The sequence below is a fragment of the Capra hircus genome, chromosome 3 (genome assembly GCF_001704415.2).
Source record: "Capra hircus breed San Clemente chromosome 3, ASM170441v1, whole genome shotgun sequence".
Lineage (NCBI taxonomy): Eukaryota > Metazoa > Chordata > Mammalia > Artiodactyla > Bovidae > Capra > Capra hircus.
Window position 1 is genome coordinate 92,675,095 of NC_030810.1, and position 245,022 is coordinate 92,920,116.

Below are 245,022 nucleotides of genomic sequence, written 5' to 3' on the forward strand. Positions count from 1 at the left end.
TTTTTTTTTTTCCACAACTCAGTTTCAGACTCAAGTGAGTCCCTGCTGCTATTTTTTCCCCCAGTTACTTTTGTCTTCCTTGCCTTTGCCAGAGCACACTGAAGTGAAAGGCGGGCCATTCTTGGACTGGTATTTGCTGATTAAATGAGGACTTTTGGCATCAATGTCCTTTTGCAGCTTGGCAGGTCATGAAGAACTGGAGGAAACATTCCCATCCCGTATTATTTGTGACAGAATTCAGGTGATTACAGAACAGAGAAGTTCATGGAAATATTAACATTCCCCTGAGAGATTACTGTTGAAAGGACGATCCATGAGGGATATTTGAAGTGTGTGAAAGGCCTTCCTTGCCTCACTCCGACTCTTACTGTCAGAGCTGGATACTTGCAGCCTAAAGCTTGCGCTCTGCCTTTGTGGCACCAAGATACTCTCACTTTACCTTGACGTGGTCAGGTGCCCAAGCACTGAACTTGAGATTCACCACAATAGCTCTAGCCTCACTCTTAGTCTCCCCCTGCATCTGTCTTTCTGCCTCACTCATTCTATCTTACAAATATGAAAGACTTCTCTCATGTGTTAACTAAAAAATAAATTCCATCAGTCTTTCATTTGTTTGCAGAGAAATAGAAAAAGTGGGAGGTTTATAAAGTGGAAAATACAAAACATTATTGAAAGAAATTAAAGACCTAAATAAACAAGTCAATCCCATGTTCATGGATCAGAAGATGTAAGGTTGTTAAGAGAGCAAACTCCCCCAAACAGATTTACAGATGTGACATATTCTATTAAAATTTCAGCTGCCTTTTCTATCCAGATATTAACAAGCTGTTCCTAAATCTATATGGAAATCAAAGGATCCAAAATAGCCAAAACAATCTTCAGAAAGAACAAAGTTAGAAGACTCATACTTCCTGATCTGAAGACTTTCTATAGATCTACAGTAATCAAGACAGTGTGATTTTGGCATAACAAAAGACATACTGATCAATGGGATAGAACTGATGGGAGAGAAACAAACTCTTACGTTTATGTCAAAGAACAAGGGTGCCCAAACAATTCAATGTGTAAAGAATTGTCTTCCACATAGGGTGCTAAGACAATTAGATATTCACATGGAATGAATGAAGTTGAACCCCTTACCTTAAAGCATATACAGAATTAAGTGGAAATGGATTACAGACCTCAATGTAAGAGCTAAAACAGTAAAAGAAAGCATAGGTGTAAGTTTCTGTGATCTGGACTATATAATCATTTTTTAGGATCACCAAAGCACAAACATACACAAAAAACATTGGACTTCATCAAAATTTAAAATTTTCATACTTCAAAGGATGCCATCAAGAAAGTAAAAGACAACTCAGAGGATAGAGAAAATACTTGCAAATCATATATCTGCTAAGAGATTATATTCAGTGTCTATAAACAATACAAAATTCAAGGATAAAAGGCAAATAATCCAATAAAAAATGAATTTGAATAGAAACTACTCTGGAAGAGATGTGCAAATGGGCAGTAAGCTCATGAAAAGATGTCCAACATAATTAGTTATTAGATAAATTAAAATCAAAATCACAATGAGATACCATTTTGTATCCACTAGGATGGCTACAGTCAAAAAGACAGATAATAACAAGCATTGACTAATAAGTGGAGAAAGTAGGAATACCATTTAGAGGCAAATATCCAGGAGAACTGAAAACATCAACACAAAAACTTATACACAAATGTTCATAGTGGCATTATAATAATAGCCCAAAAGTAGAGGCTGCAAATATCTATCAGTTGATGAACGAATAAACAAAATGATACATCCATACAGTGAATATACAAAGCAGTATAGCCATACAATGTGTTATTCAGTGATAAAAAGGATTGAACCATTGATACATGCTATAATATAGATGGGCCTTGAAAACATACTAAGTGAAAAAAGTCAGACACAAAAGTCTACATATTATGTGATTTCACTTATCTGAAATGTCTAAAATAGGGAAATTCATAGAGATAGAAATTAATAGATAAGTAGTCTCCACCCAGGCACCGCTATGCTTGGACTTATGGGTTGTGCAGCTGCTATCTGAGCCTCAGGGTCCTTGTGGGGACTCAGCCCTTCAGCACTGCTACCACAAGCCCAGCTCTTTCTGAGGGTCACCTCAGAAGTGCTCCAGGCTGTCAGAGACTATGCTGATCAAACACTTCCATTGCCAAAGGCACGTACCACCACTGGGCACATGGTGGCTGTCATTGGACCAGTGGTAAATGTCCAATTTTGGGAGAAGCTGCCACCCATCCCTAAATGCCTGGAAGTGCAAGGCAGGGAGACCAAGCTGGTTTTGGAGATGGCCCAGTCTTTCAGTGAGAGAACAATAAGGACCATTGCCATGGGTATGGAAAGCATGGTTAGAGGCCAGAATGTCCTGGATTCTGGTACATCGATCAAAATTCCTGTTGGCCCTGAGACCTTGGGTAGATTTGTGAATGTCACTGGAGAACCTTTGATGAGAGGGGTCCCATCAAAACCAAACAAATTGTTGCCATTTGTGCTGAAGCTTCTGAATTCATGGAGATGAGTGTTGAGCAGGAAATTCTGGTTACTTGTATAAAGACTGTGGATCTGCTGGCTCCCTATGCCAAAGGTGGCAAAACAGCACTTTGTTGGTGCTGGAATTGGCAAGACAGTACTGATATCATAGAGTTAATCAACAATGTTGTTAAGCCTGTGGTGGGTACTCTGCGTTTGCTGGTGTTGGTGACAGGATGCAAGAGGATAACGACTTATTCCATGAAATGATTGAGTCTGGTGATATCAACTTAAAAAATTCTACCTCCAAGGTAGCACTGATATATGATCAAATGAATGAACTGTCTGGTGCTCGAGTTTGGGCAACTCTGACTATGTTGACAGTAGCTGAATACTTCAGGGACCAAGAAGGTCAAGATGTATTTTTGCTTATTGATACCATCTTTTGTTTCACCCAGGCTGGCTCAGAGGTATTGGCTTTATTGGCAGAAGCCCTTCTGCAGTGGGTTATCAGCCTACCCTGGCCACTGACACAGGTATCACGCAGGAAAGAACAACCACCACCCAAAAGGGATCTATCACATCTCTAAGGCTATCTACATGCCTGCTGATTACTTGACTGGCCCTGTCCCTGCCACTACTTTTGCCCATGTGGACGCACACCACTGTGCTGTCTCATGTTATTGCTGAGCTGGGCATCTATCCAGCTATGGATTCTCTGGACTCCACCTCTTGCATCATAAATCCCATTGTTGGCAATGAACATTATGATGTTGCCTCTGGGGTGCAAAAGATACTGTTGTTATTACTGCTTAGTTGCTAAGTCATGTCTGACTCTATTGTGACCCCTAGGACTGTAGCCTGCTAGGATCCCCTATCCATGGGATTTCCCAGGCAAGAATACTGGAGTAGTTTGCTATTTCCTTCTCTAGGAGATCTTCCTGACCCAGTGATCAAACCTGCATCTCCCACATTGCAGATGGATTCTTTACTTCTGAGTCACTGGGGAAACCCAATTATGATAATAGGTAGAATTTACTGAAACCTCAACATATTCCAGGTAGTGTGGTAAGCACTTTACATTATTCCCAACTATTAATTGTTTCCATGCAAATGATCCTGTGTGTGTTAGTCACTCAGTCGTGTCCAATTCTTTGCAACCCCATGAATCACAGCCTGCCAGGCTCCTCTGAACATGGAATTCTCCAGGCAAGAATACTGGAGTGGGCCACCATTTATAAGATAACAAATCCCTCATTACATCATTGCTGTCTTGGGTATGGATGAACTTTCTGAAGAAAAGTTAACTGTGTCCTGTGCATTGAAAATACAGCTTTTCTTGTCTCAGTCATTCCAAGCGGCCGAGGTCTTTACCTGTCATATGCAGAAACTGGTACCTTGAAGGGGGTCATCAAAGAATACCAGCAGATTTTGGCAGATGAATATGACCATCTCCCAGAATGGGCCTCTATATGGTGCGACCGACTGAAGAAGCTGTGGCAAAAGCTGATAAGCTCTCTGAAGAGCACCTAGTGAGGGCGTCCTTTCAGCAAACTAAGCACTCTTCCTCCAACTGTCCCTCTCTTTGCCCCTAATCCAAAAATCACAGTTTTCTCTCTGGGCCACTTTAGAGGCTATTTTAAAGATGTTGTATTCTGTCTGAAGAGTATTTAGCATTTCTAGTGGTTGCCAAGGACTCGGGGCAGAGGGAAATGGAGAATGACTGTTAATAGACACGGAGATTTTGGGAGGGAATGACAGAATGTTCTGGAATTAGGTAGTGATGGTTGTAAAACCTTGTGAGCATACTCAAAACCACTGAATTGGGCACATTAAATTTTTATGGAATGTATTATATTGCAAAACAAATTTGCAAAGATTATTGTTGAAATGCATAATCAGTTCAGTCACTCAGTCATGTCCAACACTTTGCAACCCCATGGACTGCAGCATGCCAGGCTTCCCTGTCTATCACCAACTCCCAGAGTGTACTCAAATTCATGTCCATTGAGTCAGTGATGCCATCCCATCTCATCCTCTGTTGTCCCCTTCTCCTCCTGCCTTCAATCTTTCCCAGCATCACGGTCTTTTCCAATGAGTCAGCTCTTCGCATCCCGTGGCCAAAGTACTGGAGTTTCAGCTTCAACATCAGTCCTTCCAATGAACACCCAGGACTGATCTCCTTTAGGATGGACTGGTTGGATCTCCTTGCAGTCCAAGGGACTCTCAAGAGTCTTCTCCAACACCACAGTTCAAAACATCAATTCTTCAGGACTCAGCTTTCTGCATAGTCCAACTCTCACATCCATACATGACCACAGGAAAAACCATAGCCTTGACTAGACGGACTTTTGTTGGCAAAGTAAAGTCTCTACTTTTTAATATGCTGTCTAGGTTGGTCATAACTTTTCTTCCAAGAAGCAAGTGTCTTTTAATTTCATGGGTGCAGTCACCATCTGCAGTGATTTTGGAGCCCAAAATACAAAGTCTGTCATTGTTTCCCCATCTATTTGCCATGAAGTGATGGCACTGGATACCATGATCTTAGTTTCCTGAATGCTGAGCTTTAAGTGAAATTTTCACTCTCCTCTTTCACTTTCATCAAGAGGCTTTTTAGTTCTTCGCTTTCTGCCATAAGGGTGGTGTCATCTGCATATCTGAGGTTATTGATATTTCTCCCGACAATCTTGATTCCAGCATGTGCTTCATCCAGCCCAGTGTTTCTCATGATACACTCTGCATATAAGCTAAATAAGCAGGGTGACAATATACAGCCTTGACATACTCCTTTCCTGATTTGGAACCATTCTGTTGTTCCACGTCCAGTTCTAACTGTTGCTTCCTGGCCTGCATACAGATTTCTCAGGAGGCAGGTAACGTGGTCCAGTATTCCCATCTCTTGAAGAATTTTCCACAGTTTATTGTGATCCACATAGTCAAAGGCTTTGGCATAGTCAATAAAGCAGAAGCAGATGTTTGGGGGGGGGGGGCTTCCCTCATAGCTCAGTAGGTAAAGAATCTACCTGTAATGCAGGAGACCTGGGTTAGATTCCTGGTTCAGGAAGATCCCCTGGAGAAGGAAATGGCAACCCACTCCAGTATTCTTGCCTAGAGAATCCCATTGACAGAGGAGCCTGGCAGTCTACAGTCCATGGGGTCGCAAGAGTCGGATACGACTTAATGACTAAACCACCACAGATGTTTTTCTGGAACTCTCTTGTTTTTTTTGGTAATCCAGTGAAGGTTGGCAATTCTGGTTCCTCTGCCTTTTCTAAAACCAGTGTGAACATCTGGGAGTTCATGGTTCATGTACTGTTGAAGCCTGGCTTGGAGAATTTTGAGCGTTATTTTACTAGTGTGTGAGATGAGTGCAATTGTGCAGTAGTTTGAGCATTCTTTGGCATTGCCTTTCTTTGGGACTGGAATGAAAACTGACCTTTTCCAGTCCTGTGGCTACTGCTGAGTTTTCCAAATTTGCTGGCATATTGAGTGCAGCACTTTAGCAGCAGTATCTTTTAGGATTTGAAATAGCTCCACTGGAATTCCATCACCTCCACTAGCTTTGTTCGTAGTGATGTTTCCTAAGGCCCAGTTGACTTTGCATTCCAGGATGTCTGGCTCTAGATGAGTGATTATGCCATTGTGATTATCTGGGTCGTGAAGATCTCTTTTGTATAGTTCTTCTGTGTATTGCTGTCACCTCGTCTTAATATCTTCTGCTTCTGTTAGGTCCATACCATTTCTGTCCTTTATTGAGTCCATCTTTGCAGGAAATTTTCCCTTGGTATCTCTAATTTTCTTGAAGAGATCTCTAATCATTCCCATTCTATTGTTTTCCTCTATTTCTTTGCACTGATCATTGAGGAAAGCTTTCTTATCTTTCCTTGCTATTCTTGGGAACTCTGCATTCAAATGGGTATATCTTTCCTTTTCTCCTTTGCTTTTCACTTCTCTTCTTTTCACAGCTATTTGTAAGGCCTCCTCAGACAGCCATTTTGCTTTTTTGCATTTCTTTTCCATGGGGATGGTCTTGCTCCCTGTCTCCTGTACAATGTCATGAACCTCTATCCATAGTTCATCAGGCACTCTATCAGATCTAGTCCCTTAAATCTATTTCTCACTTCCACTGTATAATTGTAAGGGATTTGATTTAGGTCATACCTGAATGGTCTAGTGGTTTTGCCTACTTTCTTCAATTTCAGTCTGAATTTGGCAATAAGGAGTTCATGATCTGAGCCACAGTCAGCTCCCGGTCTTGTTTTTGCTGACTGTAGAGAGCTTCTCCATCTTTGGCTGCAGAGAATATAATCAATCTGATTTTGTGGTTGACCATCTGGTTTTGTCCATGTGTAGAGTCTTCTCTTGTGTTGTTGGAAGAGGGTGTTTGCTATGACCAGTGCGTTCTCTTGGCAAAACTCTATTAGCCTTTGCCCTGCTTCATTCTGTACTCCAAGGTCTAATTTGCCTGTTACTCCAGGTGTTTCTTGACTTCCTACTTTTGCATTCCAGTCCCCTATAATGAAAAGGACATCTTTTTTAGGTGTTAATTCTAGAAGCTCTTGTAGGTCTTCACAGTACCATTCAACTTCAGCTTCTTTAGCATTACTGGTTGGGGCATAGACTTGGATTACCATGATACTGAATGGTTTGCCTTGGAAACAAACAGAGATCATTCTGTCGTTTTTGAGACTGCATCCAAGTACTGCATTTTGGACTCTTTTGTTGAATATGATGACTACTCCATTTCTTCTAAATGATTCTTGGCCACAGTAGTAAATATAGTGGTCATCTGAGTTAAATTCACCCATTCCAGTCCATTTTAGTTCTCTGATTCCTAATATGTTGACGTTCACTCTTGCCATCTCCTGTTTGACCACTTCCAATTTGCCTTGATTCATGGACCTGACATTCCAGGTTCCTATGCAATATTGCTCTTCACAGCATCATACTTTGCTTCTATCACCAGTCGTATCCACAATTGGGTGTTGTCTATGCTTTGGCTCCATCCCTTCATTCTTTCTGGAGTCATTTCTCCACTGATCTCCAGTAGCATGTTGGGCACCTACTGACCTGGGGGGTTCATCTTTCAGTGTCCTATCCTTTTGCCTTTTCATACTGTTTACGGGGTTCTCAAGGCAAGAATACTAAAATGGTTTGCCATTCCCTTCTCCAATGGGCCACATTTTGTCAGAACTCTCCCCAATGACCCGTCCTTCTTGGGTGGCCCTACATGTCATGGCTTATAGTTTCATTGAGTTAGACAAGGCTGTGGTCCATGTGATCAGATTGATTAGTTTTCTGTGACTGTGGGTTTCAGTCTGTCTGCGCTCTGATGGAGAAGGATAAGAGGCTAATGGAAGCTTCCTGATGGGAGAGATTGACTGACAGGGGAAATTGGGTCCTGTTCTGATGGACGGAGCCATCCTCAGTAAACCTTTAATCCAATTTTCTGTTGATGGGTGGAGCCGTGTTCCCTCCCTGCTATACCCAGGGCCAAACTATGGTGGAGGTAATGAGGAAAATGGCGACGACCTTCAGAAGATCCCATGCGTGTACTGCTGCACTCACTGCCTCCAACCCTGCAGCAGGCCACCACGGACCCCTGCCTCCACTGGAGACCCCTGGGCAAATGCATAATAATAGTGGCTAATATTTGTTAAGTTCTTACTATGTTTGAGGCTAAAACAGACAATGGGCTTCCCTTGTAGCTCAGTTGGTAAAGAATCTGCCTACAGTGCAGATACCCGGGTTCAATTCCTGGGTCGGGAAGATCCCCTGGAGAAGTAAATGGCAACCCCCTCAGGTATTCTTGCTTGGAGAATCCCATGGGCTGTCGCCTGCCAGGCTCCTCGGTCCATGGGGTTGCCAGAGTCGGCCATAACGTAGTGACTGAACCACCACCACAAAACAGACATTGGCTAACACTCCGTAGAATAAGATTTGTTAATAGGGGAAAACTAATGGAAAAATCAAATTTGTCAGGCAGAATCTACCTCTATACACTTAACACCAGCAGGAAGGCACCAAAAAATTAGCAGCAGCTATAATCAGAAAAAAGAAAACAAAAATGAACAAAAACAAATTGCCAAATCAAATATTTATTAAATATTTATGTGCTTAATCCTTATAAGATGCTTTTAATTAAATTTGTTAAAAATGATAGAAAATTTTGTGATGGCTTAATAGCACTTATAGGAACTTGTCTTAACAAAATTCATGATGGAAAATACTTCCCTTAAAAAATTTGTTAGTGTCTCCACTTTACTCAGTCTCATCTTTAAATTTGTTCTCAATATGTAATTAAGCAATTTGTTCTCAATTACATCAATACCTCATGCTTTTTTTTTTTTTTTTTTTGCCAGGTAGTAATCCATGATATGAACATGGCACATTTCGAAAGGTATCTGAATTGTTTCCAGCTTTTGTAATATACAAACAAAGCTTCTATAAAGATTTGTATCTAGACATTACATGAAAACAGATTTTCATTTCTGTGTAGTAAATGTCCAGAGCACCGTTGCTGGGCTGCATGATGGTAGCTACATGCTTAGTTTAAGAAACTGCCAAACTTTTTTTCCAGAGTGACTGTGCCAGTTCACATATTCACCAGCGATGGATGAGTGATCCAATTTCTCCACATTCCTGCCATCATCTGATGTTGTCACTATTTTTTAGTTTAGTCATTGTGATAGGTGTAAAGTTAGTAATATTTCATTGTGGTTTCAATTTGCATTTTCCTAATGACTAATGATGTTGAGCAACTTTGCTTGTCATCTGCACATTTTCGTCAGTGAAATATCGGTAAACATCTTCTGTCCATTTTCAGATGGGTTTGTTTGGTTTTTTACTATTGAGTTTTCAGAGTTCTTTACATATTCGAGATACTAGTCTTTTGTTAAGTTTGTGGTTTGCAAATATTTCCTCCCAGTCTGTAGCTTGTCTCTTTATTCTCTTAATAAGATATTTTACAGAGCCAAGGTTTTTAATTTTGATGAAAGCCATTTCCTTTTATGGATTGTGGTTTCGAGGTCAAGTCTAAGAACTTGGCATTGTCCTAGATTATGAAGATTTTTCTCTTTTCTCCTAAAGGCTTTGTATTTTTACATTTTATGCTTGTGCCCGTAATCCATTTTGAGTTTGTTTTTGTATAAGGTATGAAACTTAGATCAAGTTTCATTATTTTGCCCTTAGATGACCAGTTGTTCCAACATTGTTTAGAAGGCTATCTTTCCTTTATTAGATTACTTTTACAACCGTGCCAAAAATCAGCTTGGCATATTTGTGTGAGTCTATTTCTGGGTTCTCTATTCTCCTCCATTGATCTGTATGCCTATGCCTCTGCTGATACCACATAATCTTCATTACTATATAATATCATAATATATCATATTATATCATAATATCATACTATATAATATCAGTCATGAAATTGGGGAGATTTTATTCTTCTTAAAATTTTTTTAGCTAGTTCAGTTCCTTTGCATTTCCATATGAATTTTAGAATAAACTTGTGCATATCTGCAAAGAAATCTGGCAGGGAATTTAAAGTGAATTTCATTAAACCAGTATATCAATTTGGGAAGACTTGACCTCTTTACTAAGTTAAGTTTTCCAGTTCATGAACATGGCATTACATCTTTCCATTTATTTTGCTCTCCTTTGATTTCCTTCATTGGTGTTTTGTAGTTTTCAGCATACAAGTCCTCTACATGCAGTGTTAGAGTTGTACCTAAGTATTTCGTTTTCTAAGTGGTTGCCAATGGTATAGTGTTTTAAATTTCAGTGTCCATGCATTCATTGGTAGTATATAGAAGTGCAGCTAGTTTTTAAACATTCATTTTGTAGCCTGTAACCTTGTTGAACACATGATTTGGTTCTAGGCTTTTTGTTGTTGATTACTTGAGATTTTCTACAAAGAAAATCGTCTGCAAAGAAGGACAGTTTTCTTTCCTTCTGGTCTGTATACATTTTATTCCCTTTCCTTAACTGTTGGCAATAGCTAGAACTTGCAGCAACATATTGTACAAAAGGTAAAAGAAGATAATCTTGCCTTGCTCCTGATCTTAGAGGGCAAGCTGTAATTTTCAGATAAATGCTGAATTTCAAGATGAGGAAGTTTCCTTCTATTCCTAGTCTTCTCAATGTTTCTTATCATGAATAGGTGTTGAATACTGTCAGATATTTTTCCTTCACCAATTAGGATGATTGTGTGATCTTTCTTTAGCCTATTAGTAAAGTGGATTATGTTGACTAATTTTCAAATCATGAAACAGACTTCCATTGTGGAAGAGAGGGTGGAAGTATAGACTCGCTTGATCTTGATTGTATTGCTGGGGGTGTGGGATACCAGTTTTTCCTTTGGTTAGATTGGAGTAAAAGAGTTTTTGTTTAAAAGCTTTTTATCTAGGGAGGCTGCTCTTTCCTGGTGCTCTGACTAGAAACAAAAGGTTGTTGTTGGGACTTTTTATTTCTGAGCCTCAATGGCACCCCACTCCAGTACTCTTGCCTGGAAAATCCCATGGACAGAGGAGCCTGGTAGTCTGCAGTCCATGGAGTTGCTCAGAGTCGGACACGACTGAGCGACTTCACTTTCACTTTTTATTTTCATGCATTGGAGAAGGAAATGGCAACCCACTCCAGTGTTCTTGCCTGAAGAATCCCAGGGACGGTGGAGCCTGATGGGCTGCCGTCTGTGGGGTCGCACAGAGTCAGACACGACTGAAGCAACTTAGCAGCAGCAGCAGCAGGCACTTCCACAGAACTGACCTCACCACCACCCAGCCTATAATGTGCAAGGCAAAAAGAAAACCTTGGAACTCACCTCTATGTTGCTTTTTGCATCCCAAGATCCCTAAAGAGTCTGTCTCTTCTCTCTACCTTTCAGACTTTTATTTTATTTTGTTTTGTTCATATATAATCCAGGGGTTTTAATTGACCTAGAAGGAGAAAAACAATGAAATATGTCTGCTCTAACTTCCTAACTTTGGAATCAGTGAAATCTTATTCCAAAATGTTATAGTGACCGGTTTACTGAAGAGGCTGGATCAGAATGTAAATAAGTTGGTTTTCTTTTATTGCTACCCTTCAAATTCCCTCTGCCAGTCTCCCTACACTGGATGATGTGGTGAGCAGATCCTCATATTTCTCAGATCAGTTTCAAGCATGAACAGTCTTCATTTCTGGAGGAAAAAGGGTGTGGGTGTGCTTAGTCACTCAGTCATGTCCGACTCTTGGAAGGCAAGAATACTCTCGTGGGTTTCCATTTCCTCTTCCAGGGGATTTTCTCAACTCAGAAACTGCACCCACATCTCCTACGTCTCCTGCATTTCAGGCAGATTGTTTACCTGCTGAGCCATCAGGGAAGCCTCTCTGCTTGGCTGTTTTCTCTCCAGTTCTCTGGCTGTTGCTTCTTTACCCTCTATGGTTGGGGGTCAGGAGAGGGAAAATTAAAGGAAAAGAGCTAAGTGTTATGTTAAGGGCTAGAACCGCTGGAGTCAGGTGTGAGCGCCCTCTGCCTGGCAGAGGTTTTTCTCTCTATGTGGCTTCTCCTGAGACCCTGCTCTGAGAAGACCATGGATGTTCCTCTGTCACGGGAGATACAGTCTCAGGGTGAGAGATTCCAGCTCCCGGCAGCTATTGCCCCCCACCCCCAACCTCGGTCACTCGTGCTGGGGTTCATTTGCCCGAGCTGGGCAGCATTCTCTCATGAGAGTTCAAGCTCAACTGCCTTCCATGATATCTGTGGAAAGAGCAGCTGGCCCAAACGGCAGCACTTGGTCCTCTTTCAATTCTCATAAACAGCTCTAGTCCCTCTCTTCCCTTCAGAATTTTCCAGAGGACATTCAGGCACTGGTGTCTGTGCTTTCCAAATTCCAAGGGACACAGTCGTGTTCTTCCAGAACTCTTCCACCCCCTTCTGCTGTGTCTTAGCAGCACTGGGGCAGCACAGCTGGCGTGAAGCAGAAATAAGAGACCTCCCTCCAGCTCTCACAAGGAATGTAGGGAACACACAGGACACAGGATGAGCTGTTGTAAAGGAATCTTGACTCCCCGACATCCTCAGACAAGCTCCAGCTGGAGGTGGGGGAGGGGACAAGGGCCGTAGAACTGGTGTTGGGCCATCTCTTAGCACATCCTATGTGGATGGTCTAGCAACTTCTTTAGAAAGATTTGTTTGTCTCCTTGGGGTCCTCAGGTGAAACTCTGCAAAGATAGGTAAAGTCCCACTTAATATTCTGTCAGAGTGCGAAGGAAATCCCGTATTCTAAACCATGCCCTCAGCCTATGAAGGAGTGGTTCTGAGACACAGGCTTATCCCCCAAATCACGCTTATCTTCATGTACAGTTTGGGGTTTGAGCTGACCCATGGCTGACCCACTAGCTAAGACACGGCCTCATTGTAATACAGCCAGTTGGGACGCATGTGGAACCACGTTTAGCACAGGCTGAATGCAATTACACAGAACAAGCTGGACCTCAAAGGGCACACCATGCCATAGGGCAACTGGCAAGTGGACAGCAGGAGGAAGAACTAGCTAGAACAGTCTGAAGCTCAGGAAGCTTTTTGAGCAATGGAAGTTATGCAAGTCTATGAAGCAAAAAGATGACACCTTATAGAGCCAAGCGGGCTTCACAGCCTCAAGCACTGCCTCACACCAACAGCAAGTCTCCCTGGAGTGCCCAGGACAGGCCCGTGGTCCTGCATATGTCACTTCAGCCTTGCTGGTGTTCTTATAACAAAATCCAATGACATCATCTTCAAAGTAAAGAACCTGCCTGCAATGCAGGAGACCCGGGTTTGATCCTCAGGTTAGGAAGATTCCCTGGAGAAGGGAATAGCATACCACTCCAGTATTCTTGCCTGGAGAATTCCATGGACAGAGGAGCCTGCTGGGCTATAGCCCATGGGGTCACAAAGAGTCAGACATGACTGAGCGACTAACACTTTCACTTTCCTGAGATTATAGGGCACATGGAAGCTGACTAAAGATCTTGTAGTGCCCATGATCATTATCAAGAGCATCACTTGCTCTTGAACTGAAAGCTGTAAGGAACGTTAGTTAATAAGCTGCCCAATTGAGAGAATAAACATCTGAGGAAGCTCAGGATCTGGAGAGGTAAGCTTATTTGGTAAGCAGTGGGTATGGCAAACCTTGCAGCTGCCGCACAGATGTTTGGACTCCCAGTCCTCGGCTCTTCTCTCTGGCTGAGGGTATATTATGGAGAAATCCTCGAAAGGTGAGCTCATCATTGGTCTGGAGATCACATGAGAAAATGGAATAGATTTTAACAGGATAGCATCGCCTTGCCACTCATCTCCTCTGCCAAGAAGCACATTCCATCCAGGGAGCAGATGAAGGTGGGGACCTTCCTTTCCTCTCCACAGCCACCAGAAAACACCATGACAAAGGAAGAATATAGCCAAGTCTTCAGAATATTACATTTCTCAAGAGGAAAATTCCTTTTCTCTGGTCAGTCACTGTTTTGTACATGACACCTGAGAGGAGGATTGCATAGCGCCTGCTTGCAGGGCAACCATATGGAAGTCCCCCCGGGGAAAGCGCAGAGCAGAGCTATTTTATGGCACCACCACAGGCCCTGGGACCAGGCTGGGGACCCACCGCACCCCAGCCCTGAGGCCTCATTCCAGCCTGTGAACAAGCCCTGTGGGTTGGGAATAAAGCTGCCAACCCAGTGTGCCTGCTCATGCAGAAACCTCTGACAATGCTTTCCTGTGAGAGACCTGGGCTCTGGGGACCCTGGCTTCCTTCTGCGTCACTGTGATGTGACCGTGAGGGTGGGAACCGAGCCCAGGAAAACTTCCTCCTGCACTGGGTCGACCCTTGTGCAGAATACTGGCTCAGCGCTGCGTGCTTTTCACTGAGATATCAGGGCCTCCGTCACCCTGTCTGGAGGGGCCCCTCTGGCCGCTGCCCTGCCAGGATCTGTCTTAATGCACCCTTGAGACTCTCGAACTAGGAACCAGCCAATAACAGGACTGCTCATGTCTCAAGCCAAAAGGTCCAGATTTAGAAAATTTGATGACTCAGGTGCATGGGAATCTGAGGGTCTCTTATGCTATCAACAAAGCAAACAAATAAAAAATGAATAAAATGTTGATTGGAACCCAAAAATGTCAACGGGACTGTCTCTAAACAGTAGAAATACATTGACTTTTCCTCTTTATACTTTGTTGCATTTTCCAAGTTTTCTTTTTTTTTTTCACTTTTATATTGGAAAAGTAGCTTTATTAAGGAAAAAATATTAGAATAACAACTGATAGAGTCAGTTTAATGTTGCTCTCCAAGGGATCATAAATACTACTGGTAAGTGAAGCCTTATAGCTGTGAACACAAGGAGGCTGACTGCTGGGACCTTTATTTCTCTGGGCCAGGACCTTCAGATATTGCCTATCACCAAGACCTCAGTTAGGAGCATGTCACAAAATCCACACATTTCCTAATGAAGGAATCAGTTTTGCACAGCTTCGTTATAGTCACACAATAAACAAAACAGCTCACCTTTGCAATCAAGTAGAAGCAATGACATAGTGATAACAACCACTTATTGAGCACTCACTGGGTGCCAGGAAGAAAGACCTTCTACCTAGGTCTTCAGTCCTTTCACAAGGATTAATGCAGGTGGTCGAGGGTAGGGTTTACTCAAGCCTCTGGGTTTAGATCCTGGCTCAACAACTTGTGATCTCTGTTACCTGAGGGGCTATGTGACCTCTTTTAGCCTCAGTTTCCTCATCTGTAAATGTTTTATAATAATAATACTACTTACCTGTTGAAGTTTTTGTGAGGATTAAATGAGATACCTCTGATAAAACACATAATGTGATGCCTGGCTTAAAGTAAGAATGTCATATATGCTAGTTATTATTATCCTAATTTAACAGGGTGGGAGAGGTGTCTAGAAATTGCATACAGTATGGCTCCTGCCCTTGTGTAATTTATTTGAATAATAAATAGATAGAACTCTATATCCCTAAGTTTCCAGGCCGAGCCACAGGGCCCTAGGTGAGTGTTCTCTTTTTGCTTTGTCTCACTGTGATTGTGAGTTTTGAGGGGACAGTGTTTGGAGGCCAGTTAGACAGAGGACATCTGACAGGCTCTCCATGACAGCATAGACCACACATCTAGGAGACTTGTAGGCTGTATCAAGTCAGGTTCCAGGGGCCATCAGTTAGTACTCCTTAGAATGGTTAAAGTAAGCCCCAAAGACCACTGCCCAATGAGGACAGCCTCCAGGAAAATTCAAATGCCAAGGCAGATTTCTGGTGCAGGAAAGTTCCAGTGCTTCTTGCTTCTACTGAGGCTGTTGACAGTTAAAACTAAAGTCAGGGTCTTCCAATCTGAGGCCTCAGGAGTGAGGATAAAGAAGCAGAGAAGGAACAGAATTGCACTTGGAGCATTTCCCACATTAAGATATTTTAGGATCTGGTTGCTAGGTGTCCACATAAAATATCTTCATCAGAGAAGGAGGAAGTTGAACACATTTTGCTCAAGACTTTTTTCATGTGTTTGTCAAAATTAGTGCCTTATAGAAAGAAAATAGAGGCAAAAACAGGCATGCTTGGATTTAATATTCAGAAGCACCCCCAAACAAAATTCCTTGGACAATCCTGTATAGATTTGTTCTTACGTCTCAGCCACAAGTCCACTCAACCTAAGGCACGTCCCTCTAGGCCACCGAGATGTTGGAGGTGCTCTTTCACAGGCAGTAAGGAGGTATTCTTCATAATTAGATGAGTCCCATGAACAGTTTAAAGGGCTCTACCTCTGCGTTTCTTCTGACTTTTTGCATTCTTCCTGGGTAATGTCATCTATTCTGTTGCTCTTACCTATCATATATGATATGCCTTGAAAACTACAGATACTATAGTCAAGGAAAAACTGTATAACCCACCACAACAACTCCCCTAAGCTCCAGATCCATTGGAACAGTTAGGAATTCTTTTAGTTGCAAGTAACAGCAACAATAGAATTCAACTTAAAATGGTGTGGCACACTCAGCTGTTGGCAAAATCCACCCTTCCATATATAGAAGCTAATATGTGGTTTCCTAGTTACCCTACATTTCTCTGTTTCACTTACAGTTAGAGGTGGCCATGTGATTCTGTTCTCTTCAATGGAACATAAGTGGAAGCTGTGCATGCTGTTTATAGGCCTGGCCCACAAAACATCCCTACAGGGCTTCTCTGTCTTGTTATTCCCTCTGGCTGACTGATTCCATGCTCAGAGACACTCTACAGGCCATATACTGAAAACAGCAGAGCCGACATTAGCTTGGGTTCTTGAGTTTCCACCGCCATCCACCTGCAACATCCAGCCTTGACCACTCAAAAACAAGGAATAAATGTCTATTGTGCTTGAGCCATTATGTTGGGAGTCAATTTATTATCCCATTTTAGCCTATCCTAAATAAAACAGATGTCTTAAAACTGCAGAACATTTTTAACAAGATGTTCAATGATAGTAGATGCTATCTGCTGTGGACTTTTTCAGATGCTCAGTGTGCTGTCAGGAACCAGGTATCACTCCCCACCAACCTCTGGGTATTGACTTTATCCCCACGCTCTTGTCTCACGGTCACAAGATGGCAGCTGCAACGGGACGTGTTGGATAGTGATGCTCACCTCCAGGCAGAGGGTTATTTCCCCAGGTGGTCTGTCTTTTTATTCATCCAGGGAAGCCCCTCATTATGTTTTGCTAGAATAAATGAGCTGGAATAAATGAGTCACTTGCTTTCATTGGACTAAATGGCCAAAGAGAATGAGATTAGCACAAGTCAGTCAGTTCAGTCACTCAGTCGTGTCCAACTCTTTGCGACCCGATGAACTGCAGCACGCCAGGCTTCCCTGTCCATCACCAAACCCAGAGCTTGCTCAAACTCATGTCCGTTGAGTTGGTGATGCCATCCAACCATCTCATCCTCTGTCATCCCCTTCTCCTCCTGCCTTCAATCTTTCCCAGCATCAGGAACTTTTCCAATGAGTCAGTTCTTTGCATCAGGTGGCCAGAGTACTGGAGTTACAGCATCAGCATCAGCCCTTCCAATGTATATTCAGGACTGATTTCCTTTAGGATGGACTCGTTGGATCTCCTTACAGTCCAAGGGACTCTTGAGAGTCTTCTCCAACAACACAGTTCAAAAGCATCACTCCTTTGGCACTCAGCTTTCTTGAGCTTTCTTGAGCTTTCTTTTAATCTCAACTCTCACATCCATACATGACTACTGGAAAAACTATAGCTTTGACTAGATGGACCTTTGTTGGCAAAGTAATGTCTCTGCTTTATAATATGCTGTCTAGGTTGGTCACAGCTTTTCTTCCAAGGAGCAAGCATCTTTTAATTTCCTGGCTGCAGTCACCATCTGCAGTGATTTTGGAGCCCCAAAAAATAAAGTCTGTCACTGTTTCCCCATCTCTTTGCCATGAAGTGATGGGACCGGAAGCCATGATCTTAGTTTTCTGAATGTTGAGTTTTAAGCCAACTTTTTCACTCTCCTCTTTCACTTTCATCAAGAGGCTCTTTAGTTCTTCTTCCCTTTCTGCCATAAGGATAGTGTCATCGCATATCTGAGGTTATTGATATTTCTCCCGGCGATCTTTCCAGCTTATGCTTCATCCAACTCAGCATTTTGCATGGAGAAGGAAATGGCAACCCACTCCAGTACTCTTGCCTGGAGAATCCCATGGACAGAGAAGCCTGGTAGGCTACAGTCCACGGGGTCGCAAAGAGTCGGACAGGACTGAGTGACTTCACTTTCATTTTCACTTTTCACTCTGTGTGTAAGTTAAAGAAAGAAAGAGAAGTTGCTCAGTCATGTCCAACTGTTTGTGACACCATGGGCTGTAGCCTTTCAGGCTCCTCTGTCCATGGGATTTTCCAGGCAAGAGTACTGGAGTGGGTTGCCATTTCCTTCTCCAGGAGATCTTCCAGACCCAGGGAAAGAACCCAGGTCTCCTACATCGCAGGCAGATGCTTTGTCACCTGAGCCACCAGGGAAGCCAAGTTAAATAAGCAGGGTGACAATATACAGCCTTATTGTACTCCTTTCCAGACTTGAAACCAGTCTGTTGTTCTATGTCCAGTTCTAACTGTTGCTTCCTGACCTGCATACAGATTTCTTAGGAGGCAGGTAAGGTGGTCTGGTATTCCCATCTCTTGAAGAATTTTCCACTGTTTGTGGTGATCCACACAGTCAAAGGCTTTGGCATAGTCAATAAAGCAGAAGTAAACGTTTTTCTGGAACTCTCTTGCTTTTTTGATGATCCAACGGATGTTGGCAATGTGATCTCTGGTTCATCTGCCTTTTCTAAAACCAGCTTGAACATCTGGAAGTTCTCGGCTCACATACTGCTGAAGCCTGGCTTGGAGAATTTTGAGCATTACTTTACTAGTGTGTGAAATGAGTGCAATTGTGCAGTAGTTTGAACATTCTTTGGCATTGCCTTTCTTTGGGATTGGAATGAAAACTGACCTTTTCCAGTCCTGTGGCTACTGCTGAGTTTTCCAAATTTGCTGGCATATTGAGTGCAGCACTTTAGCAGCAGCATCTTTTAGGATTTGAAATAGCTCCACTGGAATTCCATCACCTCCAGTAGCTTTGTTCATAGTGATGCTTTCTAAGGCTCACTTGACTTCACATTCCAGGATGTCTGGCTCTGGGTGAGTGATCACACCATCATGGTTATCTGGGTCATGAAGATCTTTTTTATATAGTTCTTTGTACTGCTGCTACCTCTTCTTAATATCTTCTGCTTCTGTTAGGTCCATACCATTTCTGTCTTTTATTGAGCCCATCTTTGCATGAAATGTCCACTTGGTATCTCTAATTCTCTTGAAGAGATCTCTAGTCTTTCCCATTCTATTGTTTTCCTCTATTTCTCTGCATTGATCACTGAGGAAAGCTTTCTTATCTCTCCTTGCTATTCTTGGGAACTCTGTATTCAAATGGGTATATCTTTCCTTTTCTCTTTTGCCTTTAGCTTCTCTTCTTTTCTCAGCTATTTGTAAGGCCTCCTCAGACAGCCATTTTGCCTTTTTGCATTTCTTTTTCTTGAGGATGGTCTTGCTCCCTGTCTCCTGTACAATGTCATGAACCTCTGTCCATAGTTCATCAGGCACTCTGTCTATCAGATCTAGTCCCTTAAATCTATTTCTCACTTCCCACTGTATAATTGTAAGGGATTTGATTTAGGTCATACCTGAATGATCTAGTGGTTTTCCCTACTTTCTTCAATTTAAGTCTGAATTTGGCAATAAGGAGTTCGTGATCTGAGCCACAGTCATCTCCCGGTCTTATTTTTGCTGACTGTAGAGAGCTTCTCCATCTTTGGCTGCAAAGAATAGAATCAATCTGATTTTGGTGTTGACCATCTGGTGATGGCCACATGTAGAGTCTTCTCTGTGTTGTTGGGAGAGGATGTATGCTTTTCTAATAGGAAAGGATCTCTGCCTGTTTCTTAATGAACTGGGGTTTTAGCAGGATGATAATGGGACATAGAGGATGTTGTTAGGAAGCAAAGATTGGTGTCTGCCAATCTGGGTACTCATGTACCCAACTGTTTGCTAAGCATTTTCACCATTTCACACTCCAGGAATCATCTTTAACATCTTTATTTCTCTCACTTCCACTTTGCATTTTTCCCCTTTTTCTTTACTCACTGCTATAGAGCTCTCCTGTCTGCCCTTCTGTGCCATTTCCCACACGGTCACCGGCAGGATGCTACAGAAACTCAAATCTGACCTCAAAACTCTACTACTTAAATACTCCTGTGGCCACCCAAAGCTGCAGAGTAACTGTGTGTGAGTGCTAGAGCTCTTCATAATGATATCTCTGTCTTCATGGTCCACTAACCAGCAATTTGTAAGACACACACATGCACATTTTATGCCTCTCTTTCTTCTTCCCATAATACACTTTCCCTTCCTTTTCATCGGTCGGAACTCAAGCCTTCATTCAACCTTAGATCACTTCCCCTGCCTCCACCCTAGCAATGATGTCGGCCCTCCTTGCTACTGCCTGTGCCCTCAAGCTTCTCCTGCTCCACGAGTGCCCACATCCCCAGCTTCTCCCATTTGCGGTCCATATGTCTGTCTCCCGACTGCCTTGTGATCTGCCTGAGGACTGGGCCATATGTTATTCACCCAGTAACTGACACAAATCAAACACTTTTGCAAATGAAACAGTATCCTAAATCAGCACAAAGCAAGGGATCTGAAATGAGACTTTTGTACCTGGGACTCCCATACAATTTCTTTGGCATGTGTCTTGGTGTTTGACAAATAAATATTCCTCTTCATAGTGTACACTGTTAAAAGATTAATTTTTTATTAAGCAGAATTTCCAGATAGCCACAGAGAGTTCCCAACAGAGTACTAAAGTGTAAATGTGTTCTTGGGATGAATGAGTAGATAGCAGAATCTGGGAATTATGATATTATCACTTCCTAATAATGGCAATAACCTGGAAAATTCTGAAAGAGAAGGGAATACCAGAGCACCTGACCTGCCTCTTAAGAAACCTGTATGCAGGTCAGGAAGCAACAGTTTGAACTGGACATGGAACAACAGACTGGTTCCAAATAGAAAGAAGAGTACGTCAAGGCTGTATATTGTCACCCTGCTTATTTAACTTATATGCAGAGTACATCATGAGAAACACTGGGCTGGAGGAAGCACAAGCTGGAATCAAGATTGCCGGGAGAAATATCAATAACCTCAGATATGCAGATAACACCACCCTTATGGCAGAAAGTGAAGGAGAACTAAAGAGCCTCTTGATGAAAGTGAAAGAGGAGAGTGAAAAAGTTGGCTTACAGCTCAACATTCAGAAAATGAAGATCATGGCATCCAGTCCCATCACTTCATGGCAAATAGATGGGGAAACAGTGGAAACAGTAGCTGACTTTATTTTGGGGGGCCTCCAAAATCACTGCAGATGGTGACTGCAGCCATGAAATTAAAAGACACTTACTCCTTGGAAAGAAAGTTATGACCAACCTAGACAGCATATTAAAAAGCAGAGACATTACTTTGTCAACAAAGATTTGTCTAGTCAAGACTATGGTTTTTCCAGTAGTCATGTATAGATGTGAGAATTAGAATATAAAGAAAGCTGAGCACCAAACAATGGATGCTTTTGAACTGTGGTGTTGGAGAAGATTCTTGAGAGTCCCTTGGACTGCAAGAAGATCCAACCAGTCCATTCTGAAGGAGATCAGTCCTGGGTGTTCATTGGAAGGACTGATGCTGAAGCTGAAACTCCGATCCTTTGGCCACCTGATGCGAAGAACTGACTCATTGGAAAAGACCCTGATACTGGGAAAGATTGAGGGCAGGAGGAGAAGGGGACGACAGGGGATGAGATGGCTGGATGGCATCACTGACTCAATGGACATGAGTTTGGGTAGGCTCCGGGAGTTGGTGATGGACAGGGAAGCCTGGCGTGCTGCAGTTCATGGGGTCACAAAGAGTCGGACATGACTGAGTGACTGAACTGAACTGAACTAAATAATGGCAATGATAGCAGCCGATTGTTGGGCACTTACATTGTGACAGCACTTGGCACATAGTTTAGAAATTAATCCTGGAAAAGGGTGGGTGGAGGAGGGATGGATCGGGAAGTTGGGGTTAGCAGATGCAAACTGTTATATATAGAATGGATATACAACAAGGTCCTACAGGGAGCTATATTTAATAACCTGTAATAAACCATAACAGAAAAGAATGTGAAAAAGAATATATGTATACATGTCTAATTGAATCACTTTGTTATATGCCAGAGGCTGACATAACATTGTAAATCAACTATACTTTAATATAATAGAAATTTTAAAAAGATCAGGAAAAAAATTAATCCCTATAATAATCTCATGAAATAGTTGCTCTTGCTATTCTCATTCCACAGATAAGAAAGACATGGATCAAGAGTATAAAAGTTTTCTTAGGTTTACACAGCCAAGAAGAAAAGCAGAACCAAGACAGAAACCTTGTTCTTCTGATTTCAAAGCCTGCTTTTTGAACTCATCTACTGGGCTTCCCAGGTGGCTCAGAGGTTAAAGCGTCTGCCTGCAATGCTTGGGAGACCTGGGTTTGATCCCTGGGTTGGGAAGATCCCCTGGAGAAGGAAATGGCAACCCACTCCAGTATTCTTGCCTGGAGAATCTCATGGGCAGAGAAGCCTGGTGGGCTACAGTCCACGGGGTCCCAAAGAATTGGACACGACTGAGCGACTTCATTTTTTTTTTCACTCACTGACTTCCCTTTAACTTCATCTATTGGGAAATCATGAGAGTGTCTGCAGCATGTGAAAAGAAAAAGCTTTTTTTTTTGAAGTTCAGCCTGAGAACTAGATTTATTCTCCTTAATGAAAAAAGTGTGGATGGCAGTGGTGAGATGCGGAGAGTCGCTCTGTGGACACGCTGCTTCCACCTGAAAACTTCTCTGCCCAGAATTTCAGGGATTGCTTGCAGGAGGCGAGAATGTTAGCTCAGTGCTTTCCTAACTGAGTGAGCATACCCATGACCTGAGGTGGGAACTTGCTGAAATGCAGTGAGGACGAGGGGCACATCAGCATCTTGCACCTTACTGCTGCAGACCTCCGCTTCTTTGAGTCCCTGGAGGGCCCACGAGGTCACCCCACTGTGCCTCCAGGGCAACCTTACCCTCTGATGGCTGGCGGGGGTGAAAGTTCAGCAGTTCCCAATACTCTTTGTCTGAAGGGACCAGGGACAACTGCTTCACAGTAGTCTTGAAAAAGGCTTGAAAAAAGAAAATGAAAGTTGCTCAGTTGTGTACAACTCTCTGCAAACCTATGGACTGTACAGTCCGTGGGATTCTCCAGGCCAGAATACTGGAGTGGGTACCCTTTCCCTTCTCCAGGGGATCTTCCCAACCCAGGGATCGAACCCAGGTCTCTGGCATTGTGGGCAGATTCTTCACCACTGAGCCACAAGGAAGCCCAAGAATACTGGAATGGGTAGCCTCCCTTTGCCAGCGGATCTTCCCCACCCAGGAAACCAGCCGCGGTCTCCTGCACTGCAGGCAGATGGGAAGCTTGGTGGTGGTGGTTTAGTCGTTAAATTGCGTCCGACTTTTGTGACCCCATTAACTTTAGCCTGCCAGGCTCCTCTGTCCATGGGATTCTCTGGGCAAGAATACTGGACTGGGTTGCCATTTCCTTGTTTCATCCAAATCTCTCTCCCTGTAGAAAAAAATCTACCTTAAAAGAAGTTAAGTATCCATCTAAACATCTGTCACAGCCATCCTGTGAAATAGTAAGAGAACTGATTAGCCCATCAACCTCTAATGTTATCTATTCGCTTCACACTTTCACGACCCAACAAAGTCTCCTAAAATAGGGCTGGGAGGTGTTTTAGAAGCTGAAAAGCAGCTGAGCATGGCTGAGGCCCTGTAGGGAGCTCTGGGCCATTTGTGCTTGCACGCAGGTTCAGGGCTCACCTGCCAGGTGAGGCTACTGAGCAGCCCCCCTGGACTCCTGGACCCACGTCCCCTCTGAAGGATGCATCCACTCCCAGGCTTGAGGAAGGGACAATAGGCTTGCAGGCTCTGGGCGCCCTTAGAGAAGGAGACTCACTCCCAGGAGCACCTTTTTCTAAATGGAACAAAGGACACACAGTGTCCTCAGTGACTTGTGGACAGACACCAACATTTTTTTTTCTCCAGCAAGGCGCTTCTTGCTATGTGGTTCTCGTAATATCCTCTCCTCCCACACATTTTTCCTCTGTCAGAAAAAGCTTCTATCTTCTTCCTTGAAAACCTTTTTCCTTCTTCTTCTTCTCCTTCTTTCTATCCTTCTGTTTTTCCCTCTTACTTTCAGCCATCTTTTCTCTAATGAGGTCAAAGACAGCCATCTGGTCATGACCTGTAGAGTATTTGGCTTCCTTTGAGGACATGAAATTCACAGGCTTTTTTTTTTTTTTTTCAGGGAATAAATACTGAATGAGTTGCAACAAAGGAATGGAGGAGGAAAAGATACGTATTGAGTGCTGACTGTGCACTAGGCACAGTGCAGTAGTCTTCACATACCCTGCTTCACATATGCTCCACAGCAAATCTACAGGGCAGGCAGGGCAGTACTATGATCCCATTTTACAGGAGAAACAGGTTTAGAGAGATCACAGCTGGAGCTCACACACCTGGGCAGGAAGAAATTCAAGCCAGAATTCAAACCCAGGAATTCTAGAACCACATCCCAGTTTCTGTCCACTGCACCAGACTGTAATTCTAGACCTTGACACTTCTTAATTATGAAGCTTCCACTTCCCTTCTTTAATTGAGAAGGAACTAGATACCCCAGGAGACTCGGAGACTCACCATGGTGTGTGCTGACTGGTTGCATCCTGCGCTTCACTGACAATAATTTCATGTTGTTTGTGTTTAGGGAAGTAACCATATAATTGGGCTTCCCTGGTGGCACTAGTGGCAAAGAACTTGCCTGCCAAAGCTGCAAATGTAAGAGAGAAGCAGGTTTAACTCCTGGGTCTAGAAGATTCCCTGGAGGAAGGCATAGCTATCCACTCCAGTATTCTTGCCTGGAGAACCCCATGGACAGAGGAGCTTGGTGGGAGCTTGGTGAGTCCATAGGGTGGCAAAGAGTTGGACATGACTGAAGCAACTTAGCATGCATGCATGTATTTGGGGTATAAATGTGTTCCTGAGGGTTTCTCTGCCTCTTGACATCAGCTTCACACACCCTCTCTAAGTCTCAGTTTCCTAGTCTGTAAAATGGAGGCAATAATAATACCTACCTCGCCAGTGTTTCCCACACTGATGAGAAACATTCCACGCAGTGTATGATTCATAATATACACTTAATCACTGTTATCTATTGCAATTGTTGCAGCTGCTGTTATAATCAGTGCCCCTGTCATTATCACTGGTACTCAGATAAAATTCAATACCAGTGTTCTCCAGCCGTGTATTCAGCAGTAATCGAGGGCCTGGCTCTGTGGCAGGCACTGTCCTATATACGAGAGATATAGCAATGCCTGGGAGGCAATCCTGCCCGTCACAGAGCTGACATCCTAATCCAGGGGGAGACTCGACACATAAAGAAACATGGTGATTTCAGGCAGTGAAAAAGACTCTGAAGCACCTAAAACAAGAAAGTGGGATGGAGTGATTGAGGCTTGGGGTGGGGAGGGCTGTTTCAGATTAAAGGTCGAGGAAGTCATTTTCAAGAAGCATTTCAGTACGTATGAGCTGAGCCCTGAATGATGAGAAACAGCCAGTTGAGCAAAGATGTGGGGAACAGCAGGCCAGGCAGAGGGAATAGCCAGTGCCAGGTCCTGAGGTGGGAATGATCCCAGCATGTCAAATATGCTTTCCTGATTCCAGAAACCTCCTTACACCAGTAGGAAGTATTTATAGTCATTACAAATGCAGACAGACACTGGCGCCAAGACTGCTTGGTTTCATACTCAGTCTGTGACCTTGGAAAAGTCACTCAACCTTCTATACTCTAATTTGAAAAATTGGAAAAACAATAATGAGTATGAATGTAGTTAGATATGAAGACACATAACAGTTCTTGGCACATAATGAGCAGTCAATAAGGGAAAACTATTAATATGAAATTAAAAGATGCTTGCTCCTTGGAAGAAAACCTATGACCAATCTAGACAGCATATTAAAAAGCAGAGACATTACTTTGCCAACAAAGGTCTATCTACTCAAAGCTATGGTTTTTCTAGTGGTCATGTATGGATGTGAGAGCTGGACTATAAAGAAAGCTGAGCGCTGAAGAACTGATGCTTTTGAACTGTGGTGCTGGAGAAGACTCTTGAGAGTCCCTTGGACTGCAAGGAGACCCAACCAGTCTATCCTAAAGGAAATCAGTCCTGAATATTCATTGGAAGGACTGATGCTGAAACTGAAGCTCCAATCCTTTGGCCACTTGATGAGAAGAACCAACTCATTGGAAAAGACCCAGGTGCTGGGAAAGATTGAAGGTGGGAGTAGAAGGGGACGACAGAGGATGAGATGGCTGGATGGCATCACCAACTCGATGGACATGAGTTTGAGCAAGCTCCAGGAGTTGGTGATGGACAGAGAAGCCTGGCGTGCTGCAGTCCATGTGGTCACAAATAGTCGGACATGCCTGAGGGAATGAACTGAACTGAACTGATTAATATTATTATTACAAGTCCTAATTAATACATACATAGCACTTGAACAGTTCCTATAAGTAATCAGCAGTCAACAAGACTCCATGGGTTGTAGCCCACCAGGCTCCTCTGTCCATGGAATTCTCTAGACAAGAATATTGGGGGGGGGGTAGTCATTTCCTTCTCCAGGGGATCTTCCCAACCCAGGGATCAAACCCAGGTCTCCCACTTTGCAGGCAGATTCTTTACCATCTGAGCCACCAGGGAAGGCCCAACAAACATGAGCTGTTGCTATTGGTGCCCGACACCTAGTATGTTATCAATAATATGTGCACTGAATGGGGTTTCTCAGGGTGCCCTTCCATCTAGATCGAGTGTAGAGAAAGGACTCTTCATATCATTTTAGGATTTCATTTACAAATGCATCAGTATAATCTCCATGGTCAGGGTGACTTTTGTGTATCAACATGTCTGCCTTATTGAATGGAAATGATGCTTTTAAAAAATAAAAGAAAAAGCAGAATTACAACACTTGGAGTGCTTTTTTGCCAAATGATTTAACTACTGTTTCCTCAGTGCTGACTTGAGAAGTGTGGTGCATAATATCTCTGTTGCCTTCATCATTTCCTGAAGACGCTCATTCCCTTCAGGAGGTGAAATGCTGCTACGAAAGGGTCAGTTCAAAATCAGCCACCATGGAGCTTGGATTGGTTTCAATGACTTCCCATCAGTGTTTTTCTGGTTATTACCTATGGGCTATTGGCCCTGGAGACACCATAACTCACAGCAGACATGGTTTTGTTTCCACGCCAGTCAGAGAGTGCAAATTCCCCCACACAACTGTCAAGAACTGGGTTTTATGAGCCCCAAACCAAGAGGTCCTGGCTGGACCGTGATGGCACAGGTCTGTTGGAGCAGGAATCCCTGGTGGTATTTCTCTGCTTGGGGGACCTTGCCCAGTGGTGGAGCCACCAGACCTGAGTACTGGCGCTCCTTGGGCAGCCTCCCTTTCCAATTGCTTGGCCCTTCATAGAGAAACTGATTTTACAGATTCTCTATTTAGGACATCAAGATAGGTTGCCATGGAAAAATGACATCTTCTAATTAAAAACACAGAGAGGTCACAAGTTTCCCAGAACAACTAGGGCACAGATCCTAAGAGGAAAGAAACGAAACATTTGAGAAAAAAAATAAAAAAGTCAAACAAACCTCCAGAGCTGCGTCAGCCTGTAACTTTCCAAACCTGAATGAAATGCCTTGTGTAGACAGAGCATGCTGAGTGGATAGTGTAAATTCACCCCAGTTGATGTCGATTTTGGCGAGCGAGGGCTCAGTTGGGCAACAGATCAGAGATGCTTAGGGAATACTGATCGAGGGCAATGATTCAGGGCTGTCTTTGAAACTGTGGACATCTTAATCTGCCTCCTTGGGTCATGAAGGACACTTGAAAAGGAAGAACTTAAGACTCAGAAAGCTGCTAGTTGCAGGGGAGAACACTCCCGCCACTCTGTCCGTTTCCCTTCCTTGTAACTTACTCTGGGCCTGTATTGAGAGCAGCATGTGTTGTGCTCATTGCTATCACCCCCAGAAGACTGTAGTTTTCTCCAAGACAGGCATGATGTTATATTTATCTCTGTATTGCCAGTGCCCAGCATAATGTTTGGCACATAGAACATGTACAGTAAATCCTGGTTGAGTGAATATTAATAAAAAATAATAACAGTTGTCATTTACTGAGCACACTGGGCCTTGGGATATTATTAACCTTCTTTTACAGTAAACAAACTGCAATTCGAGGAGGTAAAGTAACCCACATAAATCCACACTGCTAAGAAGTGACAGAGCCTGGATTTAAACCTAACGCTGTCTGACTCTAAGGCTCAGGAATAAGTGGATCCTTATGGATCTGATTATCTCTCACTCAGAGACTGATGAACCAACATGTGGTTGGGGGGGTCCTTTGCCCCAGCTCCTTCTCCCTCTCCCTAACTGCAACTGGCATTCTCTAGGCTCCAGTAAGTCCTGTACCAGAGTGAGCAAGGGAAGAAAAACTTTGCACTTCAGTCTGGCTGTTTTAACCAAGGCTGCTGTAAAAAGGGGGCTTCCCAGGTGGCTCACTGGTAAAGAATCCACCAGCCAAGCAGCAGACTCGAGTTTGATTCCTGGATCAGGAAGATCCCCTGGAGAAGGAAATGGCAACCCTCTCCAGTATTCTTGCCTGGAAAATCCCATGGTCAGAAGAGCCTGGTGGGCTACAGTCCACGGGGTTGCAAAGAGTCAGGCACAACTTAGGGACTAAAGAGCAGCAGCAGCAGCTGTAGAAAAAGAAGCCCATGATAGCAATGTGTAAGGATGGGGTTCCCAGTGCTTTTCTCTCCTCTCTTTCTGCCCGTTCCTTACGAGCACTCCCCACTGAAACCAGCTATGCTGACACATCCTTTATCACTGGGCATGTAGGCGTCCTTAGTGTGGATTGAATTTGGAATGGATCCCCATCTACAATGAGTTGAATGGAGGAGATTCTCATTTAGCCAACACCACCATGTTGCCCAACTCTGCGGGATCCAGGGGATAGGGTATCGTGTGAATAGCACCACTGAGGTCTGTGTAAGAATATTTTGGATGAATTTTTTCAACTTGCAGGTATGTTTTACATTACACATTAGAAGCAGCGGATCATAATAACAACATCGGTAGCCTCTGATAGTTTAAAGAAGACTTCCACACGTGCATTCATTATTAGCCTGTGAGGTGAGTAATGCTATTTACCCCTCTTAGGGATGATGAAACTAGGATTTGAGGCCTGAGTTACTTAACCCTCTTTCAGTCCTGTTCAAAGTATTGTCCACAGACAGGAAGTAGCTACAGAAGCTGGAAGCTTGTTAGCTGTTTAAATGCTCAGGCTCCATCTCAGAGCCACTGAATCGGGATGGTTGGGCCCAGGAACCTGAGTTATAACAGCTCTCCAGGTGGTTCTGTGCATAATAAAGTTTCAGAAGCTCTGCCCTAGACACAGAATGAGCGATATTCTCTCCTACCCTATTCTGCCAAGCTGGAGGTAGTGGAAAAGGTACAGAACAAGTTAAAATCTTGAGTACAAATTACAAGGCAACTTTCATTTGTCGAGAGAAGGTGGACTCAGCATTTAACCTCTCGGAGGTTCAGTCATTTATTCTATACTAATAGTGTAGAATGCTAATAGTACACCAGGCATACTATCTACTTAATTAACTTTAGTGGGCAGTTGTGAAAATCAGATACATAAATGCAAGTGAAAGTACCTTATAAACTGTTATGTACCAACACCTATAAATTTTGTAGTTTACTATTATTGTAACCACGGTAATTACTGTATTGTTATATTTTAAACATAGAAAAACTAAGGACAAATAGGTTAACTGAGGTTTAGCATATATAATTCCCCAAAGTTCCCATTACATAATCTTATTCTGTAAGTATAAATTAATTTCACAGAAGAGAAAATGAAGGCCCACTGAGTGAACCCCAGCTGGTGAACAATGACACGAATCACTGCAATCATGCCTTGTGTATAAAGAGGTGCCGCACTGTCTGCCCACAGGGACCTGGCCTGACAGAACGGAAGGAAGATGGGAAGCAGCTTCCAAATACCTGGGCCCAGGCACCGCCACTTCCAGGCCATTTGATCTCAGATAAGTCACTTCACCTCTAAGAGCCTTGTTCCTCTCATGTAAACTTGAAATCATCATGATAACTACATGAGAATAAGAACGATTTGTTGGATGCGAGGCTTGGAGACAAGGATGTCTGTGAAAATGCTCTGCACACTGCAATTCACTGTGCAGACATTAACTGTTCTGGTGGCTGTTACAGTTTACAGTAGGAGAGACACAACGGCGCTGCACAGAGACAGCAATGGCTCCAAGAGGAACCTCTGAGGCCTGCAAGGAGAGACACTGGGAAGGGAGAAAGACCAGAAAAAGGGTGTGTGGGGGGAGATTAGCCCCCTTAGAGACTGGGCAGCAAAGGAGGACAGCTCTCAGATGTGGGGGAGCCTGAGGAAGCCCAGAGCCTGAGGGCAGCAGGTGCCACTGCAAAGACACCAAATTCTGGGAGGGTGCCAGTCACCCAGGGGCAGAGCAGCAGCCCATTGGAACTGGGAGGACAAGACCAGCACGCCCAGCTCAGGGCAGACACAGACCTGGCCTAACTGCCCAGGACTCACATTCACAATGGCTTCAAACGTAGAATTTTGACGCTATTTCCAGATGAATTCATTGGGTCACAGAGCTACGACGGAGCAAGCTCATTAGACTGTGCCTATTTCCAGTGCACTAGGAATTCCCTTCTTATAAACCCTTTGATCATATTGTGGGTATCCCAAGTGTATTTTCAATAAAAATACTGATTTTTAATTACAAAATGCTGAAAACAAGCCAGAATTTTTATGAATGTTTTGTCCAGTCTTCATTTTTCACTGTATCAAGAGCCTCTGAAGAGCTCCAGTCAGGGTCAGCAGATTTAGAAATCCCGCTGCCTCGTGGGACAGAGCTGGGAGGTCCATCATGTTCAGAGATTTGCTTGTGTGTTGCGTGAATCTTCCTACCAGAACTCTTTGTGTTTGCATAGTTTTTAAAACATGCAAAGTGTTTCATCTACATTCTCTGCTTCACAACTTTATAAGTAAAGCAGGTATTTTCTTTATCCTTTATTGTTCTTATTCTCTATCACAATATAACAAATGCTCTCAAACCAAGTAGGAGAAAACAAATTCACTTTACGAATGAATCTTCCATCTGCCCTGGGAAGGGACAGCTCAGCTCTTGCTCTACTCAGCATGGGGTGTTGTGGCACAAGCCTGGGACCTAGAGTCACCTGGAGGCTTGCTCACTCGCCCATGTGTCTGGGGCCCAGGCCAGGAAGATTTAAACTGGGGGGCCAGGACAGTTGGGATTCCTCCATCTTTCTCATGTGGTCAATTACTGATTGTAATAGAAGATACAGAGTATCTAAATAGGCTGCTCATACAATGGCTGCTCAGTAAATGACAAATACTTGCTGTTGAATGTACCTCCCTAGAGGAAAAAAAAAAAAAGAAAAGAAAACATTGTAAAGTTATTGTTACACCTTGGTGGAAAGACAGGGAGAAGACTTGTGGTATGGTCAGATAGCTGAAGGTCTGAGTGGTATTTAGTTATAGGGGATGTTACCAAAATAGCCCATTCATTTTCTATTTTTGAGTATGAGCACTACTCCTGGTTTCATTGCAGAAAGCAGAAATGGACAAGGACACGGAGCTGATCACCTCAAATGCCCTGTCTAGTACTTTTAACTCCCAAAACACATCTCTGAAGAAATGGGCCTTGGTAGATGCATATGTCTAGGTCTGTGCGAGTTTTGTTTCCAAATTAGCATGCTTTCCAACTCACGCTGGGGTTTTTTGAGCTCACCATAGGTCACCCCCCTATGTGACCCAAGATTTAGCTGCTAAGAATGAGGTGGCAAAAAGTCAAGTGGTTCGGTGAAGAACAGAAAATGAGAAAGCTGCTCTCAGAGGCTTTATCCCCCTGCTGCTTTCTAAAAAGCCAGACACGCTTTAATTGGGTTTATATTTCTCAAAGCCGATACAGTTGTACCAAACTCTAACAGAAAGAGCTACAATGTAAAAGTTCACAAAGAGTGCTTGTCTTGCTGGGATTTTTAAGTGCCATGACTAATCAGGATGAGGGCGAGAGGCATGCAAGTCTTTTCAGAATGCTGATCTATACTTTGGCAAATGTAGAAAATGCCATTCATCTTCGCTTAATGAGAAGGGATCCTTTTTGAAGTCTAAAATGCAAACTTTCTGACCAGAACGTAGTCTATCTACTGATCTTTAACTGTGCAACACTGGTAAATTCCTTGTGGCTCTCCTGGTAAAAGTGGCGCCAGTATTCTCTCTGAGAAAATATATTCAAAGTTGGTATAATAGGATGAACCATGATGCTTTTTTCTTTCTGCACTTTCAGATACATGGAGTTTAGGTTCTTGGTCAAATTCTGCCAGCCCTGGAGGTATGGCAACAACGATACTAACAACAAGAGCAGCAGCAGCAACAGCTAACACATAGTATTTACAATGTGCTGGATACTGTTTTTTATACATATCATCTCAACTAATCCTCTCAGTAACAGTAGGAAAAGTGAAAGAAAGTGAAGTCACTCAGTTGTGTCCGATTCTTTGCGACCTCGTGGACTGTAGCCCACCAGGCTCTTCCGTCCATGGGATTCTCCAGGCAAGAATACTGGAGTGGGTTGCCATTTCCTTCTCCAGGGGATCTTCCCGATGCAGGGATCGAACCCGGGTCTCTTTCATTGCAGGCTGACGCTTTAACCTCTGAGCCACCAGGGAAGCCCCAACTAGGATGTAGGTCCTATTATTATACCAGTTTTACAGATGAGAAAATTGAGACTGAGGGTAATTTGCTCAAGGTCACACAGCCAATAAGTACTGAACCTAAAATCTAAGGCAAGGCAGTTTGGCTACAGAATCAGTGTTCACAAAGGACAGAGTCCTAGCAAACTGGTGTATTTAGGGGAGTGAACAGAGGAAAAATGTTTGCAAAGCTCCAAACGGTCTGTCAGTCACGTGGTACTACCTTCCCTATGAAAGTGTGGGTGGGCACATGACCCAGTTGGCCAATCAGAGCACCTTACCTCAGAAATTTACTGGCGGGCATTGATCAAGAAGGACCAATCAGAATTCAGAATTATGTAGGGATGCTGGGAGGAAAGATCTCCCTTCTCAGATCAAAGGTGCTCTGAGACATAAAATCTTGAGCCCCTGAGAGCCATTTTGAAGGGATTATCACGAAGGGAGATCATTCCTGAGAATAAAGTGAATACGGAGAAACCCTGACCTGAGTGATGAGTGGAGAGAGGTGGAACTGATGGCGCTCTCGGGACACATGTGCTCCCTGCCTTCCAGTTACATAAGCCCTTGCATGCCCCCTTTTTCTTAAGCCAGTTTGAAGTGGGTCCCTCATTTTGCAAAAAAAGGATTACAGGGAATTTTTACCAAAAACATTTAAGGGAGCTGTAGTGGGCAGAAGAGAACTAGAACCACGAGGCATAAGTTACAGAGAAGTAGATTTGGTTTAGCGCAAGTCTATTCAGCAACTAACATGTCATTACATGCTTAAAAACAAACAAACAAAAAACACACACAAACTTTTGTTGAATGAAGAACTGAAAATATGTTTTTAGGTCTGACCAGACTGTGGGCAGTGGTTAGAGTTATAGAAATGACTCAAATTTCACTGGCTTATTGTATCCACATACATAGCTCAGATCCTGTAGTCCCCATAATGATTTCCAAGTGGCTCTGGTAGCAGCAGACAGTGTCTTTTGGGCCTGGTGACGTGTCCACTGGGACGTCTGTGTCTAAAGCAACGGGACCCTCAGGACCAACACTAGTAAACAGTGAGAGGTGAAGGGGGAGACCGTGCCTTCTCTCTTTCCAGTGGCATGCTGGGGACTGTGCTGCTCCTGCCCCAAGTCCTACAGACTTTCAAGTCCAACAGCTTGTCTGGGTTCTAGCTCTCTGCTTTTTCTAGAATTCAGACATTAATCTTATGGAAGCTGGACTGGGAGATGTGAGTGACAGATATTGACTTACTCTCTCAAGTGCTCCTCAGTGCCAAGGTTAATTTTTTGTTGTTGTTCTGGGCAATGTTCTTTATGTCTCTTACTTTTTGCCCTTGGTATGAGTTGTCCCAGGGGACTTCTTGTGCCTCGACAAGTGATAGCCAACTTCAAGGTTACCAAATATGCCCGCATTTGTCTGATCTCACATGTTTCGCACACACTAAGTATAATAAGTTTGAAAGACAGGGATGAAACACAGAAGGACCCAACAGAGACTGAAAGTGACTTTCTACCAAGAGAAGAGAAGATTGAAAATAAGTGGGGGAAAAAAACAAAATGATTTCCTGCCAGTGATGAGAACTTTGGTTCCACCCTGTGTGACCATTTCTGGTAACATCAGAGCAGGTTTCTGCAGCCCTCTTGCTGCTTTAATAGGGAGCGTGGCAGACATTAATTAAGCTCAAGGTTAAGATTCTATTTGTTGCCCATATGACAAAGCTCCAACTCTTCATTAAACTCACATTCTTATAAGCAGACAAAATCAGTTTTAAACCAGACTGACACCCAAAGTCAATAATTACCCTCTCTTTATCTTACATATCACCAATCAACCTTCTTCCCCACTTGACTGTTGTTCATTCTCACCACACTCCACCTGAAAAATTAAGTCCTGGTGCCTTATGTGGCATTAATCTCTGAAATTTTGCCAGAATAAATTCTAATTTCAGAGATGATGGACTCTTCCTTGCTCTTGTAGTGATTTCCCATGTCTAATTCTTCAGTAGACAAACTTGCTCAAGGGTAGAAATATTGCATGGATTCCTACAACCTGAAAATGAAGAGAACCTTTCTAGTTATGATTTAAATTCAGAATCAGTATAAGGAAATAGTGAAGTGATAAATTCAGTGACTTCAAAAGGAAAAATAGATTTTTTGCATGCTAAAACTATACTTCTGTATATTGGAAAATAAAAAGGATCAACAGCTCAACAGAAAAAGTGAGCCAAAGACATGGACAGGAAAGACTCATAAAAGGAAGTAAAATTGGCCTTTCAACATATTAAAGTTTCTCAAGTACATTCATAATTTAAGAAATGCAAAATAATAGAACACTGAGATACCATTTCTCATCTATCAGATTGACAAAAATCCAAAAGTTTGATGACATTTTCTGATGACAAGTCTGTGGGAACCGATATCCTCTTCACTACTGTTACGAAAGCAATAGCACAGCCCCTATGGAGGGGAATTGGCAACATCAAGCAAAACTGCAGATGCACTGACCCTGGGATGTGGCAGTTCTAGTTACACAATCTGCTCTGAAAATACAGTTCCAGTTTGCAGCTCAGTTGCTCAGTCGTGTCTGACTCTTTGCAACCCCATGAACCACAGCATGCCAGGCCTCCTTGTCCATCACCAACTGCCGGAGTCCACCCAAACCCATGTCCATTGAGTCAGTGATGCCATCCAACCATCTCATCCTCTGTCGTCCCTTTCTCTTCCTGCCCTCAATCTTTCCCAGCATCAGGGTCTTTTCCAGTGAGTCAGCTCTTCGCATGAGGTGGCCAAAGTATTGGAGTTTCAGCTTCAACATCAATCCTTCCAATGAACACCCAGGGCTGATCTCCTTTAGGATGGACTGGTTGGATCTCCTTGCAGTCCAAGAGACTCTCAAGACTCTTCTCCAACACTACAGTTCAAAAGCATCAATTCTTTGGCATTCAGCTTTCTTTATAGTCCAACTCTCACATCCACACATGACTCCTGGAAAAACCATAGCCTTGATTAGACGGACACAAAATAAATACAAAATTGATTGTGACCTTATTTAAAATAAAAGGATTGGAATCAACTTGAATCTCCATTCTCAGAGGACTGATTAAGCAACCTATGGTAAACCCACACAGTGGAGTACATGTAGCCATGAAAAAGATGAGGAAGAATTCTAGTAGTTTTGTGGTGTGATCTTCAGGATTCACTCTTAAGTGAAAAAAGCAAGATGCAGAAAAATACAAATAATATTCTGTTTGTCTTAAAAGATGTCATGTTATAAACAAACATTCCACTTGTTAACATTTGTAAAAAGAAATATCAGAAGCATAAATCAAAATCTAATAAAATGATTATCCATGGGATGAGAGGCAATATGGTGAAGAGCTAGGAAGGAAGCAAGATTCACTTGGGTGCACTCTGAACATTCATTTAGTATACATTTACTCTCAGTGGTAAAGAAATCTGCCTGCTAGTGCAGGGAAGGCAAGAGATGGGGGTTTGTTTCCCTGGGCTGGGACAATCCCCTGGAGAAGGAAACGGCATCCCACTACAATATTCTTGCCTGGGAAATCCCATGGACAGAAGCAGCCTGGCAGGCTGCAGTCCACAGGACTGCAAGAGTTGGACATGATTTAGTGACTAAACAATAACAACATATAGCTTTTTTACTAGACGAGCTGAGTGTGATTTATTCTAAGCACGAAATTAGAACATAAAATAAGCAAAGAACAACAAAAAAACTTCAAAGAAATCTTAAGCTTTATTTTTAGTTATGTCCTATTGTTAGAAGTGATATTAGCATTTTGAAGTTATTTTCTATTTTCTAAGAGTTTCACAGTGTAAGATTTATATTGTAAGGTAGTATAAAAGACATAAAAGCACAAAATCAAGGGTATTAGATAAATTCCGTAATATTTAAATTTGAATTATAAGTATTACTATCAGTGTAGACTTGTAAATTTACACCTATACATACTGCCTTTTTTCTTTCTTCTTCTTTTTTCTTTTAGGAATCTAAAGCTCTTTCTTTGCTCTGTCTTATAACAGACCCTCGAAGCAACATCAGCCCTGTATAAATGAACATCTTTAGTGTCCAGATTTGGTTTCTCGCTATCATTCTCCTTTAAAAGGGCTTGGAGTTCCCAGGAGAAACGGCTAACCCCAGGAGTGCGGCAGGGGATGCAGAGGATGAGCCTGACACATCTTGTCAGAAAGCAACAAAGCTCTAGACAGTTAATGGTATACTATCAAAAGGACACAGAATCCAGCTTGAAGGGGCTCCTATGAGCTAAGCTTAGGACAATCTATGTATAAAAAGAACAGATTAGAACACATCGACACTCACCTCTCAGAAAAATACCATAATTTATCACCATTCAAGATATCTATTACATTGGTTTTTGCTCTGAATATCAATAATTAAGTAGGTAGGATTAAACATTTATTTTCTTTTCCTGTAGGAACTCTATTTTAGATTGTGACAGATTGTATTTTCCAAAGATGTTCACAATGTGTCTCATCCCGTGCGCTGCTCTTCTACAATGCGACCACCCCACATCCCATCAAGAGGGAGGTCTATGTCCTCTCCCCTTAAATCTGGGTAAGCTGTGACTGCTTTGACTGACAGATTGTGTTAAAAGTGATGCTCTGTAGTTTCTGGGGGTATATCAAAGGGCAATTCACCTTCTGCCATATCTGTTGGAACATTTATTCTGAGGCCCTGACCATCTGAGTAACAGTTCAGTTTCCCCTAGTCCACCATGCTGTGAGGAAGCCCAAGCCACACAGATTGTCCATATGCAAGAACTCTGGCTGATTGTCCCAGTGGAGCTGAGGGTTCAAGCCATTCTGGCCCAAGAGCAACTTAGAGTGAGGTTGCCTTCAGATTATTCAAACATCCAGTTGCTGAGTCATCCCAGCCTGAAGGTCTTTCCAGCTGAGGCTCAGACAGTACAGAATAGAGACGTGTCATCTGCACAGTGCCCTGTCTGAATTCCTCACCCACAGAATCCACAAACATAATAACATTTTTGTTTAACACCACTGTCTGGGAGGCTTGCTGCACACTGATATTAACCAGGATGCAGGATCACTAAATAGTCCTAGTTAATAAGCTCTTGTTTATAGAAGTCCCATTAATAAGTTGGAAAAAAAGAGAAAGTCTCAGTAGAATTCTAATAAATAACATGAAATGATAAAAACAGAAATTAATATTTTGCAGCTCCTAGTGAGATATTCAGTTTAGGTGATGTACAGCCATGGGTGCCAAAATCATTAGGGAAAGAATTGAAGGGGAATTGGATATTTGCAGGATGCTAGAACATCATCCCACTGATTACTTGCTGGTCTAAGGGGGAAAAACACAACTTTAAAATGGACTGATCAGACTGTCACTATTTAAACTCAATGATCAATTAATCTTATCATCCTTTTTGGTGGAATATTTTCATACTATGTACATTTATGGTCCCCTGTGAAGTATTTTTTACCAAAAATGTGATTAAGATTCAACTTTTAATTTAAATGCAGATTAAGAGAATATATTTAATGACGCTTCCAGGAAGCAACTCAGAAGGTAATTCTAATTGAAAACTGACCCAGTTTCCTCCACAAGTCAATGGAATAGAAAAAGACTGGGAACAGAGGAAGTATTCTAGGTTAAAAGGGACTCAAAAGCCATAACCACAAAATGCATTGCATGGCCCTTATTCAGATTTAGGTTTGAGCAAATAAACAGTAAAAAGACATAGTGAGGGCTATTGGGAATTTTGAATATTGACTAAAAATTAGATAATATTAAGGAACAAATGTTCATTTTTGTTAAGAGCATCTGATAGTGACATTTGAAAAAGTTCTTATAATTTAGAGATGCAAACTGAAGTTCTTAGCAGTGAAATGCCTTTTTGTTTATATTTTAAAAAGAAATCTGGAAATTATTTTTAAAAATGTAAACAGCCTAGTGTTCAGCTATCAGGGAATACCTAATTTGGTCATGGAACATCTTCTGGATAGAATAGTTAGTCATTTACAATTATCATTATGGAGATTATGAAAATGAAAAGAGTTTGCAATTTCTGTTGAGTATGAAGATACATAATTATGGTTTCATGGTGACTTCAGTTACACTGGGGGCTGTGTGTGTGTGTGTGTCTGTCTGTGTGAGTGTATGGTGCCATCTTAAAAAATGAATCAGTTCTACATCACTTCTCATTTTCTTGTTGACTGGTCTTTGGAATAGCTTGTCAGAAGGAATCAAGGCTGATGACGCCATGTACCAGGCACTGTACTGGATCCTCTTAGGGGACAGAGATCTTCTCAAGCATGGCGTTCAACCTCACCTTGAAGGTGCTTCAGGCCTTTAGGAGGACTCCAGATTATCTCTTGTGAACCTCATTATGTTTTGTCACTCAGTTGCCAAGTCATGTCTGACTCCATGAACTGCAGCACACCAGGCTTCCCCGTCCTTCACTATCTCCTGGAGTTTGCTAAAACTCATGTCCATTGAGTTGATGATACCATCCAACCATCTCATCCTCTGTTGCCACCTTCTCCTGCCCTCAATCTTTCCCAGCATCAGGGTCTTTTCCAGTGAGTCAGCTCTTCATATCAAATGGCCAAATTAGTGGAGTTTCAGCTTCAGCATCGGTCCTTCCAATGACTACTCAGGGTTAATTTCCTTTAGGATCAACTGGTCTGATCTCCTTGCTGTCCAAGAGACTCTCAAGAGTCTTCTCCATTACCACAATTCAAAAGCATTAATTCTTCAGCATTCAGTCTTTTCTGAATGGTCCAACTCTTACATCTGTACGTGACTACTGGAAAAACCATAGCTTTGACTGTAGGGACCCTTGTCAGCAAAGTGATAGCTATACCCATTTAAACTATTTTTAAAACCAATGGAGAGAGGTTGCCAAGTTTAGGAAAAGAGCCCTGCGAGATTCTTGATCACATGAAAGTTAACAATGCCTAGCTCTTTTTCTTTTTTTCCCTGCTCTAAATTTCCCAGGCAAGAATACTGGAGTGAGTTGCCATTTCTTCCCAGGGATCGAACCCACATCTCCTTGGCACATGGATTTTCTACCACTGAGCAACCTGGGAAGCCAAGAAGATGAAAACTTCAAGTTTATTCATTTCGTCAATATCCAGAGATTTCACTGAGTGTCTATCACATGCCGAGTGGTGTGCCAAACCCTGAAATCTTATCATCTACTACTGAGGAAAGAGGTATGTAAACAGATGATTTACGATACAATGTGGTACATAACAGAAATAGGCACAAAGTATCTGGGGGCACTGCATGTAAAATAGGTAGTCAGCAAGGATGCACTGTATAGCACAGGGCACTGGACTCAATATTCTGCAGTAACCTACATGGGAAAAACATCTGAAAAAGAATGGTTATATGTGTATGTAAAACCTGAATCCCTTTGTTGCACATCTGAAACTAACACAACATTAAAAATCGACTACACCCCGATATAAAATCAAGTTTTAGAAAACAAAGCATTATGGGAACACAAAGAAACTAGCTTTTCCTAGGTCTGTCTGGAAAGCTTTCACAGAGAAAATGACAGTTGAGCTGGGTGACAAGGACAATTTATTTAACCTCCTTAGGCTTTGATTCTTCATCTTTGAAATGGAATTAATTTATGGAAGAACTATGGACTTGAGAATCCAGTAAGTTTTTACATGATGTGGAGTATTTGAAACAGTGCTTTAAAGGTAGAGATTATTCAAGAAATACCAACTATCAAATATCAATATCCAGATAGGATGAAGGAGAGGTGGATGAAAATTTGCCACTAAAGCAATAAAAACATTCTTATCAGAAGGTACAGCATGGGCAAAATACAGGGTCACGAAAGAGCACAGCATAGTAGAACAGAAAGCTGCTGAGAGGAGCTTGAGCACATGGGGGCTTGAAGCAGGTTTGGGTGTGGGGTCAAAGGAGGAGGATCCCTCCCTGCAGGGCTAGTTCACTGACCCGTGCTGGCTGTGCCTCATCTACTGGTTGGTTGGTACTCATGCCGTATTATTAATTCAATTCTTGAGTACCTGCCTCCTGTGCATGAATTATAAAGGGGAATGGGCAATAAATGGGGATTGGTTTTAAACAGAGAAGAACTACACACTCAGGCTCTTTTTAAAAGTGGTAGCACAGATGTGGTGGCCGGAGCTGAGACAGGCTTCCTGGACCATAAGGTGGAGGTGCATTTTGACAATGGCAGACTGATAAAATGGAGAGCTCTTCAGTCCTGGATGCTGTGAGCCTCCATATTAGCCCTGGCTGCCCAGGCCTGAACTTTCTGTGAGAAAGAAATCTCAGCCTTGATGAAGTCACCACCATCTTGGCCTTTGTTACAGTAACCTAATCAGTATTCTAAGATTCCTTCCCAGATAAAGTCTGGAATATGTATACATATATCTCCTCCCTTTTGAACCTCCATCTTCCACCCTATCCCAGCCCTCTAAGTTGTCACAGAGCACCAGGTTGCGCTCCCTGCCTCATACAGCAAATTTTACATACCATACAATATTTACATACCATATTTTACATATGGTAATATTTATGTTTCCATGCTACTCTCAATTTGCCCCACCTTCCCCTTCCCCTGCTGCGTCCAAAGTCTATTTTCTATGTCTGCGTCTCTATTCAGTTCAGTTCAGTTCAGTCGCTCAGTCATGTCCGACTCTTTGCGACCCCATGAATCGCAGCACACCAGGCCTCCCTGTCCATCACCAACTCCCAGAGTTCACTCAGACTCATGTCCGTCGAGTCAGTGATGTTATCCAGCCATCTTATCCTCTGTCTTCCCCTTCTCCTCCTGCCCCCAATCCCTCCCAGCATCAGAGTCTTTTCCAATGAGTCAACTCTTCACATGAGGTGGCCAAAGTACTGGAGTTTCAGCTTCAGCATCATTCCTTCCAATGAACACCCAGGGCTGATCTCCTTTAGGATGGATTGGGTGGATCTCCTTGCAGTCCAAGGGACTCTCAAGAGTCTTCTCCAACATCACAGTTCAAAAGCACCAATTCTTCGACGCTCAGCTTTCTTCACAGTCCAACTCTCACATCCATACACGACCACTGGAAAAACAATAGCTTTGACTAGACAGACCTTTGTTGGCAAAGTAACATCTCTGCTTTTCAATATGCTATCTAGGTTGGCTTCCCTGGTGGCTCAGAGGTTAAAGCATCTGCCTGGAATGCAGGAGACCCGGGTTCGATCCCTGGGTTGGGAAGATACCCTGGAGAAGGAAAATGGCAACCCACTCCAGTACTCTTGCCTGGAGAATCCCATGGAGGGAGGAGCCTGGTAGGCTATAGTCCACGGGGTCGCAAAGAGTCAGACACAACTGAGCGGCTTCACTTCACTTTAGGTTGGTCATAACTTTCTATTGCTGATCTACAAATAGTTTCATCAGTACCATTCTTCTAAATTCATATGTATGTGTTAATATACTATATTTGTTTTTCTCTTTCTAACTTACTTCACTCTGTATAACAGGCTCTAGGTTCATCCACCTCACTAAAACTGACTCAAATTCATTTTTTTTTATGGCTAGGTAGTAGTCCACTGTATATATGAAGCACAGTTTCTTTGTCCATTCATCTCTCGATGGACGTCTAGGTTGCTTCCATGTCCTGGCTATTATAAATAGTGCTGCAATGAACACTGGGGTACATGTGGGAAAGTATTTCTTCCACACCAGTGATGCTGTCTGAAACTCCAAGACTAAAGTATTTCTTTCGATTAAGCATTGTTCTCCTTCATTTTAAGGAAGATAAACATGATCACATTAAAGACTTAACTAAAACTTTACTCAATAAAATGGGATCCGGAGAGGGAAACTGGTAACATCTAATAAGGGACCAACCCTTTCTTTTTGGACACTAAGAGATAAGAATGAAAAGATAAATCTATACACTTTCTGAACTTTTATAGGCCATATAAAGAAAGAGGCTGGAAGTGCCCAAAGGCACCTTCTCCTGTGATCTAATCCTGTCCAAGGTCTCTCCTGGTGGGTACAGAATGTATATGGGGCCTTCCAGATACAAAAGTTCAGTGTTGATTAGGGCAGCATGGGAAGGCTTTGGAGGGATAGGGGGGAGGTGGGTGGCTCCAAAGAGAGGGGGAAATCTGCTTCAAACAAACTGACATTTTTGGATAATGGAAGCAATAAATGTCATAGTATAATTTTTAAACTAGTGAAGAAGCCAAAAATCCTCTCTCTCCCTCTCTTTTTCCTTCTTTTTCTTTTTTCCTTTAGCTATATTTGGGTGCCAATTATACATAGAAAAGACAAACTCAGTTTGTTAATGTCAGACCATAGATATATGTGATCTGGCAAAGGGCAATCCCTTTGCAATTTTGGAACTTGTCATCAGGATTAATGGACTTGAAGCAAAATGTCTCGAGCAAATGTTTGGTCCTTCAAAGACCAAACTGAAGCTCACATCCAGTGGGGCTGGGCAACCTCCCAGAGCTGGTCAGCCACATTCTCATGATTCCATATCTCTTGGCAGACTTCCAGGCCTGCTGCTCCCTCTTTCCTCCCCAACACCACAAAAAAATTCAGAAAGTGCAGGTTACTCCCATGGGTCACCCGGCAGATGCCCAGTCCCACTGTGGGAGATCAAGTGGAATATTCCCTGGAATGACTTGTAGGTTTTCTCTTTGTCATCTGAGGAGTCAGGCAATGACCCCCAATCAGAGACGGCCACCTCTCCTGGGTCAGGGGTAGCACTTTTTCTTCTCAGATCACTCACTTGCTGGGGGCCTTAGACTGACCTTGATGCATCTGTTGTCAAGAAGACCAAAATAGTCATCTGGAGAAAACATCCAGGCTCCCTCAAAACCTTGCACACAGTCTTGTATTGTGAGAATATGATTTCTCTTCTCCTCTAGAAGATAAGAGGGCTGACTCACACTTAGTAGAATCCTACCAGTTATCAGAACGGACTTTAAGTTCTGAAGAGATCTATGTTATTCAACTTGGTACCTACCTCTCCTGCCTGCTTTAAGAGCTAATGATACTCCTCCCATTTCTAGTGTGTTTTCAGTGAATCTTACTTTTTGGTGCATCTCTGGATTATCTGTGGAGCTTTTTTAAAAGTAAACTTGCCCATGCTCCATTCACAGATGTTCACCATGTAGATCTAGAGGGGGCACTGTGCCATGCACAGCTGTGGTCTCTGATTTGCGCAGTACTCATGATCAGTTCAGGCGAAGCCACCTCATTTTCCCCTGGGAAACAATACCCACCCCCCGCCCCCATGCTGCTTTGAGGGAGTGTTAAGTCAATATTCTACCACCCTAAGCGACGTATGAGCTTGGAACCAAGTAAATCACCCAGACTCCTCCAGTATCCAAATCCTGGAAGGAGAAAACAGGCATGAAAACTCATTGCCCCTGAAGTTAACTGCCTGTTATGTCCACAGGCAGTTCACTTCAGATCCAACAGTTTCATCCTTTCCAAGGACTAGCTCTTCTACTTCCCATCAATTCTGTGAGCATTCTGTGTATTCCCAATACATTTCTTGCTTGCTTAATGTTAGCCAAAGTAAGTTTCATGTTTATAACTAAGTGACTCTGGCTTCTGCCCCTGGACGTCTGAGATTTTTAAAGCTCTGCATCACTGGCCTGGGGAGTTGAGCTGAGAAGCACTGGCCGTCTGTGCATCAGGTTCTATGCTAAGGCTCTACGTACATTTTCTCATTCAACCTGCACAAAAATCCAGTAAGGGAAGAAACTGAGACCCTGACAGGTTTAGTACTTCACTGTAGGCCATGTAGTCAGTAAGTGGTTAATTCCAAGATTGGAACCTATTTGCTTCCAAACCCCTCAACCCCATTGATACCTTGCCTTCCAGTGGAGATATACCACTCTCTTGGACTCCCATGGTCCTTTGACTCCTTTTAAACATTTTCTACCCTTTATTACACCCATTATGTGTCTATCCAGGAATCTGTATTATTAGACCAAAAGCTCCTTGAGGTCAGATATAAAGTAGTATATACATTATGTGGCCTAATATGGTACTTTTTATACTTCTATACCACACACAGAATCCCCCTATGTTTGCTGAATGAATGAATAATGGTTACTGGTTACTACAGAGCGTGAATCAGCGAGTGACCAGCCATTGATGAGTTCACCTACCCAAGTGAGGGAAGCAGGAAGTGTTGACATGGGCTTACGTAAACATGTGGCCATGAAGGCATTTCTTCCTTTGGAGACTCATCAATTAATGACTTTCCCTGACCCTGGAAGTTTTTCCTTCTTCTGCTCCTTGGTTCAACACCCAACCTGAGCTAACCTTTCCCAGACATCCTCCTCTCCTCCCTGCCCCAGGTCTAACAGTTGAGGACAGGCAGGTAGGCTGACTCATTCTCCATAAGCTTAGAGAACTTCTCCTGGTCACCTAAATATAGAATCTGGATGAGCAAAGGCAATAGCCAAAGAGAATGAGGCTAACACTCAACCTTACAATTATCCGGGTTTTATAGATTTGCCCACTTAAGGAAATGCTACTAGCTCTTCTGGGACAGTAATTTATAACATACTGAGCAAACATTTTTAGTTTGCCTCCTATCTGCCATTTAAGTGAACTGAAAGAGAATCCAGATATTGGGGCCTGGCCAGAGTTCTGGTTCAGCTGTCCATCTGTTCACAAAGTATTGAGTACCAATTTCCTTCCAGGCTCTGGTCTTGCTGCTGAATTAATAAGATGGAGTCCCAGGCCTTAAGGGGCTCATACTCAACTAGTGAAGACCAACCTGTAAATAGGCTGTTCAACACTATTTAATAAAGGCTGAACTGAGATGAGCACAAGCTATTTGAAAGTGAAGAGGAAGGACATAAACCTGGCCCCATTACGTCAGTGGGGCTGCCTAGAGAGGGTGCATTTAAGAAGATAAGCCAGAAAGAACTTTCCTCCCACAAAGTCACTCCCTTTAGACTTTTAGTTCAGACAACTCCACAAAATAGCCTTTTCCCCCAACTATCTCCTACCCCAAAAACTTTAGTAAGTGGTTAATTCCAAGATTGGAATCCCACAGTTGGTTCTAGATTGTAAGTGACCACAGGACCTGGTAGACCAGTTAAGATGGGGTAAACCGAGATGTCAGGGGGTCATCAGAGATTGGCCAACATTGGCTGAGCATTTCCTCCACATCTGACGGGATACTGAGAAATTCGCTGAAGTAGCTCATTGAACCCTAACCACAGACAGATTTCATAGGATAGGCATTTTGACTGCCATTTTCTAGATGAGTAAACTAAGGCTCAGAGTGGTTCAGGACTTGCTCAAGATCTCACTGGAGTGGAGCCAGGCTGTGAGCCCAGGTCTCTTTGACCTAACAACGCTTGTAACCTCTAGTATCTTCTTCTCAAGCTCAGGCTTGTAGGATATAGTTTATTGATGATGATTTCACTCCAAGAAAGACTTAACAACTCTACTGTTGAGAAACAAATGATATTTTAGAATTTTGTTGTTAATCTCTACCTGCCCCAACTCAATTCTTAAAGTTGCAAACACGAAACAAAATAAAAACCAGAAAAACCAAAGTTCAATTTAGGGACAATTTCCAGTGCACGAGACATGCCCATAGGCCTGAACAAGCTACTGGAGTCTGGGGAACTCCTTCCCACCGTGCGAGGAGCAAGCTGACAATTGTACATGCCAGGCCCAGCTTCAAGACCCTCCTTCTGGAAACTTTTTCAGATTCCCACCATGAAAGTAAAACTCTCTCACCTATTCATCCTGACCTGTGTCTGTGTATGCTAAGAGTCTGCAAGCTGTGGACACCAAGGCACATTTTTATTACTCCCCTGGGTATTTCCCCAGTGGCCAGATGGGCGCGAGCATACAGTAAGTCTCCAAGAAATGCTCATAGGACATAGGACATTTTTGTAACAGTAGGCCCATTCTCAACACAAATAATCGCAGCCTTCACCACTGTATGCTGCGCTGTCACTAATCATGTCCAATCACTAAGTCATGTCCAGCTGTTTGCGACCCCATGGACTGTAGCCCAGCAGGCTCCTCTGTCCATGGGATTTTCCAGTCAAGAATACTAGGGTGAGTTACCCATTTCCTATTCCAGGGGATCCTCCCTACCCAGGGATTGAACCCGCATCTCCTGCGTCTCATGCATTGCTAGGCCAATTCTTTACCACTGCGCCACCTGGGAAGCCCCATCCTTCACCACTCGGGCCTCTAAATACTTGCCTAAACTATAAACTAAATGAGATTCCTCCTCCCCCAAAGGACCCCTGTGTTTTTCAGAAAATGCTTTGCAACATACCTCTATCTACATTTTCCCGAGAGCAGATGAGTGGCACTCAAGAAGACGTTTAGCTGTGATTTGAGACATACTCTGATCAAGCATAAACTATGCTATTTTAAAATTAGAAAATTGCAGTGCCACACACACACACACACACACACACACACACACACACACACACATTCTTGATTTCAAAGAGCTTGTTTATTTCCTGAGTCTCACAAAAATGTCAGTCTGTAAAATAACCTGAAAAAAATCACCTATGGCAAATTCTTGCCAGACGTGGATCTCAGAAGCGCTGTCTCTCTCAAAAGTCAGTTAGAAAGTCTGTGGTACATAATTAAATCAAAGTCGTTTGTTATTATTGCCCACAGACTCTCTTCAAAGCTTTGAACCTCAGTGCATTAGCCTCTACAGCCAAACCATTTCACCAGCCACTCGGCATGTGTTTATGCCTGCTGCCCCCGGGAGCTCCCTTTGGGGGGCCTCCCAAGCTGCCTCTAGGACCCCTCTCTTACCTCCCTTGTTCTGAACGTGTCCAGATGGCTCTGGCTTGCCAGCGGGGTTTCAGAGCCCCCACAGAGAAAGCCTATGACATTTTTAGGGGTCGAGTGGTACATGGCTCACTCTGAAAAACAATTTGGGATCTTGAGAATTTTGCTGTTTCTTTTTATTGAAAATTCCAGTTGCTGGGCACACATCCTGGGAGAGAACTGTGAAGCCATTCTGTAATGCTCGATGCTTCATCTGCGATGCGTGTGCTCAATCACACGTCTGCAAGTTCCATGAGGATCAGAGCCACATCTGTCCTGTCACGTTGCATCCCCAGTGTCTAGACAGGGTGCTGAGACATAACAGGTACCCCACAAATGTTTGGAGAATGACTGAGTCGCTGAAAAGGGAATCTTTTCATAAGCTTTCGATGTCACCACTGGAACAGACGATGTTTACCAACCAGTTTCATTTCTTTTCTCCACCAAACTGACCAGCCAGGTAGACTGAGCTTCCAGGTATCTGACACAAACCTTGAGTTCTGTCATTCAGGGCTGACGTTGGTCCAGCACACAAAAGAGCCCCAGTGTCAGATGGCTGAGTAACACATGTAAGAATAGAATCTGTTTTCTCTTCGGCAATATTCAATAGAACTTTCTGTGATGAAAATGTTCTATTTAAACAGCCACATGTAAGCTAGTGGTTACTATACTGGACAGTGCAATTGTGGATATTCTTGATTAACTAGTCAATTGTCCCAAGAAGAAGCTGAGAAATAAACTGGTCTGTCCCTTGTTCACCACAGGCTCATAGATAATCACGTCTGTCTGGGTGACAATCTGGATTAAGAGCATTTCAGTTCTGACTGTGCCAGGGCCCACCAGCAGAGGCAGGATTCTTGCAGCACTATCCTGATCACTTGTCATCTGGGCATATGTGTTATCTTCATTTTTTAAATTAATTAATTAATTTTGGGGTCTTCTCCACTGCTGCGCATGGGCCTTCTGTAGTTGCAAGCAGCAGGGGCTACTCTCTAGGTGTGGTGCCAGGGTTTCTCATTGTGGCGGCTTCTCTTGTCATGGAGCACAGCCTCTGGGCATGTGACTAGTAGCTGTGACACACGGGTTAGTTGTCCCGCGGGATGTGGAGTCTTCCTGGACCGGGGATCAAACCTGTGTCCCCTGCACTGTCAGGCAGATTCTTAGCCACTGGACCACCAATGGAAGTTCCTATCTTAGTTTCCTGGCACAGTTGGAGGAGGACGTGATGATGCTGAGCCCTGTTCCATGAAACCCCAGGCGTGCCTCAGGTCCTCCATCCACATCTACCCCTCAGCCCCTGGCCAGTTGGAGGCGAGGCTGGAGGCAGGAGTAAGCCCCTTGGCTGAGGTTCTCAACCTCAACAGTGATCCAGAATCTGCATGTCTAGCTAGCACTGCAGGTGATCCTGGTATTTATGGGTCTTGACCATACCGGGCAGCACTGTAGACAGGTGTAGACAGTAGACAGGTCACTGTTCAATGTCTCTGATTGAAGAGTGACCCCGGGCAGGTCACCAGTCCCTGGGAAACTACATGTGCCTCACCAATCCCCTACGTTGCTCTTCCTGTCCTTACGTACGGGATCCTTCTTTCCTTCTCCGCCTGGCAGAATCCTCACCTTCTGGATCCTGCCACACACCACATCCTCAGATCTGTGTCCTCCCAAGTCACCCATGCATCTCTTGGTGACAGTCAGTGAGACCCGCTGGGTAGGAAGGGGGCTTACTCATCTTTGCAATCATGGGGTCAAGCCCGAAGCCTGGCCCAGCATGGCATTCCCTACCCTATACTCCCCATTCACATTTCTCCAAGTTCTTTCTTTAAAAAGGAGTGAGTGTCTGCAGCAACTCATCCTTCAGACATTAATGTGAGACCAGGGACCCAGAGCGAATGAGAAGGTCGGATGGGTGAACTGATAGCAGCTTAGACAAGGGTGAAAGGCTTTAGATTCCTCACATTAAGGGCTTATTCCAGTTGAGATCTAACTTCAGACCATAATCAAAGGCCCCAGGCTGGGTAGTGGGTGAGAAGGGCCCCCGCCTCGCGACCCCAGTGAATTTCATGGACTCTGGACCGTGTTACTTTCCTCTTCTCCCACATGTGCCAGGCCCCCGGGGAGCTGGGCTCACAGTGAACCCTGCCACCCCCAGCACACACACTCACACCAGGTCTTATTTCCATTGCTCTCCCATCACAATCAGCGGGGCTCATTGTCCTCTCAGATCTACCTGCACAATGTAAGTGCCCCAAATTGTGGGTAACTTATTCAGCCTTGTGTGTGAAGAACCTTCCAGACCGGCCTTGTTAGCCCTCGTTGTAAAGGGAAGCAACTTCCCACAGATGGGGAAGATGGAGGTTTAAGGTGATCATTTCTCCTCTTCACTTTTGCACAGCTTACTGAGGTGTTCTCAGAGACCAGAGCATCCCAGAGACCAGAGCTGGATCACAGGTAGGCGAAGACATGGTGACCTTGGTTCCTCTTCCTTGATTTCTGTTCCCATAAGCTTTCATTAGCTTTTATGCATTTCACAAGCATTTACTGAGCCTTTACTATATGCAAGGCACTGAGCACCCTGAAGGGCACAGATAAATGAACATGACCCCCACCCACCCCGAGGAGCTCATAGTTCAGTAGAAATGCCGCCAACTCACCAACGTGTGATTTGTGGCTAATTTCTGCCGTCAGATGAGGTTTCTTCTCTTCTCTCCTTAATTGGACTTGGAGCTGATTTTAAGATGGCTTTGACGTTATCAGCATCAGTGCTTCTCAAATGATGAGTGGTGAAGAAATACTATTTTTCTCCCAATCCATTCCAGTTCTATGCTTTTTTAGAAAAAGATGATAAAAAAGTCAATCACTAGCAAACTGAAATCTTAGAAAGGAAAAAGAAGCCCAACTTTGAGGCCACTTGTGTTTCAGCAATGTCAAATTACTAAAAAAAAATGTTCTGCAAATTTCCTTTTAACTTCTATGCTTATCTCACTGCTGTGGGGTAACACATTTTGCAGAGGAGTATGAGCCCTGGCCCACACTTTGAGTAGTACCAATATAGACCAGAGGAAGCAGACCACTATAACACCTTCTCTTGTCCCAGGAACTTGGCAGCCAGTTGGACAGCATGCTCTGGAAGATGGTGCCAGCCACTCCTAGCAGCCAACCGATCCACCAAGGCTTAAACATCATCCTACCTTCACAGCCCTCTGCTGGGGGGCCAGCCTCAAGGCACTGAAGCCCCCTCCATGGGCAGGACAAGCCAGTGGTGGCCGGGGCCATCCACCCTCCTGGACTGGAGCCCAGAATGGGTGCGATATGTTACTGGTGTCGCTGCCTCGGAACCACCCAGGGAGATGGACAGGCTTTCCCTGTTGTTATAGGTGAAACCCCTGAGCACCGAGAGAGGTAAACAGCCAATGAGTGACGATCCTAATATTGGCTCCTAGAGTCCTGACAGCGACATCTGGCTCCCTCACGGCACTGTGACATTTCGGTGTGACCGCAGGGTTTTTATTGGAGTCAGCTGTGGTGGAGATCGAGAAAAGGTGGTCAGCCTGCGGGAACATTTCCAGAGGCCCAACAGCTGGGCTAGTTGGAGTTTTAGGAAAGAGTAGAGCTTGTCAGTAGGGAAATCCCAGGAAACCTGCATACCCCCAAACAAGAAAGCTCAGCCCTATTGATAGCCCCAGGCCACCCCTTCCCTGCTTGGCTGAGGATGGACGTGTCCTTTCCCAGGGAGGCTGTGGGGCCTACTGCCATAGAGTGAAGTGCTGCAGGTCCACCCATGACAGAAACTAGGTCTCCAAGGGCTGGAGGCAGAGCTGCGATGCTGTGATGATGAGATAAGCTGGGATGGGAGTGTGATAAGCTGCTCCACCTCTGTCTCTACCTTTGAAACTGCCCTCAGAATCTCTCAAATTATCCATATGCCCTGAGCTCATGTTATAGCATGTCATGACAGGGGTGATGCTGTTGAATTTACAGAGGGCATTTTTTTTTTAATTTAAATTTATTTATTTTAAGTGGAGGCTAATTACTTTACAATATTGTATTGATTTTGCCATATATTAACATGAATCCACCACGGGTGTACACATGTTCCTCAAACAGCCAGGAGCATGTCTGTGTGTGTGCAGTCAGTCATGTCTGGCTCTTTGTGACCCTCAGGACTGTAGCCCCCCAGGCTCTTCCATCCATGGGATACTCCAGGCAAGAATACTAGAACTGGTTGCCATTCCTTCCTCCAGGGGATCTTCCTAACCCAGGGATCGAACCAGCATCTCTTACACCTCCTGCATTGACAGGCAGGTTCTTGACCGCTGGTACCGCCTGGGGAGCCCGTGTCTCTGTACTTCTGGGTAAAGAATCACAGACTCAATACCTATCCTATAAAGTGAGCCATTCTCCTAGCCCCTGGACCACTCCTTTCTGTGATGATTACTATGGGTAGAAGGAGGCTGATGGGTCTCTAAACTGTGTTCTTAACCAGCCTCGTTCTACCAAATACCCCGTGATCCTCTCTGTCCCTTCCTCACAAGTTAAGGCAGACAGGAAGGGTGTGTGTCTGTGTGTGTGCTCTGCGTAAGCCGTAGGGAAGTGAAATGTATTTTTTGGCAGAAGAAGCAGGCATGTCTATGGGAGAGGGTATATGAATGTGATGACAAATGGGAGAAACGTGTGTTCATGCACATGCCCCCGTGTGCCCCTGTGTGTGATGTGGGTTCCTCTAACTACGTTTCAGGCCTTGTCAGCGCCCACTGCAGCCCAAAGGCCCTCAAGGATCTAGCTACATGGAGGCCTTGCCTCAGCAGACAAGCCAGAAGGGAGCAGTCCGCTGGCTTATGCTTCTTGGCTTAGGACTGCTGCTTGCAAGACTCCAGGCTCTGCAGCCACTTGCCCTTGGGAAGACATGGGAGTGTACATGGGATAAAACAAATCTTTCTGCCTCATGTGGCTCCCATCCTGACTCAGATCTGCTGCCCTGATTGGAGAGAAGGTACAGGGAAGACTGGAGGCTGTGAAGGGTATAGACATTATTTGCCCCGTGAACCCTCAAGCTTCTCCCAGGTTCACACTGGATGGACTTAGGGAGCTGGGCACTTAGATGTGTCCAAACCCAAACCCACTTCTTCCTGGAACCTCTGGATAGTGCCCAACGTACAAGAAACCAGGAGGGCCCAGGCATCCCTTGAAGGAAGAAGGGAGAGCAGGAGGCTCTTCTTCCAGGACCACCCTTTTTGGTGAGTCTGTGACAACAGTAGTGGGCTGGTCTTCTACCACTGCGGAAGAATACGAGCAGGAGGAATGGAGAGGGCTGGGATGCAGGGAGTGATGCAAGCATCTCTCTTCTTATTTTAGTCAGTTTTTGAGTGCCTACTGTGTGCCAAACACAGGCTGCCTCACTTCATCCTCACAATAGCTATGCAAGGTGGGCACATCATGCCCACTTGTAGAGAAGAGAAAACTGAAGTTGAGCAGTGTGCCCAAGGCCGCATAGCTGAGACGATACAGAGCCAAGAGTTGGAGTGCTTGCATGCTAAGTTGCTTCAGTCCTGTCTGACTCTGTGCAACCCCATGGACTGTAGTCCTCCAGGCTCCTCTGTCTATGGGATTCTCCAGGCAAGAATACTGGAGTGGATTGCTATGCCTTCCTCCAGGGATCTTCCTGACCCAGGGATCAAACCCAGGTCTCCTGAATTAGCAGGCAGGCTCTTTACCACCAGCATTATCTGGGAAGCCCCAAGAGGCAGAGTCACACATTCTAACTCCCAACACACTGCAGTCTCCCCTTGTCTGGCCTGCACCTTTTCAAGCAGAGCCAACTCTTACTGAATGAGTTGTCTCGGAGGGCAGGGTAGGCACTCAACCTAATTCTAATCTCACAGTTCTCTCCACACTCCATTGGCAACAGCCAAGGTGAAGCCACCAATCCCTGAGCAGTCTCCCTCCTCTCACCCAGCCCACCACACTCCCACCCACTTCTTCCTTCATCTGAGCTTCCGGGTCCAGCGTGGTCTCAGGGAGGTTAGGGGTGGGAGAGCTAGCGTGCCCTTCCTCACCTTTAGTGCCTCCGCCCAATCCCCACCTTCAGTTTTAAAGGACACCAGAGCCCAACGTGCTTCTGGGCTTGGCTCAGAGCTGGGAGCCTGGGGTGGGGCTTCCTTTTGGAGTTGGGGGCATTAGGAGAGGACTAACAGTCCCCACTTTCACCACCTTTTCCATCTGCTTCCCTGTGGTTTCTCTAATGTCTATCCAATATGGTCTTAACAACTGTTTGCTCAACAGATTACCTTCATAAAATGTTACCAAGTACCACTCTTGACACATTTATGTCTGTTCTCTCTCTAAGCTCCTTAAAAGACAGCAAAGGAACAAGAAAGGTATAAACCCTCAAAGACAAACAGCAGAGAGAGGAAACCACAGCTGGTGAAAAATGACAACCAGATTTTGAAGATGGAAATTAGAGGGGGGCTTGCCAGCAAGCGGAGCTGGCCAAGGGTTATGTGGAAGAAATAGGATGGATGCACCCTGAGACCAGGTCTCAGGGCTGGAATGTGTCTGGAAGGGATGAAGACTGCAGGAAAAATGGGGACTGGCTGAGGATCTGTCATGGAGAAGTCAGCCTTCCCTTGTGCCCTCTCCCCAGCCATCACACACAATCCGCAGGGAAGAGGCTAGAAGCTTCCCTCCTTGAAGACTGCAGTAGAGACACTCCAATCGCGTCCAGTAGAGATGCACTCAACGTAATGACAGTGAGAACAAAGACGGGGCTGGAAAAATAGACGGCGGGTAAGTCTGTGTATGAAATGGTGAACCTTCCGCTCCTTTGCAACCTCTGGCCCCAGAAAGGAGGTGGAAAGGTATAGTCTCCCCAGATGGGAGATAGAGATCTCAATGAAAAGATCTTCAGATACTGACATTGGAGGGTGCCCCAGGGAAAGCCAACTCAGAGCCTCCTCTATGGGCTACTTTGTGCTACCAGGTCATGAATTTGCCCACACATGAGCTTCTCTACTTCTCAACCATGAACAGAGAGAAGAGCCAAGGGTTCATGGGAGTTTGATGGAAGCCTCTAATTTAGAAGAGACCAGAGCAAACAAGCACACAAAAAGAGACAATGCAGGATGTAGAAATAATGCTTTTTAGAAGATCCATCTACAATCAATCTCTTCCAGGGGCATCTGAGGGAATTTTGCATCCATAAAGCAAGTAGTAGGTGCAATAAAAATAGAAATCGCCAGCGTCAGAAAGGGCCTTTGAAGTTAGAAATATGAGAACAAAAAAATGTTTTAAGGTAATAAAAGTGTTGGAAAACAAAGTTAAGGAGTTCTCTTAGGAAGTACAACAGAAAGACATCAAGAGATAAAATAAAAGAAATTTAGGAAAACAAACCAGAAGGTTGCTTTCATCATATAAGAGTCCCGAGACTTGACTGTGAGGCTTGAGAAAGCTGTTCCTGGGAGCTCCCTGGCAGTCCAGGGGTGAGGACTCTGCGCCTCCACTGCAGGGGCACAGGTTGAGCCCTGGTCCGGGAACTAAGATCCCACAAGCCTTATGGAGTAGCTGTGGGAAAAATAAGCTGTTTCTTCTAGCCTGCTGGCACCATTCCCCACAATCCACCATACCTCAGCACCCCTCTCTTTTGCGTCCCATTGGCTCTGCCAGTTGTCTCTGACACCACAGCCACAGAAGGGGACCCACATCAAGAGGAGGAGCCCTCAGCCCATTCTTCTCTAAGTGCCCTGAAGCCTCAGCATTCTCGTCTGAACAGTGGAAATGAGAGTACCCGTGTAATAGGGCTGCTGAGAGAATGAAATATTAGTCAAGGAACTTCAGTGAGTGGCTGGTGGTGTCACTCATGTTCTACAGCAGTCCCTGGGCTAGCCCGTCTCCCCAGCATCCCTGCACACCTGCTCCCTCCCTGCTTCTTGCCCCCTCTGCTCTAGGGCTTGTGGGCAGGAGAGGGAGAGGAATGATGGGCGGTCAGTCTCTCCCAGTGGCCATGATTGCCGCAATCTTGTCAGACCTGCTGCTGGGAAAGGACGCAACACCACTCGCCTGAGAGGCCTGAGGTTCATGACTGACTCTCCACCAGCAGATGCCTCACTGTAGGGAGAAGTGAGGTTTCAGGGCAGGGCGCTCCCCCTCCAACTAAGACACGTTGCTTAACTCTGAGGTCTTGGTTTCCTCCTGTGTCATAGGATACAGTCCACCGCTCACATCCCTGGCTTGACGTGGCACTGGGAGAAGACAAGCCTCCTTTCAAGGTCACACTTTCGTACCCTGGGCTCTCTCCACCCACTCACTGCTGTCATTGCTGGATTTCGGGTCCCACCACATCATGAATCAAAGACTTCTGCTTGTGACTTACAGACTTCCTCCACCCCCAGCTTCCCGAGGTCGTCCTGGAGGGACTACCATCCACACAGACATTGATTCAGCCAGCACCCTGGCCCCTCAGTTCCTGGGGTACCCTCCTGCCTACGGTCCTCACCTCCACTCCATTCCAGCCACCCACTCCCGTGCGCTGCTCTAGACTTTGTCATTTGTTACTGCTCTGCCTTCAGAAAGACTGTCTCAAATATCCCACCCCCAACCTGCTCTTCATCTTCCCGCTTTCCAGCTCAACTGTTCCCTTCAGATCATGGGGTCACAGAGTCGGACATGGCTTAGCGACCAAGCAACAACATTCCCACCAAGCTCCTCTTTCTTCCCACCTGTCCATGGTCCTCTCTGCTTTCTTCAGGTTCACCCATCCCATTCTGATTTGACTTTTCTTTTACATCCAGCTTACATTCCACAGTGTATCGTCCAATAACGTTTCTTTTCTTTTCTTTTTTCCAAGACCGTCAATTTCTTTCTCCTCTATCATTTTATCATCACATTTGGCAAAAACCCAGCAAAGGGTCTGACCCTGGACGAATCCAGCCATGCACTTTCTCTGCATTTGTATTCAAACAGCCAAGCACTCTGGTGGTGGTAGGGGGCACCAGAGGTCAGGACAGACTGGCTTCCTACAGAGCCGTGATCACATCCTCTTGCTTTCCCTAGCCAGTGCCTTTCCACTTTCCACAACTGTTTCACACTTGCTCTATTTTCCTCACACCCCTAGACCCCTTTCCATCCTCAACTTTGAACAGAAACCTTTGCTTCTTATTTGTGATGGAAGATAACAGCCACCACCCAGTTTTCAGTATGGAGCGAGTAAACCACCCAAGGCAACAGGCGTCCTGCCTTCCTTTCCACTGTTCTAGTGCAGGGGGTGCTGGCCCAAGCTTAGCAGCTCAGGAATCTTACTGGATTAGTCATCCCTTCCTTTCAACTGAGTCCTTTCTATGCCTTTAAATATATTCTGCTCCCTCCCTTCACTGGAAAGGAAGGAGGAAGAAGAAAGGAAAGGAAAGAGGGAGGGGAGAAAGGGAGGCAGGGAGGAAGAGAAAGCTTCTCATTTGTTTCCCCTGCCTCTGTAGCTATCACCTTCTTTCCTCTTCTTTTTAGCCCAGCTTCTCAAAATAGCTACCTAAATGACACTGCTTCCTCTCCGGCCTTCCTCCTGCCCCACCTATATGATGCCGCCCTCCTCCCATCATGGTTTCAGCCCTTCTGCTTCACTGAGCAGCTCCTGCTCACAGCACTCATGGCTGCACATGCACTTGTTGCCCTGAGTCATACCTGACTTCGCAGCCACACCAATTGTTTGTTCACTACTCATCTCTTGGCTTCAAGGACACCTGCTGGTTTTTTCTGGCCACTCCCTTTGGGTCTCCTGTGTAGGCTCTGTTCCCTGCTGCTCCATGAAAGCTTGTGACCCTTGACCTTGCTATGTATTTTCTCCCTGGCTAATTTCATCCAGACCCATGGCATTAAGTACCCATGGCAAATAATGCATAAATCCTTCACCGGATGCATACATCCACCTGCCGCTTGGTATCACCCCTGGGATGTCTCATTAGCTGTCCCACGTTCAGTAGGTCCTTGAACGCATGGTCTCCACAACCTTCTTCCCCTTCTGGAATCCTGGTTCTCTTTCACCTCACCCCATATATCACAAAGCATTCACAAACCTCTCTCTCCCTCATTCTCTATATCTAACCACCAAATTCTGTGAATTTTATTTCCTAACTTTCCCTCAATTCAGTCCAATCTCCTCCATCTCCACCATGCACACCTACAGTAGCCCAAGCTTCTGATGTAACTCTCAAGTTCAAATGCCGTGACTTCCTAACCAGTATACGCTGCAGTATTCTAGACATACTGCAGTCATCGTCATCTTTGTAAAACACGTTTAACTACATCATCCCCTGCGTAAACCTTCAATACCTGCCTGTTGGTCATAGGATAAATGTAGGAATTCTTAACATAGGGTTCAAGAAACTACAGCTCAGCAGTCATCTCAGTTGTGTAGTAGGTTCTGGGTCATACTGCCAAGATTTACAGCCTGACACTCCCATCACTTCCTGTCAGTCTGGCCTTGGGCGAGTTACCCTTTGAACCTCACTGTATTTCTGTCTCCTCATCTATGAATGAGGCAATAATGGTACCTATCTCCTAAGGTAGCTGTGAATTGAATGTGGTAAGCACTTCTAATGGGCTGTCATTATCCTCTGCCTCCCTGGTCTCTCCTCTCTTCCCCTTCCCTCTCATCAGCCCACTTTAGCCTGATGCTGGTTCTGTCTCAGGCCTTTGATCTCTCTCTGCCCTCTTTCCACAGGCTCTTTGCACATGTCATTCCCTTTAGGATGTTTCTTCTTCCCTCTCAGAAAGACCCATCCTGGAGGCACAGAACCAAGAATGTTAGGAGGCTTCAGCTGGGGAGCACCTTAGAGGCTGCCTAACCTTCTGCCCCATTGAGCTTGTTTGGAAACTGAGCTCAGAGAGGGAAAGGGATGGGCCCAACAGCACAGAACAAGTCCACAGTGGAGGCAGGGCTAGAAATCAGGGCCTCACACCTGGTTCAGGGCTCTTTGTACTGCCCATCACCGTCCACTAGTTCACTTACTTAATAAATATTATTCCCTCCTTTGTGCTGAGCGGAAAAGCAGATGCCCAGGCCTGTAAATAACTGAGGTCCGTGCTCTCAAGGAAGGGCTCATTCCTGTGAGATGGGGGCCACAGCAGATAGCAGTCAATCCCAGGCTGAGTCAGGACCAACTTTAGCAAGGAGATGGTGATTTTGAAGATGATAACCCTGGAAGAAGGAGCAGAATGAAGGCAAACAAGAGCTGCATAGGCTGAATAAACAGCACTCACCCTGAGTTTAGGGAGCAGGTATCTGTTTAGGAAGCTGCTCAAGACTGGTTGAAAGCTACCAGAAAAGGAAAGAAGCAGAGAGATGGAGCCCCACAGGAGTTAGGGCCAAGTCAGGAGAAGCAGGAAGACTGACTGCCCTGCTTCCGGTCTACAGCAGCCTCCTGAAACCCCAAGGGGTGCCCTTCCTTCCCACCATTACTAGGAAAACTGAGGATGGACAGTCCCTCCTTCCCCAGCTCCCTGCTTCCAGAAGGTTCCACCAGGTACTTTTTCTCAAGCCAAACTGTGGTGCACTTCCCCATAAGCAGCCACCCGCTCTGAGGAGCTCAGGGCCAGTCTGGGATGGGGGGCTGCTGGCGCCACTGGGCACAGCCTTCCCCTCCCCGAGCCCTGCTTGCTCCAGCCCTCCTGCTGGTTACCCTTTCCTCCACCTAGCCAGATACCAGGGATAGAACTTATCACTGGCTCTCCTGCCTTCTGCCCCTAGATAATAGATCAACACATAGGACAAGCATAACCTCCCAGTGTGTGGAGTGTACAAAGGGAGAAGGATTCCGTGGCTACAGTCTTCAGTGGAACCCAGAGAGAGCCCCGGAAGAATGGCATGGACCTTCAGGAGCAGAATGCCTCGCTGGTGACTCCTGCTGGTGCTCTGGGGTTCCTGCACCTTCAGTCTCCACATGGACCCCAGGGCCTTCAGGCAGAGGGAGGGCAAAGGGGTTCCCCTACCCATCACTGCTGGCTTTCAGATATGTGATGTCATCCGGTCCTCCCCACCAGCTAGTTGGGCAGCGATGGTCCCACTCAGAGAAGGAGGTAACTTGCCCAAATTCACACAGACATCGGTCAAGCCCTGAAGCTGTGTCATGTGACTCCTACCCAGAGCCCCCATTAGGTACCTCTCACTAGGCCCAGTATGGAACTCAGAGATGATGAAGACAGGCTGTTGCCCTCAGGGGCCTCACAGCTGAAGTATCCAGGTGTGGACACAGTGGGCTTGGCCAGGGAAGCCACCGAGGCCCCTGGAATGGGATTCTTGGATTCTCTTGGTGGCAATTCTGCTCCACTAGCAGAACTAACCAGCTCTGAGACCATGGACAAGTTATCTCTTGTCAAGGAGCCTCTCAAGTCTCAGTTTACTCATTTTTAAAACAGGAATCATGCCAGGACCGACGGCAGAGGGCTTCTCAGAAGATTTACTGAGATGACGATGCATCCAAAGCCCTTACCGCAGAGCAGAGAACCTTGTAAGGACTCTGCTGTTATTAGCACTACAAGACGGATTAGCATAAATGTTAAGACCTAAAAGGCAGCAAAATCACAAAAGCAAAGCTTAAGGCAGCCAGAGGAAGGAGGAGAAAGACAGCACCATTCTGTGCCAAGCCCTGTGGGAACAAGCAATTCTCTCCAGCTGCAGAAAGGGAGGAGCAGGCTTGGGAGAGGGGGCCTCGAGGTGAAGAGGGCGGAGGTTTCCATCTGGAAAGTGCAGGTGGGATCAGAGGACTAAAGAAAGGAGGGCGGGCTTTGTTAACAGTGGTGGCTGCTAAATCTGTCAAATGCCTGGGATTTCACAGGATCTTTTCCCTGTCTTATCTCAAAGCATTACCACCCACCTCCACCCCCCCACCAACAGTTCAAGAGTCCCATTGTAAAGATAAGGGTATTGGGGCTCAGGGAGGTTGAGTAGAAAATCTGAGGCCATAAGTCAGAGGCTGAGTTTGGATGCATGCCTGATGGGTTGTTTCCAATGTCTATTTCCCCTTCCCCAAGTTCCTGGTGAGAAATTGCTAGACTGGAAGGATAGAACAAGGGCACAGACAGAGTTAGGCCATGGTGGGGGCAGTTCCACCCCCAAGGGAAAGGCAGAAGGAGGCAAAAACTTGCCTCCCTCATTCTCCTCCAGAGGAGAAGTCAGGCCAGGGAACTGGCCAGGGTGGAGGGCTGTCAGGCTTCTCACACAGTTACGGGAAGGTTACCAGTTGTTCTGTGCAGCTCACTCCACAAGGAATTTGGGGAGATCTAACGGCATGATCCCCGTCCTCAAGCTGCTTTCCTTGCCTTATACACATGCAATGTACATTTATTGGCTAGCAGGCAGCTAATTTAATCCATACAGAGACCCTCTGAGCGAGGTACTACCGTTAAGCCCGTTTTTATAGAGGTGCTCCGTGGAGGTCAGTTGCTCAGAATCACATAGATAGTAAGGGGAGACACCCCGATTCAGGCGCGGCCCCTCAGCCACTCTGCCCTCCCTCCCTTCATGTTGCACTGACTCCAAAGCATCAGGTCCTGTGGTGACTGTGAGCACCCAGGGGAAAAGGAGCAATAGACAGAAAAGGCGAGGTCAGTGTGGACTGTGAGCCTTGGGGTACACTTCCTGGGTGAGGGGCACATGCTGGGCTCTGAAGGATTGAAGACCCGAGTGGGAAAAGGAAGGGGAGAAGGAAGTGGTCTTTCTGAAAGAGTATTGGTAAAAGTCAAGTTCCAGAGCAGAAAGCTCTTTGGTATCAATAGTGGGGAATGCACCTTCTCTGAGCTCAAACCTCTGGCTCCACGTTTTCTCATCTGTAAAATGGGAATAGTAAAATTACCCACCTCATGAGAAGGCTGAGGATCAAGTAAGATCATAATTGTGGGAACACTTTGTGACCAGTAAGGTAGAAAGTAAATGCAACGAGTTGTTCCCATTTTTGTATTACATGGATAGGTGTGAAAATAGCATCCATGTTCTTTGACACGACGGTGGGACAGTCAGTAGAATGGGAAAGAAAGGAGAGTGGAAGTAAAAAAGGACTAACAGCTGAGAGGAAAGTGGGAGTCTCCACCTGGATGGGGAAAGTCTATTGCAAAGTTAAATTGAGCTGGGGTCCTGCCCCTGCACCCACAACTGCTGGGGACATCTTCCTAGCAGCATCTGAGAACAATCTTCCTGTCAGCAGGGCCCAGGGGGCTTTTGTGGAAATAGAGTCAGACACAGCTGCTTTGAATCCCTCCTCCATCACTTCTGAGTCACTCCATCCTCAGTTTCCATGTCTTCAAAATGGGAAGGGTAAGGACAGCTAATTTGCAGAGTTGTTATGAAGGCTCCATAACAATGTGTATAATGTCGGCACTTACCCAGCAGCAGCCCAGGATGCTATGAGTTTCCCAGGTCACTTTAATTCCACCATCCCAAAGTTATGGGAAGGTGTCTGGACAAGAAACTAAGAATTGGGAGTTAGGCTCAAACGCATCTAGGGACGAGGTATGCAGACTCTCTGAAGATGGGGTCCTTCCTCCTTGCCAAACCCAGTTCCGTAAGTCCACTTCACTCCCTGGGGCTGGCCTAGGTACCTGCTCCCAGGTGTCCAGGTGCCCCTGTGGGCTGTGATGGGCATCTGCTGCCACCTATAGGCCCCACGTGGCATTGCCTCCCCCGTCCCACATCCAGGGACACTGAAGCCTTCATCTCCTTGGAGAAGTCACTGCATGTTTCTTTGCCTGTGTCCCAGCCTGCTGGTGTTCCCCGAAGGCAGCAGTAACTGTTTCTATCTACATCTCCAGCACACCGCACAGTGCCAGCACAGAGTAAGTGTTCAGCACGAGATGATGGAATGGATGATTGAGCGCATGGCCTTGCAGTGATGGAGGTCATAGACACGAGGCATTTAGCGGAGGCTTGCTTAATGCCCGTGCAGTTGATTCATGGAGACTTGGAAAGCCTCTCTTAGAGGCCACAGGGAACAAAAGTGAGTCTTCAGTGCCTGGGTTAAGGTTGTGGGGGAGTAGTAACAGAAACAGAGGGTGACTTCACGGACCTGCCATCATGGGGGTACAGGCTTCTTCTATTCCTTCCTCCCCCTGGGCCAGGATCTCCCTCTAGAAAATGCCCTCAGTCTAGAAAAGTTGGAAGGAGTGAGGAGGCGAACCATAGCCAGGCTCGGTGACGAGTGCAGTCAGTTCACCAGGCACTGTCCTTCGGCAACAGCACCTGCTCTGCCGCCCTCAGCAAGCACCTGGACACTCAGCCCCACCTCTCCTCCCCGTCTCCTTTCTCTCTTGGACCTAAGACTTTCTTTCCTGCAAAGTCCGTTCTCTCCTTGCTTTCTTGGGCTGAATTGCTGAGGAGCACAGGAGAGCTCCAGAAAATCCTCTACTTTAGAGCTGGAAGTCCTGAGGCACATAGGGCAGGAAGAAGCTTCAAGCCCAGAGGTCACTGGTGCGTGGGAGGGGTGCATGACTTTAGGTAGGGTTTCTGTGCCCAGGCTCAGCACAGTTTGACCTTCTACCACACAAGTGGTTCATCAAACTTCTGGGCACGTTCCCACTTCACTTTCAATGCTCTTGTTTTGGCTTTTCTCTTACTAAGTCTCCCATTTCCTTGGAAGTCTTAAAACAAGAAGCCTCCCATCCAGTCCCTCCTGGAAAATGGAAGCCCAGAGAGCCTAATTCCACCCTAATCTCCATGGGGGGAGCCCAAGCAAGACCCCAAAGCCCAAGGCCCCCCCCCAGCCCCTCAAACAACCTCTCTCATCCCTACAGACCCAGTGCTACGGCAGCACCAGGATTGGTACCTGTTAGAGGCTGAATGTTCGTCTTCCCCAAATCCATTGACTAAATCCTAACCCCAGTGTAGGAGATGGGACCTTTGGGGGTGATTAGGTCATGAGGACGGAGCCCTCATGAACGGGATTTGTGTTCTTCTCAAAGAGACCCCACAGAGCGCTCTCTCACCCTCTTCCCACCATGATAGGAGACTGTAACCCAGAAGAGGGCCCTCACTGGAACCAACCATGCTGGCACCCTGACCCTGGCCTTCCAGCCTCCAGAACCATGAGAAATAAACTTCTGTGGTTGATAAGCCTCTCAGCTTTGTTACAGCAGCTTAAGTGGATTAAGAAGCACCCTACCCCAGAACTTCAGAATCACCTTTGACATAGGTTCGGCCAGTCCCTGGGTACCCTCCCACCCCCAGCAAGAGCAGCTTTCTTTTTATAGCTTATGGTGAGTGCCGGGACCTCTGGGCCTTTCCTCAGCCTCCTGCCCTCCCTCACTTGGGTGGTCCTGACCCATACCCAGTTAAAGCCCCCTGCTCCTGTGTGAACTGCTTCCTCTCTGTTCCCATGGCCCTGAAAGGAAAAAGAGGGTGCCCATTTTCTAGAGACGGCCACCAGGATAAAACCACAAGTTCCAGGAGCTCCTGACGTGCCCAGAAGACTACGTTCCAGTTTCTCTGAGACTGAGACAGGGCTGAATCCTCACACCCAACCCAGGTATCTGAGCTCCTCATGCCCATCCTCTTCATAGCTTCTTACTGAAGACCCTGTGCCCAGAATCTTCTCCCCATCTCAGGGTTAGCAATTACTTTAAACTTTATCATTTAACACAAAATCTTTAGAGATAGAGGCACAGAATAAGTGTTCAAGAAACACAGTCCTTGATCCATGAAAGACATTTCCCAAGCACCCAGCTCCATGACAAGCCCATTGCACCTAAGTCTTCAGCCACACCAGCCATACCCGCTCATAGCCTGTCTCCCAGCCGCACTGCCTTGGGCAGACCTCAGCCTATGTCCTTCTGCTGAAGATTCACAGTCACGACGATTCCTTGGACTCCTCCAGCTACATGAAAATGGGGTAGAAATCACCACCCAGTATTCACTAGAGTTCAGAGAAGGTCAACATCTTCCTGAGCCAGGACATGGGGTCACCCCAGGTCATCTGACCCCGTGCCCTTCTTGTCCTTAGCCTCTCTGGCCCCTCCAAAGATAACATATAGCAGAAGATTCACTCCACTCCACTCTGGAGCCTGAGAGTTGAGAGCACCCTGCTCTGCTGCTTCTAGCCGAGCTCCAAACTGGGGATTCTGAAGGACTTTGCATCTTGGTATGTGGGGCCACTGACCTGAGGGTGCTCCCGGTGAAGCCCATGGCTTCTCTCACACAGAGACAACCAACTCCATTTGTTCATTCCTTCATTCATTTGCTCACTCATTGATTCAACAGATATTGGGTGTTTATGTGCCAAGCACAGTGCTAGGCCCTGGGCGCACAGCCATGAACACAGTGCCCGAGACCGAGCTCCTGTCCCAGTAGAGCTTACAGTCCAACAGGCGAGATATCGACCCCTGCCCTGTGCTGAGTGTCACAGGCACGCAGGGGACACAAGGCTGGAAGCTGGAGGCACCTTCTCAGTTCCCGGAGGAGCCTCTGTGCCGGTCAGCAAGTCTTGCGGGAGCTGCTGGTTTAGGAATACACTATAAGTAGGAGAGGAGGGCCCATCAGAGTAACACTGCCCATTGAGGTCCTGCAATGCAGGAGACCTGGGTTCAATCCCTGGGTTGGGAAGATTCCCTGGAGCAGGGCATGGGAACCCAACGCAGTATTCTTGCCTGGAGAATCCCCATGGACAGAGGAGCCTGCCAGGCTACAGTCCATGGGGTCACAAAGAGTTGGACACACCTGAGCGACTAAGCACAAGAAGTAAAGAAGTCTCTGGTTTGGTGACAGAAAGGGAGGCGTAGACAAAAGGCCAGCAGCTGGTGACTCCACAGTCAGGGGTGGTCTTGGGAGAAACTCTTTTAGGGAAAGCAGGTGGCAAGCCGCTAAGAGGAAGACGTTGGTGTTAGGAAGTGGAGGTCATAGACATAGGCTGTCCTGAGAAATTCAACAGGGAAGAGAGTGCAGGGATGGGAGGCGGGGGGAGATACAGGAGAAGCTGGGTAAGGAAGGGTAGGTGTTCAATGCCAGTGGAGGCCTGAGCAAGCTCTGTAGGTGAAGGAAAGAGCCAGTGGAAAGAGATTGAAAGCTGGGAGGAGGAGCAGATCACAGAGGGCACGGGAGCCTGGAAGCTATGGGCGGGATGAAGATCCAGCAAACGGGAGAAGGCAGGCCTGGTGGAGGGGAGGGCTTGCCTCAACGAAGAGGAGGGAACATTTCGTGGGACCCTGGGGCTTCAGGGGAGGGGCGGGTGGGAGGACCGTGCATCTCTATGCTGATTTTTGCATAAACCTACAATTGTTCTTGCACAAAGTGACATGTGCACACTTTCATCCTGCGCCACACAGGTAGGTGTATGCAGGCCTCTTCTGTGAATGGGAGAAAGCCACATCCAGACACACACACACTCTGGACAACCAGCCCAGCTTGGCCGCAAGCTGTGGGAGGTATTACGCAGTGTGGAGGAGAGGAAGGCATGGGATGGGTCATGGGAGCCGGGGCTCCAATTCCTCCTCCTTCACTCCACTAAACCTGCTCAACTTCAGGAAGTGACTTCACCTCTTGGTGACTCTGTTGCCTGAAGGGCAAATGAGAATGACTCATACCCACCCCACCAAGCAACCTGCCGGTGAGGCTGGCCCAGAACAAAAGCTTCCTCATCACTGGCGCTTTCTCTGCAGAAATTCCAAGGAGATGAACCCCATGTGGTCTTGACCCGCCAGGACTCCCTGACCACCTGGCCAGATTCACACAGGCTTCACCTCTCTTTATGCTCACCTGGTGTCCCTGCCCACCCGCATCCAACAAGCCCCGGAGTCACTTCCCGGGCACCTGTTCCACCCGAGGCCACACAAACCTAAGTGAGGGTGGGGCCAGTTTGTGCCTTGCTTGCGTTATCCTACTCACTATCCTTGTGCCTGCTGTTTTTCTGTGACCTCACTGGGCTTCTTTATGAGTGAGGCTGGACCATCTCAGAGCCACTTTATGAGGAGAAGCAAGAAAGGTGGAAAAGCCGTGGGTTCTGCAAGCTTCATGAGGCAGCTTCCCAACCCAGCCCGGCCCTGCACCTGTGCCCAATTCCCCTTGATGCTGGGGCCCCTGGGTCTTGGAGTTTATAGGTCTCCATGAGATTCTGATTTTTTTTCTGTAGGCATTTCCCACTTGCTGGGGGCAGAGATGGTGCTGGGAGGCAGCAACTCCCAGTATTAGCAAGGGAATTTCCACCACGTGAGCCTCAGCAAGACTGGCTCCCGGCCAATCAAAACAAAAGGGTCAGGGGTCTTCAACTGTCTGGCTGTGGCCTTACCCGGCTCCATGGTCCTGGATCCACCATCCAGAAGCTGTGCCCGTGACAGAAGCCAGAACAAGTTCAGAGCCAATCAGCAGAGCAGGCGCGGGGGCCCGGCTGGAGCTGGGATGTTGTACACGACGGTGAACATCCTTCTAGGGGTCGGACCAGGGGTGCAAGGCTCCAGTGCAGGAGAGGTTTGGAGAGGTGGTTTGTGTATTTACTTCCCGTCTCTTTTGGCTGCTCAGCAGCACTACACTCACACTTTCCTCACCTGTGCACTCCTCTTGGTCCCAAACTGACTCTGTAGCCTGGCCCCTCACTACCCGAGAGGGGACAGGAGCCTTTGGAGGAAGCCCCCTCCATCACACACACTTTGCTGCCCCTGATCCTTGCAGTGGTGCGAGCTGAGCCTCCAAGTTCAGAGCTCCAGGCCCTTGCTTTCTGTGGAAATCCAGCCAGCTCCAGTCTGCACTGGACACAAGCCCTTGCCTTCGCTGGAGCCCTGCACAAGGCCCCTCCTACCCCAGCCAGTGCATTCGCCTTGACACAGTGGACTCCCCAGCTGACCTGCCTTCTCAGAAAAGAAACCTTCACCTGCCCACCACCCCAACACTCTGCCCATGAAGGGGTTGTAACTTCCCTGGGTGCTTGCAGCTTGTGATGGACAGGAGTTAGTGTCCCAGGTAGATGGGCCTTCTGGATGAGAAAGCAAAGTCCTGGGGAAATTCAGGGCTGAGTGGGGAGGCTGACAGAGCCTTCTGGTAAGGGAGGAGAGTCACATTTGCAAAACAAAAGGCCTGGTTTGGTAGCACGCTGCTGAGGCTTCTAGTAGATCAGAGGTTAATTCTGTGAATGTGTGCTCAGTCATTTCAGTCATGTCTGATTCTGTGTGACCCTAGGGATTAGCCCGCCAGGCTCCTCTATCCATGGGATTCTCCAAGCAAGCATACTGGAGGGGGTTGCCATACCCTCCTCCAGAGAGTCTTCCTAACCCAGGGATCCAACCCTTTGTCTCCTGCATGGCAGGCAGATTCTTCACCACTGAACCACCAGGTTAATTAGTCCGAGGTTAATTCCAGCACTGCCCTAATGTGCCTTCTGTCAGTCCCCCTGCTCTCGGGGCCTCAGTTTCTCCCATGTGGAATCCTTCTGAAGGTCTGCTAAGACCCCTTCCAGCTCTGTCACACTGCAGACCTCCTAATTCCATAGCTCCTCTCTACTTGTTGCCCTACCCAGAGAGCCTGCTCTCCCTCCCAGTGCCTCGTGTCTCTTCTGATACAGAGCTCATGGGAGCTGTGAGGGCCTCTGAGCCCTTCAGTGGTTCAAAGGAAAGCACTTTCTTAAATCTCACCGGAGTCTCATTCAGAGTCTGCACACTGTCGGTATATGAATTTGTAATGTTTGTTTTTAAGCAGCAGCTACACCTGGCTGAAGGGCTTCCCTAGTAGCTCAATGGTAAAGAATCTGCCTACAACGAGGGAGCTGCAGGAGAAATGGGTTCGATCACTGAGTCAGGAAGATCCCCTGGAGGAGGGCACGGCAACCCACTCCAGTATTCTTGCCTGGAAAACCCCATGGACAGAGGAGCCTGGAGGGCTACAGTTCATGGGGTCACAAAAAGTCGGGTATGACTGGAGCGACTTAGCACGCACAGCACACCTGGCCAACTCTGCAGAGACTCTGCCTCAACTGCTCCGTAGTACCACTTCATTCCTGCCACACTACAGGCCTGGACATCCAGAGAAACTGAGCCATCACCAGATCGAGGGAAGTGGTTTCCAGTGCTCGTGCCAGCTTTTGGGGCCAGAGCAACAGATGCCCAGAGCTCGCCTGCCCACACTCCAGTCCTAGGCAAGCATCCAGGGACATGCTCAGGGAGGCTTGGATTCTCATGGAGACACAAGACAGATTTCAGGTATGAATGACTCCTGGCCATGGTACCTTCAGGAAGTCACTGAGCCTCTTTACACCTCAGTTTCCCCATCTGTAAAATGAGGATAATGAGTCCCTGCCTCCCAGGGTGGTCCCAAGGACTGGTGGTTGATATCTGCAGAGTTTAGAAAGCATGACGCTGGCCAGCACAGTGCGGGTGTTAGCTAAAACTCTGCTGCTGCGCTCCAAGGACCCAGAGCCGCAGCGTTGCCTGCAAGCACTTTAGAGCTTTCCAGACTCATGTCGAGAGTCTCATCCGAGTCAAAGTCTTTGGGGTGGGGCTCAGACTTCTGTTTTAGCAGGTACTCCAGGTGATTCTGAGGAGAAGGCAATGGCACCCCACTCCAGTCCTCTTGCCTGGAAAATCTCATGGACGGAGGAGCCTGGTAGGCTGCAGTCCATGGGGTTGCGAAGAGTTGGGCACGACTGAGCGACCTCACCTTCACTTTTCACTTTCATGCACTGGAGAAGGAAATGGCAACCCACTCCAGTGTTCTTGCCTGGAGAATCCCAGGGACGGGGGAGCCTGATGGGCTGCCGTCTGTGGGGTCGCACAGAGTCGGACACAACTGAAGCGACTTAGCAGCAACAGCAGCTTGAGAAGAATCGTTGAATTCAATTTATAACTTTTTAACATGAGGAATACATTTTTAGGGAGAATGTAAGGCCAAAAGTGAGATATAGTGAAACACCCCTTAAATTAAATTGCAGGTACACTATATTTGTATATTTATATCAACCCTGTATAGCAAAATGTATCTTATATATAATGAAGAATGGAATGCTACAGTGCCATATATAATAGAGTACATATACAATGTTTTTAGTTAAATAACTACAAGAGCATTATAGTTGATATATATAAATTGATATAAACAAAAATATATTGATATATAATTATATTTATAGAATATATAATATACATATAATAAAAACGTATAATATAATATAAAATTAATATAAACAAATATTATATATTTAAAATATATAATATCTATATGGTTCATTTGATTCCACCATAAAGATCAGACTGGACTAAACTCTCCTTCCCACTCACCTTCAAAGGGCACAGTGACCTGGGATTGCAGCTGGACCCAGGACAGGACACTGCAGAGTGAAGAGAGAGACACATAGCTGACCCTAAGCACACTGGCCCCCTCCTACCTAGGTCAGGAGAGAAGAAGAGGCCCCTAGCTTACCTTTGGACTTTGAGGCTCCCTTTCTCATCCCCCAAGAGCCTGGAGGGTGCCCTGGGAACCAGGTGATTCAGCCCATTCAGGCACAGGAGGAGTGGATCATGAGGGTGAGGAGCACGGCAGAGGGAGTAGTTTCCTGAAACCGAGAGCAGCAGTCTTGTAACAAACAAACCCTTGGCTCCAGCTGTGACTTAATCAAACCACTGAAAACAAAACTGTCCTCTCTAGAACTTCAAACAAAAGAAATAAAAACAAAAAAGTCAGCAGCACTGAGGTGAGAGGACAAAAGTCAACCAGACTATAGGGTGTTAGATGCAAGTAAAAAGGCCAAAGGAAGTGTGTTAGGCAGGCAGTGCGGGCCTGTGGGCTCCTGACCCCCGTGTCCCTCTCCCACTGCTCCACTGGGCATGGGCAGCCCCCAGGTCATCTGCTCATGCCAGGACTCGGGGCTCATGTGTTTTCCCCATTCTGTCCCAGACGCCTCATGCCAACCTGTCCCAACTTCATGGCCTCTGGTTCCTGTCTCAAACTCTCTTCCCCACACAGCTCAGAGGCCCCAGCAGCAGCAGGGATCCTGGTTGGGCCAGCAGGGACACAAAGCCCATGGGATTTGTTCTGGAGACGGGGAACGGAGGCAGGGACCAAGGAGGTTCTGACTAACCCCTGGCCGGTCTGAGGGGAGATGAGCTGTAAGTGAAAAATGCACACCAGATTTCAAAGACTTACTACAAAGACAGAATGTAAAGCAGCTCATTTGTAATTTCAGTGATTGATCACATGTTGTAGTTATATGATTTTGGATACATCCATTTAAATAAAATACAATATTGAAATTCATTTCACCTGTTTCTTTTTACACTTTTTAAGTGTGACTACTAGAAAATTGGAGGCTTCCCAGGTGGTGCTAGTGGTAAAGAACCCGCCTGCCAATGCAGGAAATATACGAGACATGAGTTCGATCCCTGAGTCTGGAAGATTTCCTGGAGGAGGGCACGTAACCCACTCCAGTATTCTTGCCTGGAGAATCCCATGGACGGAGGAGCCTGGCGGACTGCAGTCCACAGGGTCTCAAAGAGTCAGACACAGTGGAAGTGACTTAGCATATACACACACGCTAGAAAATGTAAGATTATGCGTGTGATCTGCCTTCTATTTGTTAGACAGCACTGCACTAGGACTTCTGCTGCCTTGCGCTTCAGTGGCTGTTTCTATTCACATTTAACCCCAACAGTACCTCCAGCCATAGTATCTTTATAGTGGGTGGATGCCTTCTGGACTCTGATGGCTCATTCTTGGCCTCCAGCATAGCACCTGGTAACAAAGAAAACAGCTCTGGTGACCAGCCAAGCTGGCTTGCTGGGCTCAATTCCCCCGGGCCTAGCACCCACCAGTCAACCCCGCCAGATCCTGCCACCCAGGCCCAGGCCCCTGCATTCCGACAGGCTCTGACTCACCTGCAGGCACTGGACACTGGTTCTCAGCTGGTCCCTTATCAGCCTATTTACTGCTGGAGGGACAACATCCCAGACCCAACCAGTCCCTCTCTGCCTCCCCGCTCCTTCCCCCAGCTCAGGCTTGTTGGAGAAGAGCAAAGCCGCTCCCTGCCCTCTGACAGCTTCCAGGAGGCCACCAGGAACCCATTAGATGCAGGCCCTCCGTGAGGAGCATCAGCACTGGGCTCCAGACCCAGGGAGAATGTGCAGGAGCGAAGTGGGAGAGACTAAACGAGGGGCCAGAGTGGAGTGGGTGGAAGCGAGGGGTCCTCGTGCTGTCCCTGCTCCATCACTCAGAAGCTGCCTGTCCCTGCACAGGCCACGGCCCCCCTGCAGGTGCTTCTATGAACAGGGGCTATCTGGGGGAGTCCATGGAACAGAATTTAGATGACTCACAGCCTTTCAGGTCCAACAAGCCTGGGTTTAAATTCCTGCCCTGCCTGAATGACTTGTGTGACCTTGGGCAAACAGAGCTTGCTGAGTCTGTTTCTTCATCTATAAAGTGGGCACAATAACCCAGACCTCACAGGTGTCTGTGAGGAGTGAACAATACAGGTGAGCATCTGATAAGTCATTGCCCTGCAAACTGGGAAGTGAAGTACAGCAGATCAGAGCCACCCGCCATCAGCGGGGGTGTCCTAGGAGCTATGTCCTGGGCTTCACACCTGGGAAAGGCAGCATCACAGTGGCAGTGGGGCACACCCCCTGGGGTTTTCTCATCAGCTGATCTTCCCCACTTCACAGCCACTTCTCCCAGAACAACCCCAAAAGAGCCTGTGGCCCCACATAAGGAATGTGGAGTCTTCTCTCCCTTCCAGATCCAGCTTCCTTTTGCTCCAAGGACAAGCCCAGTCCCTAAATCCCCAGAAGAGAAAATACTCTGCGTTGCTTTGAATGGGCTCCCAAGCCTCCTGCCTAAGCCCTTCACAAAACAGGCCCATAGACTGATGACCCTTGGCCTCCTGCCACAAACACTTGTCACAAGCATGGGTGACTACCATGTGCTTGAACATATGTGTACTTTTCCACATGTGCATGAAAGCATTTGTATGTTTGTCCTGAATGCAGGTATCAGCAAGCACCTCCCAAGCAAGGTGGGATGCACACACAAGGGCCGCTTCACACGTGTGCAAACACTGACTCAGACAGACATCGGTGCTGTCTGCCTTGAAGAGGCTGAGAACAGAGACGCTTGAGGACTGCTGTGTACTGGGAAAGCTGCCCAGGTTTGCTGCTTCTCAGCTTCATCTACAACCTGACAGGGCCTGGAGAAAGGGCTGTGTTCTCCTGGCAGGGTCATGTAGGTATAGGAGGGGCAGAGGAAGAAAGAATGACAGTTTGAGGGCATGTTGGGAGGGCCTCATAATCCACTCCAAGACAGGGCAGGAAAGGTAGATTATGAATGATCGGAAGGCCTTCAGGTCACACCAGGGTAAAACAGATTAACTTTGCCTTTCTCCAGTCTCTAAACTGACAGTCTAGAGTCAGGAGATTCAGAGAAAAGCCTTTGGGATCAGACAGACCTGGATAGGTAGATAGAAATCTCAGCTGTGCCCATTGATTGCTGTGCACTCTTGGGAAAATGACTTAACCTCTCTGAGCCCCAGTTTCCTCCTCAGTGGAATGAGAATAAGAAAAAATAATAGAGAAGAGTGAGCATTCCTAACATCCCAGAGCCTATCAGCTGTGCTTATTTTACACTCTAATGACATTTATACATTCTCATGGACATTGTAATGACACATTTACACACTTAATTTATTTCTGACTCATCCTATAAGTCATCCAGAGGACCTGCCCCACCCCACCCAGAGTATGGTAGAAATATACTTGTTTTTGCTCATCACTGTAGCCTTGAGTCTAGCATAAACTCTGGAGCATAGCAGATGTTCGATAAATATTTACAGATAAATAGAGTAAATACAGTTGAGCAGCATAGCACAGGGCAGGTGGTGTCTGCTACTATTGTCATTATTAGCTGCTGTGCTCTGAGGTTATTCCCCACAAGCCCACTCTCCATACCCAGTTATCCTCAGCTGCCTCTTCCTTGCGTCTCAGCTCTTCCTACGAGTGACTGAGAGCCCTCCATCAACGAAGCAAGTCCACTTCCTTTTGTTTTCACCTCAAGACAGATAAAAAGTATTTTCCATGGTTTTGGGATTTAAAGACCCTGTTGGAGTCCTCCCTAAGTCTCTTCTTTTCCAGAGACTTAAAAAAACTCTCAAATTCCCTCACTCCTTCTTTACAAAACACGTTCTGGGTGGTGGTGGCGGTTTTAGCCCCTAAGTCATGTCTGACTCTTTGCAATCCCATGGACTGTTGCCCGCCAGGCTCCTCTGTCCATGGAATTCTCCAGGCAAGAATACTGGAGTGGGTTGCCATTTCCTTCTCCAGGGGATCTTCCAGACCCAGGGTCAGAACACTCGTCTCCTGCATGGCGGGCAGATTCTTTACCCCTGAACCACCAGGGAAGCGCCCACAAAGCATGTCCTATGCTTCTTCCATTCCCCACGTGGTTTCTAAGGAGATTTTAAAGGTCAGTACTACAACTATCCCGCTCCAGAAGCTCAGAAGCCAAAGGGAGATGTGAGACCTTGCTTTAGGTAAAGTTAAATCTTCACAACACACAGCCTTTGGCCATGTTCATTTTCATATGCCTAGGATTTGGAGGAGCCAGCATAGGGCAAGGAGAGGAGGCTTCACTCCATTTCCCAAAACACTGGAGCATCAATATCAGCATTATAATCTTTCCAAGCAGACACAACTGGACAAAAAGATGCTGGCACATTACCGGAGTCCCACTCACTCATTAGCAGTTAATCCACTTCATTGTCATGTCATGTGACCAAAATTTCACTCTGGTTTGCAGACTTCCATTTGATCATTTTGTGGTTATTATTTAGTCACTAAATTGTGTCCAACTCTCTTGCTATCCCATGGACTGTAGCCCACCAGACTCCTCTGTCCATGCGATTTCCCAGGCAAGAATTCTGGAGTGTGTTGCCATTTCCTTCTCCAGGGGTCCTTTCCAATCCAGGGATCAAACTCACGTCTCCTGCGCTGGCAGACAGATTCTTTACCGCTGAACCCCCAGGGAAGCCCATGTGTGGCAGGTTCCGAAAGCAAGATTGGTCCCAACGATATAGGGCTCCACCCTTTCTGGCGTCTCATGTAACTGAGCTAAGAGATAACATCACCACCTGCTCTGAGCTCTCTTACAACGTGTTGTATTGGATCTGCCTTGCTGCATAACTGTTTACCTAATGCCTGTACTCTCAGCTGCTACTCCTCTGTCTCTTCATTCATACATATATGTTTCCACCTTGCTGAGGAATGTCAGGTTTGGTCACTGTTCTGGGCTAGATTGCTGGTAGCGTTATTAGTGTAGCAAGTGCCTCCTACTCAGTCCACCAGCCACAGGTTCAGGGGTCCCCAAACCACCTTGACTTCTGACCAGTGGGCTCCAGTCCCTCCCATAGAGAGATCCCTCTCTTCCCCACTCCACGGTGTCACTGTCTGCGCATGCCTAGACAGTTTGAAACCCAAAGTACACAGTGGGGTTTCCTTCCTTCTAGGTCCTTCATCCAGGACCATAGCCTGGGGGCCTTGCCTCATATAAGCACAAGATTCCCAATAGGAATTGGCTGAGATGCCTGGTGAATGCCCCCTTAACCCTTGAGGTTGTATTTTCCATAAGATGCCCCAAAATATCCTTACTTAGTACAAATGGAAAAATGTGAAGCCAACATCTTATTATTCTTGGTTATTTTCAGTTGTACTTTGATGGAAAAATAAGTTATTCCTTACATTAGGCCTTAACCTACAGCTATTCTGATTACATTTCTGAGAAACACAGTTTTGTTTTTTTTTTTTTAATGGGCTCATCTTGTGTTTCCTTTTGGGTTTTTTAATGGGCTCATCTCATGTATCCTTAGATTTATGTGATTACCATATACATTTTATGTTTCCAAGTTGTTTATAAGAACTGAAATTTTTTCCAGAAAAAACACAAATGTCTTTATGATCTGACCCCTGCATACTTGTACAGTCTCATCTCCATTCACAACCTCCCCTCCCAACACTGTCTCCTTTATTTCCATTCTCCAAGCTTCCTGGGTTCTCTCCCAGGTCCCCACCAGAAAATCTGGTATTATGCTTAGGAACACAGAGCCAAAGTAGAATGGACTCAGGTTAAAATTCTGCATGTACCATGTATTGGCTAGATGACTGTAAACAAGTTACTAAGCTTTCATTTTCTCGTCTTAAAAAAAAAATGTTAATAATAATGGTACCTGTCTCCCCATAGTGTAATTCACTTCACACCCCTTAAGATGGCCAATACCCAAAAAATAGAAAATAGCAAGCACTTGCAAGCATGTGGAGAAAGTGGGCATTGCTTCTGAGAATGTAAAATAGTGGCAGTCTCTGAAAAAAACAGTATGGCTGTTCTTGAAAAAAATTAAGAATCTGTTTATATTTTGGCGGGTAATTCCAGAATTGCCATAGGAGTCCACATTTCCTCCTCTGGGAATAAACAAAATAATTGAAAGCTGGACCTTGAACAGATATATGGACATCCATTTTCACAGCAGCGTAATTCACAAAAACCAAAAGAAGCAACTATTGCCGGATGAATAGCTCAACAACATGGGGCATATACACACAATGGGATCAAAAAGGAATGAAATCCTGAGGCACACTACAATACGGGTGAGCCTTGTAGACATTTTGCAGAGAGAAATAAGCCAGTTATGAAAAAACAAATATGGCATGATTACACTTGTGTGAATTGTCTAGAGTAGTTGAGTTCATAGAGACCAAAAGTAACATGGTGGTTGCCAGGGGCTGGAGGGTGGTGGAGAGGGGAGTTAATTGTTTTAGGTTCTGAGTTTCAGTTTGGGAAGATAAACGAGTTCTGGAATTGAACAGGGATGGTTGTATAGCAGTATGAACGTACCTAATGCCATCTAACTGTACCCTTTAAAGTCGCATTATGTTTCGTACATTTTACTACAATAAAAAATTTAACTGCAGTACCTGTCTCAGAAGGTCACAGTGATACATAAATGTGTGAAATATATTTGGTGTGCTGCTGGTGTAGAGCAGGTGCTCACAAAGTTGTTAACATTTTCCCCTTCTTTCTGTAAAGCCCTTGCTCTGCTATCAAAGTAACTCCCATTTAAACATCTGCAACTCTGAAGCCTGTTCCAATGCCGTGTGCTGACTTAGCTGTTTCATGCTGAGTTGGATGTCAACTTTTATCCTCCCATGGCACAGGCTTGCAACCCACTACCGGCTCCTCTGTGATCCATCTCGACTTCCTTTTCTTTCCTTCCCACTAGACTCTGAGACCCTTGGGGACAGTGTCCCATTCCTTTCTTGTCCTAGTGTCTAGCAGAGTCCCTGTTACCAATGTTTAGGATGTTTATCTTACATACAAGTAAGGGAAGGGTTGGGGGAATCAATAATTTTTAAAATGACGATGGCTGTTCATTCCTTTAAAATAAAGGTCTTGCTTAAGTATAAGGAGCTCTCTTTCAAAATCCAACAATTTCATGGACCCACACGCAAACTACTAGTTTAATTTTTAATATTTGAAGATAAAAATTTTCTTGTGACCGGATGGTCTTAGAAATGTAGTACTTTTAAACAGAACCAACAGTGTGAGAGTGTTAGTCATTCAGTTGCATTCACCTCTTTGTGACCCCATGGACTGTGGCCTGCCAGGTTCCACCATTCATGGAATCCTCCAGGCAAGAATACTGGAGTGGGTAGCCATTCTCTTCTCCAGGGAATCTTCCTGACCCAGGGATTGAACCTGGGTCTCCTGCATTGCAGGCAGATTCTTTACTGTCTGAGCCACAAGGGAGGCCCAAATAGAACTGAACCAACACACAAAGTTTGATGAGCACGCAGATTTGTAGGTCAGCGGCTATAACTCCTGGCCTCTTGGGAGTCTGCATTTTCAGAACAGGTTAACGACTTTTACAGCTTATGAGTAAACCTTCAAGATGAGTCTGAGTTAGAAAGATAATAAAGCATTTTTGGTTTGTCCATTCTGTGGACGTGAAAAATAAATCTTGTGACCATTCTAGAGTCTTTGTTAAAGGAAGAAGAATTGTTGGAGACAGGCAATCCCAGAGCTAAAGGTTAGGTGTTGGAAGCCTTGCCTGTCGAGTTGAAATTTTTTGAGAGGAAGAAAAACAAAGACTCTGAGACTGTGAGCTCTGTCCCTCTAGGAATAAAAGTGGTCCATAGGGAGATGGTTACTGCCAGCAAGGAATGTCTATGTGGAAAACTTTGTACTCGTGTTTATTAATTTGCTGTGGCTACTGTAACAAAGTACCAACGCTGAATGGCTAAAACAGAAACGTATTGTCTCAGAGTCCTGGTGGCTGGCAGTACAGGATCAAGGTGTCAGCAGGGCTGGGAGGGAGAATCTGTGCCAGACCTCTCCCCTAGCTGTTAGCGGTTTGCAGGCAGTCTTTGGCGTCCTGTGGCTTTGGTTGCATCACCCCTTCTCTGCCATCTTCACATGGTACTTTCCCTGCACACATCGTCTGGTTCACCCTTTTTGTATGGACAACAGACTTACTGGATTAGGGACCCGCTGTGGTGACCTGTGTGTGTGCTCAGTCACTCAGTCATGTCTGGCTCTTTGTGACCCCATAGACTGTAACCCACCAGGCTCTTCTGTCCATGGGATTTCCCAGCGAGAATACTGGAGTGGGTAGCCATTCCCTTCTCCAGGGAATCTTCCTGACCCAGGGATTGAACCTGGGTCTCCTGCACTGGCAGGTGGATTCTTTACCATTGTGCCACCTGGCCTTACCTTAGCCAATGACATCGGCAATGACTCTATATTCAAGCAAGGTCCCGGGGGTAAGACTTCAGCATATAAATTTGCAGTGAGCCGTCTAATGAAAGGACGTCCTCAGGAGACACAGCATTAGAAGCCTCTTAGATATGCTCTCCTGTCCCTTAGCAGGTCCTACTTACTTTTCATAATATCACATTCCTTTCCTTTCCCAAGAATAATCTAGCAAAGCTTTAAACATATACAAAATAAATATGAATGGGTGCCATGTAGAATAGAATCAGGCTTTGCCACTGATGTGACTAGATCCTGGCAGAGGTTAGTGGCATTTAAGTGGCAGAGAAGGGTGCAGACTCCATAGTCAAGGATATGGCTGGGCAAATGAGATCCCATGGACTATACAGTCCATGGAGTTCTTTAGGCCAGAATACTGGAATGGGGAGCCTTTTCCTTCTCTAGGGATTGAACCCAGGTTTCCCACATTGCAGGCAGTTTCTTTACCAGCTGAGCCACAGAGGAAGCCCAAGAATGCTGGACTGGGTAGCCATTCCCTTCTCCAGGGATCTTCCCTATGCAGAAATCGAACAAGGGTCTCCTGCATTGTAGGCTGATTCTTTACCAACTGAGATATCAGGAAAGTCCTTTCAGTAAAGGACAAGATAGTAAATATTTAGGGGGTCTGCAGGTTATATGATCTCTTACGTTAACTACTCATCGGCTGTCACTACAACATGAAAGCAACTATAAACAATTTATAAACTAAGGAGGACTCTTGTATTCCAATAAAACTTTATTTGTAAAATCAGGCAGCAGGCCAAATTTGGCCCATGTGCCTTACTGAGTCACTCCTTTTGGCAACCACATCCCTAATGGATATGACATCTTCAAAGCGAGTTCATGACTTCTACAGCTGATGAGTAAACCTTCAAGATGAGTTTGAGTTAGAAAGACAATAAAGTAATTTTGGTTTGTCCTGCTGTGTAAACATAGAAGGGAAAGCTTGGTCAAGCTTGATCAAGACATTGTTCCCCCTACTGAATCCTTTCCCTTTATGGTATTATTTTTCCTCTGTGTTACGCTGCATACGCCATCATCCCCTCCCATATCTTCTCTGCCAGCCCTACCTTCGTGGCTTTTCTTCTCCTCCACGTGACTCATCATGAACGGACTTCTGCCATCACTGCCACCCCCTTTCCTTGCAATCTTCCTCTTTCCCCCATCTCCACCCACTACACAGCCTCATCCTCAGAACATTCTTTCTTCTCCATACCAGTTCTAACCCTGACACTGATTCAAGCTCCACCTGCCCTCCCTACCCCATCATTCCATGCCCATAAAGGAGACAGCCTCGGTATTTGTGCAGGGCAGTTCAGCACTGAGCTCGGGCCGTGCAGTGTGTATATCACCGTGTGTGTGCAGCATATGTGGAAAATACTTGCAGACCATCCATCTCAATTTATGAACCTCCTTGGCAGCCTTTGTTCTGCTCTCACATGAGGCTCTGCCAAATATATACATGCTTCCTCTGAATGACAATAAATTTGGTCTCCCCTAATCTTGCACTCCCTAGATAAAATCTCATTGAGGTTGCAGTTGCACTGACACAAAGGTAACTGTTTTCTTACTTGATCTAACACTCTAACCAAATGGAGTTTGAGGGCCTCCTATTCATGCTTCACAGCTGCTAGACACAAGGATGTTTGCCTATCCATATCCTGAAAGTTGGAAGCTAACCCACTTGGATGCCTGCCTCTCACACTGTCCTATTCTGTGAAGTCAAGACCATTGATAAAAACCAGACAGTTTACAGAAGGGCCTGAAGAAGGTTATTTCTCTGAACACTTGGCTGTACCTTCTTCAACAACAGATGAATTTACCAGATGTAACAGAAGTGGTTCTTTTTTCCCTCAGGGAAGACAAGATGGCCTTTGGTTTTGATGAACCGTGAAGAAGTTTCAGGTAAGGATACATGTTGATAATTCATCATCTTGTATTTGCTTTTTCTCTTAACTTTTTCCACTTTTGTCAGTTGCTTCTTACACTACCAGGCACATAGACATTTTTTTTTAAAGCTGTCTTCTTGTCATTGCTGCTGCTGCTGCTGCTAAGTCGCTTCAGTCGTGTCCGACTCGGTGCAACCCCATAGATGGCAGCCCACCAGGCTCTGCCGTCTCTGGGATTCTCCAGGCAAGGACACTGGAGTGGGTTGCCATTTCCTTCTCCAATTCACGAAAGTGAAAAGTGAAAGTGAAGTTGCTTAGTTGTGTCCGACCCTCAGTGACCCCATGGACTGCAGCCTTCCAGGCTCCTCCATCCATGGGGTTTTCCAGGCAAGAGTATGGAGTGGGGTGCCATTGCCTTCTCCGCTTCTTGTCTTTACCACCACCAAAATCGCAATACTCTTTCTTTCTTCCGTACTTACTCAGCTACCCAAAACTCATTCAACTACTTCATAAATTTTTAACAACTGGTTAGCCCAGGCTACAGTACTCTTAATTTTATTTTGTTGCCTGAATTGATAATTAATCAATTTTCAATTCAGTGAAGTGGCCATGTAATTGGTATTTGAACAATGAGATGTGGAGGAAAAATTACCTTTGAATTCTATTTTCTCTCCCTATTCATTTTCAAATACATGCAGAGAAAAAAAACATGGAGACACAGAGAAAAAACAGTCAAAAATAGAGGTCAAAGGATCCTGAGAAAAGACATAGCTTCCCAAGTGGGACCTGTGCGGCCAACTCTTTTTGTTCCATTTTCTTTTCATTTCTCTTTTGTCTCCGCTTCTGTTTCCTCTTCATTTCTCCCTCTTTTTTCTTTTCACTGTCTCAGTTTAAAATAAATTATATAATGGCATCAAATGGTTATGCTTTCTTTTCCAAGATTATTACCATCTGAATAACACCGACTAGCTAGTTTTATATTGAGTTTTTTATAATTTAATTACTAACTACTAATTATTTGAGAATAGGATCTATTTTTGGATCCTTAACCTGTTGCTTCCATGTGTCTAAAGAGGTATAACTCTAAATGGAAAATAAAGTCTTTGTCAGAACAGAAGGAAGAAAGGATGATTTAGATAATTTTCTGTCTTCCCTTATTTCCTCCCTCCCTCCCTGTTTCTTGTTACTCACACTCAGCTGTGTCAACTCTGATGGCCCATGAGCAGGGCACCCACCCTGGGCTCCTTCTGGGGGAAGTCATGACTCAGAGCATCCACCTCCCTCCAGTGGAAGCCCCCTGTGCTATTCACTGCCGCGGGCGAAGACAGGGGCTCTGTACACAGCATGGTGTTCAACCAACAAAGAGTGCGGATTGACTGAGGGGCCAGATGGCCACCGGACTGGCCCCTGGCGAATGTGCAGTAAAGAGGACGCCAGCCACACTCAGAATCAGACAGAGATGGCCATGGGGAGACAACTGTGAGATTCCCCACTGCTAGGCACATGGTCCTTGCAGTACCAAGCCCTGCCTCCCGCTGTTGAACTTACAGATCAAGAGACCTTGGGCTTCTAAGTTCATATATCTGAGTGTCAGTGTTCTTGCCTATAAAACAGATACTGCTTCCTGTGTAAGCATCCAGGAGACAACACAGTTAAGCACCTAGCAGAGCGCACAGCAGCTGAGAAAGAGCGGAGAATCGCCGGGTGGTGGGGGACGGAGAGGGGCTTCGGGCGACGGGGAGGCGGGAACAAAGAGCAGCATCTGGAAGTTAATATGGGGGTGGGAGCTGCCTGGGGGAACTGATTCAAACAAGCACCAAATACAGAACAGGCACCCATGCGAAAGATGGGGTTCTGAGCTCTGAGGTCTGTTTTTCCGAACTTGCCAACTCCACAGCGCCACCTAGGGTCAAGCATGCTCCGAGCTAACGGTGATCTCCACGAGCCCCTTTGCTGCAGAATTCCCTCGTCCCTTTCTTGCCCTTTCCCCTAGCTCATCTGTCCCTCGATCCCTTCTCTCTCACCCCATGTCCTTTCCCACCCCACCCTTCTGCCTTTTTCTTCCTCTATCTCCTTTTCCTGGTGCAGTGTTTTTCATAGTGGGGTCCTCAGGGCTTTGGACAAAATGATGAATCTGTGGGAAGTCAGATAATGAACATTCCCAAACATCTCTCGCCCTGCCTCTCGTGCTCCATGTTGCTGATTCCTTTGGATGGCACTGGAAGCTCCTGGACTGTCCCAGCCATGCTGTTGCAGGGGCTCTGGTGAAGGCCCACCGTGGTGCCTTGGACAGCGGGCCCTTGGCTGCCACCACGGCAGGCGTCAGGCTAATGAAGAGAGGAACAGCCACACTTCTTTTCTATCCACGTCCCTGGGGTCCACTTTCTCCAGTGTGAATTCCGCTGTGACTACTTACTCGTTCTGTAACCAGAGCGAGAACTCCACTCAAAGAGCTCACAAGCTCAAGACAGCAGCAGAGATTTCATGTCAGATGGGGAAAAGAAAAAAAAACCAAACAAAAAGCCCACTCTTCAAACAGTGGAGGACAATTTTGGTCAAGCCTGTACCTTAATAAGGCTTGCCAATTTCTACTCCTCATTCCAGAAATCATGATTGGAAAACAATGCTGAATTATTTTTTTTGATATACATATAAGTAGATATTCTGGATCCAGTTCAGCATTCTCTCCACACTTTCTTAAATCTCTCATTCTTCTCAAGAGGTGATTTGCTTTCAAATCCCAACAAGTTACACTTGAAATAGCTTCAAATTTGTTCAATATAAAGCTGTTTTGAAAGCTCAGTGGGAACACTGTAACAGGATCATGAATTTCCTGAGCCATTGTTAGAGGGCATCACTTCCACATACGTGTGTGTTTCTGCTTTTCCCAGCAACTCACTGAATCCCTGTTTCAGTCTGCACAGGGAAGAGCTAGAAATATGAACTAGTTACATTCTTGTTTGTCTTTTCCCTAAACCAAATATTACTCAGTACACCCTTGTGCTCTGACTATGGCCATTAGTAAACTAAAATTTGGGTTTTACAAATTGTTTAGTTCACTTAGGGGAGTGAAAGTTAGCAAGTATTTTTTAAATTATGAAAATTATGTATCTGATCTCTTATAATACACGTTACGTGCATTTATAGAAAAAGGCAATGCAAAAATATTAACAGATTTAAATATAACATGTAGTAAAACATACTTCTATGTCTTCTAAACCTCTTTGAAAATGATACATAAGAAAATTTGTTACAAGCCATATTGCTTTATAACCCATCAGGAAAAAAAATTATGTTAGCACTCCTTTATGCTTTAATACAAATGTATTCTGAGTCATACTAGGACAAAGTAATTTGTTTTTATTTCTTAAAGTAATTATTAGTATGTTTACAATTATTAAATATATCCTTAAAATCTTTCATTGCTTAGGGGAAAAAAGTAAGCTAGCTGTGTTTCTTTGTTTATTTTAGTAAATATTAATACTTTCATCTCAGAAGTCAAAATTGAGCAGGAGTGCGATATACAAGGGGCTTTCCAGGTGATTCAGTGGTAAAGAATTTACCTGCCAATGTAGGAAACACGAGAGACGTGGATTCGATCCCTGGATCAGGAAGATCCCGTGGAGTAGGAAAGGAACCCACTCCAGTATTCTTGCCTGGAAAATTCCATGGACAGAGGAGCCTGGTAAGCTACAGTCCATGAGGTAGCAAAGAGCTGGTCAGGACTGAGTATGCACGCATGCTCTGTACAAGGTATATGGTTTAAATCTTTCAGACAAGAGACTATGCTGCTGCTGCTGCTGCTAAGTCGCTTCAGTCGTGTCTGACTCTGTGCGATCCCATAGACGGCAGCCCACCAGGCTCCCCCGTCCCTGGGATTCTCCAGGCAAGAACACTGAAGTGGGTTGCCATTTCCTTCTCCAATGCATGAAAGTGAAAAGTGAAAGTGAAGTTGCTCAGTCGTGTCTGACTTAGCGACCCCATGGACTGCAGCCTACCAGGCTCCTCCGTCCATAGGATTTTCCAGGCAAGAGTACTGGAGTGGGGTGCCATTGCCTTCTCTGACAAGAGACTATAAGAAGGCAAATAAGCCAGAACCCTGCTGTGATCTACATTTTTAGTGGTATAAGATTAGGAGCATATGCTTTTCAATTAAAGCAATTCTAATTAAGGCAAAATGGTCTGTGAAAATGATTGCCTGTGTCAATTGAAGACAAAATGAAGCATAGTACATACATTTCCCTTTCTGGTGAACATCCGCTACATGAATAATGGAGCTACTTATTCATATGATCTCTCTGTCTAGAGCACCCTCTCCCTCTAACGTCTAACTAGAAAAGCACCTAATCATTCTTTGAATTTCAGTCAAATGCCATCTACTAAGTAAAACTATCTCTTAACTATGGAACAAACAGGTGCTGCTTCTCAGCGTGTCCAGAGAACTGTCTCCATGCCTCCCTTACGGCAATGAACATGCTATATCCTAATTTTTTATTAATGCCAGTCTCCTTCCTATGGCAAATCCCTTTGTTCTCAGTGAAGCAGTAGCTACCCCTCTGCACCAGACTATCTTCTGAGACCTTTTGCACAAAAGGGGGACTTGTTTGACCCCCATAGTAACACCGTGGAGAAGGGTTTCTCAGAGTTCCACGGAACCCTAGCACTGTTTCAAACTATATCCAGATTGGAAAATGAAAACCACCTCTTTCTAACTGATCGTGTAACCAAATGCTGATGCTCGCAGTATTGATTACCTGTGAGCAGCCCAGGCAGTAGCCTCATCAAAGGTCATTCGGCCCCATAGGACAGTGTGCGTGTCCATGCGGTTGAGCCCATTCTCAGGTTTGGACATGACTGATAGCTGGTGAGCTCTGAACTGCTCAGTGAGAAGGAGGATAGGCTCTTGACCTCAGCCTCTCCCTTCTGAATTACCTCCTGAAGACTCACCCTTCCAGCCACAGGCTTATCAGAGCAAGCACGCCCTACAGGCGTGAAAGCAAATCAGAGGGGAATCTTTCTTTTAAGGAGGAATTTTTATGTCCTCAGCTACCTCCTTTCTGTTTGATTATTGCTATAAATATGGAAAACCATGGTTTTTGTAAGTTACAAATGAACTGTATTGTAAAATATTTGTACTTTTGACAGTTTACTCACTTCAAGTATTTATTATTACTGTCTGTTTTATAAATATGGCTGACTGTCCAATACGACAATATTCGAAGATGACTTGTGAGATAGAAGAGACAAATTTTAAGCCAAAAATGCAACATATGTGCATAATTATATTATAAAAACTAGGCCTATTTTGAGTCTGGAGTCTGATCATGTCTCAATAAGAAAATGTTTTTTCAAAGTCTTGCATAAAGTGGTCTTAGGCTGTATTTTTATTCAAAGCTTTGGCTTATGATCTGAGTAGCTTTACTATTCAACATAGTCAATAAAATTTTGTATTGTCAATTACAAAAATTAAACTCAGAAAACAACCTTCAAGTTAAATCTATAATTAAAATTAAATTACACAATTTGGTATAAGCTAGTTGTATAACAGAAATTTATTACATTGCCTTGTGAACTTTTTAAAATTTATGAAGAAAAAAGAATAATTGCATGAAAGGTAAGACTTTTTTTTTTTTTTCAGGAAAATTCACCCACCCCAAAAGTTATCTTCAGGGAAAAAAATATTCTTGCATGTTTTGGGTGCCATACTTCTTTAGCATCTTTTGGCGGGGGAGGACTTTTTGATCAAAATATAGTTGTTGTCCAGTATTATGTGAGTTTCAGGTAGCCATCATAGTGATTCACAATTTTAAAGGTTTACTTCATTTATAGATATTATAACATGTCAGCTATACTCCTTGTATTGTAAAGTCCTAGTAGCTAATTTATTTTATACAGAGTAGTATAAATTCTATTTCCTATCCCTATCTTAATCCCCTATCCCTATCTTGCCCCTCCCCACTTCCTTCTCCCGACTTGGTAACCACTAGTTGGTTTTTTATTTCTGAGTCTGTATTTTTTTTTGTTGTTGTTATATTCACTGGTTTGTCTTATTGTTAGATTCCACATGTAAGTGATATCATATATTTGTCTTTCTGTGTCTGACATTTCACTTAGCATAATACCTTCTGAGTCCGTCCACGTTGTTGCAAATGCCAAAATTCGATTCTTTTTTACACGAGTAATATTCTTGTGTGTGTGTGTGTGTACACATATATGATGTCTTGGCTGTTGTAAACAGTGCTGCTGTGAACATTATGGTGCTTGTACTTTTTCAAATTAGTGTTTTCTTTTTTTCAGATACATGTCCAGGAGTAGAATTGTTGGATCATGTGATAGTTCCATTTTAGTTTTCTGAGAACTCTCCAAACTGTTTTCCATACTGCCTGCACCAATTTACATTCCCATCAAGAGTGTTCTAGGGTTCCCTTTTCTCCACATCCTTGCCAACATTTTTTGTGTTCTTTTTGATGAAAACCATTCTGACAGGTGTGAGGTGATTTCTCACTGTGGTGTTGATTTGCATTTTCCCAGTGATTAGTGATGTTGAGTATCTTTTCGTGTGCCTGTTGGCCATCTGTGTTTCTTCTTTGGAAAAATGTCAATTTGGTTCTTCTGCCCATTTTTTTAATATGGTTGTTTGTTGTTTTGATGTTGAGCTGTATGAGCTGTTCATACATTTTAGATACTAACCCCGTATCAGTCATATCATTTGTAAATATTTTCTCTTATTCAGTAGTTTGTCTTTTTGTTTTGTCTGTGGTTTCCTTTGCTGTGAAAAAGCGTTTAAGTTTAATTAGCTACTGTTTTTGTTTTTATTTCCTTTGCCATAGGGAAAAATAGAGAAGACTCAAATAAATAAGACTAGAAATAAAAAAAGAGGCATTACAACTAATACAAATGGGTCAAATACAAAGGGTCATAAAAGAATACCACTAATAATTATATGCCCAAAATTAGATAGCTTAGAAAAAATGGATACATTCCCAGAAATACACAACTTACCATGACTGAAACATGAACAAAGAGAAAATCTGGGTAGTTTAATAATGAATAAGGATATTTAATCAGTAATCAAAAACTTCAAGACAAAGAAAATCCCAGGATGAGATGGTTTCACTGGTGATTTCTACCAATCATTTAGAGAGCAACTGAGATGGCTGGATGGCATCACCGACTCGATGGACGTTAAGTCTGAGTGAACTCCGAGAGTTGGTGATGGACAGGGAGGCCTGGCGTGCTGCGATTCATGGGGTCGCAAAGAGTCGGACACGACTGAGTGACTGAACTGAACTGAACTGAATGTCAACCCTTCTCAAACTCTTCCAAGAATTTGAAGAGGAAAGAACGTTCCCAAACTCATCTTACAAGGGCATCATTACCCTGACACAAAAGCTACAGAAGGATAGTACAAGGGAAGAAAACTAGAGACTAATATCCCTGGTGAGTATAAATGCAAACATTCTCAAAAAAACTTAGTTAACTGAATTGAGCAGTACATTAAAAAGATCATGCACCATGAACAACTGGGAATTACCCCTAAGAGGCAAGGATGATTCAACCAATGCAAATCAATAAATGGAATATGCCATTTTAATAGAATAAAAGATAAAAATCTTGAAATCATCTCAACAGATGCAGAAAAATCCCTTGACAAAATAAACAGACTTTTACAATAAAAACACTTAACAAACTGGGTGCAGAGGTAACATACCTCAACATAATAAAGGGTATGTATGACAAGCCCACAACTAATATTATAATCAATAGTGAAAAGCTGAAAGCTGTTCCTCTAGGATCATGAATAAGACATGGGGGCCCATTCTCACCATTCCCATTCAGTGTAGTACTGAAAGTCCTAGCCAGAATGAGCAAACAAGAAAAAAAATAATAAAAGGCCACCAAATTAGAAAGGAAGAAGTAAAAATTCCTTTGTTTGCAAGTACAATCTTATATCTAGAAAATTCTAAAGATGCCACCAAAAAATTCAATGGACTCAGTACAGTTATAAGATTAAAAAATCAACATTAAAAAAATTGTATTTCTATACATCAACAATAAAATATCTGAAAAAGGAAAATTTAAATTCTATCACTAGGCATCAAAAACAATAAAATACTTAGGGAATAAATTTAACCAAGGGGGTGATTGACCTGTACACTAAAAATTATAAGACATTAATGAAAGAAATTCAAGAAGACACAAATTGAAAGATATCCCATGTTCATGGATCAGAAGAATTGCTATTGTTAAAACGTCCATATTACCCAAAGCCATCTACAGATTCAATATAATCCTTGCGAAGATTCCAATGTCATCTTTTACAGGTAAAGAAAAAAGCCCTAAAATTTATATGGAACTGCTGCTGCTGCTAAGTCACTTCAGTTGTGTCTGACTCTGTGTGACCCCATGGACTGCAGCCTACTAGGCTCCTCCATCCACGGGATTTTCTGGGCAAGAGTACTGGAGTGGATTGCCACTGCCTTCTCCAAGAGACCCCAAATAGCCAAAGCAATCCTGAGAAAGAAGGACAAAGCTGGAAGCATCACACTTCCTGATTTCAAGCTATATTATAAAGCTATAGTAATCAAAACAATTTGGTCACAGCATAAAAACAGACATAGACTGGTGGAACAGAACTGAGAGTTCAGAAATAACCCATGTACTTGTGGCCATCTAATGTTTGACACAGAAGCCAAGATACTCAATGGAGTAAAGATAGCTTCTTCAATAAATAGTGATGGGAACATTGGATATTCACATATAAAACCATGATCCAAGATAAAACAAGTTTTGGTGAGAACGTGGAGAAAAGAGAAGTCTTGTGCAATATTGGTGAAAATGTAAGCTGTTACAGCCACTATGGAAAACAGTATGGAGGTTTCTCAAAAAATTAAAAATAGAATAGCATATGGCCCAATATTCACACTTTTTGGTATATATCCAAAGGAAATGAACACAGGATCTCAAAGAGATATCTTCACTCTTGTGTTCACTGTAGTATTATTCAAAATAGCCAAGAGACAGACAACCCAGTGTCCATCAGTGGATGGATGAAGAAAATCTGGGAGAAGATAGAGAGAGAGAGAGCAGAAGGGTAGCAAGGGCAGAGAAAGGAGGAGGAAATCAGGCAATGTGGGTCAAAGGATGCAGACTTAGAGTTATAAGAGGAATATGTTTTGGGGAGCTAATATACAGCATTGAGATTGTAGTTATGATGCTATATCAATACTTCAAATCGCTAAGAGTAGGTCTTAATGTTCTCACCACAAGAGAAAAGTGGTGCTTATGTAACCATGGTGGTCATCATTTTACAATATATAAGTATATCAAATCAACAGATATACACCTTAAATGTACACAGTGTTATATGTCAACTATATCTCAACAAAGCTGGAAAAAATAATAAAATATTTGAATGTGTTTACATCCTCTGTGGAGTCTTCTTTGCACCTGCTTTAAAATTCATTCTTATCCCATTCCCCCATTTTATTTGTTTTCATAGAAATTATCACCTTCCAACATAGTAATTTACTTGTTTACTTTGTTTATTTTCTGCCTCTCCTCCCCACCTTCCATGGAAGTTTCATGAGAGTAAGATATCTCCATTTTTCACAGTGCAGTGCTGATAGACAATATGGAAACAGTGGGATTCCTTGGATCCTGTTTTATTTCTGCTTCCCTACCTAAAAGAATCCTCTCTGTGCTGAAAATTAGCTGTTTGAAGGGATGAGAGTCTTTGAAAGATGACAAAATTAATTTAAAAAAATACCCCCACCCTCTACATTAGACTTGGCTTCCTATCCCAGGAAACTGTGAGAAATTGCAAACTGTGAAATGTGAACTTTGGGGAAATTATTTTTTTTTAATTGGAGTGAAATTGCTTTACAATGTTGTGTTAGTTTCTGCTATAAAAGCAAGGTGAGTCAGCCATATGTATACATACATCCCTCCCTCTTGAGCCTCCCTTCCACTTCCCCATTCCACCCTTCCAGGCCATCACAGAGCACCAAGCTGTGCTCCCTGTGTGGTATAGCAGCTTCCTGCTAGCTACCTACCTTACACGTGGTATTTCCCCCTTGCTTCCTCTCCTGGCCACAAGTTCTGTTTTCTACACCTGCACCTCTATGAGTCAGTTGTAGTGATGGGGGTATTCTTGAGGGTAATTTCTGTGTTCTGGAAAGACTACCCAGAAGTTTTTCTACTGGAGGGGAAGAAAATTTTTTCCTATTTCCATCTTAAGGTCTTGGCTGGGGTTCTGTGTAAAAGACAGGTTAACAAGAGAAAAACAAGTTTATTAGCATCTGTAACGAATGGAAGTATTCAGAGATAAGTAACTCAAAGAGATAGCTTAGAATTCAGGCTCATAAAGTGTCTTCAATGAAGAATGATAACTGTGTAGAGAAAATGACAGAACAAAGGAAAAAGGCTTTCAAGAGCAGCAAACTGTGGGTAGGTAAATATACGGGGATCCAGTGGCAGATAAAGGCTAATCAGTAAAGCTTGTTATGTAGGCCTCCTCTCATGTTTTCTTCAGGCTGATAAATTGTTCCTAGTGATTAACTTTTATTTTCCCTGGTAGAGAGAAGGAGGGATATCTTTGTATTTTTATAACCCGCTTTTAGGCAAATAGAGGAAGGATAAAGCACTTTTATTATATCTACTTCTCATTACCTCCTGCTCAAAATAATCCTTATGCCAAAGTAGCATATCTGGGGGTAACATATTCTAGTTTCTTTTACTATCAAATGACATAAGCACTTCTTTGGGTACTGACAGCCAGAGAAGACACCATCACAGCTCCCCAGAGAATCAGAAAAGGTTCCAAGATGATTCCACGTGTGTAGAGAAAAGAGTTATTCTCCTGAGCATATGTGGACAATGCCTGAGGAAGTCAAAACTACTGGAGGGCATTTCTGTGGTGGTCCAGTGACTCCGCACTCTCCACGCAGGGAAGCTTTGATCCCTGGTCAGGGAACTAAATCCCACATGCTGCAACTAAAGAGCTATGTCATACATGTAATGAATGGAGAAAAGTTAGTCTTACTAGAAAGCAGAAAGCACCAGAGACAGAGAAACACGGATTGTCAATGTTAATTTTACACTCTAGCTGGTGGACCTGAACCACCAGCTGGATATGAGTGATGTGGGAGGGTTGGTAGCACGGAAACAAAACAGGACCCTGTTGGGGTTCTCCAGGCTACAAATCCTTTCCATGCCTCTAATTTCTTGTTTGTAGGAAATAGGCTTCATTCAGCCTCCTTGACCTTACCTGAGGTCCAAGTCAGATTCAAACAGGCGCTAATCAGAAAAGTGAAAGAATGCAGAAATAAAGGAGGAGCAATCAAGAAACAATAGTTTCTTGCAGCAATAAAGCAAGACTCTGGTTCCTCCCTAAGGGATATATATATACACACACATACATATACATATACAGCATCTTTGAGTTGTTCTGCAAGAACTAAGGCCACCCAGCTGAAGGATAGAGGATGATAACTTCAGGCTGAGCACAAGATTCCTGGAGCACCACCCTATTACCTCACCACCAACCAATCGAAGAAAATCTGCACACAGGGGAAGATAACCCCAAATCTGACCCCTTCCCCAGAAGCTGTGCGTGCTCAGTCTGTCCAACTCTGTAGCCCACCAGGGCTCTTCTGTCCGTGGCATCATCCTGACAAGTGTACTGGAGTGGGTTGCCATTTCCTCCTCCAGAGGATCTTCCCAACTCAGCGGTCCAGTTGGCGTCTCCTGCCACTCCTACATTGGCAGGCAGATTCTTTACCACTGGCTGCCTGGGAAGCCCACAGGATTAACTGTAATTAACTTCCCTTTTCTCCCTTTAAAAACATATGTGGTCAAGCAAAATCTTAGGAGATGGTTCTTGGACATGAGTCTGCTTTCTCCCCAGGTTACCAGCCTCCTGAACAACAAGGCAAGCTTTCCTTTCTTACCAACACTTGTGTCTCAAGTACTGGTTTTCAAGAGGTGCGTAACCGAACCTGAGTTCAGTAACTGCACTTCATACAGTCCAGGCTTCAGGTATCCCACCAAAGGCACGGGACACACATGGCTTGTTTTGTTCACATTATAGAATAGTGGATCACACCATGGGATAGGACGGGTAAGTGCAGATTGCTTTCATGTAGCTCCTATATCATATGCACCAATATCTTTCACATAGTTAAGCCTATTGTGTCTGCAGCACTACACGTGATGATTTGAAGCAAGCCCTACAGACTGCCCTCTTGCCTGAGGAACCCATTTCCTGGTCACCATGTTGCAAACACAGGCTTCCTTGCCTGAACCTTGCTTCTAAGGCTGTGCTTTCCTCAGCGTTTGGGTCCAAACCTGTCTGTCTCCCCTTCATTCTGCTTCGTTTCCATCTCCTTGCCTCTGCTCTTTTGTTTGAATAGGAAAATAAATCCAGAAAGCAATGTTTAAGAGGCGAAATTCTAAAAACAACCAAACAAACAAAAATCCAGCTGCTACGGTTTAAAGCTCATTAATGCTTGTGGGGAAGACTGCTGAGTATAAAATATATTTCAGTAACATTTTTGGAGGGGAATTGGGCAATATCTTCAACATATAAAATTTAAATATTCTTTGAAATATCAATTCCACTTTAGCAAATTTATTCCATAAATATGCACAAGTATTCAAGTGTGTGTGTGTGTGTGCACATCATTATACCAACTTATAATTGATTTTGTAGCAGTGTTGAAAAAGCAGGAAGTTAATAACAATGTAAATGCCCATCAAAAGGCCTGCCTAAATAAATTAAGACACATTCATACACTAGCTTACAACATAATCATTAAAATAATGAATTATACATGTATTGATTTTTAAAAGATATCTAAGATATACTGTCAAGTAAAAGAGATCAAGTTACACAAGGATGTATTAAGTTCCTTTTGAGCTTTAAGAAAGTAGGTATGTTTATGTGTGCTTGTGAGTGTGTGTGTATACACCAATATTTTCTGAATGAAATCAAGAATTCTTAGTGGGTATTGCCCCTTGGAGTCACAATGGAGGTTGCAAAGTATGTAGAGACTTATTTTTCACTCCATACCCATATGAACTCTTAGAAAAATTTCCCCTATGGGCATAATTTATATTAATAATTTAAAATAAACTTAAATGTAAAATATGTAACTACTTCAGCAAAGTTATATAAATCATCTTCCATGTCCCAAGTCATTTGCATCATTCAGGATGTTTAGTTACTCACAGTCAATCCACTCTCATCTGTTCAAATCAGTACAATTTAGTTGCTCAGTTGAGTCCGACTCTTTGTGACCCCATGGACGGCAGGACATCAGGCCTCCCTGTCCATCACCAACTCCTAGAGCTTGCTCAGACTCATGTCCATTGCGTTGGTGATACCATCCAACCATCTCATCCTCTGTCGTCCCCTTCTCCTCCTGCCTTCAATCTTTCCCAGCATCAGGGTCTTTTCCAATGAGTCAGTTCTTCCCATCCGGTGGCCAAAGGATTGGAGTTTCAGCTTTAGCATCAGTCCTCCCAATGACTATTCAGGACTGATTTCTTTTAGGACTGATTGGTTGTGTTAGGTAGGTAGAACAGGGAAAAGGAGTCCAAAATGGCAGTAGCTACAGAAAAGGAAGGGAAAAGCCTGCGAAAATGAAACAAAAGAAGGTCCAAGGACTGGAGTGAGGACCTCAGGTAAAACAAACAACACACCTGGCTGGCCCAATTTACATAGGACAGGCCCAGGGAGAGAGAAACATATACATAGAGGAGCCAGAGCCAGCTCTCTCTCTCTCTCCTGCGCGCTGGGGTGCTCTTCTTGTGTCTTTAGATCGATATACCCTCACGCCTCAAAGATGGATTTTCCTGCTATCTTCTAAATAAAATAGAGCTGTAACACTGAGCTGTAACACTGATTTGTCTAAGCTCTATAACACGGTCCATTCGAGACCTGAGAGCTATAACACGGTCTATCCAAGACCTGAGAGCTGCGACGCCGAGGGGGCTTCAATGTCCGTTACTCCAAATCTTTGTTGTGACGAGACAAAAAATCGAGGAACATACACTCGCGTGACATCTATGGTGCCGTGACTCGGATGTAACCTGGCTGAAACAACCTCCGCGTGGAAGAGGCCAAGCACAGACGGAGCCCAACTCAGCGAAGCTCCTGCGGTAGAGGCGGAACGAAGAAAATCCAGCACAAGGCAAGGCCCATCGCGGGGGAAACCGGGACAGCGGAAAGCCCACGCGGCCCAGTCTCAGGTCCCAGAAGACCTCCAGTGAAGGTAAGAGGTCCTCACTCTGCTGGCTGGAGGGACATGCCTACTACAGTCACTTCAGTTCAGTCGCTCAGTCGTGTCTGATTCTTTGCGACCCCATGAATCGCCTCCCTGTCCATCACCATATCCCGGAGTTCACTCAGACTCACGTCCATCGAGTCAGTGATGCCATCCAGCCATCTCATCCTGGGTCGTCCCCTTCTCCTCCTGCCCCCAGTCTCTTCCAGCATCAGAGTCTTTTCCAATGATTCAGCTCTTCGCATGAGGTGTCCAAAGTACTGGAGCTTCAGCTTTAACATCATTCCTCCCAAAGAAATCCCAGGGCTGATCTCCTTCAGAATGGACTGGTTGGATCTCCTTGCAGTCCAAGGGACCCTCAAGAGTCTTCTCCAACACCACAGTTCAAACCCATCAATTCTTCCGCACTGAGCGTTCTTCAAAGTCCAACTCTCACATCCGTACATGACCACAGGAAAAACCGTAGCCTTGACTAGACGGACCTTAGTCGGCAAAGTAATGTCTCTGCTTTTGAAAATACTATTTAAGTTGGTCATAACTTTTCTTCCAAGGAGTAAGTGTCTTTTAATTTCATGGCTGCAGTTACCATCTGCAGTGATTTTGGAGCCCCCAAAATAAAGTCTGATACTGTTTCCACTGTTTCCCCATCTGTTTCCCATGAAGTGATGGGACCAGATGCCATGATCTTAGTTTTCTGAATGTTGAGCTTTAAGCCAACTTTTTCACTCTCCTCTTTCACTTTCATCAAGAGGCTTTTTAGCTCCTCTTCACTTTCTGCCATAAGGGTGGTGTGATCTGCATGTCTGAGGTTATTGATATTTCTCCCGGCAATCTTGATTCCAGCTTGTGTTTCTTCCAGTCCAGCGTTTCTCATGATGTACTCTGCATATAAGTTAAATAAGGAGGGTGACAATATATAGCCTTGACGTACTCCTTTTCCTATTTGAAACCAGTCTGTTTTTCCATGTACAGTTTTAACTGTTGCTTCCTGACCTGCATACAGATTTCTCAAGAGGCAGGTTAGGTGGTCTGGGATTCCCATCTCTTTCAGAATTTTCCACAGTTTATTGTGATCCACACAGTCAAAGGCTTTTGGCATAGTCAATAAAGCAGAAATAGATGTTTTTCTGGAACTCTCTTCCTTTTTCCACGATCCAACGAATGTTGGCAATTTGATCTCTGGTTCCTCTGCCTTTTCTAAAACCAGCTTGAACATCAGGGAGTTCATGGTTCACTTATTGCTGAAGCCTGGCTTGGAGAATTTTGAGCATTACTTTACTAGCATGTGAGATGAGTGCAATTGTGCAGTAGTTTGAGCATTCTTTTGCATGTCCTTTCTTTGGGATTGGAATGAAAACTGACTCTTTCCAGTCCTGTGGCCACTGCTGAGTTTTCCAAATTTGCTGGCATATTGAGTGCAGCACTTTCACAGCATCATCTTTCAGGATTTGAAACAGCTCAGCTGGAATTCCATCACCTCCACTAGCTTTGTTCATAGTGATGCTTTCTAAGGCCCACTTGACTTCACATTCCAAGATGTCTGGCTCTAGATTAGTGATCACACCATCATGATAATCTGGGTCGTGAAGATCTTTTTTGTACAGTTCTTCCATTATTCTTGCCACCTCTTCTTAATATCTTCTGCTTCTGTTAGGTCCATACCATTTCTGTCCTTTATCGAGCCCATCTTTGCATGAAATGTTCCCTTGGTGTCTGTAATTTTCTTGAAGAGATCTCTAGTCTTTCCCATTCTGTTGTTTTCCTCTATTTCTTTGCATTGATTGCTGAAGAAGGCTTTCTTATCTCTTCTTGCTATTCTTTGGAACTCTACATTCAGATGCTTGTATCTTTCCTTTTCTCCTTTGTTTTTCGCCTCTCTTCTTTTCACAGCTATTAGTAAGGCCTCCCCAGACAGCCATTTTGCTTTTTTTGCATTTCTTTTCCATGGCATGGTCTTGATCCCTGTCTCCTGTACAATATCACAAACCTCATTCCATAGTTCATCGGGCACTCTATCTATCAGATCTAGACCCTTAAATCTATTTCTCACTTCCACTGTATAACCATAAGGGATTTGATTTAGGTCATACCTGAATGGTCTAGCGGTTTTCCCTACTTTCTTCAATTTGGCAATAAGGAGTTCATGATCTGAGCCACAGTCAGCTCCCGGTCTTGTTTATGTTGACTGTATAGAGCTTCTCCATCTTTGGCTGCAAAGAATAGAATCAATCTGATTTCGGTGTTGACCATCTGGTGATGTCCATGTGTAGAGTCTTCTCTTGTGTTGTTGGAAGAGGGTGTTTGCTATGACCAGTGCATTTTCTTGGCAAAACCCTATTAGTCTTTGCCCTGCTTCATTCCGCATTCCAAGGCCAAATTTGCCTGTTACTCCAGGTGTTTCTTGACTTCCTACTTTTGCATTCCAGTCCCCTATAATGAAAAGGACATCTTTTTTGGGTGTTAGTTCTAAAAGATCTTGTAGGTCTTCATAGAACCGTTCAACTTCAGTTTCTTCAGCGTTACTGGTTGGGGCATAGATTTGGATAACTGATATTGAATGGTTTGCCTTGGAGACAAACAGATCACTCTGTCGTTTTTGAGATTGCATCCAAGTACTGCATTTCGAACTCTTTTGTTGATCATGATGGCTACTCCATTTCTTCTGAATGATTCCTGCCCGCAGTAGTAGATGTAATGGTCATCTGAGTTAAATTCACCCATTCCAGTCCATTTTATTTTGCTGATTCCTAGAATGTCGACGTTCACTCTTGCCATCTCTTGTTTGACCACTTCCAATTTGCTTTGATTCATGGACCTGACATTCCAGGTTCCTATGCAATATTGATCTTTACAGCATCGGATCTTGCTTCTATCACCAGTCCCTAACGAAATCTTAATTCCTTTACAATCTCTCGTTTCTTGTTTCCTCAAACCTCCTGCGAACAGGTGGGTAGCAGGGGGCACAATTGATGGACTCTGGAGAGGCTACTCCTCAGCATGTCCCAAAGGCACTATCTGCTGAGCCCCAGTAGCTGTTACACAAGCCAGTGGGGGTTCTTCTGTCCTTTCTCTTCTCTGCCAAGGATCAGACCAAAGAAACGGTGAGCACTGGTCAGATATCTAACAAATTTTCCGGCAGGCTATGACGGGGATTCCTTGGCACGTTTTTCCCACTGCTTTTTCCTCCTGTCCTTCAGCTCTCTCCCGGGACTCAAGCCTGGCGAAAACTAATAAAGTTCAGGCTCTGAGGTCACATTACAAAAATTCATTGACAGTCAAAGTGGTAGATAAGAGGTAGACTTGTTAAGATTCAGAAAAAAGGGCTGCACTCTACAGGGTACTGGTCTTCGAATGAGGCCTGGCTAGGTTTTGCGAGAGGGGTAAATTCATATGCTAATGAGTGGGAGGATCATCCCAGCCACTGGTGAACCACCCACTCCTCCATCTCTTTCACAGTGCCTTGGAGCTGTCCTGCCACCTCTGATGTGTCTGTTGGCTTATAGAATGGAGATTAAGTTTTACTTGAATTTGACTTGTCATCTTGGACCCAATTGATTTTAATTGGTTTACATTATACCCTTGTGCTATGTCATTCTTTCAAAGGTTGTGCTCTGCCCCTTTCCCTCCTGTTTCATGCTCTTTTCCTGAGCCCCATCCAGACCCACAAGGTTGCCTCTACAATCTTCTGGAGAGACAACCAGAAAATAACTGGTCTTGGGAGGGAAATACTCTATAATATCCAACCCCTAATCCTACCCAGTACTGGTCACACTGGAGACCTTGGGGATGCCCAAACTCTAGTCCGGGGGTCCCAGGAGGTCATCACGCCTCGACCTGCCCAGGGACCCAATTCTCAGGAGGCCGTCACGCCTCGGCCTGCCCGGGGATTCGATCTCTAGGAGGCTGTCACACCTCAGCCTGCCTGGAGATCGCACCCTGACCCGGAGACGCCTGGCTCTCAAATTGCAACAGTTCTGGGTAGGATAAGCTTCAGAAAGACTCACCCCTAAGGAAGTCCACCCAAGGAAACAGAAGGAAGCCTATTGTGGGACTGTGCCCAGTCTCAGCAATAACTCAGGAGCCCAATGAGAACCCCATTGCCTTTCTGGAAAGGCTAAAAGAGGCACTCCAAAAGTTTACCAATCTGGACTTAGACTCTTACGAGGGACAGGTGATTTTAAGGGACAAATTCCTGCCCCAATGTGCATCATATATCAGAATTAAGTTACAACAGCTACAACAGCAGGACCCTGCTGCCTCTTTAGATGAGATGGTCCAGACAGCCACCAATACATTATATAACAGAGAACAGGAAAAGGAGGCCAAGGCCCAGGAGAAGGAGAGAAAGAAAGAGACAAGTCATGCCCAGATGCTGGCCGCCCTCCAGGGAAGCCCTATGGCAAACCCCGAGTCCTTGAAGGACAAGGCACAAGACAAATGCCTGATCTGTAGACAGGCGGGGCATTGGGTCAAAGAGTGTCCAAACCGCGACAAGTCTCCTAAAACGGCTTGCCACAAATGCCATCAACTGGGACATTGGGCGGCACTCTGCCCTTGAGACCCAAGAGCCTCAAGGTCAAGCGCCAAGCCTACCCTCATGATGGTTCAAGAGGACTGAAGCGGCCCACTCCAGCCAGCTCGCCTGTCACAGATAACCATCACGGGGCTGGAGCCAAGGGTGCAACTGGATGTGGCAGGTAGGTCCGAGAATTTCTTGGTTGACACAGGGGCTACCTACTCTGTCTTGATCCCCTACTCTGGAGCCTTCTCCCAAACCTGTACCATTTTGGGTGCTACAGGAAAAGCAATTACTAAAAGATTCACCTGAGCACTTCTTTGTTGCTGGGATGGACAAATATTTTCCCACCAGTTTCTAGTGGTCCCTGAGTGTCCTACTTCCTAATTGGGAAGAGATATACTCACTAAACTGGGAACCACCCTTGTGATGGAAAGTTTTTCAGCCCCTAGAGCCCTGCAGCTCCTGGTTACTACTGAGGAACCCATTGCACCTTCAATAGAGAGGGACCAAAAACTATGGGAGGACAAAATTAACCCCCAGGTGTAGAACCAAGGGATTCCTGGACAAGCCCACCAAGCTGAACCAGTCATCATTGTCCTCCGAGATCCCACTCGGTTTCCTAACCGGAAACAATACCCTCTCAAAATAGAGGCTCAGGAGGGGCTACAGCCTTTAATAAATAAATTCCTTGCTTATGGGCTATTGGTCCCCACCAGTTCACCATGTAACACCCCAATCCTCTCAGTAAAGAAAAAAGACGGAACCTGGCAAATGGTTCAAGATCTCCGGATCATAAATGAAGCTGTAGTCCCCCTTCATCCCACAGTACCCAATCCCTACGTAATCTTGGGAGAAATCCCACCCAGTGCCAAGTGGTTTACAGTCTTGGATCTCAAAGATGCATTTTTTTGCATACCACTGGCTAAAGAATCCCAATACCTTTTTGCCTTTGAGTGGGAGGCCCCAGGAGAAAAACGCCAACAGATGGCTTGGACAGTATTACCTCAGGGGTTCAGAGATAGCCCCCACCTGTTTGGACAGGCCCTTAGCTGGGGTCTCCTAGATCTGGACCTGGGACCTAATGGGAAAATATTACAATACATAGATGACCTACTAATCTGCTCTCCAGATGAGAAAAGTGCCCAACAACATGCAATTCAGGTTCTAAACTTCTTGGCAGAAAGAGGATATAAGTTCTCCCATGCTAAAGCACAGATGGTCGAGACAAAAGTCACTTACCTGGGAGTTCAGATTACACACGGGTCCAGGAGGCTGTCCTCTGATCGGGTACAAGGAATCCTCCAGTTGCCCTCCCCCACGACTCGAAAACAATTGTGAGCTTTCCTGGGGCTAGCTGGATATTGTAGAATCTGGATACCCAGCTGTGGTCTAATTGCCCAGCCCTTATATAAAAGCTTATAGGGATGAGATGATTCAATCCCACTGATGTGGGGAACTCCTCAAAAGAAGGCGGAGGCTACACTAAAACAGGCCTTAACTCAGGCACCTGCCTTGAGGTTGCCAGACCCAGAAAAAGCATTCCAACTTTATGTCCATGAAAGAGAGGGAATAGCCTTGGGAGTGTTAACTCAAAGGTTGGGATCTGAGCCTCAGCCTGTAGCTTACTTATCCAAAAAGCTTGGTCCAACTACCCGAGGCTGGCCCCCCTGCCTTCGAAATCTTGCAGCTATTGCAATCATGATAAAAGATGCTTTAAAACTCTCCTTTGGGGGCAAACTAACCATTTTTACCAGCCACCAAGTAAAACGACTCCTAAATGGGAGAGGCCATTTATGGATGTCTGATCAAAGAATCCTCAGATATCAAATAATGCTGATGGAAAATCCAGGCCTCACTATATCCCCTTGAGAGGTTCTTAACCCAGCCACCCTCTTGCCTGCCCCCAAGGGCTCTCTCCCCTTTCATTCTTGTCTAGAAACCTTGGACCACTGAACAAAACCCCGAGAACAATTGTCAGAAGATCCTCTGACCAATCCTTAGGAAATCTGGTACACCGATGGAAGCAGCTTTGTCTTGGATGGAAAAAGAAGAGCTGGGTATGTAGTAGTCTCCAATTTTGAGACCATAGAGGCTAAGCCTCTGCCACCAGGTACTTCAGCCCAATTAGCTGAGCTCATAGCCTTGACTCGAGCTTTAGAGCTGGGAAAAGGAAAAAGAATAGCCATTTACACTGATTCCAAGTCTGCCTTTCTGGTCCTACATGCACATGCTGCTATTTGGAAAGAAAGGGGCCACTTGACCACCTGAGGGTCCCCAATCAAATACAGTGATCAGATTCTTCGACTCTTGGAGGCAGTCCATCTGCCCACCAAGGTTTCAGTTTCCCACTGTAAAGGACACCAAAAAGGGAGCACAGAAGTGGCACGAGGGAACCAAGCAGCTGATCAGGCAGCTAGGAGAGCAGCATCACAGAACCATGACCTAATAGGGGTTGCCACCTTAGTTCCACAGACTAATTTGCCAGAAACTCCTTCATATACTGAAGGTGAGACTTTTAAAGCTAAGAGAGAGGGCTTTCAAGAAGATCATATGGGTGGCTCCAAAAGGAGGGACTCCTTTTTCTGCCTGGGAACCTCCAATGGAGGTTGGTTAACTCCTTACATGCCACTACTCATTTAGGAGAAAAGGCCCTCCAAAGATTACTAGGAAGGTCCTTCAGAGGAACAGGCTTCCAAACAACTATAAGACACGTGGTGTCCTCTTGTTCCACTTGCCAATTAAACAACCCCCAAGGAGCTCAAAAACCCCAGCTGGCCCAGCCCATCCAATGATGTGGGACCTACCCAGCAGATGGACTTCACCCAGATGCCAGTTTCTCAAGGGTATAAATACCTATTAGTCATGATAGATACATTCACAGGATGGATTGAAGGCTTTCCCACCCAGACTGAGAAGGCTGAGGAGGTGGTAAAAAAAACTGCTCCATGAAATTATTCCAAGATTTGGTCTGCCCAGGTCATTACAAAGTGACAATGGGACATCATTTACGTCCAAGGTCACCCAAGGGGTCTCAAAAGTATTGGGCATTACTTATTATCTCCATTGTGCCTGGAGGCCTCAATCTTCGGGAAAAGTAGAAAGAGCCAATCAATTCTTAAAATCAGCAATAAAAAAGATAACCCAGGAGACCTCCCTGGATGGAAGGAGGCTTCTCCTCCGCACCCGCATTGCCCCTAAGGAACAGCTTGGTCTTAGTCGTTAGAGATGCTATATGGGAGACCTTTTGTTTATGTCAATGACCTCTTCCTAGATCCAGAGGTTCAGACCCTCCAGTATTATACCATGGCCATTGGGCCATTCCAACAGGATACACGCTTGTGGGGTATAAACCAGGACCCAAAAGATTCTAAGGAGTCACCACTACATGCTCCAGGGACTCAAGTCCTAATTAAAGTCTGGAAAGATGGGTCCCCAAATGCTCAACTCCAGCCCACATGGAAGGGCCCCTACCCTGCAATACTTTCTACCCCCACAGCAGTCAAGGTACCAGAACATGACACCTGGATTCACTACTCACGAGTCAAGCCATGGAAGAAAACAGAAGAGGACACTCAATATACCTGTGAGCCCCTGAGAGATCTCAGATACCTATTCAGGACTACCAATGAGTGCCATTCTAATGAACACCCCCAAAATCTGGTTTCTGGGGATAAGATTTCTCAGGATAGCTTTAAAGAGCCAACCGAGCTTGACAGAGATTGTATTCCAAAACAGACAGGAGATAGATCTTCTGATCCCTGAACAAGGAGGGACTTGAGCCATCCTGCCGATGTGAATTTAAAACTGACTAATGCCCCTACTAGTCCTTGTTATGCTATATTGATGATGCTAATGATTATTCCATGAACTGTCAATTGTCTAACCCGTTTTGTCTCTGCCCAGGTCAACAAGCTACAACATGCAGTGCCAGTTCAACAAAGATATAAGACTACAGCCGACCATGGAAAATATCACACCCTTAGATGGACACCACTGTAGGACTCTGAGGCTTAAGACTAGCACGAGGGGGAGGCCCAATACCCCTCGCCGCCCCAGTTCAGCAGGAAGTAGCCAGAAAGACCTCGACGCCCGTTTTCCCAACGAATTGGGCCTCCCATCTCTTGAGGGGGGAATGTTAGGTAGGTAGAATAGGGAAACGGAGTCCAAAATGGCAGTAGCTACAGAAAAGGAAGGGAAAAGCCCGCGAAAATGAAACAAAAGAAGGTCCAAGGACCCGAGTGAGGACCTCACGTAAAACAAACAACACTCCTGGCTGGCCCAATTTACATAGGACAGGCCCAGGGAGAGAGAAACATATAAATAGAGGAGCCAGAGCCAGCTCTCTCTCTCTCTCTCTCTCTCTCTCTCTCTCTCTCTCTCCTGCATGCTGGGGCACTCTTCTCCTTGTGTCTTTAGATCGATGTGCCCTCACGCCTCAGAGATGGATTTTCCTGCTATCTTCTAAATAAAATAGAGCTGTAACACTGAGCTGTAACACTGATTTGTCTAAGCTCTATAACACGGTCCATTCGAGACCTGAGAGCTATAACACGGTCTATCCAAGACCTGAGAGCTGCGACATGCCGAGGGGGCTTTAATGTCCGTTACTCCAAATCTTTGTTGTGACAAGACAAAAAATCGAGGAACATACACTCGCGTGACAGTTGGATCTCCTGGCAGTCCAAGGAACTCTCAAGAGTCTTCAACACCACAGTTCAAAGCGTCAATTCTTCAGTGCTCAGCTTTCTTTATAGTCCAACTCTCACATCCATATATGATTACTGGATAAACCATAGCTTTGACTAGATAGACCTTTGCTGGTAAGGTAATGTCTCTGCTTTTTAATATGCTGTCTAGGTTGGTCAATAGCTTTTCTTCCAAGGAGCAAGCGTCTTCTGATTTCATGGCTACAGTCACCATCTGCAGTGATTTTGGAGCCCCCTAAAATAAAGTCTGACACTGTTTCTACTGTTTACCCATCTATTTTCCATGAAGTAATGCGACCAGATACCATGATCTTAGTTTTCTGAATGTTGAGTTTTAAGCCAACTTTTTCACTCTCCTCTTTCACTTTCATCAAAAGGCTCTTTAGTTCTTCTTCACTTTCTGCCATAAAGGTGGTGTCATCTGCCTGTCTGAGGTTATTAATATTTCTCCCGGCAATCTTGATTCCAGTTTATGCTTTATCCAACCCAGCATTTAGCATGATGTACTTTGCATAGAAGTTAAATAAGCGGGGTGACAATTTACAGCCTGGACATACTTCTTTTTTTTTAATTTTATTTTATTTATTTATTTATTTTTTAAATTTTAAAATCTTTGATTCTTACATGCGTTCCCAAACATGAACCCCCCTCCCACCTCCCTCCCCATAACATCTCTCTGGGTCATCCCCATGCACCAGCTCCAAGCATGCTGTATCCTGCATCAGACATAGACTGGCGATTCAATTCTTACATGATAGTATACATGGACATACTTCTTTACCCATTTGGAACCAGTCAGTTGTTCCATGTTCATTTCTAACTGTTGCTTCTTGACCTGAATACAGATTTCTCAAGAAGAAAATCTACTTGACTTGCAATATGTTTATTATGAGATACTGGATAACTCACAGAATCATTGGAAGGCCTGGAGCATTGGGTTCTAGACCAGATTTCGAGGAATGACTCCTACAGCGCAGATTTGTAATGAGGGAACTGCTACTACCCTCACTGTCCAAGCGCAGACCCAGCTTGGAACTCACTCCAAACCACCTCTCACTCAGGCAGCCATGACCCATGGCTCAGTCACATGTCTGTCGTCTAGCAAGGAGGTAGGAAATATAAAGATGAAAAGAAGAAAAACCCTTCCTTAGAAAGGTAGAATTCACAATGTGGGAAAAACCAAGATGTAGAGAGGTGCAATTAAAAAGATGAAGGCAGTTTTGATCGACATCCACTACATGGTTCTACAGGTTACCTCCTCTGGGATCCTAGTAATTAAGTGTATTTTATCAGAGAAAAAAATTATTCCAAAATTGTGCTGTGTCACACTGAAAATGAATGAGAGCAGTGATCTGCACCATCCCTAGTTGATAATTTGCCAATTACATGTAGGAAGCTTCTCTGGCAGAAATTAAAACTCCAAAGTCTGATGAAATCCAAATAGATCCTGGATTTAAATGGTTTTCTCTGAGTTCAAGAATTTTAATGATAGCTACCATTTAATTGTTGTTGTAAGTCGTGTCCCACTCTGTGACTCCATGGACTGTAGCCCACCAAGTTCCTCTGTCTGTGGGTTTCACCAGGCGAGAAGACTGGAGTGGGCTGCCATTTCCTTCTCCAGGGGACCTTCCCCACCCAGGGATCAAACCTTGCATCTCTTGCACTGGCAGGCAGATTATTGTTGATTCACCAGGGAAGCCACCATTCAGTTAATGTTCATTATATTTGAGGTTTCATGCCAGGGTCTTTACACATGAAAAGGGGGGAAAGTTTGTCTTAAAAAATATTACCGTGGCCATCAACTCCACATCCTATTGTTTTCAGTCAGGGTTCAACGAGAGAAACAGAACCAGCAGGAGATGTATATTAAGAGATTTAATATAAGGAACCGGCTTACGCAATTGTGGGGGCTGATGAGGCAAGTCTGAAATCCAGAAGGCATGCCTTCAGGAGAGGCAGGCTGGAACTCTTGGGCATGGGCCAAAGCTGCTATCACAAGAAGAATTTCATCTTCAGAGAAGCTTCAGTCCTGCTCTTAAATCTTTCAAATGATTGAGTCATGCTCTCGCAGAATAGCTAAGGGATAGGTTCCTTTACAGAATCGACTGGTTGTGAACCTTAACCACACTGACAAAATACCTTCACAGCAACCCCCACAGTGGTGTATGAATAACTGGGGATTATAGTCAAGATAAACTGATACATAAAACTGACCATCACATCTACTACTGCTAACAAAAGCCAATATTTTATTCTTCAAAGATTGCTCATGTATCTTTAGTTATGCAAAATAGCCCACTTGGTATTAAACTAGAATGGGAGTCACTGGGAGAAGAATAATTTGCACTCATTTAATTCATTCAATTCATTCTTGAACAAGGACTGAATGCCTTACTACAAGTTATTGGTTTTGGTGTTTGGCATATATCAGGAAACAAAACAGACCCAGTTTCCTGTCTCCATGGAATTTTTATTATTTGGATAGTAGAATGGTGACAGTTGTGAGTTTCCTTGTTTGCGTGAGTGTGGATATTCTTTTGGAAGCTGCAAGAGGTTTAAAGTTTTGAGGTCCAGCATCCAAGAAGAGAGCTAAGGAAGATAGGTCTTAGGAAAGAACGGGTTCCAATATAGTAGCAGGTTGGAATAAAAAAAAATGCTGATCATTGGGAAATCTTTTTGTGTTGCTGACAGCTACTATTAAGAAAAATGATTTTCAGCAGTCCAGTTGCCTAGTCTGCTGTATTTTCCTCCATTATCCCCAAAGCTTCTTAGTGACATACCCAGCCTTAGATTAGTGAAGTTTGACGATGGCCGTGCATTGAGCAAACTGGTGTGGAGTGAGGACGGCAGCCACAGGGAGCCAGAGGGCTGGCAAGATAAACAGAACTAGTGGCTCAATATTTCTATCCCTATATCTGTATCTACCTATATATTTATAAGTAAGTACGTAGGTGTTGGTCGCTCAGTCCTGCCCAACTCTTTATGACCCCATGGACTGCAGCCCACCAGGCTCCTCTGCCCATGAGATTTTCCAGGTAAGGATACTGGAGTGGGTTGCCATTTCCTTCTCCAGGGGATCTTCCCAACCCAAGGATTGAACCCAGGTCTCCTGCACAGCAGGCAGATTCTTTACTGACTGAGCTACAAGGGAAGCCCATATATTTATATAGAGAGACAAATAATATATAAATATATATTTATAAATAGAGAATTCAGTATAAATATTGGAAATAGAAACTTATATATATATATATGGGCTTTCCCATATATATGGGAAAGAATGGTAAAAAATCTGTCTGGTAATGCAGGAGATGCGGGTTCAGTCCCTGGGTTGGGAAGATCCCCTGGAGGAGGAAATGGCAACCCACTCCAGCACTCTTGCCTGGGAAATTCCATGGACAGAGGAGCCTGGCAGGCTACAGTCCATGGGCTGGTGAAAGAATTGGACATGACTTAGCAATTAAACAAGAGCAACATATACATGTATATATAATTGATATAAATTTATTTTCAAGAAATTGGCTTATATGGTTATGGGAGCTGTCAAGTCCACCACCGGTGAACAGACCCGCAGACCTCGGGGCAGGAGCTGATGCTGCCATCTTGAGGCACATTTCCTTCTTCCTTGGGGGACACCTCAGTCTACCTCTTAAGGCCTTTCATCTGCTTGGATCAGATCCACTCATCTTATCCACACAAAGTCACAAAGTCAACTGACTGTGGATGTTAGCCACATCTGCAAAATATCTTTATAGCAACCCGTGGATTCAGGTTTGATTGATCACAAACCATAATCTGACCAGGGTCACACATAGAGCTGCCCATCACAGGCTGGAAATCGAAGCAACTTGAAGATTCTAAGACCCCAGGAACCTTGGAAAATTGAGAATGAAATTGGACTTTTGTGGGATGGAGTTTGAGACAGTTTGTCTATTGCAGTAGTAAGGAAAAAAAGATAAACAATTTGGAAACAGGCAACAGATGACTGCATGTCCTGTGAGTATCATCCTGAAGCACAACCAGCTCCACCCAAAGATTATCTCATTCTCTGCAGGCTTCAAAGTATTGGACTCATGATTTACAATTGATTAGGATATTTTACAACTCTGAAAGGGGGGGTGTTAACTTGCTGAAGATGATTCTTATCTAACTACAATGCAAACATTTTTTGGCTGATACGAGGGGTACAAGAAGATGCTACTCCAAAATACGCCTCTTAGACAAAGACATGACCCTTACTTAACATGCTTTTCTTGGTCACCTTCCCATTACTCCTCCCCTCCCCATCTCCCAACCACCCAGAAGCCCCAACCCCCTTTTCCTTTGTTTTACCCTAACAAGATATATAAACCCAAGTTCTAATCACCCTTCTGAGTTACTCATCTCTGGGTACTCCCATGTGTAAGCACAACCACAGGCTAATAAACTTCTGTTTGTTTTTCCCTTGCTAATCTCTTTGGCCAGTCTCCTTTACAGAGCCTCAGCTGGATATTCTAAGCTGGGTGGAGGAAAAGATTTTTTTTCCTCCCTTACACATAGAAATGAAAATTATTTCCACCCAAAGCAAAGATATTCCCTAAAGCTTACCATTTCGTTGCCCTGTGGATCATTAAGCAGCTTTGTCACAAATCTAGCAGTCTTGCCCATCAGTCTTCCCTTAAGTGACTGTAAATACATATTTTTACTATGCTCCTTTGAAACAGCTTTGTCATCCTGGTGCTTCCCTCATCAGTGAGTTATGTAAGTCTTTGATGTGTGTACATTAATTATATCTGCATGAAAGACCTGTTTTTAACTTTTGAAAATTATACTTGGGCAAAAGGAAAGGATGAAGGACCCAGAAGGCTGAATAAACTTGGGGGTGTGGGGGTGATACTTGCCTTGTTTTATTTATTTTTCATTTTATTTATGTATTTATTTTTGGCTGCACTGGGTCTTGTCGTTGCGGCCGGACTTCCTCTAGCTGCGATGAGCAGAGGCTACTCTCTAGTTGAGGTGCACGGTCTTATTGCGACGGCTTCTCTTGTTGCCGAGCATGGCCTCTGGGGCAGTAGTCAAGTCACTCAGGCTTAGTTTCCCTGCAGCATGGGAAATCTTCCTGGGCCAGGGATCGAACTCATGTCTCCTGCATTGTCATTCAGATTCTTAACCACTGGACCAGCACGGAAGTCCCCTTATCCTCTTTAATTTTCACAAAATCACAGTGGCTTAATATCATTATTATTATTTTAGTATATGAAAAAGTAGATACTCGCCAAGACATAAAAACTTGCCCAGAACTGCATAAATAACATGGCAGAGTAAGAGCCAAGCCCTGGTCTCTCCTTGCCTCTCCTAGCTGTGCTAGCCACAGCCAAGAGCAGGAGGGAGGGATTCCACAAGTAATAGTCACACTCTGCCCAAAGGCCCTCTGTAAGGTCCGTGATACGTAGTTACTCTCCTCCATTGTATTCACTTTTGTACAGTTTATTTTCTTTTCTGGCTCATCCTCTATGTTCCAATCACGCCTCAGAATGTCGCATACTTCAGATCTGTAACTTCCTAGATACTGGCCCTTCATCAACTATTTGTGACTATCCCTCAGACACGGCATCCTGGATTGCATATCATAACAGTACACATGGAACTGATTAATGAAAAGCAGAGAACTATCAGTCTTCTTCCTTGTTGCAGAAAATATTCTTTCATTATTCTGCCTAAGATTGAGTTAGCTTTCTTGACTCTCCATAATTGATAATGTACATTAATCTTGTAGGCAAACACAAAATTATGTCCTTTATATCTTGGTATTATTTATTTTACTACCTCTTGTTTTCTCCTGTCTTTCACAGAAATGAAACAAGAACGTGTGGCCCAGATCTAAGAAATCCATGAGAGGATATTACCTTTCTTTTTTCCTTTTTTTGGTAAAGTAGCTAAGCTGAAACAGCCAGCTGCAGAAGTTCCTAGAAGACAAAAGATACATAAAAAACAGAAATCAAGATTTGGTTGATGTAGTCTAGGAAATATTTTAATGTAGACAAGAGTCATTTGAATGTTTTAAAGTGAATTTCTCAACCATCAAAATAAAATGTTGCAGTGACATAAGAAATGAAGTTGTGTTTTTCAAAACAAACAAAACCAAATTTTGAAAATAAGTCATTCATGTTTGGTTTCACAAGCAGTTGAATTACATGGAGAACTACTCATTTTAACAGCTGGATGCTAATGATTGCATGAAGACAATGCTAACACATGTATATGCAAGAAAACCATCTTTTTAGATCAAGAATAGCATTAACCTCACCTGAAATCACCGAGTCGGAGCATCAAGCAGAGTGAATTAGGTCTGTTCAGATGACAGAAACCTATTCAAACTTTCTGGAAGACAGAGGTTTTGTGTACTGCAGGAAGCACCCAGGGATACACATCCAGCATCTCTGATGCCGCTTCTTTTCAAGTCGGCATCCATCTCTCCAGCTGAGAACAGCAGCTTCTGCTATGTGGGCAATGTGGTCAGTCCACTGGCTCACATCTCCACCCCCACAGATCTGAGGTTCTCCAAGGAACCCCTCCAAGTAAGACCTCCCAAGCAAAGGGCTCTCATTGACCCGTCTTAGACTTGGTTCGTGTCTGCCTTTGAATAATCCCTTGTGGCTAAGGAAGAGGGGTGATATGGTTGGCCTGGCTCAGGCTAGATACTGACTTCCGAAACAATCACTATGACCAGTGGTGAAAATGACAAATCCTAAAAGAAAATGGCAAATCCTATCCGAAGCATATGGTTGTTATGAGGAGAAGGAATACATTAAAAGGAAGCTAAGAAGGTACTCTTTGAGGGCATTCTGAATAACAGATATTCAATTATCAGGGACATTTAATGTTTGGAATTTGGTTATTTACTCAAAAAATTGCTTTTACATTAGCTTTAAAGCATTATTTATTTCAAATGATTAACCCATATATTCTGTGTGTAAAACTGTCTTTATGGGCCTGTAGGAATAGAAAGGTCTTGTTGCCATATATGTGCATATCTCTCCATTTCATACCTCCAAGAGCTGTTGTTTCTTGGCAACCCTCCATTAAGGCTTTGATTAAGTTTGAGGTGATGAGACTATTATTTACATTAGTCATAATCTAGTAGACTCATTCTGCTCCCCTCTCCATTCCTTTGATCATTGCTTTATTCATTTGCTCAACAAATATTTAATGAGTGCTTATTATGTGCCAGTTGTCTAGATATAGAAAGAGATAAAGAAATAAGCATGGTCCCTGCCCTCGAGCGCTACATCAAAGAGGAGACATCAACAAGTAAACAGATATTATACTGCAGTATGACAAGTGCTATGATTGGCCTGTTTCATTTTCCAATAGCCTCTAAAGTCACCGTGAACAACCTGTTTCTTTGCACCTCAAAGTGCTTATTCATCCAATCTACTGATGTCTGCCTTATTTCAAGTAGGAACTAACTTCCATTTACAAATACAGAAAAGGATTAAAGTACAAATGCAACGAGAACTATTTTGAGTTCACACTCAGGTCAAAGGACTCATCTTTTAGATCCTTCCTTATAAGTAGGATAGCTATCTGTTTCATCGCTTCCAAGGGTGAAAGGGGTGAGACCTACCCAGATGAGACACCAAGATAACAGGTATCAGCTAAGACTATGCTGGACGAAGTGGAACAAGAGCTCCCCATTAGGGAGAGACCATCAGAGGGACGCAAGAGCTGGGAGGAAGGGTGTATGAAGAGGAAAACATGGAAATAGTCTGATTCTTTGCATCATTGCCAATGGCCAACAGTGAAATCAGGGAGGTGTTCCTAGGGATGGGGGAGGCTGGTTTAATTTGGCCCCATTTTCAAGCTCACCTGTGTGCCATGAGTAGTTGAGTATCTGAGATGTAGAGGGATGGCCAGGGCACGGGTGACTTAGAAGTCATCCTTGTCATGAGGATGGTAAACCACCTTCAGTCACTAACATTTAGACCCTGTGCTCATGAAATATGGTGGACAGCAGTATATAACAAGCTGCGAGCCCCTCAGAGGGCAGAGTGTAGGCTCTGAGCAGAACCCCTACTGGGGAGGAGGCAGAAAACAGGGAGAACAGGAGGGCTTCCAGCCCTGAAGAGAAGCAGGGAACTGGGAGCAGGGAGGGTGGTGAGGAGTTCTGCAGACAAAGCTCACCTATTTCCCAATTTTGTCTAAAGTGAGAAATCCACAGAAGAGCTACGGGGGTGGGAGGGGTGATGGAGAGCTAATGAACAGTGCAAAGAACAGGTGAGAGAAGTTTAAGCAGGAATTTATGCCTTTATGAAACTCCGCAATATTCTGCTCCCTAGAAGTTAAGCAGTCAGTGCTTTTTCTCTGTCAAGCAAGTAGGAACTTGCGGTTTGTGTCCCTAAAATTTCTGAATAAAGCAAGGACACTGGTCAACAGGGAAACCCCTTTGAGACTCTGGGAACTCCTTGCAGATGGTCCCTTTGTGGAGGAACTCAAAGCCTTGAACAATTACTCCCCTGCAAATACCTAGCACCAACTACAGAGCTGATGTCTAGACTCAACAGAATGTCGCCATCAGCTGGAAGGTCTGTAAGGAATATTTCATGTCTGCTAATAAAGCCTATGATGTTACACAGCTCAGTTGCATTCAGTAGAGCTTGCTTCCCACAACTTACCTCCCTTAATAAAAATTTATTACTGCTCCACTGCACCACCCGCCCTGCTCCCAGTTCCCTGCTTAAAAGCCTCTTGACGAAAGTGAAAGAGGAGAGTGAAAATGGCATCTGGTCCCATCACTTCATGGGAAATAGATGGGGAAACAGTGGAAACAGTGTCAGACTTTATTTTGGGGGGCTCCAAAATCACTGCAGATGGTGACTGCAGCCATGAAATTAAAAGACGCTTACTCCTTGGAAGACAAGTTATGACCAACCTAGATAGCATATTCAAAAGCAGAGACATTACTTTGCCGACTAAGGTCCGTATAGTCAAGGCTATGGTTTTCCCTGTGGTCATGTATGGATGTGAGAGTTGGACTGTGAAGAAGGCTGAGAGCCAAAGAATTGATGCTTTTGAACTGTGGTGTTGGAGAAGACTCTTGAGAGTCCCTTGGACTGCAAGGAGATCCAACCAGTCCATTCTGAAGGAGATCAGCCCTGGGACTTCTTTGGAAGGACTGATGCTAAAGCTGAAACTCCAGTACTTTGGCCACCTCATGCGAAGAGTTGACTCATTGGAAAAGACTCTGATGCTACGAGGGATTGGGGGCAGGAGGAGAAGGGGACAACAGAGGATGAGATGGCTGGATGGCATCACGACTCGATGGACGTGAGTCTGAGTGAACTCCAGGAGTTGGTGATGGACAGGGAGGCCTGGCGTGCTGTGATTCATGGGGTCACAAAGAGTCGGACACGACTGAGTGACTGAACTGAACTGAACTGAACTGAATTGTTCAAGGAAAACCCTCCTGTCTTCTCCTGAGATCAGAGTGTTGTGAAGCCACTCTGCTTGCTGTCTGGCTGAAGTGAAATTCAGGGTTCCTTGTGAAATTACTAGGAACCAGGTACCATTTTAATGCACTGTTAAACATTATTTGCTTTCCTCTGGGTTATAGTGGCACTGAGCTCTCTTTCACTGCGGAGATGCAAACTAGTATATTTCATGTACTTGGTTTTATGAGTCCTCTGGCTCTTCTAGGCTCTTCTTTGCTTTAGCTCAGCCCACAAACCAAATTAAGTATCTGTTAATATTTCCCCTGACTGCTATTCAAGAAAAGGAAGTGCTTGATATTTATCACGATGGCAGAATTCCCTGACAGTCTTTGGTCCAGAGCTTGTGGACGACAATGCTAGTCCAGTGACTACAGTGCCTGTGGTACATTGCTAGGCCGACCTTGTAAATCCATGAAACTCCTTGAGGAGTTTGCTAGCAATGCCAGATCTGAGTCAAATTCTCCCAAAGATTCTGACCCACCGGGTCTGGGGTAAGACCCAGAAATTTGCAATGTTAACAAACCTACCAACTGAGGCTGCAACAGATTCGCACGCGTGTATGAGTGCTAAGTCGCTTTACTCGTGCCCAACTCTTTGTGACTCTATGGACTTAGCCTGCCAGGCTCCTCTGTCCATGAGAGAGTGGAGTGGGTTAATTTCCTACTCTAGGGGATCTTCCTGACCCAGAGATCGAACCCACATCTCTTATGTCCCTGCACTGGCAGGTGGGTTGTTTACCACCTGCCTTAGCGCCACCTGCCTAAGGAACAAACTTGAAATACAGCTTTTCCCCCCTTCATTAGTGAAGTTGTTGGCTCATGTGGCAGATTCATTCATTCACTCACTCTTGTTACCCAGCACTTGCTTTGTGTCTCCTAACTTGAATTTCTATTTCTAAAGACTTTTAATTCCAGGGACTTCCCTGGTGGTCCAGTTGAGAAGTTGCCTCTCATCGCAGGGGACTTGAATTTGATCCCTGGTTGAAGAACTAAGATCTCACAGGCCAAGGGCAACTAAACACACACTGTGCAAATACTGAGCCCAAGCACCGCAAGTAAGACCTAAGCAGTCAAAAATGGATACATAAATAGATATTTTTAAAACATTATCTATGGCTGTGTGACCAAATATTTCAAACTTAGCGCTAAAATAAAAATTACTTATTAAAAAAAAGACTTTAAATTCCATCATCCAGTTTCACTTTTCTTGGGAGATTTGCCAAGGGTGAGGCTCACAAGAGACAGAATAAAATTGGCTGTACGAGTGGTCACCCCAGCTGCAGGCCTGGAGTGGGAGGGATGACATCCAGCCGGTTGGAAACCATCTGGTAGGGAAACAGATCCGATGATGACCCTCACCTAAGGAACTTGGCTGTTTGTCTAAGCCTCCAGAGGGAGTGATCCTTGGCCCCATAATGGGTTGAAGCGGCTTCAAGCGTTATGAGGGAATGGAGATTTCAACATGTGTGATCGGGAAGCTGAATAAGATCTTTGTTTGGGAGGCTAGTGGGTCTCTTCTGTTTTCTTTACTATTGTACTGTGACCAACAATTGGCTATTTGATTTCTGTTAAACCTAAAAATTGTGGATCATGTGAAATGATGGCTTGCAATTATTCCACATGGGTGTAGCCCCCTTACACCTTCAGTTCTCTCCAAGTGCTTTTAGAGGATTACAATCCCTCAATACAAACATAAGTTTCACTTTAAGGCTGACCCTAAATCAAAGAATTACATATGGACACCTTCGAAAAAACCTCGGCCACCCCTTGGGTTGGGGAATGTGAAGGAGTCTGTCTTGAGTTTTGGTTGGTTGGTTTCATTCTTTTTTTAGTTTTATTTTTGGGAAAGATGGTAGAATTTCACAAAGATTTGGTGGGGGAGGGGGGTGAGAAAGGAGAGAGATAGCCGAGGGAGGAGGAGCACTGTACACCCCACATCTCCCTCTGACCTCTATCACCCTGTTCAGGCTGATATAACGAAACACCTCAGACTGGGTGACGTATAAACAAGAGAAATTTATTCCTCACAGTCCAGGGGCTGGAAGTCCAAGATCAGGCTCAGGCCTTGAGTTTCTCTCCAGGTGGAAGACTGCCATCTTGTTTCCTCATGTGGCAGAAAGAAGGTATGATAACTCTCTCATGCAAGGACACTAATCCCACTTGTGAGAGCGCCACCCTTATGAGCTAATCACCTCCCAAAGGCCCCACCTCCAAATACCATCTCTTGAGGGGTAAGGGTTTCTAATATAGATTTTAGGGAACATAAACACTTGGAGTATAACATGACCTCATTTTTTTAATGGACTTGTAACCTGTCTCCAGAAGAGATTTGGGTAAGGGTAAGTTGTGTGTGTGTGTGTGTTCAGAGAGAGAGAGAGATCTATGTATCTATGTGTTTGCTCCGGAAAGCAGTGTTGTGGTGAGTGGGCACACACGTTTTTAATCCCATGATCGCCTATCCATGGTAATAAATGTGCTTAATGTTTGGTTTGCCCCAAAAGTGTAGAATTCTCAAAATCCTGATCCTTGAAGTATATGGAGAAGAGTCATTTCAGTTGGGATAAAAGAGAGATATCCAAAATCCAAGCAGGAAAGGGAAGTCACATGGGTGTTACAGTCTCACCCAGCCAGAATCTGTGTTCTCCCCACCCCACTGTGATAAATGGGGATGCCCATGGGGACAGGTCACCCACATGAGAAGATGGGCTCAGCCTGAGCAAGCAGGCCGATGGGCATGAAGATACCCATGCTTTGCCTTTCACAAACTTTTCCCAAGACAACCAACCCTCTATCTTTACTGCTCCTTCTGCTGCCAGCCAAGCATAAACATGGGCCCAGGAGGCTCTCCTGCTCACCCAGAGTCTCTCTGGCAGCCTCACTTAACAGCTGGCATAATCTCATGGCCTTGTTGGGCAGGACTGACTTCCTGGGTATGTGACCTGTGCAATCACATAGGCCTTGCTTGCTTCAGTGCTCTGCTATCACCATCTTGAAATGCTTAATAATTTTTCAATGAGGAGTCTACAAAGTATGTCTCCAGTCATACTTGCAGGGCCAGGAAGATGCTTCTGGCTCAGTGGTGGGCAGGGCAGGTGGCTCCTGGTTAGGTCCTCCACAGCAGAGCAGGCCTGTGTCTGCTATTTATCATCTGCCTTCTCCTGGTCCCTCCAGGAAAGGACCTAGAAAGATGCAGGGGAGAGAGAGCTCTGGTGTAATTTATTACTGTTTCTGGTAAGATCCAAGGGACAGCATAGACGAAGACTGTGAATGTGGGGACTGAATACACTTTGATTAGGGGAGGTGGCAAGAATGGCCCTCAAATAGTCACCAAGCACGGGGGTAAGTGCCGCTCATGCAGGCAGAGGCCAGGCCCTGGTGGGAGGAACTCCTGTCATGACCCCGTTCATCAGAGACTCTCCCCCGGCCCAGCACAGGACTGGCCTGGGTCCCGAGAGGCTGCCGGGCATGCTGCTAAGAGCAGAGCCTCTCTCTGCTGCCCTGTGTGCCCTCCCTACCTCGCGCTGGCCTCCTCATCCCAGAAAGGAGCGGGGTCCTCGAATAGGACTGTGACTGTGGTTTTGGGGGTAACCCATACTGGCTGCCATTCACTGAGTATTTGTTGCATATCAGGCCATGGAGCTATCTCCCACTTAGCCTTCAACACAGTGCTGTCAGACAAGTTAAATTATTCTCCCCACCTCATGGATTAGGAAATGGACGTTCAGGGCAAGTGTGCAACATTTCAAGGTTGACAAAGCTCATATTTGAGTCCAGGTGTTTCTGAAAAGAAGGACCAACATTTCTCCCATTAAGTTGTTTTGTCTCCCTAAAATCTACCCATCTCACTGGGCTGTGTGTCTCACACAAATCCCACATCAGTCACAGGTACAGACACATATGTGTGGGTCCAACCCCTCCTCTGTCCCCCAGGGGCACATGCAGTTGGATGATAGAAGAGGTTTCTGGGTTATTACTCTCCTGTAATACTGAGCATCAGGAAAAGAGATTCTCTGTCTCTTCAGATGATGCATTGATGCCCTGCTCAGCCTTCTTGCACACACCTGGCCAGCGAGAGCCCTTGATAGTGAGAGTGATGATGACAGTTAATGTCTATGAAACACACCTCTCCAGTTTCCTCATTTAATGTGACCACCCTGTGAGGCAGACACTGTCATCGCTTCTATTCCCTGATGATAAAACTGAGGCTTGGAGAGGCTAAGTACCAAGTTCGCACAGCTAGACATGGGGGTTATTTATTGATTCATTTAACAAGCATTCTTTAAACACCTGCCTTCTACCAGACCCTCTCCTGGAAACAATAGTGAGCAGAACACAGAGAGAGCCTGTCCTCACAGAGGCCAGTGGGCAAACACACATGAGTGAGGATGGTTAGAGAAGCCTTCTCTTAGAAGACTGAGGTGTGACCAGGAGTGACTAGGTCAAGGGAGTATGGACGACACTCATTTGAGGGACCAGTATGTGTAAAGCTTGTGGTGGGATGCATCATGACCCAGTCAAGGAATTGAAAGAAGTTCAGTAAGGTCAGTAAGGCCAAAGTGAACAGAAGGATTGGTCCAAAAAATTCTCAAGAAGAAAAAGGTCAGGCTCTCTTTACCCTAAGTACCTGGAGGCTTCCCTGATAGCTCAGTTCGTAAAGAACATGCCTGCAATGCAGGAGACCCGGTTCGATTCCTGGGTCAGGAAGATCTGCTGGAGAAGGGATAGGCTACCCACTCCAGTATTCTTGGGCTTCCCTTGTGGCTCAGCTGGTAAAGAATCAGCCTGCAACATGGGAGACCTGGGCTCGGTCCTTGGGTTGGGAAGAGCCCCTGGAGAAGCGAAAGGCTACCCACTCCAGAATTCTGGCCTGGAGAATTCCATAGACTGTATAGTTCATAGGCTCACAAAAAGTCGGACGCGACTGAGCGGCTTTCACTTTCGCTAAGATCAGTGAAGAGCCACTGATGAGTTTTAAGTAAAATGACAGAATCTAGATCATAATTTAAGAAGATCACACTGAGTGATGCATGGAGAGCAGATAGAAGAGGGGCAAGAGTGGAGATGGATGACCAAAGAGTTGGCTATCCTAGAAGTCCAGGAGGAAGACAGAGGTAGACAGAGGAAGACAGTTGACTCTGACTGAATAGAGGAAGTGAGAAAAAGAACATTTTCATGGATTTGAATTCAGATATGTTAGTCTCCAAGTGTTAGTTGCTCAGATGCGTCTGATTCTTTGCAACCCCATGACTGTAGCCCACCAGGCTCCTCTGTCCATGGGATTCTCCAGGCAATAATACTGGAATGGGTTGCCATTTCCTTCTCCAGGGGATCTTCCCAACCCAGGGACTGAACCTAGGCCTTCTGCATTGCAGGCGGATGCTTTACCATTTGAACAACCAGCGAAGCCCATTAGTCTCCAAGTACTACTTTTAATCACTACTTTTAAACACTTGGCTATTCAGGGTTAAGTTTAGCTGTATACAACCAGAAACTCCAAACATCATAACTAAAATAAGATAAAAACTTATTTTTAACTCACAAAGAAAAGCTCTGAAGATAGTCAGTCCATGACTAGTTTAGGTTTCTGCCATATTCACAGGTGTCACTAGTGGTAGGAATCTGCCTGCTAATTCAGGAGATGCAAGAGATGTGAGTTTGATCCCTGGGTTGGGAAGATATCCCAGAGAAGGGCATGGCAACCCATTCCGCTGTTCTTGCCTGGAGAATCCCATGGACAGAGGAGCCTGGCAGGTTATAGTCCATGGGGTCACAAAGAGTCAGACATGACTGATCATGTACACACACACACACATACACACACACACACATTAAGGATATAGACATCTTTTATTTTTTTGCTTTGCCTTCCCTAGCACACAGGTACCACCTCCTTGTCTGAACTGGCAGCTTGAGCTCAGCCATTATATCTGCATTCCAGCAGAAGAGGGGAAGAGGAGAAAGGACACACTCCTCCCTTTGAGGGTATTTCTTGGGAGTCACATACTAAACTTCTGATTATATCTCATTTACCAGAAATTAGTCAATGGATAGTCCTACACAGGAAGCTGAGAACTGTCACCTTTGTTTTGGGCAATGAAGTGCCAGCTTAAAATCAAGGGTTCCGTTATTAAGAAGGGAAAAATGGATGTCAGGGTACAGCTAGTGGGGTACCACTAGTCTTTAGTCTGTGCAACTTCAGATGACATGCTAACTGATGAAAAGTCAAAAATAGAGACTCACACGTAATGAAGTAAATTTGTCTAGGTCTCAATTTTATACATATTTTGATGTCCTCTTTTTGCATAGTTGTTAGCTTTCTAGGCTAAAATTACCCACTTGAATGTAAAATGGCACAGCCACTGAGGGAAAAAGTTTAGCAGTTCCTCAAAAAGTTAAACATAGAGTTATCATATGACCCTACAATTCCACTCTCAGGTATATACTGAAAAGAACTAGAAATATATGTCTATGCAAAAAATGTGTACACACATTCTCGCCAGCATTATTCACTTTAGCCAGAAAGTGAAAATATCCTAAATGCCCATCAGCCAATAAATCAATACATAAAATGTGGTATATCCATACAAAGAAATATTATTCAGCTATAAGAAGTACTGATACATGCTAAAACATGGATGGACCTTGAAGACATTATGCTCCGCAAAAGAAGGAAGATAGAAAAGGACACATTGTATGATTCCATTTGTTTGAAATGTCCAGAATAGGCAAAGTCATAGAGACAGACAGTAGATTAGCCGTTGTCAGGAAATGGGAGAAACAATCAAGAGTCGTATATTTGGAGTGATGAAATTGTTCTAGAATTAGACAAAGGTGTTGGTTGCATAACTCGATGAGTACAATAAAAATGACAATAAAGACTGTATGCTTTAAAAGGATGAATTTTATCGCATGATACTGCTTATAGGTGGAATTTAAAATAATAATACAAATGAAATTATTCACAAAACAAAATTAGAGTCATAGATGTAGAAAACAAACTTACGGTTACAAGAAGGGAAAGAGGGGAAGGGATAAACCGAGAGATTGGGATTGACATATACACACTACTATATATAAAATATGTAACCAATAGAAACGTACTGTGCAGTACAGGGAACTCTTCTTAATACTCTGTAATGACCTATATGGGGACAAAATCTAAAAAAGATTGATTATAGGTATATGCATAACTCATTCACTTTGCTGTACAGCAGAAACTAATACAACATTGTAAATCAACTATATTCCAATAAAAATTAATTTTAGAAAAGAATTATCTGTTATAAAAAATATACCTCAGTTTTAAAAAGCACTCTGTCTTTAGTTCCACATATAGCTCTTTTTTTAACCTCTTCCCAAATCCTATATATATGTGTGTGTGCTTAGTAGCTCAGTCATGTCTGACTCTTTTCAACCCCATGGACTGTAGCCCACCAGCTTCCACTGTTTATAGGGATTCTCCAGGCAAGAGTACTGGGCTGGGTTGCCATGCCCTCCTCTGGGGAGATATATATATATATATATATATAACATATATATATATATATATGTTAAATCTAATGAAATAACAGTGTTCAAATTTGGCTTTTGTTTCATGTCCTCGGGATAATTTTATCTATAGGAAGCCAGACATCTGTTTTGGCCTGAATTTTGAAATTTTTCTAAGGCTGTTGATCATCCCACATCACTGCACTGTGGCTGTGTAAAGGTTATCAAGGACTGGGTAGCAAATTACACCACAAATCAGCAGCCTAAAGAAACAAGCCCTGGCTGTCTCAGAGCTTCTGGGTCAGGAATCTGAGAGCAGTTTAGCTGTTGGTTCTGGCTCAGGTTTTCTCATGGGATTTCTGTCAAACTGTCAGCCAGGGCTATGGTCCCTGCACCCATGACAGGGACTGCAAGACATGCTCTGAAGCGCCCTTGAGTGGCCGTTGGCAGTGGACTGCTCTCAACAAAGCTTCCTTCCTTCCAGAGCGAGTAATGAGCGAGAGATGCAGAGAGAAATGCCAGCTGCTGTGCCTTTTTCACCTAATCTCAGATGTGACATCCCTTTGCCAACAAAGGTCCATCTAGTCCAAGCTATGGTTTTTCCAGTAGTCATGTACAGATGGGAGAGTTGGACTATAAAGAAGGCTGAGCACTGAAGAACTGGTGATTTTGAACTGCGGTGTTGGAGAGGACTCTTGAGAGTCCCTCGGACTGTAAGGAGATCAAACCAGTCAGTCCTAAAGGAAATCAGCCCTGAATATTCATTGGAAGGACTGATGCTGAAGCTGAAGCTCTAATACTTCGGTCACCTGATGCAAAGAGTCGACTCATTGGAAAAGACATTGGTGCTGGGGAAGATCGAAAATTTTCATTCTCCCTCTGAAAATCTAGAGGCACATTATGCAACAACCAAGTCCCTACTGTGAGTCAGGAGCAGAGAGGAGAGTAACAGAGGATGAGATGGTTGGATAGCATCATCAACTTAATGGAAATGAATTTGAGCAAGCTCTAGGAGATGGTAAAGAACAGAGAAGCCTTGCATGCTGCAGTACACGGGGTTGCAAAGAGTTGGACGTGACTTAAAGACTGATCAACAATGACAGACATGACGCCCATCACTTCTCGCCATATTCCGCTGGTCCCACAGACCAACCTGGCTCACTGCGGGAGGCGGGAGGCAGTGCACAAGCCTGTGAACACAAGGAGGCGGGTCAGCCTAGACAAATCGAGAAATCAGAAACTCAGTGATGCTTCTCAAAGCTCGTCACTCAGCCAAACCTGGCTTGAATGCTGAAAGGTGAAGGGTGCATCTACCGGCAGGAGTGACAGCCAGGGGTCCAGCTGTTAGTGACGCTGCTGTGGGAGCTGCCTGAGGAACAGCCCTGGGGAACGAGGCCCTGCTCCCTGCTTCATGAACTTGGACATGGAACTTGGACATGAAGCAGCTGTCATCTGTGAAACGGACAGTGTGATTAGACCAGTGTTTTTTAGTCTGGGTTCTCGGGGCCACAGGAATCCAAGAACGTACTGCCAGGTGAAGCCCTGGTTTTATCAGGTCCCATGTAAGAGTTCATTCGGTAAAATAAACAAAAGTGTAATAAAGAGAACAGTGGGAATAAAAAGGACTCAGTGGGCTTGAAAGCCACCATACTGCATGTCTGAGCCTCCTGTTCCTTCACTTTTGAATGTCCTGATGTCAGAATCAGCAAAGTTTCTCTATAGGGTCACGCTCAGTCACGCTGAAGGTATGCAAAGAATGTGCAGCTATGTTCCATCCCGGGTTTGGCTAACCAGACGGAACTGCCCTTGTATCAGATATCACAGTAATTGTCATTCAGTCGTTTTCTTGTTGCCTGGAGGGAGAGTAATCAAACAGAAAGGGCAGTGGCAGCACTGTTGAGAAGGAGCCAGTATATTCACATGGAAAGAGAAAGATCAGTCCTGGGGGTGAAGCCAGAGCAGAGACACAGGAAAAAGTGCAGAGGGAGAGAGTGGGTTTGAGAAAGGGCTCCACCAGGCCCCTCTGAGCTCAGTTCTCCTCACTGAGATCACCTCATAGAAGCCAAGGTGAGCAAATGAAGTCTTGGCTCACTTGGGAAGTGTATGGAGGGGTAGTGCCCCAGCTGAGGGAGACTGTAATACGATAGGGGTGGTGGCGCCTGAGGGGACAGGGGAAGAATCACTGGAAAGGGGAAGCCTCCACTCCCTCTTCACACAGGAATTCAGACTCAGAGTGCCAGATCTTCGCTTTTTCCCGGAGAAGCCAGAAATCCAGGTTTTTATGTGAAACTTCCCAATTTTAAAACTTGCCAAGGGCTTCCCTGGCGGTTCAGCGGTAAAGAATCCACCTGCCAATGCAGGAGACACTATTTGGATCCCTGGTCGGAGACGATAGATCCTACCTGCCTCAGGACAACTAAGCCCGTGTGTCACAACCGCTGAGCCCACGTTCCTCCACTACTGAAGTCCGAAAGCTCTAGAGCCTGCGTCCCCAACAAGAGAAGCAGCCACAAAGAGAAACCTGAGCACTGCAACAAGACAGTAGCCCTTGCTCGCCACAGCTAGAAAAAAGCCGGTGCAGCAGCAAAGACCCAGCACAGCGAATAAATAAATAACATTATATATACATATGAGTGAGTGAGTGAAGTCGCTCAGTCGTGTCCGACTCTTTGCGACCCTGTGGACACCAGGCTCCTCCGTCCATGGGATTTTCTAGGCAAGAGTACTGGAGTGGGTTGCCTTTTCCTTCTCCAGGGAACTTCCCAACCCAGGGATCGAACCCAGGTCTCCCACATTGTAGACAGACGCTTTACCGTCTGAGGCACCAGGGAAGTCGCATATATATATATCTTGCCAAACAGAACTTATCACTGCATCAGACCTGATCCATTGGTCCAGTTTGCGACCCCTGAACTCCAAATTAGTGCCTCCATTTTAATTAAAAACACCAGGAAATTTGGATTAAATTTTCCGCCTTCTTCTGAGAATCTAGAGGCACACTATTCAATTGCCAAGCCTCTCTGTGTGCCAGGCACAGAGAGGATTCTAGGATGTTCTCATTTTCTCATGACTTCTCTGACCTCAGAGCCTTTTCCTCTCTTGTTCCATCCATTAGGGTTTCTGCGCATGGGAACGTGGGGAAAATGGAAATAGAAGGGAAGGAAAACCTAGGCATGGATGGAAAGTTGGACCCATGTCCCATTCCACAGGTGGGGGTAAAATTATGCCCCCCAAATTGCCGTCTTTGTTTCCTTAGCAACTGGCCCACAGCTCATCCATCAAAAGGCTCAGTAATGATTACAGCACACATCGATGGATTACCTACTGCATGCCTGCCTAGCAAGGGCATCATCATATTAGCATATACTTCATTTTCATAACAGGACCCCTTTGTATAAGATGAAGAAGCCAAAGCCTGAGGAAGCTAAATAACTGGCTGAGTTCATAGAGCTCTCAAGCAGTGGGACTAGGATATGAATCTCCATTTGTCTGACTCCAGAGTACTCGTTTTTAACCTTATCCTGAGTGAGTGCATGAGAGAGTGAGTGAATGAGTGAATTAATAAGTGAGAGACCAAAGCCCTCACCCTCCAGCCCTGCCCTGCCAGCAGCGCCTGCACTGGTTCTGAGACTTAAAAGACCCGAATGACAAATTTGCAGGTTTCTCAGAGGAATCTTGGGGCCATCAGTTCTCTTAATGGCTCAGAGGGCTCCTACTTGTCACAGGCCTCCCAAGAGCCATCAGTGTTAAACACACATTCAGTCCCTTTCCTGTCATGCTGATACACTTGGCGTCATTTGCCTCTTAAACATGGTGAAGGGGAAAGATTTCAAGAAAGCAGCAGGTTTTATGCATCAAGGAGGGGTATTATTTACCAGTGAACTAGTTTCTGTTGTTTTTGTCTGTTCCCTAGTGTATAATCAGAGCTCATAAAAGTGCTACTGTGTGGGAGGTCTACATTTCCTCTCGATTAAGCGTCCCCAGATGCTAATAGATCTTGACACGCCGTGCCTCCCTGCCTGCTTCGGTTCACCTTCCAGCCTCACTCTTCCGCCCTGCTGCAGCCCAGGAGCTCAGGTCATCCAGCCCTGCGGTTGCATAATCAGTCGCTCTTCTCCAATACTGCAACTTGACGTCTGCCTGAGACTGTCTCTTGCTTGATGTGGTCGAGCGTCTACTGTCTGCTTTGATTCAGAAACCTCTCCTTCATCAGAATCTCACTCCCAAGGGGGGCTGGGTTTCCTTGCTGGTTTTGGAAAGTACCAACAGCATTCCCCTAGTGCCTTCACATGAGTCCCTGGGTGACACGTGCTGGCCCGATGGCCGGACAGGCGGTCAGCAAGCTTTTCTCTATACCGCAGTTAGCAAACTTGCACTTTCATGAGCTGATGGGATGAAACCAGGAAATTCTGTGGTCCTCCAGATAGCCCCAGTGATACTATTTTTGCAAAGTTTCATACCCAAAGGATATGAAGCATGACCCAAACAGCAGCCTCTTTGCTTTTACCCCAGATTCCCTCCCTCCCATCCAAGACAAGCTCCACGGGCTGAATGCCTCCACCCTGAGGACTTTGGCCTTTGTTACCCTGGAAAGGACACTGAAAGGGTCTTAGAATGACATGATTTGGAATCTGCAGGACTGGGGTCACATTCTTGCTCTGCCATGTGTTAGTTCTGGCATCTAAAGAAAATCACTGAACCTGGGGTTTCGTTTTCCTCCCCTATAAAAATGAGAGTAATAAGGACAAAAATTGCCTCACAAAATTATTGTGAGAATGAAATAAATTGGCATGTGTGAACGTACTTGGGACAGAGTAGGTTTTCTCCAAATGTTAAATGAATTGCCTTAATGAAGGAACGAAGGCGTCCCCTTTCATTTTCCCTTCTCACTACTGAAGTGAAAGAAGGATCGTGGCCTCCAGTGAGAAGTCCTGCACCCCAACCTGAGAGCACGTCTCTCGCAGAGTGATGGTGGAGTTTGGGCCATTCTAGTCTTGATTTCTTCTCTCCACCTGGCCAAGGAGTCTGGTGGGGTTTTTTTTTTAAGACTTTTTTTTGGATGTGGACCATTTTTAAAGTCTTTATTGAATGTATCACGATATGGCTTCTGTTGGTTTTGTTCAGTTTTTTTGTCTAGTCATGTGGGATCTTAGCTCCGCAACCAGGAATTGAAACTGCACCCCCTGATTTGGAAGCAGAGTCTTAATCACTGGACCCTGAGGGAGATCCCTGGTGTCACTTTAGAACTCTACTCTTTTAACTTAATTTTTTTATTATGAAAATTTTACATTTACAAAGCAGTGACAAGAACACTATTATACATATTGTGTTTATATACGTATGTATATGTATATATATGTTTGTTGAACTATTACAGAGTTAATGGCTCTTCATCCCAAAATATGTCAACAGCCATATCCAAAGGAAGTCATTCTTTTACATAACTACATTGACATTATACATTAACCAAATTAACCATTTCCTAATATCATCTAACACTCACTTCTTGTCAAATTTTCCAAAATTATTTCCAGAATAGATAATCAAAGGTACATTGTTGTGTTTCTTAAATGTTTAAAAATCTAAAGCAGACTTCTTCCCACTCACTTCTAGTCCCAGCTTACCTGCCACGCATACACACACACTTTGTCTTCTTTGATGCTAAATTTGATTCCTATGCTAAGATGGTGAGCAGCCTGACCTAAAGGCTGTTAAGATATAGATTTCTCCTTTATAATTAGCGAGTTGTGAGGGCAAAGGGGAGAAGGAGAGTTGGCTTTTCTCTTTCTATTCCTATGTTCCCTCAGTGACTTTGACCAAAATAGAAGCTTAGGGAAGGGAGAAATTGCTATCCCTGGGAGATGACAGTTATTTTCATGCGTCAGATGCATCTTGACCAGCTTGAAGACTGCTTTGGCAGATGTGGAGAAGTGTGCCTGGCAAGGGGAAGACCATGAGGGAAGACTTAGAAGCAGCAAAGGCTGGGGTGGTATGTACAAGGACCAGTGAGCCATTCACTTTAACTAGAGGGTGGGCCAGCCCTGATGATACAACCCACAGTGGCAGAAAAATGCATATGAAAGGACCCAATTGTTGTCAATCATGGATACACTCAAGGGTCTAGAGGACAGAACAAGCATTTCTTCACTGTCCCCCTTGAGTCTGAAGCAAGGCTGACTGTATTTTGCAAGGGTTCAGGGGAGCTCTTTCCCCCTGGGTCTTCTTCCTTGCTGTTCTACTTTATATCACTGCCTCTTTCTTTACCTCTGCAGCCAAGTCCCACATCGCCATAGATCTATGCTATCTTCAGTTAGCACCAAGGAGGCAAACCAGTCTCCACTGCTTGACTCATTGCCTCTCATAACTTTAATACTTTATTATGCTAAAATAAATATGAATAAATAAATAAATATGCTAAAATAAAAATGAGGATGGAGAGAGTCGTGAGGGTGTGAGGAGCAAAGAATCCTGTACTGATGAGTGACTCAGGCAGAATATCCAAGTGATAGGAAGTAAGATTGGAAGAGTTCCTTGGAATTTGGTCACCAAGGATTTCTGAGCAAGGATTTCTGACCAGATCAGAACTCTTGAACTGTGTTGATCATCCAGATGTGCATAAGTGCATAAGATGGCTTGGAGAGTAGAAGTAACCTGAGGATGGGACGATTTGGATGGAGACACCAGCTGGCAGGTGGCAGGTGACTCTAAAAGCATGGATGTCACTGTTCAGAGAGAAATGTGAGACAGAGGGGAACAGCAGCAAGGATGACTGCTCAGGGGACACCCAAGGGCTGGGAGGTAGAAAGAAGCCCCTGAAGTAGAGAAAATAGAAAAGGCTCATCCTGAGTGGGAGGAGGTAAACTAGACCATCTCTGTATAAAAGAAACACATGGAGAAATTGCTTGCAAGGAAAGAGTGCAAATAGTATTGGGGGCTGAACTGCTTTCACAGAGATAAGAACTGAGCAAGAGACTTTGAATTGGGTGCACATGCTTCTCCTCCAGCCCTACGGCTTGCTTGTGTACATCCATCTCCCTTTCCTGTGATCCTCTTCTGCCACCCATAACTCATCTCTCCTGTGAACTCTGGGTGCCATCTCTTTCTTCCTCCATGTCCTGTCAGTCTCTCCCCTTCCTCTCTCCCTGCTCAGCCAAGAAGAGGCTCAAGACTCTGCTATCTTAATAACACAAACCAACCAATCTCCCTCAATCTTACACCTGCATTCAGATCTTGCCCTTATTCTCTATTATTCCACGTGTAACTCTTGGAGGAAGTTATCTTAGCTGCATCTATTTGTCTCCTTTTACTCATTCCTTACCTCTGCCCAATATCCCTTCTCCAGAACATTTTCATTATGATCATTGATGATCTCCATACAGTTAAATCCAATGGCTGTTTGGTCTATACCTTATCTAGACTTTGTGAGTCATTGATAACATAAATTACTTATTTTTCTTGCAAGGCCCCCTTGTCTTGCCTCTGAACACCACGTATTCCTGTTTTCTCTCATCCCTCTGTATCAGTTCCCCCTCATTCTCCTCTGTTCATGCTGGAAATCACCCCTGGGCACCCTCAAGGAGGCCCATGGTGACCACCACCATTTTTATCCTGATGAGTCCCAGACCTGTATTTCCAGCCCAGACTTCTTTGAGCTCCAGAACAATGTATGGTATCTAATTGTCTATCAGACAACTCCATTTTTATTCACCAAATCCTTTTTACTAGGTAGCATGTGCTACTCTAAACACTTATTCACTCTCCCATCCCAAACTGAAAACCACATGACCAGACCTGAACTCATCACTTTTCGACATAGCCTCCTCCCGCCCACTTCCCACCCTGTGAGGCTGGCCTCGTAGAAAGACGTCCACCATTCACACAGCCCCTCCAGCCAGGTATGAGTGGTCTCTCCTAGACATCTCTCTCTCTCACTGACCTCTCTTTGCCCTTTCCCTCTAAATACAACTAGTCTTCGAGGTCCCACTTATCACCATTCCTACCTTCCTGCTGCCACTGCTTTAATTCAGGCTTTCATCACATGTGACCTGGAGCATCTAGACACCTTCCTGCCTCTGCTCTGACCCCTCAGATCCTCTCTCCATGATGCTTTCCAAGCAATTTCCTCTAGCATACAGTTTGAGCCCGTCTCTACCTGTATCCTCTGCCCTGATGTTTATGTCCTTCCATTTCGCTTCAAGGTTTAAAGATGAATAAAATTCTGGGACCCAGGGAATAAGGTTAAGAGGTCCAGGTGGGCTCCAGCATGGAAACCGCCTCATGCCTCTGAATATTCTGCTATGCCCTCCCCCTCTTCTCTCTGTAATCATCACATACGCCTTCATATGTCACTTTGGCTCTCAGAAGGCGTTCTTGTTCTGATTTAAAACGCCCCTGATGCTCTCATAGCATATTTTGCATATATCTACTGTGGTATATACCATCCTGTCTTTTATTTGTGGTCTCATCACTGACCATAAGCTTAAGAAGAGAGATTAAGCTTTATTAAACTGTGACTCTCCATTATTCAAAAAAGCTTTTCTTGGATGAATTAGCAAATAAATGAATGAATAGCAATGACTGAGTAGTATTATAATTAAATAAGTAAATATTTAAGGATGTGGGGTTTTAGATCAATCTAGTTCAGTTCAAACCCCAGTTCAACTATCATTTACAATCTATCACTTTGGGCAAATTTCTTAATATCCTGCACCTTGGTTTCCTCTTCTATACAGTTGAGATTAATGAGAGAACTCCATTGATTCTACTTGATGATTAAATGAGATACCCTATATAAATCAAGTAGCAAAATACCTAGTTCATAGCAATGCTTAATAAACATTTGCTATTATTATTATCTTTAAGAAAGCAATTGCTTTTGAGGTGCTTGGAAGTAATTTTTAAAACGTAGATGGAATATTCTCCCTGACATTTTTAATACTAATTTTTATATATTTTACTGACTACTGTTATTGCTGTTGATTTGCAGAGTTAAAACCTGGTTTACTATGGCTGATAATGTTGATGTTTGCTAGAAAACAACATAATACTGTAAAGCAATTATCCTTCAATTAAAAGTAAACAAATTAAAAAAAAAAAAAAAAACTTGTTTTGTAGCTAGGGAAATTTCAGGCTAGGCCCTGGCACAGTCATCAAAACTTATACCAAAAAAGGAGCTGAATTCACGAGATGACTCTACGATGCTGAAAGTTGCGTTCAGTTGACTGGAGGTATTGCCTTTCATTCCAGGAATTAGAGAATTTTGCCACTCACTTAGGCTTTCTGCAGTGTCCTGGATAATCAAGGTATACATTGACCCACACCCCAGAGACCCACTCACTGTTGGTACCACTGCCCACCCCTGCACATTTCCTCTCACTAGTTGAAAAGGGCATGGGGATGCAAAGATATTCTAATATTTGTAGAAGCAATATCATGGATATTTCAGAACACTTAAATAGAGCAAGTTAACTCTAAGACTAAACACAAATGGTTTCTGACCCAGCCACGGATTTGGAATAACCATGTAAGGAATACCCATCTTCAGCAAAAATGGAAAACTGACTACAGAATTTTGAAAGACTGTCTTGGTTGTTGAGAGCTCATTTCAACAGCTGATTAAACAATATCACAAATGTAGTTGACAAACCACTCATCAGTTCAGTTTCTTCTACTAATACCCTTTTACCTGAATGTACATTTACATTTGGAACCAGTCCAGCTGCTGTTGCTACCAGCTGGTTTATAGATGCATGCTGAGACACATCTGAAAAGTAACATCTGGAAATCTTCGAATCACATTCTTCTTGCTAAAATATCCCTGGGGGAGCAGGGGCCTCAAAGAGAGAAAAATCCAAACTTTTAATGTACATTGTGAAGGATGTGAGATATTAAAGTTTTTCTGTCTTAATTATTCCAGAGAACAAAACAGAAATTGATCTAAAATTCTAATTGGAAAAGCATTTAACACTATGAAAAAAGTATCACTTTTCAAACTGTATTATGAAGATGTCATTTATGAGAGTGTCATCCTTAATATGAGTTTATGAAAATGCCTGGCCACTCTTAAGGTCTGCCCTCAAAACCATTTGTCCAAGCGTGGTGACAGATTTGCAATGACCCTTTGCATGCATGTTTGCGCCAAAGGCCCTGGAGCAAACAACCTTCCTGGATTGTTCCAAGGTTTAATGAGATAATGAACGTGAAAATGCTTTGTAGAATGAAGAACACTTTGTAAACTGTTAAGGGCTACATTAACACAAGATTAGTCACTGTTAAAGACAAACTGTTTGACCAGAACTCATAGAACAGAAAATAAGTGTGCACAGAGCAAAGAAAAATGATTAGCTCGGGCAGATACAAAGCCAAAGCTAAGTATTTTCAGCCCAGTGATCAAATAGCCATAATTAAAGGGTCAACTTGCATTACAGACCTGGGGTGAGGATGGGGAGCCTGTTCTTGTTTTTTCCTAACTTTGTAAATACTCTATATAGATTATTATCCTAATTTTGGACTTCCTTCCATACTTGTGATTTCAGACTTTCTGGGGCCATAGGGTTATTATCAAGTATCCATGGATCCTTATCCTGAGCCAGCCCTCAGAGTAGTCTGGACAGTGTGTACTTACTAGGCTCTAGTGATATTTATTAGATGACTGAATGAGCCACTTCATTCATTTACATACCGTGCATGCTGTGTGCTAAGTTGCTTCAGTCGTGTCCAACTCTTTGCGACCCAGTGGCCTGTAGCCTGCCAGACTCCTCTGTCCATGGGATTCTCCAGGCAAGAATACTGAAGTGGGTTGCCATGCCCTCCTCCAGGATCTTCCCTACACAGGGATCAAACCTGCTTCCATCACATATCCTGCATTGGCAGGCAGGTTCTTTACCACTAGTGCCACCTAGGAAGGCCCTCAATTTTGTTCGGTTCAGTCGCTCAGTCGTGTCTGACTCTTCGCGACCCCATGAATCGCAGCATGCCAGGCCTCCCTGTCTATCACCATCTCCCGGAGTTCACTCAGACTCATGTCCATCGAGTTGGTGATGCCATCCAGCTATCTCATCCTCTGTCGTCCCCTTCTCCTCCTGCCCTCAATCCTTCCCAGCATCAAAGTCTTTTCCAATGAGTCAACTCTTTGCATGAGGTGGCAAAAGTATTCGAGTTTCAGCTTCAGCATCAGTTCTTCCAATAAACACCCAGGACTGATCTCCTTTAGGATGGACTGGTTGGATCTCCTTGCAGTCCAAGGGACTCTCAAGAGTCGTCTCCAACATCACAGTTCAAAGGCATCAATTCTTCAGCACTCAGCTTTCTTCACAATCCAACTCTCACATCTATACATGACTACTGGAAAAACCACAGCCTTGACTAGACGGACCTTTGTTGGCAAAGTAATGTCTCTGCTTTTGAATATGCTATCTAGGTTGGTCATAACTTTTCTTCCAAGGAGTAAGCATCCTTTAATTTCATGGCTGCAATCACCATCTGCAGTGATTCTGGAGCCCAAAAAAATAAAGTCTGACACTGTTTCCACTGTTTCCCCATCTATTTCCCATGAAGTGATGGGACCAGATGCCGTGGTCCTAGTATATCTCAATTTGGGCTTCCCAGGTGGCGCACTGGTAAAGAATCCACCTGCCAATGCAGGAGATGCGAGTTCAGTCCCTGGGTTAGGAAGATCTCCTGGAGGAGGGCATGGAGACCCACTCCAGTATTTTTGCCTGGATAATCCATGGACAGCGGAGGGCTACAGTCCATGGGTTTGTAAAAAGTTGGATATGACTGAGCATGCATGCACAGACGTGTTTCAAATCATGTAAATACAATTGTATTTAGATTATCTGTGGCTTAAAACAACGGTGATCTGTCATTTCTCATGATTCTGTTCGTTGGCTGGGTGGTCCTGCTGGTTCTGACCGGTGTTGTTCAGGTGGCTGCGTTCAGTTGTGAACCAGCTGGTGAGTGGAAAATAGTTCGGCTGGGACAGCTGGGCCTCTCTCTACCTTATGAAGCTAGACCAGCTTCCTCACATGATGGCAGCCGGGTTCCAAGAAGACGAACCCCAGTGGGCAAGTACTTAAAAACCATATTACTGCTGTGTCAAGTTTGTTGATGTCCCTTTGGCCAAGCAGGTCACTGCCCATCCAGAGTCAACGTGGCAGGAAACTAAATCAGGAGGCTGATTCTTTTTGGACCAACAGTGTGATAATCTACAACACAGTGATTAATTAATTGAAAATTCAGGGTTATTCAATTCATAAAGAGCTTTTGGTCATCAGAATGTTCTCTCAAGCATCAGAATGTTCATTAAAAGTTCAGATATTCTTGTGAGGCTCCACTAAATTGTTTGGCATTTTAAAGGGATCCTTGTAGTCAAAACAGATGGGAGGAGTTTAAATTATTTGATCTTATTGATATGTTCAGGATGAGTTTTGATGTGTTTGCAAAATGTTACTTTAATATTTATGATGTTTTCTACCATACTAGGACCATGTGCGTTAAGTAAAGAATGTTTAAAATGGTAATCCGCTACTTCACTTTTGCTAAGGAAATCAGATGTGGCATTTGTTCTTTCTTATTCAAGGTAGAGCATGTCACCCTGAATGTGTCTGGCCCGTCTGTGGTTCTAATGACTTTATGCGGAAGAAATCAAGGATTAAGTACCAAAGGTCAACCTTTGAAAACAACAACATTGTAAAAAGCTGGCAACTGATAAATATAAAGCCTCTACTTGCAATTACTAGCTCTGCAGTGCCAGCCAGTATAAAGTGAGAAAACCATCAAACTGTATTGGCGGGGGGAGGGAATTAATGGCAAGTGAGTAGATGTGCCCACTGACAGAGAATCTAGTGGTTATCCTGTTTAGAGGGCTGAAATCGGAAGTGAGAACTTAAGTGTCTTGGTGAGCTGGATATTTTCCTTGACAATAATGAGTTCGTGCTTTCTCTGGGCAATCAATCAACTAGTAATAAAAGGCACTCTTACATTACTAGTTGATTGAAAGGAAGGAGACCAGTTCCTTTTCAGGGGAGACTTGCTACAAGGATGCTCACCACACTTGTGGTCAGAAGGCAACACATTGGCTTGTGGCCCAACTACAGGCAGCTCCGTTGGGCTGCGAGGGCACATGGCCTCGCAGAGTGGGGTAAGTTGTTCACCCCATCTTTACTGGTGGTTTTCTGGGGCACCACCCAGCGCCACTTCCACAGTTTTCTATGTTATCCTGATGTTTCTCTTGAGACCTTCATAACAGACCGTTTTCCCAGTCTTTCCCCTGTGACTCAGCCCTCCTCTCTAGATTCCTCTTTGCTTCCTTGTTCTTTTCATTCATTTACCCAACATGTCTGGAATGGCAGCTGTGTTCAAGGTTCTCTGTGAGGTTCTGGAGCTACACAGAACAAATGCAGTCAGTTAAGAGAAAGATATCCCCAAGAGCCTCCAAAAAGCAGGGAGTGATAGTAAATGGCACACGTGGTAGAATAAAGGGTCAGAGGAAGGAGCTGTTCTTTTACCCCCATGACCACTGCTTCCCAGCTGTCTTCATGGCCCCCTTTCCTCTTTGCCTGGACTTGCTTTCCACTTGCTTCTCTCTCCCTCACTGACCACACAGCCACTCTCTCTTTGATAACTCGTTTTCAGCCCTGAACATTCTGCTTAAATCCCAACCACCCCTCCCCTCGCTATTAGATGTTGTTGTTGAAAGATTCTGGGTAATCAGCCAGGCAGTGTGGCTAAGTCTGAATTCATTCTGCTGGGACCTATTGTCACTCCTGTACTCTCAGACTCAGCAATGGCTATAAGTTAGAAAACTTAAGTGGTCCTGGACACATCCTAATTCTGGATTTCTGTCTCTACCTTGCCAAGTACTAGTGGGTTTTACCCGGGAAATGCCTCATCCCATCCTCTTCTTATTAATTTCCGGGACCATCACATCAGCCTCCTAACTGGACTCCCCCTCCATCTCTTTCTTCTGTAAACTATCCTCCACTGAGACCACGGTGACTTTTTTTTAATAAATAAAGTGATCGTGTCACTTTCCTGTTTCAGAACTTTATCATTGTGTTGGATTTCCCTCGTGGCTCAGATGGTAAAGAATCTGCCTGCAATATGGGAGACCCGGGTTCCATCCCTGGGTCAGGAAGATCCCCTGGAGGAGGGAATGGTTACTCACTCCAGTATTCTTGTCTGGAGAATCCCAGGTACAGAGGAACCTTCCGGGGAATGATCGTGCCACTTCCCTGTTTCAGAATTATATTATGTACATAGAGTAAATTTTTTGGCCTAGGGTAGAAGGCTGTCCAACTGTGGTCTCTTTGCTGATACATTAATACCTCCCTTCTACCTCCCATCCCCTGCCAGTGCCACACACACACACACACACACACACACACACACAATTTAACTCCTCCAAAAAGCTTCCTATGGGAGGAAAAAGCATGAAAGTCTCAAAAATGAAAAAAAGTGATTGCTAGGGGTACCTGCTATGAAATGTCGGCCTTGCCTATTGTGACTGTGACAGATGGTCTAACTCTATATCGGCAGCGTACCTCTGGTTTGCCTTTGGTTGACGAGGCTATTTCACAACTCTAGAATTAGAGGTTCAGTTGTAGAAAATGGATGGTAATACAGATGTCTTCTTCTATAACAAAGCAAATGATTTCTTTCCATACCCATGCAAATAAATTTTGTCTCACAGAGACTACGAACTGTAAGTCAAATCTTTCTTTTTTTAATTGGAGGATAATTGCTTTACAATGTAAAACAGGTATTCCTTTACAACGTTGTATCCGTTTCTGCCATACAACAATGTGAATCAGCCATAAGTATGCATATTTCCCCTTCCACTTGAGTCTCCCTCCCGCCACCCCCATCCCACCCCTCTAGGTCTGACTTTAACATCTTACTGGTTCCCTAATTAATTAAAGAATTGCATAATATCTTTGGCACACATTCATTTTATATTTCTATGAAAGTCGTGAATTTACCACTTGACAGTAATATTTTTAAGTTTTGGGTGGTCATCACTTGTGCTGTGTTACAACTCTGTATATTATAGAAATTAATAATACATTGTATTCTTGTCTATGGAAATGCAAATTGTGTTTGGTGAAGATGCACTTAATTACTGTCCTATGGCTATCAATCTGTGCTTGCTCAGCCACTCAGTCGTGTCCAACTCTTTGCAATCAGGGGGACTGTAGCCTGCCAGGCTCCACTATCCATGGGGTTCTCCAGGCAAGAATACTGGAGTGGGGTGCCATTTCCTCCTCAAGAGGATCTTCTTGACCCAGGGATCAAACCTGAGTCTCTTGCATCTCCTGCATTGGCAGATGGATTCTTTACCACTGCACCACCTGGGAAGTCTGTGGATGTTAAGTGGTTTCACAGAATTAAGCAAATTTATTTCTATCCCGATGGCCTATATAAATACCTCCTCTTTGATTTCTCTTGTGAACTAGTTATAATGTCCTGCTGTTTCTCATATTAATAAATAGGTTAAATAAAGCCTTTGGCATGAGTTTATCACCATGATTTTACTTTTGTTAAAAATTTTTATTTTTAAAACAGTTTTGGAGGTCACTGTATTTACCTAATGGACTTACCTGACAGAACCAGGTAAACTTAAATGCCTCAGGAGTGGTTCCATGGGGAGGTTAACCCAGATATATCTTTTCTTGACTCCCACAGGTGAGTTCCAAGTGGCAATAGAATTTACCTTTGCCAACTCTCCCTTTTCTGTCTGTTTTTTCATTATGGTCTATTGGACTTTGGGATTGGTTTTTTTTTTGTTTTTTGTTTTTTTTTGCTTATGGCCAAAAAATTAGTCCTTGTTGGTCATAGGAAGGATTAGAAATTTGCTTTTATAATCTCACAATTTGGTTAATTTCTCTAGAAGGATGACAGACATCTATTCTCTGTTGAGAGAGATGAGAGATAACTCAGTTTGATAGGGAGTTTTGTTGACCTGTTTGTCTCTTCTATCTAAAATCAATCACTTGAATCCATGTAGACCATTTAAATCCATAAATCCATGTTAATCCATAAATCAATCCATGTGGTTGCAGTGGGAGAACAACCCTTTGGTAACGACAATGGCGAACTTTTTTTGTTTCTGTATTTATCTGTGGCTGAAGTTGCAGATTTAAAGCAATAAGCTCTCTGTGTGTCTCTTTGTCTCTAATTCAGAAAGGCCCTTAACACTCATTATAAGACTTTGAAAACATTTCCTATTTTTTGAAGGCCGAGGTCTGTCTTGAGTTTGTAGTCTAGCTATTGGCCAGGGCTGCAGCTTCATGTAAAATCTCAGCGGGCAAGAATCTGCTTCCAAATTCACTTGTGTGCTTGTCAGGACTCAGTTCATCGTGGCTGTTGGGCAGAGATCTTCAGTTTCATACCGACTGTTGGCTAAAAGCCTTCCTCAAGGTCTTGCTACATGGGCCTCTCCATAGAACAGATCGCAGCATGGCAGCTTACTTCCCTCAGAGTGAGCTGGAGAGTGAGAGAAAGCACCCAGAAAGGAAGTCGTGGTCTTCTTGTAACCTGGTATCAGAAGTAACGTCTCATCACTTCTGTGGTATTTGATTCATTGGAAGCAAGTCAGTAAGTTCAGCCTACACTTACAGAGAAGAATTACACAATGCACACCAGAAGAAAGACTCTCTAGTGACCATCTAGAAGCTGCGTACCACAGATCCCAAAGAGCCTGTATATATGTGGGTTACAGAGCTGTCAGTATTTCCCATATTAGAAATTGATACTCAGAAATTTTACAAATGCTCATTTATTAATTGGTTCATTTAAAGATAGCAGCGATGAATGCATTGCACGTTAGTGTAAATAACATCTTAGCATTATTACTGAAATAGTTTGAACCTCATGGACTCCTGAGAGAGGTCTGCTGTCTTAGTGTGTTAATCACTCAGTCATGTCTGACTCTTTGCGACCCCATGGACTGTAGCCCGCAAGGCTCCTCTATCCATGAAATTGTTCTCGCAAGAACAGTGGAGTGGGTAGCCATACCCTTCTCCAGGGGATCTTCCTGACCCAAGAGTTGAAACTGGGTCTCCTACATGGCAGGCAGATTCTTTACTGAGCCACCAGGGAATCTGTCCTAAAGCATCACTTTACTTCAGAAAATGAAAGAGCATAATGAAAGACAAAGCTTGGAAAGTTAAATTTCTTTCCCTTGGTTTAATGTACCTGCATCTGAAGAAAAGGCAATGAAATACGTTAGAATTATACCAAAGTTCATTCAATGCTGATGGGCTTACTTGGTTTACCAGTGAATGCATTTGCCTGTAATATGAAAGGTTACTCTCTGCTTTCTTCATAACCTAGCTGTGTAGTAGAAACTCTGGGTCTTAACAGTATGATTATCAGAACTTTATATTGATTTATTAAGGCCTTTATTATTTAAGAAAAACAAAACAAAGATTATTTGCTTATGAAAGAACTAAGGTTCTTTTCAATCTTATGTCTTCTATGTTATCCTTCATGTTTATTGTTACTTTAATTGAGTAGGTAACCAAGTACTATTTCTTGTCCCTCATGACCCTATCTTAGTCAAGTGTACAAATCACCTCTTACAATTTTTTTTTCAATTTTTGGCTACTCAAAATTATATCCTAGATATAGGAAAGAATAAAACTTTTAGGATCACTCTTGAAACTACAACTATCTTTCCAGTTTCCGGAAAATCATGAAGATTTGTTCTTTTACCTCGTAAAAGAAGAGGTATGAGAAAGAATTTGATTTATTTGATGGGCTTCTGTTATAAGAGTTACATGGGAAAAGCTGTCACATCAGAAAAAATACTCATCCTGCCCTAGGTTAAATTTGGACAGATAAAATGTTATTAACAGAAATATTCCAGTTTTTGTGTGCTTTGTGGGAAGTCCTGGGTAATAATCAATACCTTACTGTTATAATGTTTTTCTCCCTCTAGGGTAACACCAATCAACACTCTGATGAAGACTGACATATACACACTCAGTTCAGCTCAGTTCAGTTCATTCGCTCAGTCATGTCCCACTCTTTGCAACCCCATGAGTCACAGCACGCCAGGCCTCCCTGTCTATCACCAACTCCCAGAGTTCACTCAGACTCACGTCCATCGAGTCGGTGATGCCATCCAGCCATCTCAGCCTCGGTCGTCCCCTTCTCCTCCTGCCCCCAATCCCTCCCAGCACCAGAGTCTTTTCCAATGAGTCAACTCTTCCCATGAGGTGGCCACAGTACTGGAGTTTCAGCTTTAGCATCATTCCTTCCAAAGAACTCCCAGGGCTGATCTCCTTCAGAATGGACTGGTTGGATCTCCTTGCAGTCCAAGGCACTCTCAAGAGTCTTCTCCAACACCACAATTCAAAAGCATCAATTCTTTGGCTCTCAGCCTTCTTCACAGTCGAACTCTCACATCCATACATGACCACAGGAAAAACCATAGCCTTGACCAGACGACCTTTGTTGGCAAAGTAATATCTCTGCTTTTGAATATGCTATCTAGGTTGGTCATAACTTTTCTTCCAAGGAGTAAGCGTCTTTTAATTTCATGGCTGCAGTCACTATCTGCAGTGATTTTGGAGCCAAAAAAATAAAGTCTGACACTGTTTCCACTGTTTCCCCATCTATTTGCCATGAAGTGATGGGACCGGATGCCATGATCTTCGTTTTCTGAATGTTGAGCTTTAAGCCAACATTTTCACTCTCCTCTTTCACTTTCATCAAGAGGCTTTTTAGTTCCTCTTCACTTTCTGCCATGCATATGTCATCTGCATATCTGAGATTATTGATATACACATTGCTATATATAAAATATATAACTATTTAGAACCTACTCGATAGCACAGGAAACTCTCCTCAGTACTCTGCAATGACCTATAGGGGAAGAGAAACTAAAAAAGAGTGGATATATGTGTATGCATAACCAACTTCCTTTGCTGTACAACAGAAACTAGCACAATATTATAAATCAACTGTACTTCAATAAAAATTTATTAAAAAGGGACTTCCTTGGTGGTCCAGTGGTTTAGACTTCACCTTTCAATGTGGGGGGTATGGTTCAATCCCTGGTCAGGGAATTAAGATCCCACATGCCTTGCAGCCAGGAGACCAAAACAGAACAGAAGTAATATTGTAACAAATTCAATAAAGACTTTAAAAAAATTAATTAAAGAAACTCTGATGAAGTTGTTTTACAGCATTTTCCTACACTTGTAAGAGTCCTGGAGGTGCTTTGCCTAATATTAGAAAATAATAGTATCGTGCTATTTTTATGTATAAGGTTCATTTTATAAAACCTCAGCAGAACTTTCACATTTGAGAAAGGTCAATTATAAAATGATAGCCATTATTATTTCTGTGTTGTGGAAACTTAAAAAAGAAAAACACCCTAAGTGAAAGTAAGCAAAGGCTATTTATTCTGCACTCACTGTAGCAAGGGAGTCAGACATCATCACTTGCATCTTGGCAGAGATTCAAAAGTGGGCAGAGGAATAGGAAAGCTCTATAGTGAGAAATGGAACAACAGACTGGTTCCAAATTGGAAAAGGAGTACGTCAAGGCTGTATATTGTCACCCTGCTTATTTAACTTATACGCAGAGTACATCATGAGATCATGAGAAACGCTGGGCTTGAAGAAGCACAAGCTGGAATCAAGATTGCCGGGAGAAATATCAATAACCTCAGATATGCAGATGACACCACCTGTATGGCAGAAAGTGAAGAGGAACTAAAAAGTCTCTTGATGAAAGTGAAAGAGGAGAGTGAAAATGTTGGCTTAAAGCTCAACATTCAGAAAACTTAGATCACGGCATCGGGTCCCATCACTTCATGGCAAGTAGATGGGGAAACAGTGGAAACAGTGTCAGACTTTATTTTGGGGGGCTCCAAAATCACTGCAGATAGTGACTGCAGCCATGAAATTAAAAGATGCTTTCTCCTTGGAAGAAAAGTTATGACCAACCTAGATAGCATATTCTAAAGCAGAGACATTATTTAGCCGACTAAGGTCCGTATAGTCAAGGCTATGGTTTTTCCAGTAGTCATGTATTGATGTGAGAGTTGGACTGTGAAGAAGGCTGAGAGCCAAAGAATTGATGCTTTTGAACTGTGATGTTGGAGAAGACTCTTGAGAGTGCCTTGGACTGCAAGGAGATCCAACCAGTCCATTCTGAAGGAGATCAGCCCTGGGAGTTCTTTGGAAGGAATGATGCTAAAGCTGAAACTCCAGTACTGTGGCCACCTCATGAGAAGAGTTGACTCACTGGAAAAGACTCTGCTGCTGGGAGGGATTGGGGGCAGGAGGAGAAGAGGACGACCGAGGCTGAGATGGCTGGATGGCATCACCGACTCGATGGACATGAGTCTGAGTGAACTCCAGGAGTTGGTGGTGGACAGGGAGGCCTGGCATGCTGTAATTCATGGGGTTGCAAAGTCGGACACGACTGAGCGACTGAACTGAACTGAACTGAACTGATAGTGAGAAAAAAAGGAAGGCTTCAGGTGTGTCCTGATTGGAGGCTGTTGACCTGGAGAAACTGGAGGTGACAAACTAAGTTGGAACTGGGGCCAAAATTCAGAGAGCTGTTATTATCTTTTAACTTTATATTATTTTATTATCCTGGTCATTTGGGGCTGGATGCTACAGGAATTATCATTTGACTTCTTGAATAGGTTGCTACAGAAAACAGGTTGGCTTCCTAGGCTGGTTACTGCAGCTTATGGGTCAGAGTTCCATGTCCATATATTGTCTGACTTTACTCTATTGCTGTATTCAGTCTCCCATCATCATTTACAGATAGCTTTGTCTCATTCAGTTGCTTAAAGTCTCTTTGCAAGCTATAGGTCAACATTTGTGTCTTCAGCAAAGGACAGTCTAAGAGCCCAGCTTGCGGGGATGAACTTTACTATATCCTACAAACAACTGATGCTTCAAAGATTAACCTCTTAGGTCCAGGCTTCTGTGCTGGCTCTGCTTAGACAACTTTCAGACAACAGCAAGGTTTTCAGAACTGTTTTTAGTTCAGAAACAGTTTCACGAAAGCAAGCTACTAACCCAAGATCCAACAGAACAAGAGTTAATGACATAAGAATGAGCAGACTAATGGAAAACATTTCTGTGACTGTTCATTTTGAATACTGTTGATATCATTTTATGGTTTATCTTCCATGGGTATAAGGACGTCCTTTCTCTTTCTTCCTAAACGTCCCATAATCCAAATCAATTTAGTAAACCCGACTTTTGTAAACTGAAATAAAACATTTAAAAATGATATCTGATTATCCCTGGATCTCAAATCATAAGTTCTGAATTCTGACTTTCCTTGCTTTCCAAGATGATGCATTTACTTGCATATGCTCTTACCAGGACATAATTGGACAAACAGATTGTGCAACCAAGACCTTAGCTGAAATGTCGCATTTGAGAATGATCCTCACAGAATTAGGTATGACCAGCCTCTTTTAAGGAACAAAGACTGACTTTACTCATCGAACCAATGCCTACAAAGCCCTACTAGGAATATAAGTTGGGTTCCTGACTTCCAGGTTCCCATTCTCACATATGGTAAAGAAGGTCACTTCCTGGAAAGCCAGAAACATTTGCCAATTTGGGGTACCTGGAGAAGACAGGAATTTCTTTTACTTTGTGGATTGTGCAGGTATTGTCTGGTGCAGAGAGTTTCTCCAGTTTGGCTTTCATGTTAATGCTCTTTCAGTTCAGTTCAGTCGCTCCGACTCTTTGCGACCCCATGAATCGCAGCATGCCAGGCCTCCCTGTCCATCACCAACTGGAGTTCACTCAAACTCATGTCCATCGAGTCAGTGATGCCATCCAGCCATCTCATCCTCTTTTGTCCCTTCTCCTCCTGCCCCCAATACCTCCCAGCATCAGGGTCTTTTCCAATGAGTCAACTCTTTGCATGAGGTGGCCAAAATATTGGCGTTTCAGCTTCAGCATCAGTCCTTCCAATGAATACCAAGGACTGATCTCCTTTAGGATGGACTGGCTGGATCTCCTTGAAGCCCAAGGGACTCTCAAGAGTCTTCTCCAACACCACAGTTCAAAACATCAATTCTTCGGGACTCAGCTTTCTGCATAGTCCAACTCTCACATCCATACATGACCACAGGAAAAACCATAGCCTTGACTAGGGGGAACTTTGTTGGCAAAGTAATGTCTCTGCTTTTGAATATGCTGTCTAGGTTGGTCATAACTTTCTTCCAAAGAGTAAGCGTCTTTTAATTTCATGGCTGCAGTCACCATCTGCAGTGATTTTGGAGCCCCCAAAAATAAAGTCTGACACTGTTTCCACTGTTTCCCCATCTATTTGCCATGAAGTGATGGGACCTGATGCCGTGATCTAAGTTTTCTGAATGTTGAGCTTTAAGCCAACTTTTTCACTCTCCTCTTTCACTTTCATCAAGAGACTTTTTAGTTCCTCTTCACTTTCTGCCATAAGGGTGGTGTCATCTGCATATCTGAGGTTATTGATATTTCTCCCGGCAATCTTGATTCCAGCTTGTGCTTCTTCCAGCCCAGCGCTTCTCATGATGTACTCTGCATATAAGTTAAATAAGCAGGGTGACAATATACAGCCTTGACGTACTCCTTTTCCTATTTGGAACCAGTCTGTTGTTCCATGTCCAGTTCTAACTGTTGCTTCCTGACCTGCATATAGTAAAGTAATGCTCAAAATTCTCCAAGCCAGGCTTCAGCAATACGTGAACCGTGAACTTCCTGATGTTCAAGCTGGTTTTAGAAAAGGCAGAGGAACCAGAGATCAAATTGCCAACATCTGCTGGGTCAGTGAAAAAGCAAGAGAGCTCCAGAAAAACATCTCTTTCTGCTTTATTGACTATGCCAAAGCCTTTGACTATGTGGATCACAATAAACTGTGGAAAATTCTGAAAGAGATGGGAATCCCAGACCACCTGACCTGCCTCTTGAGAAACATGCTCTTTACTCCACCTAAAGTCCCTACCTCTACTTCTCTATCAGAAGGATTCCCACACCAAACCCAAACATCCTTCTAGACCCAACTAAAATTCCTTCTCTTCAAGAAAGCCTTCCCAGCTCCTCCTCCAGATAGAGAATTCTCCTTCCACAGTTCTCAAACCACTTTTGCATTTTCATTATCCAGTGGTTTTTCCAGTAGTCATGTATGGATGTGAGAATTGAACTATAAAGAAAGCTGAGTGCTGAAGAATTGATCCATTTGAACTGTGGTGTTGGAGAAGACTCTTGAGAGTCCCTTGGACTGCAAGGAGATCAAACTAGTCAATACTAAAGGAAATCAACCCTGAACATTCATTGGAAGGACTGGTGCTGAAGCTGAAACTTCAATACTTTGGCCACCTGATGTGAAGATCTGACTCACTGGCAAAGACCCAGTTCCTGGGGAAAATTGAAGGCAGGAAGAGAAGGGGATGACAGAAGATGAGACGGTTGGATGGTATCATCGACTCAATGGACATGAGCTTGAGCAAACTCCAGGAGACGGTGAAGGACAGGGAAGCCTGGCATGCTTTGCGACCCATGGGGCTGCAAAGAGTCAGACACTGCTGAGTGACTCAGCAGTATCAACAAGCAGGCCTGGAGCAGAGCTCAAGACATGGTATCACATGGCAGATGAACACAAAAGAAGGGCAGGAAGCAAGAGAGAGAAAACTTGCAGCTAAGAAGAGATAGTGTCTGATGAAGCTTTCAAGAGACTGGATTTTAAAATTGAGGAGGGAGCTCAGATTTAGACTCTCGGTAACGCTACCTCTTAGCCACTTTGGCCTATTTTGGGACCTGCTGCTAGACCCTCCTTTACCTCTCTCCCTCTCCTTATCCTCCAAGAGTGGGGACATGAAACCCTGGTGTTAAAAAAGCTGGGGAGACAGATCTGATTCTGGAATCTTCCATCCCTTACTCCCTTGTGAGCCAGCAAGTTACCCCACCTCTGTCAACCCTCCGTTTCCTTATCTGTGGAGCAAGAAAATCGATATCCACAGTCTGGGTTGTCTGGTAACTTCTGGCTCCTGGCCAGAAGTCAGTGCTGGCTCTTGTATTGTTACCATGACCGCTCCCCGTTCCAGAGTGCCAGTGCCTGTGCCAGCAGCAAGTCAGTAAGCAGCCTGACCTCTCTGTGTTTCCTAAACACATCTGTAATCCTTAGCAGCCGCTTCTGCCTGCAGAGCCTTCTCCTTCTGGAGGTTGGCATCCAGAGTTAAAGGTTTTCGCTAGCTTAGTGTGTGTTTCTGAGGCTCTGAGGCTCTGATGCCCCTGGTGACTCTGCACCCAGCCTAGGAGTTGGTGTATGGAGAAGATTCTGCAGCGTCCCCTGGAGTTGCGTATGTATATGTGTGTGTGTGTGTCTTGGCAGTGGAGAAGCTGGGCTGCGAGGCTCAGCCTCTTGGGAGGACCTCCACTGAGGCCCTGTGTTGGGGAAGAGCCAGCCACCCACGTGGAGGAAGCCCCTGGCAGGCCCAAGCCCTCTCCACCTCTGCTTCGTGGGTGGACCAGAATCTGTTTCGTGGGTGTCTCCTAACTCAAGGGGCTCCCTCAGAGGGGTGGAGCAGGGGATGCACGCTAGAAGTCACCTACACAAGCACCTGCTTTGTTTCAAATCCTCTGTGATCCTCTGGAGCAGGACCTCCCACAACCAAGAGAGGCCCCATCTACTTCTGTTTCTTGAAGTTTCTGTTGTATTTTTAAGAAATGGATACATGCCAGAATGGGGTCATGAAAGGGCAATTTATACATTATTCATTGGTTCTTTTTAACAAGAAATTCCCAACTGTATGGCCACATTTGGAGATTCTATGGGGTCATGTTTCAGGCTTCTGGTTCCCTGGCAGACTCAGGCCCTCCCGGCCTCGCTTCCCCTCTCCTCACTGTCCTGTGTGGTCCTCTCTGGGGTGGCGGTGGAAGTGAGGGGATGTGCAGTGTGTCAGAAGGAGCACACTGAACCTGATGGGACGTGGGCTGCTTGTAGAAACATGGGCTGGTGCTGGGCCTTGTTCCTCCAGGGTCTGTATTCTGCCTTCTCCTCTCTGCCCTCTGCCTTGGCTGAACTTGACACCAGCATCAAAGGCTCCCCTGCCCTTGTGCAAAGGGAACTTGGCACCAGCATCAAAGTCTCCCCTTGCCCTCTGTGTGAAGGGAAGCCTGCACGGAGATTCAAGGAAGATAGATGGGAGGCAGCAGGCATGGAGACCCTAGTAAGGCAAGGTGGGGGCATTCCCCCCTAGTGCCTCCCCAGTCCTTGCTCTCTCCTACCACTCCAGCTGTCCTAGATTTCAGTCACTGCTCTTGCACTTGACCTTGACCCTGGGACGATAATGGCTCTTTCCCCCACTGTCACCAGCACTGCTGCAATCAGCATCTCTCATTGGTTTCCCATAGCCCTGCCCCTTCCCGTGTACCCTGCTCCCTCCTGAACCCTCTTCCATCACCCTGTCCAGGTGTATCTTCCCTCTCAGAAGTCCCTGGCGGCACTCTCCCTCTTTTCTCCCTCTTCTCAGCTGTGGTTTTCTCCTCTTCCCAGCTCATTGGAAAAGACGCTGATGCTGGGAAAGATTGAAGGCAGGAGAAGGAGACGACAGAGGATGAGATGGTTGGATGGCATCACCGACTCAATGGACGTGAGTTTGAGCAAGCTGCAGGAGATGGTGAAGGACAGGGAACCCTGGCGTGCTTCAGTCCGTAGGGTCACCGTCAAACAGGACTGAGTGAGTGAACAGCAACAGCTTGTGGTACTCTCATCTCCCCTCTTCACATACCCCGTGGCCCCCCAGGTCTCGTATTTCCTTCCCAGGCCCCCTCCTCTAACACTCCTCTAACACGGATGGAGGCACTGCTTCTGAGGGAAAGAGTCCAGGGTCCCCTGGTTCTGGAGGGCAAGCCAGGCCCTGTGTCTGACCCTGAAACTGGAAGCTTGGCCTGTGCTGGGGGCACATGGACACCCAGGTGGGAGGGGGCAGGCCCCCGGCTCTCCACAGCTCTGCCGCTCACTAGGTCTGAGCAGAGCTCCCCCAGCAAACCTCCCCGACGCTGCCCAGGCCCGAGTGATGGAATAAGTGCGGCTGAAGCAAGTTAATCAGGAGGCTTCTCCCTGCTCCCTGCCAATCATACCAGGCTCTTTGGGGCAGACCTCTCTGGGTACACAGTGTATAATGTCAGTGTACATATTTAAGTCTTTGTCTTTCCTTTACTGTAGGAACGGGTTGGCAGAAATCCTTGCAGAATTTCTGCTAAGAATCCAAAGGAGTCTTTTACAAGTAAATCCTTTTATATACTGGCCGAGGGATTATACGCAGAACTGAAGATTTCATGTGGGTTTGGTGCCATCTACTGGCCCAGGAGCCACCTGTCACCCTGTAAGTAATGAACCGCTTTCTCCCTAAGCAGACGCTCTGACAGGTGTGCACAAAATCACTTGGATGCTTGTTAAATATGAGGACTCCTGGGCTCTTGCTGAGGCTTTACCTCAGTTATTTTGGAGGGAATCCATGAATGCACTTTTCTAACTAGTACCTTAGATGTTTGTGAGACAAGGCCTATGGTCCACACACTGAGAACAACTCTGGTGAAGAACTGTATTTTCTAAGTGTCCTGCTTTGCATGGACAGTTATGTACACTTGCATGGATCTCTGAGAACTATGCTGGCCGATCCTAAATCTGAATCTTTAGCAAAAGCTCCTACATTTCAGGCTTGTGCTTTTGACTGGTGGCTTCATAAATGTCACTAGAAATAGACACACGGATTCACCGTGGTCATCTCTGAATCTCTGTACCGCGTTCCCAACCCTCTCTTATTTAGAGGAGGGTCAGTCTTTTCCATTCTATTCAGGCCTTTCACTGATTGGATGAGGCCCATTCACAATAGGGAGGGCAATCCACTTTACTCTGTCCATCAGCTTAAATGTTAAGCTTATTCAAAAACACCTTCACAGAACACCAGAATAATGTCTGACCAAATCTGGCCACCCCATGGCTCAGTTAAGTTGGCACAAAAAATGAAGCGAGTTCCACAAGGTCACCCTTGTTAACTTAGCACCTATCACATTGTCTTCAACCATATTTAATCTCCAAATAAAGACAATAAGAAGGTCATAGTTCCACCTCACATGAGATAATCATCCTATGTAGAACTGGAAGTGTACTAACCCCTCAAATAGATGGAAAGAGTGAACATTGACACTGTAGGAATCAATGAACTAAAATGGACTGGAATGGGTGAATTTAACTCAGATGACCATTATATCTACTACTTTGGGCAAGAATACCTTAGAAGAAATGGAGTAGCCATCATAGTAAACAAAAAAGTCTGAAATGCAGTACTCGGATGCAATCTCAAAAATGACAGAATGATCTCTGTTCATTTCCAAGGCAAACCATTCAATATCACAGTAATCCAAGTCTATGCCCTGACAAGTAATGCTGAAGTAGCTGGAGTTTAATGGTTCTACGAAGACCTATAAGACCTTTTAGAACTAATACCCCTAAAAGATGTCCTTTTCATTATAGGAGACTGGAATGCAAAAGTAGGAAGTCAAGAAACACCTGGAGTAACAGGCAAATTTGGCCTTGGAGTACAAAATGAAGCAAGGCAAAGGCTAATATAGAGTTATGCCAAGAGAACACACTGGTCATAGCAAACACCCTCTTCCAACAACACGAGAGAAGACTCTACACATGGACATCACCAGATGGTCAATACCGAAATCAGTTTGATTATATTCTTTGCAGCCAAAGATGGAGAAGCTCTATACAGTCAGCAAAGACAAGTCCAGGAGCTGACTGCGGCTCAGATCATGAACTCCTTATTGTCACATTTAGACTTAAGTTGAAGAAAGTAGGGAAAACCACTGGATTATTCAGGTATGACCTAAATCAAATCCCTTATGATTATACAGTGGAAGTGAGAAATAGATTCAAGGAATTAGATCTGATAGACAGAGTGCCCGATGAACTATGGATGGAGGTTCATGATATTGTATAGGAGACAGGGATCAAGACCATCCCCAAGAAAAAGAAATGCAAAACGGTTGTCTGAGGAGGACTTACAAATAACTGAAAAAAGAAGAGAAGCTAAAGGCAAAGGAGAAAAGGAAAGATATACCCATTTGAATGCAGAGTTCCAAAGAATATCAAGGAGAGACAAGAAAGCATTCCTCAGTGATCAGTGCAAAGAAATAGAGGAAAACAACAGAATGGGAAAGACTAGAGATCTCTTCAAGAAAATTAGAGATACCGAGGGAACATTTCGCAAAAAGATGGACTCAATAAAGGACAGAAATGGTATGGACCTAACAGAAGCAGAAGATATTAAGAAGAGGTGGCAAGAATACACAGAAGAACTATACAAAAAAGATCTTCATGACTCAGATAATCATGATGGTGTGGTTACCCACCTAGAGCTAGACATCCTGGAGTGTGAAGTCAAGTGGGCCTTAGGAAGCATCACTACGAACAAAGCTAGTGGAGGTGATGGAATTCCAGTGAAGCTGTTTCAAATCCTGAAAGATGATGCTGCGAAAGTGCTGCACACAATATGCCAGCAAATTTGGAAAACTCAGCAGTGGCCACAGGACTGGAAAAGGTCAGTTTTCATTCCAGACCCAAAGAAAGGCAATGCCAAAGAATGCTCAAACTACTGCACAATTGCACTCATCTCACATGCTAGTAAAGTAATGCTCAAAATTCTCCAAGCCAGGCTTCAACAGTATGTGAACTGTGAACTTCTAGATGCTCAAGCTGGATTTAGAAAAGGCAGGGGAACCAGAGACCAAATTGCCAACATCCGTTGGATCATCAAAAGAGCAAGAGAGTTCCAGAAAAACATCTACTTCTGCTTTATTTGACTGTGTGGATCACAACGAACTGTGGAAAGTTCTTAAGGAGATGGGAATACCAGATCAGCTCACCTGCCTCCTGAAAACTCTGTATGCAGGTCAAGAAGCAACAGTTAGAACTGGACATGGAACAACAGACTGGTTCCAAATCAGGAAAAGAGTACATCAAGGCTGTAAGTTGTCACTCTGCTTATTTAACTTATATGCGGAGTACATCATGAGAAATGCTGGGCTGGATGAAGCACAGGCTGGAATTAAGATTGCCAGGAGAAATATCAGTAACCTCAGATACACAGATGACAGCACCTCTATGGCAGAAAGTGAAGAACAGCTAAGAGCCTCTTGATGAAAGTGAAAGAGGAGAGTGAAAAATTTTGTTTAAAACTCGACATTCAGAACACTAAGATCACAGCATCTGGTCCCATCACTTCATGGCAAATAGATGGGAAAACAATGGAAACAGTGACAGATTTTATTTTCTGGGGCTCCGAAATCACTGCAGATGGTGACTGCAGCCATGAAATTAAAAGACGCTTGCTCCTTAGAAGAAAAGTTATGACCAACCTAGACAGCATATTAAAAAGCAGATACATAACTTTGTCAACAAAGGTCCGCGTAGTCAAAGCTATGATTTCTCCAGTAGTCACATATGGATGTGAGAGTTGGACTGTGAAGAAAGCTGAGCGCCAAAGAATTCATGCTTTTCAACTGTGGTGTTGGAGAAGCCTCTTGAGAGTCCCTTGGACTTCAAGGAGATCTAACAAGTCCATCCTAAAGGAAATCAGCCCTTTATATTCTTTGGAAGGACTGATGCTGAAGCCGAAACTCCAGTTCTTTGGCCACCTGATCTGAAGAATTGACTCATTGGAAAAGATTCTGATGCTGGGAAAGATTGAAGGTGGAAGAAGGGGATGACAGAGGATGAGATGGTTGGATGGCATCACCGACTCAATGGACATGAGTTTTAGTAAACTCCAGGAGTTGGTGATGGACAAGGAGGCCTAGTGTGCTGCAGTCCATGGGGTCACAAAGAGAGTCGGACACAACCGAGTGACTGAATGATTACATATATTATACCTCGACATTTTATATAATGTTATGATAAAAATTAGAATATGTATAATATATCTCTTCTTCCACTACTCATTGCATATCCTATATTCCCTTTGCCTTCATGGTAGGGTGACCCAACCCTTCCCTCCTAAAGAGTTTGGGCCATTCATAGTCCTGCCTGGATTGGGTAGCTGTCATTTTCCATTGATTTTAATCACAGTGCATGGAAATATTTTAAAATACCTTAAGGAATCCTCCATAGTCCCTACATATTCCTCTTTACAGCCATTGTGGAGTCACTGTCCAATTTCTCCTTGGCACAAGCCAAGTCACGTAAGCCAGCACAGTAATTCCCTTCTCTGCCTGTTGATTCAGAGGCACAAGGAGCTCAAACTGACTGAGCGGCAGTCTTAACTCCCAGTTCAATGGAATCATTGTTGTGTCTTCTGGAGGAAGCATTCCTCCCTTTGGAACTAAGACCTCTATGCCAGCAGAGCATAAGATCATGGGAACAGGAAGCAAAAGTTTTGCTAGTGGGTCACTGAGGGTCGTCGTGAGTGGTGCCACTCCTATTCCCACCCCTAGTTTCTGGATCTGTGAATCTGGGCAATGGAAGGAAAAGCACAGTATATTGGGTGCTGACTTGGAGTCTATTGTAGCTTTCTGGAGAACCATGGCCCAGTTCTGCAACATACTGTCCCCTGGTGGGCACCAAAATTGAGTCTTCAAGAGGCCATTCCAGTGTGGTATGGAGCCAGTTGCTCCAGGGTGCGAGCGAACACGACAGGACCAGTGAACTCCACAGACATGCGCCCACTGCTGCACCGCCTCCTGCCTACTGCTGCTGCTGCTGCTGCTGCTGCTGCTGCTAAGTCGCTTCAGTCGTGTCCGACTCTGTGCGACCCCATAGACGGCAGCCTGCCTGACTGCCTTCAAAGTGGGACGCTAATGTTTTCCTGCCTTCAGACTCGAATTGAAACATCAGCTCATCCTGGTTCCTGAGACTGCAGCCTTCACACAGGGTCTACACCATCAACTCTCCTGGGGCTCCAGCCTGACAACTGCTGGTGCAGGTCTTCTCAGCCTCCGTAATCACATGAGCCAGTGTCTCACAATAAATAAATGTATAGGCGGGAGGGGGGACAGATAGGGAGATAGATACATAGAATGAACGAGAGAGAGACATAGAGACATGGATATAGATGTCTCCTATTGTTTCTGTTTTTCTGGAGAACTAATACAGATTTTGTACTGGGAGCAGTGTTTGACCAAGCATCTGAGCACCCTATGACCCACTATAGCTGATATATAAAATTAATCATCACAACATGTTTTCCTTCCTTTAGATCTTTTCAGCACCGCTATATTCCCAAACCAAACCAGAAAACTTGAAATTATCCTTTAGTCAGTCTCTTTGTCATCCTTCATACTACATTGGTTGAAATCATGGATCTAACACTTGCTAGCTATGTAACCTTAGGGAAGTTACCTAATGTCTCTGGGCCTCAGTTGAGTTTAGCTCAGTCGCTCAGTCGTGTCTGACTCTTTGCGACCCCATGAATCGCAGCACGCCAGGCCTCCCTGTCCATCACCAACTCTCGGAGTTCACTCAGACTCACGTCCGTCGAGTCAGTGATGCCATCCAACCATCTCATCCTCGGCCGTCCCCTTCTCCTCTTGCCCCCAATCCCTCCCAGCAGCAGAGTCTTTTCCAATGAGTCAACTCTTCGCATGAGGTGGCCAAAGTACTGGAGTTTCAGCTTCAGCATCATTCCTTCCAAAGAAATCCCAGGGCTGATCTTCAGAATGGACTGGTTGGATCTCCTTGCAGTCCAAGGGACTCTCAAGAGTCTTCTCCAACACCACAGTTCAAAAGCATCAGTTCTTCAGCGCTCAGCCTTCTTCACAGTCCAACTCTCACATCCATACATGACCACTGGAAAAACCATAGCCTTGACTAGACAGACCTTAGTCGGCAATGTCTCTGCTTTAGAATATGCTATCTAGGTTGCTCATAACTTTTCTTCCAAGGAGTAAGCATCTTTTAATTTCATGGCTGCAATCACCATCTGCAGTGATTTTGGAGCCCAAAAAAACAAAGTCTGACACTGTTTCCACTGTTTCCCCAACTATTTCCCATGAAGTGATGGGACTGGATGCCATGATCTTCATTTTCTGAATGTTGAGTGTTAAGCCAACTTTTTCACTCTCCTCTTTCACTTTCATCAAGAGGCTTTTTAGTTCCTCTTCACTTTCTGCCATAAGTGTGGTGTCATCTGCATATCTGAGGTTATTGATATTTCTCCCTGGCAATCTTGATTCCAGCTTGTGCTTCTTCCAGCCCAGTGTTTCTCATGATGTACTCTGCGTATAAGTGAAATAAGCAGGGTGACAATATACAGCCTTGACATACTCCTTTTCCTATTTGGAACCAGTCTGTTGTTCCATGTCCAGTTCTAACTGTTGCTTCCTGACCTGCATACAAATTTCTCAAGAGGCAGGTCAGGTGGTCTGGGATTCCCATCTCTTTCAGAATTTTCCACAGTTTATTGTGATCCACATAGTCAAAGGCTTTGGCATAGTCAATAAAGCAGAAAGAGATGTTTTTCTGGAACTCTCTTGCTTTTTCCATGATCCAGCAGATGTTGGCAATTTGATCTCTGGTTCCTCTGCCTTTTCTAAAACCAGCTTGAACATCAGGAAGTTCACGGTTCACGTATTGCTGAAGCCTGGCTTGGAGAATTTTGAGCATTACTTTACTAGCGTGTGAGATGAGTGCAATTGTGCGGTAGTTTGAGCATTCTTTGGCATTGCCTTTCTTTGGAATTGGAATGAAAACTGACCTTTTCCAGTCCTGTGGCCACTGCTGAGTTTTCCAAATTTGCCGGCATATTGAGTGCAGCACTTTCACAGCATCATCTTTCAGGATTTGAAACAGCTCAACTGGAATTCCATCACCTCCACTAGCTTTGTTCATAGTGATGCTTTCTAAGGCCCACTTGACTTCACATTCCAGCATGTGTGGCTCTAGATTAGTGACCACACCATCATGATTATCTGGGTCGTGAAGATCTTTTTTGTACAGTTTTCTGTGTATTCTTGCCACCTCTTCTTAATATCTTCTGCTTCTGTCCATACCATTTCTGTCCTTTATCGAGCCCTTCTTTGCCTGAAATGTTCCCTTGGTATCTCTAATTTTCTTGAAGAGATCTCTAGCCTTTCCCATTCTGTTGTTTTCCTCTATTTTTTTGCATTGATCGCTGAAGAAGGTATTCTTATCTCTTCTTGCTATTCTCTGGAACTCTGCATTCAGAGGCTTATTTTTCCTTTTCTCCTTTGCTTTTCACTTCTCTTCTTTTCACAGTTATTTGTAAGGCCTCCCCAGACAGCGTTTTTGCTTTTTCACATTTCTTTTCCATGGGGATGGTCTTGATCCCTGTCTCCTCTACAATGCCAAGAACCTCATTCCATAGTTCATCAGGCACTCTATCTATCAGATCTAAGCCCTTAAATTTATTTCTCACTTCCACTGTATAATCATAAGGGATTTGATATAGGTCATACCTGAATGGTCTAGCGGTTTTCCCTACTTTCTTCAGTTTGAGTCTGAATTTGGTAATAAGGAGTTCCTGATCTGAGCACAGTCAGCTCCTGGTCTTATTTTTGCTGACTATATAGAGCTTCTCCATCTCTGGCTGCAAAGAATATAATCAATCTGATTTCGGTGTTGATCATCTGGTGATGTCCATGTGTAGAGTCTTCTCTTGTGTTGTTGGAAGAGGGTGTTTGCTATGACCAGTGCATTTTCTTGGCATAATTCTATTATATAAAGAGACACTTAATAATACCTACCTAATAAGTTTTTTTTGAGATTTAAATTAGTTAATATTCAAAAAGCTTAAAAATATCTGTGCCATGCTTAGTCACTCAGTTGTGTCCAGTTCTGCAACCCCAAGGACTGTAGCCTGCCAGACTCCTCTGTTCACGGAATTCTCCAGGCAAGAATCCTGGAGTGGGTTGCCATGCCCTACTCCAGGGGATCCTCCCCACCCAGGGATCCAACCCAGGTCTCCCACATTGCAGGCAGACTCTTTACGAGCTGAGCCACCAGGGAAGCCCTAAAAATATCTAACACATAGTAAAAGGCTAAATGTTTATTAAATAAAATACAGTACAAAAATAAATCCCTGGGATTTCCCTGGTGGTCCAGTGACTAAGACTCCACACTCCCAATGCAGGGAACCAGGGTTCAGTCCCTGGTCGGGGAACTGGATCTCTCATATCACAACCAAGGTTTCTCATGCTACTGCGACAACAACAATAAAATGGTCACATTCTGCTATGAAGAGCGGAGACGCCAAGTGCTGCAACTAAGACCCAATGCAGCCGAATGAATAAAAACCGATTCCTCAAAATAATCCATATGAAGACTGCAGAACACCAAAGGAACAAATCTTCAAAGCAGAGAAAAGAGAAATGGGCTATAAGAATTGACAGCTAAACAGATAACTGTTTACTCAAAGATAATAATGAACAACAGAACATTATAGAGTTCCATCTTCAATTTGCTGAGAGGAAAAATAACTAGAATTATATAACAATAAAAATGTTTTTCAGATACAAAGATTTAAAAAAAAAGATGAACTAAATTAACTTTTAGGCAAACAAAAATCTAAAAGAGTTGACCACCAAAGATTATCACTAAAAAGAAATCTGGAAGAAAGAAGAAAAATTATTCCAGAAGAAATACCTGATATGTGAGAAAGAATAATGAGACCATGAAACAGTAAAAGTTGTGAGTAAATCTAAGTAATATTGACTACATAGCACAGTACTAATGATAATACCTTATGAAATTTAAAAAGATAATGATGAGGGCATGGCAATAGCAGGGAAAGTATGGAGCCTTAAGCCTGGAGAAGGAAATGGCAATCCACTCCAGTACTCTTGCCTGGAAAATCCCATGAGCAGAGGAGCCTGGTAGGCTACAGTCCACGGGGTCGCAAAGAGTCGGACACGACTAAGCGACTTCACGTTCACATTTTAAGCTCTTTAGGGGAGAGGAGGGTAATTTGGAAGGAGGAGACATCGTTTAGAGGCTTGATAGTAAAAGGAAAGCAGGAGGAAATATCTGAATTTCAATGGCCTCAGAAACTGAGAGTATCATAACATCGGAAGCACGCCGCTGGTGACGCCACTCACACCTATCATCCGTCGAGAACCTGAGCTCCACAGTACCAACAGAAGAGGGCACTCTTGAACTAGGCGACGCAGCCAGCCAGCCTCTCAGCCTGGGTTCCCACAGAAGCAGAGTGTGAGACCAGGGTTTGTACGCTTCTCAAGCGATCACAAGGGCCAGAAGTGAGGGACTAGCAGAGAGTCAAAGGAAGGAGGGAAAATCAAGCACCATCATGCTGGTTACTGCCGTAGGCAACTTAGGATTCAGCCTTTCTGGAGACCCGTCTGTGGAGTCCTGTAGAATACAGCATTGTCTGCCTTAGGGAAAGAAGGAGTAGATATTTCATCACTAGTTTAAATGTAATTTAATCCCACTGGTTGCTGTGGCAGCCGTGGAAGTGTGCTGTTTGGATCTCCCTTCAAGAAAGAATTTGCCATTTTGTTGCAAGGAGAGCATTTTAGTCGAAGGCCTGAGCTGGAGCCATTTTGTTGCAAGGAGGGCATTTTAGTTGAAGGCCTGAGCTGCAGCACCCACAGGATCAGCCTTGGCTTTGGAGCCAGCTGTGTGCTGGGGTTCACTCACCCAGTGAGTGAGTGAGCACAGTGGGGGTCCTAGGACTTTCCCATACACAGAGAATTTTTTCTTGTGATGAGAATTTTTAATACTTACTCTGTTAGCAACTGTCAAATACACATCTTACTGACTACAGTAGCCATGCTGTACATTACCTCCCCTTGACTTATCTACTTTAAAACTGGGAGTTTGTACCTTTTGACTTTCTTCACTCATTTTGCCCAGCTCTCCGCCCTCCTGCCTCTGGCAACCACCAATCTGTTCCCTGTATCTATGAGCTTTGGGTGTTTGGAGAGGGGAGGGGAATTCACGTATAAGTGAGATTGTTCAGTATTTATCTTTCTCTGTCTTTTTTCACTTCGCATAAAGCCTTCAAATTCCATCCATGGTTTCACAAATGGCAATATTTCATTATTTTTTATGGTTAAATAATATAATTATATATATATTAACATGGGCTTCCCAGGTGGTGCAGTGGTAAAGAATCTGCCTGCCGATGCAAGAGACAAAAGAGACGTGGGTTCGATCCCTGAGTCAGGAAGTTCCCCTGGAGTAGGAAATGGCAACCCACTCCAGTATTCTTGCCTGGGAAAATCCCATGGATAGAGGAGCCTGGCAGGCTACAGTCCATGGGGTCACAAAGAGTCAGCACACACATACACAGGTTAATATACATAAGTATCATTAATTTATATAATACATAAAAATATTTTATCTATTCATCCACTTATGGACACATATGTTGTTTCCATATCATAGATATTATAAATAATGATGCACGAATATGGGGGTACATATATCTTTTCCAGTTAGTGTTTTCATTTTCTTTGAATAAGTTTCCAAAAGTGGAATTGCTGGATCATATGGTAATTCTATTTCTAATTTTCTGAGAAAACTCCATATAGTTTTCTACTGTGACTATACCAGTTTACATTCCTAAACACCTACTGATTTTAGCTTTAAGGCTTCAGCAGAAATTCTGAGACCATGATAAATGTCTAGTTCAAGACGTTCAACCTCTCTGCAGCACAGAAATGTAAATTAAAGCCATAATGAAATATCATTTTTGACTCAAAAGGTTTGCAGAAATTAATAAGAGCAATAACAACAAATTTGGGGCAAGACTTGGAACAACCCTTCAGAAAGTTAATGAGATTGTGGCTATAATTTCTTTTCTCTTCATATGCAGAAAGTAAACCTTTGTACCTTGAAAATACTGATTACAGTTCATTTTGGTTTTTTAAATCAATATCTAATATGCAATAACAAAGTTTTAATTTTTAAAGCCTAGTTTATCTTAAACCGTCAAGCTCAATCTACAAATCAATTTCTTCTATATAAATCCAACAGTTCAAAAGAATTATAAAAAGTATTCCTACTGGCTCTTTGATTAATGTCAACTAACAAGTTGAACAGATTAAATCCTTCTTAAACATTTACTTATTTTATTTTTTAATTAATCACACTTCCTTAGACATTTGAAAATATAATCACAAATTCATATATATTGAATTCTCACAGGCGATTAAAACTCCTGTCATGGAAGACTTAACAAGAACAAAATTATTCTCCACAATTACGAGACTTGTACGTTAATAAATCAACCTTGTAAATGTGGGGTGTCAGATTCTCTTACCCATTTTCCAACATCATAAAACAGGAAAGCAAACAAAGCGCATATAAAGCAGTAGAAAGAGTTCAAGGCTCGTTACAAATCCCACACAATATGACCTCCCAGAAAGCATTCTGCATCCAGCATCTCATTATCTCTATATTTATTTTATACCTGTCTAGCGTTATAAACTGCAAACGCAGTCAAAGGAAACAAAATTACAATCTTTATTGAATGATTCTATTCAAGCTGCCGGTTCAAAAGTTGACTAATTTGAGATGTGTCTATACCTTCCTTCTCTGTTACTTGCTTGGGTGTCTCGTTGCCCACTTTTTCTAGGGTACTGTATTGGCTGGGAAGATCCCCTGGAGACGGAAATGGCAACCCCCCACAGTATTCTTGCCTGGGAAATCCCATGGACAGAGGGGTCTGGAGGGTTACGGTCCTTGGAGTTGCAAAGAGTCCAGCACGACTTAGTGACTGAGCACGTGTTGGCACGGGGGGAGGTGATGAGCTTCCACGGGGTGGTCACTCCAGCTAATGGGGCCCTATCCATAGTCACAGCCTAGGGAGTTTACACAGCCTCATTGGAGAGCCGACCCTCCTCCACATCAGAGGAAAAGTAAGCGCCGTGCTAGCCCATCCCTAGAGAATGTGAAAGTCTTACTTGCTCCGTCGTGTCCAATTCTTGTGACCCCATGGACTGTGGCCTTCCAGGCTCCTCTGTCCATGGAATTCTCCAGGCAAGAATACGGGAGTGGGCTGCCTTTCCCTTCTCCAGGGGATCTTTCCAACCCAGGGATCAAACCTGGGTCTCCTACATTGCAGGCAGATTCTTTACCATCTGAGCCACCAGGGAAGCCATCCCTTGAGAATGCATCCTCCTATTTAGATCAACAAGCATCTGTGACAGGCTTTCTTCTCTGTGAAATTTGACTCAGTTTTAAAACAAGACCCCTTCAGAATGGGAGAAAACAATAGCAAATGAAGCAACTGACAAACAACTAATCTCAAAAATACATAAGCAACTCCTGCAGCTCAATTCCTGAAAAACAAACGACCCAATCAAAAAATGGGTCAAAGAACTAAACAGACATTTCTCCAAAGAAGACATACAGATGGCTAACAAACATGAAAAGATGCTCAACATCACTCATTATCAGAGAAATGCAAATCAAAACCACAATGAGGTACCATTTCACGCCAGTTAGAATGGCTGCGATCCAAAAGTCTACAAGCAATAAATGCTGGAGAGGGTGTGGAGAAAAGGGAACCCTCTTACACTGTTGGTGGGAATGCAAACTACTACAGCCACTATGGAGAACAATGTGGAGATTCCTTAAAAAACTGGAAAGAGAATTGCCTTATGACCCAGCAATCCCACTGCTGGGCATACGCACTGACGAAACCAGAATTGGAAGAGACACGTATACCCCAATGTTCATCGCAGCACTGTTTATAATAGCCAGGACGTGGAAGCAACCTAGATGTCCATCAGCAGATGAATGGATAAGAAAGCTGTGGTACATATACACAATGGAGTATTACTCAGCCATTAAAAAGAATACATTTGAATCAGTTCTAATGAGGTGGATGAAACTGGAGCTGATTATACAGAGTGAAGTATGCCAGAAAGAAAAACACCAATACAGTATACTAACACATATATATGGAATTTAGAAAGATGGTAATGATAACCCTGTATGTGAGACAGCAAAAGAGACACAGATGTATAGAATAGTGTTTTGGACTCTGTGGGAGAGGGAGAGGGTGGGATGATTTGGGAGAATGGCATTGAAACATGTATAATATCATATATGAAACAAATCGCCAGTCCAGGTTTGATGCATGATATTGGATGCTTGGGGCTGGTGCACTGAGATGACCCAGAGGGATGGTACAGGGAGGGAGGAAGGAAGGGGGTTCAGGATGTGGAACCTGTGTATACCTGTGGCGGATTCACGTTGATGTATGGCAAAACCAATACAATATTGTAAAGTAACTAACCTCCAATTAAAATAAATAAATTTATATTAAAAATAAATAAATAAAAAATAAAAACAAGTCCTTCTGTACTCAGCCAGGGAGTACCAGTGGTAACACTCTTGCTTATGAAGCTTCGGGCAACAAAACTCTTTCATTTCGAAGTTAGACATGGTTGAAACACAAATATACATACATGTCCCACATAAATTATGTGGACTTATTATATAACTTGTCAGTTGTCCTCTTCTCCCTACCCTGTCCATCCCAGGCAGAGTCACAGACCCCCTCCGCTTGCCTTCATTTCTTCCTAATTTCTGCAACACCCCCCTGCCTATCACTGGGGAACTAACAGTATGTCTCATTGATGTGGACCCAATACTTGGCCACCAGAGGTGAGCCTGCATAGGCCTAATTAGCAACCTGATCCTACTACTGCCTAGCTGGTCTGTCCAGGGCCAGGCTTCTGTCTCCATCGTCAGCGAAACCCGTTATTGAAACACTGAAACCCTCCCTTCGTCCCCAGCCTCCTTGGGCGGGACCTTCCCCTCCTATATATGTTTCTTCAATGGTGGTCCAGGATCACCTGAAGCAGAATCATCTGAGGCATTTGTTCAGATATAGAATCCCAGGCCACATGCTGAATCTCTGGCAATGGGCACAGCATGCTGCCAGTTTGAAGGATGAATCTTCCACACACTAGGTTTTGAGCACCAAACCCTCGATCATCCTTGTCTCTGCCTTCCTTAAACCGATGGAGGTGGCATCTGACTCCCCACCATGAATGGCCTGGACCTGGACTCTACTGAGCCTTTGACTGTGGGCATCACCTCTGACCAACAAGATCCTAGCAGGCAAGGAACCACTTACTGGGTATAATTCTCAACCACTTTTCCCTTAAATTCCAGCCTACTCTGTATCCATGATTTGACTTCTATTCTCACTTAATTTGACTTGGCTGCTTTTGGGTTTTATTTCATGATAATTTATTCCATAAGTGCACCCCTTTTGACAACTTGAAATGCTAACGACACAGTTTAATTTCTCTCTTGGCTAAGTGAAGTTTCCGCCTCATTATGACATTCTCTGAGGGGCCACCAATCACAGACTGGTGGGTTTCCGGCCAAAGAACTACTTCCTTCAGTTCGTTGTAGGACCGGAAGCCTGCACCTAATTGTGCGGCTGGGTTGTGATCAGCGCTTCCAGGCAGAGAGATGGCCTCCTGTAGGAAAGGCAGTCAATTCTCTTAGGAAAATGGAGCTTTTATGTCTGAGCTGCAAAACAAACAGGCCAGTCAGCAGCTGGGACAATGGCCAGGCTCCTGGAGAGCAGGTGTAGGAAGCCCACTTTTGGAGTGGCTCTGGGCAGCAATGCAAGGCCCATCTTCTGCCCCTTCTACCCTGAGGAGCAGCACCCACATCCTTCCAGATGGGTCCTCAGCCCTGCACTTAGCACCTGACTCTGTGGGTTCTAAGCCCCAGGATCTCTCCCCCTGCTTTCCAGGTAAATAGCTGACAGATGGACCCACAGAAGTTATGGATGGCTTGCTGTGTTGCCTCTTCTTCTAAGCATGTTTGAATCTCCATAAGACTCACAGAGCCATGGCGTGTCAGACCTTAACACAACCTGGCCCAGCTCCTTCTCTATGGACAAACAAATGAGCTCAAAGAAGAGTGTGTGTGCACGCTCAGTTGCTCAGTCATGTCCGACTCTTGCAACCCCTTGGACCATAGCCTGCCAGGCTCCCCTGTCCCTGGAATTCTGTCCATGGCAGAATTCTGTTGCCTGTCCATGGCAACACTGGATCTTTCTGACCCAGGGATTGAAACTGCATCTCCCATGTTGGCAGGAGGATTCTTTATCATTCTGCCACCTGGGAAGAGAATCACCTGCCAAAACACATAGCAGGGGAAGGGGTGGAACCTGCATGTCAACTGTCGGAACCCTGCCCTCCTTCCAGAGCCTTCTCTATGCCTGCCTGCAGACATACCTACATGGGACAAAAGAAGAGATGGTCCCCAAACACTACCCTACCTCTGTCTGCCCACTGCTATCTCCAGCCTTAACCTCTCCTCTGCACCCCAGACTCACACATCCATCTGTCTACTTGGGTGTCCAACCAAACATATCCAAAACCAACTCAAAGCCCAGCCCCTTCAGCTTCCTCATTTCAGTTACTGACACATCGGTCCTTCTGGTTGCTTTAGTTAGACAACTTGGAGTGCCCCTTGCTGTCTCTCTCACGCTACATTCCATTCATCAGCACATCCTGCCAACTCCGCTTTCTGTCCAGGATCCGGTCTATTCTCACCACGCACACAGTTCAGCCAAGGTCCTAGGCAACACTCCCATCTGTCACAGTGGCTTCCTGAACGGTCTCCTGGTGCCTGCACCCTTCCCAACCGTGCGGTCTACTCTGCATGCAACACCCAGGATGGACATGGGCCTGCACCGCCCTCTCTTACACCCTTCCCACAGCGCCCATCTCAGGGTGAAAGCTGTGGTTCTCACCAGAGCCCGCAAGTCCTGCAGGACACAGAGCACCTTCGGTTCCTCCTCCCCTCATGTGGCCCCCTTCCTCTCTCTGCTCCTGCCCACCCTTATTCCTCACACATGCCCAGCCTGCCCCGGCTCCAGACCTTTGTTCACTCTCCCTCCTCCACCGACTCTCTCCCCAGATCTTTGCCACTCACTCCCCCCCCTGCCTTCAGGCCCTGCTCAAACATCACCTCAAGAAAGAGGTCTTTGACTACCCCACACGAGACTGTAATGGTGCCCCTCTCCCACACTTCCTGTTCCTCTGCCCTGTTGTTCCCTGGAGCACGTGCACGCATGCGTGCTGAGTCACCTCAGTCGTGTCTGACTCTCTGAGACGCTATGGCCCATAGCCCGCCAGGCCCCACTGTCCATTGGATTCTCCAGGCAAGAATATTGGAGTGGGTTGCCATGCCCTCCTCCAGGGGGTCTTCCTGACCCAGGGATCAAGCCTGTGTCTCTTGCATCTCCTGCATTGCAGGCAGATTCTTTACCTGCTGAGCCAAGGGTGGACCCCTCCCCAGAGCATTTACAATCTGATATATACTTACCTGTTTATTCCCTTTTTTATGACTCTATTCTAGAACACAAGCTCCATGATGGTGGGGAATTGGCTCTATTCACTGTTGAATCCCCAGCATGTAGAGCAGTGCCTGGCACTTAGTAGGTGCTCAATCAACATTGGCTGAATGAAGGGGTGGATGGGTGCTTCTTGTGGCAAATGGTCTGTGAGGCATTTTAGGTTCACACCTCACTTCATCCTCACATACCTGTAAGATGAGTGTCATTATCCTCATTGTACCAAAGAGGAAATAAATGCTCAGAAGAGTTCCAAAGTGAAAAACAAAAGGTTCACAGTGCGCACGGCTGGTAAATGGTAGAGTCAGGATTTGAACTCAGTTCTAAAGGGTTCAAAGCCCTTGCTGTTCACATAAAACCAGACCAAAGGAATCAAACATATCACCCTTCTTAGCAAGATTTGCACTTTAAATGACATGGGATGGAGGACATGGTAAAATATTGAATCCCTATCAGTGAGATTTCATCCACTCTGGCATTAGACCTTCTCCAACCCCTCAAGCTATTCGCCTGGGTGCCCCTACTATGTCTGCAGCAGGCAGCCCCACAGGGTACCTCTTTATGCAGTCAGCTTGGAAGAGCATCCCCAACAAGAGCTGTCATTGCTACTTTGCTGGGCTCACTCTGTCTCACTTGCAGCTAGACACTTACATCTTAACCAGAACAGTAGTGCCGGTGGATGAGACATCTCTCCAGGGCTGCTCTAGAATTGTGATAGAATCAGCAATCCCATTTTTGCCTCTCCCCCCCTTGAGTATCCTCAGGACCCTCCCTCATCTTTGTTGAAGTGCCCTTCTCCTGCCATTCACATCCACAGTCTTTCTTTCATTTCACGTACATGATGCCTACAGTTGCCTTCTTCACTCCTATGGATGCAAACATTCGCACAGAACTGTTCCCCCATACTCAGCTTTGGATGGGGAGAACTGGGGGCACTGGGTGGTAGTTGGGTAGGGCACTACAGGTTTGGGGAACACCTTGAAGAAGTCGATAATGTCCAGAAAGGAAGAGGTATCTTTGAGAAACCGTAAATTGGCTAATGAGTCTGCATTGTGGATGAGTGTGGAGAAAGTTGGGAGTGGAGGAGCTACAAAGCTCAAAGCTATAGCTACAAAGGTCAGGTGGGCAGGCAGTGGAGGAGGCAGAGTGAGGTCCTGGATCCTAAGCACAGAGCAGAGCTTTGATGGTGCTTCAGCACCATCCTTCACAATCCTCCTTCCCCTACCCTGGATGAATCAATTCCTGGCCAGTGATGTTTCAGAAAGCCACCCAAACTTTTTGGTTTTGCTTGATAGCCGGATTCTTGCTTCCAACTGAGGTGTGAATATATGAAATCTCACCTGCTGGGCAGCCTCTATTCCACACGCCTTCTCAACCTCCCAGGACCCCCAGGCTCTCTGCTGTCTCCTCCTGCCTCTCCACCTCAGGGAAGACCTCACAGATTGCTGGTAGCTGAGGAGCCCCGACATCACCACCTGCCAAGTGAGGAGCATAACCCCTCTAAGACCCCAGTCTCCTCTGAGTGGAACAGGAAACTCACCTCTCCTGGCCATTAAGGAAAAGAGTGAATTCAATGTGAAGAAAATGAGGTTTTCTCTCAGGATGAAGAGAGCTGAAAAGAAAGGTATTTCCATCCTAACCATTAGGAAAAGCTGGATAAGCTACAAAATTATACCTTTTCTGAGCTCACAAGTGATCTGTGTTAACAAGGCAACTAGGTAAACCAAATTATAAGGAGGAAGAAGTCCACTGAAGGCAAGGTGGGATGCACACAGTGTCTCTCCTTTGGCAGAGCCTGGGAGAATGAGGAGGCTGCTAAACAAACAATTAAAAAGTAAACTAAGAGCTTAACACATTCTTGGAGGCCAAGAGTGGGTCAGCACATCAGTCTGGAATAGTGGGGGCAATAGACACCAGGAGAGCTCACTTCACTTGTAAGTGTTTCTTTCTGAGCCTCTCCTCGGTGCTCACAAGAAAGAATGGAGTCAGGGCAGCGGATTGATGAGAGTCTCCTCTGACACAGGAGGGAAGAAGGTAATGAGGGCTGAGTGGGACAGGCTCAAAGCCCTGCTTGCTTCTTTGGATTCTTTTCTCCTAGGAAGCAGAAGCCTTAAGCTAGTGAGGAGGAGATAGTGCACACTCCAGATGCATAGCTTCTGGGAGAAGAGGAGGAGTAAAACCCATGTTTCTTGGGAGAATATAGGAAACTCTCCCCCAGGAAATAGGCAAAGAACCATCGCTGCTAGAAGAAGAGTAGGAGTAAAAATCTTCCACCCCCAGGGACAGCGAGAGAGATCTTGGGTCCAGAATTCCACACTGATGCTAAGAAAACTGCATGATTAGAAAGAGAAAGATCAGTGGAACAAAACAGAGAGCCCAGAAGTTGACCGTGTGAATACAGTCAACTGGTCTTTGACAAAGGATCAAAGGCAATACACTGGAGCAAACAGTCTCTTCAACAAATGGCCCTGAAACAACTGGACATCCACTTGCAAAAAAGATGAATCTAGACACAGGTCACCCTTCGCAAAAACTGACTCAAATGGGTTAAAGACCTCAGTGTAAAACACAAAACTATAAACTCCTGGAAGATAACAGGAAAAAACCTAGACGACTGGGATATGGTGATGACTTAGACACAACAACAAGGGCACGATCCATGAAAGAAATAATTGATAAGCTGGACTTCATTTTAAAACTTCTGCTCTGTGAAAGATAAGGTCAAGGTAATGAAAACACAAGCCACAGATTGGAGGAAAATGTTTGCAAAAAGCATATCTGATAAAGGACTGTTACTCAGAATATACAAAAACTAGTAAAAGTCAACAATAAGAACACACAAAAAAACCCATTAGAAAATTGGCCAGACACCTCAGCACTGCCATGCAGATGGCAAAAGAGCATAGGTGAAGATGCTCTGCTGGAAGCCCATGTATATCACTCAGGAAATGCAAATTGAAACAAGACACCACCACACACCTGTGAGAATGGCCACAGTGCAGAACTCTGACAACATCAAACACTAGGAGGATGCAGAACTCTCATACATTACTTGTGGGAATGGAAGATGGTACAGTCACTTTGGAAGACAATGTGGCAATTTCTCATGAAACTAAACCTACTCTTACCATATGATCCAATAATTGTGCTCCTTGGTATTTACTTGGAGTTAAAAATATATGCCTACACAAAAACCTGAACACAGATGTTTATTCATAATTGCGAAAACTTGGAAACAACCAAGGTGTTCTTCAGTAGGTGAATGGAGAAACTGTGGTAAATCCAGACGATGGAATATTACCCTATACTAATAAGAACTGAGCTATCAAGCCGTGAAAAGATCTATGGGAACCATAAAGAAATATTATTAAGTGAAATAGACTAATCTAAAAGAGTTATGTCTGTATATAGCTGTATGATTCCAACTAGATGACATTTTGGAAAAGGTGAAACTATAGACAGTAAAATAACCAGTGGATGTCAAGGGTTGGGGACAGATGACTAGTCAGTGCACCAAGCATTGTTAGGGCAGTGAAAATACTCTGTATGATATCATAACAATAAATACATATCACTATGAGAGTAATTGTTAGCCACTCAGTTGTGTCCGACTCTTTGTGACCCCAGGGACTGTAGCTGTCAGGCTCCTCTGTCCCTGGAGTTCTCCAGGAAAGAACACCGGAGTGGGTAGCCATTCTCTTCTCCGGGGGATCTTCCTGACCCAGGGATTGAATCCAGGTCTCCTGCATTGCAGGCTGATTCTTTGCTTTAGTCTGAGCCACCAGGGAAGCCCACAGGTCACTATACACTTGTCCAAACACTTGTTGAAATTTGCAACACCGAGAGTGAATCCTAAAGTAAGCTATGGACTTTGGGTAATAATGATGTGCCATTGTAGATTCATCAGTTATAACAAATCGATCGCTCTGGCACAGGACACTGATAGCAGGGAAGACTAAGCATGTATGGTGTACATACATAGAATACATGGGACATCTCCATACCATCTTCTTTATTTTCCCATGAATTTAAAACTGCTCTAAAAGACAGTCTTTTTAAAAAGTAATGAATTAATTGACGATAGGTATAAAATGAAATCACGAAGAAATAATTAACACAAATGAAAGCAGGAACGGAAAAAAGGGAAAAGAACAAATCAAACAGAAAACAGCTAGCAACCCAGTAGATATAAAGCCAAGCACATCAATAATTAAATTACTTGTAAATCATCCAGTTCTATTTATACTTTTAACTAAGATGAAATAACGGTGACCAGTTTTATTCTCCTGCCTGAAATTTTAAAACTGGACAAAAAGATGTTTGAGACATTTCACATGAGGTGACAGAGGACAGTGATCCCTGATAGACAGGGAACAAACAAGGTGAGGCCTATGATTACCCAGGCTTACTTCCTTGGGCCTACTGTGGTTAGGAAAGGCAAACCCACAAAATCCCAGAACAGCACATGAGATAAGGAGCCATTGCTCTGAATGTCCAGAAAAACTAAGCTCGAGTTTATCATAGAGAGTACCAGAGAGGAGAGGGCTGCACGGAGATGCTCAGAGAGCCCCTTTAAAGACTTGTACAATAGTGATGGGTGCACTCATGTGAGAAGAGTATCGAGACTAAGGAAAGGATCACTCACAAGGAGGAGACGGAAGAGTACCTGGCACTCACACTAGCTACTGAGAGTGCCCGTTCCTGCGTCATAACTCGTGGGGTGTTGGGTAGTGTACTCAGAAATGTCTTCCTTGGTGTTGGGAAGCAACTAGCCTAGAGTAAGCATGACCCTGGTCTGACATAAAGTGTTTTAAAATGAGGACCAAAAAGGATTAAACAACTTCCAAGTAACTCTCACTGCATCCCAAAGCAATGCTCAGGAATATTTAAAGGAATATAAAACTATCTAACATCCAACAAGACAATCCACAATGTCTGAGTCTGAGTCTGAAGTCGCTCAGTCGTGTCCGACTCTTTGAGACCCCATGGCCTGTAGCCTATCAGGCTCCTCCGTCCATGGGATTTTCCAGGCAAGAGTGCTGGAGTGGATTGCCCTTTCCTTCTCCAGATCTTCCCGACCCAGGAATCGAACTCGGGCCTCCCGCATTGCAGGCAGACGCTTTGCCGTCTGAGCCACCAGGGAAGCCTGGTGTCTAGTATCCAGTAAAAAAGTGTTAGACATTCATTTCTTTTTTTACATGAAAAAAATCACATTAAAATATATGTTCTATTATTATAAGAAATATATTCTACATGAAAGAGGTTTTCAGAGATTTATTCATATATTCAACAAACTAGTTTATTTTTTCACCATTTAGATTTCAGTTTCCATGATCTCATTTTAGATGTTACTCCTAATATTTATTTTTATTTTTTAAAAATGTATTTATTTTTAACTGAAGGATAATTGCTTTAAAATATTGTGTTTGTTTCTGCCATACATCAGCATGAATCAGTCATAGGTATACGTATGTCCTCTCCCTCTTGAACCTCCCTCCCTTCTCCTACCTCCCACCCCATAGGCATTCGAAGGGCAGAAAAATATAACCATAATGAGGGGAAATAAATCAATCAACCATTTGAAAATGACAGAGAATTGATACAGATGTTAACTTCAGCTGACAAGGACATTAGAATAGTGATTATAACTGAATTTCATAGTTTCAAAAATTTAAGTAGAAACATGGACAATATAAAAGAGACATGAATAAAACTTTAAGGACAAAAACCAAAAAATGGAAAAGTGTGCTGGATAGGATTAACAACAGGTTATACATTGCACATTAGAGGTTAACAAATTTGGACAGTTTCTAATGCTCTGAGTTCACTCATAATGCTATGAGTTCACAGGAGTTTTTCTGAGTTCATTAATCTTTGATCCAACAATGTCTAATCTTTCATTAATCCTGTTAATTCTAGTTGGTATATTTTTTATTTCAGACATTATAGTTTTCATCTCTAGAAGCTCAACTTGAATTTCTTTTATAGTTTCCATTTCTCTTGTTATCATGCTTAATTCTCCCCCCGAGCTTTTTAAAATTAATTTTTATTGAGGTATACTTAATTGTTGTGTTAGTTTCTGCTATCCAAAGTGAATCAGTTATATGTATACATATATCCACTCTCTTTTAGATTCTATTCCCATATAGGTCATTACAGAATATTCAGGAGAAGTCCCTATATTATATAGCGTGTTTTTATTAGTTATTAATATCCATTTTATATATAGTAGTGTGTTTATATAAATCCCAATCTCCCAATTTACCTCTCTCCTCCCCTTTAATCCTTGGTAACCGTAAGTTTTCTATGTCTGTGATTCTACTTCTGCTTTGTAAATAGTTTCATTTGCACTATTTTTTCAGATTCCACATGTAAGTGATATTATACCATATTTGTCTTTCTCTGTCTGACTTACTCCACTCAGTATGACAATCTTTAAGTCCATTTAAGTCATTGCAACTGGCATTATTTCATTCTTTTTTATAGTTGAGTAATATTCCATCGCATACATACATAGTATATATATGCTATATATGTGTATGCTGCTGCTAAGTCGCTTCAGTCGTGGCCAACTCTGTGCGACCCCATAGACGGCAGACCACCACGCTCCCCCGTCCCTGGGATTCTCCAGGCAAGAACACTGGAGTGGGTTGCCATTTCCTTCTCCAATGCATGAAAGTGAAAAGAGAAAGTGAAGTCGCTCAGTCGTGTCTGACTCTTAGCTACCCCATGGACTGCAGCCCACCAGGCTCCTCTGTCCATGGGATTTTCCAGGCAAGAGTGCTGGAGTGGGTCACCACTGCCTTCTCTGGTATATATGCATGGTATAGTGTATATGTACGTATACCTTCTCTGGTACATGTGTATGGTATAGTGTATATGTACGTATAGTATACATGCACTACCTCTTCTTTTTCCATTCCTCTGTTGATGGACATTTAGGTTGCACCTGTGTCCTGGCTATTGTAAACAGTGCCACAGTGAAATTAGGGTACATGTGTCTTTTCAAATTATAGTTTTCTTTGGGTAGATACCCAGGAGTGGGATTGCTAGATCATATGGTATCTCTATATCTAGTTTTTAAAAGAAACTTCATACTGTTTTGCATAATAGATGTGTCACCCCTAGCGTTTTGAATTACTGTTTTGAAGAGGTTTTTGTTTGTTCTACTGATTCTATCATCTGTGTCAGCTGATAGATTTCAAATAACAGATTTCCCTCCTCATAAGCGGCATTCCTCTGCTTCTTTATGTGTCTGGCAATCTTTACAGGATCCTAGTTATTGTACTTTACTGGATGCTGCATGTTTGTGTATTTCAGAGATACTCTTGACCTTTGTTTGGAACACAAAATACTTGTAAACAGTTTGAGGCTTTCAGGTCTTGCTTTTAAGCTTTGTTTGGCACAACCAGAGCAGCATTTACTCCAGGGTGTTTTTTCTCTCCCGCTACTGAGGCAAGACCAGTCCAATTATACTACCCAATGCTTTATAGATTATGAGGTTTGCCAGCCTGGCTGGTCATAACAGGTACTATTTACTGTGTGACTCTAGTATTGCACCCTTTAATTGATTCAAGGGATTCTTTCCTCACACACACGCACTGCAGAACTTAACCAAATACTCAAGGGAAGCCTCTGTTTTTCTAGAGTTCTCTTTACCTGTAGCTTTCTCATCTCTGTTACTCTGCCTCCTTAAACCCTAGCTCTCCCCCCTTCAGTACAGGAAGCCCACTGGGCTCTGACTGGTTCCGTCTTCCCTGTGCCACGGCCTGAAAACTCTCTTTAGGCAGCAAGTTAGGGCAACAGTGGGGATTATCCGGTTGGTCCCCTTCATCTCAGGGATCTGTCTTCTGTCACATGATCCAACTTCTTGAAATCTGTTATTTCATATATTTTATCAGAATTTATAGTCGCTTCATATGGGAGCATAAATCCAGACCTGTTAATCTACCTTGGACCTGGTATTTTAAAAAAGCATTTAAAACAAACCATATGTTTGAAATTTTATTACTGAACTTAAATTGTCAAAATAATTTTTAAATTCAGAACTTAAAGTTCCTGTACTCAAAAGAAAAAAAAGTATTATATCATGGAATTTACAATGCGTTTTTGAACTTCTCACATAGCTGAAAAACACTTAACACAAGTAGCACTGCCAAGGAAGTTTTTTCTTTAAAGGGAAAGGTAGGGCCTGTCTGCACTACTCAGACAGGGATCCATCCGGCACTGTTCAGCATTTCCATAATAACTTAAAGGGAGTCCTTGGTGTCCTGTAAATAAAGAAGAGGGGTGGCTTCAAACTGCTTGCAGCAGAAACTCACTTAGGTAGCATGAACCTTGACTTACAGACTGAACAGTACATCTACAAAAGGAATCTCTGTGGCACCTACAACATAAAACTGGAGAGAGCTTGGGTGAAACTCCTGTTGGCAGCTCTCATCATTGCTGTCATTGAAAACCCGGCTGATGCCAGTTTCGTGTTCCCCAGGAACACTGGCCAGAGAGTTGTATGGACGTTTGCTGCTGCTGCTGGAGCCTCTCTTATCGTGAGCCCTCCACTCCTGGAACCTGCACTGACCAGATCCAGGCAGCCCTCAGGGAGCCGAGACCACCAGTGGCTACTGATCCCAGGGCTGACACCAGCCTCTCACAGACTCTCCTCTGCATTATGCTGACATTGCCATCCTGTGGTGCAACAAGAGAGCCCACTCAGTGGGTCTGATGTGCTGGGTGCTGGCCCGGGCAGTTCTGGGCATACATGGCACCACCTCCTGTAAACACTCATCAGAAATTATCCCTGATCTCTGCTTCTAAGGGATCCTGAAGAGATTGAAAAGGAAGAGCAGGCTCAGCTGAAAAGGCTGTGACCAAAGAGAGATTTCAGGTGAACGGACTGCTCCAGCTCCCAAGGTCACTACTACTCAACCTGAGTCCAGACTGGCCTGAAGGCACAGGGGCCCTGGGTGCCTATTCAGCTATTCCCAACTTAAAAGCAGAGTGCTTAGCCCACCACTGAGGACTGGTTTTTCAGCTCCCACTTCTCAGGCCACTGAATGGATACAAACAACCACTAAGTGGTCTTTAGTTTGATCTTCCATAAACTCTAAAAAATGGAAACAGGTTGATGGAAAGCTTCTTATACATAAATAGGTAGATAGATAGATAAAAGATAGACAATGAAAAAGGTTGACTTCCCTGGTGGCTCAGACAGTAAAGAATCTGCCTGCAGTGTGAGAGACCCGGGTTTGATCCCTGGATTGGAAAGATCCCCTGGAGAAGGAAATGGCAGCCCATTCCAGTATTCTTGCCTGGAGAATTCCATGGACAGAGGAGCCTTGTGGGCTATAATGCCCGGGGTCGCAAAGAGTCAGACACGACTGGGAGACTAACACTTGACTTCACTTCAAAGGGAAAGGCGGAAGGAAAGAAAAGTGGTAGAGGATGGGGTGTGCAGTGATCATTAATCAGACAAGGGAAGAAGGAATAAAGAAACAGCAAGAAAATATCTGTCTTCATTATGCATGACTAGTGCCGTGGGAAAGCCTGGCTGGGAACCAGAAGGCCTGGATTTAGCCTCTGTGACCTTGGAAATGCCACTTTAAACTGTTTGCGTTTTTGTAAAATATCTAACTTATAGAATTTCCAGGAAAATCCTATTAAATAATAGACTTAAATGACTATTAAAATGCCTACCACACAATAAAAAAGCACAATAAACATTAATTCCTTCTCTCTGCCTGATCATTTATATGGTTCACAAATGAGCACAGTTACAGTAGAGACCCTGCTTTAAAATGTAGGATTTATTACTATTCAGGTATATTAATGCCAACAGATAAAGGGACAATTGCCTTTAGGAAGGTAATTCCAAGAGGAAGGAGTACCCTACACCATGCACAGTCACATAGAGAAGCACCAGGGTCAGTCAGGATGTAGAGAGAGTAGGAGGAACACATGGGCCAGAGCCTTTATTTTCTTGTGAAAAGGAACAAGCGAGGCAGGGTAATCAGGCTTAGGATGGCTAGTTTGAATAATTTCAGCAGCATCTGGGATGCTGGGGCTGTCTCTACTTGTCCAGTACCCTACCCTGGGGTAATTAAGGCAGATGGATAGTGGTCCTGAGTGTGAGAGCCAGATTAGGCAAGAGGCTGGGTACGAGCTCTGGATGGGTTGTTTTGCCTATGAGGAACATTGCTTGTGAGTATTAACCACCTCTAGGAATTAGCTAGCCCTGAGGCGGGCAGGCTCTCCTGGGGCAGCAAGGCCTCCAGATGTCAAAGTATCAGAAATGCAGAAAATAAAAAGGCATGATTAGCTCAAACCCTGATAACTAAGATGGATTAATGTCTTTTGATGACTCGATGAGGCCCTTCCCTTCTGTGGCAACCATGGAGACGGTTCTTGACTTGCAGGGAGTGGATCCAGCTATGGGCCAGAAGCTGAGGTGGTAGTGGCTGGGACCAGCGGGGGTGAGGGGGTGGGGGTGCGCTCTTCCTTACACACCTGTGTCTCCTCCGAGAGAGCCCAGGCCAGCAGCTGCAGAGGCTGGTTCACCTTCAGGAAACAATGCCACCTGGTGTCAGTCCAAGTAATTAGCTTAACGCGGTGCGGGAGGTGTTATTCAAGTGCTTCTCATAAATAGGTAATGAATTACTGACGATGACACCCCAGATTAAAAACAACAATGCGGAAGAAACTACCAGTCCCCAGAAGGCACGATTAGCCAGCCCATCCCTGTCCATGGCTGGCCTGGAGTGCGATCCTTTGCACTGCCCCGGCGAGTGGAATCGCCTTGGGAATGCTTAGAAGGCCCAAGGTCATGTGCATGGACTGGTGTCTTTATCGGGCTCTCTGCCCCTGGCTTCTCTCCTTTCCACTGATAACCAATGAAAAGGAGGGGCTGACTAAAGCCTGGGCAGCATCCTGCTTCTGGAATCTGAGTTCTACCTGACATCGCGCTGCCTCCCAGCCCCCCAGGCAATGAGAGTCACTGGGGCTGGGAGCAGGCTGCCCACCCCCAGGCCTGCAGAGCAGCGTCACCGCCGACACCTGCCCCATTGGGGTGTCAGTGCATTTGGCCCAGGGATCTTGGCTGCTCCTTTAGGTCCCCCTGGGCCTGGTCACTTTATACAGAGCACATTTCCTTTCTTGTCCACAGACTACAATCCCAAGCCCCCCAAAGCTATTTAACAGAAAGTCCCACTATTTCCTCTCCTTTTTCAAGTCTCTATTTAGACTATTTAGACATCCCACTCTCACCTCAAACAACACACTGAATATGACAATTCTTAGACATGGACGAGACTGTAGGGAAGACAATGTCTGGGGTCCCTTAGAGGCCGTTAGAGTCTGTTTGTCCATCCAAATGGTTTGCACAAAGTAGGGATTGTACGTTGTCTGTGATTTCCATCTCAGTGGCTATCAGACGCTCCAAGGGCCCCCGAGAAGGTGTCAGATACACCTCTCTCTGGCCCGACTCCATCTCCTGGCCTCCCAGGCTCTGTCAAGGCCTCTTGCTTCCTACGAAATGCCCTTGAACCCTCCACACTCATCTCTGGCTCACCTCTGCCTGTGCCTTTCCAAAGCTGGTCCTTCCACCCATCTCCTAAGTTACCCCTCCCTTCTTAAATTTTGAAATTTAAGATTTCTTCTCCCTGGTTTATAAACAGGCTTCAGGGTTTTCTATGTTGAAGCAAGACAGCAATGACCCATCACCTGCACATGTCCCTGTCATATCTCACTGCCTCACACATTCTGCCTGCTTCTACCCACCCCTTGCTGTTCTCTCTACTGCACTGTCAACCACGTGTAATCTCTGAAAGCCATATTCATTGTCAGTAGCTGATCTCCTCCAGAGTTGTAGACGCGCACTGCCAAGACGTGGCATCGCTGACGGATTAAAGGTGGGAAGTCTGTGGTCAGCCCATCTGAGGTCAAAACCTGGCCCCACCTGTCAGCAGCTTCATGATGTCCTGCCACCCTTTCTATGCCTGAGCTTCCTTCTCTGTAAATGCAGATGATATAATCCCTAAAACACGGGTCACAGTGAAGGATGGATCAAAACCTGTAAAACACTCAGCACAGGGTTGGTATTTAATAAATGCTTCATAAAGTGACCTCTTATTATTTGTACCTGCACCTCCCAAAGGCACTTGCCCTTAACATACCTGAGACTGAACTTGCTTTTTCTCCTGGAACTTCTTCCGCTCTGTTCCCCATTTATGATTGATACATGCCTACAAAGGCTGCAATAATTCAGGCCAATTGTCACATCAGGTTTCCTTTGTCTCTCCTAAAGGGTCCCTCTGCCTTCACTTTTTCCCCAGGAAGCCACTCTCCAAACCATGAAGTCAACTCATCTTATCTGTCTCTGTGAAAAGCTTCAATCAATGGCTCCCTATTGCCTCCCGGATAAAATCCACAGTTTTAAGCCCACCATATAAAGCCCTGAGAGCTCTGCACTCTGCCTCTCTTTTCCAGGTCGTGCCATCCCCCTCCACCCATCCCAGCTCTGCTTCCTCCCTTCTACTCTCCCCTGGCCAAATTGCCCTCAGTCCTCTGAGGAGCTCTGCTGCTTCAGTGCTTCCTTCCTGTCCTCCCTGACACCAGCAGCATTTCATTGCCTCATCCCTCCAGACCTGCAGCTCCCAGCTGGCCTCCTGGGCCACCCTGCCCCCACTCTGCTTCAGCGCATCAGTCTATGCACCCCCACCAGACTCGGCTTCCTGGATACACTCTGTCACACTTCTGTGCCTGTGCCCAGAATGCTTCCTCCCTCTTTATCTGTCAAATACTCATCCTTCAAGGTCTGCTCCCAGGGTCATGGCTGGGTGAAGCAACGCGGCGGCTTCTACAGGCTGCTCGGGTCCTGGTCCCAGCGCTCTCCTCTTCCACCTCGAGCCTCTGCTGAAGCTGCAGTCTTGCCCAGCAGCCCAAGATCCTCCAGGACAATGAGGTGCACACGGCGCCCCACCCCCATGCCTCATCCAACTTTATTCTCTCCTGAGCCCTTGCTAAACCATCTGACATGATATACGTGCTGCTCGTTTGTCCATCTCCCCCCTCTAGAATATAAACTCCACCAGGGCAGAAGCTTTGGTCTATTTTGATGTATCCCCAGAGCCTAGAATAGTGACTGGCACAAAGTAAGAGCTCAATAAAGATTTGTTGACTAAATCGTTAAATCACAGATCAAAGATACATTATCTACCTTTGTATCCCCAGTAGCTCATACATTGCCTGCCTCTAGAAGGTATTAAGTATCTGTTTTTGAATGAATGAGTGGATGGATGAATACTTTATTCATTCACAAGCCCTTATCTTAAGCTTAACTGCTCTGCTCATGCCCTTGACTGTATCTCCACACCCCTGCCCAGACTCCAAACAGAAATACTATTTACTCATTTATTCAAATCAGATTTATTAAGCAAGCGCTTGAGATAAACCAATCACTGTTGCAGCCACTGTCCTCCACTTATGTTCATTCTACTTCTTTCTTCCCTCTTTTCCATTTTTTTCTTTCCTTGACCTCATGGACAATTTGATCCTGACCATTCAGACTCTCCTTGTGGGCACTAATAACCCGCAGTTTTTGGCTGCAGCATGTGGGGTCTTAGTTCCGTGACCAGGGATCAAACCCACACCACCTGCATTGGCAGTGAGGAGTCTTAACCACTGGACCACCAGGGAAGTCTTTTACTATCCCATATTTTAACACCTCATCACTGACTTTCAGTTCAGTTCAGTTCAGTCACTCAGTCGTGTCTGACTCTTCGAGACCCCATGGACAGCAGCATGCCAGGCTTCCCTGTCCATCACCAACTCCCAGAGCTTACTCAAACTCATGTCCATCAAGTCAGTGATGCCATCCAACCATCTCATCCTCTGTCGTCCCCTTCTTCTCCCACCTGCAATCTTTCCCAGCATCAGGGTCTTTTCCAGTAAGTCAGTTCTTCTCATCAGGTGGCCAAAGGATTGGAGTTTCAGCTTCAGCATCAGTCCTTCCAATGAATATTCAGGACTGATTTCCTTGGTTGGACTCCTTGCAATCCAAGGGACTCTCAAGAGTCTTCTCCAATAACACAGTTCAAAAGCATCAATTCTTTGGCACTCAGATTTCTTTATAGCCAAACTTTCACATCCATACATGACTAATGGAAAAACCACAGCCTTGACTAGAGGGACCTTTGTTGGCAAAGTAATATCTCTGCTTTTAAATATACTGTCTAGGTTGGTCATAGCTTTTCTTCCAAGGAGCAAGTATTTTTTAATTTCACGGCTGCAGTCACTATCTGCAGTGATTTTGGAGCCCCAAAAATAAAGTCTGTCACTGTTTCCATTGTTTCCCCATCTATTTGCCATGAAGTGATGGGACCAGGTGACATGATCTTAGTTTTCTGAATGTTGAGAGTGAAGCCAACTTTTTCACTCTCCTCTTTCACTTTCATCAAGACATTATTTTCTTATAAACATTAAACAAGACATTAAACATAACACAAGACATTATTTTCGTATTTTTATCACTGACATTATTAACACATAAACAGGTATTATACATACCTCTGTATGTGTATTTTACATGTGTACACATATTTTTATGTGTACATCTCCATATTTTACATAAAAAGGACTTTTAAAGAATCAGTATTTTGGACTTTCCTGGTGGTGCAGTGGATAGGAGTCCGCCTGCCAATGCCGGGAACAGGGGTTCAATGCCTGGTCTGGGAGGATTCCACATGCCTTAGAGCAACTAAGCCAGTGCACCACAGCTACTGAGCCTGTGTGCAGCAACTACTGAAGCTCAAGAGCCTAGTGCCTGTGCTCCGCAATAAGAGAAGCCACCGCAGCGAGAAACTGGTAGTTCTTACTTGCCGCAACTAGAGAAAGCCTGCATACAGCGATGAAAACCCAGTGCAATCAAAAATAAATAAATAATAATAATAAAAGAAAAAGAATCAGCCCTTTTAAACTTCTCAAACATTTTGGATGGAAATCTAATTTTTTCAGCATCTTCCCTGTCTTCTTAGAGTACTATCTATAGAATATACATCTAATTTTCATTACTCAGGGTCATCAGTATTCTATGCTGTGGTAATGTATCAAGAGGAGAAACTAGTGAAAGGAGAGTGTGAGTTTTGGAGTTAAACAATCTTTGCAATGACCTTCCCCCTTTACAGTTCCTGGGGTCTCCCGAGGTCACCTCCTGTTCTCTTTTAATGTGCTTCTAATCTACGGTGGGCTTAGGAATCAGACAACGAAGTTTATTAGAAATATTTGTGAACGACACATAAACAGTGTCCAAGTAAGGGCAAGAGACGATCTTATGTATAAAGTCATTCTGTTTTAAAGCATAACAATGCAATCTACTTGGTTGATCACAAGCCTTTCTCACTTAACTCCTGTTTTTCAAGTATATTCAGCATTCTTGAGGCTGAATAAGTGACTTCTTAAAAAGTGTTCCAATAGTGCATTTTACATATTCTTTTGTTGTTAATTATCTTTATGTTCAGGCTTCTCATGTGGCTCAGCGGTAAAGAATCTGCCTGCTAATGCAGGAGACTCGGGTTCCATCCTTTGGTAAGGAAGATGCCCTGGAGAAGGAAAGGGTTACCCACTCCAGTATTCTTGCCTGGGAAATCCAATGGACAGAGGAGTCTGGCCGACTGCAGCCCATGAGGTCGCAAAGGACTCAGACAAAACTTGGTGACTCAACAACAATCTTTATGTGCACATGTCATAACTTTCCAATCAGACTATTCCCTGATTAGATTATTAAATTCCCAGGGCAAGTGGTATTTTATAGTTGTTCATTCATTTGCTAAGTATTTTTCAAAATGACTACTATGAGCAAATATCTGATAGGAAAGAGAGAAAGACAGCATTTACACATTATTGAGGAGTGAGATAAAATAACCAATACAAGGTAGAAGGTGAACATAAAAATCCAGAGAATTCAAATGAGGGAAAGAAAATATTTTCTGGTTGGGAGAACTGGAGAAGGCTTTATGTAAGAGATAGCATCGGTAGACAGGAAAAACTTTCTTGGGTAGCATTCTAGGGTTTGCAAGAGTGAGCAGGAATGGAGATACACATGCATGATTGTGGAATTACAGTCACACTGTTGTTTTGAGAGCACCCAGTACATAGTACCCCAGTTCCCCAAATGAGTTTGGTGTAAATAATAAGACCAAGGAATGGCAGATTGAGTCCTCAGTATTACCTTTTTTTTTTTTTTTTTTTTAATGATTAAGGCTAAGCTGGAGCACTCAAGGCAAGAGCTGAATAAGCCTGCTAACCAGACCCTAGGATATAGCTGACCCACTTTGTAACAGATAATGGGAGCTGGGTTACACAGAAGATTCAGTTCCTGAGAATTTTTTCAATTCAAATACTTGAGATTGTTAGATAAAAACAAACAGTAGATGGCATTTATAGGTAAATTTATCTTTAAAAAGGGTTTATTTTGCACTACCCCTCTTTGCGACAAAAGCATCCACATGGTAAAGTAGCTAGACAAAATACACCAATGTGAATTAAAATCGCTTCTCATGGGAACCCACTGAGGATCTGTAGCTCACATGGGGGCTATTCAGGTGTATCATAACTAGAATTGGAGACCCCTGGTCTGTTACAACTTTGAAGGGTCTACATTTTAAAGATGAAAGAGATGTGTTTTTACAAAGCTCTACGTTTCTGCCCCTGAGCACTAATTCAGGTGGAGAGACAACAGGCTTTACCCCTAGGAAGCTGGCTGCCCTCAGGAGACAGGTAGGAGGTTGGCGGGTGGGGGGCGGTGGTTGACGCCTTACACCCCTTTGAGTGAACATTAGGGCTGGTGGGCTGGTGGGGCTGTGCGAAGATCACCTACATGGAACATATTATGTCCTCAAGAAATATACATAGGGGAGAGAAAGGGGGTTGGGGAGGATGGGGAAGAGGTGGCGAGGGGAGAGTGAGGGCTTTAGAGGCTGAAGTTCCACAACTAAGGCTAGTCCAGCATGGGTGTGTTTCACCACCCAACTGCCCACGCTGCTTCATTAGACACCGCCTCTACTGGCGAGCACTGCCGTGCAAACTGCTGTGGGTCCCAGCCAGATTCTGGACTCTCCACATGGATCCCTGACCCTGTCCACCCACACCAGACAACTAAGTAAGAAGAGTGTAAATGCTCCTCTGAATAGTTGGCAACTGTGTATTGCGTCGAGGGACCAGCCGCTTTTCATAATCCTCATCACTATCCCGCAAGGCTGGCTTTATCCTCTTCTCTGCTTTTCAGACAGGGAAACAAAGACTTAGACAGAAACAGACCTGGCTGAATCAGGACTGGAACCTGGGGCTGCCTGCCTTCAGAAGTGTGCTCTTCTAGTAGTTTCTAGGAGACTGGGGTTGGGGGTCAGCCACCACTCTGTTAAATGGAGGAGGAGGGGTAGAGCTAGCTTTGGGGGCCCATAGGGGGTCTGGGTGTGTACGGTTACATGTGGGGTTATTTCCTGGGCTGTGTGTGAGTTTAAGTGTGAGTGTGTATGTTGTTTGAGATGTATGCATATATGGATATTTGTGGGCTAATTCTTGGAATATGTGTATTTAAGTGTGTATATGTGTGTGGAGGCGGGCGGTTTAGTCCCTGGGCTGCTATGCAAATATACCTGTGTTGGGGCTCCAGTGTGCACAAATGGGCTTGAATTTTTGTGTATGATTGTGAGTCTGTGTGTGCGTGAGGGTGTGAGCTTGAGCAAGTGCTGTGCTTAGTTGTTCAGTCCGACTCTCTGAGACTCCATGGACTTAGCTCGCCAGCCTCCTCTGTCCATGGGGATTCTCCAGGCAAGAATACTGGAGTGGGTTGCCATGCCCTCCTCCAGGGGATCTTCCCAATCCAGGGATCGAACCCAGGTCCTCCTCATTGCAGGCGGATTCTTTACCCTCCGACCCATCAGGCAAACCCTTGAACAAGTGGGTAGGGGTCAATCTCTGACCATGTGTCTGTGATGTGTGAATGTGTGTGTGTGTGTGGTCAGCCCCTGGGGTCTGTGTGAGAACGAGTGTGCTTGCGCGAGGGTGTGTGCGTGTGCGTGTGTGTGTGTTCGGGTCGCCGGGCTCCTGGGGGTTGGGGAGACGCCGGCCCGGCCCCGCCCTCCGCTGCAGGTGGGCTGGGCCCGCCGGCCGCGCTCGCTGCTCTTGGCTCGCGGCCGCGCCGGGCTCGCAGGGCTGGGCTCGGGCTGCGGGGCGGCGCCGGGACAGGAAGCGGAAAGCAGCAGTGCAGCGGCGGCGGCGGCGGCGGCGGGGCTCTGCCTCTACAGGAGCCCAGCGCAGGCCGCAGAGCCGGGGCCGCTGCGAGCCGAGACTGCGGGCCGCGGCGCCCGCACGGCCGGCGCGGAGGTGAGTCCCGCCGGAGGCCGGCCGCGGCTGAGCGGCAGGCGCGGGGTGCAGACCTTCCGCGGGAAGACGCCCCCACCCGAACCTGGGACCCCGCTAGCCCCTGCGTCCTCCTCCCGCAGCCCCACCCGGGACTCCGACCCCGGTTCACTGCCCTCCCCCTGCCTCTGGCCGGGAGCCCCCTCCCCTCCCACGGACCGCAGCGCGAGCGGTGCTTCCCGGGACCCCAGTCCTCTCCCATCCGCGCGTGGTGCGCCCCTCCCGCTCCGCTCCCCGCGCACCCCACTTTCTCGGTCCGGGCATTCCCTTCCCACGCCTCGGACGCTCCCTTCTCCCCAGACTGTACTTTGGGGTGCGCGTCCCGGCCGGCAGGGAGTGGCCGAGCATTCGTACAGGCACCCGGGCGGAGGAACCCGCCGTGCGAGGCGGGGGCCGGGGCGCCCTGCGCTCCCCGGGAGCCGGGCGCGCTCCGTGGTTCCCACCTCGCTGCGGAGCTCGACCCGGGAACCTCTCGCGCCCGGGGGCCCGCCCGACCCAGGGCCAGAAATCAGCACAGAGCTGGCCTGTGTTTCCACCTCGCTTCCAGAATGGAACCGGCCCAGGAGGCCGGGGGGAGGCGGGGGCGCGAGTCCGGTTGCGCTTCAGAGAGCGCAACAGGCAGGTAGGAGTTTACTTTCAAAAACGCCGGGGTGGAGCAGGAGGTGTCCGGCAAGTCTCTGCCCGAGGCGTCCCGGTTGGAGGCGATCTTACCGCACCGGGGCAGCCTTCGCCACGGGCAGGACCTCATTTCCTCCTACAGGCTTTGAACTGCCCCGAGCAAACGCGTCCAGAGAAGTGTGAAGCTTTGTAAAAATTTAAACGCGTCGGTGGCGGAGGCAGGAGTGGGGCGGAGCCGCGGCCTGGCGGCCGAGAGATGAGCTGGTGAGACTTGGAGCCGAGAAATCCGTGGCTCCGTTTTCACAGCTTCAAACCAGGTAAAAGGCCCACCCGAGAAGGTGTTGTGAGCTCGTTTAGCTGCTCGTGAAGAGACGTTAGAGCGCTTTATGATGATGATTGTGTAGCTGACACGTGCATTTTGTTAAACCCCTTCGAGGGGGCTGTGGTTGGAAATGCATGTATTTTTAGACACTTATTCCAAAAGCTAGCAAGCTGTAAAGAATCTGGCGTTTTCACTGATGTGTTTATAAATTTTACAAGGTTGCTGGAAAAATATTATAACTTGTGTCACCAATCAACAATGCTAATTAGCATTCTCCTTCCAGTGGGTGGGTTGTTTGATTACACAGCTCCTAGGCTCTTTAAGTGAGATGGCAGAAACTGTCTGAATCCAGGGAGATGTAATTAGTCATTTTATGAAACCACTAATTAGAGTTTTTAGAGTTGAATTAAATCAATGTGATATAGTTGGGGCTTTGATTTGTGGGAGGAAACTGTTTATTCTCCAGTTCAAGAAATAACACTCTTCACCTACCCCATGAGCTTCTAGCATTCCCAGACTTTGGTGTCTCACAATATAATTAGTGAAACAGCTAGTGTGAAATTTTCACTGTTACAGTGTTGGCAGTGTGACTTGGCTGCAACTTAATTTGTAAGTAAAATGGGAGAATTTTAAGAATGGCATATTTGTAAGGACCGCTTGCCAGGCAGTACATGTTTTATTGCCTTGTGTATTTGAGCGAAAGGATGAGACCGTAAAGGACCGTAAAGGAGAGTGTCCTGACGCCTTGTCACCCTGGTCCCATTGGAGATTGAACAAGTGTTGAAAGAGGAAGGTACTCTCCATCCCCCAGTACACACACACACACCCTGGTTGTGACTCCAGACCTCAGGAGGAGTTGGTTTGCACAGGCACCTATCAGATTGTATTTGAAAAGGCAGTTTCCACCTTTGGGCTGTGAGCGCCGCAGCAGTTAGAACTATTTTAGATTCATTTCATTTTTCCTGTACCTTCCACAGTGCTTGGGACACTGAACCTGTGAATAGGAGTTGAAACTGCAGAAATCTTTGTAGGTTATGTGTGGTTTGGGACAGTTTATGATTGTTGCCTACCCTCCTCTCTGAAAATAAGCAATTCTGATAATTGCTACATTGCTGTATAGTTTCTATAGTTAAGAGCAGGTTCTGGAGTTAGACTCTCAAGAGTTCAAGGCCCAGCTCCAGCGTTTACCCGGTGTGTGACTGGTTTTCTTAACTGTAACAGAAAATTAATATTTTTTTCTCCCATATAAGTCTTATTCTGAGGATTAAGTGAAATATAACATGCAAATGACTGAAAGCAGTTCTTGGCACATCAGAGGCACTCGACTAACTTTGAGCCATTAGATTCTTTATGGCCGTCTTCTCTCTATAAAGTGAACTAGCTGTGGTTAGGAGACTAGCTGGGTATGGGTATATGATTAGAGCCTTGTTCTATGCCATTTTCCAGAAGGTGGACCCAACAGGATTAGGTGGACATGGGGCTGGCCCATGTTTCTGGTTGTGGCTTAGGGCTCACCCAAAGCCTGATGAAAAGGTACATGTGTGTTCTGCCACAGTGTGCTTCCATCCCACTGAATCCATTCCCTTCTGAATCCCACTTATTGGACAGCAGTCGTTGGACCTGGCACCACTGGATTTACAGAGGAGGTAGTAAATACTTATGAAATGTGTTTTTCTGAAGCTTAAAAATCTGGCAGGGGACAAGGGGGTCACTTGAAAACAAATGTACATCGTAAGAATTCCGGCCATGTTAACCATTCACAGCTCTGCAGAAATTTATACCCAGCTACTGGGAGTGTTTCAGAGGTAATTGATGACTGGAGCCAAGAGCAATTATTTGAAGAAGATGAGTTGAAATCATTGGCAAGACAGGTATAGTGAGGTTGACATTTTCTTTCCTTGTGAATAGTGGCCCAGAATCACTTTTTCGTAAGAGCCCTGTTGAAGAATCACTGGATTTGTTGCAAATACACCAGTCCCTCTGATTCCCACATCGGTGACCTGGATGATGTGTTATGCTTTGTAGACCCCAGGTTCAGTAAAATGCTTCTTCCTACCCTCCCTTACAATCGTGAGTTCCTCCAGATAAACCCGATAAAACACACAGTTTTCTCTGATACTCACTTCCAACCTGGGAACAGTAGAAGAAGACCTGCAAGGAACAGAATGGAAATCAATAAATTAGTTAACTGTAGCTAACGGTATCCATTAAGGGTAGACGGCTCAGATGGTAAAGAATCTGCCTGCAATACAGGAGACGTGAGTTCGATCCCTGGGTTGGGAAAATTCCGTGGAGAAGGGAATGGCAACCCACTCCAGTATTCTTGCCTGGAGAATTCCCATGGACAAAGGAGCCTGGGGGGCGACTGTCCATGAGGTCCCAAAGAGTCGAACACGACAGCAGTAACACTAAAGGTAGACTCAAGTGGACTAGAAACATACACATACGTTTAATGAAAATGATACAGCAGTCATGTGCCTTCTAAAAGTTTTCCTTCCAATGGAAGGAATTTAGATTTACTAAGTAGTAATTAATACCTATCAAAGAGTTGACTCATTGGAAAAGACCCTGACGCTGGGAGGGATTGGGGGCAGGAGGAGAAGGGGATGACAGAGGATGAGATGGCTGGATGGCATCACCGACTCAATGCACATGAGTTTAGGAGTTGGTGATGGACAGGGAGGCCTGGCGTGCTGCAGTCCATGAGGTTGCAAAGAGTTGGACACGACTGAACTGAGCTGAATACCTATTCTGTACCAGGCGCTAGTCTGAAAGATTACGAATGATCTCATTTAACCCACCTTGAGCCTATAAGGTAAGCAAAATATAGTTCTGTTGTTATAATTAGGGAAACAGGCACAGAAAGGTTAAGTAGCTCAATCTGAGGTCACATAGCTGATAAGGAACAGAGCCAGGATTTGAGCAGCAACGATCTAACTGCAGAACATGTGCTCATGGCTTATCCTCTGTAAAAGAAAAGCTGACTCTAAACAAAATATCTAAATTACCCTTTTCCTCGTGAGTAATTAAAAATGGGTACCTTGAGAAAAATGTTAGCTTGAAAACAATAAAAATTATAAATGCCATAAATCCTTTAGAATTCTGTATATGATAAAAAACAAAATATTCAAAGTAATGCACACAGTATATGTAAACACAGTTGCAGCAGAAACCTCTTTCCCTTGGAAATACATCCAGTGCAGAAGGAGCGGGATGGCTCTTTAAATTCAGCGTGTGTCTTTGTACCCCTTGCAAGGTAACCGTCCAAACCCAAGTTCACGTAATTACTTCATAGCTCTAGGCAGAGCTGTTGATGTTTTTATGATTTCCTTTTCTGAGAATGTTAGCTTATGTTTACCACTGTCATTACCATAGCGTATTATTTCCCTCTTATGATTTTCTGATCACTGTGTTTTCCTTTTAAGTAGGAGTCACGTATATTTTATGTAAGTGAACATGGCTTTAGGGGCAGATAAAGAATCCCATGCAGGAGATGGACTCGGACTCGGTTTCTCCTGAGTCTGTCCAGGTAGGAGATGTGAGAGACTCAGGTTCTATGCCTGGGTCAGGAAGATCCCATGGAGTAGGAGATGGCAAACCCACTCCAATATTCTTGCCATGGACAGAGGAGCCTGGCAAGCTACAGTCCATGTGCTTGCAAAGAGTCAGACATGACTGATTGGCTGAACACACACACACACTTCAAAGCCACTGATCCCCATTTTGCTTTTAACCAAGGGTGGTGAAGAAGATTCTCTGCTGCTGTTGCCGGGGAATTCCAGATTTACAATGCTGCCCTCCTGCCCCCCTGAGATGTGGCTTGATGAGTGCTGAGCCCTATCCTGTTGTTAGCCTCCAGTTCCCAGAAGGGATAAGTGACAGGAGGTGGAGGCAGAGAACTAATACTGATTCTTACTCAATGTATCTGGAATATAACCTTTGCTGGTGAGAGAGACTTGTGTGAGCAGCAGAGCACCTCCACTCTCGGCGGTTCAGCTGTCACTGTGGGATCTAATCTCTGCATCTTTCCCTCCGTTGTAAAATTGAGGATTTAAAATAGATGACCTCTAAGGTTTCTTCTGCATGAGTCTGTGGCCTCCACATCTTGCTATCTGCCACCAGAACCCTTCCTTCACTCAGCGTGCGTTACTGAGAGCCTGGTGTGCTCCAGGGATTGAAGAGAGAGTCATGAAAGAGGCCCCGCCCTTGTGGAGCGTCCTGTCTCTCCAGGAGCCAGTCCCTGTGTAACTGAAAACCAGGATGTCAAGGAGAAGTACAGGGAGTTGAGATTGGAGGATCAGGAAAGGCTTCTTTCAAGAAGCCGTATTTCATTTGAGAGGGATGGGTAGGAACTGGGTGGAATGAGGTGGGTGAAGAGTTGATAGAGTGTATACACTGAGGCTGCAGAAAGGCATGGTGCCTTAGAGCAGGGGTCTCCGACCTCTGGGATCTAATGCCTGATGACCTGAGTTGGAACTGATGTAATAGTAATAGAGTATAATGTGAAATAGTAATAGAAATAGTGTGCACCGAAGACGTCATGCTCTTGAACCATCCTGCAAGCAACCCTGCCCCCAGTTCCATGGAAAACTGGTCTTCCATGAAACCAGTCCCTGATGCCAAAAAAGACTGGGGACTGCTGCCTTAGAGGACCTTAGAAAGAGAAGGAAGGCCAAGAAGGAGATATGGGCAGGGCCTGGCTGACCAAGTGAAAGGTTTTGTGTTTTATTCGAAGCGTAGCAGAATGTCATGGAAGGGTTTCAAGCAGGGAAACAACATCCACACTGTGACCTGAGAGAGCGCTCTGGCTGCTGCCCAGGCAGCGCCAGCCAGAGTCTGGGTCTTGTCAGGGGTCAGCATGATGGAGGCACAGTTTCTGCATTCCAAGGATCCACATTTACACCTTTTTATGACCCTATCCCATTCAGGCTAGTGCAGAGCCTATTGGTTTATTACCCAGGGAACCCGATCCCTTTTCATTACTTTATCTTCCCGATAAGGCATCCCCCTCTGACCTTATCTGAGGTCTGCTAATTTCTTGTGCATACAAGGGAACTATCTTCTAAATGCATTGCTGCAAAGATAAGCTTCAGGATGTGTTTTTCTGTTAACCATACCGAAGCTCTTATGTTGGCTTTTGAAATGACTTCACTCTGGATTGTGTCAGTTTGCCTTTGGCTGCTGCTTCTTAATCCTCACTGAGATCTTGAAAAAAATTGATAACTGATAGAGACTGTGATGTAGAAGGGGCCCAAGTTCTGTGGAGCCTGGATTCTGTGAGGAAACCTGCAGGCTTTGTAATAGTTTAGCCCTGTGTCCCCAGAGCCTGGAGGATGCGGGTGGCTGAGAACCAGAAGAGTGAAGGGTGGACCCCAGGGGACAGAGGGCACTTAGTGACAGTGAAATATGTGGGATGAGAGGGAGAGGAAGTTATGAAAATGGTGCCGGGTTGGCTCTGTAGGGCCAGTAGGGTGACTGTACAACTCCGGTGAAGGACATTGAAAAGAATAGGCCGGAGCGCTGGAGAGCATCTCGGGGGTGATGGTAATCCCAAGTGGAGCAAGAGGGGTCTAAGTAGGAAATGTGAGTGTGTGTGTGCTCAGTTGCTGAGTTGTGTTTTGGTGACCCCATAAGCTGTACCCCCACCAGGCTTCTCTTTCCAGGCAAGAATACTAGAGTGGGTTGCCATTTCCTACTCCAGGGATTCTTCCCAGCCCAGGGATTGAACCCGAGTCTCCTGCATTGGCAGGTGGATTCTTTACTACTACACCACCTGGAAAACAAGTAGGAAATGTGCCCTGGGGATTTATCCTTTCAGTAAGTATCTATTGGGTACTTCTTATGTTCAGTGTATCCCAGGAGCTTATCCTAGAGTAAATCCATAGATGGAGGAGAATAATGGGAGAGATTTGGTGGGGGGGGGGGGGCGGGGGGACTGTGCCCTGTAGCAAATGGGATCTTTGTTCCTTGACCAGGTATCGAACCTGAGCTCCCTACATTGAAGCTCAGAGTTTTAACCACTGGGTCAGCAGGGAAGTCCCATAATGGGCAAGTTTTGAGACTTAAGGGATGATGGGGGAGGGGGAAGGTGCATGGGAGAAGTAGTAGCATAAACATTGTCGCCTTGGAGGAGGACAGGCAGCAGAGAGCTCCGTGAGGGCAGCCGTGTGCCGTGGACTGCTGTCATTGCTGTGCCCCAGCAGCACCTAGTAGGTCTCTTATGGCCCCACTAAACATGGAGGCGGATGAATGAATACATGGCATAAGAAGGTCGGGGGAAGGAGAACAAGGAAGGGACCTTTGGATCTGGCTCATGGCAAACTGTGGCATCATGGATAGCATCACCAACTCAATGGACATGAGTTTGAGCAAACTCAGGGAGATAGTGGAGGGCAGAGGAGCCTGGCACGCTACAGTCCATGGGGTCACAAAGAGTTGGACACAACTTACTGACTGAACAACAGCAACAATCGGTGGCCAACTTAGAACTGTTTCAGTGGAGTGTCGAGGATGGAGAATTGGGGTGACAAGAGGGAGGGGATGGCAGGATCTACAGATCACCCCTTGATAAGTATAGGCAGGTATTGTCTGGAGAGAAACCAGACAAGGGCAGCTGGTAGACTAGAGGTAAAGCCCTCCCCCTAAGGGCACTTGGGAGCCCATGATTTCCCCCGCGGGACATGCCCGGAGTTGCTTTACTGGACGGCTGGAGGTTTTAATGAGGGTGAAGGATGACGTCCTTTTGCAGAAGGACAGGGGGAATAAAACTTGGGTTAGCATGTGCCAGAGACTTTATTTTGGGAGCTTCCAAAATAAATTGTAAATCAGTGCTTACAACAACCCTAGGAAGAGACTGCATTAAGTCTCTCTCTTTTTTTTTTTTTAAACCCAGGGGAGGTAAATTCACAGAGGGGAGCGTCTGTCACACTGTGTCATGGCCAGGAAATGTGAATAGGATCAGCCCAGGTCTTTGGAGCCTGGGGTGCCTGCCTCTGAGACACCTCGGCAGCATTTAGCGGAAATAGCTAGAAGCTGGCATGGAAAGGAGACTCGAGAGTTCTGGGTTGAAGGGCAAAAAAAAAAAAAAAAAAGGCATAGACATTGTGGATGGTCAGTTCAGAATGTAGGAGATGGCAGTCAGGTTTCTGGGCCAAGCAGCCTGGTATGAGAACCTGCAGGTTAGCAGAGAGCTGGGTGAAAGGCCTTCGGGGAAAGAGGCTTATTCAAGGGCAGGTCTGGAGATTTTGGCTCACCTTTAAGGCTGATGTCTGGCAGGTATGAAGCAGAACAAGCAACAAGGAAGCAGAAAGGAAGTGAGAGTCTGAGGTGCTGAAAGCTCATCGAAACTGTTACTGAATCTGCTGAGAGGCAGAGTAGGGAGAAAAAATGGGTGAGCTGATTCTTGAAGTCTTCTGCAAAAGTAGGGGTAGGTCCAAAAGCAAAAGTATTTTAAAAACGCCCACGGTGGGTTTTTTCCCCCACACTGATTCTTTACAGTCATCTCACAAAATAGGCCACTTTATTTCCACTTTATGGATGGGGAGCCTGAGATTCCGAGGGACTTGGTAAGCTTACCTGGGTGGACCTAGTGCTGTCTGGCTGCAGGTGAACACAGGTACTCACTCTGGCCTGCTCCTTTCCCAGCCTTTCTCTTACTGAGAGGGACATGGAGAGCTGCCGGGTTGAGGACTGTCACAGGAGTCCTGAGAACCACAGCTGCCCTTTATCTGGCACATCGGAGTGGTTCTGGGTGCAATCACAGTTGTAGCTTGTTCGTTTCTCGAATGCCCTTTTATTCACGTTTTACAGATGCAGCTTTTTCTGTGCATGCTAAGTCACTTCAGTCATGTCCGACTCTTTGTGACCCCATGGACTGTAGCCCACCAGGCTCCTCTGTCCATGGGGAATCTCCAAGCAAGAATACTGGAGTGGGCTGCCATGCCCTCCTCCTGAGGATCTTCCCAACCCAGGGGTCAAACCCAGGTCTCCCGCATTGCAGGCGGATTCTTTACCAGCTGAGCCACCAGGGAAGCCCCCAGCTGAGGGTAGTGATGGTATTTGCAGCCCCTTTGTTTTTTCCTCACACTTATCTCACTGCCTCTGTTTGCAGTGTCAACTCACGAGGGTCACTGGAAGAAGGAGCCCTGAGGGGCGGAGACCAGCTCTGGAATGAGGGGTGTAGAGCTCCTTTTTGTCTCGAAGTAAAGGTTTTTGACGTGGGGCTCAGGAATGTACTTGGAAATGTTTCCAATTTATTTTTATTGCATAGCAGTGTCTAATGAAAGTGTGGCAAAAGACCCAGGAGCCTGCAACAAACAAACCACCTGCTTCCATTTTCTGATGTTCCCTCATCCTCGTCCTTACACAAGCAGTCTTGTCATCCAGTCGCTCAGTCGTGTCCGACTCTGTGACCCTATGGACTGCAGCACACCAGGCTTCTCTGTCCTTTACTCTCTCCTGGAGTTTGCTCAAGTTCATGTTCATTGAGTCAGTGATGCTGTCTAACCATCTCATCCTCTGTGATTGTAACTGGAGTGTAGATTTCAAAGTCTGTCTACAATGCTATATGTAGCCTGCTTTTTTTTTTTTTAATGTATTTCTTTGGCTGCATTGAGTCTCATTTGTGGCACATGGGATCTTTAATTGCGGTATGTGGGATCTTAGTTTCCCATCCAGGGAGTGAACCTGGGCCTCCTGTGTTGGGAGTGTGGAGTCCTAGCCCACTGTACCACTAGGCAAGTCCTGTAGCCTGCTTTTAAAATTTATCACTAGATCATATAAACTTCTGTTCTTTGTAATTATCATTCTAAACAGCTTTATGATATTTCTTTGGGCTTCCTTAGGGTCTCACTGGTAAAGGATCCCCCTGCCAGTGCAGGAGATGCGGGTTTGTTTCCTGGATTGGGAAGATTCCCTGGAGAAGGAAATGGCAACCCACTCCAGTAGTCTTGCCTGGGAAATGGCATGGACAGAGGATCCTGGGGTCCTCTGTGGAGGACCGTGTGGTCCATGGAGTCACAGAAGAGTCGGATATGACTTAGCGACTAAACAGCAACAACGATGATATTTCTTTGGGTGAATGACTCATGTTTCCTTTACCAGTTCCTCCTTTTGGGGAGCATTGAGAGTGTTTCTAGCTTTTCACTATTATAGGCAATGTGCTAATAATAGTTTTTCTTTTAAAAAGAGAAATTCTAGAAGTTTGCATTCCTGGATTAAAGAATTGAGAACTTTTTTGTTTTTTTCCATTGGCTTTTGGAAACTGTGAGCAAATGGCTTACAGGCTGCTTCCCTGGGTGTTGTTTTGTAACCGCCACACTGACAGTGGGGGCTGGACATGGCGTCTCAGGCCTGGAAGCCCGGCTGCCCGGGCTGTGTCCTGGAGATGGCCCGGGGCCAGGTCTCTCCCACTTCCGTTTTACTGCTGCTGCAGAGGGGTGTGGCTTGCCTCCACCCACCTGTCCCCCTCCCAGACACCTGAGCGGAGCATTTGACACCCTGGAGCCTCACCCTTGCTCATGTGTTCCACAACAGAGATCCCAGAGTGGAGGCTGGCACTGTCGTTTATCTTCCAATTTAACTTCCTCGAGGTTGGCTTTATCTTTTCTGTTTGTTTGTTTTTCTCATTTTCCCAGAATTGGTTCCAGTCGGAGTGACTCCTTGATTCCCAGGCCCTTTGAGGTCTGAGGAGTCCAGTAGGTGAAATTCTCTCTACCTCTAAGGAGAAACAGTACCTGCTCCTGCAGCGAGAGCAAGCCCTCCATTGCTATGGATACCGAATCCACGTATTCTGGATATTCTTACTATTCAAGTCATTCGAAAAAATCTCACAGACAAGGGTATGTAAGCTCTTGCTTGTTCCACTTTTCCTCTGGGGGCGGAGTTTGCAGGTTTCTCGGGCTTCCTGGACTCACTTTCACAATCCCCCTGGGGGGCAGCCGGCACTGGAGTTTCAGTCCACTGGTGCCTGAGAAGCTGAGCTTTCAGAACCTTTTAACATGCTTTGGGAGGAACAGCACCACCAATTTACATTTTATAGCCACCATTACCGTTGATGACCTTCACTTCTCACAACTGATTTTAAATTAAAGTTGCTCCCTTCAGTGGAAATGTTTTTCATTTCTAAGTACTTCTCCAAGATGACAATTCTCCCAAAAGCTTTACCAAGAATCTAAGTGAAAGTTTTATTAAAAAAAAGAAAAAGTGTTAATTTGTCGCTTCTTACCCAGAGCTGCTGACTCATGGTCCATTATGCCCTTGCTTGTGAGGTTTATCCACTGAAGTGGCATGTTGGCAGGCTTGGCCTGGTGCCTTACGCGTTTCTCTGTCTCTGACTCGTCTTCCCAGTGAACAGGCCTGGGTTTTGGACATCTGACCTGGGTAATGGGGGGTGCCAAATTTCCCCTCCTCTGTACAGAATGAACAGGTCTGCGCTGGTGTTCCTGGGGCCTGCCATGTTCCAGACCTGCAGAATGGTGAGGAAATGAGCGAGTGAAGAGGTAGTGCCGGGCCAGTGAAGAGTGCGGCTGATACAGTTGCAGTGCTGCCTCTTACTTAGACCCCTCATCTGTAAAATGGGGAGAGCAGTTCCCTCCTCACAGGGCTGTGGGGAGGATTAAATCAGATGGTGCCTGTGAAGCATTTAACCCAGCACACAGTAGGCCACTCACCAGTGCCTGGATTTATGCTGTCAATGGCCCTGGCATTTCAGCACCACATTTGAAGGCCCCAGTTGACCCCAGTCCATAGACCCAGGGAAGAGCTAGGAATGGTGATTGTAGTGGGGTTTCCCTGACTGAGCAGTTCCCCATACAGGCAGCTAAGTGCAGAGCAGGATTTCGTTTTGTGAAACAGCAGTATGCCACATGTATCTAATTGACTTATTCATTTGTGAGTCCATATGGATCTACACACGCAGAAAGAGGTCTGGAAGGGTATTGTCCAGGCTGCCCCAAGTGGTACTCCACAGGGAAGGGGTCCACACAGGATGGTGACTGATGGGCACTTAGATGCTTTATCTTTCTACACTTGTTCAGTCTTTTATAAGTATATACATTTTGTGATTAAAAATACAAATATAATAAAAATGTAAAAGACCTTCCAAGATTAATGACATGAGAAAATATATATGAGGCCATGTTACTAAAAACCAAGATTCAAAACTTTGCACATTATAATAGGTATATATTCTTACGATGAATGGTAACAGATAGTTTGTGTGTGTGTTTTAAACTTTCATTATTTTCCGAATTTCATGTATTGCTCTTACAATCATAACAATCTGGGGAAAAGAAGTAAATGAGCTTGTGCTGGAACCCAGGCAAGACTTTCTAGTCAGCATGGGAAACAGAAAGAAGCGCGGCTGAGTGAGGCCAGAGCCCAGATCCTGGGAAAGTCAGGAACCCTCTGGTGAGAAAAATTTAATCACCAATTTCAATCAGTGGGTAAACATATCAGATTCGTTCTAAAATACCAGAAACAGCTGTTTAAAAATATCCACTCTTTGAACTTAACCGGGAAAAGCAGTTCCTCTGTCAGTGTGCCAAGCTTCCCCGTCCTGCACTGTGAGGAGCGGAGTGGGAATCTGGGGTTCTCTGGGTGCTTGGAGATGAGTAAAGCAGGGATGTCTTGCAGGGTTCCGAGGAGAAGCCGTCTCTGGCCTCCTTCATCTGCACTCATGTCCCATCCCAACACTCATTGCTCTGTGTTCCCTCAGCCCCTGGGGGCCCCCAGAAATTGATACCGTAGTGCTCATGTGGTAACTTCAAGAGACTATAACTTTCCGTGAAAATAGCACACACAACTCTGAGTACCTTCTTAGACCCCTGCAGAAAGCGCTAGGCAAATGATAATACAAGCTGAGACTTTTAATACTTTAATCAGGGATGTTGCTGAATGCCTACTCAGGAGGGCTCTGGGTGAGAGATGACCACTGGAGATTTATAGGTGCGCTCCCTGGTGTCTTTAGAAAAACCACAGCTGCTGAGATGACTCCCATGACAGGGCATAGTGACTGTGGGGTGGAGGTTGTAATCCGTAGATAGTAGGTGTCAGGGGTCCTTTGCCTGGGTGTAAATGGTATTGAACAGTCATAGTAGCCCTCCAAAGGCATGCCCTGGACCCAGCAGAGGGTAGTGTATCAGCGGGGAGTATCCCTGTGAAGGCTGCCTTGCTCAGCGATTTGCATGGCAGAGTAGGAAAGGAGTGGGACCGTGCTCTTTGGGAATCTTCGTAGAACTCTCAGAGAGGAATAATGAAGGGCAACGAACTTGATATGCTTGATGACACTGAGATCATCTTTGAGTACTGGCAGAGTTCCAAGCAGATGACAGATGACTTCTTCCAACAAAGAAGCTAGTGGTCTGGTTTTTTGATACCTCCAGAGGGTATCCAGGTAACCTGCTGGGAAAATGACGCAGGCTCCAGCCGACCTCACCTAACCTTCGGGTTTAGAGCACCAGTTCCTCGAGCTCAGTGCAGCAGCTTCCACTGCTGTCCACGACCACTCTGAGAGTGCCTGTTAAGATCCTGGGTCATGGCCGCCAATCCTCGCAGCAGCCCTTAAACGGTGGGAGGGGGGACCCCTGCTCAACAGGTGATAACACTGAGATGCAGAGACAGAGCATTATTTGCCTGAAGTTATGAGGTTGGTGGAGAAGGCAGTGGCACCCCACTCCAGTACTCTTGCCTGGAAAATCCCATGGACGGAGGAGCCTGGTGGGCTGCAGTCCAGGGGGGTCACTAAGAGTCGGACACGACTGAGCGACTTCCCTTTCACTTTTCACTTTCACGCATTGGAGAAGGAAATGGCAACCCACTCCAGTGTTCTTGCCTGGAGAATCCCAGGGACGAGGGAGCTTGGTGAGCTGCTGTCTATGGGGTTGCACAGAGTCGGACATGACTGAAGTGACTTAGCAAATGAGGTTGATCGGGACCCTCAGGTTTCAGGCCCCATTTCTTACTGCTTTGCAAGCCATGCTTTTCTCCCTGGGCCATGCACAGTGGAGAGCAGCAGGAATAACTGGTAGGGAAACAAGGCCTGGAGGGTCAGCCCTGGGCCTGATGTGTAAAATGCATTGTCCAATAGAGGCTGCCAGAGCGTAGGGGGAGTGGTCCTTTTGTTCCGAGGCCGCTTCAGAGTCAGTCTGTGCTGTGCCCGGCCCTCCCACCCAAGAGGAAGCAGCCAGCCAGGCCCTGCAGTCGGTGGAGAGAAAGGACAGGTAGTGGGTGGTGGTAGAGAAGGAAAGGGAGGAGTAACCTGTGGGGCCGGCTTTCCCCCAAATAGAAATAGACAAACACCAGAAATAGAACCAAGTCATCTTCCCAGGAAATACCGATCGTAAGTGGCAATGGTCTGGGGCTCAATGGGGATTCTGACTGGAGTGAGAGAGACTTTACAGCACCCTCCCAGAGCTCAGCTCTAGGATCGCCTAAACACATGCGTTTGCATATGAACACACTTGCAGGTACAGACAGATGCCTGGCCTCCAACGTGTTATTGCTTGCCCCCCCATCCCTGACTTATCTTTACTCAGTACAGGCAGATGCTCCATGGAGACAGGCTCAGAGATAAAGATACAAGGATTCCTGTGGCTCACACACCTGCCCAGCAAAGGTGTGTGGGTGATCAAGACAACTCAGGTGGAGCTGGAAAGACACCCGGTGCTCTTGTGTTTGAAAGACCCTTTCAGTGGTTTGCTAGCCTACTCCACGTCTCCTGTTTCTTTTAGACATAGTGAACTGATGGTCTTCACCACTGTGTGTGTGGGGGGGCTCTCCCGTAGGTACTTGGCACGTCCTTGACATCACAGCAGTTAACACTCTAGGGATGAAAGTTTGGGTACCAATGCAGTGAGGCAGCCATACTGGGCTCATAGCTCTGCATTCTGGAAAGTGCTGTATGGCAGCATTTTTGCTGGACTTCTCTAAGTAATCCAGGCTCAGGCACCTTCCCAGAGCAGTCATTCAGGACCAGTGATTTTTACAAAAGCTGTACAACAGGTCTTACTCCCTCAACAAGGACCAGTGTGATGCGCAGCCCACATTGAGTTGATAGGGTAAGCTTTCTATTGGCCCCTTACTTGACAGCAGATGGAAAGCTCTTGGTTCTGGACCCAGTGCAGAGTGTCCTGAGTCCCACTCCCAGCCTCATCCACTTAATGCTGTTTTATTGTAGAAGCCACACTGTACATTGTATAGCTAAGCATTGCATTCACGGCTCCCATTATCAGGCCCTCGCTGTATACAGGGCATTTCACAAACAGGGCGATTAAGTGGTAAGTTATTCCACCTACCTCCTCCTTGAGCAGCATTTGGGTGGGAGAGCCTTGAGCAGTTTCCTGCATCAGCAGCTGGGGCTGCTGATGAAAAGGGCAGATTCCTGTTGTCTCTCTGCCCCAGACTATTTCTCTGGGGGTGGGGCCAGCGAATCTGTACTTAGTCTGCACCGCAGGTGGCTTTTCTGTACATTCAACTCTTGAGAAGCACTGGTTTAGGGTTTCGGTCTTGGAGGATGAGAAACCTTCCGGGGGTTATCAGACAATAGTTCCTATCTGGTTTAGCTCTGCTGCTACCAGGGGAATTGTAGAGATCGCTTCTCCTTTGGGAACTGTTGGGCCCTTTAAAAACCAGACTAGGACCACTGGGGTCAAGTCGAGGGATGGCTGGCCCCCCAAGAGGCTGTTTCCAACCCTGAGTGGTTCCCTGTCCGCTTCTGGCCCTAGTGGTGTTCAGGCTGCAGGAACTGGCACACAGTGAAAGAATTTTGATTGCCGGTGGAATTTGTGCTGTCACAGGATTTGACCTGTGGGCCCAGCGAATAGATAGATGGGTCAGGGAAGCATGTGACTTGGCAGATGGCAGGACAGTGATGGATGTGAGAGCCGTTGGGGAAAGTGGGAACAGAGCGAGAAGAGGAGGTGCCTCGGTCTGGCCTGGCTGAGGTGGGGCCCCAGGGAGCAGTGATTCCAGACTTAGTCTAAACAGCTCGTTCTAAGACTGACCAGACACATGGGAAATCACTCCCAAATCGCTTATTGTTTCTCACAGTGAGTCCTTTTGAAGTGGTTGTCTTTGGCAGGCCAGAGTGTTGGGCACACTGCTTTGTGTTCTCCAAGGTCAGGGTCCAGTCATGACTTCTAGAAGTAGCTTCAAAGGCAGATTCTGCAGCTCCGGTAGTTCAAGTTCAGGGTGTGAGAATGAGCATTAGGAATTCGTAGGCTAGAAAATCTTCCATTTGCTCTTCAAATGGTGCAGCATAGTGGGTCTGAATCAAGAGAGTGGGTCCACACCCTGCTCTGCCACTTACTCTGACTTTGGGGAGTCACTCAACCTCCATAAGCCTCAGTTGCTTCATGATTAAGATGGGGACAATAATACCACATAGAGCTATTATTGGGATTGAACAAGTTTCATATAATAAAGCACTGGGTAAGGTGCTCTTTGGTGTCCCTAGGTGGCGCAGTGGCAAAGAATCCACCTGCCACTGCAGGAGACACAGGAGACATGGGTTCGATCCCTGGGTTGGGAAGATTCCCTGGAATAGGAAATGGCAACCCACTCCAGTATTCTTGCCTGGAGAATTCCACGGACAGAAGAGCCTGGTGGGCTACAGTCCATAGGGCCGTAAGAGTTTGACATGACTGAGTGAACAAAGTGCCCTGTGCATTGGGGTAGGGAGCAGAGTGATCATCAGTGAGACACATCTCTGGATAAACAAAATCTCTTAGCCATTTCCCTAGTTGCCCAGTTAAAATAAAACATCAGTGTTGATGAGAACACATCTCTTTCTGGACTCTCATTTCGCAGTAGATTGAAATGATAGATTATGCCTTAGGAATTAAGATGCTATCGCTGAAAGCCTCTCTGGGATGGCTGGAGCCTCCCTCCCCTTCGAAGGAATTAACCAGGGCTTATCCTAGGGAGGTATGGATAAGGCAGAAGTCTGACCGCAGGAAGTCTGCATGTGATTCTGTTAGCTAAGTAACTATTTCCTATTAAGGAGAAATACTGTGCAAAGTAAGAGGGGTTGATTGTATGTTAAAAGCTTCTTTTTCATCTTTCTCCAAGGAACACATACTCTGCTTCACCAAGTCAAGTCACCATTCTTTGCCAAGTGCTGATGGTAACAGCAATAATTATAGCTTTTGTTAATATTATTGCTACTATGTATTATTTCATATCCCTATATCTATGTGGTGTGATTATTATCCCCATTTCATAGATGGTAAAACCGAGGTTTTCAGAGATTTGTTGATGAAAGCACACAGCATGGGAGCTATGAGCTCACTTTTATTTGGGGCTTCCTGAGAACTAAAGCACAGAAGACAGCATCTCAGATAGCTCTGAGGAACTGCTCCGAAGAGGTGGTGGGGGCTGGGGGATGAGCATATACATGACTTGATGAAGGGGGTACATGCAATTAAGCCCACATCTTGGTAGAAGGTTGCTGCTAGTCACGAGGAACAAATGATCTCTTAATGATTTTAGTGCTTTTCTAAGTATGAAAAGATGTGAGAAATTGGGTTCATAAAACTTTCTCCTGAAAGTATCTTGACTGGAGTCCCGTTCTGCCAGTTTTCCCAGAGCATAGATGGCCTCATTCCTACTCCTGCCCTGAACTCCCTTCAGGGTGTCTTCAAGGTCACCGACTGCAGGGGCTCGTGACTTTACCCTTTGAGCCACTCGTGAGACCCTTTCCTTAGTCGGCAGGTTGAATTTGTGCAAGCTCGCACATCAAATAGGGACGGAGCCAAAATCTGACCGTCCGTCTCTGCAGCGTGTGTGTGCGATGCTTCTGCTCCACCCCGAAACCTTGGGGAGGAGGACACCTGGGTAAAGAACGGGGGACTGACACCAGGGCGACCTGTAGGACAGAAGTTGAGGGAGCTTATTCTTGGTCACTGAGGGGCTCCTTTGGTGGGGCTCCTGGGTGGACCGTTCACAGTTGGTCTTGGGGGTACCAGTCTTCATAGGTGGTTAGTGCCCAGGTCATGACTTGCACAGTGGTTAATTCCTTCCGTAATTTCAGCATTGACCCACAGCAGAGTGCTTTCCTAGTCACCCTAGAAGATCACCCAGGAAGTTCATCTGGGATAAACTGATGCAGCAGGCGGCTTTCCTTAGAGAAAAAGCACACACACACACAGACACACGCTCATGTGTGTACCTCTTGGTGTCATTTGTCCTAGCCTTTGTCTGTTTCTGTGGGTGCCTTGAGTCCATCTAGAACCTATGGGAATGACTTTTAGTTTCGAGTTTGTAGGAAAGAGAAATAAGTGATTCTCTTGGTTTAGAATCTCCTTTCTTCTCTTGTCCAAAGGTGTAGGGTTGACAGTGTGTCCCAGATATTTTTGGGCAGACTGAAGCTTAAGTATTTTGCTCTGTTGTCCGAATAAAATAATGTCCTAGAAAATAAGTTTAGGCAGATTATAATCAAATCAAATCAGTAATCTTACAATGAAATGTACCTGATCTACAGAAATTATAAAATTCACAATATTAGACTTTGGAAAAATATGACCACTGTTGAGAGAGGAGTGACAGTCTTTGTCTGGGGTCTTAGCGTGCCAGAAAGAAAATAGTAAGTAGGGAATAAAGATCAACTTATTCCTCACAGTGGGGGTGGCAGTGGGTGGGGATTGGCAAGTGTGTGTGTGTGTGTGTGTGTGTGTGTGTGTGTGTGTGTGTATCTGCAGAATTTTCTTAAATTCAAGATGAAATTCATAACATGTTTTGATGAGGGTTAATTAATGTGATATAAATGTGCTAGCTGATTATCTTTCATGTTTCTTCAGGGAAAGAAATAGAGAGAGGCACAAGTCACCCCGGAATAAAGATGGCAGAGGGTCAGAAAAATCTGTCACCATTCAAGCTCCCACTGGAGAGCCCCTGTTGGCAAATGATTCTGCGCGGACAGAGGAAGCTCAGGTAAGGATCAAAGGCAGTCTGTAAGTACACTGCCGCTTGATCAGGCTTCTTTTCTGTAAATGTTTTCCTAAGTCTTGTTGCCACAGGTTCTCTTGGGTTTTTATCTTTATTTTTCTAGCATGTTAATTAGTTTATCTATGTCCCGTGGTTTCTTGTTGGTCTAAGAACAGCCTGTCCTGCTATTGGCCAGCTTGAGGATTATTCTGAAGTGTGATTGGTTGGCTTGCTTGGAATGGTGTTGAAAAGAAGCCAGCAAGGGCTGATGACAGGACAGAGACAGGAAAGTTGCAGGCTATGGGCTCTGGAGACTCATTGCAAAGCAGAACAGTATAGAAGAGAAGGAAGCGCGCTCTCCAGAGCCCCTAAGTCATGTTGGGAAGGGGAGCAGAGAAGTTAGGACAGCCCAGATGGAGCCTCACCAGCCCAGAGGCCACACACTTAGATGCCTGATAGGGAAATGGAAGTGAGTGAAATAGGCCCTGGGTTACACAGAAGAGCAAAAATATGTCGGGCTTGCTTGGGGATAAATAGCAATCTGTATGGTACATCAACGTCAGGGCTGTAGTGTGGAATGATGGAGCCTGGCACCTGGAGAATGTATTTCTTCTGTCAAAGGAGTGGCAGCTTCTCAGCTGTGAATGCTTATCACTGTGCAAGAATGCAGGAATTCAGTGTTCCTGGGTCTTGCAATATTTAAGAAAAGCTGGAAATTAGGATTTAATGTGAAATCACCCAATTTTTAAGATTTTTTTTTCTGATGTGGACTATTCTTAAAGTTTTTTTTTTTTTAATTGAATTTGTCTTGATGCTGTTTCTGTTTTATGCTTTGGTTTTTTGCCCACAAGGCCTATGGGATCCTAGCTGCCAGAACAGGGGTCAAAGCGTACCTCTTGTGTTAGAAGGCGAGGTCTTACCTACTGGACTGTCAGGGAAGTCCCCAAATCACCCAGGTTTAAAGTATTGTCTATTTATTAATTAAAAAAAAAAAAACATTGTGTTGTTCTCTCTGGGTTCCAACTGTCTCACAGTCCAGTTGATTTAAACAAACGTCTGAGTTATACTCAGAAACATGTTTGCATACTCTCCTGAAGTATATGCGTGTCCAGCCTTGGCCCCAAATAAACGAACGGGTGCCTGCACAGCTGTAAAGATACAGATAAGCATGTATCTGTATGTTCTTACAAGTACAGACAGATATGCATTGGTAAGCAGATATATGGACTGAAATTGGAATTCTTCAGAGCACACGCGATGCTGTTAGAAGCCAAAGCTGCCGCTGTGGTTGAATGTGGCATTTGTTCAGTGATAAGTAAATGACTTTAGTCCTGACTGTTGCGCTTCCTGCCTTGGCTCTGGGACAGCCATAGGGATGGAGAGCCAGAGGGCCAGAGGAGTGGTTGAATGGATTGGGCTAGTCCTAAGACTGGACCCCCCTTAAGTGCCACAGGGGTCAGTTTCTTCTTGGATGAATTCACAGGTGCTGGTGGCCCACAGTGAAGGCAGTTCATCCGTCATGTCTACATCTTGTAGCTCACTCTGAAGTTACATTCAGGGAAAAGCACTGAGGTGGGCATTTGGAGGCCGTACTTCTCAGCACCTATGTGACTTTGGGCATGTCCAACCGTTCTGGGCCTCATTTTCTTCACTGAAAATCTTGGGGATTGAGTTAGAGGGTCTGAGATCCTTTCTATTCTGAGAACCTCAAGCTTGGGAAGACCTTAGACATCTTCATTTTGGGGCACAAGTGTGCACACATTATTAAAAGGGACAGGGGATTTAGTTAGCAACTCTTTGGCAGGAAAAAGGATGAGTAACCAAATCAGCAATGTCAACCAAATTACCACAACACTAGAGATCATTATTTCAATACTGATCATCGATTGAGTGTTAGGCCCAATGCAAAACATGGGATCCAATATTTGCCTTCACTAAGAGTGTAACAAAATAACTTATTTTACTAAACTGTTGGCTTCCCAGGTGGCTCAGTGGTAAAGAATTCACCTGCAATGCAGGAGACGCAGGTTTGATTCCTGGGTCGGGAAGATCTCCTGGAGAAGGAAACGGCAACCCACTCTAGTATTCTTGCCTGGAAAATCCCATGGACAGAGGAGCTTGGTGGGCTACTAATGGGGTCGCAACTAAACAAGAACAGACTCACCTTAGGTTAAAGCAAGTTGTCCATCTTTGAATGTGTAGCCGTTTCTTCCCATGCTTGTGATTTTTTTCTTTTTACAGAATTGAAGTAAATTTACCCAAAGATGAACAGATCTTAAGTATATAATTCAAGAAGTTGTAACAGCTGAATAAGTCCATATAACCCGCACTGCTATTAAAATGTATATTTCTATCACTCTAGAAAGTTCTCTTATGTTTTCCCAGTCAATCCCTGCCCCCAGCCCCCCTCCAAGGCAAGCCTTGCATTGATTCAATCACTATAGATTAGTTTTGCCTGTTTTAGAATTTAATGTAATTGGATTCACATTTTTTTGTTTTGGACCTTTTTTCACTCAGCATCATAACTTTGAGATTTATCCATGTTTTGCTGTATTTCAGCAATAGTGTTCTAGTGTATGCATATACCACAATTTGTTTTCCATTCTTCTTCCTATGGATAGACTTTGAGTTGCATCATTTGGGGCTATTATGAAAATAAAACTATTAAGAACATTCTTGTACAAACCTTTTTGTGGACATATGTTTTCATTTATTTGGGGTAAAAACCTGGAAGTGGAATTACTGGGGCTATCCAGTTAAGTGTAAAGTCACATTTGTATGAGATTGCCAGACCAGTTTTCAAGAGTGATTGTACCATCTGTACTTCCACCAGCAATGAGAGAATAGTGGTTGCTTCTGGCTATTATCTTAAATAACAACTTCTCTCTTAGTACATGATGCTTGTAACTTTCTGAGTCAAAGAACTGTTTGTTCATAGGTTCAGATCTTTCCTGCCACCACCACTGTTTCTTTCTGTAGCCTATGCATTTCATGAATCATATTTATTTATTGTTGCTAGATTTGAGGTTTTCGTTTAGCTGTGAGATCTCTAGCTTGCTGATTCAGCTATTAACTTAGACTAGATTTTTTGAAATTGGTATCTTATGCATTAATTTCACCCAGCTTACCACCATATCTGATTGTTTTTTTCCAACTTAAATCATACACACACATTTCTGAGGCAAACCCCTTTGGACCCAGTGTGGCTTTTCATCGTCTTCTTGCTCTGTTGTTGCTTTGGAATGGAGTCGTTGTTGCCAGAGAAATAGCAAAACTGTTTAAAACCCTGACAACTGGATCATGTTAAGTGAGGAGACAATTGCTCCAAACAACTACAGACTTTAAAAAGCAAGCGAAAGCAAGATAGTAAAAGACATGCATTCCAGTAATCTTGGTATTTTGTAAAGTTTATTTTTATTTATTTACTTATTTGGCTGCACGGGGTCTTAGTTGCAGCACACGGATCTTCCATCTTTGCCGCGGCCTGCGTGATCTTTAGTTGTGGCATGTGGGATCTAGTTTGCTGACCAGGGATCGAACCTGGGTCTCCTGCCCTGGGAGCATAGAGTCTTAGCCCCTGCACCACCAGGGAAGTCTCAGTCTCAGTATTTTTATACCTTTGATGCTCAATTTGTCACAGGCACTCGTGTTTAAGAAGGAATTTTTGAGCTGTCTGGGCCATCGATGCCAGAATCTGTTTTGCTTGTTCAATGAGAAATATCAGAGAGTGCTTGAGACTTATTAAATGGGTCTTAAAAACATTATGGAGGTTTAAGAAAATGTGTGTACCAACTACAGGCGGGCTTTGATTTGTACATAACCATGTAAGTTCCCTCCTGTGCAAGACCTTCACTCCTCAGAGCTCCTGGAGGGCACAGGCTGCATATTACTCCCCACTTCTGAGAGATAGACTTTGTAAGCCTTTATAGCCCAGTTGTGAATCCAGAAGGAAATGCAGAAGGTTTTCTCCTTGGGCTGTAGGTGAACTCACACACAATTTTCTAACAGCAGATTGTCTATCACCAAGCCTCTTGGGAATTCCAACACAGTGGAGGATAGTCACTGTTGTAACAATAAATCACCCAACAAACAGGTTAAGTTATGTTTTTTTCTATTGAAAAGGTAAATATACGGTGTAGTTTGCAAAACTTCAAGCAAAATTGTCATAGTTAAAACATTCCTCTATTTAAAGAGTTAAGCCTTCATCTCCCAGAAAGCCTATGTGTGTATCAGGCTTCGTTTCCCAGGAAGCCCACACGTGTGGATTGTGGTTGAGGAAGGTGGGCTCTCCTGTCCCCCGTGCTTCTGTGGGCTTTGTGGCTTTAACATGCAGCGTGCCATGTGGCCGTCTGTCCTCACTGTTCTCTCCCCATCAGGATGACAACTGGGGCGAGACCACCACGGCCATCACCGGCACGTCGGAGCACAGCATCTCACAGGAGGACATTGCCCGCATCAGCAAGGACATGGAGGACAGCGTGGGGCTGGACTGCAGGCGCTACCTGGGGCTCACTGTGGCCGCGGCGCTCGGACTCCTGGTCTTCCTCACCCCCATCGCCTTCATTCTGCTGCCCCCCATCCTGTGGCGGGACGAGCTGGAGCCTTGCGGCACCATCTGCGAGGGACTCTTCATCTCCGTGGCATTCAAGCTCCTCATTCTGCTCATCGGGACCTGGGCGCTGTTTTTCCGCAAGCAGAGAGCTGACATGCCGCGGATCTTCGTGTTCCGTGCCCTCCTGTTGGTCCTCATCTTTCTCTTCGTGGTCTCCTATTGGCTTTTTTACGGGGTCCGCATTTTGGACTCGCGGGACCGAAATTACCAGGGCATTGTGCAATATGCCGTCTCTCTCGTAGACGCCCTCCTCTTCATCCACTACCTGGCCGTCGTCCTGCTAGAGCTCAGACAGCTGCAGCCCATGTTCACGCTGCAGGTGGTGCGCTCCACCGACGGCGAGTCCCGCTTCTACAGCTTGGGACACCTGAGGTGAGGGGGCTCTTCCGGGGGCGGAAAGGACCACTGCTGTTTTGCTAGAAGACAGTTAAGTCTACAGCACGTGAGGGATGTTGCCAGGTACCAAGAGCAAGACCAGGGTCTGACTCTTTTTTTTCAGGTTTTGGGAGGAGCTGTGTGTGTATGTGTGTGTGTGGAGGGGGAAATTCACGTACATTGACTTCACTGAATTCTGGATGGCATGTTACAGGGACTGGCTGTCTTCCAGGTTGGAGTTTTGTTGGGCCTGTTTCCAAAATTGTTCACAGCTCTTAAAAATGATGGAGAAAGGAAGCCTTAGTGATGGCTGCTGACCCTGCCCCCGAAATCAGCCTGTGAATGATGGAGTGATCAACAGTTTTGTTCATAATGGTACATCTGGTTTACCGTGTTGTCCCAGTGGAATTATTAATTATTCCTTTCTCCCCCACTCTCAGAGGTTTCCTGATTTGGACAATAAATTATGTGGTCACCCTAGTGACCTTCCAGTAAAGAATCAGGTGTAGATTAGAGACGCTAAACTTGTAAGAGTTGAAAATGTATACATGAGAAAAAACTAGAAATACTTTAAGATGTTATATTTGAAATCTGTACACAAAATGTAATTATTTTGTGATTAACGAAAAGAGTGATCATCATTATTGATTGTATTCCGTGTTCTGTTCTGCTTTGTTTTTATGTACCTTGAGATAAGCACATCATATAAATTGTTTTCATAGAGCTCATCTGTATTTCAGATGAGGAAACAGGACTTTAGGGATTTTAAGTAATTTATACGAAAGAACATGGCTAGCTTTGTGCAGAATCCATGAAGCCAGGCCTGCGTTAATGTCCTCATTATAGCGTTTCTCACTTTGTGTCACTGGCCTATTTTTCTGTTTTCTTCCACAAACTGTGGGCTCCGGAGGACAGGTGCTGCATTTTACTCTTTGCATCCTCAGTGCCTGACCTAGAGCCTGGCACACGGTTGGCACCCAGATGGTTCCAGGTGAGAGAACAATCTGAGATGTCTGACGTTGTCTTTTCATAGGGCTCTCCTGCCTCCTCGGGCCATATATGTCAATGTGTGTATCTGCTGGCATATGGTATGTGCTTTGTTGATGGCAGCTATCATTGCAGAGCAGCCAAGATGGCAAGGGCACCTTAGTGGGGATCAGAACAATGGGCTTTGTCATATTTTTGGCTGGGGCTGGGGGAGGCAGCCTAACTGTGGTTTGGAGTCAGTTATACTGCCAAACCATCTCGGTGTTGGCATGGATCTGTCATCCCTCTGGCTCAGCTCATACCACCCGAGGACTGGGTGGTTTAGCAGTCGAGGACTGTGCCACCTTGACCAATCCTTGGAGGGAATCAGTGTCTGATTCCCATGCTTGGCACTGCAAAGCCAGGTGTATCGAGTACTTTATGGGTGCCCGTGGGGCTCTGAAGGCAAGTAAGCCACTGCTGCTTATTCATCCCAGACAGGTTTTTTCCCCCGTATTTTACACTGGAGAATGATCAGCAGGCTTGTATTAAATGTCTGCTGTGTGCAGAGCTCCAGTGGCACAGGGTCACTGCCTCCCAAGCTTTGTCCCAAAACTCCTTGGAGATAGACCAGTGGACAGTTGCTGACACAGGCCTTGGAATGGGTGAGAACCCAAGAGGAGGAGGGCACTTCAGACAGTGACAGCAATAAAGCCCAACCCCACATCTGTCTCAGGAATGGACAGGTTTAGCCCGAATCAGGAGGGTGCAGAGAAATCCAGCTCTGGTAACAGAAAGAGAAGTGACATTTGCAACTCTGTGAATGTCAGTAGCTAGGACACTGGCCCATAGTGAGTCTGCCATGGTTTTGAGTTTTGGCTCGGCCCTAGCTGTGAGAATCCCACCTGCAGAGGTGGAGAAGGGAAGGGTGACTTCGCATTTTAAGCAGTCCATGCAGTGGGGCTGACTTCCTCCAGGGGCTTCCATGCTCTAACACTGCTTGCTCTGCATGCTGGGCCAGGGTGGGAGTGGGGAGGGGACGCACAAAATGGCCCAGGACGCGCGGCGTGGTGTGTTCAGACAGTTGTGGGTGGTGCTGGTTCCTTACCACGTGGGTGCACCGGCCAGAGGTGATATGCACCCGGGAGGCAGGGCTGGGTGTTCTGTGTGGCCCAGGGCTTATCATAGACGCCTCGGAGTTGTCCTCACCATGACCAGCAGCTGCCCCGTCCATACTGGCTAACCTTGAAGCCTCTCGCCCCAGCTCCCCCAGGAGACAGAAGGTGGCCTGAGCTGGCCCCGTATCTTCCTTCTGACTCCTCCTCAGGACCATAGGTTTTCCTCCTCTCCTGCTTTCATAAGGACCCCCTTGTCCCTTGTGTGGAGACCCTGGTTGTGGGGTGGAAAGATGGCCAGGGAAGGAGAGGCGTCTTCACTCACAGAGCCCTCAGGTGGGCCTGCTGCCCGTGAGACAGTCAGGCTGTGAGATCTGGGACAGATTTGGCATCCATCTCTCCCTGCTGGCCTGAGTGGGCCTGTCACCTGCCGAGCCTTGGGCTAAATCTGGTCTAAACCCAGCAGTGGCTGGAAGAGTCACTGGGCCAGAAATAGAACTTCTGAGCTCTTTTGTAAAGTGTAGAAAAAGACAAGAGGGAAAGGGGAATTGGGATAGACAAAGAGCAGGTCCTGGGGAGCAGAATAACAGGTTGTCAAAATCAGGAATGAGGATGGTCTGCCCTCTGTTACGTAAGTTCCTCCCCCAGCAGCGACCTGTTGGGCTGAGGTGCAGAGTGATGGCAGGGGCTTTTGTTGCTTGTTTTCAGGCAGTTTTATAGAGTCAGCGGAGGTATTTTAGAAAACTGTCAGAAGAATGCCTCATCTTTAGTGTCTTAAAGAAAACCCCTGTCTCCTTAGCTCTCATAAAAGTTACTTTTAGGAGCCTTCCTTGTTGGCTGGAATGGCTTTTGGGGGCTTATTTGAAAACTTTCAGAAACGGAAAAGGTTCCTGTTGTGCAAAGGGAAATTCCAAAGGAGATTAAGATACTTCTAACCTTTGCCCAGTGCTGCAGGGGTTAACGGAGCTTTTCAGATGTCTCCCTTTCCCCTGCTTGCTGCCATTGGGGTGGGGGCAGGGGCTGTGGTGATGTCACCTTTTATAGTTGAGGGCCCCAAGCCATAGGTTAGGGCCATACCTGAGGCCTCAAGGAGCCAGCATGTTCTGTGCCTCACACCCCATCCCCATGTTCTCCGCAGCATCCTGGGGTTTCCGCACATTGTAATTCTACATGCTTCATGTGTTTTCCTGGCCACATTCTCACAGTGAGTTGCTCACTTTTCCAGGATTTCACCAAACACTTTTTTTTTTTTTAAGAATTTGTAAAATATTTATTTGGCTGTGCCAGGTCTTAATTGCGGCACGAGGGATCTTTGATCTTCACTGTGGCATGCAGAACCTTCCTTAGTCATGGCATTCGAGCTCTTAGCTTTGTCATGTGGGATCTGGCTCTCCGACCAGAGGTGGAACCTGGGCCCCCTGTATTGGGAGCATGGAATCCTAATCGCTGGACCACCAGGGAAAGTCCCCCATCACTAAGATTTTGATCTGACTATATATGGAGAGAAACCCAGGAGAAAAGAGACTCGAAGTGATGTTTAACGATCCTCATTAATGATTTCTCAGTTTTGAAATCTTTAAATACTGTGACTGTTCGAGCATAGCAGCTGGTACAATTGACTGACTGAATCCAAGTGGCAGAGTAAACCAACAGCAATGGAAACCTTAGCAGTGAGCAGTGACATAGTCCTTGCCATACGCTAGGCACCTTCTAAACGCTTACCATGTAAATCATTTAATCATCACAGCAGCCCTGCAAGGTAGGTATGTTTTCCTCATTTTCAGATGAGGAAACTGAGGCTTGGAGGAGTTACACAGGTTTTCTATGGCCATACAGTTTGTAATTGTGGGAGGTAGGGCTTGAGCCCTGGCTGGTTCTAGGATGATCTTAACCATTTCACCATGGTGCCCAGGAACATATGTGTTCATGTTCACTGCTTTAAGAATGCATGAGTGAAAATTTTAAGCATCTTTTGAGTGCTTACTGTGAGCCGAGCTGAGTGCTAGCTATTTTTATACACATTATTCTCTCTCATTTAAATCATAGTTTCAGGGCTGGACAGAAAGGGATGAAGAGCATTGTCAGAGATGGCTGGCTCCCACTCTGCAGTCATTCCTTAGCCCCATTGGTTCTTTCATTCAAGCAGTCAGCAAGCAAACCTCTGCCTTATTACCACAGTAGGAAGTAGGTCTGAGCCTTTGTCTGGTCAAACCTTTTTACCTTTCTGTTTGTTGTATGTCCCAAGGAACACCTCTTTTATTTGTTGCTGTTAAAACTACCCCAGAACTTCCTAGTTTTGGCAACATTACTTTATTATTTCTCATAGTTCTGTGGGCAGGGCTCAGCCGGGCAGTTCTTTGGCTGGTCTGGCCGATGGTCCCTGTGTGATTGCAGTCCTGTGGTGAGTCAGCTGGGATTGGGCTGTTCTCCTGTCCAGATTCTTCTGTGGTTCTCTTCTTCCCCAGAGGGCCTTCCCCCTGGGGAGTAGTTTCATTAGTGTACTGCAGCATCTCAGGGCTCCTAAGCAGAAGTTCTCAGGCCTGTTAAGGCTTAGCCTGGAACTCAACCAGTGCCTTGCGTTGCATTCTCTTCTTAGAGCAAGTCAAAGCCCCAGCCCAGATTTAAGGAGCAGGACTGCACAAGGTAGGGACTTTTGGAAGGGTTGGTTCATTAGGGTCCATGGTGTGGCAGGCTCCCAAGACAACCTCAGGCTCTCATTTTCAGAGCCTGCATATACTTACAGTTCTAAAAAGTTTAATTATTGACTTCAATTCCTCCCAGAGTCCAGAAGTAACATACTTTACATCAGAGAAAGAGCTGCTGTACGGAGGTCGTGTGAACATCAGTGGAGGGTGATAGCTGATAGTCATAAGCAAGGAGAAGGACACAGAAGCCACGAAAGCAGAATTAACTCTCATCTTGGTCTTCTGGGAAACTTGTCTATTCACAGTGACCCGCTGTGTGAGATACGCAGATTGCTGAAGCTCCATTGTACCTAATCCAGCCAGCCGGGTTTTTTTTTTTTTAACTCAATGTTTCATTCATTGAGTCTAAGAGTACCTTATAAATTGGCATTGACCGTGGACCTTTTAATCAAAAGTCTGGTTACTGCTCACAGAACCACTCATGCATTAGAAGAAATGATTCTTGGATTGATTTTCAAACAGTGGAAATTTATGATTGTGCGTGGTTGCAGCATGGTGTTAGAACTATTATAAACTGAATATGTTCCCTCCAAAATTCATAGCTATAAATGAGAAAGCAAGGAACATGTATTTGAACAATGAAGAAAAGGTGATCTCTGTAATAAAATGGCAAAGAACTTCGTGGGATTATGTTTCTGTTCGAGTGTTTTGTGGAAGGTAGAACTTACAAGCAATGAAATTGGGTTTTTTAGCTGAAGAGATTTCTAAGCATTACTCCTTATTTTAAAATGAAGAAGACAGAGGAGTTGGAGAAGGAATTGTTAAGCAAAAGGTAACCAGAACTTGGAGATTTGAAAGATTCTCAGCTCATCCATGTTGCAAAAAAATGAGGAAGCAGGTACTAAAGAGAATGCCAACAGGTGACTGACAGCCGTTTGATAAGGAGATTAGTCTAGGTGTGAACCAAGGGTGGAGTCAGTCATCTCAGCAGAAGCCAGGAATAAAGGTGGGGTTACACTGTCACCTGAGACTGAAGGAAACAGAGAAAGTGCTGTAAAACGAGGGAATGCTGTGAACACGCCTTATCCTTAAGGAAAAGAGAATGACTCCAGAGGTGATTCCGGACCATCACTCCTCCACAGGCTCAGGGGCAAGGCTGCTTCCTTCCTGGGCTCAGACGATGGTCCCCTGCCTTGGTTTCAGTGGGCCTGGTTCCATTGGCAGGGCCAGGCCACAGAGCCTTAGGAGGGTGATGGGCCGCCCCAGTGGGCCCCAGGGACAAAATGTTAAGCCCAAGAAGATCATTCTCAAGTGTTAAGATCTGATGGAATTTACCTTGCTAGGTTTTGGAGTTGCTTAGGACCCATCACCCCTTCTTTCTTTCCAGTTTTGTCTTTCTGGAATGGGAATGTCTCTCTTGTGCCTGATTCACCATGAAATTTTGGAAATGCATAACTTGTGTGGTTTCACAGTTCACAGCTGGGGAGGAATTTTGCCTTAAGTCCCATCCATATCTGATTAGATGAGATTTTGGACTTTACACTTAGAGTTGATGCTGGAATAATTTCAGAGTTTGGGAATTGTGGGGATGGAATGAATGTGCTTATGTGCTTTGCATGCAAGAAGGACATGAATTTGGAGGAACCAGAGATGGAATGTTACAGGCTGAATTGCATACCCCCAGATCCATAGGTTGAGGGACTTCCTTGATGGCTCAGCGGTAAAGAATCCACCTGCAATGCAGGAGATGCAGGTTCGATCCCTAGGTGGGGAAGATCCCCTGGAGGAGGAAATGGCAACCCGCTCTAGTATTCATGCCTGAAAAATCCCCTGGGCAGAGGAACCTAGTGGGCTACAGTCCCAAGGGTCTTAAAGAGTTGGACACAACTGAGTAACTGAACACACATACAAATACATAGGTTGAAGATCTAAATCCCAGTTTGGCTGTATTTGGAGTTAGGACCTCTAAAGAAGTACTTAAGGTTAAGGGAGGTCATCGGTCTTGTAAATTAGTGTCCTTATAAGAAGCACCAGAGATCTTACCTGTGTGCATTCTCTCCTGGTGCATGAGGACTGGGGAAGGACCGTATGAGAGCATAGTGAGAAGGCAGCCATCTGCAAGCCAGGGAGAGTCTTCAGCAGAAACTGAATTGGCTAGACCTTGAACTTAACTTTGAGGCTCCAGATCTGTAGGAAAAGAAGTTTCGTTGTTTAAGCCACCCAATCTGTGGTGGCTGAGCTAAGGACGGCAACATTCCCCATACTGTTGACCTTTGACCCCAAAGCCCCAGGAAACCACAGATCAGTGAGCATAGCCTGACCCCGTGAAACAGAGCTCCTGTTGTCCTCTCTCCAGCTCATGCCTGCTTCCTCTTAGCTTGAGTAGGGGGCCTTGTTTCTCTCCATGGCACTTTGGCTTTCCAGTTAGAAGTGAGAAAGGGAGTTTCCTAGGGAGGTTAAGGTTATTTCGGGGTTTATCTAGCTCCACTGGAAATCTTATGTTGGTGATTCTGGGTCAAATAATATCAAAACCAGTGATTACACTGCTGATGAGGCTTGGTTGTCGTGCTGGGCTGTGGACCCCTCCCTTCCATATGCAAGACCAGCACCAGCTGTCTGCGAGCCTGGCTCCATCACCTTTGAAGTTGGGAATGTTTTTAAATGACCACCAGAGGCCTTGGTTCATGATTTTTATGGTTGTGGCTTTGCACGCAGTCTCATTTTTAGAAATATACCTTCTTGTGTAACTGCTCTTCAGTAAAGAGAGTCGTAGTCCCCATCCCCACTCCCTAAGGACACAAAGGGTAGGAACGAGTAAGATCGGAAGAGCAGAGTGTCAGGTTTTGCTCAGTCTCTGCTCTGCTGTAGGAGAATTTGGAAGGTGGGCTCAGAGCTGCCGTTTGTGGTTTGGCCCCGTGGTGCCTGTTAAAAGTGGCTTTAATGAGAGTGTAAGGTGCTGGACACCGTGAGCCTGTGTTTGCTCAGCTGCCTGCTGGCAGCAGCCACAGCTGGGAAGGCTGCCCTCTCACGGCATCTGCCCACAAGCCCTGCTCCGAGGCAGAGCAGACAGGCCGGAGCTCGGGACGTGACCCTGGTTTCTACCGTCTCCCCAAGGGCCCTGGGCGGCTGGTGGTGGGTCCACACTGGATTGGTGTGTGGTCTGTTTTCCAGGGACTCGCCCCGCGGCCAGCCCAGCATTCTTCATGCCTCCTCCACAGACCAGTGGGTGTGACTTAGTGCAGTGTGTGTGCTGTGCTAACAGCACTTGAGGGCAAGTGGACAGGACTCTCTTTCCCTGCCCTGCTCTGTATTGGCCTCGATTAGTCTCTGTGAGTAGAGATCCATTGGCTAGGCCTGTTGCCCTTGGGCTCCAGATCTTTCCACATGGGTACCTGCAGTTCTTCTTAGGGCCAGAGGTACCCGAGTCAAGGGATGTGAGGCTGGATACGAGTAGGCCAGCCGAGCATCCTGGGTGGGTCTGGAGCTGCTCTCAGTCCCGATCTAAATCTGCTTTTAGAGGCACCCAGAACAGGTGGTTGTCTTTGACGTTTATCTGGTGTGATTCAGCTCAGTGATTTAAAGCTTGGAAGGCAGGGTTCCCTTCGCAGGCATAGCAGGTGCAGCCCAGGTTGGACCCTCAGGAGGTGACAGTGCACTGGGGCTTGTGCCCTGGCTGGAAGTGGGCTGCAAGCTCTCTGGGCAGACGTGGACATAGCCAAGCCTGTCACTTGACGGGAGGCACAGCTCCCCCCTAAGTGCGGGGGTCTGCCAGCATCTCTCTGTTGTTGGACAGTCAGCCGTGACTGGATCATCCCCTAGGTGGAGACTCTCATCAGCGGTGTCAGCTAGCTCAGAGCCTCCCGGTGATGGCGGTGTTCCAGCCTAGACGGATGCCATGCGTCTGGTTGTTCAGTTCCTGCGACTAGGTGGACCAAGGTGTTGTATGAAGCTGTCAGCCACTTCTGTGCTCACGGCTCCTCCCAGTGCTGACAGTGTGATCTCCTCTGAGCTGGTTCTTTGTGGCTTTCCTTGTTTTATTAGAGAGGATGTTTCCCAGGTTACACTTTCTTAGCAGGAACTTAAAGGAGGATGTTACAGGAAGGAGTGACCCCCTTCTAGGGCCCAAGAGTGGGCTCTTGTCTAACACTAAGGAATGAATTGTCCAAGGGGACACACGAGCTGACAAAGCAAGAGACTTTATTGGGAACGGGCACCCAAGTGGAGAGTAGTAGGGTGAGGGAACCCAGGAGAACTGCTCTGCCACGTGGCTTGCAGTCTCGGTTTTATGGTGATGGGATTAGTTTCTGGGTTTTCTTTGGCCGGTCATTCTGACTCAGGGTCCTTCCTGGTGGCTTATCCATTGCTCAGCCAAGATGGATCCCAGCGAGAACGATTCTGGGAGGTGGTTGGACATGTGGTATCTCCATTTGACCTTTCCTGAACTCTTCCACTTGGTGGTGGCTTATTAGTTCTGTGTTCCTTACCAAGATCTCCTGTTGTAAAATAACTCACCCACATGGTTACTGTGGTGCTTGGCCGGGGTGGGCGGTTTCAGGTAGTGTGCTTCCCTTAACAGAGACAGTAAAGGGCCTGAAGTGCCCTGAGTGCCCTCCAAACTGCACGTTCATTTCACGTCCTTCCTCCTGGAAGTAGCTATCCTGGCTTCTGGTTGCAGTTTGCTGGCTTTCAGTGGGATCTCCTGCAGGGCTTGTCTGCAGCCGGTGCTCAAAGCGTCATCCAGGGACACCTGCCAGTTTGCAGATCTCAATTCAGAAAATGTGGTCACTGTAGCTGAGGTTCTAGCAGGCCTGGGTCACTGGGGAATCCATGTTGCCTAAGGAACGGCCGCCTTGGACCTCACCAGCAGGACAGGGATGCTGACCACTGTCCCCTCTCAGGATGGGCCTCACCTTGAGATCTCAAGTGGCCATGTGTGTCCCCCCTGCTCCGTCATGACAAGGTCCCAGAAAATCCTGCTTTTCTCCTACATCTTCCTGCATTCTAACCCAGACCTGTCTGTGTACACAAGCAGATGCAAGCTTTTGCTGCTCCCTATCCTCAGGTTCCAAGGTGATCATTGCCTGTTATCTACGTGGGACTTGTGTAGGCTACTGGCCCCAGTAGGACAAACATTCTAATTAAAGGGCAGGGGGGCCAGGAGGTATAAACACTTGTGTGTCCAGTTCTCAGCAAAGGAGGTGGCAGCAGCGTTCAGGGGTGATTATATTTGCATCTCTGGGACTCACATGAATGAGTCCCAGCTTTACTGCAAACACTCCTCACTGTTGGTCACATGGAAATCAGTTTATCTCCCAAGTCCAGTGATACCTACACATCCAGGAAGCTGTCGCCTTGTTGACTGTCCTGGGAAGAAGTAGCAATCAGGTCAAATAAAGGTCATCCATTTCTCTCCCAGGGTGGGACTTTCCCAAAGAGCTGAATCAGTTTTCATTGTGGATCCTTCATTTTAGAGTTTTCTCAAAGACCCGATTCCAGCCTAAAATGCATCTACTGGGTAGCACACCTTAAAGAGCAGGAGCTGGGGTGGCTGGGGTACCCAGGCTCCTTTACTGGCTGTATCCTCTGGGTCTTCACTGCTGGCTCACCCTCTCTACCACCCGTGTCCCTACCGACCTCTCCTTCCTCAGCCTCTCTGCTCACCCTCTCTCCTTTGCCATTCGTCCAGAGCCTCAGCCACCGTTAACCTTAGCTCAGCCTTGCCCTCTACCTGCCTCCATCTTTCTGTACTACACAGAAGTGTGTTCACTTCCATGGTGGCTGGCGGCCTGTGTGCTGAGTCATTTCAGTCGTATCCAATTCTTTGTGACCCTATGGACTGTAGCCCACGAGGCTTCTGTGTCCATGGGATTCTCCAGGCAAGAACACGAGTGGGTTGCCGTGCCCTCCTTCAGGGGCTCTTCCCTACCCAGGGATCGAACCTGCATCTCCTGCAGCTTCTGCATTGCAGGTGGATTCTTTATCATTGAGCCACCGAGGACCACAAACCATTTCCTCTGAGTTCTGGAGGTTAGAAATCCAAAATTGAGGTGTTGGCAGGGCCATGTTTTCTCTGCACCCAGAAAGAGGCCTCCCTTGCTCCTCCTGGCTTCCCGCAGCTGCCTGCAGTCCTTGGTGCTCTTCCCCTGTGACCCCATTGCTCTTGTCCTAGCCTTTTAGGAGGATTGTTGAACACCAGTCTGTTTCTGCCTGTGAAGCTTTCTTCCACAAGGTTTGACCATCATTCATCTTTTAAGACTCAGCTCAAAGACTCGGCTCTGCCGTCTCTGTGGATCTTCACCTGAAACGCCTCCACTCAAATGCTCTGTCTCAGCCCCGGGTCACTCAGTGTACTTACCTGTTCAGTTGGTTATCGTCATTGATGGGATTGTGAGCCCCATGAGGTGCCATTTACATCCATCCCAGAACTTGGGACTTAGCGGGTGTTCATAATTTCCATTACTTCTTGCCTGTGGATGGAGTTGTGAAGGCTGGTCGTTAAGATCTTTCTGAATGTCAGTGTCTATAGTTGGCTGGTAGGATAATGAAAATTGACCCTGAAAGGGGGCTTTGCGGATTTCACTCTGTGGTCAGAACCCTCTCTCTCCAATGCCTTCCTGTTAGTGGGGTTTTAATCACTAGGTCGTGTCTGATTCTTTGCAACCCCGTGCACTGCAGCACATCAGGCTCCCCCGTCCTTCACTATCTCCTGGAGTTTGCTTAAATTCACATCCATTGAGTCATTGACTGGTTTAATCTCCTTGCTGTCCAAGGGACTCTCAAGCATCTTCTCCAGCACCACAGTCGGAAAGCATTATCAACGACAAAGCTAGCATTGGTGTGGGGCAATAGCATGTAAGAAATGCTTTCTTGTTTTTCACACACTGGGAAAGCTGTTTTTGTTGACAAGCTAAAGGAAGCAATTAACATTTGAAAAGAGGTGCTAAGGCTTCCCCACCTGACCTTGTCAGACCCTTTCTCTTTGCTCTGGGAAAAGATAAAGCTGCAAAGTGTGCCTCTGATGAGTGAGCGCTAAAGCCTTAATATTTCTGATTTTAATAGCATGTGCTAGATTAAGGAAATCAAACCAGTCAATCCTAAAGGGAATCAACCCTGAATATTCATTGGAAGGACTGATGCTGAAGCTGAAGCTCCAGTACTTTGGCCACCCGATGCCAAGAGCCAACTTATCGGAAAAGACCCTGATTCTAGGAAAGATTGAAGGCAGGAGGAAAGGGGACTACAGAGGATGAGATGGTTGGATGGCATCATTGACTCAATGGACGTGACTTTGAGCAAACTCCGGGAGATGGTGAAGGACAGGGAAGCCTGGCGTGCTGCAGTCCATGGGGTCACAAAGAGTTGGACACAACTGAGCAACTGAACAAAAACAACAAGATTAACTGCGGAAGTCCCAGTCAAATCCAAGGAAAAGTGAATGAACAGGAAATAGACAACTCTGTACTGGGTGTGGGGGGCGGGGGTCAATGCTTTTTTTTACATCTCAGACCCTTATCTGCAAAATAGGAAGGTTAAAAGGGAGGAGATTTATGTCCACAATTGTTTTCTTCTAGTATTTGTTGGACATTCACAAGAAAGAGGGGCTTGGGTGTGGAAGGAAGTTGGGGGGGTGGCGGGTGGACCAGTGGGCAGAACTTAAAATAAGGTCATTTTAGTACAGAGCTGAGAGTACATTTTCTTATCAAGCATAGGCTGAATGATTTCTGGGGTATTTTAAAGAGCCAGTGCTTAGACTGGAAGTTGGGACTAGATGGACTCTGATTTCCCTAATTCTTGAGTCTATGATTGGTTGGGTGAACTCCGAAACTCTCTTCACTTCTAAAATGTTGTGATTTGATGTAAGTAGAGATTGAGTCATGTTTTTATGTCCAGGAATGGGGTGAATATTTTAGCCAACAAACAACCCTATCCCTCGCTACAAAATACTCAATATTCCTTAGTAATATGCTAATGCTTTATGTTCATATAATCCTTTATAGTTTATAGATGCTTTCACTGGCAGTTTTTCATTTGCTCTTCTCAACAACCAAATGCAATAGTTGGTCTTCTCTCTCCATCATCAGCCAGTAAACAGGCCAAAAAAAGAAAAATGACTTACACAGTTTACAGAGCGACAGGATCAGCGCTGGAATCCGGGCCCTCTGACTCCAAGTCAGCGCAATGTCCACGTTGTAGGATGACTCCTGAAGCTATGGTTTTGATTTTTCAGAAGGCTGAGAGTTGGCAGCAAATACTGCGTAAAAACAGAGAGTAGCCTGACTTTTACAGTCTGAGTCCCTAAGGAAGACAATATAGAGGGGACCGGTCTTCATGGTGCCCACATGTTGGCCCTTGATGGGAAGGGTCATCCAGGTGCACACAGGGGACAGGTTGGCCCCCACAATAAACATGGACAGGTAAGCTCACAGTGCTACCATTAATAAGCCATTTGCTTTAGGTCAGGACTTTAAAGTTTATTATCTCATTTAATCTTTAAAACAAACGTAAACCAGGCAGGCAACTTCTTCTTGGGAAGTAGAAAGTGAAGGGCAGACTCTGAGTCTCCAACATTTTTCCTGACCTTAGTGCCAACTGTTGAAATCTTAGGAAGTCATTGACTTTGGAATTGTCCCCATTGACATTGATGCTTATGAGACAGTTTACCGTGGGTGACTCCAGTCCCAGCTCAGACCTGTATGTTTGGATCTCAGGATCTGTCACTAGAATTTCTGACTAGCTGCCTGCACTGGGCTTGCACACATCACTTCATTAACCTTTTAGGCATACATTATATACAATTGAGCATGTTATAGGGGCTTCCCAGGTGGCACCAGTGGTAAAGAAGCTGCCTGCCAGTTCAGGAGACGTAAGAGATGTGGGTTTGACCCCTGTGTTGGGAAGATCACCTGGAGGAGGGCATGGCAACCCACTCCAGTATTCTTGCCTGGAGAGTCCCACGGACAGAGGAGCCTGAAGGGCTAGTGTCCATAGGGTCTCAAAGAGTCAGACACAACTGAGCAACTTAGCACGCATGCGTACCATGTTACAGCGAGATTGTCTTAAATCTGGGGTGGGGAGAAATGAGTTAATTTGTTCAAGGCCAGAGAATAATGGAAGAGTCGGGGGTCATGCTCTCTGGGTCCCAAGCCTGCACCATTTGCAGGGTGCATTCTTCTCCCCCATCAGAGAGCGTGTGGAGGCTGCAGAGGTGTAGATACGCAGGACATGAATTTGTTTTTTTCAGAATTTATTTTTTGAAGGCATGTATTTCAGAGTTTTATGAACTAAAATTTAAACTGTGTTCAGAGGTGCTTCTCTTGGTGTTTTAGAAGCGTAGGTGGAGCTCTCTGCTCCATTGCCATGGCACTCATATGATGGTTATCACTGACCCTGGAAGATGTTTTACGGCTGATTAGATGCAGCATTTCACATTCCACCTTCTTTGTCCTGAAAAGAAAATAGGCCAGTAAGGCAAGGGTGAGTTGCAGATTCCACTGTGGATGTTGAATTCCCTCAGACATCTGTGCTGATCCATCACTGCCCTGTCCTGTCCACGGGCTCAAGGTTGGACCAAGTGGTGGTGGGGGTTAACTTTCCCACTGGGAAGGATATCAGCTGCTTCTGGTCCTGATCGTGGGTATTCCATCGTCTGTGTTGTCCTCTCCTAGGCCCATTTGGGATTCCTGTGCTTGCTTCTTTCTCTTTAAGTTATTTATTTAGTTTCTGGCTGGTTCCTCGTTGCTGCACGGGCCTTTCTCTAAGTGCGGTGTGCGGGCTTCTCGTCGCAGTGGCTTCTCGTGTTGCAGAGCACAGGCTCTAGGGCGCAGACTTTAGTAGCTGTGGCATGTTGACTCAGCAGCTGTGGCTCCTGGGCTCTAGAGGACAGGCTCAACAGTTGTGGTGTGAGATCTTCCTGAAGCAGAAATGGATTGGCAGGAGAAATCTTTACCCCTGAGCCACGAAGCCCAGTACTTGTGTCCTTATGTGCAGGTCTCAAGGGAATTTCTGTTACAAGCTATGTGTATCTATGGGCTCTTTTCCCCACATATATGCACTCTGTGAAGACAGGTATTTCCCTGGGTAATGACTTAGGAGGGTGTATTAAAATGCAGTAATTATTGAGCTCAGAGCTCCATATCTTGGGAAAGTGCTCCTTGCCATGAGGTTTTGGTGGGGCCCTGTCCACAATCAATCTGGACATCAGGCTCCACCTGCCTGTATTACAGGGTTTCTGCATGAGGACTGTTTAGCCAGGTTACTGCCTTTTGTCTCTGACTGCGATGGTGATAAGAGAGGCGGCACGTTTCTCACCAACTCGGTTTTTCTTGCCTCCCTCCTTCCCTGGAATGATCCGGTCTGGAGACTGGGACTCGTTGAAGCGTTTGCTTTTGCTCATCTCTGAGGCTGCTGTGCTTCTGAAACTCCATGGTTTTATGAAGTACGTGCTCAGAATTGATCCTATACCTCTGGCAGTTCTAGGGTTTTCTCAATGAGCAGCCTGGGCCAACGAGACAGGGGAAGCCACAGAAGGTGTCTTCCTGTGCAGGGGGATGGAGGGGAGACTTTCACAGGCTCGCTGGAGAGATAGCCTAGCGCTTGAGACGCTCCTGAGAGATTAGTGCGGACCGGAGGGTTGGAAAGGTTTCCTGAAGGTCAGCTCTCCTTTGGCCCTGCGAGATGCTACATTTGAAAGATGCTAAGGATGGTGCTAGTGGTAAAGAACCTGGCTGCCAGTGCAGGAGATGGAAGAGACTCAAGTTCAGTCCCTCCGTCAGGAAGATCCCCTGGAGGATGGCATGACCACCCACACCAGTATCCTTGCCTGGAGAATCCCATGAACAGAGGAGCCTGGCTGTCTACAGTTCATAGGTTTGCACAGTCATACACAGCTAAAGCGATTTAGCACGCACACAAGGAGCAGAGGCAGGTGGCTCCTGAACCCCCACACTGGCTGAGGACAGGGGGTGCTCCTGCATCCTGGCCTTGTGGGGCCATAACCTAGACCGACGCCAGGGTGCCCTGCAGGGTATCCCCTCAGTAGGTGCCAAGAGATACGTTAGTCATGGATTTCTTTTATCCTGGTTATCGAACAAGCTCAACCAATCCAGAGCATGAATCAGGAGCCAGAATAGAAACGAAAGACTTCACATTTGGGGTTGAAATTGACATCAGATGTTGTACTGGAGCGAGTGTCTCTTAGTCTGAGTAGAGCTCCTCACTCGGGTGCTTCAAAGCTCATTTTCTCTGTCTACCCGAGCGTTGAAGGTGTACAGGGGCGGAGGGTGATGGCCCGAGGCAGCGAGGTTAACAGCAGCTAGGAATGACGGTGACAGCCGGTTGTGAGCGGGAACACGGAGAAGAACGTGGAGTGGGCGTGGGCACAGAGCTCCACCGCCTGATCGGGTCTGACGCCTCTGCTCTGATAAGTAGGGGCACAGCCCAGCGCTTAATGCAGACGGTGACCATGCCGACTACCAGCAAGACTCCGGTCATATATAACATAGTTGACTGTCTTCGAAAAGATGAGGAAAGACAGACTGGATTTTAATCCAAATCTCAGCTTTGTTTGTTTGGTTTTTTTTTTTTCCTGTTTTAGCTTCCACCTTAGCTGTCACCCTGGGGACAGGGGTTGGGGTGGGGATGGAGAGCAGGTCCACAGTTGCTTCTGGGGCTTTCTGGAGCCTCTGTTGAGACGGGGCTGGAGGAGGAGGATGCCACCTGTCCCGTGTTAGCTGTCTGGTCCCTGAGCCCTCCCTAGGCCACCCGGGGCTCTGGCGTGACTCTGGCTTGGTGCTGGCTGTGGACTTGCCCAGCTTGGAGAGCATCATGCTGGAAGCCCCCTTCCATAGCTGGGCGTGGGCAAGGCACCCTTTCTCTGGGTGACATGGTGGTTTGGGGGGCAGAGAGGTTGGAAAATATGGCCACCAGGCTCTGGTCCAGCTGTTCCCGCTCTGCCTCGCAGACCCCAGCTGAGTTAGTGTGATGGTCTGGGACCCTCCTTGCGGGCTGGCTGAACAAAAAGCCAAACCCCACAACCACAGAGGGTTTGCTTTGAAGACAGGCCTGAGAATAACTAAGTTTTATATCTTGATCAGGAGTATACTTCTGTGCTGGAATCCAGGCCTCTTGAGATGTGTGTCTGTGTCAGCACAGGAGTGTGGGGTGGAGTGGTCTGCAGGCCAAGAATCTGTGTGTGGAGGGGCTCCTCATCTCCAAAAGCCCCAGTGACTTTGGAAAAGCAGCGCCTGGGCAGGGGGACGAGATACACAGGAGCTCCGGAGCATTTGTCTATGATGAGTGACCAGGCGGGGCCTTGATCAGTCTAGGATGGAGCAGCTGTGCCGAAGCAGCACGTGCCCTGCCTCGGGTGGAAGGTCACAGACAGGGCGACAGGGAGGAGGCTGGCCATGCTGAGCCAGGGATCTGCTGGGCAGGGGTGTCTGTGAAAGCCAGGAAATCTTTTACACAAAGATCTGTAGCACACAAACCTCAAGGGCCACTTGACTTCCTCAGGAAGCCCACCCAGGTGCCCACCCAAGTCCTGGGTGGTTAGAAGCCCTCCTCTGCGTTTCCTCGGCTCCTGTGCATTGCAGTTGGTGGTCACAGAGCTTCTGTTCCACTTCCATCAGCAAGGAGAAGCTCCTCCCACCCTATCTTTGCATTCTCAGGACTTGACTGAGGCAGGTACTTAAATATGAACATGATGAGTGGGCGACTGAGAAACGAAATGACTAGGGCTTTTGAATGTGGGTTTGCTCTTAGGAATCTTATTCTTCTGTTACTGAGAGTTGATCTTGCCACTCCTCCCCAGCCCTGCATGAGTGTGCATGTCTAGGTTGACACTAAGCCTGGACTGAATGCAGATCACAGATCAAGGCCCTGTGTGGGGATATGAGTCAGAAAGTACTGCTGTGACTCAGCTCTCCAGGAGGTTAGCTGATTGACTTCTAGACTGTTTTTCGATTCCCATGTTAAACTCTGGGGACACGATCCCAAGGGGAGCTGAGGACTAGATTGACAGTGTCAAACTGATGGGTTAGGGGCTATCTGGTCTTGGTGTGAAGATCCCTGAGCCAGTTGGAGAGGTGTAGCAGGCAATGGAATCCTCTAGGAATTAAAGGCAGTTGTGTCCTGGTGCCCAGGCTATTGTAAATAATCCTTATAAGCGCATCTACTTCAGCGGCGAAGAGTCTGCCTTCAATGCCGGAGCTGCAGGAAACTTGAGTTCGACCCCTGGGTTGGGAAGATCCCCTGGAGTAAGAAATGGCAACCCACTCCAGTATTCTGGCCTGGAGAATCCCATGGACAGAGGAACCTGGTGGGCAAAAGTCCATAGGGTCTCAAAGAGTCGGACGCGACTGAAGTGACTTAACACACGCACTTTGCAGGGAACCAGAAAGACAAATATAAAGGGCAGAATACAAACAACTTTGCGGAGTTTAGCATACCAGTGGTTAGTGAACATCTAAGAGACCTGGAGAGGCTGGTACATATGTACACTGTCCTGCAGCAGCCGCACATCTGGGAGAAGGAGCACAGGTTAGAGGCTGGAGATCCAGATTGAAGTTCCCATGCTGCTGTTCGGCAGTTGTTAACCTGCCTGCAGGTCATAGATTTTTGAGCCTTGGTTTTCTTCCCTTGAATGATTGTGAGTGTCAGGTCAGATGAGGTATATAAAATCCCTGGCTGTGTTAGTATAGGTCACTCTTTGGAGAGTGTCCTGCATCTGTTTGCGACTGATACCGAGTATGGGTGCCCCAGCGCCCCCAGCCCACCCTGCTACCTCTTCTCTGCTCCTCCACTACTCGCAGAGGGGCCAAGCAAAGGACGGGTTAGAGATCTCAGGACACTGGCAGGGAGAGACCCCTTCACATACCCTCTTGGAGAGACCGAGGCAGCAACTCATGGAGCTGGGGGACTTACAGACCAAGAAAGAGGGAGGTCTCAGCTGAGACCTCAGGGGAGGGAAAAGGGTCTTACTTCCTCTGAAAGAGGGAGTTCTCGCTGGCCTGGGATGGATGGGACTAAGAGAAGGAGGTGTCTGCAGCTAGCGTCTTTCCAGCGCACTCTGCTCTGTGCAGGCATTGTCTGAGCTATGGAAACTGAAAACCCTGCCTTCCTTCCACTGGGGGCAGTGAGGCGTATGTGGAGACGCTGCTCTGGAACCTGAGAAACTTAACCTATTCTTTGTTCTTTCACTCAGTAGCTCTGAGGCCATCTGAAAGTCTCTTGACCTTTTGGTGGGTCCTTAGTATGCTCTTCTGTAAACTGGAAAAATGAGGATAGTTCTGTGTAGTCTAAACAAATCTAAATGAGCAGTTGTAACATTCCTTTCTCACCTGTTGGCTACATTTGATGTGGCTAATGATGTGGCCTGGGAGAAGACAGAATTCAGTGGACGATGGGGCTTAGTTTCGTCTTTAAATTTTCATCCTGGAGACAAAAGATGTGGTGAAACCCAGGAGCCTTCTGTATGAGGCTATCTTTGGTGTTTTATTATTTTACCTGACTCCAAAAGATTATTATTATTTTTTTTCACATAGGACCTTACTGGGAAAAAATAAACTGCATTAATTTTTTCTTCTTTTCTCAGTATCCAGCGAGCAGCATTAGTGGTTCTGGAAAATTACTATAAAGATTTCACCATCTATAACCCCAACCTTCTAACAGCCTCCAAATTCCGAGCAGCCAAGCACATGGCCGGGCTGAAAGTCTACAACGTAGATGGTATGTGCCTTGAAGTGATGTCTCTGGTGGGTGTGGGAGCAGGTGGGCAACTGCATAGATTAAATTATGTTCCATTTGGTTCTGTTCCTCTCACAGTTTGCCTTTATGGTAAATTCTCATGTCAGAACAATTTTTTCTTTTCCTCTCTTTTTCTTTTTCTTTTTTGCTGGCAAACGTATTTTTACAGAAATGTTGATTTACAGTCTACATGTGTGGGAGTTCCATTCCTCTTGAGATTTTATGAAAACTATGTGATGTAGTTTTTCTGCCTCCTGCTGTGAACATCATACATTGAAAGGTCATAGGAAAAGGCTGCTTTTCAAAATTTGGCTAAATTACCAGAAGATTCAGCTACCCTAATCTGTTAAGACTCTAACTCCCAGTTCAGGCATCTGGTGGAGGTTCTTACAGGCGTTTCTCAGTCCTGGCTGGGAGCTAGGGTTGAGTGGGTGGAGGGAGACCAGAGGCGAGGGTGGGCACATCAAAGCTGTGTTTCAGGCTATCAGATGGGTAAGTGCAAGAAACAGGACACCTTGGGTCAGGGCAAGAGCTTTGCAGCCTAGAAGAGGATCATGTTGTTAACAAGTCAAGTAATTTATAGGTGGTATCAGTTTGGGTGACAGTATCCTCCCTGGTTGCTGGTTTTTTATCCTTTTGGCTACATGAGATGTTCACTCTCTTGTGAATCCTAAAGGGTTGGTAAATTTCACCTGTGATCTGAAAACCTGGTGCAGAATCCCATTAGCCAGCCAAGCCATTAAGTAGATACTACCTAAGAAAGCATGCGATCTGCCTTGTCCTTCTGAAAAGTTCTGGCGATCCACGGTCGGGGCTATGAGACTGGGAGTTCTAGGTCTGTATTAATGAGCGTGACGTTTTGCAAGCCCCAGGCGTGGGTCTTTTCTGTGACTGCTGTGGTTACCATGGCACTCCAGCGGGAGCATGGGCATTGTCCCTGTGGGCATTGACTCTTCAGCAGGAGCATGCTCAGTGTCTCTGGGCGTTGACTTTTCTCTGTCCTTCTCTCCCCATCCCTTGCATTCTCTCCCATTGTCTCATCGCTGAAATGCATGTTCCAGCTGCTCTGATGGCCAAACTGGAACTTCCTGTGACAGATGGTAAATAACATCTTCAGCACACTCTGTTATTATGGGTCAGCATTTTAATTGTCAAGTGTTCTTCATCTCCTATGGAGTTTTTTCTTTTTTTTTTTTTCCATTTCCATTCATCAGATTGGGGTGTCAGGAGACTGCCTTCTTCTTGTGAACATTTTGAGCGTAGAGCAGGGGTCATGTTCATCTTTCTGGGAGGTTACCTTTGGGATTTGTATATGGGCTTCACAGGGCTTGGGCAGACGGTACTGACAGACTGTGGACTAGTTTTCTGCTGTTTCTCACCCCAAGGCATTAAAACTGTCCTTCCTCCACTGTCCTTTCCCCCAAAGGCCCCAGTAACAACGCCACTGGTCAGTCCCGGGCCATGATCGCCGCAGCTGCTCGGCGCAGGGACTCAAGTCACAACGAGTTGTATTATGAGGAGGCAGAACACGAGCGGCGGGTGAAGAAGCGGAGAGCAAGGTACACTGCCCAGCCCCTACACCAGCACCCCGACCAGACTTTCTTTTTGAATGTACACCGACTCTTTTTTTAAAATTTATTTTACTGAAACGTAGTTGATTTACAATGTCATGTTAATTTCTACTGTATAGCAAAGTGATTGTTATACATACATATACATTCTTTTTCGTATTTTCCCTGTTATGGTTTATCACGAGATTTTGAATATAGCTTCCTGTGCCATTCAATGGGACCTTGTTGTTTATACATCCTACATATAATGTGCATGCGTGTTAAGACGCTCCAGTCGTGTCTGACTCTGCGACCCTATGGACTTTTGCCCGCCAGGCTCCTCTGTCCATGGGATTCTCCAGGCCAGAATACTGGAGCGGGCTGCCATCCCCTCTTCCAGGGCATCTTCCCAAACCAAGGGATCAAACTGGGTCTCCTGCCTTGAGGCGGATTCTTTATCTTCTGAACCAACAGGGAAGTCCTCCTATATATAATAGTTTGCATCTAATCTCAAACTCCCCATCTGTCCCTCGTCTACCTCCCTCCTTCCCTCCCTTTTGGCAATCAAAAGTCTGTTCTCTTAAGACATTTTTTTTTAACCAGAATGAAATTTCAGTTTATAAACACAACCCCCTAGCATGCAAAAGCATCACCAGGAGGACTTGTTAAAACACAGGTCTCAGGTTCCGGCCCCACCCGCAGAGGTTACTTACTTTCCAGTAGGTCTAGAGTGGGGCCCACCCAAGAATTTACGTTTCTTAAAAATTCCCAACTGATGATGAAACTGCTGGCCTTCAGCCCACACTTTGACTGGCCCGCCCTCTATCCCCAGGCCCTTGCTGGTTTTCCAGAGCCGATCACTTTAGCTGAAGTGGACAAAGATGGTTTTCATCATACATGCTGCCTTCCTTCCTTGTTCCCTGGGGCTGCTGGTGTGGGCGGCCGGACGGAGAGGATACAGCTCTGGTTCTCCATAAAGCTGCCTCTGTACCATGAGCCACCCCTCAATGCATGCAGAGTCTTTTGTAGCCACAGTTTGAAGAGCCTTAAAACTCTTTGCATGTCACCCTTCGTTGTAGTGAGTCTCCCAAGCAAATAAGTGGCAGAATTGAGGTTAGGAGTCTCCGCAGTCCCATCCTTCTTCCTCCTCACCTGGGAGCCCCCATTCCGCGTATTACTTTTGCCTTTGTCTTCCTTTGCCCCTCCCTCACCTCCCTATTGTCTGGGGTGACACCTGAGGATGGGAGCCTTGGGCCAGCTGGCGGCCGGCTAGGAGTCCTCCTCCCACGTCCTGTGTGACTCTGTTCTCAAGCCCTGCACTGCTGTCCTGAGTACCATGTCTCATCGCCCCCAGGCTGGTGGTCGCAGTGGAGGAGGCCTTCATCCACATCCAGCGTCTCCAGGCTGAGGAGCAGCAGAAAGCCCCCGGGGAGGTGATGGACCCCAGGGAGGCTGCCCAAGCCATCTTCCCGTCCATGGCCCGGGCTCTGCAGAAGTACCTGCGCACCACTCGGCAGCAGAACTACCACAGCATGGAGAGCATTCTGCAGCACCTGGCCTTCTGCATCACCCACAGCATGACCCCGAAGGTGCGTCTTGGCGCCGAGCTTGCAAGTCCCATTTTAGGGTGTTGTCAGGAACGATAAAGGTTTCTCTAAAGCTCCCACTGATAAGGATTAATGTTTCTTGCTTATTTTATGTTATTTTGGTGCAGTTGGCTTTTTTTTTCCTTTTAAAAAAGATTATTAATTTTTTAGTTGAAGGATAATTGCTTTACAGAATTGTGTTGGTTTCTGCCAAACATCAGCATGAATCAGCCATAGGTATACATATGTCCCCTCCCTATTAAACCTCCCTCCCCATCCCACCCCTCTAGGTAGTTACAGAGTCCCTGTTTGAGTTCCCTGAGTCATAGAGCAAATTCCCATTGGCTGTCTATTTTACATATGGTAATATATGTTTTCATGCCTCCATACAGTTGTTTTTTGAATGGGCCTTTGAATTGAAGGCTTCAGGATTCAAGCAGAGGAAAGACTTTCACTTAAAGACAGCCCAGGTAGTAATTCAGGGTACTCTGTATATCCTGGGCCTGAGCTGATTTGTTCTAACCTGGCACCTCCATCAACTAGTGGGGAACCTTGGGCCAAGAGCTTAATGGCTCTGTGCCTCAGTTTCCTAGTCTGTAAGTTGGGGATAATACTAATGTCTACCTCATGGGGTTGTTGTGAGAACTAAAAGAGTTCATTCCTGTGAAGTGCTTAAAACAGCATCTGTCATAATGTAAGGACCAAATAAATAGCCATTATCATCAGGGGTGGAAACCATGCTCTGACTTGTTTGGCGTTTTGGCTGTTGGGAGGTTAGTTTTACTAAGTGATCTTCTGGGCCATTATGACATGATCACGCTTTAGGGGATGATGCAAAAATAGCCATGTGTCTAATAGACAGCTGTGGCCAAGGAGGCAGAATAAAGTGTTCAGCCAGTGACCTCTTCAGACGGAAGTGGATTCAGATCCTGACTCCACCACCTAATCGGTTTGTGACTTTGCCTAAGTTACTCTGCACTTGTTCCCTCTTTTATAAAATGGAGATAATAATAGTATCTACCTGATCGGATCATTGCATGAGAATCATATTAAATATGGCAACACGACATGTGAATTGTGGTAGAGAGTAAATGAGCTTGGCATATGGTTTGCATGTAACACTGTAGTGATATTATTGGTGTGAAGGCCTGTATTCATACATTGCCCTATACGTATAAACTGCTGGCTGCACTGTCACCCTTATCAAACCCTAGGAAACCAATATGGAGATATTCAGTAAGAAGCCATAACATTTTCCATATTCTTTGGTTCACTAATCCCCCTCCTAGGAAAAGGACTTAGCACAGTCAGCGATACACACTAATGTATATGTGGATTATTTTGCAAGATAATCTTTACTAGCTCCAAACTGGAAATAACTTAACAACAGAACAGTGGCTTACACGTTATGCTATATCTTAAAATGTGGAAGAATCTATTAGAATATTAAGTTACAAAAAGCAGAATGCAAAAATGTATGAACACGGTGGTTGCAAGTGAACACAGCATGTCTGCCTATGCAGAGGGATGGCTCATACCACGTGGAATGGAAGTGGTTATTTCCCTTTTTCCCCAAGAGTTTTAAGTTTACTGGCTGCTTTCTTTCTCACTTAAAAAAAAGTATATATACTTTTCCAAATTAAAACTAATAATCTTTATATAAAAATCCAAACATTAAAGAGAAGTATAATGTACGAAGCGAAGTTTTCATCCCTGCCACCTAGACAGTTCTTACTAATATAAAGAATGGGTTTATATTCTTTCAGGTGTGTGTGTGTGCTTAAAGCAGAAATGAACAAAAGAAACAAAAAAAGGAAATGGGAATCTCATCCCATATAGGTATAGCTTGGAAACTTGGTTTTTTCACTTAAAGCTGTCTTTCTCTGTCAGTACTTCCCCATGTCTTGTCATACAGATTTCCCTCATTCCCTTTAATAGCTGTGTCCTGTTCCACTGAATACCATGGTTTGTTTAACAGATGGCCTACTAATGCACATTCGGATTAAGATCTTTCCTTAGTCTAAACTAGGGGTTGGTGGTTTTTGTTAATCGAGTTTTATTGGGACACAACCACACCCTTTTGTTTACAGAGTATCTACCACTGCTTTCTCTCTCCTGCAGCTGAGTTTAGTTATGACAGTATGTGCCTTGCGAAGCCAAAAATGTTTACATTTAAAGGAAAGTTTGCCAGCCCCTCATCTAAACAATGTTGCAATGAATCTCTCTTTTTTTTACATATGTTTTCATTCATATATGCAAGTATTTCTGAGGGATCAATATCTAGTAGAGGAATAGCTGGATCAAAGGTACAGATCTTGCCAAATTATCCTTCTAAGGGGTATTACTGTTTTATATTTCTGCCTATAGAATATGAGACTGTTTATTTGTTTATTTCCCCACACACACACTTGACAGCATTGGGTGTTATAATTCTTTTTCAATCGTGCTCATCTAAGATGAGCTTCCCAGGTGGTGCTAGTGGTAAAGAACCCACCTGCCGATGCAGGAGACGTAAGAGATGCGGGTTTGATCCCTGGGTTGGGAAGATCCTCTGGAGGAGGGCATGGCAACCCACTCCAGTATTCTTGCTTGGAGAATCCCATGGACAGTGGAGCCTGACAGGCTACAGTCCATAGGGTTGCAAAGAATCAGACACAACTGAAGTGACTTAGCATGCATGCATCTAAGAGGAGGGAAACATACTGTTTTTCTATTTGAATTCATATTTCTTTAACTATGGGCTTCCCTGGTGGCTAAGATGGTAAAGAATCTGCCTGCAACGCAGAAGACCTGGGTTTGATCCCTGGATCGGAAAGATCCCCTGGAGAAGGACATGGCAATCCACTCCAGTGTTCTTGCCTGGAGAATCCCATGGACAGAGGAGCCTAGCGGGTTACAGTCCGTGGGGTCGCAAAGAGTCAGACACAACTGAGCAACTAAGACTTTCACTTTTCTTTAACTATTAATGTGGTAGAGTATCTTTGCATATCTTATTTCTATTTTTATAAGTTATCTTCTTAGTTTCATTTCTCTAACTGATTCTTTTCCTTATGATTCATAAAAGCTTTTTTTTTTTTGGCCGTGCTGCACAGCCTGTGGGATCTTAGTTTTCCAACCAGGGATTGAACCAGGGGCGGGCAGTGAAAGCACCACATCCCAACCACTGGACTGCTGGGGAATTCCCATGTAAGAGCCAATTTTATGCGAGTGTGTGTTATAGTAGAAGCACAGCTCTCCTTTCTGCCTCAGAATATACACTTACAGGTAGAAATATTGTATCTGGCAGCAGTAAGGTATGGATGAAGAGGACCGGAGTGATGCATCCTATTATTTTCTATCTATATCCCTGGTTTGTTCATTTTTCTTTCTCACAGCTAAAGCGATATATTTATTGATGTAATACACATCAGTTGAGCCTCCAGCATATGCCAGACACATGGGAAATTCATATTGAAAAAATAATTCCTGCCCTCCAGGAGAGGATAGTTTAGTGTGGGGCTCAGACAAGCAGTCAGCAGTAATTGTTCAGAAAGTAGACTGTCACATGGGAGTCATGCCCATGATTATAGGCACACACAGGAGGACACGTTCACCTCTCTGAGGGGCTCAGCGAGCAGATTGAGAAAATTTAAAGAGCCAGGAGGAATTTTCCAAAGGACGGCATTCAGCAGGAGGAATGGCACATGTCAAGGAGAGTATCCCACCCGTGGAACTCAGGACTCCTGGAGCCTCGGGCTTGGGTCGGGGAGGTGGATGTGGGACCTGGCCAGCCCTTGGATTACCATGTACATGAGTGAGTGAAGTCGCTCAGTCATGTCCGACTCTTTGCGACCCCATGGACTGTAGCCTAACCAGTTCCTCTGTCCATGAGATTTTCCAGGCAAGAATACTGGAGTGGGTTGCCATTTCCTTCTCCAGGAGCTCTTCCCAACCCAGGGATTGAACCCAGGTCTCCTGCTTTGTAGGCAGACGCTTTACCATCTGAGCCACCAGGGAAGATCACTTGAGTTTACCCAAGGATATTTTCACTGAATGCTCCCACCCCCTTCTCCCTGTCAGATGTGCATCTGATTCCAGTACTGCCTAAGACACCTTCGTCAAATAACCATCCTTCTTTTGCACTGTGAGATGGTTCAGGTTAGCCACCCTGTCCTCATAGCCGTTCTGTGCATTACTGCTGCCATCTGCTCCACTCACAGAGAGGTTAGACAGCTTGTCCAAAGGCACATAGCAGTGAATGCAGAGCACGCATTTTTGTGTGAGCAGGTACATCCCTGTATTTCTTCCAGTCACATTGCCAGAATGCTTCTCCGTGGCACTTGCCCCGAGGAGCTCTCAGGATGGGAGGAGACCAACCTATGAACAGGTACAGGCCGAGGCATATGCCATGGGGCCTGGGCCCTTGGATGGGGCTGGTGTCTCAGCCACGGCTTACGTGGGTACCAGCCACCCCGCCTTCCTCGCCCTTGTGCTTACCACTGTCTGCACACTCTGGCTGGAGAGTGAGGAAGTCAGGAAGCCTTCTCTCCCCAGCAAAGGACTCTGTTGTGCAGGTCTGATGGAATTGGTATATGATCAGCCAGGCTGTCCTGGTTTGTTGGGAGGATGTTTTTTCCCCCATGCCTGGGAGCCTGGCAGCGCCACCTGGAGTGGGCATTCCCTCCCTAACAGCATCTCTGCTGTCCTTACAGGCCTTCCTCGAACGGTACCTCAGCGCCGGCCCCACACTGCAGTACGACCGGGAGCGCTGGCTCTCCACGCAGTGGCGGCTCGTCAGCGACGAGGCTGTGACCAACGGGCTGCGGGATGGACTCGTTTTTGTCCTTAAATGCTTGGACTTCAGCCTCGTTGTCAATGTGAAGAAAATTCCGTTCATCATGCTCTCGGAAGAGTTCATAGACCCCAAATCTCACAAATTTGTCCTTCGCTTGCAGTCTGAGACGTCAGTTTAAAAGTTCTATATTTGTGGTTTTATTAAAAAAAGAAAGAATATATAGAGAGATATATATGTATACCAGAGGGGCATCTTTGTTTTTATTATTCTTCATGGCTGACTGAGCTGGCACATGAGAAACCAGGGTCCTTTGACCATCTGCACTTTATTTGGAAGGAAGCAGAAGATGGCCATCCTGGAAGAAAGTGACTGGTGACATCTGACTTGGGGATGGGCCATCTCCAGAAGCGGTTCCCTGGCGTTTTCTGTGACAGCTGCAAACCAAAGCAGAGCTGGAGGTTCTTAGGAACCTTGCCTTACGACTCGCCCCTGCCTCTCGTCCAGCACCCGGCCCTGCCCTGGCTCCTGGCCGTCCTACTCCTGGGCCTGCAGGGCACACATCTTCGTCCTGTTTCCGGGAACCCGACAGGACCTGTCCACACGTGTTTGTGTATGCAGACGTCCAGCACCACAGGAGCCATGGGCTGTTCATGAAATGCCTGCCTTCGTCTCCGTTCTCTGTTGCCTTAGGTTCTGCGGAGAAGGATCAGAATGACAGATGTGCACTGTCAGTTTACAGCTCTTTATGATTTTTTTTTTTTCCCAAAGAGAGAATTTGCCTGCCCTAGTTCTGACCTGCTTGCCTACCAGCTTGAGCAGGTAGCCCTTTCTTAACCCTATGATGGCCCACTTGTCCCCTCTCCATCCTGGCCGGCAGGCCTGGCCAGGAGCCCAGTCTCCAGAGCCACAGAGGACCTGGGTGTTCGTGTGTGCCCTTGGGCTCCATGCAGAAGCTCGGCTCCGCCCCATGGATTGTTTGTTTGTGTAGGAAAGGGTGGTGTGCCCACCAGGTAGGTCCCAGGGAGAGCATTCCTGCTAGGATGTTCCCTTTAGGCTGCAGCGGGAGCCCCTCCCCTCCTGATCTTCCTCCAGCTGCTCCACACCCACCAGGGAGAGACCCACACTGTGACTTAGGCTGGCACATTCGGCTCGGAGCCTCTATTTCCCAGGAGATATGTCCTCACACAGCTCCATAGCAAGCTGCCTTGCCAAGGGACAGCTGCAGCGTCCAGTCCCTGACTTCCGACCACCGTCACTGTGTGCTCATCGCCTCTGCCCCTTACTACCCGGGAAGGGGCTGATTTAGGCCCTGGTGCTAAATTACTTGTCGTTGGTAGTCAAGTGTGGAGAGGGAATAGGCAGGATCCAGCATTCGGGGAAAGGAAAGTAGGGGGACGATCTTAGGGTTCAAACGATGCCTGCCTGGTCTGTTCTTAGATACAGCTGGTTTCTGGGGGCTTTCCCAGGCCTGGGGGGCAGCTGGGCCATATTCTAGGAGGAGGCACCCTGAGGCAGAGCCCTGCAGCAGTCTTCAGTTCCTCCACCTACCTTCCGGTATCCACAACAGACTTTTGCCAAATATTCACTCTTGCTTTTCCCTGGTGGTCAGGCTAACCGGTCACCTTTCATTAGCCAAGGGAAACACTGTCCAATGCTCTTTTCATATGTGTTCCCATGTATTCTGACTGGTTTATGCATTCCAGGAGGGGTGCAGTGTTTGTTATTATTGTCTTAAAGCAAACTTGGCTTTGGCTGTTTGTCACACACCTGTACCTGAAAAAGTAAACAGCCGTCTTGAATCCACAGCCTTCAGGTCAGAAAGAAGATGTGTTAGAAAAGGAGGAAAAGCTGGTCGGTATGGAGCTGGCCCCAAGATGGACTATTTAATTGCATGGTTTTGGTTTATGGAAAACACTTGCCATGTAACCATGGTGCTTTTGTTCTTCTTAGTTTTGCCTTTAGGTCCCCTTCAAACTGGACATTCCTTGTGATGATGTCTTTCTCAGGAATCTGTTTTGGGAGACTGGGCAAGGGATGGTGAATGTACAATGAGGCTTTGGTGACATAAAGGTTATACTGTCTCAGACTAGACGTATCAGAGGCTGCTGCATCAGGAACCTAGCAATAGAAGTGCCATACATGTATATTGACATGGTTAATAATGACACTATCCATCAGCATTCCATAAAACTGCTTCCAACCCTGTCTTCAATTACCAGTCCAGAAGGGGTTAAGTTGGAGTCATGGTTTGGGTACTTGCCTTCCCAGCAGGGTGAAGAAAGGTTTAAATTAAGGAATTTTTTTTCCTCTCTCCACCCCTTTCTCTCTCTGCCAGTCTTTGCATAGGAGAATGTCAGACTTTCTGAAATTACTGTTTCTGTTTTAAATTGAGTATTGATTTTTTTTTTTAATGCTGACTTTGTATTGAGTCCTTTTTGAAAGAACAACATAATAAAATGCAGGATCTTTGTATCAAGCCGTTGCACTTGCAAACTCTTAATAGCTTGAGTTACTGGTGCAGTGGGAACAATGTAGATGCCATTTAAAAATTTTTAAGTTTTCAGAAAAACTGTATCACACAGTTGAACACAGTGCATTTCTGTTTCAGTCCTTGGAGCCAATCGACTATACTTTTTAAAAGGGGTAAACTGTGCTAGTAGAGTGAGATAAATCTGCACTGAGGGAGACAGGATTTTTTTGCCTTAAATGTTTATAGATTTTCTATAGTGAACCTAAGTTATTAAAATGTGAACATTAAGCAGTGAGTAGAAAAACTTAATGAGGACTGTGTGTCTGAGGTCGCTCTCTTCCCTCCTGATGTTTTAACCAGTAGATATCTAATTTCTGTTTTTAAGTGGGTACTTTTGAAGATAGTGCCAACTTTTAATTGTCCATGAACTGAACATTAAAGTTTGCATTCTTAGAGCTGGAAGGGATTTTTAGGTTTTGTGATTGATTCATTCTTTGCATCATCAGCTAAGTCAAAGCCTGTAATACTTTTGCTAAAGTTTATAAAGTAAGCCCCAGAGAAAGTGCTTGCCCAGTTTTATTGTCCAACTATCATCATCTCCCTCTCTCTCCTTTTCAAATCTGTGGACAGGACAAATTCTGTGCAGCCAGTGGATAGAGGAGGTGGCCCTAGTACGTGTGTGTGTCGTGCTGCGGCTCATTGCCAGAGCTCGGACCTCCTTTGCTGTGGGGAGATCGTGGCTGTGTGGGTGTACGTCCAGTGCGGGAGATGTGCCCCTCTGCTCACCGTAGGTGGTGGTAGCTGAGTGCTCTCATTCTCTTGTCTCCTGGTTCCTTTACAGCCGCCTGTATTTGGATGAGGCTGTAACCCTGGAAAGCCATAAGCCTATTAGGTTGACAGAAACTGACGACCCGCCCCTGGGAGAGTGCCTGTTGCAGTCGCTCAGTGAAATCGGCAAAATCGAGTCCTTGGTTACCCTCATCTGTGGGAACCCTGCTGTGTAAGGCTGCTTACACAGGGATGCATAGTTGTTTGTGGCTGCGTGTTGCAATATATGTGAGCATTTCTGTTGAGTGTAACTCCCAGATGGACGGCATGTTTATGTTAGCCATCTGATCATCTGTGCTATCTGTAGCAAGACTGGTGTGTATCTCAGCAAATAACTTGTGGATGGGTTTATATGGATGAGTGTGTGAAAGTCCGTGTGTTTCTACATAGGCCCTGTGTTTGAGAGATTTCCTAACAACACCCATCTTCTGGGAGGTTACTCTGAAGCCAGTTACTTCTCCTTCCCTCCCTTCGCTCCTTTGCCTCAGTTACACTGGCTTCTCCCCAGGAGTAAATGACTTTAGCATAGTGAGGTCTTCTAGAGCACCGCTGCCCTCCAGGCAAGTCCATTAGGCTCTTCCTTGCCTCTGGACCCTGAAAACAGAAAGGAAGAAAGGTCCAGCTCCATGATAAGCAACTGCTCCAACTTCACTACCCTGGAAGCCTTAACGTAGATTTCTTTATCTAACTTAAAAATTGAACTTCATTTAAAAAAAGTTTATGACTAAAACCACAGAAATGGTGCCATAATATTTAAATAGTCCAGCAGAGACCCTGCAGTTGTTAAGTGATGTATTTCTAGGTAGGGTTTGTACTTTATAGATCTTGTTTTACCAAAAAAAAACACACAAAAAAACACTACCATGAATTTACTACTGTGTAACCTTATGGTCATAATCCATTGTAAATGAAAAGTGAGTTGTTTTCCTAAGCCCATAGCACAGTGTTTGAATGGTAGTCAGTGTGGTAGTTGTATCAGGGACCATAGACACTACATTAAGTGATAGTGAAGTTGCTCAGTCATGTCCGACTCTTTGCGACCCCATGGACTGTAGCCTACCAGGCTCCTCTGCCCATGGGATTTTCCAGGCAATAGTACTGGAGTGGATTGCCATTTCCTTCTCCAGGGGATCTTCCCGACCCAGGGATCGAACCCAGGTCTCCTGCATTGTACACAGATGCTTTACCGTGTAAGCCACCAGGGAAGTCCAGACACTACATTATTGAGCTTTAATTAAATGGATGCCCAGAAAGTTAGATTTTGGATCACATTTTTGACAAAACATATTTGGGTCAGAGAAGGAAGAGAAGGGTAATAGGCTGTGTTTATCAGCTATTGTTATGTTAGATGCTGAACTCTATTGTGAATTCCTTTAAATCAGGGGTTATCTCAATTTTACAGGTGAGAACAAGAATGATCAGAGAGAGAAGAACGTGCCTAAAATCTCACAGCTAATAATGAAATTTCACATCTAATGTTTGACTCCAGTCCCTTGGTCAGTGTACCTTGAGGTATTACCTATATAATTTGGCATTTTCTGGATGTGGAGGAGAGAGAACCATAGGACACTTAACCTTGAATCAGAACCCGGGGAGGGGGTTCATTGGAGGTGGAAGCACTTCTCTTTGACTTTGGATTTGTACCCAGACTTTGGCTCCAAGGAAAGCTGCCCTGTGGCACTGGCAGATTTCCCCAGGGCTTTTGATGGAAAGAAGTTGAAAACTCCCCTTCCTCTAGGAAAACCAGCCCTGCCAGTGCCGCGCTTGCTGTAGAGCTTGGGTGCTGTTGTTCCTGGCAGTCACCTTTGTTTTTGCCCCTCCCACCCTCCCACTCCCACCCTGCTGGCTTGGGGACGTGTTCTGGGGCTGACCTGGCCTCCTCCTGACCTGAGGAGGCCTCTTCCTGGTGCTTTGTCAACATTGTGCCCCAACAGCAGCCCCCCACCCCACCCCACCCCCTGTTGAGATGGGGAAGGGACTGCCTACAGCTCCAGCTGAGGGAGGTTTGCGACTGGAGCCCCTGGCCTCCATGCCTGACTTCCTCGTTCTCAGCAAGCACTTCCATCGCACTATTTTCCCCCACATTTGTCCTCAAGAGTTTTAATCAAGAGACCTAAACCAGGGCTCTGAACATACTGTTTGCCTCTCTTCCACTGTCTTGAGGTTTCTATTGCGCATAAACTACCTTCTTCTTGCCTGCTGTTTGCTCTCAGTGGAGGATAGGAAGGGAAAGATGACACGCCTCTCAGCTTTGCTATTAGGTTGACTCAAAAGTTTGCTCAGATTTTGCCATAAGAGGGTATGGAAAAACCCAAAGGAACTTTTTGACCAACCCAACACTTCCTAGGAAAGAGCACGACACATTTTCAAAGGGTAGGTAGAAAGTGTAAAACTACTGACTAAAAGATTTTAGTACTCTGTGTCCCTTTTAACCAGGCCTGCCCCGTTTCTCCTTAGATAACCCAATTTGTTTTGTATCACCTGAAACAGAAACCTCTTCAGTGAGTTGTTTTAGAGCACCCCAGCACAACTGCAGCTTTCTGATACCTGAAGCAGCAAAATCAAATGTTACTCCCAGTATGGCACCGGGAATCTACAATTGATATGTCTCTCAGCTTGAAAACATCAGTGTTTTGTCCTTGTTTTGATGGGATAAAAACACTCTTAAGCCCTGGGGACAAACGTGACCAACCCCCAGGCTTTTATCTTGAGTGTCTTTGGCACTTCTTTTGGCACTGAAATAATGTTTGGATAAAAATAGTTGAATATACAGTGTCTGGTTTTATATTTGCTTGTACTTATCTAGGTTTTCCCTTGTAGACATGAACTTTCACTCTGAAGGAGGTCATCCTTTAGGAGTAATTAAACCCCCGAAAGCCCTCACCTTGGGAAAGCTTCATATCTAGGGACCAGAGACTGTTGCTCAGGGAATTAGTAATAGGACCTGGACATCTGATCTGTCTAGTTCAATTCATGTTATAGGGAACTTAGTTACACATCATCACCATTCCAGGGGTCAGGTGCAAAGAAGTGGCTGACACTTTTCATTTGCCAGTGCCCCACAGTTATAGAAATAATAAGAGTATTCATCTAGCATTGATTATTGTTCTAAAAAAAAAAATCCAAAGTGTGCTAATAATTCCTTATTGTTAATGGGTTCACAGTAGGCTTTAGCTAAATAGCAAACTCTTCTGGGACTCCTAAATTATGACATAATTAACAAAATTTGATTTTCAAGAAGTTGTGTATGACAACTATTGCCTGGCATACAGGACACCAGCCTAGATGAGGGCAGGGGTGGATACAGGCTCACTGGAGTGGTGGATTAACTCATGTTGTCATGACCACTTCTTCAAGAAAGACGCTAGGGAGAAGACCAGAGACTGGGACCAGGTCTTACTCAAGGGAAATTTATTTAACAATCACTTTTGTGCTGAAAGAACTTTACATTTCTGGATTTAGAATCCAGTATCAGTCCAGCAAGTTCAAGTAAGGAAACCATCTGTCTCTATCTGATGGAGCCATAACTGTGCAGAGATGTGGCCAGGGGTCTTTTGTGTTCTCTCTTATTAGTTGATACTGCACTTTGTAACCAGGAGGGGCAGTTTGGCTGGTTAGCAAAGTCCCCAGTCACCAGATAGGTATGACAAAGTCTGAGTGTGACCTCTTGCATAAACTGGGTGGTGGGCTTTATTGAGACGTTTCAAATATGTGAATGAATGAATTACATACCAGCAACCATCTGCCCAAATACATTTATATACATTTATAAAGTGTACCCTGTGAAGCCTCTTCTCACTATAACATCAGTAACAAAGTTCGAGTCTATGAGGGGCATGGTGTACCTGGTATCCAAGTTATTTTGTTCTTTTGGGTCTCCAGTTCCAATGAACTGTAAAACATTTTACATGTTACATTTTTTATACTGTAAAAGTTGGAAAATAAACTGAAATCCCAAATTACATTTTGTGACTTTTTTTATGTGATTACTTCAATCTAAAAAGTTTACTTGTTGAGATATAGTTGATTTATAATGTTGTGTTTATTTCAGGTGTATAGCAAAATGATTCAGTTTTACATACCTACATATATATTTTTTCAGGTTCTTTCCCCTTATAGGTTATTACAAAATATTGAGTATAATTTCCCGTGCTGCACAGTAGGTCCTTGTTTTATATATAATAATGTATATATGTTAATCTCAAACTCCTAATTTATCCCTCACCCGGCACGACTGAAGTGACTGAGCAGCAGCAGCAGCAGCTACTTGCTCTTTGGTAATCTTAATTTTGTTTTCTACTTTTTTAGGGAACATTTTTACTCTTGACATAATTTTGATACCCTTTTAAATATAACCTATCAAGTTTCTCTGAAAACCAAGACAATGTAATGACAGATTGAATGGGAAAGTGGAATTGTCATTGTATTTTATGGTCAAGAGAATGTTTTAAATGAATAAAGTACTGAAAATTAAATTCTTAGGTTCTAAAACTTGGAGGTGAAACAGACTTTTGAGTAAACCAGCAAGTGAAAAAAGATCTTCAAGTCAGGTAAGGAGGGAGGAAAATGTCAGACCCTGGATTTGTGAGAAAGGTGAATGTTAGATTGTTTTTGTGAGTGGCTTGCTAATTGAGTTGAAATTATTGGCTTATTTTCAGTAGGTCTGCTTAAAGGGAACTTGATTATTTGACAAAGAGGTATTGGAGCTTGCCTTCTGCTACACTCAGCTATCCTTAGTACTGAGGACCTGTAGCACACAATAAAATTCTTACCTGTTCCATGGACAAAGATCAGACTAAGCAATTGATGTGAAGATATTCATTGTATAGATTATTGATAAACTCTGTCTCTCTGTGCCATCAGCTAAGATGGACACAATTTACACCTACACAAGCAAAACCTACTCAAGAAAAGATTGAAAGTGTGTAACAAACATAAAGCAAAGACTCTTTTTCTTTCATTGCCCGTGATAAAGATAACAAAATTTTGGAATAGTTTTGAGGATGTTAGGTGACAAGCCATAAGATTATGGAAGTGGAGAAAGGATTATCAGGATGGGACCAGCTGCAGCCACTGCAAGCTTTCCCAGTACCAGAGACAAGGTCCACCAGTAGTGTGTGGGTCTGCGAGTATCCCTGCACCAGAGAGACTCGGTAATGCCCTATCTGTGTTGTGTAGCATCTTCTAGTTATACAAGCTAATGTTGACATGGAAAATCAAAACCATGTTTAGGTTCTCTGTATTTACACCTGAATGTGTTTCTGCAGTTCTGAGAATTCATCTGGTTTTAGACAAAATGATGATGCATTTGTAGAACTGACATGGGGGCTTTAAACATTTTTCCTTTTCTAGCTCCTTGCTCAGCTCTCCCGTCTTACCCACTCAGTTTTGCCTCCTGTGATCTGCATGTGATAATCAGTTTTCAGGGTCCATTGACTGAATATTGCAATGGGTGAATGAATGAATGGGAACATGGCACACACTCAATGCTAAGACTACTGGGTGTAACCTAATCATTTGACTATTTTAAGGGGAATTATTGGCATTTTGTGGGGCTCTAGGGCTGACGTTAAGAATTCTAGTCATCATTGCTCTAAAGAGTCCAGATTGATACAATACCAAGTTAACTTGAAAGAGGTCTTTAATTAGTCTCCCTACCATTTGGGTCTGTGTATTAAAATAAATGCATTTGACATTTAGGTGGCTGTGGTTATCCCATTTTCAGAGAATGGAGCCTGGGACTTCTGCTGTCCTGGGACACTGCTTTGATTCCCACCATGATGAGTATATTCCTGGGAGACTTTGCTAACCCAAGGGAAGAGAATATCCCCCATTGGAAATCTTACTGAGCCAAGGAGATAGTGTTCCTATTCAGCAGTTGGCTAACCTAAGCAAATCTGAACAGATGACACTGTTGCCAAAAACTTGGAATGAGACTGACTTTCAAGAATCACTAGCACATTCTTAATGGTACTAATAGCTGTTAAATTAGCTTTGTATAGGGTTCAGCAGAGTATTTAGTCAAACACGATTTATTAAGTACCAAACAGAACTTAGACCCTGAGGTTAGAACAGAATCAGCCAAAATCTCCCTAAGGTCACTCTCAGACTGAGGTGGGGGGTGCGGCAGGAAGAGGCAGGATCTGCAAAAGACCACCACAGGGTGCTGTGAGGACTAAGCAGAGGATACGGCTAGTTTGCCTGGGACATGACTGGAGAAGTCATAGAGCGTATCTCTATGGGAGTTTGCTAGGCAGGCACAGATGGGAAAGGACATGCATTCTGGTAGATGGAACATGAGCCAAGGCTTGGAGGTGTTAAACAGCCAAGCAGCTTTGGCCAGTTTCTGAGAGTAGCCGTTTAGTCACTAAGTCCTGTCCAACTCTTTGCGACCCCCATAGATTGCAGCATGCCAGACTTCCCTGTCCTTGACTATCTCCTGGAGTTTGCTCAAACTCACATCCAGAGTAGAGGGGTAGACAGTTGGGAGGTGCCATGAGAAGTGAGGCTGGGTAAGATCAACAAGAGACAGTTTGCATAGACTTCCATGTCCTACAAAGGAAATTGGTTTTAACCCCAAGACAAGGCTAGTCCTGACTCCTCAGTTCACTGGCAGTGGTACTGACCTGACTTCTGCTGAAGTAACAGCTGGATGTTATCATCTTAATGAGGCGTTTGGATGCCATCATTCCAAGACGGAACTCCATGTTTGCAGCAGCAGTCACCCCAGCAAGACCAGTGCTCTTCCCATCCCTGAGCCCAGATATCACCAGCATCAGCTCTACTCAGACTTTGTTTTTCTCTTGTGGAGGAGAGACTCTTCAAGGAGTTTTAATTTTATAGGTGCTACCTCATTTTTTCCTCCCCAACCTCATGCCCCACAGCCTAGACTGCACAACTGGCCATCAGACAACTTTCTGATCAATAGTTGCTCTTTGTCCTTTTAATCTTTAAAAACAAAATGTTTAAACATTTGTTGGGAATAGAACACCACTTTCCTGATGACTGAGAGGGTAAAGAATCCACCTGCAATGCAGGACACACAAGAGACATGGGTTTGATCCCTGGGTTGGAAAGATTCCCTGGAGAAGGAAATGGCAATTCATTCCAGTATTCTTGCCTGGGAAATCCCATGGACAGAGGAGGCTGGCAGGCTACAGACCACAGGATCACAAAGAGTCAGACATGACTGAGCAATTAAAGCACGATGAAGAATTTTAAGCATGTATGTGACACGATCAGTTTTTCATTTTCAAAAAACCCCTTGATTGCATTGTGCAGGACTGGCGATGGGAGGGCAGTCAGAACCTTGCTGTCACCCAGCTGAGACTGTAAAGCCGTAATTATACAGTAAGAGCAGGTGAAGGGACGAGGACAGGTCTTGCTTCCTGTCAGATGTGGGAATAGGAGACAGCGAAATGGCTCTAAGATTTCTGGCTGGGAGATTGTCGGAGGGCGATACCTCTTCCCCGTTCCTGTGCTTCTGTGAAGGGCTTTCCCCAAACACTGCTGGCCCTTTGCCCAGCCCTCATTCCTGTACTGAGATGGAGTGAGTTACCTGGTTCGCAGGTGGCAGCCATTTGTCCGTGTTTTTTAGGATGAAGTTAATGTGTGTGTTGGGGGAAGGATCCAGTCCATTTCTCCTGCCTCTCCATCCATGACCCCTGACGGCAATGTCCTCTCTGCACACTTGATTCCCTCGGATGACTTGAACTTGGAGGCAGGAAACTGGGAAGCCCATTTCCCTAATCTTTAGTCTCCAAATTACTGCTTCTCTGTAATCAGGGTGGTATTCTGCCGACTTTTGGCCTAATTTCTCAGTTGGTTCAGATCTCAGGAAAAGAAAGCTACTTTTTTATTTTTTTGACTGTGCTGGGATATAGTTGAGGCATACAGGATCTGGTTCTCTGACCAGGGATAGAACCCAGGCTCCCTGCATTGGGAGCTCAGAGTCTTAGCCACTGGACCACCAGGGAAGTCTCAAGAGAGCTACTTTTTAAGGGCATCCCCTTAAAGCCCCCAAAATGTTGGTCTGAGGTGATGCTGTCCAGGGAAAATGGCTGGAGCCAGGGGCTTGGAACTCAGAAGCAGCCTGGCTAGAGACAGGTGGTGTTGGATGCTGTGGGCTGGGTGAGATGACTCGGGGAGTGGGAAGAGCAGCAGGAAGAGCAGCGGGCAGTGTTGGCTTGCATTTGTCCCCAGCAGAGGGTCAGGCCCGGGTCTGGAGATGGTATATCAGTAGGTCTGGGCTGGTGACAGTCATCTGTGTTTTCTAAAACTCAGACATGATTCTGACCCTGAGCAGACTTGAGGAGACCTGGTGAGAGTGAGAAGTGCGAGGACAGGCCACGAGACCCGCCGGCACTTGAGGGGGTATCAACCGGGGAGTGTTGATCCAAAGCTATTTGATAATAACCTCTGACTGGTCACCTCATTGATAGAATGGGCTTCTTGGGGGGGTACAAGCTAGGGCCTAGACAGTACACAACCTTATTACAGAAAAGACACACTCATTTCAGTTATGAGATGATATTCTAAACAGATACATGTAAATGTTCATTCTTGATAACACGATATTTGTTTGTTTTTTGCTTTCCTAGCAGAATGGTCAGATCACACAGTTCTCATTAGGCAACATTACTAGCACTGCAAATTGATTACTTGCTTCCACAATGAAAGGGAGAAAGACATCTTGGCTTAAATGGCAAAAAGGATTAAAAGAAATTCCCTTGAGTCCATCTTGGGACACCATCTGAGTAACGGAAATGGAATCTTTAGATTGCTTA

General features: G+C 45.2%; 1 protein-coding gene, 1 non-coding gene and 1 pseudogene across 3 annotated transcripts; all 3 read left to right on the forward strand.

Moving 5' to 3' along the window:
• Positions 2,046 to 182,512, forward strand: LOC102180095 (annotated as a pseudogene).
• Positions 42,211 to 42,282, forward strand: TRNAS-GGA. Its single transcript has one exon. It is a non-coding gene; the product is annotated as a tRNA-Ser (tRNA).
• VANGL1 (VANGL planar cell polarity protein 1) lies at positions 181,533 to 237,080 on the forward strand. 2 transcript variants are annotated; one of them, XM_018045951.1, is made up of 9 exons: positions 181,533 to 181,675; positions 182,472 to 182,646; positions 192,287 to 192,490; positions 200,447 to 200,579; positions 204,950 to 205,557; positions 224,877 to 225,010; positions 226,455 to 226,587; positions 227,933 to 228,167; positions 232,856 to 237,080. In XM_018045951.1, exons 3-9 carry the CDS (start codon positions 192,420 to 192,422, stop codon positions 233,114 to 233,116), a joined length of 1,575 nt encoding a protein of 524 aa, XP_017901440.1. In that variant the 5' UTR covers positions 181,533 to 181,675; positions 182,472 to 182,646; positions 192,287 to 192,419; the 3' UTR covers positions 233,117 to 237,080. The 2 variants fall into 2 exon arrangements, with proteins under 2 accessions (XP_017901440.1, XP_017901442.1); XM_018045953.1 differs by lacking the exon at positions 182,472 to 182,646.

What these genes read in the sequence shown, in the direction of transcription:
- VANGL1 (XM_018045951.1), top strand. Translation starts at nt 192,420, where the DNA reads ATGGATACCGAATCCACGTATTCTGGATATTCTTACTATTCAAGTCAT. An exon ending in CGCGGACAGAGGAAGCTCAG is followed by an intron (nt 200,580 to 204,949) that starts GTAAGGATCAAA and finishes TCTCCCCATCAG; the next exon opens with GATGACAACTGGGGCGAGAC. An exon ending in GTGAAGAAGCGGAGAGCAAG is followed by an intron (nt 226,588 to 227,932) that starts GTACACTGCCCA and finishes CATCGCCCCCAG; the next exon opens with GCTGGTGGTCGCAGTGGAGG.